At 29.5% G+C, this 287,468-nt stretch overlaps 6 protein-coding genes, 1 long non-coding RNA gene, 1 other non-coding gene and 2 pseudogenes across 11 annotated transcripts; 5 read left to right on the top strand and 5 right to left on the bottom strand.

The window, feature by feature from the left end:
* Nucleotides 1-29,843: 29,843 nt before the first annotated feature.
* Nucleotides 29,844-43,932, bottom strand: LOC107449474 (uncharacterized). Its single transcript, XM_016065000.4, has 2 exons — nucleotides 43,472-43,932; nucleotides 29,844-30,140 (listed from the first exon to the last, which is right to left on the bottom strand). Exons 1-2 carry the CDS (start codon nucleotides 43,849-43,851, stop codon nucleotides 30,080-30,082), a joined length of 441 nt encoding a protein of 146 aa, XP_015920486.2. The 5' UTR covers nucleotides 43,852-43,932; the 3' UTR covers nucleotides 29,844-30,079.
* On the top strand, nucleotides 36,467-58,570 carry LOC122269388 (uncharacterized). 2 transcript variants are annotated; one of them, XR_015433550.1, is made up of 3 exons: nucleotides 36,467-36,598; nucleotides 53,379-53,520; nucleotides 58,327-58,570. It is a non-coding gene; the product is annotated as an uncharacterized LOC122269388 (long non-coding RNA). The 2 variants fall into 2 exon arrangements; XR_006225156.3 differs by lacking the exon at nucleotides 36,467-36,598 and adding an exon at nucleotides 50,098-50,277.
* Nucleotides 58,571-63,305: 4,735 nt separating this feature from the next.
* On the bottom strand, nucleotides 63,306-214,578 carry ft (cadherin-related tumor suppressor fat). Its single transcript, XM_043042227.3, has 17 exons — nucleotides 209,050-214,578; nucleotides 94,022-94,327; nucleotides 92,457-92,690; nucleotides 90,755-90,956; nucleotides 88,327-89,415; nucleotides 87,015-87,201; nucleotides 85,633-85,883; nucleotides 81,965-83,623; nucleotides 80,812-81,051; nucleotides 78,276-80,152; nucleotides 76,164-76,821; nucleotides 74,234-74,568; nucleotides 72,392-72,495; nucleotides 70,885-71,186; nucleotides 68,240-68,433; nucleotides 66,929-67,190; nucleotides 63,306-65,849 (listed from the first exon to the last, which is right to left on the bottom strand). The coding sequence occupies exons 1-17, from the start codon at nucleotides 214,282-214,284 to the stop codon at nucleotides 64,177-64,179; spliced, it is 14,808 nt and encodes a 4,935-aa protein (XP_042898161.2). The 5' UTR covers nucleotides 214,285-214,578; the 3' UTR covers nucleotides 63,306-64,176.
* A 7,722-nt stretch (nucleotides 214,579-222,300) lies between these two features.
* Nucleotides 222,301-222,380, top strand: LOC122269389 (U6atac minor spliceosomal RNA). The gene has a single exon (XR_006225157.1). It is a non-coding gene; the product is annotated as a U6atac minor spliceosomal RNA (small nuclear RNA).
* A 28,534-nt stretch (nucleotides 222,381-250,914) lies between these two features.
* Nucleotides 250,915-251,854, bottom strand: LOC122269386 (protein lethal(2)essential for life). Its single transcript, XM_043042228.3, has one exon. The coding sequence runs from the start codon at nucleotides 251,627-251,629 to the stop codon at nucleotides 251,120-251,122; it is 510 nt and encodes a 169-aa protein (XP_042898162.1). The 5' UTR covers nucleotides 251,630-251,854; the 3' UTR covers nucleotides 250,915-251,119.
* A 1,983-nt stretch (nucleotides 251,855-253,837) lies between these two features.
* Nucleotides 253,838-254,782, top strand: LOC107450991 (protein lethal(2)essential for life). Its single transcript, XM_016066940.4, has one exon. The coding sequence runs from the start codon at nucleotides 254,105-254,107 to the stop codon at nucleotides 254,621-254,623; it is 519 nt and encodes a 172-aa protein (XP_015922426.2). The 5' UTR covers nucleotides 253,838-254,104; the 3' UTR covers nucleotides 254,624-254,782.
* Nucleotides 254,783-266,342: 11,560 nt separating this feature from the next.
* On the bottom strand, nucleotides 266,343-267,291 carry LOC107439931 (protein lethal(2)essential for life). The gene has a single exon (XM_016052684.5). It carries the CDS (start codon nucleotides 267,055-267,057, stop codon nucleotides 266,548-266,550), a length of 510 nt encoding a protein of 169 aa, XP_015908170.1. The 5' UTR covers nucleotides 267,058-267,291; the 3' UTR covers nucleotides 266,343-266,547.
* Nucleotides 267,292-269,124: 1,833 nt separating this feature from the next.
* LOC107439930 (protein lethal(2)essential for life pseudogene) lies at nucleotides 269,125-270,057 on the top strand (annotated as a pseudogene). The gene has a single exon (XR_015433849.1). The product of XR_015433849.1 is annotated as a protein lethal(2)essential for life pseudogene (transcript).
* Nucleotides 270,058-279,446: 9,389 nt separating this feature from the next.
* Nucleotides 279,447-280,380, bottom strand: LOC122268425 (protein lethal(2)essential for life). Its single transcript, XM_043056292.3, has one exon. The coding sequence runs from the start codon at nucleotides 280,159-280,161 to the stop codon at nucleotides 279,652-279,654; it is 510 nt and encodes a 169-aa protein (XP_042912226.2). The 5' UTR covers nucleotides 280,162-280,380; the 3' UTR covers nucleotides 279,447-279,651.
* A 2,028-nt stretch (nucleotides 280,381-282,408) lies between these two features.
* LOC147809879 (protein lethal(2)essential for life pseudogene) lies at nucleotides 282,409-287,106 on the top strand (annotated as a pseudogene). Its single transcript, XR_015433848.1, has 2 exons — nucleotides 282,409-283,308; nucleotides 286,972-287,106. The product of XR_015433848.1 is annotated as a protein lethal(2)essential for life pseudogene (transcript).
* The last annotated feature ends 362 nt before the right edge of the window (nucleotides 287,107-287,468 follow it).

The raw sequence follows: 287,468 nt of genomic DNA, 5'->3' as shown, positions 1-287,468 counted from the left end.
GCATTTATGCAAAACAATTTTAAAATCATATAATTTTAATCGAACAAATATTTTACAAGATACAGTTCTAAGAAAATTTACTGAACGCCAGTATAAATAAAAAGAAGTATTAAGTCTGGTTAATGTTCTCTTACTGTCAGACTAACCATGGAGGGTTTTCGCTGTTTTCCTCTCCATGTAACGTAAATGTGGGTTAGTTCCATCAGAAGTTTTCCACGAAGGCAAACTTTCTCCTAATACTTGATTTAAAAGTCCCCTTGTCTTCTCGATTGCGTTCAAAACTACAAGGCTACGGCATTTAACATTCGTAGCTGAAAACTCTCAATTGGGTTGACTGTTAAACGACGGTTATAACGTAAAATAAAGTAGACAAAACAAAAGATATATAAAAAATAAACTTTGCTGCCACTAGAATTTTTTTTTCCAGAATGTGGAAAACGTTGGCAGCCCTGTATTTGTGTTCACCAAATAGATATTTTTTCTGTTACCTAAAATTTTAGGTTCAATATTACATAATCAAGGACTCCAGCTACCACGGATCCTCCAGAATTTCAGAAAATACTTTTTCTAGTGGTAGCATAATATTTCAATCAACTGGAATTAATAGAATTTTGTCCAGCACTATACACAAGTAATTTAAACACATATATATGAGGTAACAAAGTCGAAAGCTTAAATTCTTACGTTTTTAAAATTATTTGTTAGTTTACTACCACTGAAGGAAAAAAATAATTTACTAGTGGGTTGCGCCCCCTGCTCGCTAACGCTCGCCAACCCCCGAAAATTGCTACGCAATCTTATATTGTTTGCTTCGCAAACAAAGCTCGCTTCGCTCGCTTCTAACTTAGGTACATTGCAAATGCACAAAATTCTAAGAATTCAAAACAATAATTCAAATCCATATAACAACTTTTTTTTAAAAAAGAATTGCATCTTTTTAGTAAATACTAAGTCATTAAAATAAATTTGAATTCAAATAAATGACATGTAATTCGTTAAGCCTATTAGAAATGTGCTATAGTATAAAATCTTAAGATAAAATTTCTAAAACTGATATCTCTTTAAAAAGGTTAAACATTTGGCTGTAATTAAGTCTATTAAAAATTGAAATAAGTGAATTGCAATGAAAAAACCTGCATAAACAAATAAATTCTAGTAAAACAAATAAATTCGTGATATAAATCAAAAATCGTCAAATAAATTCGTAAATTCGTGAAAAAAGCGCTTTCGACAAAATACTAAAATAGAGATCTATCGACAAAGACTACTCACTTCTGCCTTGCTTATGCTCTCTCTGGTTAGTTCAGTTTCCGTTTTTAAAAGCGCTATATGTTGAGCCATCTCAGCTAGATTTGGCATGTGATATTTTTAGCGGCAATCATTGGTCGATTTTCTAGCGTTGCCATTCGGGGAGTTGTAATGAGGCTTTTTTTGACGCCGTGTAAGAGAAATATAGATATAGATAATAGCCTCAAATAGTTGGACTATCAACTTGTCTTCCCCAAATTTGAATATTTGTGTAATTAAATTGTTTTGGTAGATAAAAGTGCAAAAGAATCCTAATAATGAATTACTACTAATGAAACTTTTTTCGCTCTAGCAAAAAAGGAACCATATTTTTTTAAAAACATGCTCGGCCCAAATAGTATAAGACCAAAATGCTGAATAAACTTATGAAATCAAATAACGGAGAAAAGGGTTTTAAAACGATGATGCTTAGAGGACATATTTATTTATTTAAGTAAACTTCCGGTGACAGAAACTTTCAAAAATGGTGTGTTTATTCAGTTTAAGTACGTTTTTGTGTCTGATTTCTTAACTTAAAAATTCGTTGGCTCTAATTAATTAGCATATTTGAAGTTAACTTTTTGAACCATTGAGTTCTAGATCCGACTATTAAATCTAAAGTTGTTTAGGTTGGTCCGCTTATTTATTATTTATTTATTTATTTATTTGCGCTCTGTACGTAAATTACAGTAAAAACTGCAATAATACTGTAAAAATAATAGTAATTACTGTAATGATAATAATAATAATTACTATAATGATAATAATAATAATTACTATAATGATAATAATAATAATTACTATAATAATAATAATAATTACTATAATGAAAAAAATTCTTATGGCAATGAAAATAATGATAATTGCTGTAATATTATTGTAATAATAATAATTATTATTATTATTACCATAGTATTATTGTAATAATAATAATAATTATTATTATTATTGTAAAAAAATTAATTTAAAAATCAAATGAATAAGAATAAATTTACAGATCTTATTATGGGGCCGTTCAAAAAGTACGTACACAAAAATGGAGAAATTTTAAACCCCCCCCCTTCGTACATTACCGTACATAAGGTCTTACTCCCCCCCCCTTAGAGTACGTACATTTTATTAGTCTACCCCCCTTTTTCATAAAAATTAAAATAATTATGTTTTAAATAAAATTAAATATTTACTTAAGGAGGGTGTAGGATAAAGTCAAATTTAAATTTGGTGTATGTTTATAAAGTACGTACTTTGTATAATACCTCCCCCCCCTCCCCATCGTACAAAACCGTACATAATAGCTAATCCCCTCCCCCCCCCTTCGGGATGTACGTACTTTTTGAACGGCCCCTATCACAAAATTAAAAAATAAATAAATAAATATTACAGGGAGTCCGTAGTGGTTGCCAGCTTCCACTGTCTAAACTTGACTTTATAACAGTATCCACATTACAAGAATAAATTAATAAAAAATAAGACTAAGTAAACAAAGTATGCTGTTTAATGTTATTTTTTTTTTTTGTTTATTTTTTACAGTACTTTATATAAATGGAACAAGTGGGACAAAATCGCTGGTTTCTTCATGCTACATGTCATAAGCAATGACCAACTTATCCGGTTTTTAACCGGAGATTTTACTCAAATATTTAAAGAAGTTGCACAATTTCAGTTGTTTTAACATTTGGTTTAAAAACACTTTTCTGAGAAAAAAAGATATAAATAATTAAAAGGTAAATAGATAATTAGGGAGAAGCAATAATTTAGTGATGGAAATTTTTTAAGAAAATTTGGTTACTTAATTATTTAACCACCACTTCCAGAGATGCCAACTTGCTCCGGACAGCGGATAAAAATATTCGAGTGGTAATCATTTAATGTGTGATTTTTGATTTAATAAATTCGATTTAAAGGATTTTTACTTACCACCACTTCTAAATAATTCAAAGGTTTAAGTTATACGCATCTTTCAGAGATGCCAACTTGCCACTTCTGAACAATGTCTCCCTCTGACTTGTTTTCACTCAACATAGAACTCTATTCTACTGAACTTATGAACTGGTAAATTCAACACTAAATTTAATACTGCTTATTGCCAGGTTAGATAAGGAAACTAACTAGATAAGGAAACCACTAAGAAAATGCAAAACTTATTCTAAAACTTCATGATTTTGTTTCATTTCACATTTGTCTTACAAATCACGTAATTCTAACTCAATTCAATGCTAATATGTCAATTGTATTTGTATATATCTTGATTCTATTCATATCTATATCACAACTTATGACTGCATCAAATTTAAACTTCATTCAATGCTAAAATTTCAATTGTACTTGTTTATATTTTAAATTAATAATTCAAAATGTTTTTAATTCAACTTGTAAATACTTCATGATGGATGGGTTAGGGGCCGCTGCGCGGCCCAGGCACCCAATTTTGGATTAATAAAGTAAAAAGTAAAGAGATGCCAACTTGAGTCGTCATTCGATTACGATAATCTGAACACGAAAATCCCGATGTCCCTTTCGATGCTCGAGCGATAGTGGATGTTCAGTATCAGAATAAGATAAGGATTGATGGAGTAAAGTTATTCTACAGGTATGATTTCTTTCTTAGTGAATTGATAAAGTTATATTTGATCTACAACAACTATTGTTGTATCCAGATATTGCAGTGACAAAGTTTTGTGCCACAAAATGTGATGCCTATTTGAAAACAGACTTATTTGTTTACTACCGCCATTGGGGCGTATCACGCTAACTTCAACAATTTGTGTTTACGATTTGGATTGCAAATTTCAGTTTCAGTAGTGCTTACGTCAACAATTATAGTGGGCGTCTCACAAAAACTTGAAATAATATAATAGTGTGATTTATGACTACAAAAGCTGATTATTTGTGATTATTTGCAAACATTTGTGCATTCTGAAACTTTTATTTATCCTGGTCACGGCACCAAATAGAGCTTCATAGTGCGAGTTGCACTAAGACAATTTTGTTTTCTTGTCAGCATAAAGTTTATGTTGAACCACAATTTTATTTACAAGTAAGTGCAGATAAATTTATTTTATAAACTTTATAATTATTTCTGTGCATACAATAACACTATAATGTCTAATACAATTCAAATCAGTGAAAGTGCTGTTCCCAGCTGGGTAATGGACACTATGGATATACTAAAGCAACAACTTCAACAACAAACCGAACTCAACAAAACTCTATCTCAGCAAATAAATGATATCAAAACAGTTTTTGAAACTAAGATGACCACACTGCAAGAAAGTATGGATAAGATCCAAGCTGAAAATGATGAATTAAAAAAAGAAAATAGACATCTACAAAAAATCAACAAACTGAATGCAGAGTCAGAAATAATAATCCCAAGCAATCCCACGATATCCATAGCCACTCCAGTAAAGAAAAACAAAAATCGAAGAAAATCATTAACAAAAACCAATGCGAATAACAACCAACAAAAAACAATCAGTGACGAAGGAAAACAACAAGCAGTTACAAAAAGAACCAGATCATCCAGTTCGGAGGAAGATGAACCCACCAACAAAAAATTTCCCAATGCAAAAAATTTTATTCCAATTCAAAAACAACAAGCCAACACCACAGCAGCTCAAGATGGAGCCACCATACGGCAGACATCAATAGCGACCACCTCTAAGGAATGCCAGCATGGGGAACCGCCCGCTACATCCGAACCTAGGAAAAACCAACTGAACCAGCCTAATGACGTCATTGAAGAAGAAATGGAAGAAACAACATATTTTCAATACCAGAGAGCAAGCAAACCCAGGATTCCACCGATAATAATAAAAGATAACAGCGTACAATGGCTAAACCTAAAGAAGAAGCTTCAAGACCAGCAAATAACCAATTTTGAAGGTAAACACACAGGAGAATATTTAAAATTAAATTTTTTCGAAATTGATATGAGACGTCGTGCCATAGATATACTAGATGACCTACAGATAAAATACCATACTTTCCAATTAAATGAAGAAAAGCCAATCAGAGTTGTCATTAAAAGTATTCCGGTAGAAATTACAGAAGAACAAGTGAAACAAAACCTCATATTATATGGATTCACTCCGAAAAAAGTTACGCTGATGACAAAATTTACTGAGCAAGGCAGGACAAAATTACCTCTACATATTATCACATTAGACAAAACGGAACAAAATAAAGATATCTTCTACCTAACCCGATTCATGGATCTTGTTGTCTCAGTAACGAGTTACAAAGGGCGACGAGGACTCACACAGTGTCATAGATGTCAACAATATAACCACGTCCAGGCCAGCTGCAGACATACACCTAAATGTTTGAAGTGCGGTTAGGAGCACCTAACTCATCTCTGTCAGAAAACCAAAGATACTCCAGCTACATGTGCCAACTGTGGTGGACCACATCCGGCCAATTACAAACAGTGCCCAAAATATCCGACTCTCAAGATCAACAGCTTCAACAATCAAAACAACAGAATTACTCCTGGCAGCACAAACAGCTATGCAAAAATCGTAAAATCAGCATATCAACCAAATACCAGCAATAATCTACAAACAGACATAACCATCATCAAGGAAGCAAAATCACTACTATCAGAGCTCAAGCTCTTTGTGAACTTTTTACAAAGCAACGAAAGCTTTAACATGTTCAAGAAATTCCAAAAAGCAGTTTACTCAGAAGAACAAGAAGCAATAGATTCAGAATACTAAGATCAACACTGAAACCAACCATCAATATTTATTTTTGGAACGCTAATGGTATAATCGAAAAACAGCATGAACTAAAAAACTTTATAATAGAACACAATCCTGATATATTCATAATAACAGAAACTCATCTAAATGCAACCCAAAATCTTAAAATAGCCAACTATACAATCTACAGATGTGATAGAAGGTACAGAGGGGGCGGCGTAGCACTTCTAGCAAAAACCAACTTATTAACAACAGAATATAACTCAAAAGATGATAATGGATATGAGCAAATTTCTATTTTATTAAGCTACAGAAACAAGAACATCAAAATCACAGGAATTTATAATTCTCCAAAAAATAAATTAACAGATAATGATATGAACCTCCTATTTCCAGCCACCCTAGATACAATAGTTGCAGGTGACTTTAATTCCAAACATCCAATATGGGGCTGCAACAACTTCAATCACAGTGGTTCAAAATTGAAAGATCTTATAAGCAAATATCAATTAACAGTAGTAGCACCAACAACTCCAACTTACATTCCAAATCGGATTAACCATAGTCCGGATATACTAGACTTCGCAATAACAAACATGCATGTTCCTATGCTCGCCTGCGCTCATAACCATTTGTCATCAGATCATCTGCCAGTTCAACTGCTCGTTGGGGAAACCATAGAACAATCTGAGAAACCAAATTATAAAACTGACTGGAACCATTTTCAAAATACTCTTACAATCAATGGAACAGACCTACCATCCTTGAAAAACGAAACTGCTATAGAAAACTATATACAGCAAATCCAGAATGAAATAACAGATGCTTTTAAAAACGCTTCCGCAGAAACCAAGTATATTGCCCATCATTACAGATTACCACCTGAAATAAAGAATATAATAAGATTAAGGAACTCGCACAGGAAATGGTACCAAAGAACTTACGACCCAGCACACCTGGACGCAATAAAACAACTCAATAACCAGATTAAAAAACACAGTAAAAAATATAAAAAACAACTGTGGCAGGCAAAAATCGCCTCCCTCTGCACTACCGACAACTCTATATGGAAAATGGCCAAGAAACTGAAAACAACTCCTCAAATAGACAGACCAATAAATGGACCATCAGGCACAGCTTACTCAATATCAGAAAAAATCGAAATATTCGCAGATTCACTTCAAAATCAATTTTCACCAAATATCAACTCTGACCAAAATCATCACAATATCATCACAGAAGAAGTTAATAATTTTCAAACTGAACACCTCATCCCAGAAACAATAAATTCAACCAATAATCAAGAAGTTAGCTGCATCATACAAAAACTGAAAAACAATAAAGCTCCAGGTGAGGACGGGATAAAGAATAAGATGATAAAACTATTACCAAACAACTACATCTGCAAAATCACGCATATTTTTAATGTCTGCCTTGCTCATAATTACTACCCACAAACCTGGAAAAACGCATCAGTCATTCTATTTCTCAAGAAAAATAAGAACCCAAGCTGCCCTGAGAGTTATCGCCCAATCAGTCTACTTAACATACTTGGAAAAATATACGAAAAAATCATCTACAATAGAATAAAACCACTTCTTACAGCCCTCCCCGACGAACAGTATGGATTCCGACAAAAACTAGATACCACCAAACAGTTACTCCGAATAATAGACTATACTGGCAGAGCAATCATAAATAAAGAAACAATAGCCTTCCTGATGATCGACATATCCAAAGCATTTGATAAAGTATGGCACACTGGTACAATATATAAACTCATACAGCTCAATTTTCCACCCGGCATAATCAAACTCCTATCCTGCTATCTTTCTAATAGAACATTTCAAATCACCATCAAAAACAAAAAATCCACAAAGAGAAACATCACAGCCGGAGTACCACAGGGCAGCATTCTGGGACCGATATTATACATATTATACACTTATGATTTTCCTATAAACAAAGCCGATTATAACAGCATAACAGCCTATTACGCAGACGATACCGGTATTATTATTAAATCCAGAAACCCAAATCATGCTCTTCAAAAACTACAAGACCATATAGACGAAATAGAAGACTGGTGCTTAAAATGGAAAACTGCAGTAAATGCTGGAAAATCACAAATATTAATTTTACAAAAAAGAAGAATTAAAATACTTCCACAACTTCAACCAAAAATGTTCAACATACCAATAGTTAAAAAAGCAAATTATCTTGGCCTTATAATCAATAGCAAACTCACCTGGAATGATCACATCAAAAGCACAATAGATAAAGCAAATGCAGCAATAATAGCCATACAACCATTAATATATAATCAGAATATGTCACTTAAACTAAAGAAGCTACTATATACAGCAATGATCCGCCCAATACTTACCTATGCCTGGACAACGATACCTCAACATCTACTGAAGAAATTAAACCAATGCCAAAACAAGATCCTTAGAAAAATAACCTGTGCAAGATGGTTCATCCGGAATACCAATATACATGCAATATACCTCAAAATACCAACTCTATCACAGCATATATACAAGCTAAACGCAGATTTTTTCGATAAAGCCATAGAATGTAAAACAGCAAATTTTAATGAAATCTTTAAATTTGAAAATTATATCAAAGATAAAAACTACCGACCAATAGCTGCACATTTCACCTCCGACGCCTCATATCATAACTATCAAAACAAATAATTTCATCAACCTTTCTGAAAATAACGTTTACTCATGCTGATACAATTCTGAACAACTCCAAAATCAAACAAACACAGTTTAGAGCAAGCTGCTCAATTTATTTTTGATTCTTTTTTAGTTATTCAAGCAAAGAGCTTGAAACATTCATAAAAGCAACTGCATTGCCTGCTCACCTCATTGCTCAACCAAAACTGTTATAAAATTCCAGATGAATGGGATAGGGGCCGCTAAAATCAGAACACTAGGACAGGTAAGCTGTGTAAAGCTTTTTAAGTTGGCAAAATTTATCAAAATTTTAGTTCTCTACCGCGTTTTAAAATATTCTGTCTTGTCCGGAGCAGTTGGCATCTTAGCACTTCAAGCAATGGGGAGGGTTAGAACTATGGCATACCTGCCAACTCTTCCGGATTTTCCCGAAGATTTTATTTTCATATTTAAAGTGGTAGTAAATATATATTATTTTTTCTTTTATAAACATAATTTACGAATTAGTTTGCTTAAAATTGAAGTTTTAATTTCATTTTAGTACCACTGGGAAAAATGATAATGGAAGGGATTAAAAGTTGGCAGGTATGCTATTGGATTGGCACGATCCCCTAAAGGTCCGCAAAATACACTCAAACGGTAGCACACTACTCATCAAAGCAAATGAAAATTTTCTTAATTCCTCAACTACTATAATTTAAATAATATTTAGGGCTGCCAACTTTCTCGCTTCTTGTAAAAATTTATTCTAGTGGTAGCTAAATTAATATTTTAATGTGATATTTTTTATTATTTAAACTTATCTTCCACACCTCTTCATATAAGATGATTTATAAGTTCATATGCAGCGTCATTTTGTTCCAGCTCCTTCGTGGGGAAGCTTAAAAATTTTGACGAAATTATAAAAAATTCTGAAATCTTAGGGCTCTAAATGTCAACCACTCTATAAAATATTCAACTTGCATGTATGAGGCTTCTATGAATGTAATGTTTTTAAATCTTTATGGCATGATGCTTTTAAATCTTTATGGTGACTTTTACGGCAGTAGACAAAAAATTTTCTTAGGGTATCAATCTTAGTTTTTTGGTGTATCAATAAAATTCAAAAAAATTTTTAAACTAGCATGACGAATCAGTTATTTAAAAAATGTGTAAATAAAATCTATCAGTTGGATAATTAATGCTTATGTCTTAATAGTTCTGTTTTCAGAAAATTCTTACCAACTTAATTGTTGTTTTATTACCACTTTGTGAAATCTTTTTGAACGACCGTACAAGTTGGCAGGTATGTTTATGATGTTCAAGAAAAATCTAATGATCGAATTTCAAAAACAACGATTATATTTTACAGCATAAATTTTACTGCCAATTTGATATGTTTAGAGGAACTTAGGGAAGAAAGTAGGAAGGAAGTTTTTATTAATCATGATTTTTAAAGATTATTATTCTCTATTTGTTTTTCATTAGACTTTTTTATTAGCAGCTTAAATATATATGGTGGATTTGTCTTGCATATTTAAAATGGTAGTATATTTTCTGCTCAACTATTTAATTTTTGGTTTAATGAATTTGATTTGCAATGATATTGACTATCACGATATGCACCAATTTAAACTTTGCACAGGGTTCATAAGCAACTGTAAAAAATGAAGAAGTGATAATAATATTGATACATATTTTAATATTTTTAAGCCTGTTAAGCAATTAAGCTTTTTTAAAAAATATTTTATAGAGTTTTAGACATTTAAAAACCAAAGCATTCAGAATTTTTGGTAATTTAGCCAACATTTTTAAAACTTCACCACAAAAGAGCTGGAACAGAGTGGCCCTGCATAGGAATTTTAAACTCATTTGTATGAAGCGGTGTGGAAAACAAGTTTAAACTAATAAAAAAATTAGAACATAAAGAACATATACATAGATACCACTGGAATAAATTTTTACAAAAACTGTTGTAGGCTGACAGCCTTACAAGAGATGTTTCATGTAACTCAGAAGAATTCGTATTTAATCTCGATTATGATATCATATTAATCGCATCTTTTTTAATTGTGCACCAATCGCAACTGTATTAATTTTACCATATTTCTCGATCATATTTTATGACTAAACATGCTATCACGAGTTTTATACGTTTCTTGATGGCAAGCACCCTTTCTCCCTTTTATTTCCTCATCGCAATACTCCTGTTGCAGTGTGCGGACATCTTCGCCAGGGGGCGCTTCGCCCACTCACCTCCAAAAAGTAATTAATTAAAATAAGAGAGAAGCGTTCTCGGAACTGACTTGTGAAGTCAGATAAAATCATGTCATTAACTTACCATTGATTTCATATTATTTTTATACATGTTTAAAATAAAAAGTGTTGTCCATATAAGTGATAGTTATTCATGAGAACCAACCACATTTATTCATAAAGGAATATTACACCTGTTATGGACTAATTAAAATCGACGAATTTATTAATTAGCTAAATGTTGGAAATATTTTTTCTCTATACTGCGAAGGTTAGAGGGGGTTGTTTTTATGTTTGTTTTATTTTAGTTGTGTCTCTCAGTCAGTCGTGTTATCCAGTTATTGAATATTTTTATTTCAAGTAAGCTTTTGTTCGTACTATTCTTATGTATTTGTCTTGTTTTTATTCTTCTGTATTTGCTTTATGTATTTTATATTGTATATTATGTATTATATTCTCTTCCTGGACTTTGGCAAAACCTTTGGGGTACAGAGAGAGCAATTTTAGACATTTGTCGTGCTCGCTCGATAGAAAAGGTTTTGCATTTATGACTTCCGGAGCCGGTACCCCCTGAAGACCTCATCTTTGGTTGTCATATTTATCCATTTTTTTCTTCATATTTTCATTGTCTCTTTTGTTTTAATTCCTTTTGGATTCACTGCTACTTAGCGAGTTTTTCCATTGGAAGTATTATTATTTTTAATTGTTTTAAAATTTTTGAATTCTTTACTTAATATATATTGGAAATATAGGTTCGCTGTATTTCTAACATTCCAATCAAAATTTCATATTTTTTTTAACTAAATATATGAAGATCCGAAGGTGGTAGACATGAAATTTCATTTCAATAGTGGATGCTAATATTAAGAAAAGCTCTCCTTCCTTGTAATAAAATGGATACCAGTAATTAATTGTTTCCAGGTGCGTACTGTTTGCAGAGAGGAGGTAGCGTGTTCGAGTAATGACGTATGGCAAGTATGATTAATACGTCCAAGGCTCAAGGATAAAGAAACATGTACAATAAACATGCGTTTAAAACAACTGGTAAAGTTTTTAAAACATTTGATCAAATAATTTTTATTTTTCTCCTTGATTGCAGAGGTGAAGTTTTTAGACTATTAACAGAGCTATTGCAGATTATTTATACTATCGAGATAGTTTATACTATCACGATGTGTTATCGATATAGTTAGTATTGATATTTAGCTTCAAAACTGGCTGCGTTGTTATTTTTAAATTAAAACGAAAACTTAAATATTTTGTCAGCTTTAAATTAAGTTAACCCGAACCGCATTCGAAGGCATCTCTCTGTCACCATAAATTATAGATCACTCTGAATTTTTGCTTTTTAATGAGGATATTTTATGACCTCCCAAGTCTATAGTGCTAAAAGTGAGTTTTGTCTTGTAAATCCTTTGTTGCTTCCGTTTTTTAAAAAATGTAAAATGAATCTTGAGAACAAAGGCTTAAAACTTTAGTTTGATAGCTTTATGTAATTTAGCTACTATTATTTCATAGAACTTTTTTGAACTCACGCATTTTGCATAAAATTTTATTTTTATATTTAAATGTTTTCCAAATACTTCTTGCATCTATAAACTTCATGTATAAATATTTTGACCACCACTATTTTTAAAAAAATTAAACATATATATTAATATGTCTTTAATATAGCACATATTTCAAATAAAAAAACTATCTACATACACGCGATTCCACCAATTTTTCCGTATGCTTGTCCAGCCCTCACTACTATAAGCAACAACCTAAAAAAGAAGCTATCTACAACTGAAGGCAAATTTTTACACACAATGACTGGCGCTCCAAGGGCGATTAGCAATAGATTACTCAAAAAAGACTTAAACATTGATGATATCAATTGATTTATAGCTAAATTGACCACAAAATTTTATGGCGACACAAAAACATGCACCACATCAGATTTCAATAAGTTGTTCGATATTGACATAATCCGTAATAATTCGAATTTCAGTCCAATTACCGCCTTTTTATGCTCAGACTGCATACTATCAAAATACTATTAACTTTATCACACAACTCTGCTCAAGGGGATCTCCCCATCCCAAAGATGATTTTCACTTCAAAACTCAAGATTTACTTCTTTAACCCCTTGGGGACGGGTGATTCAGAAAAGCATTCGTACAAAATCAGAATCAAGTTGTAATTAAATAAAAAACGGTAACTTAAATGTAGTCGTTGCTGATTTGACAGACTTACTTTGCTTTAACTTCAATTATTGTTAGTTTAATCATATATGTAATCAATGTTAGTTCAAAGTATAACTAAATAGTTTTATTTTGAACAAAGTAATGGTGAATTAAATAAATCAAACAATTATAACTCCGCCCACAAATATACTGCTAAGGAAATACTTTGATTACCAGTTTTATATTTTTACCCTGATTGATACAGTTTTATGCTGTCACGTATTTGTGACAGTCGGCGCGAAAGGGTTAAGGACTTGATTTGTTGTTACAACATACTACAACTTCTATAATATTTAGGACCTCCTAGAATACGACAAAACAGATTCGATGAATCGGTTAGTGGCGCTTCGCGCCAAACGCCGAGATAACCCCAATATCCAGCAAGAGCAATTTTACATTTTACCTCCTCGGTGGGATCATATCCATTTAGATACTCGAAGATATTTAATAGTAGCCATATATGCTGGTACAGAGAAGAATTGCTAATAAGATACAAGAATACGACAGTGTGAAGTCGATTCTCACGAAGAATGTCAGAATGTCAGAATGCAGAGGGAAGTTTAAAATTTATAATAAGAGTTAAATTAAATAATTATAATTCTTTTAAAATAAAAGCGGTAGTAAAAGAAAATAACTTTTTTTTTTTAATATTTAATAAAAGTTTCTTTAAATTTTTTAGGTTAGAATGTCTAGTATAAAGTAGATCTTTTTACTCATTCGATTCCAGGTAAATAGCAAAAATTTCATTTATAATCTGGCCGTTTTCGCGTACCTAGCAAAATTTGGATTTATGACCCGTCGTCTACTATAGCATTTATGCAAAACAATATAAAATTTTAATCGAACAAATATTTTACCAGATTCAGTTCTAATAATATAAATGAAAACATATGTAAAGTCTGGTTAATGTTCTCTTACGGTCTAACTAAACATGGAGGGTTTTTTTCCCCTCTCTGCGTGACATAAATACGCATCAATTGCACATAAAAAGTTATCCATTTATGCAAATTAACAGCCTATTTCTAGCTTGATCTAGGAGTTTCCTTTGGGGATCAAAAATGACAGAAACACGATGATGAAATCGTAACATCTGACAGTAAAAACCATATTTAACTCTCATGTGAAATATTAGTAATAAGATAAAATTTCTTAGTATACATCGAATTGTTTAACCGGTTAACGCCCAGCGTCATATATTTAGGACAGTTCCTATTTTCGAAGACATTCATTGTGATGGGGATATTTCTTTTAGCATTTTCATTTATCTGGGTGAATTAAAAGATTTTCAGATACCATGATGATTTAGTTATTTCTGATTAGATCTAGAATTATAAGGAGCAAGTACTTTTTGATCTAAGACTTTTTGAATGCTCTAACATTAGAAAAACCAATTAATTTCGATAATATATTATACTACTTTTTCCATAAAACAACTTTTTGTATCATTTCAATATATAAAAATTGGACAAAACGGGTTAATAAAGATATTTTAAGGCCTCCAAATTTTATAGTGCAAAAAATGTGTTTTGTCTTGTAAACCCATTGTTGCTTCCGTTTCTAAATAAATGTAAAAAGAACCTTGAGTGCAAAGGCTTAAGCTTTAGTTAGATAGCTTTATATAATTTAGCTACTACTATTTCACGGAACATTTTTGACCACTGATACTTTCTTGCCAACTCCTGCGCATTTTTCGTAAAATTTTGCTTTTATATTTAAAGTGGTAGTAAAATGCATGCTTTCAATATACTTCTTGCACTTAAAAACTTCATTTGTAAAGATTTTGTCCACCACTATTTTAAAAAAATTAAACATATATAATAATATGTCTGATAAATGCAATGGAAAAATGATAATGGAGGGTATTGAAAGTTGGTAGGTATGAATGATCATCCTCGAAGAGATTGCGAAGAATTGCTATTGAAATAAAAGAATGCGACCGTGTGAGGTCGCTTCTCACGAAATAGTAGAAGGTATTGAAAAGCAATGATGCAATGTATGTTTAATTAGTAATTATAATTCTTTAAAAATAAAAGCGGTAGTAAAAAAAATAGTTTTACTTTTAATATTTATTAAGAGTGCGTAAGGTCTTTAAATTTTGCAGGTCAGAATACCCAGTATAATATAAATCTTTTTACTCAGTCGGTTCCGGGAAAACAGCAAAAATTTCATATATAATCTGACCGGATCCGGGTACCTAACAAAATTTGGATTTATGACCAGTCGTCTACTGTAGCATTTATGCAAAACAATATAAAATTCGTTATAATTTTAATGGAACAAATATTTTACAAGATTCAGTTCTAAGAAAACTTATATTGAGTCAGTGTAAATGAAAACATATGTAAAGTCTGGTTAATGTTCTCTTACGGTTGGACTAAACGTGTCGGGCATACCAGCCAACTTTTTCGGATTTTCCGGAAGATTTTATTTTTATATTTAAAGTGGTAGTAAATATATACTATTTTTTTCTTTTATAAACTTAATTTTCAAATGATTTTGATCACCACTATTCTTACAAAAATTAAGCACATATATTAATATACGTTACAATCATGGTTGTCAACTTAAGGTTTCTCAAATACAACGTATTTGTTTGCTTAAAATTGAAGTTTTAATTCCATTTTAATACCACTGGGGAAAATGATAATGGAAAGGATTAAAAGTTGGCAGGTATGGTGTAGGGTTTTCGTGTTTTATTCCCCCTCTGTGTGACATAAATACGCGTCAGTTGCACATAAAAAGTTTTCATTTAAAGCAAATTAGCAACCTATTTCTTGATCGTCTAGAAGTTTCTTTCGGCGGTAAGAAGTAACTGAAATACGGAGATAGAATTGTTACATTAACCCTTTCGCGCCGACTGTCACAAATATGTGACAGCAAAAAACCGTATTAATCAGGGTAAGAAGATAAAACTGGTAATCAAAGTATTTCTTTAGCAGTTTATTTGTGGGCGGAGTTATAATTTTTTGATTTATTTAATTCACCATTACTTAGTTCAAAATAAAACTATTTAGTTATACTTTGAATTAACATTGATTATATATATGATTAAACTAACAATAATTAAAATAAAAGCAAAGTAAGTCTGTCAAATTAGTAACGACTACATTTAAGTTACCGTTTTTTATTTAATTGCAACTTGATTCTGATTTTGTACGAATGCTTTTCTGAATCACCCGTCCCCAAGGGGTTAAGGACAGTAACACCGACATTTGACTCTTCTGTGAAAAATGAAATTTCTGAATATATATCGAAAAGTTTAAGAGAATTGAAAATCTCATTGCATGTAAATTATGTTTATAGTAATCGGGAGATTAAAAATTAAAATCCTGACAGTTTTTCATTGAATATACAGTCATTGTTGTTGTTCTAAAATATTTTAATAATATATCCTATTCTGAAATATCCTACTGTGCCTGTAAAAATAATTATAGATTTTTTAAACTTAATTTTGAAAAATGTTTCTAAAGAAATGTAGGATAATCGTTTGACTGACTGTATTAACGTAAAGATTTGCTTTAAAATGGAGATAACTGTTAATAGTGGGCTTTATAGTTAGTTAATATGTATACAATTAATCATTTGATTTGAATCACGCATCACTATATGTGTCATTAACGAAATAATTTTAAATTCACAACAAAAACCTAAGTTTTGCTACCACTTTATTGAATTGGGTAAATCTCCGACTGGGAGCCAAAAAACTAGGCACTTCAGCCTTTCGTAACAAAATCATATAATTATTTTGTATCCGGTAGTTTTTTCTTCAAGAGGAGTTTCTACCTATTTGAGTAACCACTAGAAAGACTACCACATTGCTACCAGAGAATAGACGGTTGCCGACTCCACATATTTTGACATTATATAACTGTTTCCATACTGCCGACGTCATACATCAGGATTACTGATGTTAACCTTGTAAGAGCATTGCAAACTGATGCCTTCGGATTGCAAAGAACTGCATTTTCAATTAGTCTATGATAGTATATATTTCGGCTATTTGCCACTTTAATTTGACGAGGCACTGAGATTTGACATCAGATCCAAATAGAAATATTTATATTATTAATATTGTATGATAATCTGCTACGTTTCTGCAAGTAATGAAGCATTTAAGCTACCACCGTTTTCTTTTTATAAGAAATAAACTGCCCAAATAAATGACGCTAGTCATAAATAAATTAAGATAATGAATATTATGTTTAGTTTCATCTATCATTTAAACGTTCAGAATTTAACTCAGATGACATAAAAATAAATTTCGCATTCAAATTATTAATGCCACCCCATAGACTGCTAAACTCAAACTGTCTTTTATTTTAACTTTTTATCTTATTTCATGATGTATGGGATACGGGCCTTCTGCGCGGCCCAGGTGCCCAATTTTTTATAAATAAAGAAAGAAAAGCGTTCAAATTAGTGGACATTTCGTGACTGTCTCAAGTTTATAACGCATTTTTGCACTTACAGAAGACGAAATAAAATCTACGTCATTTTAGTACCAGTGTTTTTAATTAATTCAAGGACTGAATGGATCGTGTAAACATGCGCACGATGAATTAAAAACACTTTAAAAAAATACATGTTTACTATTTTCTTATGCATTCCGTCGCAGTTGTCGTTAGCCAACAGCGTGAGTCATCGGTTAGAACAAAAGGAACAGAATTTGCATTTAGAAAAACATCTACAGCTTCCGCCGCCAAAAAAATCGCCAATGAATTTTTTTTCTTCCTTCGTCCAATACCGAAAACAAAAGGGTGATCACCTAATTATTTGAGGTATGTAAATCATCTGGAGGCGCGGTCGACGTGAGAGTACACGCATCTCTCACCTCTATTTTGTAGGTCACGTGTCCTGTAAACGTCATATGTATCGTCATGCCATCTTCAGATTCGTTGAGCATGTCATCAGTTCCACTTCACGCGTTATCACTCAATGAGTGAATAATCCTGTCAGTTTTTTACTTACGAGATACAGTTGGGGTCTAAATGAGAAAAGATAATGTTTTAATTGCTGAGAGATAATTTATTACAGTTCCTAGAGTTGAGATGAAATGTTACGTTTCTATGATACCTACTTACGTCATCTTTGATTAACGTATAGATGTGTTTTTTTTTACGACAGGGATATACCGGTTAAAATATGATTGAGTTTAGGTATTATTTTGAAAGGTTCGCCTACGTCAGATAGTTGTATTTATAAATTGATCTGTTCATTTTTAATCAAAAACATTATTGCAACCCTTTTGAAGAATTAAGATATCCTTTAAGCATCAATGTCATCAAAAAGAAGAGAAGATTAAAAAAAAAGTCATATCTTCATTTTATTTATTCATTTAATATTTTTTTTTATTTCATCCTATTTACCCTAATAATGTCGGTGCCAAAAAAAATAGTCTATGTCATAATTTATAACGTCTTAGAGGCCTCTAGAAATATTATTACGCTAACGGTGAGACACGTGGCTTTCGACTCCATGTAACGTGAAAGAAGAAGAATTTCTTTCAAATAATTCTCCTTGAAAGGGAGTTTTTCTCGACAGTTGATTCAAAATTATCCTTGCATATCTTCGTTGTTTCCAAATTTCAGGAGTTCAGTGATGAAAATTTTAAATAAATTGAAAACGATATTTTTTTTGCCCGTTTATTTATTATATTTTCAAATTGTCCACAAACCACCGAAGTTATGAGTCGTTCTGTGATTTTTAATTATTTATCCTTGATTTACGGGTTTACTATCGACAGCGCCATCTGTCGAAAAATATTGATTGTCAAGGTGATCTAAAGCAGCAGTACTCAAATGATGGATGTTTCGCGGAACCCTAGTTTTCCATGGAAAACTAGGGTTCTACTAGGGTTCTTCGAATGTAGGGATTACATTCAAAGGGTTCCGGGAGTTAGTACTTTTTATAATCAGTAATGAGATGTGAGTCCTCTGATTATATTTATATCCAACCAATAATTTATTGTTGTTGTTGCTGATTCTAATCCTACTTGTGTATACCAGCAAGCCTACACGGTGAAAACAAGAGAATTTAACCCTTTCGCACCGACTGTCACAAATACGTGCCAGCATAAATCCGTATCAATCAGGGTAAAAAGATAAAACTGGTAATAAAAGTATTTCTTTAGCAATTTATTTGTGGGTGGAGTTATAATTGCTTGATTTATTTAATTCACCAATACTTTGTTCAAAATAAAACTATTTAGTTATACTTCGAATTAACATTGATTATATATATGATTAAACTAACAATAATTAAAGTAAAAGCAAGTAAGTCTGTCAAATTTGCAACGACTACATATAAGCTACCGTTTTTTATTTAATTACAACTTGATTCTGATTTTGTTCGAATGCTTTTCTGAATCACCTGTCCCCAAGGAGTTAAAGCAGAGGGTGGGTTTCTTGTCTTTTCAGTGGCGCCATTTATGGTCAAAAATACGACTTTCGGCCACACACATGTCACAGTCCATTTATAGGACGGACCCATTCATACATCCATTTTATTCATCCACAGATCCTAATTTCGACCTGAACCCGAGAAAGATCAATCTCCTATTCACTACCCCCAGAGGTATTGACTAGTTGTAGGAACAAGGAGAACTCTGTGACCCAACAGATTTAACGTGCATCAGTGACCATTCACTACACGAATAATTTTCGGTCGGCTGGGATCGAACTCACGATCTCTCAGACATGGATCCAACGCTCTACTAACTAGGCTATCCCGCCCTTTGCAATAATCCATGATTTACTTAATCTTACAGTTGCCTCTATGAAATTATTATCAATGAATTAGAAATGGGATTTTTTATAGAAAGTTTGAAATTTCTTATAATAATATATTAAACAAATTATGAAAAAACAAGAATTTATAAAATATTCCTTTAGTATTTCCTATATCGCTTTTCAAATCAAAATAACTAAATTCTTTAATCAAGAAATATGTTTACATAATAATCATTCTCAAGGTATATCGAAGCTTTTTTGAGTTTTCATTTCGAAGTAAACCATAATTAGCCATATTTTGTTCATTTCCAGCTTATGTATGTACCCCAAAAACAAAGTCATAACTAGACTAGATATAGCTCAAGGACTGTAAATTTAAATGTCGGATATAAAACTTAATTTAAGATTATTAATTAGTAAACGATAAAAAATCACCATTCCTCAAATTAAATATTTTAAATATAGCCTTTTATAGGTTATAATGTTCACAATTACCTTAAACTTTATTTATAAAGTTGTGCATCGACCGAAAGAAGGCTGATTATTTAGGGCAGAAAAGAATTTGCAACCGCTAAATCTAAAACATTTTTAATTAAATTTCTTAAGCGAGGTGTGAAATAAGATAGTCTTGGGGCTATTCATTCATTCGTGGATCAGTATTTTATCTATTCTTATTGAATTGCATAAGTTATAACAAAACTCATTATAACAGAAAAGTATATTTTATAATAATAACGAATAATGTTGTTAACGAATTGTTAAAAATGATGTTTTTGTCTGAACGGAATCTTTATATTAATTAATAACACATCACTGTGAAGAGCGCCATCTGTGAAAAAATATTATAAGCATGTTAAAAAAAATTAACCATTAACACATTTTAATATTTCTCATAGATGGCGCTCTGTGCAGTGATGGGAAATATGAATTAATTTACAGATTCCATTCAGACACTGTAGCATTAACATCATTCTTCGTTACTGTTATCAAATATATTTTTCTGTAATAAAGCGTTTTGTCATAACTTAAGCGACTAAGTCATCTTATATGTATCAACAAAATGTGGATTCTAGAATGAATAACAATTGACCTCGAAATCTACTCCCGGGGTTGGACAGAAATCTGGAAACACTTTTATGTTATCGTTATGTAAATATTCTTTCTTTTAGCAGCATATGTTTTGGAAGATTTCACATTGCAAAACTGTTAGTACAATTTGAAAGATCAGGCTTGAACTTTCTTATAAATGGCGTCATATTTACCCAAGTAAAATGAGATGTAAACCTTTTTTTATACTACAGATTATCGATCGTTCAGTAGCAGAAGCTCTGGTCGACGCAGGTTTATCATCATCATCAACATTTATCTGGGCGCCTGGGGCCGTTATCGGCCTTTTACTCGATTTATCAATTAAATCGCAAATTTTACATAATTTTTTTTTAAATTTTAGCGGTAGTTAAAAAAATAGATTTTAATTTCCTCTTTTTGGTCGATGAAAATTTTACATTGTTAACCATTTCCAAAAGTTTTAACACGTTCACGCCGTGGTGACCCACCGGTTGGTCAAGCTAGATTTTCACATCTTGGCAGCGCACCGGAGTAAAAACTGGTAACAATAAATTTCATTTTTTAGTTTTTTTCCGGGAATAATAAAAATCCATAACTACCAATTGTTTTTAACGGATACAATTTTTATATTGAATTGCTTCTTCGCCGTGATAATTTTCTTTAGAGCGAATTGTCATTGTTGAGAATAGATTAACTCCTCCCGTATATTATCTAATATTGAAATAGTTCTTCTACCAGTATTTTCTCTTTTCCCGTACCAGTATTTTCACTTTTCCCTGCGTGAACGTGTTAAGCATGATCTTTCAAAGGTATCAAACGCGTTATAATTTATTTTTTCTGAAAGATTTGTTGCTAAAAGAAAGATTGTTTACATAAAGTTGGTATGGAAGTGTTTTTATAATTTTTTCCAAAGCCTGTGAATATCTATTTTTGATTGAAAGTTTTGGCACCGCGATAATTTATTACTCAAGCGGTAGCTAATATTATAAATACTTTCTTCCGTAGCATTGTTTTAAAAAATTGAAACGTTCGCGTCGACTACATATTATGCAATTTTTCATTTTTGTTATTTATTCCTTAGAACAATAAAGTAATGCAGGGATGTCAACTGCTCCGCTTTCTGGAATAGTTTTAATAAAGTGGTAGCAAATTGCATAGTAAAATTCGTCAGAGAAGTATAGTTACACCCACTTTTCAATAGAGTATCTAGTAGAATGATGCTGCTACGTTGCATTTCATATGATACTTATAATTTTTGATATTTAATGGTGAAAAAATTACTTAAAATGAAAAATACTAAACTAAAAGTAACTTAAATTTCGCTACCACTAGAAAATATTATTTTACAAAGCGGAGCAAGTTGGCATCCCTGGTAATGTATAATAACTTAATTCTTTCATTCGTACCATTTATTTTTAAAAAATTGAGACGTTCGCGTCTACAATATTATTATACAATTTTTAATTTTTAAAATTTATTCCTTTGAACAATAGAGTAATATACTGTAACTTTATTCTTTCATTCGTACTATTTATTTCAAAAATGTTGAGACGTTCGCGTCTACTGCAATATTATTAAAAAAATTATTTTTAAAATGTATTCCTCGGAGCACTAAAGTAATGTATAGTAACTTAGTTCTTTCATTCGTACCATTTATTTTAAGAAAGTTGAGACTTTCTGAAAGTTGAGACCACTGTAATATTATACAATTTATTTGTTTTTGAAATTTATTAATTATAATGAGGAAGTTAAATATAGTGACTTGATTTTCTTTTCATGCATAGCATTAATTTTTTAAAAAAAAAATTAAGACGTACACGTCCACTATAAAAAAAAATTCTACAATAAATTTCTTTACAACGATCATGAAATCATGATGCATTCTTGAATCCATTTTTGCTTAGCGTCCTTTTAAAATTTCGGTGAATTTTTCACAAAAAGCTAATAGCGGTAGCTTAAGTTTATTTTCTACAATTATAATTTAATGAAAACTTAGCAAGCTATTAAATTTAATGAAAACTTAACTACTCCTTAGTTAACGTTTGCACAAAACTACTTACGGAATCTAACAGTACTTTTCTCAGAATGTAATTTTGGCTGAAAAAAGTTTTTTTTATTCAAACTTATTATTTGTATAAGAGAATTCCAAACGAATTCATAATATCATATAACATTTGAGAAAGTTTATAATAACTAGAGCCCGGATTTTGATGACCTAAAAAATCTCAACTAATGCCCTTAAAAAGTGCAAAAAAATGCCCTAAAAAATACAAAAATTGCGCACAAAATGCCTTAAATAAAGTAAAAATATTGAATTAAAAAAATATTTTGGTCTTTAAAATTATTATGAGTCATTTAAAAAAATATAAAGCGATGCAATACTTGTTCTACGTTCATTAAAGTTTGAAAAATATGTTTTATATCCAAAAATAACAAAAAAAGGAAAATATATTGACACCAAAATATTTTTATTTTGTATAGAAACTTTAATGGATATAACAACTTCCTTCTCATAATATTACTAAATATCAAAATTACATTGGATTATTAAATGTTTTTTGAGAACTTGAAATGTAAACAAGCGTCTCTTGTCTGAAAGTAAATTTTCATTCCTGCAGAAGCTTCTTTCAACGTCTACTGATGTTATAGGTGCGTACTTGAAAAAGACGGTCTCACTTACTGACAATTCTTCTTCAATTTGAAAAGATGTTGCTTCACCTTTTAATATCCTAGAGATTTTCTTTATTGTTTAGAAGCCAGTGTAATAATAAAAAATTATAAAAAATAATAAAAATTAGAAAAAAATTAACAAAAAATTTAAAAAATGCTTTAAAATGTAAAATACGCCACAAAATTTTAAAGAAAATGCCCTATAAATCTCAAAAAATGCTCTAAAGGACAAAAAATGTCCAAAAATGCAAAAGATTCAAAAAAATGCAAATGTCATCAAAATTCGGGCCTTAATAATAACTCTTCCTTGTGTGCTACAAATCGTTTTGTCCCACCCCGTATGTAAAAACTGTTTCTATCGAATGTTCCAGTCGTATTTCAATATCATTTACATTCATGGAAGCACGCTCTTAACTGAAAATATTTACGAGGTTCTTCAAAAACTTGATATCCAACATTAATACAAGTAAACTGTTAAGCGTAATGAAATTTATTTTAAGTTATTAACTCAGATTGCATATTAAGTGCACTCCATGTGCATAAAACTCCTCTACATCTTTTTTTTTTTTTTAATATTCGTAACACGTAATTTGCCAAAGTGCCATTTTTATTAAGCAAATTGTGTTTATGAATCTGAGTGTTAAAATATTGTGCTCTGAGATAAGATTAATGTGTTAACTTGAGTGTCTTTATTGAGTGACTTTATTTGGCTTCTTCGGACGACTTTCGCAATAAAAAAATTAAAAAAAATGTCTCAAGGCACGTGGAAGTTAGTAACCTGTGGCAGAATTTTTTCGAGCTATCTGAGACAAAACTCTCTTGCACGAATATCTTACTACAAGATACTTTTACTAATAACAAACATACATGTTACTAATTTAAAATAACAAAAGCGCTGTGTTCACAAAAACTCTATGTAATTTTCTTTAATTGAACATGTAATAATTTTTATTTTTATATCATGGGTGAGCCGACCGGCCTGTGTAGGGATTAGGGAACTGCCCTGGCATCGGAAAGGTTCTGGGTTTGAATCCCGGGCAAGGCAAGGATGTTCCTTCCTTCTCTGTACTATCTGTCCTTACTGTGGGAGCAGCGTTGGCCCCAGGGGCCTCCATCAGGGGGGAAGGTGGGCGCACGATGTGCCACTTAAAGCTTGGGGGGGGGAATTTTACACAAAATAAAACGAATAGTTTGGGGGGGGGATTTTAGACGAGAGAATTTTTTTAAGTACATAAATAAACAAGCTGACATGGAAGGGGGAAGTTAACAAATTTTTTTTGGGGGGGGATGAATGCGCCAAAGAGCTTGGGGAGATGGGGGCCACTGGTTGGCCCACCTAAAATGGTGCCCCTGAAAGAGTGGCCAACAAATCTGCCCTTCAGATGCCCGTATGACGTAAGTCATTCCCCAGGTGGGCAGTGGAAAAAAATACATATGTTATGGGTGATATTCTCGCAATTTGTTGGGGGGAGGGGGGACGCACATATTATTTCTTTCGCTTTTTGTAAATAATCATCACAATAAAAATCATGAAATCCGCAGTAGTAATTGCCGAAAAAAAGATCGACGACGAAATCACCACGCGAATCGAACTCCTCAAATGAGCGTTTCGTTTCGAGATTAGGTTGTTGTAATAAGTAATAAATAATATCGTATAAAAAAATATCAGATTTAAAAACTATGGAGAAATCAGTAGCAATAACTGCCATAAATTCGATAGAATTATTGCCTTAAAAAGTAAATACTCAAATGCACGATTCGAATTTTCCATATCGTTTGAAATATATCGGGATATTTAAAAATCGCGTGAAAAATCAATATCAACAACTGCCGAAAATACAATCGAAACATTACGTCGATTTACGATACAATCGGCGCAAATTGAGCGCGCCGAAAAGTGGTTATCTAAATGCATGATTCAAATATTAGTACGTTGATTAGGCAATTTTACTAAGACGATGCAAAGTTCTGTAGAAAAGAAAATCTTTCTGCATGAATTTTGTAACGTTCTGCGACTGATTCGCCGTGTCGCTGCGACTAAGTCGCCACTGGGGTTAGTAAATTTTTGTTTCATGAAATTTTCATTAAAATCATCGTGTATTTAGTGGTATAAGAAAGAAAGATGCAATTTCATTTCGGGAGACGGAAAGCACATTTTACCACAGTATCATCAATGGGTATTTATTTTAGCATTGATGCCAAAGCGGAAATCTAACACTGCGCAATGTTTAAAGTGGTAGTAAAATTACAATTAAAATAGTCTGAATAATCCACAACATTTATGAACTTAATAGTCCGATTCTCAGGTCTTATACGCTTGTTTAAAATGTTTATACATAGCAGAGATGCCAACTGCTCCGGACAAGGCAAAATAATTTAACCGGTTAACGCCCAGCGTCTTATATTTAGGACAGTTCCTTTTTTCAAAGACATTCATTGTGGTGGGAAACTTTTTTCAGAATTTTCATTTATCTGGGTGAATTAAAAGATTCTCAGATACCACAATGATTTAGTTCTTTCTGACTAGATCTAGAATTAAAAGGAGCAAGTACTTTTTGATCTATCAAAGGCTTTTTGAATGCTCTAACAGTAGAAAAACCAATTAATTTTGATAATATATCATACCACCTTTTCCATAAAACTACTTCTTGTATCATTTCAATATATAAAGTCGGGACAAAACGGGTTAAATAACAGTAACTAACTACAACTGAAATTTACAAATTTTTGACTAATTTTGTTAACTTTTTAAAGGGCATAGCATAATTTAATAATAATTACTGGGATGCCAACTGCTCCGCTTTCTGGAATAGTTTTAATAAAGTGGTAGCAAATTATATAGTAAAATTCGTTACAGAAGGATAGTTACGCCGAATTTTTCATAGAGTAACCAGTAGATGGATGCTTTAACGTTGCATTTTAGACAATACTTATAATTTTTGATATTTAGTGGTGTGAAAATTACTTACAATGTAAAATACTAAACTAAAAGTAACTGAAATTTCGCTACCACTAGAAAATACTATTTTACAAAGCGTAGCAAGTTTGCATCTCTATGCATACCTGCCAACTTTTAATCCCTTCCATTATCATTTTCCCCAGTGGCATTAAAATGAAATTAAAACTTCAATTTTAAGCAAACAAATACGTTGCATTTGAAAAACCTTAAGTTGACAACCATGATAGTAACGCATATTCATATATGTGCTTAATTTTTGTAAGAATAGTGGTGATCAAAATCATTTAAAAATTAAGTTTATAAAAGAAAAATTTTTGTATATTTACTACCACTTTAAATATGAAAATAAAATCTTCCGGAAAATTCGGAAGAGTTGGCAGGTATGTCTATGAATAAGTAGCGAATTATATAAGCCTTTGAATTATTTAGAAAAAGTGGTGGCTAAAAACCTTATAAATTGATTTTATTAAACCAAGAATCACAAATAATAAACTATCACTCGAAAATATTTATTCGCAGTTGGGAGCAAATTGGCATCTCTGACATAGTGGTGATCAAAAACAGTGTACACCAAACATTATAAATTATTCATATTTAAAGCAAAGCAAATTGACGTTTCTGTGTTGATATTCGACACATTCTTGAATATATGTTAGAACTTATATTAAATATTGGTAGGCATGATTTTTATTCCTATTTTATTTTTTCTCATAAACAAGATATATTTTTATTCCTAAACAACCTATAGATAGGTTTAATTAACAGCTTTTTCTTCATTCCGGGGCTAAAACAGTCCTAAGTTTATACAATAAGTTTGCACCAAGTTAGACATAATTTCAAATTTTTCGTAACATTTTGTACTAAAAAACTGTTTTCCTAAGAATTGTACAGCATTGTTCATATTATTTTGTTATTTGTACTATCCTTTTTCTACGACAGAAAAAACTATAATAATCAAAATCCTTATGCTACCACTCTTTACGTTTTTGAAATAACGAACCGTCCAGAAAAAGAATCTTAAGTAAATATTTGGAAAAATCGAAAACTTTAGTAAAATGTTATACTTGAATTATAGGAAAATTCTATTCGCGAGCCATTATACAAACACGCCAAAAATCCTTTTCTAATATCTTTTTCAAGGGAACTGTCCTTGCATAAGAAAGGTTTTGGGTTCGAATCCCGGGCAAGACATGGATATTCTTACCTTCTCTTTACTATCTATCCTCTCTGTGGGAGTGATGTTGGCCCACCTAATATGGTACCCTTAAGGGAGGTCAACAAAATCGCCCTGTTAATGCCTGAATTGATGGATGTTAACACAGGTGGGCATTGGAAAAAAAATATCTTTTTCCAAAAAAACTGGAACTACAATAATTTAACGGGGCGCCTACACCGAAGTGCTTATCCCCTGTAGGAAAGTTGTCATTGCCAAAAGGATAAATTACTTGAAATATTTTACTTCACATGATTTTTTTAAAGAAGTATATAAATAATGCTTTTTTTATTTTTATATTTTATTTTTTTAAGATTTTTTTATTTAAAGTGGTAGTAAAATTGATTTTTTTCATTTGGTTTTTGTATTTTAGAATTTAATAATAAAAGCACCAATACATATAAATAAAACAAATTGAACATGCAATTATAAATGCATGGTAATCGTTGTACTGTCTGTGCATATTTAAAAAAAATAACAGAAATATATTTCGTCTTACAGTTGTAGTTTGTCATATCCTTAACTTGTAAGAAAATAAATCTCAGACGAATTAATAGTAGCTAAATATGTTTAGTGCATACCTTTCCCGAAATGTTTTGTGAGATGAGTGAAAAGTGAAATTATAATTTTAAAAAAAAACAGTTGAAAGTAAAAGAATTCTTATACTTTGCCAGCTCTAAGTACACCAATTTACAATTATCAAGCATCGATATACTATTTAATCCATATATAATGGTGATTAAAATCATTCAAAATTAAATTCAGATATCCAAGTAGGAAACAGAAAAGCAAACGCTATGATGTGACCTACGTAATATCGAATTGACAACTAACGTTTCATGCTAGATCGAAATTACAGAATATAGATTTCAGTTTAACTGCCGATGACATTCCAACATTTTCAAAGATTTATGGAAAGTTTGATTCTGCTAACAAACTCCCTTTGTTCTAAAATGAATGTAACTCGACGACCTTGAAAGGTAACTTTTCGTGTTTTGATTTCAATTGACCTGAGGAAATGAAGCAAAAAAATAAAAACCAATTAAAGGATTAGTATGGCAGACAACAGCATTTATTTTATTTTATGGTGTACGGCAATTAGTCTAGATACTCACCTTTCTTGAACTTAATTTACAATAGTAAATGGGGAAAACCTCGACTTTAAAAATACTAATACTTTTCCCAACAGAATATGTGTTGTGTGTTGAGCTTGATTTAATCGACAATTGTAAATGATTTTAATAAATCTCATGCTTAAAGGACATAAATAATTGTTACATAAAAGAGAGTATTTTTTTTTTTCGTATTCATTCGTTTTACCTTTTCACTGCCAGGTAGTTTCTTTTTTTAAAATTTTAACAAACTCCACCATGTCTAGTGTTATTATAGACAATAAAACTTGCTTTCTTCTAAAAAAAACTAAAAAGTGGTTACATACTTGTTTCAGTTTTAAGCATTAAATTTGAAAAAAAAGACGGCTCTTTCTATTATAATATATTTTTAACAAAAAGAAATTATATTTTGGGGAGATTTTCATATCGTGATCTGTGACAGAATAATCGCCAAGTCTTGGCAACTTCCAGGTAGCGGCCCACGAAAAACTAAAAAACAAAATCACAGAAAGGGACCAACTCGAAAGGTATAACTCGTAGCCAACCCCGGTTAACCGGGTAAACATTTACATGTTTGTTTGTTTGTTTTTTTTAATTTGATTTTAAAAAAAAGTTTAAAATCTATTTGGCACCCTGGCGATCATAGTTGGCGTGACAGATCACGATACGGAAATAACTTCGATATTATAATTTCGATAGGCTGATTGTCTATTCTAATCTAAAGTAATTTAGAGATGCCAATTTGCTCCGCTTTGTTGAGGGATATATTTAAAAGTTGATGTTTAAGTACCTATTTTGGTTTAGTAAATTTTATTAAAAATAATTTTGTCCACCTCTGAAAAATAAAGTTAGCTCGCAAATTGAATGATGTACACTAAATAAAACCCTAAAATTGTTTTTTAGAAAACTCTAGTAATAATGATACAACGCTACTTGAGAAATATTTTATTAGAATCAAAAAACATAAATTCATTTTAAAATCTTAGACTAGACTATGAATAAAAACTGGTTAAGACAAAACACACAAAATACTTTTCAAACGCACTAATTTTTCTACATAAATCATAATCTACATGAATCTCCATTTGTAGATTTACAAATTTGTAATCAAAAATTAGTGAAATGATATGTTGTAAACAAGAAGACAGGGGCCAGCCTGCCCTAAGATTTGGTTTTAAACTCTAATTCATCATCTTCGTTTTCGCAATCCCAGCAATTGGCTCAGAGTCTTTGCATTGAATATTCCATTTCTGAAAATAAATGTAAACAAAAAATTATTTATCAATATCTTACAGAGTAATACAGTATTGAACGAAGAGCTTTGAAAACAGAAATATGCTCATTAAACCTGGTTGTTCTCTAACATTAGACATAAAAACTATTTAAATGAATTGCTTACTGATAAACTTTACTGAAAAACGAAATGTATTTCTATAACCTAAATTGTTCAGCTTAATTGTCTTGTTTTATTTAATTTCCAATGTAATAAAACATTTGTTTAAACATGTTTTATCACCTATAGTTTCAATAGCTTTATGATTTTGTGGTTCACTGTCTAATGATACTAGATAGTGAACCAAACTGTCTAGTGATACTAGACATCTCATTTCGGAGGAACAGGTCCAATTCAACTAGACAGATTTCATTGTCAAGATCATTATGATTCATCTTCCAATTTTTTAGGTGGCAACATTGTGAATTAAAATGTAATTTACACTTTTTCATTGTATTTCTTTTATTTACACTCTAATAAAATTAATGAATTGGAAAGGGTTTAAAATCTGTTCAAGGTTTGGTAAAAACTTTACAATACTAGTACATTTCTTTCTTTTTTAGGAAAAGTTTAACTATGTAAGATTTTAAGTAAGTATTTTAAACTATGTAATGTAATAAAATGACTTTGAATAGGAAGATAGTTTTATGTTAGTTCTTAATGTACTGTTTTCTTTCTTCTGTTTTTTCCCTATTTTTGATGATATTTTTGAAATTAGTTCTCTTGTTCAATCTGACAAAGCATTAAAAGAATTCTCACTAAGAGAATACATTCTAATACATTTACAACATTGTACCATACAAAAGACTCTATTTATTCGTAAAATCTCGTTAAATATGGGATCGTAATGAATGGGTTTTACTGTTTTGAATCTATAAAATCAATATTTCATGGAAATTCTCGAAAAGCTTCAAAAAGCTTTGGCGTTCTATAACGTATACTTTAAGCAAAATTATGCTTTATTTATACTTTAAATATACTTTGTCAAGCATTTGCATTTCACGGTATCCTGAGCAGCAAACTACTATGATAAGAAACGGCAATCGTAAGAGATAAACATTGTCATTGACAAATAGGAAGAAAGGAATAAGCAAATAAACATTGTCACAAACAAATAGGAAGAAAGTCTTGAACAAATTAAAATTATTATAAGCAAATAATACAAAGTCATAAACAAATTAACATTGTCGTAAACAAATAGAAATAGCATAAAAAGTTAACATTGTCAATAAACAAATAGGAAAAAAGTCATGAACAAATTGGCATTTTCATAAGCGCATAGGAAGAAAGCTATTAACAAATTAACATTTTCTAGCTGCTATTATCCTAAAAAATAACTGTTTCAAAGTAAAAGTAATGAAATTAATATCAGATGGAACTGCACAACATTTTAAGCGAAAGACCGTAAAGAAATATATGCCCAAACAAATACAATTGTAAGTAACCGAAATCTTTGAAATAACTTGGAAAAACTTGACGATGCAATTTATGAAAGACAGAGTAGAAACTAAGAGCATGTGAAATACTAGTGTATGCATTTTGAATGCAATGTGTCAACTCAATTGGTAAAAGATAAAAAATAAAACATATTTTTAAAATGTTTAAAATAAGCAATTACCTATAAGAGATCAACTGTATTTAGAACAGACCATGCCCATATTCGATCGAAAGAAGAAGCCATTAAGTAATGGAGCTATTGGTGATGCATATTGGTTTCCCGTATATTTGCAAATCCTGATAAGCCAGTAAAAAAATATATATAAAATGAAAAACTGATTTCAGACAGTTTAAGACTATACATTAAAAAAAAATTCCTTAAATATATAATTTTTGTTTAACTATTTTACTTCACTTCGCAACTCGTTTATCGCTGCTAATGGTAAATCTATGGAAGGGGAAGTTAAATTGTGCCCCCTAAACCTTAGAAAGTTAAATTTTATTATTATAGCAGCTAACATAAAAAAATAAATACGATTTCATATTTTATGAGGTGTCATTTTGTATAAATATAACGCTAGATCAATCTGACAAGATTTCAAAATTGAAAAACAAAGTGTATATGAATATGCGACATCGAACAAGTCATATAGAATAAAATGACAAAATTCTTTTTACCAATTTTTTTAAATCCATTTCCGTTTATAAAAACTAAAACAGAACTTAGTATCAAATTAAAAGAAAGCAATCTATCAACGCATTTATCATTTATATAAAAAAAAAACATCCTACTATAATACTTAATACTATATTTAAAAAAATACTTTTCATGTAGAATTAAAAAAAATATGCAACATAAATTTCTCTATAAACCAAAGAATATCAGTGTTAAGTATTGCATGGTTTTTGTATAAGTTTAATATTTTTCTTTCACACACTTTCTGTTGCTTATTCTATTATAAATGTTTAATATTGTATGGTTTGTATATATTTTTAACACTTCTCTTTCGCTTTCCTTTAAATTTTTTGTTGTTTCCCAAAATTTTGCTGTTCAAAAAAATTTTTTTTGTAGCTACAAGAAAATTTTTCACAAATTCAGAATTTATGTATTATAATCAAAACTTTACTTACTACTAAATTTTTAAGAAACTTTCTTTTGAAAAATCTGAAATATAAAATTTCCCATCTAACCATATAACTAACTATATTTTGTAATAACTATGTAACCCAACTAGCTATATTTCATATGGAATAATAGTTTATATATTTTTTATAGTATCGTTTGCATAATTTATTACATTTTTTGATATTTCTTCCTTTTTCTGGTTCAACTTCTAACTTAGAAAGTTATGAATCTGCTTCAAAATAAGACAAATTAACCGATTTAAGAACTTCTTTCAATATCAAAACAATGACATCAGACTTAATATTAAAAAAATGTCTTAAATATTGGATATCATTAAATATTACTAAATGTTTTAGAAATTTGCAACAATTGAAAAAAATTTCTGAAATATAAAATTTTCCAACAAGTTATTAATATTTATCATACAATTTATGGTTTATATATTTGTAATATTTCTTTTCCTCTCCTTTCTTAAAATTTTTTTTAATATTTATTTTGATATTTCCCCATTTTTCAGATTCGACCTCAGTTTTCAAAAATTATGAGGCTGCATCAAAATGAATCGATTCAAGAACTTCTTTCATTGATTTTTCTTCAGACTTACTCCAAAAAAATGTCTAAAAATTCATCATTTATGTATTATTATCAAAACTTCACTTACTCCTTGGTACTAGATTTTTAAGAAACTTTCAAAATTTTAAAAAATTTTAAATTTAAAATTAATTTTATATTTTATATGGATTAATATTATATGGAACAGTTTATATATTTTTTTATTGTGTCGTTGTCATTCTTTTCTTAAATTTTTCGACTTTTCTTCCTTTTTCAAATTCTATTTTTGAAAATTATGAGTCTGCTTCAAAATAAGACAAACAAACCGGTTTAAGAACTTCTTTCAATATCAAAGCAATAACATCAGACTTAGTACAAAAAGAAATGTCTAAAAACTAAACATTTTATGCATTGTTATCAAAACTTTTCTTATTAGATATTACAATTTTGTTTAGAAATCTGCAATACTTAAAAAAATTTCTGCATTATTTAAAAAAAAAAAATTCTGCAATATAAAATGTTCCAATAAATTCTTAATTTTTTACAATTTAAGGTTTTTATATTTATAATACTTCTTCCTCTCTCTCTATTTTTTAATTCTTTTTTTATTTTATTTTATTTTGATACAATTCAATTTTTTAGATTCGACCTCAGTTTTCAAAAATTATGTATTTGCAATTTTTTTTAGAAATCTGCAATATTTAAAAAAACATTTCTGCATTATTTAAAAAAAAATCTGCAATATAAAATTTTCCAATAAATTCTTAATTTTTTACAATTTAAGGTTTTTATATTCATAATATTTCTTCCTCTCTCCCTATTTTTTTATTCTTTTTTTTTATTTTTTTATTTTGATACAACTCAATTTTTTAGATTCGACCTCAGTTTTCAAAAATTATGTATTGCAATTTTTTTAGAAATCCGCAATAAATAAATAAAAAATGTCTGCATTATTTAAAAAAAAAATCTGCAATATGAAATTTTCCACTAAATTCTTAATTTTTTGCAATTTAAGGTATTTATATTTATAATATTTCTTCCTCTCTCCCTATTTTTTAATTCTTTTTTTATTTTGATACAACTCAATTTTTTGGATTCGACCTCAGTTTTCAAAAATTATGTATTGCAATTTTTTTTAGAAATCTGCAATATTTAAAAAAAAAATGTCTGCATTATTTTTAAAAAAAAATCTGCAATATGAAATTTTCCAATAAATTCTTAATTTTTTACAATTTAAGGTTATTATATTTATAATATTTCTTCCTCTCTCTCTATTTTTTAATTCTTTTTTTTTTATTTTTTTATTTTGATACAACTTAATTTTTTAGATTCGACCTCAGTTTTCAAAAATTATGTATTGCAATTTTTTTAGAAATCCGCAATAAATAAATAAAAACTGTCTGCATTATTTAAAAAAAAATCTGCAATATGAAATTTTCCACTAAATTCTTAATTTTTTGCAATTTAAGGTATTTATATTTATAATATTTCTTCCTCTCTCCCTATTTTTTAATTCTTTTTTTATTTTGATACAACTCAATTTTTTGGATTCGACCTCAGTTTTCAAAAATTATGTATTGCAATTTTTTTTAGAAATCTGCAATATTTAAAAAAAAAATGTCTGCATTATTTTTAAAAAAAAATCTGCAATATGAAATTTTCCAATAAATTCTTAATTTTTTACAATTTAAGGTTATTATATTTATAATATTTCTTCCTCTCTCTCTATTTTTTAATTCTTTTTTTTTATTTTTTTATTTTGATACAACTTAATTTTTTAGATTCGACCTCAGTTTTCAAAAATTATGTATTGCAATTTTTTTAGAAATCCGCAATAAATAAATAAAAACTGTCTGCATTATTTAAAAAAAAATCTGCAATATGAAATTTTCCACTAAATTCTTAATTTTTTGCAATTTAAGGTATTTATATTTATAATATTTCTTCCTCTCTCCCTATTTTTTAATTCTTTTTTTATTTTGATACAACTCAATTTTTTGGATTCGACCTCAGTTTTCAAAAATTATGTATTGCAATTTTTTTTAGAAATCTGCAATATTTAAAAAAAAAATGTCTGCATTATTTTTAAAAAAAAATCTGCAATATGAAATTTTCCAATAAATTCTTAATTTTTTACAATTTAAGGTTATTATATTTATAATATTTCTTCCTCTCTCTCTATTTTTTAATTCTTTTTTTTTATTTTTTTATTTTGATACAACTTAATTTTTTAGATTCGACCTCAGTTTTCAAAAATTATGTATTGCAATTTTTTTAGAAATCCGCAATAAATAAATAAAAACTGTCTGCATTATTTAAAAAAAAATCTGCAATATGAAATTTTCCACTAAATTCTTAATTTTTTGCATTTTAAGGTTTTTATATTTATAATATTTCTTCCTCTCTCTCTCTATTTTTTAATTCCTTTTTTCGATCTTTTTATTTTGATACAACTCAATTTTTCAGATTCGACCTCAGTTTTCAAAAATTATGAGGTTACATCAAAATGAGACAAATGAATCGATTCAAGAACTTCTTTCAATGTCAAAGCATTGATTTTTCCTCTGACTTACGACAAAAAAAAGAAAAAATGTGAATGACACAGAGGCTCGTGTATCCGAAAATTCCCGGTACAATAAAATCGGATAGTGCTGATGTTGACAAAAAACGGAGACTGTTTTACTCATATTACCCCCATTTCGAATTGGCGTACGTGACCAGCTGGGCGTTGGTTATTAGAACAATTAATAAAGTCTCTCTATTCCGTGGTCTTCCAGAATAATTGGAAAGATTTACGGGTGTGAGAAAGCTTCCGACGCGTGACGTCAAGTTCTCCCGACGTCACATTTTATATCAAATTAATGTTTACAAGTGTTTGTTTATTGAAGTTCGTCTTTCAATACAGAGTGTTTCTTTCCACAAAGGCGGGAAAAAAATCGTAAATTCTGAAGTGGAGAATAAAACGTGTTGGTAATAAACGAACAGTAACTGACATATCAGTTTTAATTGTTGATTATGACCTGATACCAAGTACTTCGAAAAATACGGAACTAAAGAACTCAATTTTTCTTTTTAATTAAGTTTGCGGAAAAGATTGATTTTTATCAATGTGTCATATTTTAGGTACATTTGCTAAAATTTTGATTTTTTTTTTAATAGCAGGCAATAAAAAGCAGGGATGCCAAGTGCTCCGCTTTCTGAAATAGTTTGAATAAAGTGATAGCAAATTATGTAGTAAAATTCGTTAAAGAAAGATAGTTACGCCTACTTTTTAATATAGCAACCAGTAGTTTGATACTTTAACCCTTTTGAAGGCCGTGGTAAGTATACTTACTACCACGTTTTGCCACTTTTAATTTAGGTTTCCATTTTTCAATAACTTCAGCTTTCTTGGAGTGAGTTTGAATAAAATTGGTAACCATTTGTCACTTTTAAGAAACGTATAAAAGTTATAAAATACATAATTCCTTTTGAAGTTTGCAGCATTTAAGGAATTTATTTTATAAATAAAGAAAAATAAAAGTTAGTAAGTTCCTAATACGTCATGTTAAATATATTTACCACCAAAAAAATGGCATTTTTATAAACTAGATGAGTTTTTTTTTATATCAATTAATGTTCCTAAAACAATTTCGATTCCAAAAATACTTTAATTTACTAGAGATAACAATCCCTGAGGTCTGTAAGCTACCTGAACATAGTTGCAGACCAGGTTCACCTAGAGCCCCTGAATTAGATCGGCCGACTTATCATTTATTGTTGGAGCAAAGAGCTAACATAAGCACATCGAATAAATATTTTCAAGTGGTAGTTTATTAATTGTAATTCTTGGTTTAATAAGTTCGATTTAGTAGATTTTAATTCTCCACTATTTCTAAACAATGCGTAGGCTTATATAATTCACCACTTTGTAGTACTTATTACATGCTTTACATTTTGAAAAGCAAGCAAATATTGTCAACTATTTGCAAAATTTACTTTGTAGTTATTTACCGTTTTTTAAATTACTTTGTGTCCGCAGCAGTTGGAATCTCTGTAATAACATAACTAATACTAAAATAAAGTTAACTTGCGAACTTGTTTGCTCCAATATTGCTTGATAGGTCAGCTCTGATAGTATAGGAGCCTTAGGTTCACCCATTCATGGCAACAGCTTTTCCTGCGGGGGATGGTGTTTACCAACAGGATAATGCATCATGTCATAAGGGTCGAATCATCGAGGAACATTCCAGTGACTTTCACGTCATGTCTTGGCCCCCAAATTCACCTGACCTTAATCCAATACAGCATTTGTGGTCCTTCTTGGAAAACCAAATTCGTGCTGCCACGCTACCCCCTCGCAATGTAAGGGAATTGCAGGACCAGTTGGTGAGCGCTTGGTACCAGATACCTCAGACTACCTATCAGCACCTTGTGGAATCAATGCCACGGCGAGTGCTAGCAGTTTTGATGGCTAAAGGTGTTCCCACATGTTATTAACAGGATGGTCATGATGTAATGGCTCTTCGGTGTATAATGCCATGGGAAAAAATATTTGTTTGCCATAACAAGGTTTTCGAGATATCGAGAATATACTGCATTCGTATTTTGGTTGATATTTAACTTAAAATCTTTTAAAATCAAATAATTGTACTACCAAGTTTTACCATTTAAACTTTAAAAAAAATTAAAACCTATTAAAGCATCGTTGATATGTTCTAATGTTGGCCAGTATGCACAGGCTTATAACGTTTCTAAATTTTCAGTTATCTTCAAAAATCATCAACAATCTGCTAGAGAATATACAAAATCTATTCATATTTTCGCTTTTCTAACAATGATGAGAAAAAACAAACCGGTACTTTAAGTTGAACAACTAAATGTTCTATTTTAAGTTTCTTTTTCTTTTCTTTTTTCTTGTTAACGATTTTGCACATTGAAGCGAAAATTCACGGTCAGTCGGCATGCTGCGGTTCACTAAGTAGGACGACAGATGAAAACAATATTCACAACAAGCTATTTTTAAATAAAAAAATATATATATAAACAAATCACGCGAATTTATTTCAAGCATTGAAAATAAAATAATTCTTCTTAAATAAATTCTTTCTGAAAATTACGGTAAACACATAATTGTTCATAATAATTTTTCAAGACAGTAAATTTTTCTTAGAATACCGCAGTGTGTTCGCTATTGTTTGCTACAAGCTTCTATTATAAGACAGTCTCCGTCTTTTCTTTAACACGTTCACGCCGGGAAAAGAGAAAATACTGGTAGAAGAACTATTTCAATATTAGATAATATTCGGGAGGAGTTAAACTATCCTCAACAAAAGCAATTCACTGTAAGGAAATATATCACGGCAAAGAAGCAATTCAATATAAAAATTGCATCCGTTAAAAACAATTGGTAGTTATGGATTTTTATTATTCCCGGAATAAAACTAAAAAATGAAATTTATTGTTACCAGTTTTTACTCCGGTGCGCTGCCAAGATGAGACAATCTAGCGTGACCCTCCGGTGGGTCACCCCGGCGTGAACGTGTTAAATGAGTATTTATAGTTTAATTGCTGATTGCTCAGAGATGCCAACTGCTCCGGACAGGCCAAAATAATAGAAAAAACTGTAAACGACTACAAACTAAATTTTGCAAATATTTGACTTTTTTTGCTTGATTTTTAAAAATTATAGCGTGACTAAATTAATAGAAAGTGGTGAATTATCTAAGCCTACGAATTATTCATAAATAGTGGTGGATAAAAATCTACTAAATTGAATTTATTAAACCAAGAATCACAATTGATAAACTACCACTTTAAAATATATATTTGCTGTCCGGGACAAGTAGGCATCTCTGATTGCTAAACTTAACATAAAAGTACAATCCGTAGCAAATTTATTAACAGTAGGATTATATGTCGTGGATATTTTCTCGGCAATTCCATTAAGTGTAATGGCTCCGTTTAAATGCAATAGCTGTATCAGCTGTATAAAATCATTTGTAGTAGATTTTAGTGCCTCTTTCATTAGTTAAAAACAAAGCTGCCAACTAAAAAGTTCCAGCTAGCAAAATAGCAATTAGTAAAGTAAAAGTAAACTAACAATTAGTAAAGCAAAAGTAAAATAACAATTAGTAAAGTAAAAGTAAACTAACAATTAGTAAAGTAAAAGTAAAATAACAATTAGTAAAGTAAACTAACAATTAGTAAAGTAAAAGTAAAATAACAATTAATAAAGTAAAAGTAAACTAACAGTTAGTAAAGTAAAAGTGAAATAACAATTAGTAAAGTAAAAGTAAAATAACAATTAATAAAGTAAACTAACAATTAGTAAAGTAAAAGTAAAATAACAATTAATAAAGTAAACTAACAATTAGTAAAGTAAAAGTAAAATAACAATTAGTAAAGTAAACTAACAATTAGTAAAGTAAAATAACAATTAGTAAAGTAAAAGTAAAATAACAATTAGTAAAGTAAACTAACAATTAGTAAAGTAAAAGTAAAATAACAATTAATAAAGTAAAAGTAAACTAACAGTTAGTAAAGTAAAAGTGAAATAACAATTAGTGAAGTAAAAGTAAAATAACAATTAGTAAAGTAAACTAACAATTAGTAAAGTAAAAGTAAAATAACAATTAATAAAGTAAAAGTAAACTAACAGTTAGTAAAGTAAAAGTGAAATAACAATTAGTAAAGTAAAAGTAAAATAACAATTAGTAAAGTAAACTAACAATTAGTAAAGTAAACTAACAATTAGTAAAGTAAAAGTAAAATAACAAGTAGTAAAGTAAAAGTAAACTAACAATTAGTAAAGTAAAAGTAAAATAACAATTAGTAAAGTAAACTAACAATTAGTGAAGTAAAAGTAAACTAACAATTAATAAAGTAAAAGTAAACTAACAGTTAGTAAAGTAAAAGTGAAATAACAATTAGTAAAGTAAAAGTAAAATAACAATTAGTAAAGTAAAAGTAAAATAACAATTAATAAAGTAAAATAACAATTTAGTAAGCAAATGTTATTAAAATTCCCCTGTTACTTAAAAGTATTACTACAGTTTTATTAGATATAATGATCCCTGATTCCGAACCTGATTCATCTCCCAATGAGGTGAATCAGGTTCGAATCCCAACTGTGACTGGTTGATACGAATTCTAGTCCCGGCTCGCTGCTATCACACTGCTTAAGTAAAAATATCCTCAGGGGTAGACGGATATTGGGTTAGAATCCTATTGCCATCGGGCGAACCGAGAGAGTTTTTAGTGATTTTCCTGTCCATGTAACACAAATACGAGTTAGTTCCATCAATAAAGTCTTTCATGAAGGCTGCCCAATGCTTGATCCTGGAGTTTCCTTGCTTTCTGGGTAATTTTCAAGATTACAAGGCTAAGGAGTTGAACATTAATAGTCGTTAACTCAGATCTGTGTCAGCTGTTCAGCGCCGTGGTCATGAATATAGTAATATAATTAAATATTAGATGTTTTTGATTTATTTTTAAATGTTCTGGACTGATTTATTATATATCGAATGCTAAATCAAATATTTTGCTATCACTTGAAGTAATTGGAAAAAAATCTCTTAATACCTGGAAAAATTAATATGCTGATTGGAAGTCCATTTGCACTTCAAGTTCTTTTAACAGTTAAAAAAATACAGACGCAACCACTAAGGGCTTACAAGACAAAACTCAATTTGCTCATTTACCCTCTACTTAGCATGGTTTAATATTAAAAATAATATTGAAGTATATGGTTTGTTATTACTAGTAAAAATTTTCTTATCTAAAATACTAAGGGCCATAATCTGAAACAAATATTTTTCAATTCCCTGAAAACAGTTTTTAATACAACCATTTCTATTTTAAAAAGAATTATAATGACCAAATTTAAATTTTTTGTCATTATTATCTCGATCCAGCAGACTGTGTAATAGTTTAAGGAATGCCACAAGCGACTTAAAATGTCAAAAGGTAGAGTCTAATTAAATTCAGAATTTTATTAAAAAATATGTATAGCCTATTTCTTTCAGTTTACAATTGCAGAGATGCCAACTGCTCCAGACACGCCAAAATAATTTTAAAAAAACGGTAAATAACTACAAACTAAAATTTGCAGATAATTGACTATTTTTGCTTGCTATTTAAACAGTATAGCATGACATAATTAATTCAAAGTGGTGAATTATATAAGTCTATAAATTATTTAGAAATAGGGGTGGATAAAAATCTACTAAATTGAATTTATTAAACCAAGAATCACAATTGATAAACTAACACTTTAAAATATTTATTTGCTGTCAGGAGCAATTTGGCATCTCTGCAATTGAGGGTGACTGTAAATTAATTTCGCTTTACATATGAATAATTTACAATGCATGTTACGCTGGTAGTTTCGGCTGAATAACTAAATAAATAAAGAGGGAATTCAGTTTTTACCACTTCTTAAATTTTTAGTCTCCTGTGACATACCTGTGATCAGAGAACTGACCTCACGTCAGAAAGGTCCTGGTTTCGAATCCTGAACAAGGCATGGATGTTCTTTCATTCTCTGTAATATCTGTCTTTACAGTGGGAGCAAAGCTAGCCCACCTAATATGGTGCTCCTGAAAAACTGGCCAGCAAATCTGCCCTACTGATACCTGAATTACGCGTGTCACTCGGGTGGGCATTTAAAAAAAAATCGTCATTACATTCTTTATATATATTTTTTAGGCTGAATTTTTCTTCGTGAAATTCGACTGCACAAAAGTATTAAAGATTGACTACAAATCTTCTCAATAACAGTGTACTGTAAAGAAAAATGGAAACCAAAAGCTATCAAGCTTTTTTTTTAAAAAAAAAATTTAAAAACTTGGCCATAGATGGCGCCACTGGGAACACGAACAATCGCACCCCTTGCTTTAATGGCATGCGACAACAACAACCATATAACAATTGGAGGCCATTAAATAAAGTGATTACTGAACATAAAAATTCAAAAACTTGAACATTTAGAGTGGCAGATAATTAATGGTGCCATAGAAGAGTCTTCGAGTGCAAAGGGGTTAATATCTTCCATGAAAAGTAACAAATATGCAATGTTTTTTTGTTGTTGGCCGTGTTAGTTAAGCGAATGATGCGATGACAGAGATGCCAACTGCTCCGGACAAGCCAAAAATATTAAAGAAACGGTAAATAACTACAGAGTAAATTTTGCAAACAATTAACTTTTTTTACTTGCTTTTCAAACGGTATAGCATGACATGAATACTTTTAAGTGGTGAATTGTATAAGCCTACGAATTATTTAGAAATAGTGGTGGATAAAAATCTACTAAATTGAATTTATTAATCCAAGAATCACAAAGGATAAACTACCACTTTAAAATATATATTTGCTGTCCGGAGCAAGTTGGCATCTCTGCGATGACAGAGTTAGCTTCATTCCAGTATATCTTTATAAAACTAGTAGAAAAAAGAGGTAACAAAATCTTTTAACTAATTAGTATCGAACAAAATTGAATATCTGTGTTACCATTGATTAAAATGATTATAATTGATTACAATTGAGTGAAGTAAATTATCCTCATATATATATATATATATATATATATATATATATATATATATATATATATATATATATATATATATATATATATATATATATATATATATATATGCATACACAGGTGTTGGATAAAGATATGAAGATACTTCAATATTAACTCTACAGGTATGTAAACAATCTTTCTTTTAGAAGCAAATGTTTCTGGAAGATTTTACATGACAAAACTGTTGGCACAATTTGAAAGATCTTCCGATATAATGCTATTATCATCATCGTATTTGTCATCGACCAAAATTAGTGCAGAAAATTTAGAAATTTTTTTTTCAATTACCACTATAATTTTAATACTGTTCTTATTATAATATCACAACCCATTTTATATTGACGATACGAAAAAATAATTAGCACCCAATGCTCAATTTGGTCGATCCGAAAATTGCATTAGGTAAAAATGACATGATTTCTGAGAGTCTCAAGCATGATTCAAATCTTTAAAATTATGCTAACAGTGTCGCTATGTAAAATCGTCCAAAAAGTATTTCCCGACGTATGAAATATAGTTTACATAGAGTTATTACAGAATTGTTTCCATAGTTTTGCCCAACACCTACATATATAAAATCAAACTTCAACTGAGGAACCAAAGAAAATAACATAATAATTCTTACCCTGATGAAGAAGTAAATGGGTCCCCCGTCGGTCCAGATCCAGAATAAGTCTGATATGGTGGAGGATACATTAAAGGTGGTGGTACACCATATGTTGGATATGGTGCTGCTGCCGACATAATTGGGTATGCAGATGAAGAGTAGGACATGGTTGTTCCAGGTGGATATGGTAATGGATTAGACATAGGTGGTGGTGGCATTTGTTGTGGTGCAGAAGGATACATTACACTGGTGGCACTTCCACCTGCATATGGATTAACAGGTCCATACATGTTATAAGGTGGTGGTGGCTGCATTGGCATAGGCATTGGTGGCATATGGGGCATTTGAGCCCTAACAACCACTAATAGCGCTAAAGGTAATATTAATCCCAAAGACATTCTTGCAAATGAAATTCGAATGATTTCGAAATCTTCCTTTATATATATGGTGCTGGAACAAGATGATTAAATTGGGCATATCCTAGTTAGGCAAGCGTAACGAAAGTGAATGTAGGTTGAATGAAGATGACTTTTTTTTGTTTTATTTACTTATTGTTTTTTTTTCTTTCTGGAAGATGAGGGAGGTTTTGGTTTCGGAAGGAGGTCAAATAGAAGGAAGGATGCTTTCGTATGCTTCATTTTCTCTTTTTTCAAGGTCTCTTGATTTTCGTGTGCTTTGCGGCTTACAAATGTTGGAAGTATTTTGGTTAGAGGTTTTCATTTAAAAGCTTTGTTTTTTTGAGTCGGAGCTATTATTGTTGTTTTTCTAAAATCGTGCGGTAAACACTGTTTTGAGGATATATGCATGTCAAATCAATGACTTTGTCATGTCAAGCCAATGACTTTGATTTCTGATTTTCGGTTTTAGACAATTGTGAAATTTAAAAAGAAAAAACAGAACATGTAATTTGTGACAGCTCAATAGGTCGCTGCACTGTTTTAAATTAACAAGAAAAATGACATCATTTTAAGACCTCTCAGCTTCCCTATTTTTATATTTAAAAAAAATCAGTTTAAGAAAAAAGTGGTAGTACGTGTAAATTTAAACAGAGCTGTCGCTGGACTTTACGAAGCCTTTTAATTTTTCCTTTTCTACACAGTTCACAGAAATACAAAAAATGATTCTACAGATTTTCACTTAAATTAGTGAAAAAGATTATATTGTGTTTTTTTTTATTTAGTTCGTATAATTTAATTCGAAAAAAAAAAACAAATATTTCAACTTTCTTTATTATCATTGTTCATTTTTAAATAGTCTGGGTCGACTACTCATAAAATACCGTGTGGAGGCTTTCTGATGAAGGAGGTGATGTTCGAACCCGGTTTAACTCAATGGGAAGCGAACGCTCTATCCCCTGAGCCACCACGGCTCATAAAGAAAGAGATTATAATACAAATTACAAAAAAAGAAAAAACGACATAGATTTTGAGAAATTCATCAAATTTCATTAAAATTTACCTATTCAAAAATCAATTTTTCGCCCTAGGAGAGGATATAGTAAGCATTTTCAAGGCTATCGAGCGCAGCGAGCAGGAGTTAAACTTATTGAATACATTTTAAATTGTAGCAAAATGTAAGGCTTGATTTCATTCTTTATTTATAATGATTTTGACCACCATTATCTATAGGTAATTTAAGCATATGTATTGTTGGTCTGATAGACGCATGACTTAAATTTAGGTGTTTTCCTGCAAGAAAATCCAACCTTCTTCCGGCTTGCTAAATCCCCAAAGTCTCTACTAGAGTCCTATGCATTATGATAACGATAAATTACAGAACACTACAAACAGATTTAATTCCTAAATGTAAATTATCGTCAGTCAAAATTCCGATTAGTTAGAGTGCTAAAATTTCAATTAGTGCTCTGTGCTTGATGACACTTCCTAATTGTAAAACTGCTTTCTAAGTGTAACCATTAAATCGTTAATCAAAGTTTCGGCCATTTTCGACAAAAATTTTAAAAAAAATTAAAATTTCAAAAACTACTTTTCTCAAGTAAACTAAAAAGAAGAAAATAATTCCCTTTTTTTTTTTTTTTTTTTTTTCGTCAGACTTAAGACGAAAATCTCTATCACAGCCAATAATTTCCCCCTTTTTTTAAAAAAAAATAATACGATTTACATTTTCCGTTTTAAATATGACGAAAATAAAGTTATTTTCTCCTTTTAAATCTACTGAAATTACGTAATTTTTATATTTTTTTTATTTTATTACATTATTTGAAACATTGTATATTTTTTTCAAGAGTGGTAACTCATACTTCAAGCATAGCTGAACGCTTATATTAATCAAGGCGAAAAAGGACAAAAACTACTAAAAAAATCGTTTCATTACAGTTTGGTTTAAAAAAAATTAAAATAAAATGGTTACCAAGACTTTTTTCGCGATTATTACATGTATATTAAATTACTTTGTTTATGTATGTATATATATTTTTAAAAAAATCTGAGAAGAAGTAAATGGTGGTGAATAACTAAAAATTTAGAATGACCTTTCACGACTGAACCCTCGCAAGATTGTGCTGGTTAGGTATTAACCCAAAGTGTAAAAAGTAGCTATATTCTAATAGATATGCGCTATTTTTATTTATTGGATAAATACGCGTAGCGAAGTAACTTCGACCACTTTTTTACTTTTACTAACGGATGATAAGAGCTTACTTCACACATCCAAAATGGCCACAACCGGGCAAAGTTTGAGAAAAGGGTGACAAATCTTACATAAGGCTGTTGGTTTTAATTTTCCCTTTACTTTTCAGAATTAAGTTAGGCACCTATAACATTTATATTATATTTCCCTTCGTTTAAAAATATATATTGGCTAAAAGCAATTCGAAAAAACGATTTGCTTCTTCAATAATTTTCTACCGCTTTTCTTCCTAGAATTCTTCCTAGTTGTTGCCACCCTGTTTTCGCCATAACCTGCTATAAATAAAGTGGTTTTACTACCCATTTTTTCACTTTTCCGTCTTATTTTTAACCCTGATTTCAACCCTTTCATGACCATTTATTTCTAGCAAAGGTAAATTATAGTATTTTTTGAATTGAAATTGTTTTGAGAATAGTAATTGATATAAGAAGAAAAAACCCATTTAGTTTATAAAAAGGCAATTTTTTTAACACGACCATATATAACACGACCATGTATTACTTATTGACTTTCATTTTTCTTTATTTATAAAATAAATTTTATAAATGCTTTCCTTTCCGTTATTTATCAAAAACTGGGCACCTGGGCCACGCAGCGGCCCCCATCCCATACATCATGAAAGTATAAAATACATTGATCTACAAACATTTTAAGTTCAGCAACAATATGGTAGCTATTCAAATAGGTCAAGCACTTTGCTTGATAAATTAAAAGTTGAAATTATTATAACAATGAGAATATTTTAAATAAATTTGTAAATAGTAAATAACATAGAAGTATTGATTCAAATAACACATGTTGACGTAAATGTGAACATTATTTGTAGTGTTTTTATACATGAGTTGACATAATTAGTATAAATACGACATATGAGTAGTAGATAAAAAAAAGTAAATAACTTCTGAGTATTGAATCTAATAACATATGTTGACGTAATTGTAAAATTTTATAAATGCTACAAACTTCAAAAGGAATTATGTATTTTATAACGTTTATACGTTTTTTTTAAATATCAAATGATTACCAATTTTATTCAAACGCACTTCAAGAAAGCTGAAGTTATTAACAAATGGAAACCTAAATTAAAAGTGGTGGGAAGTATACTTCCCACGGTCTTCGAAAGGGTTAAGTTACTATCACCATTTCTTGACTATCAGAAACGGTAGTAGAAAGAGAGCTGTAAATGAAGTAGCGAAGATTACTACCCATTTTTTTCGCCTTATTTTCAACCCTGACTTTAAGCTACTACCACCGTTTCTTGACTATTAAATCCTTTGTCAAAATGTTTCTATTCTCGACGCACATCAGCGACGCAACTGCTCCGGTCACCAAAATAATTATGAAAAAAAGGTAAATAACTACAAAGTAAATTTTGCAAATATTTGACTATTTTTGCTTGTTTTTTAAAGGTATAGCATGTCGTAAGCACTTTGAACTGAAGTCTAGTACAGTATACCCATCTGTGATTGTGCCCTTGGGCACCTGGTATACAGAGATGCCAACTTACAATTGTAATTCTTGGTTTAATAAATTCAATTTAGTAGATTTTTATCCACCACTATTTCATTTGTAAATAATTCGTAGGCTTATATAATTCACCACTGTATAGCTCTTATGTCATGTTATACCTTTTTAAAAAGCAAGCGAAAATCGTCAAAAATTTGAAAAATTTACTTTGTAGTCATTTACCGGTTTTTTAATTATTTTCGCTTGCCCGGAGCAGTTTGTATTTCTGGGTATAATGTCGTTGACGTAAGTGCTCTAAAGTGGTGAATTTTATAAGCCTACGAATTATTTAGAAATAGTGGTGGATAAAAAATCTACCAAATTGAATATATTAAACCAAGAATCACAATTGATAAACTACCACTTTAAAATATATATTTGCTGTCCGGAGCAAGTTGGCTTCTCTGACACATACTAAAGAAAAGGAAAAAAAGAAAGAAAGATATCGAAAGAAAAAAAAGAAAGCAACTGGATTAATATCAGATTAGTCTACATATAAAAAGCGCTTCTCTTTCTTCTTATGAATTAATCGATTAAGATTCATAAACATCTTTTGATTAAGAAGTCACCGCTGGTGCGGAACTTAAAAGGATTCAATTTTATGTGAAAATTCTCATAGAGAAACGGTGCATCTAGAAGCCTAATTTAATATAGAGCAAGAGAGAGAGAGAGATTTTATAGTCCAATCGTTAATAGAGCGATGTTAACTGTCAGGCCATAATTATAGGTTTGCCGTGCGTTTAAAATGTCTCGTTTTTTTTCTACGGTTGATATATTCTTCAATCATTTCAAAGTGGAATTGTTTCAAGTAAAAGAGAAATGTGTCAAACGAATTTCTTCAAATAGAATACAAAAAGCACGAAACAAATTTTTTTCCCCACTCATGAATTATTTTTATATGCAAACAGAGCCAGAAATACTTTTCATAGGTAGGTCATACTTTTGTCCAAGAAAAAAAAAAAAGAGAACTAATTGGTTATAAAGACCATGAAGTTAAGTTCGTCAGATTTTAGTTTATGCAGATCGACAACAATAGATAATACACGAAGGTATATTAAATACCACAATATCGAGATCATTAACGAATACGATAATATTGCGATTAAAACTGAAAATATCGATGACTATAATATCGCGAATATTATACATAACGTTAATTGTTGAATACGATATTACTGTAAATAGGTGTATTAAATAAGACGATATAGTGATCCTTAACGATAACGATGCCCATCGAATATTGAGATTATTCTTAAAATCTGAAAATATCGATGACGATAATATCACGAATATTATACATAACGTTAATTATGGAATACGATATTACTGCGAATAGGTGTATCAAATACGACAGTATCTCGATAATGAATCATTACGATATATATCAAATCCGATAATATTGAGATTATTCTTAAAATCTGAAAATATCGATGACGATAATATCACGAATATTATACATAACGTTAATTATGGAATGCGATATTCGATTTGATATATATATATATGTATATATTCTATTTGAAGAAATTCATTTGACATATTTCTCTTTTTATCGGAATATCGATGACAATAATGCCACGAATATTATAGTAGTAGCTTCCATAGAGAAATTGTAGCAAATTTCAAAATTTTTTTACTTGGAAAGTGTTTTTTCATATTTTTTTTCAATAAAAATATGTTGAGACTTCAAGAAAAAAAAAATAGAAGGCTCTGTTCGTTAACATTGCGAACCCTCTCTCTTCTTGTTACTTTTGACATTAAATCAAATATAAGCTTATAAATAAAGATCTCGAGACAAATAAATAGAACTTCTTAGATAAATAGTCATTATTTACGCAAACAAAGTGAAAAAGAATTCGTGGTGAAAAAAGTACCTAAAATTAGAATAACTTTTTATGAAATTCGAATTTCGAACAAAATTGAGTTTTCATAAATAAAAATAACCTTTTCAGCATTTAATTACGTAGCTGCATTTCTGCGGACTGCAGAGTGGTGTACACGGCGTTTTTTATTACAAGTATAACAATTAATAATTCTCAAGAGATTACATTTCACAAGGATGGTACAATAATGCAAATCATCCATGTTAATATATATAGAACTCAACATTGAAATAAATTTAAAAACAAGAAATTAAAACATATTTAAAATTAATCGTAATTTTACATTATAAATGGTACTTTTGCATACATGAACAAATAACCAAACGAAAACAATTCATTCAATTCAAAATAAGAAAGGAAAACGATTAACTGATTTGACTAAGCGTGGTGCTGACTACGTTATGACCAGAGTGTTGCCATTTTGGCAAGCATTAACAAAAAAAAAAAAAAAAAAGCTTCTCTATTTTTTAAACAGCAGCAGAATGGAAGCTCTTTAAATATTTCTTGGTGGGCACAAGTAAATAGGAGAATCCAGGCCTCTTTACCATCTTTCAAATAAAGAGGGCCTGCTAGATCTATCCTAGAAACTTCAAATACTAACGAATCCCGGATTACGTCTTCTGGCAAGGGTCATATTAAGCTGCTTATTTTTCTTCTTTTTTTATGCTACAACTCAGCAGGAAACCTAGTACAATTATCATAGCAGAAAGTCAACAAAGACAGATTCAAACTTTGAAAAATCTTAAAATATTGAACTTTATCGTAAAAGAGGAATTACTGCTGCCGGTATGTAATTTTTTAATATTAACATTAAAATTAATTTAGCTGAAAATTGAAATATTTAAGGATTCTTATGTTTTTTCTTTACTGTTTGTTAATATTTGCTGGTTGATTCGACTTGCTTTTTATTGAAATTTGATGTATGTTCTGATATTTTAAATTTTTATTCCATTGACTTCTTTCTACGCAATTTAATCTAAAACATTTTTTGCTTTAACTTATTTTTATGTTGTGTGATTTAAAGTCACAGTATTTTAGACTTGAGTGTTGAATAATTTGACTAAGATGCTTTATTATATGCTGCTATTCTTTCTCTTTTCTACACGGCTTTAATTTAAACTTGATGTAATATTTGAATTTCACTTCGTTTGCCTGATTCCTTACTCAATGTTATGTGCTTATTTTAATAACTTCTGTGATATTTTTAAATGAAATTTTATAAACCAATATTTTATTGGCTGAGGGGTTCAGAAGCCAATGCAGTTGAATCAAATCTATACTTGTCTTACAATAATTTACTACAAAACAGTTCAAAACAGTATAAAAGAATGAACTGTCTAGGAAAAGGAGGTTTAATGCCAACTATAATTGCGGAAATTTAATGTAAATCGATCATCGTAATCGCATTGGCATCCATTAGGGCAACGCAGTTTTTGGCGATAAATCCAGTTCTGATTGAATCGCTCTAGATTTTTAAAAATTGACTCTGTTCTGGATTAAGGCTTAACGAAATACAAAAATCAATATATCTAAGGTACGAATTAATGAAGATTATTTTAAATTAATAAAAGATAAAATAAAAAAGATACTAAAATAAGTGGGTACTTTTTCATTTCACCGTGCAAGTAAATTAAGCAATTTTATTTATTATTTTTTTAAAAAACAATTAGCGTTCGCGTAAAAAAATTGGTACTTTTTCGTTTGCCGGAGGCTAGCGAAAATATATACCCTATCACCAACTAATTTTCATTTTATTTATCTTTTGAAACACTTGAAAATTAAATAAAATTAAAAAAAAATAAGTAAAAAAGTTTTTTAAAAAATTCCTTGCTTTCGGCTAACCAAAAAGTTCCAAAAAAAAAAAAAAAAAAATACAAATTTGAAAGAAATTTAAAAAAAGAACAGTTAAATTTACCCGACTCGGTAACTTCGCGTGCAAAAATATTGCATATGAATGAGAACCGGATTGGTGTAAAAGTTCTAAAAGTTTAAAACTTTTTTTAATAAAATCGCTGAATCATTTAATAATCTCAAAACTAGTGATTACCATATTACCATATAGTATATACATTTATATGCCCGTAAACAACCCAGAGAACTAATTTATTTCAACGGAGCAATTGTCAAGATTCGTTTTCTATAAACTAAACAACAAAAACAGCAATATATCACATAAATAATATTTTCGATAATGTTTCATTGTAACGAAAGGTTTGCTCATAATCTATTAGAATTTAACTTTAGTTTATTCTACTTAAAGTTTGAAAATTATTTCAAAACGGTATGTATAATCATTTGCCGAAAAATAATTTATTTTCTTACCCATTGTAATTTATTTTCCTTGAATTAAAATATAACATGACAAAGCAATTTTTGTTATAATTTTTGTTGCTAATATAAAAATTGAATGAGATGATGCTATTTCCCTCTATTCTAATTGGATAAATAAATCAAGTGACCAGATTCTCAATAATTGGATACTTGCAAGTGGCGTCACTCGGGGGTTAGCCAATAAAGTTCGACACATAGGCATGACGTCGCTTGCAGGTATCCAATTAAATCTGATCTGAAAATTGATTATACGTGAAAATAAATCTAAGCCTAACTAAGGCTATTACTATTAACACGCCATGCACGAACACGTGATTAGACGCAGCCATGTAAATACCCAAAGTACCCAATTACCAGTATCGTAAGTACCAGTTGCAAGCCCCCAATTAAAAAATAAATGATTGTGTACGACTATCAGCAGTGTGAAACAAATCAAAGTTAAAAGGATATACATCGATAAGACTTTTTTAACGTGTGTAATATATTTTTCTGTTAATATTACTTCTTTATAGTTTTGTTTAATAGTCAAGAGTAGTTGAAATTTTTTACTGCGCATGGTAATCAATACTGCTCTGCTCTCAACGTACCCATACGTGTGACCATACTATTACCTACACGACAATTGGCTGAATGCAGTAGTGATTGATATTGTTATTTCCATATTTCTAAAAATAAATGGCTGAGAACAGCGGTGACAATTTCAAATTCCAACGACGGCTGGTTGATACCCAGCTTGCTCCGGTGCAGATTTGACGTAAAATATCCTCAGACGTTGAAGGATCATAGGTTAGAATATTGCCCAAACGGCAAGCAAACCGATTGAAAATTTCGTGGTTTTCGATCCAATGTTACGCAAATGGGGGTTGGTTCCATCAGAAAGTCCAATATGAAGGTTAATTTGTCTTAATGCTTGATCCAAGAGTTCCCTTTCCATCTGGGTTGCGTTCAAAATTTGAAGGTTATTGAGTTGAACACTATTTTAACCGCAAATCCGACATGGATCAGTAAAAATAAAATAAAATAAATAGTAATTATCGATGGTTGGTTGGTTGGTTCTAATGCCACTTGCCACACGGGCAAGCCTGCTTGGTGAAACCGAGCAAATTTAAGGCAGAGTGTGCGATTCTTGTTTTTCAGTGGCGCCATCTATGGCCAAGAATTCGACTTCTGCCATATCTATGACTTCGTCACACCTGTTTATAAGGCGGACCCATTCATACATCCACAGATCGTAATTTTGACCTGAATCAGAGAACGATCGGTCTCCAATCCAGTACCCCCAGAGGTATTGATTTGTTATGGGAGCATGGAGGACTTTGCGACTCGGCAGAATTTTAACGTGCATCAGCCATCAACTAGTCTTCGGTCGGCGGGGTTCAAACGCACGAACTCTCGGATATGGGCCCAGCGCCCTACCGACCAGGCTATCCCGGCCTGTAATTATCGATAATAACGGGATAGCTTTCTGGGAGAATTTGAAATTTGTCTTTACTCATTTTATTTGCAATAATGAGTTAACTTATGAAATTCTGAGCCCGTAATAATTCATCTTTCAGGATAGTTGAAATGGATGAAAATTATTACGAGTGCATCGATGGAGAAAACCAGAGCTCAGATCCAAGAGAAGACGTTATAGATAAACAAGTGAATGCATTCTTGCGGAGAGTTGAGACAGAACGTAGAAATTTCGTCCAGGATGTAAGTTAGCATCTTCACATAATTTTCGTTATCTCAGGCAAAGTTTTGAAAGGATAAAAATTGCATGGTCGACGTAAGATATAACGACCTTCATGGTTGGGGCTAAAACGGACGCTATAACATCAACGTGAGACCGTTGCATTATTGCATAAAATTATCGTGCAATAACTTGAAGAAAACATTACAAAAAAAAAAACTTTAATTTTAGCAAAGTAATGCTCTATTTTAATAAGGATTTGTTATCTAATGGAAGAATCGATAATATCGCAACTTTTTTTCTCTATTAATATGTACCCTTTAACATACAGCGCATAACATATTAACAAACATAACATATGTACTCCTTAACATACAGCGATAACTGCATTTAACAAATATAGTAGAAAGGGGTTGTCATTTTCAATAAATAATAGACATCAAGATAACTGCGATAATGACATGTTTCAACTCGAAAATAAATCACACTGACATTGCACAAAAAAGATTGAATAGAGCTGCGATAACTCAGTTAGTAAAGCGTTCGCCTTCCAATGAGGTAAACCGGATTCGAATCCCAGCGATGGCTGGTCGATATGAACTCCGCATCCGGCTCGCACCGATCACAGTGCTGACGTGAAATATTCTCAGTGGTAGACGGATCATGGGTTAGAGTCCTCTTGCCGTCAGACTAACCGTTGGAAGTTCTTGTGGTCTTCTTCTCCATGTAACACTAATGCGGTTAGTTTTATCAAAAAGTCCTCCACTAAGGTAAATTTCTTCCAATATTTGATCCAAGATCTCCCTTGTCTTCTGGATTGGGTTCAAAATTGCAAGCCTGATGAGTTGAACGTTGATTGTCGTAAATCTAAAATTGGCTCGGCTGTTAAACGACGGTTATAAAATAAAATATAAAAAGAATAAATAGAGTGGTGGTGGCTAAGGGGATAGAGAGCTCGCCACCCGATGAGGTGACCGGGTTCGAATAACATTGATGGCTGGTCGATACAAATTCTTCACCCGGTGCGCACCACAGAGCTGACGAAAAATATCCTCGGTGGTAGATTCTGTGATCATGTAGACTCTGTGTGAGTCCTCTTGCCACCAGGCAAACCGTGGGAGGTTTCCGTGATCTTCCTCTCCATGTCAGGCAGATGCGGGATATTTCCATCATAAAATACTTCACAAAGCCGGATTGGGTTCAAAATTACAAGACTACAGAGTTGAATATTGGTTGCCGTAAACCCCAATTTCGAGTTTACGACTACCAATATTCAACTCTCTCGGCAGTTCAACGGGTCAGTTCAGTTGGGTCGGCAGTTCAACGACAGTTATAAAAATAATAATAAATAATATAAAAAAGAGTGAATGCAGTTTTCAAACAAGAAGAGTGAATGAATGAAAAATTTATTATATCCTTTAAAAAGAAAGTTACATGAGTTATGAATGACCATAAAAGACGACCACTTTGTTAGGTCTTAATAGCAATTTAGAAGGTCAAGTCACTCTGCCTTAATTTAAAGGACATTCAGGGTATTTTACATTCATTGTGCGGTAATATCATAGGAACTTGAGCTTTTGCGAAATTGAAAGGCTAAATTTCAATCGGTATGTTGGAATGAATGGCTCTGTGCGGACATTAAAATAACATTGCGGCCATGGAATAGCAAACTTCGTGCATTAGTCGCTACAATGGAAGTCGCTGTAATGGAGTTCTTACTAAAAAGCAAAAACTATGATTTTGTATACATTTCCTAAAGACGTGTAAAATACATATTTGCACTCAGTATACTTGGAAATAAAAGATCATAACTAAGGCCCGGATTTTGATGACATTTGCATTTTTTGCATTTTTTGAGATTTATAGGGCATTTTCTTTAAAATTTTGGGGCGTATTTTGCATTTTAAAGCATTTTTTAAATTTTTTGTTAAATTTTTCTAATTTTTATTATTTTTTATAATTTTTTACCACGTTTATATAAACTTGCCTTCGTGTATGTCTGTCCGGGTGGAATTTTGTAATCGATTTTAAACTAACTTCCCGACTAGCTACAAACTTCAAATTTGGCACACAGTTCAGAATTGGATGACAATGCATGAAAATGAAGAGAAAAAAGACATACAAAGTGAAATAAAATTAAAATTTAAAAAAATAATTATTTTCGAGATTGTCTTTTGTTGTCGATTCCATTATTTCAAATTATTACGTGTCAGGTGAAAATATTTTTGTTGTCGGAGTATTTTTATTGGCTGAAAAATCACGTGGTAGGATCCAGTTTTTCCTCATTCATTTCTAGATTGTTTTGGTTGTCATCAGCATAAAACTAATGAAAGTCGTAAAGGTATTGTTTTTCTATAAAGATTTTTGTATCCCTAATTTAAAATAAAAGTTCTATTACTTTAGTAGTGGTCTTGTAGTAGTTTTGACTTTTCTTGACTCAGAAAAATAATCTAAATAAAAATATATATTTTTAAAAACCACGTTTTTTGTAGTGAGGAATAATAATTAAAAAATGATAATTTTTTAAAAATATAAAATAAAAATTAAAAAAATCTCAGTTTAAAATAAAAAAATTCAAAATAAAAAGTAATATTTTTAAAAACCACGTTTTAGTAGTGGAGAATAATAATTAAGAAAAAAATTGAAAAACGAAAAACGTGGGGCGCATGAAATACATAACAGTACATATACACATACATATACACATTTTCTTACTCATACACATGCACAGTCACATATACATCCACATACATATGCATATACGAAAGCATATTCCAGATCCACATTCAGATACAATTACAATTACTGATATACATACACATATTCTCAAGAGCACACATACACACACTAATATAACATTACTGTTATGTATTTCATGCGCCCCACGTTTTTCGTTTTTCAATTTTTTTCTTTATTATTATTTTCCACTACTAAAACGTGGTTTTTAAAAATATTACTTTTTATTTTGAATTTTTTATTATTACACTGGCTTTCAAACAATGAAGAAAATTTCTAGGATATTAACAGGTGAAGCAACATCTTTTCAAATTGAAGAAGAATTGTCAGTAAGTGTGACCGTCCTTTTCAAGTACGCACCAATAACATCAGTAGACGTTGAAAGAAGCTTCTCCTGGTATAAAAATTTGCTTTCTGACAAGAGACGCTCGTTTACATTTCAAAATATTAAAAAAAAAAATTTAATAATCCACTGTAATTCTGATATTTAGTAATATTATGAGATGGAAGTTGTTATATTCATTTAAGTTTCTATACAAAATGAAAATGTTTTGGAGTCAATATATTTTCCTTTCTTTTGTTATTTTTGGATATAAAACATATTTGTCAAACTTTAATGAACGTAGAACAAGTATTGCATTGATTTATATTTTTTGAAACGACTCATAATAATTTTAAAGAGTAAAACATTGTTTTAGTTCAATATTTTTACTTCTATTTAAGTCATGTCATAAGGCATTTTTAGCGCAATTTTCGCATTTTAAGGGCATTTTTTGCACTTTTAAAGGCATTTTTTGCAGTTCATAAGGGCATTTTTTGCACTTTTTAAGGGCATTAATTGAGATTTTTTAGGTCATCAAAATCCGGGCTCTAATCATAACTTACTCAAATGTGCCATACCGCCTCTCATTGAGCACTGAATACTTCTAGGGAGGTGCAAAGTTCGTATGCAGTATGAGGCCGTAGGGCTTTCTAGGCTAGAGCTAGGCGTTCTATTACAATTAATAGAAAAAATATTAATAAATATTTTAAATATAATGAATTTTATAATTTTTTTAATCAAAAATTATTTGCATTTTAACTCGGTCTTATGAATAAAGCAGTCAAATAGAAAATATACAGATAAAATAGGCGTTTCCTAACATTTAGTAATTAAGTATATATTTGATTTAATACTCTTTTCAATAAATACCATCATTGATATTTTTTTCTCAACAATTACATTTTGATAGGGAATCATAATATCTAAATATGTCTTTCATTAAATGCTAATGCATTTATATAAAAAATCGAAGTCATTAACAGTTTATTTCATTGTAATCTTTTAGCTTCAATAATATAGTCATTTTTAAAAATTTCACTTCTCCAACAAAATATTTTAAATTTCTAAAGTTTACGTTAAATGAGAGTTATAGTCTTGGCAGTAATTAAAAACTGCCCCGCCAAATCAATGAATTCCCTATACATTCTTGGCAAAGTGTTGTATTGTTAATCGCTGCTACCTGATTTTATAGTAGAGGTGGAGCTTTGTCTTTTATTGATGTACTATTTTTACATAATTGCTTGCATCAAAATTAACATAATTTGAAATGAAAAAAAAAGATCTATTCTTAATTCGTCGTGGAAAATAAGAACTACCCAGTTTTCTTTATCATCTAACCTAATTTTCAACAACTAAGCGAAAGGTAGATTTATGTAGTAGTAGTAGTTCATTTACATCAAACTAGAGCTGCACAGTGGGCGATGGTCAGGGAAACATCCCTGAGGATGATCCGAAGACATGCCATCACAATTTTGATCCTCTGCAGAGGGGATGGCACCCCCAGTTTGACGAGAACCTATACTGCACACCCACGGTCCCTACGCAGACTGATCCAAGTGGTCACCCACCCGCACACTGACCGCAGCCAGTGATGCTTGACTTCGGTGATCTGCTGGGAACCGTGTCTTAACGATCAGTCCACTGCGGAACAGATAAATTTATATAATATTAATGTTATGTTTCATGAATTGACAGGCCCTTCAAAAAAACAGAAAATCTTAACTTTTTACGTTCGCTAAGGAATTTATTTTCTTCTTTTTTCATTCCTTAGATGAATAATTTGTGTGCAGAAATGAGAGGTGTTTTGAAAATACCTTCCAGATTCATCAACTATTGTGACCGTCATTTGAAAAGTTCATCGAGTGGAAGTGTTAACGTTCGCCTGTGGAGATTTTTCAATGGTAAATGACCAGCTACCAGGTGTAAAATGAAATGCAAAACAAACAAAAAATTCTTTAAAATATCATGTCTTGGTAAAAATGAAACATTTCTTTTGTGACAATAAATCTTGATAACCTAAGTGTGTTGCTTTTGCTGCAATATTTTTACACATTCGAACTTCAAAACACACAAATTTTCGAACTTAAAAAAAAAAAAATCTGTTCATCTTTTGCTATCTTGCTAATAGAGATAGACCTCGATTTCATGAAATATTTTTGATCACCAGGCAATAAAATTTTTTTTTCTAGGTACTTAAAATTGTTTAAAAAATCTTAAAAACTTTTTTTGAACAATTTTATGAATCATTTCTTAAAGCCTGATACAAACAAGATTACTATTAGATTTTTAAAAAAAAGTAATTGGCTGAATTATCCATTCCTTAAGAAACGAACTTGCCAATTTGTTGCTGATGTATGCCTGTTTAGGCAGAGGGGGTACGATTGTTCTTGTTTTCCAGTGGCGCCATCTATGGCCAAGAATTCGACTTCTGCCACACCATACGTCGCACCCGTTTATAGGGCGGACCCATTCATTCATCCACAGATCGTAATTTTCTTGCTAATTCAATGCATCCAAATAAAAGAAACTGGAATTAGAAGGCACCATAGACAATGATGTTTCAGTATGTAGTGAGAGTGATCTGAAATATAATTAAAAGAGTCTAAGGCAGCTAGAGATATACCAGGGGGAAAAAAGATGACCTAACAAAAGAGATTCAGCCGAATATAAAATAAATTGTGTAAGATTATTGATTTTTTTTTAAATAAATATCTGTTACACCGCTTTTAAAATGCCGTTGCAGTTACTATTTTTGCCTTATTGTTAAAAAGAGTTTGGCATTAGATAATAATTTTCGATTTTTATTCTCAACAATTTTAGACATCACGAAATTGTGTCTCCCATCAAAGTTTAACTGAATATAATTTTAAAAAAAGAAAACCTACGATAAATATTCTGTGAACATGTAGTATTACTTTATGCCACAATAGACTATTAATAATAATTACGAAATGGGCTATTTTATATTTTTTACAACCGTCGTTGAACAGATGACCCAATTTAGTGTTTATGACTACTAATGTTCAACTCCGTAGCCTTGTAATTTTGAACCCAATCCAAAGGACAAGGTAACTCCTGGATCTGAGTACTGGGGGAAATTTGCCTTCTTGGAGGACTTTTTGATGGAACTAACTCGCATTTGCGTTAAACGGAGAGGAAAACCACGAAGACCTCCCACGGCTAGCCTTATTGGAAGTGGACTCTAACCCATGATCCGTCTACCACTGAGGATATTTCACGTCTGCACTGTGATCGGTGCTAGTTGGATGCGGAATTCGAACAGGGTTCACCTCATAGGAAGGCGAACGCTCTATCTCCTGAACCGTCACGGCTCAATTCTGAATTATTGGTTGGATCTAAGCATAATCAGGGAGAGAGAGGTTGGATCTAAGTATAATCAAAGAGAGAGGTTGGATCTAAGTATAATCAAAGAGAGAGGTTGAATCGAAGCATAATCAAAGAGAGAGGTTGGATCGAAGCATAGTCAAAGAGAGAGGTTGGATCTAATCAAATAGAAAGGTTGGATCTAAGCATAATCAAAGAGAGAGAGGTTGGATCGAAGCATAGTCAAAGAGAGAGGTTGGATCTAATCAAATAGAAAGGTTGGATCTAATCAAATAGAAAGGTTGGATCTAAGCATAATCAAAGAGAGAGGTTGGATCTAAGCATAATCAGAAAGGTTGGATCTAAGCATAATCAAAAATCATTACTTGTTATTATAAGAAATACTAAGTCGCAGAACACTATTTTGGAACCGATAAACTAGACAACAGACATCGTGGGGTCAAGAGAGAATTTTCTCAAATAATAGCACTCTATCCCCTAAGCCACCACGGCTAGCAATGGGCTATTGGCGACGATCTGGGAAACATCCCTAAGGATAATTCAAAGACATGCCACCACAATTTTGGTCCTCTTCAGAGGGGACGGCTCTCCCACTTTGGTAGCCTGAAGAGTTGCGTCCAAAAGTCGAACACTTTACAGTACAACAGTTTAACGAGGACTGATACCGCACGCCACCTGTCCCTTCGCAGGCTGATCAAAGTGGCCACCGACCTACTAACTGACTGCTGCCAGTGATGCTTGACTTTGGTATTCTACAGGAAACTGTGTTCCCCAACCCCCGGTCCGGGGATCAAATGGTACTGGGCCGTCCATTTCATTGAAATGAATTTAAATTCCTAGGTTTATACCCCAAATTTAAAACATATGTATTCTATTAAAATTTTATTTATTTAAAAAAAGGGGGCCCCGAAGGTAGTGACATAAATTTCTTAATGTTTGTTATGTATCATTGTCTCCGATTACCCCCAGATGGAACCGTCTCATTGCAAAGAAACAAGCTCAGGGTTCTCATTGATTTAATGTTCTAGTAAGTTAAAATGTTAAATCACTTTATATTTATTTTTTTGTGTAACTGTATTATTTGAAAATAAAAAAATACTACCCTATTAAATTATATGTGTATAAAATCAAACTAAAAAAATATTTATAGAAAAACAATACTTTTATTATTTTAATGCTAGTGAGAACCAAAACAATATGAAAATGAATGAGGGAAAACTGGATCCTACCACGTGATTTCCCGGCCAATAAAAATGTAGCGTTAAACGTTTAACGCAACCTTGTTGGAAGTCGCATAAGAAGTATAACTTCAATAATCTAAAATATAAACAATCAATGCCCCCTCCCCCACCCTCAGCAGGCCGTGGTAAAATTATCAAACGTTGACAGGTCGCAGTGATAAAAAGGTTAGGGAACACTGCACTGTGAACATGTTTACTTTAAGTAGTTCAATAAGGATACAGTATAAACAAAGCATATAACACTTTATTATTAAAGAACAGCAAATAATGCTGCATCATATATTTACACAAATGGCACATTCATTCCTACAAAATGAATTGTATAATTTACATTTTGTATATTTTCTTCAACATAACATTGTTTAGGATGAGTAATGAAACTGCACTTCATGCACAAGTTTTATGTATACAACTGAAGGGCATTGTGGACTTAGAAGTTCCAGGAACAACATGATTTATGGAGAAGAAAAAAAGTTTCAGGTTACATTACAATTTGTCAGAAAAACAATTTTTTTGAACACAGTTTCAAAATCATACTTAACAGTTTGGCGATTTTTGGTATGTAAATATTACAAGTCAATACTCATAAAAAATAATATATAAGTGTTTCCCAACTGTTTTCATGCTGTGGATTGGTGATTTGAAAATTTCATGACTTTAAAAACTGTTAATATTATGAAATATAAATGATAACAGTTAAATAGTTGTTGTTTAAATTATACAACAGAACAAAACTTTTGTTTAAGCCTCTGAACATTAAGCAGGTTGCTTTTTTGCATTTAAACTCTAAATTCCATTTTCCTCGTGTTATTTCATGGAAAAATAGTGCAAGGCATTGAAATTAAGTTTGCACAGGGACCAAATTCTTGATTGAAATTGTTAATGCTACTACTAAATAATTTTAACTTATTATTTTTTCCTTATAAATTAAAATAAATAAATTACTAATATTTTATAGGGCTAAAAAGTTTTTACAAATTTTTTTAACTATAATAATAATTTTAAAAAAACAGTCTTTACTTAATCCGACTAAATAAATTCTACTATTTTATGAATGCTAAAATAAAATACGGGCAAATATGTTAAATAAAAAGAAAATAAAGCAATAACTTAAGCAATAAAAAATTCAATTTTTATGTGAGTGAAATATTAAAGCAAAATTATTTTATGGATAAATTATATGTTAAAAAAAGAAAATATAAATAAAACAATAAAACTAAGCAATAAAAAATAATTTTTACATATGTTAAATATTGTAAAATAAAATTATTTTACTGATGTTTCTTGGGATTATTTAAGGATATATAACAGCCTTTAAAATTTAAGTTAAAGTTTATTTCAGTTTTTTAATTTCTATTTTACGATATGAAAATTGACTTTTCATTGCATTTATAAATAAAAAATTTAAATATGTATTCCATATAATAACTTAACAATATTACATAGAAATTAATATTAGCAGTCTGATATTATACACAAGTTTAGCAGATAATACTTTTTTTTAAGAATTTGATAATAAAAATGACAACTCTAATTTGAAACTTAAGAAATTTGGGAAACACTTATGGCACAAAACCTAATCAGATAAGAAATTTTACCAATTTTATGGGTATTAAAATTACTTATTGAATTTTTAAACGAAAAATTGTGAACAGTAATCATTTATACATTTAAAGGTCAGTTTAATTAAATTAATGATAATTAATACAGTTTTAAAAAAAGAAAATGAGTATAAAAAAAATTTATGCATTAAGTAACTTTACAGGTTCATTCATGCAAAGCATTATATAAATAAAATAATAAGACAAATATTAATAATTAGTTGAAAGAAAAAGTCATGAATCAAACGAAATTTGATCAAAAAGTAATGAATATCACATTAATATATTCATAAAAAGGATAAAAATTGAATAATTTTTAATGAAAGTAAGTAGAAAAAATAAAATAAAAAAAGAATAATTTTTAATGATGTAATAAATTATCAAGGAAAAAAAACACTAAAAAATGTTAATTATGCATAAAAATAAGGATAAAAAAAATATGAGCTATAATAATTTTTTTAAAAATTGATATAAACTACAAAAAAAAATTATTAAAAAAAAAGCTTAATAATCGACATTGAAATGGCAATCATATCATGGTATTTTAAAAATAATTAAAATATGACACAAATTAAGGAATTGCATAAACAACTGAAACAAATGGATGGATTTGTTTGTAATCCATGGCACATGCGGTCACTTTAATGGTTAAAAAATATGTTTGGGTAATCACCTAAAGAATAAAGGGGAAAAAATGGACACAGATGAGAAGCAGATATGACGCCTACTGACTAGTTTAAAAAAATGAGGTACCAAAATTATTGAAATACATACAACCCTGATATATAAGAAAATAACAAAGTTAATTTTTAAAAAAAATAATAATAATAAAAATGTAACAAGTTTTTTTAATGAAAATTATTTTCAATGTGTGAAAAATTTTAAAATTAATAGGTCAACCTAAAAAATTGGAAAAAAAAAAGATTTAAGAAATATTTCTCTTAATAAAAAATTATAAGTATTCATGCAGAACAATACATGTTTTAGAAAATTGTTAAAGGAAAAAAAAATATTTGGCTAACAGTTAACAAGGCACGTACAATCATAAATATTAAGTTTAAAAATATAGTAAGTTAAAAGGCCTTTGGCAATACAGACCAAAAGTATCAAAAACAATGAAGATAGAACAAGTGTAAAACATCATAAAAAAAACAGTTGAATGGAATGTAAAATGCAATTGTAAAAATTGGAATTGTAAAAAATGGAACTGTATAAAAAAGTTTTTTGTAAGTATCGTACGATGCTAAAAAAATGTATGAAATCACACAATTTTCTTTGATTAATAAATACACACATTTAAACAGTATGCACAATTTTCTTCAGAATTACATATGTACAACTTTCCAAAAAGCATTTGTCAGGAAAACTTATGGAAATTAAAATTTGATTAAGAGGACAAATGTATTATATACAATGACTATTAAATTACATGGTTCATACATAATCTTCATCAGTTTGTGCATGTCCATTTGAATTAACATTGTCTGGTAATTGCTCAATGTCTTTAAAAACACCTACTAAATTTTCAAAATTTGGTCCCCAATTTAATAAACAGTCCCAGCCTAGCATGGAACCGTTTGCTGGTTTGTAAGGAGGAGGATTTGAGGACTCGTCGTCAGAAGCGACTAAAGTACTAAATGATCCTCTGAAAGAATCAAACCTATCGTAATTTTTACTATATTCTTCATCATTTTCATTGTCCTCTTCGGCTAATTTTGAAAATATCATATTGCGTGGTCCGAACTCCCGATGAACTTTGTCATAGTTATCATATTCAAACTCGGAACACGTGAAAGAATCGTTACCACTTTCATCGGTGGAGGAGTCTTGTGCTTCTAAAAGCTCTGTATTTGACTCTAAAAGTTCTGCTAATTTGTTATGAGCACTTTTGTTGGCATTGTCATCACTGGACGATGACACGGCATCTAAGGTACTAACTAGACTTAAATTTCTTGGTCTGGCATTTAGCCTTTCTATCTCCTCAGGAGTGAGACCTAAAGTCATGCTATTGTCCCTGGATTTTAGTTTTTTAATGTTCTGGTGGCTAGATTGCATGCTACTAGTACTGTGACTTAAATTGCTAACTGGACTATTTAGACTACGATCAGAGTTAGTCATAGGATCTTGAAATTGCTTAGATCCAACTCCTTGCGCGGTGGCAAGCAGCGCCTTCTGTAGAGGCTTGCCACTGATATCTTGAAGAGTAAGGATCCTAGGCGTCTGCTGAGAGAGTTCACTAGAAGGGCTTAAGCGAGCCAGAGGAGTGTTCTGCATTTTGTTGCTTTGAATTAAAGGATTGTGGGGCTTGTGCAAGATGTTACGAGGGCTTTCACGAATAGGTTTCGATTGAAACTGATGAGGACTATGCCTGTGGTTGTGTTTGTGATACGATGGAATTTCGGAATTCGGAGGGGATTTGTATTTATTAATGTTGCCATCTCTAAATCCTTTGTAGTGGTACACCACATCAATATCAGACGGTGCAATACTACTGGCATTTTCCAGATCATAATGTTCCGGTGGCTCGAGGTCAACTGGATTTTCCATATCTCTCAGATAGTTATTTTGTGGCTTATCTGAAGTATGGATCGGGGGATCTTCAATTCTCTGCACAAATGCTGGCTTGCTGTGAATTTCCCTTTCGATGATATCCGGCCTTTTTTGAGGACATTCGGTGTGGGAGGACATGGAATCTCTGTCTTTCAATTTCTTGGGCATGATATCATCGGGCAGGTGATTTCGAAGAATGTCCTCATTGGCTGTGTTGTCTGTAAATCCAGGATGAGATCGGTGAGCATCGGCAGAAGTGCTGGTCAAAAAGGCATTGCCGTTCTGTTTTATTTGACTGGTACATTTATCTCGTTTCAGTTTTCTTCTTCTAAATACGAGGAAACTGATAAGAATGACAACTAGCAATATAACAAAGAAGACAATGACGAGAATGACCCCTATGCTCAATGGATCAGTTGTAACTTTATCAATTCCCAGGGCTTCACTTTGGCACACAGAGTTGGCATTACCATGCTGAAAGAGCTTGAAATAACCTGATGAATTTGCTTGTTGCACTTCATCATTGATGGCAATTAGTTTTATGCATCCCAAAACATCTATTAAAAAAAAAATATTTATTATATTTTTTTTTAAAATAAAAATTTTTTTTAAGCTCTTACATCAGAAAACTTTTAAAAACATAAAAATAATTAAGTAATTAAAATACTTTTGAATAACTTATAAAAAATATAACATTCGTTCAAAACTATTTTTCAGTGTATTTTACAAAATAAAAGTCAAATTTTTTTTTCCAGTATAACAATTTGTAAAAGTAATAAAATATATTCACATTAATAAAAATGCTTTACAGAAAAAAAATTGAGAAGAATAGCATATAGTGAATAGAAATTGAATAGTCTTGAATTTTGATTATGTCATGAAAAATTTAAATACAAAACTTTGACACATATAAGAAGAATTAAAATGTTAAGTGTATTTCATACTTATTAATATTTTCGCAATAGATTTTTATTTTTCCATATTTAATAAAAACATTATTTTAATGCAATTTTTTTTAAAAATCCAACAAACAAGTAACCTCTTACAACACATTGATTCAACATGTTGCTACATGCCTGCAGAGTCTATTGTACAGAAATTACAAAAGAAGGTTCAAGTAATTTTCACCTTCTTGGTTTTAATATTTTTTTCCCTTTTTCCTTCTTTCAGCTCTAAAAAATTAAGCCATCTTTTTTTAAAAAATAGAATTAAAATGTAGTTAACTTGAAAAGTATTATTAACATGGAACGGAAGATAAAATGGCAGGCAGCAAGGTAATTTAATAATAATTTTATCTTTAATTTTATATTATTAAAAATTGAATATAAAAGAGTTAGGGTTACTAAAAGAAAATACAGTTACCTTATTGTTAGAACTATATGAGTTAACTGCATAAAATTTTAAAACAAAGACAATCAATCAAGACAATAATAAAAAACAAAGACAGTATTAGTTTACTAATACTTTTCTACAAAACAGCTCCCGAATATTTTTTCAATCTGTTGGTAAATTTTGAAAATATCTCAAATTATTTTCCACTTTAAATATCTTTGACTAATAATAGTTAATGATCAAAAAAGAAAAAATATTAATAAATTGAAAATTTTAAATAACTTTTTCCCCTAAATAATCTTACCAGTGAACTGAAGATGCTCCCATTCTCCACCGAAGACTATTGAAGAAATATAAGGTTCAAGAAAATCGTGAAGAGTTTTCTTTGAGACAATCACTTGAGTGTAATGATCCATACTGATGTTTAAATGAACATGTTTTTCGTCAGCAAAAACCAAACTTATTTTATGCCACTGACCATCATTGAGGGACGGCAAACTGAGTTCCGTAACTACTTCATCAGAAGACTTCAGTTTAGAAGAATAGACTAATTTCCCTTTAACAACCTAAACAAAAAAAAGTGCAGATATATAAATAAAATATAATTTTTTCGTGAAACAATATTCAAACAATATTTTAGAAATATAATGTCACATGTTTTTCAGATTCACAAGAGTTACGTTTAAATCAACACTTTTCCCTAAATATGGGCAACAGTTTCTCTTCTTCCTTAACATCCCAAACTCATATGTATCTACATATTGCACCCAAGCAAGAAAAGTGACACAAGTTAAAAAACAGTATTTGAGAAAAATCAACTTAAAGAATACTATATAACTTATTCTGAAATAGCACAATCTTAAGCAAAATCTAGAGATGAGACACCTTTTGAGCTTGATGGGGAACTTCATACATATTTTTTATTGACATAACCTCAAAATTGCTGTTTTTTGACTTGTGTCACTTTTCTTGCTGGGGTGCGATATATATCATCATAATACATCATCATAACAAACTACATGCTTTAAAATATAACGATTAAAAACAAGATATCATTTACTGACATCAATGTAATAACTCTCGTGTGAAGTATGCTGCATGTTTTCCTGAATAAAGAGAATATTGATTTTGTAAAAAAAATTATGCCAAATTTTGATACAGTTTGATGTGCTAAGAAAAGAAAGCACAAAATTAAAATAAAATTTAAAAAAAAACATAAATAATTTAAATAATCAAGAAAGAAGGAAATTTTTTAGAAAGTGAAAAAGAGCAGAATAAAGAATATACTAGGAAATGCTACGCAATAAATATTATTAAAAAAAATGAAGCCAAATAAATAATTCTGACAGTTTCAGCTTCTGTTTTGCATTGAGGAAAAAAAAGCACAAAATGAAAACATTTAAAAAATTAAAAATAATAATCAAAGAAAGAAAAAAATAGCAAATTTTAGAATAAACTTGATAATTCTATTAAATAAAGATTATGTTCTTGGTAATACTAAGCAATGAAAATAATGTTGATGTTATTAAAAAATGATGTTAAATTCATAAATCTGACAGTTTCAGTTTCAAATATGCTAAAAAAGATTCTTTTAAAAAAAAAGATCGAAATTTACCTGGAGTAAAGTACGTTCATCATCTCTTCCTGAGTAGAATATTATACCATTATCAGATTGAGATCTTAAATGGAATGATAACACTTTAGATGAAGTCTTTGCTGATTTTTCTATTAATAATTGTGTCCTTCTATGCTTTTCTTGAGGAATAAGTTCCAGGAAACTACCTCCTCCAATACTGTAAGGCTTTTCAGCTAAAATATTTCACAAATTACATTTAGTAAAAACATATTAAAATAATTACATACTAAAATCTCACACATTTAATATACTGAAATAACATACAATAGTGAGCACTGTTTGTAGAAAAGGCTAAATAAAAAAATTTTAAAAAATGTGCAACACATTGAAAGATGGTGGATATCTTTTTCTATAATGTTACAAAACAGAACAGCATGGTTTTGTTACATCTCTATCAAAGAATGAAGTAAATAAAAATTTAACTAAAAATTTTGTATTTTTACCTTATAGAACAAAAAGCATTTGTTAAACATTAGTCTGTGACTCTTAAACTTCTTTATCATTAGTTTGATAAATTATTGTATTAACTAAATATTTAAGTAAATGTTGTAAATTTAAAAGAACTGCAATGAGAAAAAAATACTGAAAAGTTCACTTTATCTGAGAAAAAAAAAATAAAATTATGCATGAGGGAAATTGGCATAAGCTGAAAGAGTAAATCTGCAAAACTAACTTTATAAATCCAAATTTGACAGCGATCTCAATACAGTTAGAGAATATCGTAAAAATTCAGCTTAATCTAACATGCATGCAACAAAATTTGCAAATACACCTCATACATAAAAACTTTGTTGTTTAAATTTCACACAATGATACAAAAAACAGGAATAAATTCCTTATACAGTTGGGGGAAAAAACTCAGATGAAAAACTATCTGCCCATGCTCTAATAACCAGCAGTGATCGCTATAGTGCTGGAAAGTTTCTGCTATTGGGAATTAAATCCCGACAACAATTTTCCAACCCAACATAAATTTAAATCTCAACATAAATTTTGAAACTAGAATTTGTTACATCTCTCCATAAAATTATAATTATTGAACAAGCTGAAGAAAAGCATAACTCATTCTATACTATTCCTAATGAATATTCACAATAATTTAAATTACTTAAATGATTTGAATTCATTGATTTAAAATAGACCATTTAAGAATAATTAAAATATATAGAACCTGCTTATTAAGCTAGTTACTAATTTGATCCAATAAATGTTGTTTTAATAGCTGCTTTTCATATAATAAAAAAAACAACTTTAAAGTAAAGTGCTACAAATCCGAGGCATAAAGTTTTTAAGTACAGTACAGAACCCGTTATCCGGAAATCAGAAAACCGGAAAACCAAAAAACCGGAACAAAGTTCGATAAATTTTCCCGCCATTTCTAAAAAAAAAAAAATTTTCCCTTACAAGATTTTAGGATTTTTCTTTCTTTTTTGAAAGATGTTTACCATATCATCATTTTAGAAATAATCATTACTGTATTACTTCATCGTTTTTTCTTCTTTTTAAAATTATTTCCTAATATTTTTTTTTAGTTCGGTTTAACGATAAAAAAACCCGACTTTTTGTTGCGATTCAGAAAACCGGAAAAATCAGTTATCCGGAATAGCGATGGTCCCGATCGTACTGGATAATCGGCTCCCTACTGTACCAAAAATAAAAATTTCATACAAAACTCATTCATAAACAAAGTGAGTAATTATACATAGTCATTTTACACATTCCCTATTTTGAAAAAATTATGTATAACCAATAACTGTTTTTTCATACAATAAATAACAATAACTTATAATATAAACTTTTTCAAAACATAAATTGCATGAAAATGTAAGTAGCCTCCTAGTTGAAACTTTATTTTTTTTTCCATATGTCTTAAAACTTAAATCCTCAAGAGCAATGATATAAAATTAGGCCAATTTAGATTACACAATTACTTTGAAACCAATTTTTTGACTGCAATAATAAAGTATAATGAAATAAATATTAATAATGCTAAAGTGGCTAAAAAAAACAGTGGCCAGTGCACTTATCTTCAGTAAAATATCTCCATCGGCATTCTCCCAACTGTTTTTTTACAGCATTACTGTACAGGAACTAATCCGAGCATGAATGTGTTTCAGTAGCGGTAATGTTTTTAAACCAATTTTTGGGGATGGTACAATAGCATTTAAGTTATACAACCTTTCCAAACTCTCTCTTTAATCTTGACAAATAAAATATTAGTGTAGGGCAAAAAAGGTAATTGTATTTAAATTTAAAAAAAAAAAATCAGTGAAGGGTATACTGGGCCAATGTAAATTAATCAGTGGAACTGAACCTCAAAACAACATGAGAGAAGGGTATCTCCATTTAGAGATACCTCTTTTTAATTATAGATATCTCAAGTACTTCAGTACCTTTTTAGAGATACCTCAAAACTAAAAAATATATTGGAAAAAATCATGTGAACAGAACCCATTCTAAGAATGGTCGAAATTCGCTTCAGAACAATAACAAAATTAATTTTATTGAACCGATTGATTGGTGTAATAGAAACTCCAAAAAATAAAACAAACATTGATAATAAGAAACATCAATTAAATGAACAATAATAATGACAAAATAAAACATTCTGCATTTGTGCATACCTTCAATACAAGATGTAGCAATCATTCCAAAATTGCAAAGACACGTACTGCTAAACCAATTGTTTATGCATGTTGCCCCCTCACCGCAGGTTGAAGTGGCACAAGGATTTCCTTTTCTACTGCAAGTTGTGATGAGAGCAGATTTTAGTGGAACACTCATGTCAATCTCTCGACCATCCACAAATAATCCTCGCATGCATCCAACAAAATCGTGGGTTGACACTTGACCAGGGCGTTCGAGGAGACGATCTACTGTAGGAACGCCACCAAGGAGCATAGAGTTACCATTGAAATTTAAGGTTCTAAAAATAAGATAAAAAATAGTAAAGATCCAAACAAAATAATGCTTCTAATATCAATTCATAAATGTTATAGAAACAAATAGGTATCTGAGGCTTTATTCAAAAATAATCAAATTGATAATCTGCAAAATCAAATGAGACTTAGGCTGAATAGCTTCAAGGAACTATGCAAATATTTGTAAGGTAAGATTGGCAGGTTTTGATGTATGACAATTTAAACAATTAAAAAAATTAAATATCAAAATTATTTAAAGAGACAACCATAAACCTTAAATACTATTTTGAAATTTTTGCATGTATTTAAAATACATAGGTTTCTATTCTTTGAAAATAAATCCACAATATACTATTTTTAATTCTAAGACTACATTAAAATTTCTATGTATTAGTAACTGCAAGTAATATTTTAGAATATGTACATGAATACCTTCAAATTACAATAGCATTAAAATGAAGAAAATATTAGAATATAATTAATAGGCAGAAAACAATAAGATCAAAGTACAGAAAAAATAAAATAAAAGTAAAAAAGATTAAAAAATTAATCAAACTATAAAAAAAAAAACCTGGGCAATAAACAATATTATAGGTAAGCTTTTTATTCTGGACATGGGTCAAAATGTATGCTTAAGAAAACGGACACAGCTCAAAATATGTACTTCAGAAAATGAACATAGCATTTGATTCAGATTTTCTAACTTCTCTAATGAAAATTTATATATTTTTAAAAACTATATACTAATGGATATAAAGAAACTCGTAATGTGATGCCATCTTTTTGCCAAAAACCCTTAGTAAATTTCTTAAAATCAGTCTTTTTTAAGAATACATTAAAATTCAACAATTTTTTTAAAAAAAAGGTTGTCATGGATCTTTGACATTTGTAATAGTTTCATTAAATTAACGAAAAAATTTTAAAAAATTTAAACCACTTTATCGAATAGTGTACTCAACATGAAGAGATTTCTCGAAAGTTACATCTGAAATAAACTTAACCCCTAGATTTACTTGAATTCACTTTTCTCTAAAATTTAAACTTTTAATTACCAATGGAGGTGAAATAGAATTTGCCATGACTTTTTTTGCTCAGTCAGAGTTAAAATACACTTTTTTGTTAAATGAAAAACGTATTTGTGTATTTATGGCATGAACAGAATTAATTCAAAACATAAAAATTTTCTTGTTTAAAAAACTTAGAATCTTACCCAGTGTGACCTGATGCAGATTTAGAGCAAGTAGAATTGCCAAGAAGGCATTCTTCACAAGTATCGCCATTTTCATTACAATTAGCAACAGACACTGAAGCAACCTGTTGAAAAAGAACATCAAAATGTGAGCATTTGATTTTGAAATAACTAAACAAAATAGATTTATATTAAAATGACAAAAAAATATTTAAAATAAACATAATTCATTGATATAGGCTTGTAAATAATACCTGCAAATGAGCTAAGTATACCCAGAATTTAAAAATAAATTTCAAAAAATGACAGAAAATATAAAATTGTATGGAAAATAAAATGAACATGATTTTCAGAATATAGTATAAAAAAGAAACTGCTTTAGTTCATTTAAACAAAACAAAAACAAAAAAAAAAATTAACAAGTAAATACTTAATGTGAAATTGTAATGCTTGAAATTTTTAATAATAATTCTCAAATAAAATAACATAATGAATTTTTAGAACATAAATTGTTCTGAGTTTTGATAACTTTTTTCATAAAAAACTTTAATGCTGTTTGCAAAAGAGAGGGAGAAAAATTAAAACTTAAGTCAAAATTATCAAAATTTTGATAATAAGGAAAAATTAACAAAAAAGGAGAAAAAATCATATCAAAACTTAAATTAATTATATTAAAAGCTGTCTTACTTTTAAAAGTAATAAATTAGAAAACAATACAACAATTTTTAATGCTTTTAGATTACTAAACTACTTTAGGAACCAAAAACATTTATCATTACTTATGGGTATATAAAAGCAAATATACTTTTTTCCTGGTTCTCTATACACAAACATAGGTTAATATGCAGCAATCTGTCAACCTAATTATATATACTTTTAATAGTATTGTAAAAATGAAGAATAATAATGGATAGCATTTAATTTAAATACGGATATAACATACTTGTTAAAAATGAAATACATAACTCTTAAAATTTAAAATCTTTTTAAGAAATTACATGAAATATTTTATGATTTTAAAATTACAGAAACTACACAGATCGGAAGATTTGAAAAAAAACTGCATTTTCTCCTTAAAAAAAAAAGCAAAAGTTTATTCTATGTAAATATATATGAACAGTGGTCGAAACTAACGCACTACAAGTAATGGAATTACTGTACTTAATACTGTTTATGTATTTTGTAGAGTGCGTAATGCATTACTTTTAAAAAAATTTATATAATGGGTAGTGCGATATAAAAAGCAATAGTTTGTAATGATTTCTTGCAACTACTTTGAATGTTAGTAAAGTAAAGCAGCAAAATTTCAACTAATTTTTACACTCAAGATGTACACTTACTATCAAAATTCAAAAATAGAGACATGTTATTTCAACAGAGAGGAACATAAAAATTGAAGAGATTTAAGCATTTAATGAAATCATTAATATTCGAAAATTTTATAGCATTCATAGCAGTAAATATTTGTTTTCATAAAATACTGAATATTAACAATAAAAAATCCATTAAAAATAGTTTTGAATGATAAATTGACCCATATAAATATGATTCGATATTTCTCAATAATTTTACATCTTAATTTATTAATCTGAACCAGTTTTCATGAAATTTTTCTTTTGACCTTCAATTTTTTCAATATTGAGCATGAGTGTAAACTAGATTCCCTAGCAAAACTCATCTACTAAAAGTAGTTAAGTAATGACTACATTTCAAAAGCAGTTAGTAATCACCATATTTAAAAAATATATTTGAAGTTGATATATTGAAAATAATGCAATTTTTCTGACCACTGTAAAATAAATGAATAATGATAAATTAAAAACTATAACTTTTGTAAAACAAAGGTTATTTTTAAAAAGTTACCTTTCCATTTCGAATAACAGTTACTTTGTGCCACTTTCCATCAGAAACTATCATGTTAGCAGATATTCTAGTAATTGCAGTTCTTGAACCTCCGAAAGATACAACTGGTATGGAGTTAACTATTTCTAGAGCAAGAAAATCAGACCGACCACCAGTTTGAGCACCAAAGTTATACACCAATAGGGAATTGGGGCTATTTGTCGAAAACACAATTGATATGTCATTTGTTGTTGGTTGCAGAGAATTAAATGCCATGTACGAAAATGGATGGAATCCAAAAGATGACTTCTCACAATGCTTTCCAAAATAATTAGATGTACACAAACAGTGGTAACCTAAATAAAAAATAAAGGATTAAATTGGAGAGAAAGATATTATGCAATATTACAATGCAATGAATGCAATGCAATAAATACAGAAGAGTTATTTTCATGCTGACAAATAAACAACATATAATAAAAATTAATACTAGGAGCATATAGTTATTTTGTCTCCAGGAACAAAGGTTTTATGGGTAAAATATGGGTAACTCAGCATTGTTCCTCAAAATAGAAGAAAAATTTTGTCACTAGATTTTAAAACACACCAATTAACTCAACTTTTAAACGAAAAAACTTACTTGCCAGTTTTAAATATTTGATCGCCAATGGCGAGCTGGCCAGTGGAAATTTTGCACTCTGATGAAATAGTTTATTTAGGTTTGTGGGGATATAATTATTGACTGTGTCAAACTTCATCTCTCAAAAGGTACTCCTATATAGAATCAAGTTAACAAGTCTAATATACTAGTGAATTGGTATTTAATATTTGCAGTGGAAGTTACGCTCCATTACTCCCCTTCCAGAATTTTGTTTGTCATAGAATTCAATGAACGAATACTACTAGTTGATTAATGCTGTTTATTTATTTATTTTTTTACTCATAATATTTTTATTTATATTTTATTTCTTTTCCCTTCATTTTTCGTTATTGGCTGAGAGAAGGGGATTAACTTCACTGGATTTTTGAGTGCTATTTTGTGAGCAATTCAACTGATCAATGTGGACCATTCATCAATGCTGGAGAGTTCATATCACGTCTGGAGAACATAAACGTGAGGATTTAATTATCGACGATGTCAACCTTCATTTATCAAAAGGTACACAGGATAAAGTTAACAAGTCCAATATACTAGTGAATTGGTATTTAATAATTACAGTAGCAGTTATACCACAGGTTAATTAGTGTATAGTTTACTATATGAATGTTAATGGTAAGTTTGATATATAAATGGTAATAGGAACCATTACGGAGGTGGTCTTATTAAATGGGTACTCCGCTGCACATCTTCACTAGTTTCCGCAAAATGATTTATATTAAAAATAAGTTTTGAAAGAATAGGAGTAAATTGATGCTGAGTAATTCATATCTATCTCATTGTTCATAATGTGCCCAGATTTCACCATCAAGGATTGCCGGACATTACTACTGGTGTACAAATAGACGCCCAGAATTTCAAAAAATTTTGAAGGTTTGAGAAGTCTACTTATACAACAGGATATATGGTACAGTACAATTAACACCTTTAATGTAAAATTTTAAATAGCACTTTTATACAGATTAACATTAAAAACAAGTTGTGTTATCAACAATTTTCCTGTTAGTTACCTATTTCTAATTAAAATATATCATAGTTTTGTGTAAATTACTCTAGTATTATTTTATATTGTAAAATTTATAATATTATGCACACACACTTGCGATATATGAATACATATACAAGGTTGGGAAAAAAAATTTTGCTTAAAGACGTGGTTGAATTAACCTTGATCTCCTAATGTGTATAAAATTAATTTTTTTCTAAAGCTAGAAGAAAAATTGAAATTAAACAAATAAAAAAAAAGCTATTATAATATTTTGATGATCATCAAAATGTATTATTGCAACTTACCTAAATTTTCACTCATGCAAGTTCCACCATTCAGACAACGATTTGGTCTACAAGCATCAGCAGTTTGTTCGCAAACTAATCCCTTGAAGCCCGGTCTGCATAAACAGAAGAAACCACCATTTGGTGCTTCTTGGCAGGTTCCACCATTCTTGCACGGTGCACTTGCACAAGATTCTTTTCGAGGTAGGTCACATCTTTCACCTTCATACTGAGTAATGCACACGCAACGGAAAGAAGCACCGTCAGGATGGCAGATACCACCAAACAAGCAAGGATTGGGCAAACACGGATCTTGCTGATACTGACACACAGAGCCAGAGAACCCTTCCGGACATTTGCAAGCAAATTGGCGAGCAACATAAGGAGAAGTAAAAATCAATGATGGAGAGTCAACAATGGATAAGGAATTTTTCATTTCTAAGAAACTGCTGCAAATACCGTTACTTTGGCACGGTTCGCTTTTACAGGGATCATAATCAATAACTATGTTTTCTTTAATGATGTCTTGAATGAATGGTAGTTTTGTGTTCATCAAAATAAATAAATCTTGAGGAGGCATATATCGGTTCTCGGATACTCTTGATGCAAGAGTTATTTCTAAATGTTCTTCAATGTTGACTATGCTGTATACAACTGGTTCACTTCCACCTCTTGTGGGCTACAAATAAAAATAGTAAAGTTAAAAGCATTCATAAAAAAAACATGGAGACTTTAACAAAAAAGACAATGTCAATATATTAACCATCTCACAATCTTAAATTTTAGAAATTGACATTTAAGTTGAATAATGACATTTAAATCTTGATTAAAAGTCATAAAAATAAAAAGCTCTTTTTTAAAAAATATTTTCTCTTAAATATATTACATTTATGTAACAGTTTTTAGAAAATTGAACTACATAACTTACATTTATAAAAATAAACAAGTAATTTTTATAAATGTTAGGAACCTTAAAAAATAAAGACAGTGTATGAAATTATTACATTTGGGGGAAACAAAAACGCAAAAATTAAAGAAGGAAATAAAAATGAATGAAAATAGTAAGCATTATAATATATTCTTCGTTTTACAAATGAGTTAGAAATTTTAAAATGGGGTACAATATGAGATTGAAACAAATCCAAATCTTGTTAGTTTTTATTATTATTATTATTTTTTGTATGTAGATTAAAATTAACTTTTTGTTTAGCTATATAGCATATAAATCTTGACAATTTAAATTTTTTAAATGCTCTTGCACAAGATACTTCGTCAATAAATCAGGGATAATTTTATCGAACTCATTTTTGTTACTAGGCAACTAAAATTAATTGACTTTCCCAGTCCATGGCCCATATTTACTAGGCAACAGATGACTGAACAGCTATTTTCTCTAAATATAGTAGTGTCTTTTCTAATTAATAATATATTGTTCATGACGATCTAGAGCTGATATCATAATTAATAATTCACTTGGGTTCAAAAGAAGTTTTTAAAATTTTTGATTCCCATTTGAAGTCAAAAAAAAATTTATTGCGAAATAAAATAAAATTAATTCATAATTCAGGACAGCGGTCACCAATCTTTTGATTCTCCAGAACCAACAAACAGAAAATATTCATGGACCACCACCTAATTTATTTTAGAGGAGAAAAGTTCCCCAGTTGATTAGAGTGAGTATTTAAATATTGCCTTCCAAAACAAAATTTATGCTTTTCAGCGATTTCTAATTGAAAAGTTATTCAAGGGGGCAAGTATCCAATTGAACATACTGCATATTTTCAATGGAATTTTTATTTAACAGGACGATAAAGAATTGGAAAGAAAAGTTTAATGATGATAATAATTCATTAAAGTTTACTTAGTAATTACGATAAAAGTAATATTATTCAACCAATGTGATTTCACATCAGTGGAAATGAGAGAAATTTGACTGACACAATCAAAGTAAGAATCCCCGTTCATCAACAATTCTTTCCTGGACCACTACTACACTAATAATGATACTACTACTACACTATTAAACTACTGATAAACTACTACACTAATTAATGATAAAATGTCATTTAAGAAACTATATATAAATTTAACCAAATTAATTTGAAGTCTATTTTAAAAATTAAGAAAACTTACCTGAAAGATATCTTCTAAAATACGCAAGAAATTGTCAAAATGTACCCTCAGAAAAACATCAGCGGAAAAATTAAACACTCGTAAAGAGACACTATTCTGTAAGGTAGAATTATCAAAATTCAGGAATTTCACTTTAATAATAGACGACTGATTCTTGTGAATGCCATCATTTCCTGTTACATTCAACGTATAGCTTCCTGCAGGGTTATCTAATTTCGCAGCATATAAATCACAGTTTTTAGGAACTCTGAACAAAGCACTATTGCCCTCAGTAATTTCACAGTGATATTGACCAATTATGTCCAAATCTAAGGGTCTGATGTCAGCAATTTTACCACCAGGGAACCTTCTGTTATGCACCCAAACCAAAACTGTAAGGGGTCTTGGTGTTGAGGGATTATCATTCTTATCAAGTACAGAAATCCTAAGAGGATTTTTGGTGCTTATTGGAGGTTTTCCACTATCTTTTATTTCCACTATAATATCAAGTTCTGGCAAAATTTCTCTATCAAGGCTCCTGGTTGTTTTGACTAATCCCGATATTGGGTCGATATCGAAAAAATCTTTATGTTCTCCCCCAACAAGTGCAAACCTAAATGGTGCACCATTTGGAGGTAAATCATCATCGGTCACACTAAGAACCATGACACTCGAATAAGGAGGTTCGTTTTCTAATATATATCCAAAAGTTTTTTCTGAATCAAACGAAGGCCCATTATCGTTCACGTCATCTATGTAAATTTTAACAAAGGTTGATCCAGTTTGTGGTGGGTTTCCACTGTCAGTTGCAGTTACAGTCAAGTTATACAGAGAATACAATTCTCTGTCAAGAACTCCTGAGGTGTAAATTGTCCCGGTTTGAGGGTCTATACTAAAGGATTTATCGACATTTCCCGACAGTATAGAAAACGAGAATTGGTTGTTATTAGGATGGACATCTTTATCGACTGCCGATACAGAAACGACTGTCGTTCCCAAAAGAGCCGCTTCAGACACTCTTGCTTCATAAACATCCTTCGAAAAGACGGGAGGATCGTTGCCATCTTGTATGCTGATGACAATTTGAGCCTCGTCCGTATCGTTTCCTCGTATGCTTCCAAAGTTTTTGGCCAGGACTGTAAGCACAACCCGAGATTGAGACTCCCGATCCAGTATCCTGGATACTTTGATGCTTCCATTTTTTGTGTCGACTTGGAAACCCTTATTTACATTGCTGCCAACTAGTAGAAAGTAAATGTCGCCATCTTCCCCACTATCTTCATCGATGGCTTGCAACTGACCAATTGTAGTGCCCACTCCAGCCGACTCGCTCACGGCGAACTGAAACACTGGTTGAATAAAATGGGGGTAATATTCATTTTTGCCTTTAACATTAATGTGCAGAGCTGTTGATGTAAACAAAAAAGTGCCAGTGTTGCTCGCTATGACTTCAATCATGTATTTTGTCTTTTCTTCATAATCAAATGAGACTTTGGATGTAACAATTCCAGTCTTGGGATCGATTTGAAACAAGCTGAAGTCATCGCCTTCTATAATTGAATACTCAATGACGCCATTTCTAACAGAATCGGCATCAAATGCAATTAGTTGTGTCACAAAGCTACCAGGAGATTCGTTTTCAAATATATAAGCATTGAAACTAGACGCATTGAAGATTGGCGGATTGTCATTTACATCCGTGACTAGGACTGTCAACACTGCTGTGGAATTTTTGCTCTCAAATCCACGATCAGATGCCAGTATGCTTAAATGATAGGTTGTGACACTTTCAAAATCCAAATGTTTAGCTATCCTTATTGCCCCACTGGTTGGTGAAATATAAAACTGATCATCTTGATTTCCAGTACTGATTGAATAAATGATCTCACCATTATATCCTGAAAATAAAATAAGAAGACCAATAAATATAAATGCTGCGAAATGTAAATAAGAAAATTGTAAATATGATGTATTTTATGAAAAAAATTATAATTAAAATTTAATTTTTCATTCATCTTAATTTAGTAAAGTTTGTTAAATGCTACAAAATAGTAGCTATTACTAAGTGATGACCTAAGAATCAGAATAACAATAATAATTCGGGAAAAAGTTATTTAAAAAGATAAACATTTTAAAATGAACCACATTTTAGTAATAAATATGAATTTTCATCTAAAAATGCCCAGATTCATTTTAGTGCTAACAAACTTAATTTTTCCTGCAAATCCAGTACAACAATATAAAATTAATAAATTTAATAGAATAAGCAAAAGGTCTTGAAAATTTATGTAAAATATGTGTTTAAAACATTTATAAAAAAATATAAGAACGTAGATTTTTGCATTAAATATAATAATTAATTTAATATATCTATATATTCTTCAATTATAATACAAATTTAGAACAACACATAGTAAAAAAATAGAAAAGTGTACACAGAAATCATAGAGAATATATTGTACACAGTGAATCTTAAGTGCATTGCAGACAATGAGAAACTCTAATATCCTTTACAATTCGTAATTGAGTTAAATTTATTTTTAGAGGTAGACCTTACCTTCATCTTCATCGGTAGCAGTCACAGTGACAATTTCAGAAAGAAGAGGTTCGTTTTCAGGAATTACAACTTGATAACTCAAAGCTGAGAATGCAGGTGCAAAGATGTTTTCGCCAGTGACAGCAAAATTGACAGCCACGTCAGCTGATCTAGGGGGTATTCCTTTGTCCACTGCTTGAGAAACGATGGAAAACCATTTATTCTTCAATCCAGTCAAAGGACTCAAGACAGTGATCCAACCTTGATAAACAGAAAAAAATTTTTTTATTTGAAACATGTAGTTCATCAAAAAGTAGCTAAAGTTTTGAACAACAAAATTATTACCATTAGTTATGTCTCATATTTATTCATTCATAAATTGCTTGTTTGCATAAGCATTACATTTTATTAAATTATTTTTTACTTTGCTCATTTATATCAAAATTTAACTGAAAATTTATATAATGAATTATATCTACTGAATCAATAACTAACCTCTTTGTTAAAAACCCAAAATTATCAAACATAAATTGAATAACAAATATATAATCCTTGGCTTTTGAAAAATGTGATTTGTAAAACTTGGATATTGCAAGAAAAAAAAAAGAAATATTCAATAAAATTAGTAAATAAAATAAAATTAAATTAGTACATTAAAATAGTTCGGAAATACAATGATTCATGAATAAAATAATCATTATATGAAGTATTAACACACATAATACCTACGCCATTCTCATTTAGGATTAATAAAATCCAATGCATCATTATTCACGAAATATCGCAATATCATACCATACTCAGATATCAGGAAGGTTAACACACGATTCTATCTTAACATCTCACAGTATGATATATGAAAGTCTTTCTGACACTAGGGGCCCTAAATTATGGAGACGTGATTTCAATTTGAAACAGTCCTATTACAACTCGTATTAGTGTGCGTATAGTGTATACATACTCCTTAGTAAGTACACTTTTGGAACACACAGGCTTTAGGAAACCCTTTTCTTTCCTTTTGCCAGAGTCTGGGAGGGAGAGATGCATTGTTTGAAAGTTCAATGAAGGTAATAATTTTTAACTGAAAACTAGGTAACTTGAAAACCTGAATAAAACTAATGCAGTTTTAATAAGTCATTGATATTAAAATCAGAAATACTTTAAAGTCATTTACCTGTTTTCTTGTGCACAGCAAAATAATCTGATCCATTTCCTCCAACTATTTTGTATTCAATTTCACCATTTATCCCAATATCTTCTTTGTCTTCAGCTGTTATTTGAAGCACAGAAAGACCAATAGATGCAGTTTCAGGAACAGGAGAAAAATAAGAATCTTTCTGGAAAACCGGATCATTGTTATTGGAATCAATTACATTTATGAAAACTGTAACTTCACTACTAAGAGGAGGATTCCCATGATCTGTTGCCACCACCTGTATCATATGCCGATTCTCTGGTGATCCTTTTAAAGTTCTTTTATTGCTAATAATATTGCCATTTCTATCGATACGAAATAAATCCGATGGCCTTTTTAGAGAATAACTTATGAATGAATTTGGACCCTTTTTATCAGAATCAGTGGCAGTCACTTGGCCAATGAAGGAAATTCCCTCCATGAGTTCTGGAATGTTGAATGTGTACTCCGGTAATTTGAATTCTGGAACATTGTCATTGACATCTTGAACAAGAACAGTCAAGGGTGTCTCTGCTTTCCAAGAACCGTCAACAGCTGATACTTTCAACAAATATTCATCCCTGATTTCTCTGTCAATTACACCAGCAACAGTAACATTACCAGATAATGGATCAATGACAAATTTTGAGCCTGGATTTTGGGAAAAACTGTAAGTTGCATTTGCGTTTTCGTTGATATCTCGATCAGAAGAGGTAACTTGAATTACGAAACTGCCGATTGGGGCATCTTCTGTAACATTTGCAGTAAACAATCTGGTGAATCGTGGAGGATTGTCATTTTTGTCGAGGACTTTAATATACAAAGTGGCAGAGCTTGTTTTTTGAGGGTTTCCTTGATCAACAGCTTTAATGACAATTTTATATTCATCTATTGTTTCTCTGTCCAGTACATCAGTCGTAAATATTTTCCCAGTTTTTGAATCCAAAGAAAAAGGTACCTCACTCTCAGATTCAAAACTGTATTCGACATTGCCATTCACTCCGAAATCGGCATCTGAAGCCTGAACTTGTATGACAAATAACGGTGGTTCCAACTCCTCTTTGACAGTCGCATTGTACACTGGACTTTCAAACACTGGTGCATTATCATTGACATCAGTGACAAGAATTTCCAGTTTTATTGCACTAGCTAAAGAGGGTATGTCACTATCTGATGCCCCAATCCACAGTTCATATGAAGATATACTTTCCCGATCCAATCCCCCAACGAGTCTAACTTCACCAAGATGATTAACAGAGAATGAGTTTCCAAAATTACCACCTGCTATATAATATTTAATTTTGCCCATGTCACCATTTTTTGGTGACAGAGCAGATACCCGTGTGACAATAATGTTCTCGGTTGATTCTGCAAACTTGAAATTCCTCAAACCGGGATGAAATCGTGGAAACAAAGCCTGCTTTTGAGTGTACACTGTCACAGATGTTGTAGTTGATAAAGGAGTTTGGCCCGAATCAGTAGCATGAATTTCAAGTTCATATCCTTCAGATTTATTTACCAATTTTTCCACAAGTTTTACAATGCCTGTATCTTGATTAATTTGAAACTTATCAGCATCTGTGCCTGATAAGTGATACACCAATTTGCTGTTCATTCCAGCGTCTCTGTCACTAGCAATGGCTCCAAAAACGAAATGAGCTGTAATAAATAAAATACATGTAAATTATTCTACATCAAAAACTTTTATTTTTTAGTCAATTATGTCACAAATTTTCTTTTCAGCAAAGTAAGAAACAATGGTAGATCTATATGTCGCAATTCTATAAATTATAATTCTCCATAAACTGTTTTACTTAACAGTCTTAAAAGCAAATCAAAATTGATATCTTTGTTGCATTTTATTTATAATGCTCTTAATAGTTAAAAAAATTTTCGTAAATTATAAATACTTCAGCAAATATTTCTGTGTTTTAAAGTATTTTGTTATTTAAAAATTATTTTTAAATATAAATATTGATCTGTTTCAGATTTATATTTCCATGTTTAGTTGGTAAATTTAACAATATGTGAAAAAATCTATTTAACACAAAATTCTATACAGCACAAAGCCTTGCATTATAAGTATTTTCGACCGTATTTACAAATTTTGCTAGTAGAGATCAAAATCATGTGGTAGCTTTTTGGAGCATAAATTACATTGAAAAAGACAAAAAAAAAAAAAAAAAAAAAAGAAATCTATTTCTCCATACCCCATTGGGTAATAATTATTTTTACTTATATAAATACTATATAATCAAGTGCATATTTTAAAATTTATTATACAGCAAATTTATATTATAGAATATTAATTAAGAAACAGAATGTTTTTTGTCTGCTGCTACTTATCAATCCCACTAAGTTACAGCTTAAATCTTTAACTCATAATTAATGATATTTTCATAGCAAATGGTGCCTTAATCTACATAAAAACAAAATTAAATACAAAAATTAATATTTTGTTGTGTGAATAACTTTTGGTTAACAACTTTCTTTTTATTATTTATTATTTGTCTGACATGCAAATAAGGTGTCAAAAAGAAATTGTTGTGATTTTAAAAGTGCCTTTCTTTTTAACGTATAATTATAATAAAAAATAAAACAATATTGAAATTCGACATTTACCGCAGCATACTAAGTAATATTACTGTTATAATTATAATTATTAATTTAACATACTAAATAATTATAATAAAAAATAAAACAATATTGAAATTCTACAATTACCAAAATTAATTTGCTATAAATAATGTTACACCAATAAAGTCTTAATTTATACAAAAAGAATTTTTAATTGATTGTAATAAAAAACATATTAGGATAAAATCAATTAAAATAATAATCTACTAAATATAACAGTTCATTAATTTGTCTTTCATGGCCTTTGAATATCCATGACTGTTACAAAGCTTATATGTCAACAAAAAGGACATTTTCTTAAAGTATATTTTTGGGCGTTGTGAAATCCATGGCAATCAGATTTCCAATTCACTGACCAAAAAGGGTGTCTAGAACTCTACAGACATTTCTTTCAAGAGACATTTCTTTAAGAACTGTCAGGATTCTGATTCCACTCCCACGCATCTGAATGACCCCTGACCAAATGGTCAGAGGGTGAGGGATGCGGGAAGTGTCGTTCTTCTATAGTTGGGGAGAGAAGAGTTAAAAGAAACGAACTCTTTTGTGAGAAATAATTTGCATTACAGACATGATTGCTGATAGAGTTTAGATGAAGGAGAAAGAAGCAATAGGGCTCTAGAAATAAAAACACAGTTCTGGATTTTATTTCTGCAGCCCCATTGGAATCAGAGTTCTGACAGGAACAATAAAAGGATTAATCAAAAATACCATATCTGAGGAATTTAAAAAGATCCTTGCTTTTAGTACAAAAGTTTTGGAAGGACAAATTATCTCTACTGGCCATGGCTGTCTCCAAAAACACTTCCATTGTTTCTGTCTGTAGTCTGGGACAGGTCACGAATAATCACCATCTCATCCTTTGCCGAACTTTGACCAAACGTTCTCTTATGGAACACTACTGGGAGGCCAGGGGTCTTTTGAATACATAAACTAGCCCTAATCTGCTTCTCTTATTCGATATTTGTCTCTTAATCTTGCCATTAGAAATGAAAGATATTATTTATTAAATATAACAAGAACGTTAAATATACCTCCGATCGCTGTGTCAGGAATATAAACTCTGTAATTTGATTCAGCAAACTCTGGAGTATTGTCGTTTTCGTCCTCGACAGATATAGACACATTCATTACTGATTTGTATTGATTGATTAGTCCCATGTCTTCAGCCACGAGAAGAAGGCTATAACGATCTTTTTCCTCCCGATCCAAAATTTCATTGCTCCTGATGATTCCTGTGCTTGAATCAATGCTAAATTTTTCAGAATCTCCCATCAGGCTGTATCTGTAACAGTTTAAAATCAAATTAATGTCTATTTTATTTTAACAAGAAAATACAAATAACACTACAAATTAGCTTTTACATCAGATAGCACATTAAACCTACATTTCCAAAAATGCTCTACAATTTGTAAGTTGAATTTACTGTTAAAAAATTAAAAGGTCAACATAATAAAAATTACAATAATTAGTTTAAACTGCAAATATTAATCTATCACAAATTGGATCAATATAACTCTATTATTATTATTCTATTGGATTATATATCATTATATGAGTAAAAATATTAAAAATATATAATTATATGAAATAATTATCACCAATTTAGTAGTAATAACTGTTTATTATAGTTATATGATTACAAAATTTTAATTACATTTATCAGTTATACTACAAACAAAAATAAAGAAAATATGTGAAATAAAAGTACATAATTTAAAAAAATATCTGTATAACAATGCAATGCAGTATAGGCTATGAATATCACAATTTTTTAAATAGCAATAAGAAAATCAAAAGTAATTAAACATTATTCAATTATTTCACATAGCAGTATTGCTTACTAAAATTAAATTTGTAGTAGGCTGCAAAAAAAAAAAAAAAAAAAAAAAAAAAAATTATGAAGTATAGCAGTGAATATTACTTGTATAAATTAATTATTTGCTTGAATGATTTGCTTGCTTTGATAAAATTTTCCTGTAATATAGCAAATATAATTTGCCTTTGTTTGAAAAAAACTTTGCTTTGATTTGCAGGAACTCAAACCACAGCTTTTTATTTTCCTTGGTAAGGAGAGCTACGTACAGTGCAGCTTTCAGGAGAACTCCTCCAGACATCAGTCTCGCGCCGTGGCAGGTACCATGGTTACGAGAAAAAGCCACTTCGAATAGGGGTGTAGGGTGAATAGTTTTGATCTTTGCACAGGTCAGCATGAGTAAACACCTTCATTCCTCCATTGCACCCCCTTTAGAAATGTGCTCTATCTTGTAACCATAGCAGCAGATAGCCCCAGACTTTTAGTCTGGAGTTGGAGTTCTCCTCAAAATCGCACAATAAAGCTAAATACTCTTAAAGAGTGGTTCTTTATTTTTTTTTTTTTTGGTACAATATTGGCTGTAACGAAAATTTAACATACTTAATTTGAGCATTTCTTCCAATATCTCTGTCTGATGCAGACACTTTTATAATATGTGAAAGAGGTGGTAAGTTTTCTTTTATAGATGCGGACAAAATATACTCTCTATACAGAAATTCTGGTTCATTGTCATTGATATCATCCACTATAACTTTGACCGTCCCAGTACCAGTTAGTCTTGGTGATCCTGAAATTAAATTGATAGATCAGATCAAAATAACAGTGCAGAACAATAAACAGTCTTTTGAACAGGTTACATGCTTAACATATTGAGAACCACACATATTTTTATTTAAATTCCTATCAGGTCATGCAGGCTGCTTAGAAGAGCTCGCATTATTCTGCCCTTTTGTGTCGCTTCTGGGACCACAAACTTTAAATTATAGGAGCAAAAGCAATTTTTCTTAGAAATTAAAAAACTTTCAACAACAGGGGTGATTGTGAGTCCAACTAAAAAATCCTGAAAATTTCTTCAGTAAAATCATTAATAAATAAATTATATGCAGCATAATTTAAATGAATAATTATGTGTAAGTTTACTTTTATCTCTAATCACATTTATTATTCTACCAAACAAATATTTACAAATGAAAGAGACGCCCAGTATAAATTCTAGTTCTAATATTTTTACATAAAATATACAAGAATTTTTATACATAAATGGGATCGACGATTTTTTTTAAACCTCTGGACCTTGGACCCCCATAAACTTTCGGATAGTGGTCAGCGAAAAATCCAGAAATCTGGATTTTTTCCGGAGCACAATCATCTCTGCAACAAGCAATTCATTGACTTTTGTAACTAGTTTCAACCTTTTGTCACCGCCTAATTTTGACAAAATTTGTTCGAAAATCACCATTTTTTTTAAAAGTATTTTAATTTTTATTAAATTCTATACTGATTATTTATTATATATGTACATATCGGCATATATTTCTTAAATATAACAGTTTTTTGGAAATATAAAACTTGTTATTGATTTAACTTGTGACTAACTGATTTGAATAAACTTCTTATTGTTTTTCTGTTGTTGCATGCGTAGAATATGGAAATTTTGGTCTTCCTTTATTTTTATACGAGTGTAACTTTAAAGAACTTTCTGTGCTAGTGACAAATTTCCCAAAAACGACATTTATGCCTTTGTATATATCATGCATATCTGGAAATACGCAAGTCAGAAGAAATAAACTCATAAATGTAATAGAAATTGTTTTTAAATATACAATATATTAAACTTCATCAACTTTTTTGATAATTTTTTATTATAATAAATGATGCATTTTAAATTTAATTGCATGAAATTTGTACTTACCTGAATCTATACAAACAATAGTGAGAGAGTATTCAGATTGTGCTTCTCGATCCAGAGACTTTTGAATAGTGAGTTCACCAGAGTTTGAATCAATAGAGAAAATTGTCCTATTGCCGTCTTTAATTCGATATTGCAACTCAGAAATTTTATCATTATCATGAGCTTTGATGACTATAAGAGAAACAGGAAGTGACAAAATATTTTCCATAACGTGAACCAAATAAGGTGAATCATGAAACACACACGTGTTGTCATTCATGTCAGTAATAGTAATGACCACCGAGGCCGTGTCATGTTTGACGTCGACGCCTCCATCCTCGGCCTGAATAGTTAGTGAATACAAATTCTTCCGCTCAAAGTCAAGATTCTTATTAATTCTAATGATGCCAGTATCTTCATCAATAATAAAATCGTGATTCATATCACCCGCTATGATGGAATATCTAATTTGAGCATTTAAATCCTCATCTTCATCTGTAGCAAAAACTTGAACAACGCTTAGGCCTAAACTAGCATTTTCAGATACAGTAGCATTGTATTGTTTTTGCAGAAAGGAAGGGCTGTTATCATTCTCATCTGTTACGTGAATAGTAATTTCCCTCATGGTTGTTTGAGGAGGATCGCCACGGTCTTTAGCGACAACGATGACCTTGTACTCAGATACTTCTTCTCGGTCTAAAGATCCGACCACACGGAGCAATCCGTCTATGGGACCTAGAGTAAATTTGCTGCTGGAATGGGCTAGACCATACTCAATGTAACTATTTTTACCCTCATCTTTATCGATGGCTTTTATGGCCATCACAATTGTATTTATTGGTACGTTTTCAGGTATTGATGTCTCGTTGGGAGAGAATTCAGGTGCCATGTCATTCACATCTTTCAAAATGACGCTGACTTGCACAGTACTGAAGAGCCGTTTTTCAACATCAGGAGCTTGATCGGTGGCTTTGATAATTAAGCTGTAGAAGGATTGAGTTTCTCTATCTAATTCGTCTACGGTGTAAATATTACCATGCTGACTATGTATGGCGAATTTGTTGTCATCATTTCCACCGATTATGCTGTAAGCAATGCATCCGTTATCACCTGAAAATAAAAAAAAATTTTAATTGTACATCAGACATTTTTTTTCAACTCTAATTTAAAGATTAAATGAAAACTTCATGTTTTTATTTAAGTTTCACACTTTATCATTAAAGTAGAAAAATTTCAGAGTAAAAATAATTAATATACGCACAATTTCTGCTCTGAACTTTTGAATTCGAAAAAGCCACTATCGTAAAATGTAATACCAGATGCCAAAATATTTAAAAGATTATATTTAACTATACTTTGTATTTCTGTTAACTATATTTTGTACTGGTTCATGTAGCAAGGCCTGGTTGCTTCCTTACTCAACAAAGAGATTTTTTCAATGGCATTCAATACAATAGCCATGCTTAGCATATACTTTTTAAAACAAAATTTACCATATAAGTCAACGGATAGCAAATTGTACAGTTCCCTACTACTGCTTAGTCTCAAAATGATTTTTCAAAGAAACAGATCAAAATCATTGTAAAACGTAAACAAAATTTAAATGCTACTGTGTTTTATACATCACAAATCATATTATATTATATATATATAATAACATTTATTCAAATAGTGAAGGGAATTTGGTTGTAAAATGATATTAAAATTATAGAATTTAGTTTCAAAAAAAAAAAATTTAGAGTTTAGAGTTCATAGCTCAAATTTAAGTTTAAAAAAACTTTTTACTTATATGTTTTAAAGATATTTATAAGGAATATAAGAAGAACATAATTGCATATGTACTTGTTTTGAAAATGAAAAAACATAAAAATATTTAAAAAAATAAGTAATTCCAAAATATTTGATCTGCAGTTTTTAATCTTTTTTAGATTAATCCAAATGCGTGACTTCACATCCTTTGTTACTCCCTCCCCATCATGATCATAAACTGTTACTACTTCACGAGCCCCACCCTCACTTTCAGTGTGATACAATTTGTAGACAGCCCCTTAAAATGTTTGGATCAATTTATTAGAACTAAATAAAATAAAAAATAGAAAATTTATGAGACCAAAATAAAAATAATATGAGATCTCAAAATTTTGGCTTCTTAAAATGAAGACACCATTTAAACAGTAAATAAGAATTTCTAGGAAAGATATACTGATACTGGAATAAAATAAGTAATAACAATAATAAAATAAGTAAGTATAAGTTTTAAAATTGAAAATTACACCAATAAACTTAATTAAAATTAAAAAAATTAATTTAAAAAATATATAAGCTGAATATAGGCTCTTTTTACTAAATCTTAGTGAAATTCCGAAATGGCACTGTACATATGTTAAAACAATCAAATTGCATATAACAAATTTGCATATTTATTTATTTAATAAACAAAGCTAATTACCTGAATCCATGTCTGTAGCACTGACTCTAAGAATGCTGGTTCCGACAGTGATGTTTTCAAAGATTTCATCACTGTAGCTCATGAAATCAAATAATGGCCGATTGTCATTCAAATCCAAAACATTTATATAAACTGTCACAGTACTGGATAAACTAGGCGTCCCAGAATCTTCAGCTTGGACAACAAAAATGTAATGCTTTGTCTAGAATGAAAGATATGAGATATTAGACAACATCAAAAGAAAATCATAAGCAAGTATAAGAGAATGACTGAAAAATTAGCAAACATTAGTTACTAAGTTATTATATGTATCGACTAATGCATGTATAAAATAATGTTCATTGCAATATTAAAAGATCTTGCGTAAAACATTAAAAAATAATAATTTCAAGGTGCATTTGAAAAGTCAGAGATGGTTCTGTAGTTGAATAGTCAGATCAGTCAAGAGATGACTTTAGCTGCTGAAGTCATGCAGACACAGAGTGGCACAGCAATCAGTTTCCAAATCATTGCAGTTAAATGGTAGAGCAAGCTACAACTAATGCATAGCTGCCAACACAGATAGAAAAAAATCCTGTAGATTTTAAGAAATAATATAAATTTCATGATAATTGTTGCAAAATATACTAAATATTTCACACACAGGGAATTTTAGGGATTTTTATAGTCATCAATTTAGAAATTTTGCAGTTTTTTCCATTTATGATTGATTTTCCAGTTATGATCTTGAAATGTTATCTATTATGTTTATCCATACTTTTTAATAGTAAGAGGCATTTAATTCATCAAAGATGGTTAATCGAATTTTATAAATGGGGCTCGCTTCATTTTGTATCAGTGACACTTATTTAAATATTCAAGCAAGCAATAATCTGCACAACAATTCTATTTCAATAGGATTTTCTAAGTAAACTTACTAATTTTAGAGAATTTTCTAAAATATACAAAAACCAGGAGAATATTTATTAAACCAGTAGACTAGGAGAAACTGGCAAAAACCAGTAATGTTGGCAGCTACGCTAATGTAACTCAGTCAGTGCGGGAAATACTGTCATTGTTAAATGGTACAAGGAAAATTTTATAATTACTTTTTTTTTCACAACAAAAAAATCAAAGTAATTGTTTACATACTAAATATAAAAATATAAATAAAGTAGTAAAACAAAGCTGAATATAAGCTGCCATAAATTTTACCATACTTTTTATTATGTAAGAGAATACATAATAAAGGTATGGTAAAATTTAAGTTCTTAAAATCAATAAATATATTTAAAATAAGACAATTAAAATACAGTTAATTTAGAAGAGAAAGACAACATGATAAAATTTTTACAAACTAAAATGATTTTAAAAGAATCATGATAGATGTAAATAAAAATAATGATATAAAAAAGTATATAAATAAAATCATTATAAATCACTGTTAAAATTTCATTCAGTTAAAAATTCAAAGATCAATAAAGCAGTCAAAAGTGTTTGTAAGTATTTTCCCAAATTTTTGTAAATCATAGTAAAAACAGAAGCGGGACACAATGCTGCTGCTTGTATTAAGTCAAAATATTATTAATCATCAAGAGCAAGCAGATCTTCAAGGGTTTGTTTAATTATTTTTTTCATGAGATATTTTATTGAAAGAAACTCCTAAAAAGAAATTAGGATAAATGGAGCCTAATGAGAAGAGTTTGAAATGTCAAAAATATACCTGTTCATAATCCAAATGCGATGTGAGAGTGAATACTCCGGTTTGAGGATTAAGTGAAAAAACATTATTTCCAGAATCGCTGAGAACAGAATAGCTGATTTGCTTGTTCACACCGACATCAACATCCATGGCGGACACAAGACCTACTTCAGCTCCTCTTTCAGTTCCTTCGGGCACATCAAAGGAGTAAACAGGGGAGGAGAATGTTGGAGAGTTGTCATTTGAATCAATGATCTAGAAGAATATCATTAATTAAAAAAACCCATTTAAAGAAAATAAATGAAGACAAACTCGTCAAGTTGTATTTGAAAACACTGAAATTTTCAGGTTTTAAGAACATTTTTTAGGTTAACTTTTTATAATTGCAAATAAATAGACAGAAAAATTGAAATCATATTAAAAGGAAATACAACTAAAGAAAGGGTAATATTTTGTGTTATGTAGACTAAAGCAAAAAACAACATATATAAAATAAACATGAAGGTTATGTTGGGTTCGACTACCAACTATGTCAACTGTCAACTATCTAAAGGTACATCCAGGTAAAATTGAGTTAACATGTCTTACATACTAGTGAATTGGAAGTGGATAATTGTAGAGGTAGCTAAGCTACGTATAAATTGACATACTATAGTTAGTTTCAGTTCTATAAACACTGAGGAAGGTTCTTGTTTATAGAACAATTCATATATAATATCGCTTTAAAACAAATTGACTACAACAAGTGAATGAAAATCCAATTTCAACTAAATTCTAAATTTCCAAGATATTTGTAGTGGTTCTGCTAGACATTGGAAACTACGGATCCTTAGGACCCAGGACAGTCAGAAATCCAAGTCTTCTTTTATTAAAAGCAAGTCCCTGTTTAAAATAACATAAATCTCCCATTTAGGGACAGCAGTCTGACTTAATATTCTTCAGTGACCGCAGTCTGAAATGAAATCACTGTAATTGTTTTAAATTTGTCCTCATATATTCTTTTTCTTGTATTAGTATTTATCTTTTTTGCTCAGTTTTTTTTTCCATTAGCAAAAATTATTTTATTTCATATTTTTTAAGTTTAATTTTACTTACTAAAATCTGCTCTAGCCCTATTTTTTCCAGAGATGGAAAATTATTAGTTACCAAGGATAACTAACTCTTTTTTTTCTTCTGTCTTTTCAGTATTTTTTATGACTTTTCCGCGTTAAGACGCATAAACAGAACCACTACATTTGATTTTTCATTCACTAGTTTTATGTTGTTTTGAACAGAAAACCCGATTCAGAGTTTACAACTATCAATGTTAACGCATTGCCTTAGAATTTTGAGCCCAACCTAGAAGACGAAGAAACTCCTAGATCAAGCATGAAGCAAACTAGTCTTCGTGGAGGACTTTTTCATGGAACTAACCCGCAGTCACACTAAATGCAGAGGAAAACCGCGTAAACTTCCACTCCTTACTCAACGGCAAGGGGATTCCAACCCATCATCCGTCCATCACTAAGGATATTTTACGTCCGCACTGTTGGTTTTTCATTGATTAAATCATTCAACCATTACAGGCAACTGTAAGAAAAACTTACCTCAATGATGACAGTAGTTTCTGTAAACTGAACTCCATCATCAGCTTTGATTCTAACTTCATGCAAATCTTTAATCTCTCTGTCCAATGGTTCATTCAAATACAAATCTCCAGTCAGTGGATCAAGACGAAAAGTTTCATCTTCATTTACAAGAATGTATGTAAGGCTACCTTCAGTGTCTGGATCTGAAGCTGAGACAGTAATGATGTTATGACCAGCTATAGCATTCTCTGATAGGCTAACTCGATAGGGATTGTTGTCGAATACGGGTGGGCTATCATTCATGTCCAAGATCTTAATGGTAACCTAAAAGTATAAAAATAAATAAGTAAATAGTTTTTATTGGTATCCTAATGCAATTTACAATTTATTTAAAATAGGCATAAAACACACCTCGAAGTATGTTAAACATTGTATTAAAAATGTGCAACATATAAGATTTGAAATGCAAATCCATGCAAGAAACTGTATGTAAGCATTTATATAGCTCTAATTCAGAGTCTTAGTTCGAATCAAAACAAAATAAGAATATAAAAAATAAATAAATAAAAATACACGGTTACAATTTTTTCCAATAAGTATTGAGGCAAGAATAAAAAGCTAACCGAGACTAAACTGGTGGATGATAAACATAAAACTATTAGGTGCTAGTATTAATCAGCTAATTACAGATACACGAGCACCGAAATTCCTTCCTTAGCACTGAAGAGGAACATGTATCTTTTACATAGATTTAAAAATCAATAAATAAAATATTTTCTACAATATGTATTTTTAACAAATAATACTACGTTTTGAAAGTTTAATTTAACTACATTTTATTCAAGGCATAACATTAAATATTTTCATTGTATTTACACTGTATTCATTGTATTCATTGTATTTCATTGTATTCATTGACCTTAAGTTTTTGGAACATTCGGTCAAATAATACTTTCTCCACAAAAAATTTTTATTTTCCCTTTTGTCTATGCCTTCGTTAGTGATATAATTATTAAGAAAATGTGATTTAAAATATTAATAAAACCACTTTCTTAGCACTGACATTATCTGAATTTTAATTTTAAAAAAACAACTTAAAAGAAATTTTTCTCACCTCTGGTAACTTTAAAATGTACCACATAATATCCCAATTGTTTTCGTCATACTTTGATCGATTTGTTTTTCTTTCAATGCTCTATCATGGAGGTAAATTATTAAATATCTATGAAACAGATATTTAATAGTTGGGTTCTTACAACTCGAGAAGACGATCGCTGATACACAGGCACGTGACCTATGACCTCAGCACCAGCTGATCATTTATAAACAAGAAGGCATGCTACAGTCGACTTAAGTTCTCCATATAAGTCAAAATGTTAATTAATGGGAAGCTAAACAAATACAACGTGGTACATCGAATTTGTTAAAATATAATTTTCCTCGTTCAACGTCTTTTACTTACTAACTTAGATTTATTATTCATTTATGTATTTTACTGTAACCGTGATATATTTTTGTTTTGTGCAGCTGGCAACTTCGATGCATAATTAGTTTGTTTATGTTCTACATGGCTTCGTGCCTGCGTTTGTGTTAAGTAACAAATATATAGTGAAAGAATCAAAATCTTTATGAAGGAATATAGAATGTGTAATCTATGAGAATTGATACTAGGCAGGCTTGGCTTACTCGAATTAAAATTAAAAGAACAGTTGCTAATGTAAACAAATGCCACTTTTCAACAACCAATCAATTGTTAAACTGACTAAAAATATTAATGGTCAATTGAAAATCAATCAATTTATCTTTAAGGGAGCAAATTGTTTTCCAGCTAACATTCAAGTCAAGCTTTCGTTTACACTTGCATTTACTTGTAGTTGCTTTCTCTTATGTGGTTTTCAGATGCATGATATTTAGATACATAAAACAAATAAAGGGGCTTTAACACTAGAAAGACGGAAAATTAGTATATACCTATATTGCCCAAAAGCAGTCAAAATGACAGGATTGTGAATGAGTAGATAAATTTGTTTAAAATTAATTTTTAAAATTTTTTATATTATTTACAGTTATATAACAAGTTATTAGTAAATATTAACAATAAAAAAAATTATATATTGTACAAAAAGTAACAAAATTCTAAGAAATTGTGTCATTATATACATCATTGTTTTTCTAATTGAAATTAAAAGCAGTCAAAATGACTTCCTTACGCAATCTAGTGTTAAAAATAATTTTAGAGGAAATGCATAAACTATCTTAATTATTGGTTTAAATATTTTATTTTGTAACGTTTATTTTAAAGAGTGAAACAGTGAGAGTTTAATATTTGTAAGTTTTGTTTGCAACCTCGCACATTACAGCTGGGAAGTTCTAAATAATTCATAAATTTAATAAAGCGATTTCTTTTTTAAATTTAAAATAAATTAAAATAAAACTTTTCGTAAAAATAATTATAAGAATAATTTTTTATGGTTACATTTCCAAAGCATTTCAGTAAATAAAAAAAAATACTTAAATAAAATATTTAATTTATTTACACTACAACATAAAAATTAACGAATAAAAATGAGCGAAAATACGATATATTAAGCCTAAGAGAAGAATGCATCAATTTCATGAACCCGAAGAAAATAAGGCTTAGTTCAACATCGTCTGCACGATCTCCATTTTTACATAGCAAAAATAATAACGCAACCATAATATACGATTTCTATCAAAGAAAAAACTTTTCATTATTGTTAAGTTAAGTGGCATATCATTAACTTCCTATATAAACACAATAGTTATACTCAATCTTTATAAAGTTCCTAAAAAAGAGAATAAATTAAAATCTTTAAACCCTTCTTTAAAATTATTAATCTAAATCGAATAACCAATTTTCTTCTAATCAAACCAATCAACCCAGTTGTTTTCATAAAGTAAATAGATTTTTAAATAGCTTCCTGGGTTGAAATCAATTAATCATTCATGGCGGTTCCAACTCAACAACCTACATCTCAACCGGAATTTTCACTAACTATGAATCCCTTCGATAAAAGCTTTTTTATGATAGAAGAATTTTGGGGATTAAAATTCTGTCATTTGCTTTTTCTTGAAATCATCGCGTTTCGAGTTTGAAAACCTTGCGTGAACTCCCCCATAGGTCAATTTTTGTTTTTATTCCATCATCAAAAGTTGGATGGAAAGATTTTTTTTTTTTTATGATTTCTAAACGAGGAAGCAATTACGTTATTGAGATAATGCTGTTCTTGAGGTCTACCCAGCTAGATCATTAAAAAAAAACTTGCATCGAGTAAAAAAAAAAGAAGCCAACTAGATTCTCCTTGTAGTAACCACGCCAAAGTATGTAGTTCAATGTTGAGTCTAATAGACTCAACATTGAACTACATATTGCGATATGACTCATTTGAGTTCGTGACTAATTATTGGCGAAGTAATTTGATATTCGCGAGGATGTTATCGGGTATAATGCAGTGGCGATAGGTAACACCACTTACGTGAAAGTTAGCATTATTTTCACGATTTAATTTCACGAAAGATAAGCTTCTCGGAGTGAATAAATATAAATCTATTTACAATAGACGAGTGATTTATAATCCTTGGAAATATGCTCGTAAAAAAAAAATTTGAAAATTATTTTGTAAAATAAAAATAAAAAATCGGAAATAAGTTTATAAATTATTAAACATTTTTTTTTCCACTTATACTAAATTCAGAAAGTTCTTTCGCGAAATGGAATAACACTTTTTGTCAATAATATGCGTTCATAATTCTTGGAAATATGTTCGTAAAATAAAAATTAAAACTGTTTTCACAAAATTAAATAATGGTTTTCATCAATAATATTCTATTTTAATGACTGTCGTGAGATAATATTACAACTGTTAGGTTTTGTTCATCTCTAGCAGCCGTCTAAGCTGACAGCAATGGAGCAAAATTACTATAAGTTGAAAATCCATAGTTTTTACGATTTAATTTTATGAAAGATAAGCTCCTCGAAGTAAATAAATACAAATCTAGTTATAATAGACTGGTGATTTATAATCCTTAAAAATATCTTTTTAGAATTATTAAAATATTTGTTAATACTACTGTAGTGCATCTACCACTACAAAAATATTATTCCAATTTACTAGTATATTAGAAATGTTGACTCGGTTATAAGTAGTCCATCCAGCAAAATAGGCTTGTTCTGATCGAAGTGGGTGTTACTCTCAAGATAGACGTGTTCAGAACACGTCCGGGTCACCAATGTGGGGATAGTGAGTAGTTATCGACAATGTCAACCTTCACCTATGAAAAGGAACCTGACCATAGAATCGAGTCAACATGTGTTATATACTAGTGAATTGGAATTATATTTTTGTAGTGGTAGATACACTACAAATACTTTTTTTAATACCTCTCTCGCCAAATAAAATAATGCTTTTAACCAATAATATGCTTTTTTTTTTATTAGTGCAGAATTATTAGGTTACCTTTATTTTAGCAAGCTCACTTGAAAATAAAATATTTCATAAAGTTAAAAATTGCGTTATGAAATATTTTAATTTCACAAAAGAGATAACTCCTCGGACTGAATTAATATATTTAAAATGATTTACGATCTTTTGAAATATGTCCAAACAGTCGATCGCTCTCTGGTCTTTATTATTGAAACCATACTCCTTAATCCAAATCTGCCAAGAATAACTAGTGAATTGCAATTTAAAAGTTGTGTAGCTACGTTGCATTACTCCTCCACCAGAATTTTATCTGTGATAGAATTCGATGATTGGATACCACTAGTTGATTCATTGCTGTTTTGCGAGAGGCAGGGAGAGCTGTATTAAGATCACCGGGCTTTGAGTGCTGGTAGTGAGAGCTATATTAGTATCATGGTTGTGGTCACCTATGTGCTGTAATTGGCAGTCGAGTGTGTACAGGTCCCCGTTGTGTGTGATCGGGATTGAGTAGCGACAGCGTGAGGAGGACAATGTAGTAGTCACAAATAGCAAGTTAACTGTTCACTGTGAATAATCCATCTAACTATAGAAGTGAGCTTTCGAGTTGAGGTAATCGTGTGGGCCGAGGAAAGCGTGTCAAGAACACGCTCGCAAGTCACCCATGTGGGACTAGGCTACCGACAATGTCAACCGTCATGGCCGAAATAGCCTGGTTGGTAGGGTGTTGGACTTCAGCCGTCTGACGGATCCCCGTGTATCAAATGATGATTGGTGCACGTTAAATCTGTCGTGGTTACGAAGTCCTCCAAATTCCTATAACAAATCAATACCTCCAGGGGTACGGATTCAAGAGTCCGCTTGACTTCTGGATTGGGGAGGTTTTCCTCTCCATGTAACAGAAATGCGGGTTAGTTCCATCAAAAAATTATCTACGAAGGCAAATTTAACCCGATATGATCCAGAAGTTCTCTTGTTTCTTTCGGATTGGGTTCAAAATTACAACGCTATGGAGTTGATCATTGGTAGCCGTGAACCCAAATTTAGGTCGGCTGTTTAACGATGTTTGTAAAATGTCAACCATCATCGATCTAAAGGTACCTCTAGATAGAACCGAGTTAACAAGTTTTATATACTAGTGAATTAGAATTTAATAGTTGTAGTGGTAGCTACGTTACACTTTGAACTGAATCAGCGTAAATTAGATTCACTTTCCTACATTTGGAAATATAAGAAATGTTTCTGAATTGATCGGAAACATGAAATTAAATGAAGTTTTCGGAAACATTTTTGTCGAGTCAAAATTAGTTTCTGAAATGTTTTACAGTGTATCGGTTGAAAGTACGAGAAGATGATTTGTGTTTGGTTAAGTTAAAACGTCGTCACCACAAATGTTTAGTTAGTCCCTCACATCATGAAAAACCTATCTCAGTGCCTGGAAATTCGATCATGAGATCGAAAGTTATTAAGGCGTTCGATTTCGATTTGCACACTGCACATTAATTAAGAGCTTGCTAACTTTAAACTACATTTTACAAAGCGACATAACTCGAAAACTTCATCGAATTTCAATCAATTCGGTTAAAAAATTAACAGCGTTTGCATGTTAAATTAATTTAGTCTCCATTATATTCAGGATATTTTTTTATCGCGTTTGTATTTTTAGATTAATTTAATGGTGGCTTTAATTCCAACGACATAATAACGTCATTTTATTAAAAATGATTTTTTTTTCTTAAAAAAATTCTATGTAGCTGTACGAAATTAAAAAACAAATTATTTTGGGATTAGCAAATTAAACATGCGATTTTTAAATGCAAAAAAATTTTATTTTGAAAATGTTTAATAATGCAAATTTGAGATTACACCTGAATGGCAGATGCCTTCTTTCGTTCTCAGCTAGCTACGACACTGGTCAAAATTAAATTACGAGATGATTCGTAAAAATTAAATGCGTTTGACTCTACAGATTATAAATCTTTAGGGCTTCAATCTTCATTTGTTAGATAATCGGGAATTTACAACATGCATTTTTTATGACTTCATACGAAAATAAGTTTTAACCTCGAGGACTTGTTAGATAATCGTGAATTTACGACAAGCAGTTTTTATAACTTCATACGAAAATAAGTAAGGACCCTACTTCGATTTCTTAATCAATCGCTCCGTAGCAACTATCAAATGCAAGAAAAGTGGCGATAGCGATGAAAATGAAATTTAAAAGATAATCGATTTCCCGGAATTACAAACTAACTCATCTATTTTTGACCACTGAGAACAGATTTTTTAGTTGAGGATGATGACCTGTTGAAGGTCAAAACACTTGTTTGTAAATTATTCTAATTTGCCGGTGCCTTTAAAAAGAATGAGATTATTTCTTTTTCTCAAACGAAATTCAATGGGAGATAAAGAATCGTTTGGCAGTCCTGATGGCTCAATTCATCATCATCTATTACGCCAAGAACGATCGAAATGCCGAATGTACACACACAAAATTCGTTCGATCCCATTTAGAATGCTTTTCATTGGAAACATTCCGAGGTTTATAATTCGTTTATTAACTTGAAATCGATTGCGGTAATGATACGCCTCCTCTGGTACATTGGCGCAGAATCACGAGTGGTTTTTAATACTTAAAATCCTTAACTCTCTTAAAGACCAACAAAAAAAAAACGTGACAAGAAATTTGGGAAGATAATATAGATAATGAGTTTTTACGCCAAAACTCACCTGGGCGGCCACAAATTGAAACAAATATTTTAATTATGTATTTGGATATGCTCCAATGTGGTTTTGAATCACGAAACTATGTAGCAAACAACGTTTTCAATCCTAACATATTTTGATAAATTAACTTGATGGAAAATGTATAATTAAAACAAAAATTGTTTTCTTGGGATTTAAAAATTGTATATGACGGAGCCCACCTATAGCTAAACACATTTAATTACTTTTATTTATTTTTTTTACTTCAAAAAAATAAAAATTAATAAAAATAGAATAACAAGAAATGAAAAAAACTTCAAATTAAAACAAGTTCAAAAAGTATCCTGTTTTCGCACTTAAACTTAAGACATCGAATTTTCCACACTAAATTTAATTCTTATGTGTAACAGAAATTTTTTTTAAATTTTTATAAAAAAATTATATAAAATGTATAATTAAAAAAAATTGTTTTTCTAAGATTTAGAAATTGAATATGACGGTGCCCACCTTTAGCTAAACATATTTAATTAATTTTTTTTCCGTCAAAAAAATAAAAATAGAATAACAAGAAGAAAAAAAACTTCAAATTAAAACAAGTTCAAAATGTATCCTGCTTTCACTTAAACTTAAGATATCAAAATTTTCCACACTAAATTTAATTCTTATGTATAGCAGGAAAATTGTTTAAATTTGTATAAAAGAAATTATTTAAATTTTATAAGAAAAGAGTTTTACTTTCATGCAAATTATAAGGGGATAAAACACAAACAAGTCCTTTTTTTTCATTTGTTTAAATGTAAAAAACAAATAAAAGAAAACAAAAAAAAAAAAATTAAACTAAGATAAATTTCAAATTCAAAATAAAAGTTTAATTTGGGGAAAGAGTAGAGTTCAAGGAGTTTCTAAATTCTTTAAAATAAGTTAAAACGTAACTTTCTTTCTTTCTTTTTTTTTTTTTTTCTTTTCTTTTTTTTTTTTTTTTTTTTACAAAACTACATCATTTTTTTGAACTTAATCTTAAAATCTTTCGATAACTACAGTAAAAGTCAAAATTAAGCAAAAAAAGCAGGCTGTTGCGATTTTCTTACATAACCATAGGACGAGATTTGTAATTTTTTTATTTTTGCAGAGAAAAACGAGAGGCAATCTTGCATCAAGTCGTAAGCATAGGATGGGATTTGCAATTTGTTTATTTTCGCAGACAAGAGCGGGAAGCAGTTCCAAAATGCCAAAAATTTTATTATGTAATATTTTAATGGCCCTTAAAAAAAACACTCAATGTTTAGGGAATATTTCTTCTCAAATATACCTGATATTTACGAGTAAAATCTGGTATAAATCAAAGAATTTCGTCTACAAACGTAAAATTAAAAAATTTTGTCAACTATCATAAAAATTAAAGGATTTCGTCAAGTTTTCATATCAGTTGCGTAGAAACTGATATAAGAACTCTCATGTCTTTTACATGGTGAGTAGCCAAATCTCTCAACAAAAAATTAGCACCTTTTAAGTACTTTTTAAGAACTCAAAAAATATTTTTAAGCACTATATACATGCTAAGGCCATGGAATTGAACATAACCATAAACGCCGCTAGATGGCGATAACTGATCACCAGACTATATTGTAATAAACGAAAAGACAATGACGATCTGGTAACGAGATTATTACGATATATAGGTAACAAGATGTAATGTACGATGTTGATGTTTGAAGAGAAGAGACGTTCTTCTCTGTTCGCTATATTCCATATTTGTTGTTTTTCTCCTAACTAATTTACTTTTGTTATATTAAATATTTAGTTATCAAGTACATGTATTTATTTACCACTTCATACTAACATACATTAACAAAATGCAAAATAATTTTCAAAGGCTTTACATGATCATGATGAAACAACTAGCTTCTGACAAAGAATTCCTTTCTTGATTATATTAGCCATTATAAAATGATCCAAGAGATTTTTCGGTTCGATATCAGAGGGTGGAAAATGAAGCCTGAAATCGAGAATATCTTGCAAAATGCAGCTAAGTCGTTCCACATGAGAGTGCAATAATCTCAACAAACCCCAGCTCAGTAGACGCACATGCGGACTCGCAAGTATTTCGCCAAACCTGTAAAATGATTGGCGCTTTCATACGCTATGGACGGACGATACTCCAAAATAGATTGTAGTTGAAAGAATTGTGAAAACGTTGATTAGAACAATGTGGAAAGCACGCTTTTACATAATACCTGGTGAAAAATGACATGGTAAAGAAAAAAATTTCATTTTCGAAAAGGGAAAATTAAGCACATTTAAAAAACACCCAATGAAAAAAATCACCTTTAAGGGCTTTTGAAAAAACGAAAGTTGAAAATAAGCACTTTTTAAAAACGCAACGCACCATGTTTTAAGAGAAATTTTGACAAATAATCGACTGTTTCAGAAAATTTCACCAAATGTTTCTCCGTTGCAGGGTCTACTGAGAAGATCTAGGCATAATCATTGGTTTCTCTCCATGAATCTCATAATTTTACCCGTGACTGCGATGCAAAAAGGATCTGATTGAGATGAAATTTAATGAAAAGCACCATAGAATATTTCTTGTTGAGAGTAATTTAGGGAGAAGGACTTATTTGACAAAATTTTCTCTTGCCCCCTCAAAGTGTTCTCTCTTGTCTAGTCCAGCGGTTCTCAAATGGTGTTCCGCGACTTAGTATTTCTTAAAACCAGTGATGATTTCTGAAACATCTCTCTCTAACTATGCTTAGATCCAACTAATAGTTCATAATTGAGGTGTGATGGCTCAGGGATGGGGCGTTCGCCTTCCAATGAGGTGAACCGGGTTCGAATCCCAGCGATGGCTGGTCAATACGAATTCCACCCCTGGCTCGCACCGACCACAGTGGATAGGAATAATCCCAGTAGATTTTACGAAATAATTTTATTTAATGAAAATTGCTACATAATGTAATTATTTAACGCATAGAGAATTTTAGGTCAAGGATTTTACAGTCATCAAAATAGAAAAACTGCAATATTTTCCAGTTATGATTGACATAAAATGAACTTGGAAATGATATGTATTGGGTTTACTCATAATTTTGAATAGCAATAAGCATATTATTCATCATAGATAGTTTAAAGGGTTTTTACTTTAAAAAGGGAGTTCCGAATTAAAAAAAAAAATAAACTGAACATTTTAGAACAAAAAAAGTTTTAAACGGATATCTATAAATGAGACTAGCTTCATTATGTATTAGAAATACGTATTTAAATATTCAAACAAGCAATATTCCGTACAAAAATGCTATTTCAATAGAGATTTTTTCAGGACTCAAATTTAGGCAATTTTCTAAAATGTACAATTACCAGGACAATTTTAATAAAACTAGTAGACTAGGAGAAACAGGCAAAATCCAGTAATCTACAGGAAAACTCAATACCAAATAGAAATGATATGAATTAAATTGGGACAAGAATATTTCCTACGTTAAGAATAAGTTATCAACAACGCATGTAAAAAAAAAAATCGAAAAAAATCGTTTTCTGTCAATTTCTAATGAGACAAATGCTCATTTAAAACAGGCCTTTTTTTTAAAACATATTATAAACAAAAATCGTCAGCCATAAACTTTAATAATAACAAATATATTCTAGCACTTTTGAAGGTCAATACAACCAAAATCAATACCAAACGGAAATTATAAAGAAACAGAAAGATTAAGATAAGACTAACTCTAATGTTAAGAATTGGGTATAATATAGCCTACGTCACAGGTTGTGTTGTTCCTACTAAATTTAACCCATGAACGGCATTTTCTGCGAGCCTAACTTCAAGCCACAAATAAACAAACGAAGTGTTCGATCATTTAAATAGCTGCTCGCCAGATTTTATTGCATTATAAAGAAAAGTTATTGAAACTAAATACAACTAAATAAACAACAACTAAAACAAATAACAACTACTAATAACAATAACTAAATAAACAACAACTAAATTCCATTCGTTTAACATTGCGTCATATGTTGTTCCTACTAAATCGAAGTAGTTGTGTTTTTTTCATATTATACCCAATTATGAACAAAGCATCTAAAAGTAATTGAAAAAAAATCGTTTTCTATAGAATTTCAGTTAGACAAAATACTCTTTTAAAACGTTTCTTTGTTTGTTTTTTTTTAAAATACTTAAAAACGAAAATTGTCAGCCATAAATAATTATAACAAATATATTCTATCGTTTTCAAAGTGTGTTCTTAACCAAATTTGATTGCAAGCAGAAATGATATGTATTAAATAAGACAACAATAATTCCAATGTTAAGAATAAGTTATCAACAACGCATCTTATGTAGTAAGTAATTGAAAATAAAAAAAACAATTTATATAAATTTCCAATTAGACCGATACGGGTTTTTTTAAACGTTTCTTTGAAATTCACTGCAATTATAACAGGTTTCGATATTTTTTCTAGAATATTTCTATAATGGTAGAAACCACTGATAAAAAATATATATTTTAGAATATAAAAAAAAAAAAACGATAGAGGGGTTGTCACGGGCTGAAAGGAGGGTAAAATGAATGGCAGAATAAGTAGTTTTTGACGCTTTATAATGGATGCGTTTTCACCGTGACAATTCTTAAGGGTTTCTTTTTAAGTGTAATTGCAGAAAGAGAGAGGACGTGTATTACATATTTTAAGACACAGGGGCAGATGCAGTGTATTGAACGAAATGAAAGTTCACCTTTTGATTCCTTTCCTATAATATCCGCTTTGCTCATCTTAATATGTATCGATAATTGTTTGTTTTTTTTTTCTTCTTTTTTTTTCAGGATGCAAGAGCTAGTTTTGATGTAGCATTACGATGATAATGCAAAAGATGGGCATTGATAAAACAATGCTTAAGGTGGAAACGAGACATCAAAAAATTATGCTACAAAAAATGGTTTTGAAGTATTGCCAATGTATTTTATTTCATTTTATAACTGTCGTTGAACAGCCGAGACGGTTTTGAGTTTAGGTCTATCAATGTTCAATTCCGAAGCCTTGTAATTTTGAATTCAACCCAGAAGACAAGGGACTTCCTGGATCAAGAACTGAGACTATACTACGTAGAGATCTTTTTGATGGAACTAACCAACATTTGCGCAACGTGGAGAGAAAAAAACTACGGAAAACTCTCACGCTTAGCCCGACTGCAGGAGGATTTTAAACTATCATCCATTTACCATTGGGAATCAACGTCAACACTGTGGTCGGAGCGAGCCAGAAGCAGAATTAGTATCGACCAGCTGTTCGAACCCGGGTCATTGCTGCGAGGCAAGCGATATATATTTTAAAAAATTTCAATAAAATAGCCGCAGATTTAACTGAAAAAGACAGATATATGTTCAACTTCGCAACCTTGTAATTTGAACCCAACCCAGAAGACAAGGGAACACCGGGTTCAAGTACTGGGAGAAAATTGCCCTCGTTTAGAACTTTTTTAAGATGGAACTAACTCACATTTGCGTTACAAGAAGAGGAAATCCCCGAAAACCTTCCACGGTTTGCCTAGAGACAAAGGGACTCTAACCCATGATCCGTCAACCACTAAGGATATTTTACATCAGGACTGTGGTCGGTGCTAGCCGAAAGCGGAATTCGTATCGACCAGCCATCCCTTGGATTTGAACCCGGGGCACCTCGTTTGGAGGCGAACACTCTATCCCCTGGGCTACCACTGCTCAGCCAATGTATGTATACTAATGCCAGATATTTGGATACTAAATCATTATATTATGAATACATAAGATACACCACTACTAATTATTGTAAGTGTTTGGGTAATTTGAGTAGCTACCGTAACTCTTCAACGAATTTATTGATTAATTTTACTACTTACCAATTTTTTATCTGTATTATCTATATTTTCATTTAAGCACATATATGTTACCAGGGGTCTGTCCAGACATTTTGTGAAAGGTCCGTTTTTCGTGAAACTGTGAAAAAATTACTAACATTCTTTCAACCAGGGTCCGCTTTTATGAATTTGTGCAAATAGGGTCCGGTTATTGCAAAAAACTTTTTCAAGGACTTTTTAAATTGCAAATAGATACAAGCTTATGCTCGGCACTGTAAAATTATAATAAAAAAATTAAATTTTCAAAAATAAACAGCAATTGCTGCTTCTAAATTAGAGATGCAACATTTGATATTTAGCCTATACTGCTGAACGCAGAATATTCATTTCGGACGAATAATGGATGAATCGTCTGCCGAAGACAAAACTTAATTCGTTTACATCCATCTTTCTTGTTTTCTGCCCTGGGAAGGGTTTATTCGATTAACAAAACAATAATGAAGATAAACAAATTTGTGAAGAGTCCCATTAAAAGAAAAATCATTTTGTGAAGGGTCCGTTTTTAAGTTAAAATATTTTGTGAAGGGTCCGTTTTTATGAAAAGATATTTTGCGAAGGTTCCGTTAACGGACCCAAATTTCCTCTAAACAGACCCCTGGTTACTGTATGTATAGGTTAATGATACTTTCATATCCTTTCAGGTGTACTTGTCATAATGAACAATCTTAACCGCACTTTAAAAAAAAAATTCACTTAATAAAACGAAATTATAAACAATTATAAATTATGAACAACAACGTAAATTAATTGCCCTTAAAGTATATTTAATAAGTCAACAAAAAAAATTATGAATTCGCAACAAAATAATTACAAGTTTGGAAATCACAACTAAAAACGAAAAATAATTAAGCAATAGATAATATAACAGTAAATTTATTGTGTCTGCAAAATCAGCATAAATTTGTTATATATATATTAAAAAAAAACAGAGGTTAAAAATTTTACTGTACTGAAATTTTTATTTCTTTCCTATCAGACAGTAAAATCAATCCATTTTTTTATTATTATTTTTTTGAGCAGCTAGTCCAGAAGTCTGACAGATTAACTGCACTCATCCTGCGGTGACATGATATAAGGCTTGAGGGCCTTACGATACTCATAAATGCTCCAATCGCCGCTTTGGCTGCGCAAATTCTTAAACTCGCCAAGGTCTTAAAAGGTGGTGGAGAGGTGGAGGAGTTGAAGGTCAGGGTTTCCATCAAACTCTCGCTCATCAACTATTGCAGTTTGGCGAAGATTTTTTTTCCATGGACTTCCGGAGAATTTAAAACAAGTAGGGTTTTTTTTCTTTGGATGAAACAAAGCAGATTCGACTAAGAAAAGTATTAATAAGTATTTTTTATCCCTTCACAGCGCCATTTTTTTCTAAAAGTGTTTTGTTGAAATATTTTTGGGATTCATTTAGAAAAAGAAATTCATTAGACTATCATTATTATTAGATAATTAATTGTTAGATAATCAATTATTATTAGATTGTACAACTTCATTTAGCTTATTATCAAAATTAATTTGATTTTTAAAATCCAATTCTTTTACTAAGAAGTTGAGAGGGTATTTTTCAATATTTTTGAACAATTTTTTTGGATGAAACAAAGTAGATTCGACTAAGAAAAGTATTTATAAGTATTTTTTATTCCTTCATAGTGCCATTTTTTTCTGAAAGTGCTTTGTTTCATCCAAAAAAAATTTTCAAAAATATTGAAAAATCCCCTCTCAACTTCTTAGTAAAAGAATTGGATTTTAAAAATTAAATTAATTTTGGTAATAAGCTAAATGAAGTTCTTTAATTTAATAATAATTGATTATCTAATAATTGATTATGTCTTAATTTAATTATCTAATAATAATGATAGTCTAATTAATTTCTTTTTCTAAGTGAATCCCAAAAATATTTCAACAAAGTAGATTCGACTAAGAAAAGTATTTATAAGTATTTTTTATCCCTTCGTAGTGCCATTCTTTTCTAAAAGTGCTTTGTTGAAATATTTTTGGGATTCACATATAAAATATCATTATTATTAGATAATTAATTATTAGATAATCAATTATAAGATTTAAAGAACTTCATTTAGCTTATTGCCAAAATTAATTTGATTTTTAAAATCCAATTCTTTTACTAAGAAGTTGAGAGGGGATTTTTAAATCTTTTTGAAGAATTTTTTTGGGTGAAACAAAGTAGATTCGACTAAGAAAAGTATTTATAAGTATTTTTTATCCCTTCATAGAGCCATAGCTTCCCATAAACATTTAAAAATTAGCCAGCCTTATAAGGGATTAAAGAAATAATAAAAAATAAATGGTGAGTAAAAAGGGACTCGAATTCTAATTTTTGCAATCAATTTGATAGGGTAATTAAAATAAGGTATTTGTTAATCTTAGCCGTCCAAGTAAACTAATTGTCTCGATTGACTACAACTAAAGTTATAAATTTACAACAAAAAAAAAGAAAAAAGAAATGTTTTTAAAATTATTTAAGTACTTTCTTACTAAATTCAATAATAGCATATTATTTGAGTTTGGTAACGTAGTCTGTTAGCAAGTCCCTTTGCGCCGAACTAACAATGAAAGTGATTCAAACTTTTTATGTAATGGAAATGCTAGTCAGTTTCATTCAAAAAGTCATTCTCAGAAACTAATTTGCCTCCTCTTGTCTTCTGAGTTATTTTCAAAATTACAATGCTATGCAGTTAAACATTAAAAACCGTAAATTCACAACATGGATCAACGGAAAATTAAGAGCCTGTATATATCAATTAGTAATGCAGTAGCACTTAGATTACGTTTTTAATTAATTAAATTATAAATGCTAATAGTGCTGTCTATAATGTTAGTAATGTAGTAGTACTTAGTAATGTAGTAGCACTTAAATTACGTTTTTAATGTTTAATTAATTAAATTATAAATGCTAATAGTGCTGTCTATAATGTTAGTAATGTAGTAGTACTTAGTAATGTAGTAGCACTTAAATTACGCTTTTAGTGTTTGATTAATTAAATTATAAATGTGTTTCAAGATATTTTACATTCAATACGACAGCTTTGTGTTGTAGGAACATTTTTTAATAAAAAACTACATTTACGGAAACTACATAAAGAATGATGTATTACACTGCTACATGTTAAGTTTTATACAAATTCAATTATGAGCTATTTTAATTTTAAAACATGCAGACAATTTAAAATAAATACTAAACATTATTTTTCTTTCTTTCTTTTTTTTTTTTTCTTAATTTATCGATAGGCATTGTGTTTGATTATATGATGTCATGAGGTCAATGAGGGTGCATAGCCAGATTTTTCAACAAAAAATAAGCACCATTTAAGTAATTTCTAATCACGTTAAAAATAGTTTTAATCACTTTCCAAAAAAAAATATATAATTAGGGTCTGTGCACTAAAAAAAAAATATCTATCTCCTAAAGATCTTATTTTAAATACATAAAATCAATAAAATTCAAAAGTATTTTCAAAAACTTTGCAAACATATAGTTTCTGATAAATATTGCAGAGAAAATTGCGAAAATCGTGCATTTTTTCCAATTTAGAACAACAAACGACTCGGCAAAGGAAAAAAAAAAAAAAGCTCTTTTTTAAAGCTATAAAATTAAGCTTTTTTTACAAACCCCGAATAAAAGAAGCCCTTAAGGTTTTTTAAAAACTTAAATAAAAAATAAGCACCTTTAAGTACTTTTTAAAAACGCTACGCACCCCGTCATTATTTTGCAACGCATTCAGCTGTGAAAAAATACTATACAAATTTCATTTTTAGAATTATATGAAGAATTTCCGGGCACAAACCGACTGCTGTCTAGCCAATATTCTCGATACTTGCCGCCTTTTTAAGTCATAAATAGCAAATCATAAAATGCAAAATAAAAAATAAAGTAGGCAATGTGGTGGAATTAAAAAAAAAAATTTCATACAAAAAAGGACAGCAACCAAAAGTTATTTCAATTAAGTTGGAATTTGCTTCTACTTTTTTTTCATTTTTTAATATCCTCGACTCGTATCGTTTTCAATCCAAATTATCAAATTAATTGAGAGTCCTGAAGTGTGAAAATGACATGATTTAAAAGTGAATAACCTTTATCGAGATATTGAATCAGCGTGATATAAGACATTCCAATTAAAAAAAAAACTTACTTATTTATGCACGTGCGCCTGCCTAGTAAGAAATTCTTCAATACGAAAAAAAAAAGAAAACGTAAATGATTATAATAAATCAAAACTATTGAGAAAACAAAAACTGAATAAGACATTTTGAAAATGTCTAAAATACAAATTATGATTTTTAAAGCAGATAATAAATCTTGGAACCCTTAGTAATAGGGTACAGATGCGAAAGTATAACCTCAAACTAACAATTTATAAAGCATTTCAAATTAAAGTTAAACGTTTAAGGGCGGACAATCTTTTAAACGCAAAATTAAATTATAAAAACAATTAAAATAGCTTAATTTGATTTTGTTTAACAGTAAAACAATATATTGTCGATTTCAAATAAAGCTTTAATGAGTCACGTGTTTAAAAAAGAGGGGGGAGGAGAACAATTTACCACAAATATTGGTGTCTCATTTTGTTGCAATTTTATTATCATCATTTGATACAACCGATTCAATGTTGATACGCAACAATGAATAAAAGATTTCACATTTAACAACGAATTTATAAGATTAAATTATGCAACGACGAACATTTTTTGTGACATTGAAAAACTTAAAACAATTACACCAGGGTTCCCACTCAATTTCAGAAAAAATTCCCCGACTTTTCCAGGTAAATAAGGTAAATGTCAATGAAAAACCCTACCATATTTTATGGGCCGGTATAGCCCGGTCGGTAGGCCGCTGGGCCCGTGTCCGAGAGTTCGTGGGTTCGAACCCCGCCGGCCGAAGACTCCATGTGTAGTAAAATGGTGAATGATGCACGTCAAATCTGTCGAGTCGTAAAGTCCTCCATGTTCCCATATCAAATCAAAACCTCTGAGGGTACTGGATTGGAGATCGATTGTCCTCTGATTCAGGTAAAAATTACGATCTGTGGATGAATGAATGGATGTATGAATGGGTCCGCCCGCCCTATAAACGGGTGTGACGTATGGGTGTGGCAGAAATCGAATTCTTTGTCATAGATGGCGCCACTGAAAAACAAGAACAATCGCACCCCTCTGCCTGAAACAGGCATACATCAACAACAACCATATTTTATCTATACCATGCAATTTTACATCAGAAAACTTTTATTTTTTATTTGTAATGTCAAATATTAATATCATAAGCAAAAATATATAATAGAATGAAAATGCAAATACGGAAAAGTTTCACCAAAAAAAGGAATTTCATAAAATAATTGTAATAGATGTTAGAATTGATTAACGCGAATCTCAAATAACTTATTACTGTTATAGACAATTAAGACTGGTTGACTTCCAGGCATGATATGGAAATTTTCCAAGTACAGTAAAGTTTAATGTTTAAATGACAAACTTTTTTTTTGTTGAGATATTTCAAAACTTAAAACAAAGCTGAGGTAACTCAGGGGATAGAGCACTCGTCTCTCAATGAACTGGTCCGGGTTCAAATCCTAGCGATGGCTGGTCGATACAAATTCCGTATCCGGATAGCACCCACCAATATATATATATATATATATATATAGTATATATATATATTATATTATATTATATTATATTATATTATATTATATTATATTATATTATATTATATTATATTATATTATATTATATTATATTATATTATATATATATATATATATATATATATATATATATATATATATATATATATATAATAAATAAAAAACTTAAAACGGTTTTTTGTTTTGCTTTTGTTTATCATTTCAAACGAAAATGTCAAATTATATAGCCTTTCTTAGTCATGCACAACACATTAACATCATATGCTATTAGAATTTTGATGTGCGTTGTTGAATTATGAAAATGAATAAATGAATCAAATTTTTTGATCATGTGTGGGGTAGCAAGAACAAAAAAAGAAGAAGAAAAGGAGAAGAAAAAAGATGTTTATTTAAGGATATAGAAGATTTCTGTCATTATAACTTGGTGATAAAGCAGTAATGTGATTGTAATTTCACAGTTTTCTAATGTTTTCTGAGATTTCCGGACCGGATACAAAGCCACCATAATTTTGAAAAAGAAGTGGGTGTACATTAAGAGTTGCAACCGCAAATGGCGATAACACTAACAAAGAAAGATAAGATAGTCAATTTTCAAAGAAAAAAAACTGCCATTTCTCAAATTTCGGTAAAATCCACATTATTCGCTATCTAATGCCAAAAGGAACGAAAGCAAATAATGAAAAATTGTTATACTTGAGAGCCTTTAGCAGCAAAGATCTTGATCGAGAACACTTGTTAAGGCATGTTGTTAGTTAGGTTTGTTGAGAGGCGCTTCATATTTTACAAAAAATTTAGTAAGTTGTATGTTGTTTCTAATGCTACTTTTTATTTTATAACAGTCGTTGAACAGCCGACCCAAGTTAGGGTTTACGGCTACTAATGTTCAACTCCGTAGCCTTGTAATTTTGAACCCAATCCAGGAGACAAGGGAACTGGATCGAGTACAGGGAGAAATTTGCTTTCGTGCAGGACTTTTTGATGAAACTAACCTGCATTTGCGTTACATGGAGAGGAAAACCTTCCACGGTTAGCCTGACGGCAAGGGGACCCTAACCCATGATCCGTCTACCACTGATGCTATTTTATGTCAGCACTGTGGCCGGTGCGAGCAAGTTGAGGAATTCAAATCGACCAACTATCGCTGGGATCGAACCCGGGTCACCACATTGGGAGGCAAGCGCTCTATCACCTGAGCCACCACGACTCTCTAATGCTACTTTTTTTATAAGACCACCGTTCAACAGCCGACCAGATTTTGCGTTTACAACTACTAATGTTCAACTCGCCGCCTTCTAATTTTGAACCAATCCAGAAGACAAGGAAACTCCTGGATCAGTTTCAGTACCCCCAGAGGTTTGATTTGTCGTGGGAACATGGAGGACTTTGAGACTAGACAGTTTAACGTGCATCAGTCACCATTTAATACACGGGGAGTTTTCGGCCGGCGAGGATCGAACCCACGACCATGGCCCAACCAGGCTATCCCTACCCTCTCTAATGCTACTTGCTAAGCCTGCTTGGTAAAACCAAACCAGTTTAAGGCAGAGGGTGCATTTCTTGTTTTTTCAATGGCGCCATCTATGGCCTAGAATACGACTTTTAGCCACACACACGCGTCACAGTCCGTTTATAAGGTGGACCCATTCCACAAATCGTAATTTTGATCTGAATCAGAGAATGATCAGTCTCCAATTCAGTACCCTGAGAGGTATAATTTGCTATGGGAATATGGAGGACTGTGTGAATCGATACATTTATTTAATGTGCAACGTTCACCATTTATTACAAGGGGAGTCTTCGGCTAGTGGGTATCGAACTCACGACCTTTGGACATGGGCCCAACGCCCTACCAAATAGACTATCTCGGGCCCTGAAAGTTAAATAACTGTTCAAACAAATTGAGCACATTTTTGCCAAGTATTGACTAATTGACTTAGTCACTTCCACTTAGTCACACATGCGCAAAATAAAAAATATAACACCCTCGATAATTTTTATTCTAAAGATTGGATTTTCACTAAAAGTCGATCCTAATAGTTCGAATGGGTTAGACACTTCAAATATGCTATTAATAAAGCTATAGAATTAAACATAAAAACATGTTTTCTCTAAATAAATTAACCTTTTTTTCGGAAGATTTTGACATTTGAATATCAAAATATAAAGGGGTAGAAAAATATAGTTCTAAATAGTTTATTCAGAAGAACAGTGGTAAATTTGGGGACCCAAATGATAATTTCACTTTTTGCGAAAATCGCATAACTCGAGAATTTTTTAAGCGAATCCAAGAAAAAAACCTGTACTCAAGAAGTTCGTCCAAAGAAATTTCAGGAAAGAAAAAAAAAATTTAATTATTCAATTTTAAAAAAAATCAAAAAAATATTAAATTTTAAGATATTTTAAATCATTTTAAACTATGTAATTTCAATTGACAAAATACACAATTAGAACGAAATCAGTCAGACAGAGTTTAAGAAATTAAGTTCAAAAATAGGTCTTTTTTTTTTATTACTTAAAATCAAGCTTTTAGATAAACCAAAATGAAAATAAAAGAAATTATAATAAATAAACATAAAAAATTTTAAAAAAAACGGATGTAATAGGCTGTAATTAAAGAACCTTTTTTAAAGTACGTATTTTTAAAGAAAAAAAAAATTCTCCATTGAACCGCTTTCTATGACAGATAAAGATATCCTATAAGAACAATATCCAGCTCATTGAAACAGAATATCAATGAAATGGAGAAAGGAAAAAAAATTTCTTAACCAACTTTCTGAATGCCCTTCACCGTGAAAATATATAGAGCAGATAATTAAGTTCCGAAGACAAATATTGCAATAAATTTTATAGCAACTGAACATCATGTAAAAAGAGTAGTTAAAAACAAGAGAGCATATCTTTTCCCCACAATAAAAACTTTAATCAAGCAATTTCATGAAAGAGAATTTCGATCAGAGAAGCAAATTATAAAGCGAAAGTTGTATTTCAAGATACACAAAAGAAATCCTTTTAAGTTGTTTAAAATAAACTACACGAGTGGAAAAAGATGAAAAGATATATTACATCATTTCATGTGTGCCCTAGAAACAAGTTTATATTTGCGAACCCTCCTCCAACGTATCTCTGGTAAAGTTTTATAACTTTTATTTTGTTTTTAAGGCGGTGAACACAGCATGAATTTGTTGAGCTAAGAGTGTAAAAGTGCAATGTCCGAACTTAAGACCTTTGCTTACATAAAGGATACTGATTTTAGAGAAGTTTTTTTTTTTTTTTTTTTTTTTTTTAAATATACACAGCTGAATCGAGGCTAGTGTTTGCATAAGATTCATAGTTATGAAAACAATAACTTCTACTTCAACTGCTTTTGTATGTCTTCTCAACTTGTCATAAAGTAAAACTGCAGGTACGAACAAAGAAAAAAAAATATTAAGTCAAAATGTTATTTTTTTTTTAATTCATATTTCTTTTCATCAAATTCTACATTGCTAAAAAGGTTCTGTCTAGTGTTGATGGTTTTGTTTTATTTTTTTACAAGTCTAACCCCGCTATAATGAACCAGGGATATAGTGAACACTCGGTTATAGGGGACGTTTACACTGATTCCATGCGAACTGCTATTTGACTAACGTCATTTTATACACTTGTAGTGAACAGGTGAGAAATTAATCGTTTGTTTATAATGGACTCAAATTTTATTTTTGCAGTTAATTAAATAAATAACAAAAAAAATTTAGTCTATGAGATACGTTCAAAAATACATAACTTTTAATTAAAAACGAAGTGATACACATTATAGAGGAGTGTTAGGCTAAAAAAGTTCGCTGAAATGAATCTTGATAGTGGTTTTAAAAACAGGTACAATAGGAGAAGAACTAGGTTGCACCAGAAACTCCTATTTTAATTGCAACTTTATTGATAAATGATGGAAATTAAAAAGATAAAGATGTAAAAAATTCCAAAAATTATGGAAATCAAAAAGATAAAGATGTAAAAAATTCTAAAAATGATTGGAATCAAAAAGATAAAGATCTAAAAAATTCCAAAAATGATGGAAATCAAAAAGATAAAGATCTAAAAAATTCCAAAAATGATGGAAATCAAAAAGATAACGATGTAAAAAATTCCAAAAATGATGGAAATCAAAAAGATAAAGATTTATAAAATTCCAAAAATGATGGGAATCAAAAAGATAAAGATCTAAAAAATTCCAAAAATGATGGAAATCAAAAAGATAAAGATCTAAAAAATTCCAAAAATGATGGAAATCAAAAAGATAAAGATCTAAAAAATTCCAACAATGATGGAAATCAAAAAGATAAAGATATAAAAAATTCCAAAAATGATGGAAATCAAAAAGATAAAGATCTAAAAAATTCCAAAAATGATGGAAATCAAAAAGATAAAGATCTAAAAAATTCCAAAAATGATGGAAATCAAAAAGATAAAGATCTAAAAAATTCCGAAAATTACGAAAATCGAAATGGTTAACATCGGAAAAATTAGCTACAAAAACACTACCTCGTCGTTATAGGAAGGAAATCGCTGCAGCAAGGAAACTTCGTAGTAGAGAAACTCTTCATATTTAGGTAGTAAATAATTTATAAAGCAAATTACGTACTATTGCAATCACTATTTGCACCAATACTACTGAATATTTTTTCAAAGATATTGGATATATTTACGTTTACTTCTAAGTGGAATAATTTATATTTGGAGCAGAATATTTACACTCGCATGCATAACAATTTACATTTAAAGCAGAACTATTTACATCTACTTCGGTGATGAAAAATTTATGGTCGGGGCAGAACTATTTACCTTTACTTCTAAGCAGAATATTTACACTCGCATGCATAAAAATTTACATTTAAAGCAGAACTATGTACATCTACTTCCGGGCAGAACTATTTACGTTTACTTCTAAGCAGAATGATTTATATTTGGAGCAGAATATTTACACTCGCATGCATAACAATTTATATTTAAAGCAGAACTATTTACATCTACTTCGGTGCTGAAAAACTTATGGTTGTGGCAGAACTATTTACCTTTACTTCTAAGCAGAATGATTTATATTTGGAGCAGAATATTTACACTCGCATGCATAACAATTTATATTTAAAGCAGAACTATTTACATCTACTTCGGTGCTGAAAAACTTATGGTTGTGGCAGAACTATTTACCTTTACTTCTAAGCAGAATGATTTATATTTGGAGCAGAATATTTACACTCGCATGCATAACAATTTATATTTAAAGCAGAACTATTTACATCTACTTCGGTGCTGAAAAACTTATGGTTGTGGCAGAACTATTTACCTTTACTTCTAAGCAGAATGATTTATATTTGGAGCAGAATATTTACACTCGCATGCATAACAATTTATATTTAAAGCAGAACTATTTACATCAACTTCTGCGCAGAACAACTTATGGTTGGAGAAGAACTATTTACATTTACTTCTAAGCAAAATAATTTAAATTTGGAACAGAATATTTAAAGCAAAACTATTTTCATCTACTTCCGGGCAGAACAATTAATGGTTGGGGCAGAATTTTTTTGACCACTGCTCAGTTGAAAAATTTATATTTGAAGAACTATTTGCATCCATTTCTGTGCAGAGTACTTTGCGTGCACTTCTTTGATGAATAGTTTACGTATTCAACGGACACTCTTTTAGACTAGAATAGAACTCTTTACATCCACTTCTGTGCAGAAAAAGTTACGTTTGGAGCAGAATTTTTAAGTCCACTCTCGATAGAAATTCTATATGCTGTTAATAATTTTTGTTTCATTCGCGCGTAGGCATTCATACATAATTACATATATTTAAGAAATTAAGATGCCCTTTTTAAATAAATTAAGTCAGCAAAATGAAACTATTTGTCCTTTAAAAAATGATAATTACTTAACGAGTGAGAGTTGTTAATTTTTGACGATACACGCAAAGCCTGTGTAATTATCAAAATTCTTGTGGTAGAATATAAAACGTAATTCTGCTCCTGGGTGAGTAGTTAACGAGTAACACTAATTAAAGTTAAGTGATCTGGGGCAGGAATGCACAACCTATAGCCCGAAGTTCAAAAGTGGCCCCCGAAACCTTTTGACTTGGCCCCTAAACTGTCTTATATTCATAAAAATGTGAAAGGGGAAAAGTGATAAAAATAATATTCCTTCAGACGTGTTCTGTAACACCAAGTAACTTTCGCAGAGTATTAAATTGTAACTAATTCATTTTGAAACTTTTGTTAACGGCACTACCTTCAGTGCTTGAGGTGAAAGGAAATTTCTTACGAATTTGTACAAATAAATTGGATAGAAGAAAGAAGAAAAAAAATTAAAAATTAAAAAAAATAATAAGCAATCCGATATTATGTTAGTAACAGTAAAAAATTTTGTTTTCTAAATAACAGTAAAAATTAACTGTAGAGGAAAATTAGTAAGTTTTTTCTTTCCCTTATACGAAGTAATAATTTGTTCATAAATCTGCCATAATAATTTGCTATCTAATCTTATTCTTACAAAAACAACAACGAACTTGAACTCTGAAGCACAAATTTTGTCTTTGACTGATTTCTTAAATGGCTCGTCGTAGAATACTCCTCGTACTAGAGTGAAACACTTTTATGACGTAGAAACTTCGATGTAAGTGAATAGTCCAATGATCATTTGCTACATGACCCTTTAAATGCGTAGTTCTTAGTTGCATTTTTTAGCGGGCCAGCAGGCCGAGCGGTTAGCGTGTCTGACTGCGATGCCAATGGCTGCTGGTTCGAATCCTGATCTGGGCATGGATGTTTCTCTCAGTGTGTTGTCCTCTGTTGTGTCTGAATGTGACCCACTCAATGACGGGTATCTGTTGCAGTGTGGCGTGGGTAATGTTGGTAGCCTCCGTGACTTTAGTTACAAGGTGCTCACCAGACAACGCAAAATGAGCAACACTTCCGGCACCTTTCAGGGCGAAGAATGATAAGTTCAGTCGATGCAGTTAAAAAAAAATGTCCATTTTTGAAAGAAGTCACGACAATATATGTGTGTTCGGGAGAGACATTATATGTTATTCTTAAAAGAATAACAACCATTTAGGAGAAACTTCAAACTTCATTCTCCAGTTTTATACATTTCTGATGCGAATTTCGACTTTGATCAAATTCTCAAATGGCATGTCATAAAATACCAGGTTATTTTTTATGTGCGTAAAAAATCTATTTACGACAGTTCAAATTTTTAGAGTTCCTAATTTTATTTTTAAATAGAAGTTGTGAAATATATTGAGTTGGAAAAGACAATTTCGCGAATGCCTTAACGCTGTTTTTTTTGAAGCTCTGTCGCCAAGGAAAATAAAAAAGCTATAGTTTAACACTTGAATCAAAACGATGATTTCAAACTATATAAATATAATCTTGCTGTGAAGAATTATCTGGGCTTTAGAACAGACAAATAAATATTTTAAAAGTTATTAAACTTTTTAAAAATCACCAATTTGGCGCCATTTTCCATCTGGATGAAAACTATCAAAATCACTGCATTATTCTTAGTTTTTGCAAATTTTTATGAGCCCAGGTAATGCAACATTGGAGTAAGTTATTGCATATTAAAATATTAGAATACCGACGCTTTTCATTCTTACAAAACTGTGGCATTTCTCCAACTGGCGTTTTGCGCCATTTTCAAAATAAGCGTAGACAGCGCTGGCATTAGATAGGCTAAACTCGATATAACGGTTATGAGAAACAATTTTGCGCAACTTAGTTGAGACTTTTTCCTCTGACTAATTTCTCAAATAGCAAATCGAGCTCGTAATAGAATGGGACATTCTTTACGAAGTGAAATTTTCTACATAAGTCAAAAATCCAAAGACCATTAGCAACCTTGACCTTTCAAATATGTAGTCTCTAATTCTATTTTTGAAACAGTTTCTAAAACCCATATTGGGTTAAGAACGAGTAAGATCTTTTATGTTATCCTTAAAAGAATAAGAATTATGTTATCCTTAAAAGAACTAGGATTAGAAAGAAAAAATACCTAGTTCTTTCGTTCTCCGCAACTCTGAAGACCTAATTTCACTTCAGATCAATTTCTCAAATGGCGTGTCGTAAAATACTGCTTATACTTGAGTAGGTCATTTTTTTTTCATAACAAGTTTTCGATTTAAATCTAAAAGCGACATTTTAATCGTATAGCTTCTAGATTCAAAAATGTTTTGCGAATACTTTTAAAATAACCAAGTGTCTTCAACACCATGTAAGAAAAAAGAAGAAAAAAAACTTCGCTCTCCCGTTTTGCGCAAGTCTAAACTCAATTTTGCCTCAGACCAATTTCTCAAATGGCATGTCGTAAAATACTGCTCATACTTGAGTAGGTCATTCTTTTTTTTCATATGAAGTTTGCGGTGTAAATCTAAAAGCGACCCTTTAATTGTATAGCTTCTATATTTAAAAATGTTCCAAAATTATACTAAGTTGAAGAAGGTGTTTTGTGAATACTTTTATAATATCCAATGTCTTCAACAACCATCTAGAGAAAAAAAGAAGAAAAAAAAAAAACTTCGTTCTACCGTTTTGCGCAACTCTTAAAGTCAATTTTGCCTCAGATCAATTTCTCAAATGGCATGTCGTAAAATACTGCTCATACTTGAGTAGGTCATTATTTTTTTCTCTTTTCATATCAAGTTACCGATGTAAATCTAAGGGTGAACCTTTAATTGTATAGCTTCTATATTCAAAAATCTTCCAAAAATATACTGAAGGTGTTTTGCGAATACTTTTAAAATATCCAAGTGTCTCTTCAACAACCATCTAGAGAAAAAAAAAAACTTCTTCTAATTCTTTTTCTTTCTTTTTTTTTCATATGAAGTTTTCGGAGTAAATCTAAAAGCCACCCTTTAATTGCATAGCTTCTATATTCAAAAATGCTCCAAAAATATACTAAGTTGAAAAAGGTGTTTTGTGAATACTTTTATAATATCTAATGTCTTCAGCAATCATATAGAAAAAAAACAGAAAAAAAATATCGTTCACCTATTTTGAGCAACTCTTAAATGTCAATTTTGCCTCAGACCAATTTCCTAAATGGCATGTCGTAAAATACTGCTCATACTTGAGTAGGTCATTTTCTTAAAATTATATGTATCAAGTTATCGATGTAAATCTAAAAGCGACAATTTAATTGTATAGCTTCTATATTAAAAAATCTTCCAAAACATATATTGAGTTTAAATAAATGTGTTTTGCGAATACTTTTATAATATCCAAGTGTCTTCAACCATCCAGAAAAAGAAAAAAACTTCGTTCTCCCGTTTTGCGCAACTCTTAAAGTCAATTTCGCCTCAGACCAATTTCTCAAATGGCATGTCGTAAAATACTGCTCATACTTGAGTAGGTCATTCTTTTTCTTTCTTTTTTTTTCATATGAAGTTTTCGGAGTAAATCTAAAAGCTACCCTTTAATTGCATAGCTTCTATATTCAAAAATGCTCCAAAAATATACTAAGTTGAAAAAGGTGTTTTGTGAATACTTTTATAATATCTAATGTCTTCAGCAATCATATAGAAAAAAAAACAGAAAAAAAATATCGTTCTCCCGTTTTGTGCAACTCTCAAAGTCAATTTTGCCTCAGACCAATTTCTCAAATGGCATGTCGTAAAATACTGCTCATACTTGAGTAGGTCATTTTTTTTTAAAAATTATATATATCAAGTTATCGATGTAAATCTAAAAGCGACCCTTTAATTGTATAGCTTATATATTCAAAAATTTTCCAAAAAATACATTGAGTTTGAATAAATGTGTTTTGCGAATACTTTTATAATACCCTAGTGTCTTCAACAACCATCTAAGAAAAAAAAAAGAAGGAAAAAAAAAGACTTCGTTCTCCCGTTTTGCGCAACTCTTAAAGTCAATTTTGCCTCAGACCAATTTCTCAAATGGCATGTCGTAAAATACTGCTCGTAATAGAGTGGGACATTTTTTTACGATGCGGAATTTTCTTATAGGTAAGTGACCTACCTAAAGTGAATCAATAGAAAGTGATGGCGACGTTTCCAAGATAAGAAACTCCAGTGAAGAAGATTAAAAAATTTTATGGGCGCGTTATTTCGACTCTAGGCTTTATGGCGATTCGCTTAAGTTTACAATGCTTCGGCTCTCACGTTTTAATTATGGATGTGTTTCAAAAGAATAACTCCTGCACGTTCGCAAGATGATAAAAATCGATTAAAGCACACGTAGAGCAATATACCTTTTTTTATGATAAAACTATGTAACATCTGATTGATGTTCAATGCTTTTTTAAAGCTTAGTGCTCTGTGGGAAACATTTACGCAGTTAGAAAATTTGGAACTGTATTATGGGTTCAAGGTACCCATACTGTAGTTTAACTTTGGACCAATTTTTCTGAAAGTGTAGTTTTGTTACTATTATAGAAATAATGGTAATCATGTTTTTGCCTTTCTGTAATTTATGAAAAAGCATTTTTTCTCATTATATTATGAATTGTGAGATCTTTCTAATTGTAAACTATCTTTTTTAATCGAGTAAAATCATTCTTCAAGCAAATAAAATGCATGTATTTAAGTATTTTTTAAACTTATCGGCCCAATTTATAAAACAAAGGAAATAGATGGACGTAAACCATAAAATTCAGGCCTATTCCACAAAATTCAAGCAAATATTTTTGTATTTCAGATTGTATTGAAAACAAAGTATATATGATTCTATCTACTTTGTTTTCAATCAATGCTTGCTTTCAATGTTTGATAGTGGGAATAGGTTTTAAAAACACCAATTTTGACCCTCCCCATTTATTACAAAAATATTGTCAAAAAAAACAAACTATAGTTAAATAATACATTAAAAACTATAACACATACTAGTGCTTTTAAAACTTTCATAATTTTCTTTTAGTGAGAAAAGAAAAAAAATTACTGATGTTTATTATCAACGGATACGTTAAAATTAATAGAAGATTACTTCTATTAACATTACTTCTAGAGAAGGTGGTATCAATAATCACTATTCGTGCTGCAACACAATTGATAACAAATGGGTAAATATACTTCTAGAGAACGTGGTATATTAATATCCACTAATCTTCTGACAACAGTTAATGAATTATCAAATTAGGGACATTACTTCTAAAGAACATGGTATTGATATCCACGATTCTTATTGCAACAATGAATGAATTATCAAATTGGTGATATTACTTCTAAAGAACATGGTATTGATATCCAAGATTCTTATTGCAACAATTAATGAATTATCAAATTGGTGACATTACTTCTAAAGAACATGGTATTGATATCCAAGATTCTTATTGCAACAATTAATGAATTATCAAATTGGTGACATTACTTCTAAAGAACATGGTATTGATATCCAAGATTCTTATTGCAACAATTAATGAATTATCAAATTAGTGACATTACTTCTAAAGAACATGGTATTGATATCCACGATTCTTATTGCAACAATTAATGAATTATCAAATTGGTGACATTACTTCTAAAGAACATGGTATTGATATCCAAGACTCTTATTGCAACAATTAATGAATTATCAAACTAGTGACATGACTTCTAAAGAACATGGTATTGATATTCACAATTCTTATTGCAACAATTAATAAATAATCAAATTGGCGACATTACTTCTAGAGAACGTGGCATTATTATCCACTATGCAACAATTAATGCATTATCAAATTGGTAACATAACTTTTAAAAGATATGGCATATTTATATTTACTATTCTTATTGCAATAATTCAGGGATTGTCAAATTAGTGACATTACTTCTGAAGAACACGGCATTAACATCCACAATTCACATTGCAACAATTAATGCATTATCAAACTGGTAACATAACTTTTGAAGGATATGGCATATTAATCTTTACTATTATTGTTAAAATAATAGGTGCATTATCAAATAGGTAACATTATTTCTGGAATACAAGGTATTACATAATCCACTCTTCATGTTGTAAGAATTTGTACATAATCAAATAGGTAACATTACTTCTGGAGTACGTGGTTTATTAATATCCATTATTTTAATTGCAATAATAAATGCGTTATCAAATAGATATTACTTCTAAGGAATGTGGTATGACTACCCACTATTCTTGTTGCAACAATATATAGATCTACATCATAAATATGACAACATTACTTCTGGAGAACGTGGTATCAATATCATTCATTCTTATTGCTAAAAATGCGCTAGGAAAATATCCTTGCAGTTCAGGTTTGCAACATTCATCGTCAATCTGCGCTGACTGCTTTTACTTATTAGGTTTAAACTGAAAATATTGTAGAAATATTGACTAATTAACTAATTTGCTTAGTATAGAACAAATTTGTGGCATCTTCCAATAACCAAATTGAATAATGCTTCCATTCAAGTTGAACAAGTCAGTTAAGTTGAAACACGTAATTGCTCAATCGAACCATATTTCCATTCAAGTTGAATAAGTCTGTTAAATTGAACCATGTAATTGCTTAATCGAACCATATTTCCATTCAAGTTGAATAAGTCTGTTAAATTGAACCATGTAATTGCTCAATTGAACCATATTTCCATTCAAGTTGAACAAGTCTGTTAAGTTGAACCATGTAATTGCTTAATCGAACCATATTTCCATTCAAGTTGAACAAATATGTTAAATTGAACCATGTAATTGCTCAATTGAACCAGATTTCCATTCAAGTTGAACAAGTCTGTTAAGTTGAACCATGTAATTGCTCAATTGAACCATATTTCCATTCAAGTTACACAAGTTGAATAATATTTCAGTTCAAAATTAACAAGTTTTTAAACTGAGCCCTATTTCTGTTCAAATTCAATCGTAAGATCTCATTTAAAGAATTAACTTGCATGGCAATATGAACTTTTCATTCTAGTTATAAAAAATTTAAATTGAGAGGCTTAGTTTTAACCTTAAAAATGCGTTTTGGGGAACGAAACAACTTTTTTTTTTTTTACTTTAAGTCAAAATGATAAGTTGATAATCACCCAGGAAATTTTCAACGAAAAAAAATTAATGCAGCCCTAATGATACCATAATTAACGAGCAGCCGGTATTCCTCATAAGCCCCGCCTTCTTTATTGCCTGAGGCTAATCAGATATAAGATGATGCGGCAATAGGGTGGTGCGCACAATATTGTGATTCGGCAATCGAGAACGTCACGCGCGATTGTATGTAACCACGCCTACTAGAGGACGGAAATAGATATTAGAGATATAAAGATTATCAAGTTAGTATTTTCCTTCTTTCTCTTTCTCGAAATGTAGAGAGAGAAAATAAAAATAAAAAAAGTCGATGCGCTACACCCTTTAAATTGATAAATAGGAGAGAATAAAAATCACACTTTAAAAAACCGCAGACGTAATTTGCTTTTTCGAGAACTGTTAAATCTTACTTCAGCAATTAATTATAAAAGCGGTGTTTTCTGTTTTTTCAGAATAACTTTTTTTAAGAAGGCTTTCAAATTAAATTGATGGCCCTCATAACTATTTTCAGCGTCCAGGTGGACTCGATACATATTTAGCGTCCAAATAGACTTAAAAAAATTTTAACATCCTGATAGACTCTATTCAACTATAGACTCCTCATAGACTTAAAATATACACTGGTATAAGAACTTAAGAGAATCTGCAGACTTGGTCGATTATCTCTAGAACTACTGAAGCGGTGTTAACGAAATTTGATATGCACATACAGTGAAACCTGCCAAGTTGACCACCCTTGTAAGTTGGGCACCTGCATAAGTTGACCTCAATTATCAAGAACGGACTTTTTCCTATATTATATAAAGCAGCAAAACCTTTGTAACTTGACCACCTGTCTATCTTGTATGTTGACCACTGAAATAAGTCAATTTTGTCTAGGAGTATTATGAAATTCTACTCTAAAACCCTCATAAGTTGACCAGAAAAAAAAATTCAGAAAATTTTCTGTCATTTTGGCAATGTATGTTAAAATTTCACTTGTTTGGTGAAATAGTGTAAAAAGCTAATCTAAACCCTTTTGTGAGTTGACCATCAGGGGAAACTGTAAGGGGTCATCTTTTGACCATTTCTTTCCGCCGTTCATTGAAAACAGGTGTGTTAGTTGAAAAGTTGCTCTTCCAGTTGCAATAGTGAGCATTTGAATAAATGAATGCTCTGAAATATGCTTTGATCCTTTATTTATGGTCTTTGATCTTTAAGTGTAGTAAATAAATTTTAAAGTGTTCAAATAATTTTATTTTGTTAAAGTTTTCAAATTACATGTTTTTGTGTTCTGATATTTTAAGAAATTATATTTATTAAAGACTTTACATGCATAACTAACGAAATAATTTTGTTCAAAAAAATTAGTTAAATATTAGAATTATATGTATCAAATTGAAGTTCATTCAGGTTTAAACACATTTCTTAAGATATTCATTTGAATATTTTCTGAATCAAGTAAAAAAAAAAAAATTTAATATATAGCAACATGGAAACGAAAAAGTAAACAATGACCCACCCCCTCTATAAGTTAACCACTTGTCTAAGTTGACCACTAAAACAATGCACCACAAGTGGTCAACTTACACAAGTTTTACTGTACACTGATACAATACAAAACAAATAACCATTCAACAATTGCAATACACATGATATAACACACAATTGTAATACCCACGATAATCATGCGTAATGCACAATTGTAATACGCATGATCGTGCATAACACTCGTTGGAGTCAGAAGGTATGAAACAGCGGTTGCAGAATAAACAACAACAAAAAAATGGGTTAATCGAGGGTACGGTCCCCTCTTACAAATATACAGGCCTTGCAGCGTGTTTTCATACTTGAAATACGGCAGTTTATCATTTTCTGTGACAATTGGCCTAAAGTGTCCTGTGGCAATTTCATACCTTCCGACTCCAACGAGTAGTACGCATGACCATGCGTGTGTATATTACAATTTATGAATGGTTATTTGTTTTGTATTGCATCAATGTATGTAGGTATCAAATTTCATTAAAATCGGTACAGTAGTTCACGAGATAATCGACCAAGTCCACAAATTCTCTTAACTTTTTTACACCAGTGTATTAAGCGCCCTGATAGACTCAATTAAACTATGTCCTGATAGACTATTAAAAAGTACCACTAGTGGGCTCCGCTGCATATCTGCAAGAAAAAAAAAAACGAAAATGTCCTAACCATATTTAAAAATAAATAAAAAAATCCGCAACGGCCCGTTGTGTGTCGGAGATCAAAGGGATAAAAGATCCAAATTTTCGAGATGATATGATAATGGTAATGCAGTCATCATTACGCACTAACCACCTTTACTTCCCAGACCAACAGATACCCATCGTACTGAGGCAGGGGGCCGCCACCGAGGATCAAATCCCAGAGCTTTACGGTGACAGCAGAGTGTCTTAACCGCTGAGCTACCTCAAACTTAAAATCAAACTGAAGAAATCCTAAAATGCAGGATCCCAAATAAGTGTCTTAGCCTAAAATAAGCCTAAAATGCAAGATCCAAATAACGCAATAATTGAACTTAGATTTAATGCAGCATTAATGGCTAATCAGTGGCACGGGAGAATTTTAACAGTTTTATTACGTTTAATTAATTACGTTATGAATTACGTTTACATTATTACATTAATTACGTTTAAAATGTTGAACCGGCACATGCGTTTTTATTAGTTATTTACCGTATATTCCAGTATATGAGCCGGAGCCGTGAAGGCTCAGGAGATAGAGCGTTCGCCTTCTAATGAGGTGAACCGGGTTCGATCCTAGCGACGGCTGGTCGATACGAATTCCGCATCCGGCTTGCGCCAACCACAATGCTGACGTAAAATATCCTCAGTGGTAGACGGATCATGGGTTAGAGTCCCCTTGCTGTCAGGTTAACAGTGGGAGATTTTCGTGGTCTTCCACTCCATGTAACGCAAATGCGGGTTAGTTCCATCAAAAAGTCCTCCACGAAGGCAAATTTCTCCCAATACTTGATCCAGGAGATACGGAGTTAGAAGGATAAGGAGTTGAACTTTAGTAGTCGTAAATCCAAGAATCGGGTCGACTGTTCAACGACGGTTATAAAATAAAATATAAGAAGTATATAAGTCGACTTTTCAAATCCCAAAATTTAACGAAAATCAGGAAGTCTACTTATACACTGGTAATAGAGTTGGATATTCATAGACCGTGAAATATCGATGCATTTTAAACAATGGGATAGATTTGAATAACTCAAGATCTAATTACCTTAACAAATTACAAGTAATTACTAGTTATTTACAAGTTGCAAGTTATTTATAAGTAATTTTTTCATGATATTTAGCATATAAAGATTTTTTTTAATAAGCAATACTTTTAAACTGCCTTGTCGTGAAGCTCTTTACCCTTTTTACGTCGTTTTTAGAAAGGAGCACGAGGCAGCAAGTTTAACAGGATGCGTAGCCAGATTTTTCAACAGAAAAAAATAAGCATCTTTTAAGTATTTAAGCACTTAAAAAATATTTTTAATCACTTTCCAAAAAAAAAAACATAATAAGAATTTGTGCAGTAATAAAAAATAAAAAAGTTCTATCGTTTAAAATTCTTAATTTATAAACATAAAATCAATAAAATTCAAAAACATTTTCAATACCTTTACATAATCATGAAAAAATTACTAGTTTCTGATAAATATTGCAGAGAAAATTGTGAAAATCATGCCTTTTTTTAAAATTTAGAACGACAATCGATACGCCAAAGAAAAAATCTCTTTTTAAAAGATAGAAAATTAAGCCCTTTTTACGAACACCGAATTAAAAAAAAAGCACATTTAAGCACTTTTTAAAAACCCTAGGCACCCTGTTTAACTTACGTTCAGAAAAAAAAGAAGGAAAGTTAAGATATTTTGTGTTCGAGAGTATTTCAAAAAAATATAACACGATGAAAACTTTTTTAAAAACATGCCATAAAGCTACAAATTTAAAGATTTTAGAACATTATGAGTGTCAGATTCTATAACGTTAACATTGTCGTTCTGCAATTAATTCTACTTCGTCCCCATCTGTTGAGTAACAAAAAATTGTCCTCGCCAACCCTCTAAAAGAATTCAAAATTTCACACTTTTTTAAAAAAAAATCCCATAAAATGGAAATTTTCAAATTTTGGTTTTTACAGGGGTTGATTCATACATCCGATTTTGCTATCTAGTAATAAAAAATAGAGGGTCGACTTATAAGCCGGGATATAAGCTATTTAATTTATAAGATAGTGTAACTTTTTTCAAAAGAGATTGGCAATCCCTCTGATACAGTCGTCATTTGAAGCATCAACTCTGTTGTTTTTGGAGATGGAAGTTCCAATTCCGTTTCCGGTTAATTATAACTTAGACAGGTTTCAAAAAAAAAAAAAAAAATCTGATCTTATAAAGGGTACGTAGCTAAATCTTTCAACAAAAAATAAGCACCTTTTAAGTACTTTTTAAGTACTCAAAAAATATTTTTAAGCACAACATACATTAAAAAAATGCAAAATAATTTTCAAAGATTTAACATGCTCATGATTAAATAACTAGTTTCTGACAACAAAAAAAAAACCTTCTCTTAATTATATTAGCCATTATAAAATGCACGGGTCAGTCTAGACATTTTGTGAAAGGTCCGTTTTTCATGAAATTGCGAAAAAATTACTCACATTCTTTCAACCAGGGTCCGCTTTTATGAATTTGTGCAAATAGGGTCCGGTTATTGCAAAAAACTTTTTCAAGGAGTTTTTAATTTGTAAATACATACAAGAATATGCTGAGCACTGTAAAATTATAATTAAAAAAATTTAATTTTCAAAAATAAACAGCAATTGCAGCTTCTAAATTAGAGATGCAACACACAAATATTTGGTACTTAGCCTATACTGCTGAACGCGGAATATTCATTCCGGACGAATAATGGAAGAATCGTCTGCCGAAGACAAAACTTAATTCATTTACATCCATCTTTCTTGTTTTCTGCCCTGAGAAGTTTTTATTCGATTAACAAAACAATAATGAAGATAAACAAATTTGTGAAGGGTCCGATTAAAAGAAAAATCATTTTGTGAAGAGTCCGTTTTTAAGTTAAAATATATTGTGAAGGGTACATTTTTAGGAAAAGATATTTTGTGAAGGGTCCGTTAACGGACCCAAATTTCTTCTAAACAGGCCCCTGAAATGATCAAGAGATTTTTCGGTTCGATATCAGAGAGTGGAAAATGAAGCCTGAAATTGAGAATATCTTACAAAATGCAGCAGAGTTGCACATGCAAGTGCAATAATCTCACCGAACCCAACTCAATAGATGCGCCTGCGGAATCCAAAGTATTTTATCAAAATGATTCCCGCTTTTACGCTACGAACCGACTGTAAGCCGAAATGGAATGTGGTTGAATGAATTGTTAAAACGTTGAATAGAACAATGTGAAAAGTTCGCTTTTGCAAAACACGTGACGAAAATCAACGTAGTAAAGAGAATAAATTCTCATTTTCGAAAAGGGAAAATTAAGCACCACCCAATAAAAAAATAAACCTTTAAGGGCTTTTAAAAAACGAAAATCAAAAATAAGTTTCTTTAAGCTCTTTTTAAAAACGTTGCAACGTGTAAAATTACTCAGACAAATTACTTATAATTATGTAAGCAAAAAAGTTAATTGAATAAATATTATGATAGTTACTACAATTATACCCAATCACAAAAAAATTATTACATTTCAACATTTTTGAGCTTTTTCTTGATTGAACACATTGAAAATAACACAGATAAGTGACAGAAACACCAACTATTAAGAAAAATAGAACTTTTGAATTATTGTAAAGGGCAAAGCGAATAAACTACCGATACAACAATAACTCGAACTTTAATAGTTCAGGAGAAAGGGTGATGAAAGCGGAAAATTATATTAAAATTATGAGGCCCAAAGTTTCTATTGTTCTCCTGACTGTGGGCTCACATTTTCCAGATTGCGGATGACTAGTTTTTGATGAAGAACTCTTTTCTGGATTATATTAGCCACCATAAAAAGATCGAGAGATTTTTCACATCGATTTCAGAGGGTGGAAAATGAAGCCTGAAATGGAAAATATCTTGCAAATTGAAACAGAGTTGCACATGAGAGTGCAACAATCTCACCGAATCCAGCTTAGTAGACGCACATGTGGACTCGCAAGTATTTCATAAAACAATGTAAAATAATTGGAGCTTTCATGTGATAACGATCGACGGTGCACCGAAACAGATTGTGAAAACATTGAATAAAGCAATGTGAAAAGTACACTTTTACATAATACATGGCAAAAATTGACATTCGAAATTATTTGAATTGAAAATTAATCACTTTTTAAAAACACCAAATGAAAAAAGCACCTTTAAGCACTTTTTAAAAATACTAGTTGAGTAACCGAATCCAGCTCAGTAGAAGCACATGCGAACTCCCAAGTATTCAATCAAATATGTAACATGACTGGCGCTATCATACCTTACACCGAAATGCATTGTGGTTGAATGAATTGTGAAAACGTTGAATAGAACAATTTGTAAACCACGCTTTTGCGTAATACGCAGCGAAAATCGACATGGTAAAGAAGAAAAGAAAAATTGTTTTCGTAAAGGGAAAATTAAGCACTTCTTAAAAACACCAAATGAAAAAAGCACCTTTAAGCGCTTGAAAGACAAAAATCAAAAATAAGCACCTTTAAGCACTTTTTAAAAACGCTGCGCACCCTGTCAAGGTTTCGATATACGATTCAAAAACTTCGCTATTACGAGTTAACCTTGATAATATTTTAAAGTTAGATGATAAATAATATGTTATACAACCTAAATAAAATTTTAAATTTCATATTCATTATGTTGAATCTCATAAATAAATGTTGAATTTCATATTGATTTAGATTTTTTTTCTTTTTGCAAGAGGTAATAAAACAAGTTGGTTTCTTCTTATAAAAGTTGCAACAAATCTGAACAATATAATAGTTCACCTTAGCACTGTAGCCTTTCAACTGTTTTGTAATCGCGAATTAATATTTGATAGTATGTAATGGAGGATACAAAATAATATATTCAACAATCTAAATAAGATGCTAATTTTTGAATCTAATCAAAGTAAATTTTCTATTTAAACAAGATATAATTTAAATTGATTTCATTGTTTCTTATAAAAGTTGCAACAAAGCTGAACAATATTATAGTTCCACGCTGCAATGGTGTTATTCAAATGTTTTGCTATCACGAATTAATATTTGAACGGATCGACGCAAAATACGATATTATCAGGGCATTTTGTGAAAGGCCCGTTTTTGTAAAATTGTGAAAAAATTACTCGTAATTTGCGAATATAAAATAAACGTTAAGTCACATTCTTTCAACCAGGGTCCGCTTTTGTGAATTTGTGCAAATACGGTCCGTTATTGCCAAAAAACTTCTTGAAGGAGTTTTTAAATTGTAAAGACATTACCACTGCAAAATTATATTTAAAAAAATTAAATTTTAAAAAAATAAACAGCAATTGCAGCTACTAAATTAGCGATGCAACATATAAATATTTGGTATTTAGCCTATACTGCTGAACGCAGAATATTCATTTCGGACGAATAAAGGAAGAAGCGTCTGCCGAAGACAAAATTTAGTTCGTTTACATCTGTCTTTCTCCCCCCCCCCCTTCTTGGAAAGGGTTTATTCAATTAACAAAACAATAATGATGATAAACAAATTTGTGAAGGGTCCGTTTTTAAGTTATAATATTTTGTGAAGGGTCCGTTTTTATGAAAAGATATTTAGTGAAGGGTCCGTTAACGGATCTAAATTTCTTCTAGACAGATCCCTGATTATACAACATAAACAACATGTTAATTTGAATCTACTCAACTTAAATTATATCTTGTAAAAGTAGAAAATCTAAGCCAATTCCAATAATTTGCAACAAAAAGTTGCAACAAATCTGAACGCAAATCGAGAAACGCAAATCGAAAATAGGCACCTTCGAGCACTTTTTAAGAGAGCTACGCACCATGTTTATTTTTTCAAAACTGATGGGAATAGATTTTTTTTTTTTTTTTTTCAGTAGCCAAAATTATTCGCCAATACTTTCACCAAAACACAAATTTTTTCCCGCCGAATTTACAATTTTATCGCATTTGGCGAGGTGGCGAATGCACGGACCCAGAACTTTGTTTTCCTAAAAGCAACGAAGAATTGCATTAATGCACTTAGTTAAATGTTCTAATAGCTACATAAAAAGGGCTTCGATCCGGGAAGAGAGCAGCGCAAAACAATTTTATTGGAAGTGGTTTTGCAGTGTTGCTTTCGATTAAATCTTCCGTCAAGACATTGGGGTGATTGATCGAAATCATTTACGCCAAGTTTAATGCCAAGGCTTGAATTATATAAATGTAAGCATTTTGATAATTGCCCATTTTTAGGACTGCGGGGAGCATGGATTGTTTGGAATGATGTTGTTGACATTATATCACGCATTAGATGCATCTGAATTGTGAAATTAATTATTTAATTTTCGTAACTTTCTATTACTAAGACAGCTTTAGTTATTGATATATGAATTACAGATCCAATTTTAACCATATAGCTAATACAGTAGGGTTCACCAATGTGGGCCCAACTCGTCCGGATTTCTCAGTTGGGCCTACTTGAAAAAAACCGGTTTTTTTCTACTCTGGATATTTGAACATTTACTGTACTAGGATAATAGATTTACTTCAAGTGTTAAATTATTTTAAATTACTGTCATTTAAAGAAAAACAATTCAAGATAAATTTACTTTGATAATTTAGCTTTAATTTTTATATAAATGTGCTAAATTAACTTGATATCTCAATCAAAATGCAATCAGCTTGCTTTAAATCTGCCTTTGATCAGGATGAAAAAGTAAAGTATCTGTTCTTTATAAAGAACACATTGTTAATAGTCAGGGGTCTGTACAGACATTTTGTGAAGGGTCCGTTTTTGTAAAATTGTGAAAAAAAATTACTCGTAATTTGTGAATATAAAATAAGCGTTAAGTCACATTCTTTCAACTAGGGTCCGCTTTTGTGAATTTGTGCAAATAGGGTCCGTTATTGCAAAAAATACTTCTTCAATGAGTTTTTAAATTGTAAAGACATACAAGATTATGCTCAACACTGCAAAATTATAATTAAAAAAATAAACAGCAATTGCAGCTACTAAATTAGCGATGCAACATACAAATATTTGGTATTTAGCCTATACTGCTGAACGCAGAATATTAATTTCAGACGAATAAAGGAAGAGCGTCTGCCGAAGAGAAAAAATTATTTTGTGAAGGGTCCGTTTTTATGAAAAGATATTTTGTGAAGGGTCCGTTAACGGACCCAAATTTCTTCTAAACAGACCCCTGATAGTGGTTAGTAAAACCATACGAATATTCTTAATTTATATGAAATAATTATTATTTTGTTTTAAATAATCAAAATTTCATTACAATTTCTTAACTTCTCATATAGATATAATATATTTTATAATATTTTCGCAAGCAATCAGTTTTTTTTTTTTTTTTTTTTTTTTTGCAAAGAAACAATTTTTGCATTAAGACAGTTAGTAATGATAAAACGGTGAACTATAATTAATATAAATTTACTGCATTTAAGAAAAACTATCAGCTTTCTGAAAATAAAATTACTTATGCAGCTTGAAAAAGATATTGAATTTTCTTAGGTAAACTGTAAGATATAATTTATAAATTAAGTTATAAAGCACAAAAACTGCATTTACTTGTAATAGTTATTTATCATCATTTTTAACTGTTCTTTTCTACTTAATAGTTTATGACTTGATTTCTAATATTATTCCAAATTAAAGGCTTAAAACCAACGGTAAATTTCTTTTAATACAAATTAATCCTGTTATATCACATTAGTATGTAACATTTTATGAAGAAAAAAAATATCGAAAATGGTATACAACAGTTATATTTACTTAAGCTTTATATAAAACAATTTCCAATCAAACTTCGCAATTAAAATAATATACAAAACTGTTATTATGAATTAACTCAACACCATCATTAAACAGTCTATTTGTCGAAAAACATTTAAACACTTTTATATTAATTAAAAGTTGAATAGGAATTTAAAAAACAAAATTGTAGATTAATATGCAATGGTAACTGAACGAAAATTAGAATTTCATCCTAATAGACTATAGAACTAAATCTGTGTTAACGCAATAAAAAAATTTGATAACCTTTATTTGATTAATTTTAAATTTTTATGTAACAATCTGTTTGCTGGGTTATTATTTTAATTTCTTAACGACAACCTATAACTTCCAAATAAAATGGTTACTTTGCAACTAAGCAACTGATAAGTAGTTACCTAAGCATTCAACTTTCACATTAGAAGCAAATCCTGCAATCGCATTAAGGACTCAGGAATTACATTTAAAAAAAAAAAAAAAAAAAAAAAAAAAAAAAAAAAAATTGGATTTTTTATTTAAAACACGGGTTTTATGTTGAAAAAACCCGGGTGGGATGCACATTTTCAAGAAAAAAACCAGAGTGTTTTCAAACCCTTTAGTATATGCAACTTAATACAAATAACTAACTAGTTTATCGAGGAAAAGCCTGTTAGGTGATATATTACTTCTTTTGAGTTAGTTTTAAAAAGTTTATCAAAAAATGCTTCGGAAAAGAAGAAAAAAAAAGAGTTAATATTGGAAAGACATGTTAAGTAATATTTTAGTGAATTGGATAGTAAGTCAATTTTAAAATGTATAGAAACATGAAGAAACTGTTTCATAAAATGTGGAAAGACATATTAAGGGATATTTCAGTGAATTGGAGTAAGTCAATTTTAAAATGTGTAGAAACATAAAGAAACTGTTTCATAAAAAAAAAAGTGGAAAGATATATTAAGGAATATTTTAGTGAATCAGTTTAAAAATGAAGATACATTAAGGAATTGTTTTTAAAAAAATAGTTTATAGAGGAAAAACAAATTGAGTGATAGCTTAGTGAATTTTTTTTTTAGAACTGATGGGTCAATGAATGTGTATCATTAATTAAAATGATGTTGTTGACATTATATCACCATCACGCATTAATGTATGTTAATTATCTGGTTAATTTTCTTAATTATTTGATAACTAAGATACTGAAGACTGCTTTAGTTATGGATAGTTATAGATTGAATTTACCTTCTGTGGCTATTTTGTTGCATTGAGAACGAAAGTTATTAACTAAATAGTTTATAATCGAAGAGCGTGTTATGATAAAAGGTATTTTAGTTCATTTGAATAAAGCCATATTTAAAATGTGTATAGAAACACCAAGAAGCTATTATTAAAATAATAGTTTACATAGGTAGAAATATATATGTTAGTGAATTTAAGGTAAGCCAGTTTTAAAATGTGTATTAAAAAACTATTTTGAAAAAAAAATTGCCGAATAAAAAAAAATAATAATAAATAAATAAAAAACATCAAGAAACTGCTTTTAAAATAGTTTAAAGAGGAAGAGCATGTTGAGCGATATTTTAATAAATTTGAGTAAGTCAGTTTTAAAATGTGTATTAAAAATTATGTTGAAAAAAAATAATAAATCATAGCCAATAAAAACATCAAGAAACTGTTTTTAAAAGGATGAAGTGATATTTTTAGGAAATTTGAGTAAGTCAGTTTTAAAATATATCGAACCATCAATAAACTGTTTAAAGAAATACATAGTTTATAGCGGAAGAACATGCTAAGTGATATTTTAGTAAATTTGATGAGTAAAGCCGAGGAATTGCATAAGTTAGTGACATTTAATTGCGAGACATGTTAGAATGTTTTAGAAACATGAGAAAAAAATGAAGAAAAAAATATTGAACAGCAGAAAAAATTAATGTTTTGATTGGCTTAAAAACAATTGAATTTTAAGTATCATTAAAATATCGCTTAACATGTTCTTCCACTTCGAAATATGCTGTCAGACGAACTTAAAATAGCAGGGGTCTGTTTAGAAGAAATTTGGGTCCGTTAACGGATCCTTCACAAAATATCTTTTCATAAAAACGGATCCTTCACAAAATATCTTTTCATAAAAACGGACCCTTCACAAAATATTTTAACTTAAAAACGGACCCTTCACAAAATATTTTAACTTAAAAACGAACCCTTCACAAAATGATTTTTCTTTTAATAGGACCCTTCACAAATTTGTTTATCTTCATTATTATTTTCTTAATCGAATAAACCCTTTCCAGGGCAGAAAACAAGAAAGATGGATGTAAACGAATTAAGTTTTGTCTTCGGTAGACGATTCTTCCATTATTTGTCCGAAATTAATATTCTGCGTTCAGCAGTATAGGCTAAATACCAAATATTTGTATGTCGCATCTCTAATTTAAAAGCAGCAATTGTTGTTTATTTTTTAAAATTTAATTTTTTTAATTATAATTTTACAGTGTTGAACATAATCTTGTATGTCTTTACAATTTAAAAACTCCTTGAAAAGTTTTTTTTTTTTTTTTTTTGCAATAACGGACCCTTTTTGCACAAATTCATAAAAGCGGACCCTGGCTGAAAGAATGTGGGTAATTTTTTCACAATTTCACAACAAAAACGGACCTTTCACAAAATGTCTGGACAGACCCCTGAATAGTACAATTTTTAATCGGTATCAAAATTCATAAAAATCTCGAATATAACGATTTTTAAATACGAAGTTAAAAACTTCGTATTTAAGTAAAGTATATTCGTATATATTAAGTATAATTTATATATTCATATACATTCGAAGTACATATTCGTGTGCGTAAGTATATTCGTATATATTAAGCATAATATAAGTATATATTAAGTATATTCGTATTAAGTATTCGTATTTAATAGTTAGCAGATGATATTTTTTTTTACGATGCAAATATGCAATAGAAAAATAGAATTATAAGTTATACTGATTTCGTGATTTTCCCCTTCAAGTGGTGTAGAGAAAAAACAATTCCACCTTATCCATGTCAACTTACGGAGAAAGCATGCATTTTCTTTATTTTTAAACAATTGATTGATATTTTGAAGGAAAAAAATATATATGTAAATATTTTTTTTTTAGTATTTCATTCATTGAAACGCATTTTATTCAACTTTAGTGAACCAATTTTTTAATTTTAAAGTCGCTGCAAGTATTTTTAAAACTTAAACTTCGCACTTTTAAACAGTTTATAAAATGCTTACAACTTATTCAAAATTTGTTAACTCGAAGCATTTTAATACATAAAATAAATTTTAAAAAAAAATTACAAATAGTTATTAGTTACTTGAAACTTAAATAAATTGGGTTATTAAGAGAATTATGCGGGGGTTGGCGAGCGTTAGCGAGCAGGGGGCGGAGCCTCCTAGCATATATATAAATCACACACACTGTATAACTTATTTTTCCCGTCCTCTTTACGATATTAAACATCTTTGACGCGCTATAGTGCGTAAGCTTAATCACTGTGTTTATGTTTTCTGCATTATTAATTAATTTTTTTAGTTTTCTAAGCAACTAATATTTGCTTTCTTGACGTTTATAACAATTACATGAATTTTAAATCTCATTAAAAAAATATATGTATAAAATAATTCTTTTCAAAACGTCTTAATTTAGGCGAAAGAATTTACTTAATACATTTGAAACAAACAAATGTAAAATAGTACTTCAAAATAATGGACTCTTTTTCTTATCTTAGTTACTTTTTCTGTTTTTTTTTTTTTTTTTTTTTTTTGCTTTCTTATGGATTTAACGTGCATGACTTTTTAACGCTGAACAAAACTCAGAAGACGAGTTTTAACTAAGTAGGGGAAAGTGGGGTCAATTGTAACAGGGTACGAATGCAACAGAGCAAAAATTTCGAGTGTCGGGTTCTAGATTTGGTTCCCAGGTGGCGCACAAGGCGTATTTAATAAATCTACATGTACACCCCTGCTGGCAACTATTTTTATGTACTTTTGAAAGAGTTACATCACAAAAGATATTTTCACGCTACGTAAGTACCTTTTTTGGTATTAGAATATTATATTGTAACAAAGTAATTTTGTTTAAACAAATAAAAATTATTAACCAAATATGTAAGTGGACACCTTAATTAACATTTCAATAAAAAAGAATTAGCTTTGTTAATTAACTAGCAATGTTTTTAACAAATGAAGCTGAAATGGCGTCTTGGGTTGTAACAATAAGTAAAGGGACGATTGTAACAGCTGAAAATAAATAATCTTATGTTTACAAACCATTACTTAACTCTTTAAGAACCACCAATAGTTTCCTATATCATTTATATTATGTTGCATGTGCATTATTTTATTTGTCACCTTTCACAGCATAAATTAAAATTTTTAACCCCTTAAAGTTAAAGGTTTAACCCTTTAGGTATCTGCTCATTATTATTTTTACTCCTAAAATATCACTACTATTTTGATCAATTAAAAAATATATCACAACTATGATAATATGTATAATTAACTATGTTTTAGTTGAATTTATGAACTGTTACAATTGACCCCGTAAGTGGGGACAATTGTAACAAGTGCACGGCTGTCAAAAATTGTTAATAACTTAATATAATAACATTTAAAATAAGGTATTTATTTTTTTTCTAGTAGAGAATAGTCTACATTACTCGTCTGTCAATTAATACTAATAATATATTGCATTTTTTGTTAGTTAAAAATAATTAAGTAAAAAATTTTACAATTGACTCCACTCTCCCTTACAGATAAACTTAACTCCACGACGTACATTTTTTCAGTGGAAATAATCAGAATTTCTGTTACATAAGAATGTATATATATGTTATGCATGTATATATATATATATAGTTTTGAGAACAGGCCTAGGTGATTGGTCGTGGCTTGATGCGTACAAATCACCAAATCGCTGGCGTAGTAAATAGAAAGCTTCATGGAACATCTGTAACACTGAACATCGAATGTAACATTTTTAACGGTAAAAAATATGCAAGATGTCTGATTATCTATCCATAAGCCCGATTTAGAAATTAGATGAGGAAAGCACACCAGCTCAGGCGTGAACCACATCACCAGACAAAAATAAACATATTGTGGCGTTTTATTAAACAGATCTAGGTAATTGGTCGTGGCTTGATGCGTACAATAATCACCAAATCGCTGGGTTAGTAAATAAAATGAACAATTGTAACATTTTTCACGTGAAATGAAAAAAAAAATTCATGTTAAAATAAGAAAAGTCGCTAGTATTCTGTCCGTAAAAGCGATTCGGTAATTAGGAAGAAAAGCACCAGTTTAGGAGTGGACCTGGCCGATTGATAAGAATAAACATATTGAGGCGTTTTATAAAACACACGAGTTCTGTAAAACAAATCTAGGTGATGGGTCGGGGGCTTCACGGGTACAATAATCACCGAAAGGCTCGCCCAATAAATAACAAGCTTTGTGGAAAAAGTTGTAGCATTTTACATCAAATGTAACATTATTTTATGTTTAAAAAAAAAAATATGTACATTTGATGTCATGTTGTAAAATTTCGCAGACGAATCCTGTTTTACCCTGCACAACGAAATAATAAAGATATTTCAGATATTTTATATGAATGGGCACGAAAGCATTACTCGTATTGCATACAAAATGGAAGAAAAAAATCGCATCACTTATCATTAATTCTTGGAAGTGAGAGGAAAGATTGTTTCAAAATTTTCGACTCCATCATTAATCAGGTTCAGAATTTTGAAGCGCATAATGTATGCAAGTTGGCTTTTTTTTTTTTGTTTTTAGTTCGTAATATATTTCTTAGCTTGAACAAAATGAAATAGATAGAGGTTAAAGTGCAATCAACATATTCGACGAATAAAACTGAGAGTTATTCATTTCCTCCGCTCTCAATCAAAGGGAAAAGTGACGGAAGAAGTGACTGGGAATTTTCATAACTCGCCGAACCGCAAAACAAATAAAAACAAACTCTGGCAAATGCGAATCCTGGATATAAAGTAGATAGAAAAGCGCGGCCGCAAAGAAAAAGTCTTCCAGCGAAATCCGGTTTCCAGTTTCTACTTTAAGATAATATCCATAGTATACGCCAGGGGGCAGGTCGCATCTCATAGTGGCGGAGGAATAAAAAAAAACACAAAAAAGCTGAAAAATATGACTGTGGTGATCTGTATCTAAAGCACAGATACACTACTTTAATATTCCGCTAATAGTTCGCTATACGGGGAGTGGACCTGGTCAAGCAGGCCCTTATTTAGGGAGGGGACAATGGAATGCTGACTATGGGGGCTGCAAAAGCTAGGTGCGTCTCATTGCCGAAGCAGCACATTTAATGCATTAATCATGACAATGCGTCTGTTCCTCCCCCCAAAGCTCGCTATACCAGAATCTGCCATTTGTCTGTCCATCCAAGTCTTCTGAAACTTTTGCCCAATCTCACTTAGGCCTTGCTGCGTCCTTTTTTCCTTCTCTTACTTTGCTTCTTTTGATTTATTTCCTGATAGTTGTAATGCTTTTGGTTGTTTTTCAAGGGTTATATGTGTATAAGGGATAACCACCACACCCCTATGGGATGTTAGGGGGAATTCTTTGCTTTTTCCCATGGACATTACCTTTGAATCTTCGTATCTTCGAATATTATCGGGTAAAAGAATAATTAAAGAGCGCCGCAGTGGTAAAGAACTATGCCATCCCCCCTCTTAATTTTTATTTTTATTTTTTCTGTTTTCGAAGCTAAACAGGCCAAAAGATTTCCATCATTATTCTTTCTCGCATATGCTCATCCAACGAATAAAATCGCTGCCAAATTATTCTTTGTAAGATAAAGGGATGAGAAAATATGGCGATAATAACTATGTGAAAATTTGTTGTTTTTTTCTTTCGTTAAAAAGAAGGGAAAAAAATTGCCAGGTTTTATACTCAAATACTGATTTCTAGAGCTAGTTTTAGGTATCTAAGGGATACCCGTGGTCTTATTAATCTTTATCACTGTATGTAGAGTACGTCAAAAAAATAAGAAGATTTAAACGTTGTGAAGTAAAAGAAAAGCTACAAAGTTTAGTTTAACACATCTTAAAAAGTATAACAATATTTTTTCCCTACTACAATACCCTACTACTGAAACATAAAACTTTTTCATAAACCATAATGATTTGGAGGAAAAAGACAATATCTTTCGTATGTTTAATTTAAATCAATTTGATTTTATGTTTCCTTTTTTTTTTTTTTTTTTTTTTTTTTTTTTTTTTTTTTTTTACAAGACAGCAATGTAAGTAAGAAATAATTCTTACTTAAGTTGCAACAAATCTATACGATATTATGGTTTGATGTGAGAATAATAATCAGTGAAATGTTTCGCTATTACGAATTTGAGTGGTATAATGGATAATAAATAAGATGTTATAAAACTAAATAAGATATTTAATTTGAATCTATAGTATTATTTTTCATAATTCGGCAACCTTAGGTAATATGTTTAATTTGAATCGAATTTATTTAGGTTTCCTTTTTTTTTACACGTCAGCCTACCTTATTTCTTACTGAAGTTGCAACAAATCTATACGATATCATAGTTAGACACGTGAATAATAATCAGTGAAATGCTTCGCTATTACGAATTTGAATGGTATAATGGATAATAAATAAGATGTTATAAAACTAAATAAGATATTTAATTTGAATCTATAATATTATTTTTCATAATTCGGCAACCTTAGGTAATATGTTTAATTTTAATCGAATTTATTTAGGTTTCCTTTTTTTTACCAGACAGCCTACCTTATTTCTTACTGAAGTTGCAACAAATCTATACGATATCATGGTTTGACACGTGAATTATAATCAGTGCAATGTTTCGCTATTACGAATTTGAATGGTATAATGGATAATAAATAAGATGTTATAAAACTAAATAAGATATTTAATTTGAATCTATAATATTATTTTTCATAATTCGGCAACCTTAGGTAATATGTTTAATTTGAATCGAATTTATTTAGGTTTCCTTTTTTTTACCAGACAGCCTACCTTATTTCTTACTGAAGTTGCAACAAATCTATACGATATCATGGTTTGACACGTGAATTATAATCAGTGCAATGTTTCGCTATTACGAATTTGAATGGTATAATGGATAATAAATAAGATGTTATAAAACTAAATAAGATATTTAATTTGAATCTATAATATTATTTTTCATAATTCGGCAACCTTAGGTAATATGTTTAATTTGAATCGAATTTATTTAGGTTTCCTTTTTTTTTACACGTCAGCCTACCTTATTTCTTACTGAAGTTGCAACAAATCTATACGATATCATAGTTTGACACGTGAATAATAATCAGTGAAATGCTTCGCTATTACGAATTTGAATGGTATAATGGACAATAAATAAGATGTTATAAAACTAAATAAGATATTTAATTTGAATCTATAATATTATTTTTCATATTTCGTCAACCTTAGCTATTTTGTTTAATTTGAATCGAATTGATTTGGGTTTCCTTTTTTTACAAGAAAGCTTATTTTATTTCTTACTATATATTCTTATGTATTTATATGACGAATATATATTCTTAATATTTATGTGTTTGTTTCTGTTCCCAATAAAGTTATATTAGTTTGTAAAAAAAAAATTGCTGATTTCATAAAAGTAGACAAAAAAAGTTTGTATGGATTTCTGAATTTCATTTTATTAAAACATATTTCGGAAAAAAAATGTAATTTAAATGTTTTATATGCACTTTAAGTTAACGAGCAAAGTAAGTATCTCGAAAGTTCTCATTAGTTTTTATAAACCTGTAAATAAACCAAAGGAAATGGTACTTAGGCCAACAAAAAAGAGATTTCAACACAATAGTTTTAACTATCAATAAACAAGAAAAGATGAAATCTCAAATGTATGTAATTCTGTGTTCATTCAAAGAGTTTGTCTTTCACAATTCCGAGTTAATTTTACTTCCTTAAATCTAGAGCAAGAAGAAATAAATAATTAGTTATGCGAGTAAAGAGATAAAATAATTGTAAAGAATGCATTTCCGTTTGTAATTAAATATAATAAATCACAGCTAGAGCAACAAAAACAAAAATACGCCAGTTAAAATTGAAAAGCTTTAAAAAGAAATGAAATTATAAAATATTAACTCAAGCGTAAACATAATTTCAAATAATAACAATAATTACATTGGAACCACTCAGTGACGAAATAGGCTAGTTTCAGTTCAAAAATTTACAATATACAGAAAATTTCACTAAGCAGAGGAAAGATGTTTTTTCTGTTACTATTTAGATATGTGTTACGCATTTTTTTTTCTTTTTGCAGTATGAGTAGCTCAATAACAAATAATTTTGACATAATTAAAAAAGTAACATATAAGCAATACATTTATTAAAATAATTAATTTTTACTGCATTTAAAGGAAATGTTAGCGGTTCTAGAAACAGACACACGCGACAGCGATTAGATTGCTCATAAATTTCGATTTTCCATTGCCCTCAAAAAAGACGAAAGTTAATAAGATAAAAAATATGAAAATTTCGGAAAAGATGAAAATCGAAAAAATAAACTGCCAAATTAAAGAAGGATAAAACTACTCAGTTCAAAAAGATAAATGTTTAAAAAATTCCAAAAATGACGAAAATCGAAAGTACACAGTCTGTAAAATTCCAAAAAAGTAACAAAAATCGAAAGTAGAACGTCTGTAAAATTCCAAAAAATAACAAAAATCGAAAAGATGAACGTCTGACAAGTTCAAAAAATCGAAAGAAAAACTATCAAAAATAATGAAAATCGAAAAGTACAATGCGTGTAAAATTCCAAAAAACGAAGAAATTCGAAAAGTAAAGCGTCCAAAGAAATTCCAAAAATTGTCGAAAGCATAAAACGTCTAAAAAATATATTATATGAGGAAGATTTTGAATGTTATTTAATGTTACGATTCAACATTTTACCATAGGAAGAAAACCGCTATAATATATTTAAATAATAATAATGCAGATAGAATATAGTTAAGCTTCTAGAATACAATTTTTTTCATGACGTTTTAATACAACGTAAAAGGGGAGAGTCGCTTCACTGTATATTTACATACCAACCATTCAAACATTCCATAAAAAAAATAACAGAAGAAAAAATAAATTATAGCCAAAAAATGGAAAGAAAAAATATTTTCGTAACCTTGGTGGGCCGCCAAAACGTTACCTGCAATCTCTGATCCTATTATCTGCAGAATACGATCATGTGGTTAGTGCGGATGTATTTAAGAAAAGAACGGTTTTTGAGGGGAGGGGGCAGACAACCCCCCCCCCAACCCTCACTTTAAGAAAGTTGTGATGCACTGTCAAGCCATCAAGAAAGGTCAACACTCAGAAAATATCTGTCAGTTCTGGACGCAGCTGCAAACTACTTCATGCTGAGATGGGGTGTATAGTAAGTTACCAACACCCCCTCAATGTCGTTCAGGTGTATGCATACAATGCATTTTCAACGTTTACAGGATGGCTGTCAAAGCATGAAACTGAGACAGAAATTTTGAAATATTTCTAGAACCAACTGTGTTTGATTTTTCAGGTAGTCATGATTTCCCCCACCCAACTCTAGTTTATATTCTTTCGAAATTCTGTTTGATTTAATTAGACATATTTTTTTTTCCCAAACAAAATCTAAAAAAGAAATTTAAAAAAAAAAACTTATGTATAAAAAGTTGTCTTTGCCTTGCGAAAAACAGTGTTTAATTATTAAATGATAACCCTTTTCAAATTATTGCTAAAAAGAGTTAGATATATGCTAAAATAGAACCAGGGGTCTGTTTAGAAGAAATTTGGATCCGTTAACGGACCCTTCACAAAATATCTTTTCATAAAAACGGACCCTTCACAAAATATTTTAACTTAAAAACGGATCCTTCACAAATCTTTTTATCGGACCCTTCACAAATTTGTTTACCTTCATTATTATTTTGTTAATCGAATAAACACTTTCCAGGGCAGAAAACAAGAAAGATGGATGTAAACGAATTAAGTTTTGTCTTCGGCAGACGATTCTTCCATTATTCGTCCGAAATTAATATTCTGCGTTCAGCAGTATAGGCTAAATACCAAATATTTGTATGTTGCATCTCTAATTTAGAGGCAGCAATTGTTGTTTATTTTTTAAAATTTAATTTTTTTAATTATAATTTAACAGTGATGAGCATAATCTTGTATGTCTTTACAATTTAAAAACTCCTTGAAAAAGTTTTTTTTTGCAATAACGGACCCTATTTGCACAAATTCATAAAAGCGGACCCTGATTGAAAAAATGTGAGTAATTTTTTCACAATTTCAGGAAAAACAGACCTTTCACAAAATGTCTGGACAGACCCCTGAGAACAAATAGTTTTTTTTTTCTTTTTTTAAAAAATAACAAGTCAGTAAGGGTTATTTTAAATTATTAAAAGTAATTTTAAAAATGGTTGTAACTCTTAAGATAATATTTTTAAAAAAGAAAAATGATTTACATATTTTTAAAATTATATGAGATATTGATGTATTATGGACAGGGTCGGTCCGTAGCCAGATTTTTCAACAAAAAAAGCATCTTTTAAGTACTTTTTAAGCACCCTTAAAAAATATTTTTAATTACTTTCTGAAAAAATATAATTAGGATCTGTGCAGCAATAATTTTTTTCCCTATCGTTTAAAGTTCTTAATTTATAAACAAAAAATTAATAAAATTGAAAAACATTTTCAAAAGCTTAACATAATCGCGATAAAATAACTAATTTCATATAAATATTGCAGAGAAAATTGTGAAAGTTATGGATTTTTTGTAATTTAGAACAACAATCCACAAAGCAAAGAAAAAAACCTATTTTTATAAGATAGAAAATTAAGCACTTTTTACAAATGCCGAATAAAAAAAAGCACGTTTAAGGGCTTTTAAAAAACGTAAATCAAAAATAAGCACCTTTAAAGCACTTTTTATAAAGGCTACGCACCCTGTTACCTCATTATTACGAAAAACAATGTTTAATTATTAAATGAAAACTCTTTTCAATTTATTGCTAAAAGAGTTAGATATGCTAAAATAGAACAAATAGTTTTTTTTCTTTTTTTAAAAAATAACAAGTCAGTAAGGATTATTTTAAATCATTAGAAGTTAAATGGTTGTAACTCTTAAGATAATATTTTTAATGAAGAAAAATAAATTACATAATTTTAGATTTACATTATTGATGTATTAAAGATAGTAATAAACAATTGATGGCGAGCCTGTGGCACGAGTAAGTAATGTATATAGGAGTTAGTGGCAAGTATTTTAGTGGCACGCAAGCCCTATTAAATCAATTTTTAAATAAAAATGATACTTTTCATTATTAAAAAAAATTATATTTTCTAGGACGCAAGGATGACTACAGTGTCTTATATTTTTTTTCTTCAGAAATCGAAATTACATGGCTTACTCTACGTTTGTCTGCAATAACTTTTTCTATACTTTAAGTTTAAAATTAGTCATGGAGTTGAAAGAGAAACTGCGATGAAAAATTCCTCCCCTGGTATGGCATGCTCTTAAATGTGATGCATTATAAATTGAAATTAGGAAAAAACTTGCAATAATAATGCATGATATTGTGAACTGGTAGTAAGAAGTTGTATTACATCTGATTTAATCCAACTTAATAACTAAACAGCAAATTTGATAAATGTTATAGTTTTAAATTAAAACATCGGCTCTCAGATCGTATTTGAAAAAGGAATAAGTATAGCAAATGTCGCACCGAACACCTGAAAATAAAATAAAAAACGCAATTTAACTGGCACACTCATCGAAAAAGGTTTGGCCAAACGTTTCATGCACAAAATTGAAGGTTTGGAAGAAAAAAAATTACTGAAAAACTTAAATATTGTGACTGTCACTCTTAAAAATTCAGTGAAATACTGTTGTTGATGTGTAGAAAAAACTAACTAAAAGCACGAACTTAGAACTTGAAATAAAACAAGTAATCTATTCACATAACCAAGGGATGTTTTATATCTCATCCATAAACTTCACTGAAAGCTGGAACTGTAGTTAATTACAGCGTACATTCCGTAGCAATCTAGAAAATGCATTTCTTTTCCAAAGTAAGTAAATTTACTTTTTTATGAGTAAGGGTTTACCCTGCACACATAAATGGAACACTACAACAACCACTTTTACTGAAAATCTCCAAATTAAATACGCAAAATTCGCCCGGAATCAATTTTTCTTCTCCTTTTCATGTAAAAATGAGCCTAATGATAACTCTTCAAGTAAGTTTAAACAGAAATAAAGCTTGTGGTATAATTTAATGTTTTGATAGTGAGACATCAAAGAGAAACTAAACTCCAACAAACCACAGAAACGAATAAAGAGATGAAACATCTTATTACATTTAATGGTTTATTATTTAGGGAGGAATAATTATGGTATCCACGCGCTCAGAGAAGCTTATTTATTTCGTTCCATGATACGCAGGCAATGTTATAAATAAAGCGGTATTTAATTCAATGCTAAAGCTTATTGTTGCTCGATATTAAATAGATCGAATGCCTACACTGCACCAAAAGTAAAAAAATCTATAATAATACACAGAGGTAGAAATTAAGATATTTTATTCACTGGCTAAAAAGACACACTGTTAGAAAATAAATGTCTCGGCATACTGTCTCAGAAAAAATGGTCAAATAGCACAATTTACTAAATTATTCGTTTACCTTATTCAACCAAAACAATCAAATAACCATAACATTAAAAAAAATTGAAATTAAGAAAAATTAACAACAATTATCACAAACGAATTCTAATTTCTTGATAACGCATGCAAATGAAACCTTATATAGTTATTAACCGCTGATTATTATATTTCTTGAAGGTCCAACTCGAATTTTGATGCTTAATTACGAGCACTGTTCATCGTTCAATGCAATAAATACAATTTTTCAACTTTAACGAAAGCATGAATCAGTTTAACAACTTATTAACACGTTGAATGCTATGGGGGTCACCGGTGACCGGCACTAAGTTTGTTCGTAGCGCCACGGCGGTCACTGGCGACCGGCGAAGCCAAGATTATTAGAAACACATAATTCGAGTAAATTATTTTTTTTTTAAATATTATTATCGTTACTATTATCAGGGGTCTGTCCAGACATTTTGTGAAAGGTCCGTTTTTCGTGAAATTGTGAAAAAATTACTCACATTCTTTCAACCAGGTCCGCTTTCATGAATTTGTGCAAATAGGGCCCGTTATTGCAAAAAAAAAAAAAATTTTTCAAGGAGTTTTTAAATTGTATAGACATACAAGATTATGCTCAACACTGTAAAATTGTAATTAAAAAAAATTAAATTTCAAAAAATAAACAACAATTGCTTCTTCTAAATTAGAGATGCAACGTACAAATATTTGGTATTTAGCCTATACTGCTGAACGCAGAATATTTATTTCGGACGAATAATGGAAGAATCATCTGTCGAAGACAAAACTTAATTCGTTTACATCCATCTTTCTTGTTTTCTGCCCTGGAAAGGGTTTATTCGATTAACAAAATAATAATGAAGATAAAACAAATTTGTGAAGGGTCCGATTAAAAGAAAAATCATTTTGTGAAGGGTCCGTTTTTAAGCTAAAATATTTTGTGAAGGGTCCGTTTTTAAGTTAAAATATTTTGTGAAGGGTCCGTTTTTATGAAAAAATATTTTGTGAAGGGTCCGTTAACGGACCCAAATTTCTCCTAAACAGACCCCTGATTATGGTTTGAAGAAATTAATGCAATACATACTGAGAACATCATTTTAGCCAAACGAGCAAGCCATGTAAAATTAGCGTGGCATACAACGTGTTAAGGTTGCAAGCATTTGCACAATATTAGGATTTTAAAGTACCGTTATTTCGGATCAATAATGAAATGCTTTTCATTTTCAAAAAACTGCTGCTCTTCTTCATGTAGACGTTTTGTACCTTTTTCAAAATAAGCGTATACATCATTTGAGACTAAACTTGACCTAACAATCATGAGTAAGGCCCGGATTTTGATGACATTTGCATTTTTTTTTTTGCATTTTTTGCATTTTTGGACATTTTTTGTCTTTTAGAGCATTTTTTTAGATTTACAGGGCATTTTTCTTTAAATTTTGGGGCGTATTTTGCATTTTAATGCATTTTTTAAAGTTTTCTGTTAATTTTTTCCAATTTTTATTATTTTTTATCAATTTTCATTATTACACTGGCTTTCAAACAATGAAGAAAATCTGTAGGATATTAACAGGTGAAGCAAAATCTTTTCAAATTGAAGAAGAATTGTCAGTAAGTGAGACCGTCTTTTTCAAGTACATACCTATAACATCAGTAGACGTTGAAAGAAGCTTCTGCAGGAATGAAAATTTACTTTCAGACAAGAGACGCTCGTTTACATTTCAAATTATGAATAAACATTTAATAATCCAATGCAATTCTGATATTTAGTAATATTATGTTACTAATATTTTGGTGTTATATCCATCAAAGTTTCTATACAAAAGAAAAAAATTTTGGTGTCAATATATTTTCCTTTTTTTGTTATTTTAGGATATAAAACATATTTTTCAAGCTTTAGTGAACGTAGAACAAGTATTGCATTGCTTTATATTTTTTAAATGACTCATAATAATTTTAAAGAGCAAAACATTTTTTTAATTCAATATTTTTACTTTATTTAAGGCATCTTTTGCGCAATTTTTGTATTTTTAAGGGCATTTTTTGCCCTTTTTGAGGGCATTTTTTGCACTTTTTAAGGGCATTAGTTGAGATTTTTTAGGTCATCAAAATCCGGGCTCTAATCATGAGTAATAGTTGCAAACTTACAACAGTTATAAAAATAGCATATTACTCGCAAAAAAGCATCATTTCATAATACGACGAAGCCTTCGAAAAAACAACCACAAGACAAACAACAATGAACTTCCACCAAAAATTTCGTTTTCCCTTCCTTTCTTACAAAACTTCCAAAGGTATGCGGAAGATTTTTTCACTAAGAGCTGCTTTTAAAGAAAAATTTCACAATTTGAAAATTTAAAAAAAAAAAAATAACATGCATTTTATTATGAAAATAAACACTACTTCATGCTGTAGGAAATAATATTGCCGAAGTTTCTGAAGGATAATTACCGAACCAACTAAAGTAAAACCTTATAACTGCTAATCAAATAAAAGAAGAAATTTCAATAACTTTGCTAATTCAAATCCCCAACAATTTGAAAGAAAAAAACTGTAATACCATAGGTTAAACTTTAAAAAATATTTCATATTAATTTTAACTTCCGTAAAGAAATAGCTTCAATAATTAAATTGCATTAATCATTTTTAAAATTATCTAAAAGTGAATAGAAAAATAATTTTTAACTCCACATAGGATATTTTCCTTTTGTTAGATTTTACATCTTCACGCTCAATATATTTCGAATTGCCTGAAGCAATGCATGCTCCATTCAACATACTACAAATTTTCAAATAAATTAAAATTTCATTTATCTTGTTCTCATAACGGTTAAGCATATAATATATGAAATTGAAAATATTAAAAAAAATCGGTGTATTAAAAAAAATGGCGAATGATGTTATTTTTTAAGTCGATAAATGAAGTAAATTTGAAGTGTTTTATTTAACTGTAGGAATTTTGACTATATTTCGCCAAGGGAAATTAAAAAGCCACACTTTACGTGCCTTACACAAAACTAGGATTTTAAACTAGAAAATTCTAAACTTGCCGTTAAGAACTATCTAGGCTTTAGAACAAACAAATAACTTAAATATTTTAAAAGTTACTAAAACAGGTGTCAGTCTAAAAAACATAACACACACATTTGAGAGATTTTGCATAGCGTTACGGTTTACCATAACTAGGGGACAGAAAACTAAGTCAGTGTTTCGATTAAGGTAAGACAATAGGTAGCAAAATCTCTCTTTTATAGTAACAATAAACGTTACTAATATTCACATTGTATACCTCAACAGTAACAACAGTCTTATTTATTTCTTTTTTACAAAAGCAAATATTTTATAATAATAATAAATAATATAATTAAAAAAATAATATAGATCATATAATATAATATAATATATAATATATAATAGAATAGAATTATAAAAGCAAATTAAGCATTGATTTTTCTTTCAAATTTATGAGATTATAATTGGGGAATAAAATCAAATGTTAAATATAGTGTTTACACGATTCTACCACATCGAAATAAACAATATTAAAAAAAAATTCCCGAAAGATGTAGGTTTCTTCCAATCCATGTGAAATAAACTCTATATCAACTATTAAAACAATGTTTTAAGCAATTTATAAGTGCAATTTCATTTAAATAACCGTGTCCATTTCCAAGCTATTTAATATATAATTTCTAAATACATGAAAAAAAAAATTTAATATATTTAACATATCATTTCTACATAAGTGATAAATTTTTTATATATATTTAACATATAATTTCTAAATAAGTGATTTAAAAAAAAAAAAAAAAAAGATTGAACAGGGTGCACAGCCAAATTTCTCAAAAAAAAAAATAATAATAATAATAAATAAATAAATTAAAAAAATAAGCACCTTTTCAAGCACTCAAAAAATATTTTCAAGCACTATATACATTAACAAAACGCAAAATAATTTTCACAGACTTTACATGATCATGATAACACGACTAGTTTATGTCTAAGAACTCTTTTCGTTATAATATTGGCCGTTATACAATTATCAAGAGATTTTTCGATTGGATATCAAAGGGTGGAAAATTAAGCCTAAAATTCCCGTCGTTATAGGAAGGAATTCGCTGTATGGAAAGTTCGCTGTAGAGAAACTCTTTATATTTAGTAAGCAAATAATGTATAAAGCAAATTACATATTATTGCGATCTCTGTTTCTACCAATACTACTGAAGATATTTTCAAAGATATTGGATATAATGAAGTATCGCTTATAGTGAACATAGAACTATGAAAATAGATGGATCACTATAACGGGGTCGGACGAAATATCTTCAAGTTACAAAATCCAATTAAATCTATTTTGAGGTTTATTTGATTCATCTTTTTTTTTTTAAACCCTAATTTTGTCAGTTTTGAAAAGCTTTTTTTGTTTTTTCCTCTCTGATATGCAATACAGTATACAAAAAAATATATATATTGTAAGAAATGTTAAGTATATATTGCAGGCGAAATTGCCGAAAGTTGATAACAAAAGTTGAAAATCCAATCATGCGGGAAAAAATGTTTTCTTCATGTGTTTATGATTATTATTTTTATTTGCGTGTGATTTATTCAGAGCAGAATACGCAATAACCTTTCCAACCCATTTTAACGCTATATATAAAAAAAATTCTCTCACAAGAATTCTTATTTTGCAATTACCAGGCGGTAAACACATCAGAAGGAATTTCTCAAAACATTTTCTTTGAAATACCGTTTTTCTTACGTTGGTGAGAAAACAATAACATGAAATATTCTATCGTAGATACCCAAGATTTTAACGTTATTTTTGGAGAAAAAAAAATTTACTTTAAGTTAACTTGGAATTAAGATTCTAAATACGATTGTTGAATTAAATGCATTTATTTGAAATAACTTATGTTTAGTCTTTAAAAACTCATTTTCTAAGAAATCTGATAATAATAACAATAATAATAATAATAAAGGATCATTGTTTTGACGATCCTCTAAATCCTAACAATAATAAACATTTTGAAAAGAATACAACTATACACTAAAAGAATTTCGGTTAAATCACAGAGGTCTTTCTACAATTTTGAAATAAAAATAAATAAAAATACATTCATTCGAAGATAAATTTCACACAGTTCCCTGCGTCACAATTTTAAAATAAAAATACATTCATTCGAAGATAAATTTCACACAGTTCCCTGCGTCACAATTTTAAAATAAAAATAAATAAAAATACATTCATTCGAAGATAAATTTCACACAGTTCCCTGTGTCACAATTTTAAAATAAAAATAAATAAAATAAATAAAAATACATTCATTCGAAGATAAATTTCACACAGTTCCCTGTGTCCCAATTTTAAAATAAAAATAAATAAAAATACATTCATTCGAAGATAAATTTCACGCAGTTCCTTGCGTCACAATTTAAAAAAAAAAATTATTAAAATAAATAAAAATACATTCATTCGAAGATAAATTTCACACAGTTCCCTGTGTCACAATTTTAAAATAAAAATAAATATAATAAATAAAAATACATTCATTCGAAAATAAATTTCACACAATTCCCTGTGTCACAATTTTGAAATAAAAATAAATAAAATAAATAAAAATACATTCATTCGAAGATAAATTTCACACAGTTCCACGTGAGTGAAAAGGTAAGTAAAAAAATATTTACGAATATATTAGAATAATTTAACCAATGTATTACAATTTTAATAAATTAAAATTCAATGACTAACCAATATACAATGATTAACCAATTACAATTTTCATAAATTAAAACTTAATATTTTTTTGTTTCAATAACTTGATTACTGCATTAACAATACAAATGTGATTTTCACTATTGTAGCATAACTAACGACAAGATTGAGAGATTCATGCAAAATGTATGGTTACATATAATTAATAATTTCTCGTTTTCGTTACAACTTCAAATTTAAAAATTAAAGAATGAATTTGTGGAATAAGTATTAGAGTTCGAAAATTAATATTTAAATACACAAAAAACAAAAACATCATCAAAATTATTCTTGATATTATTGAATGAGTTACATATTTCACTATTTGAAAAACAGCTTTAAAAACTTGGGTTTTGAGTAAATTACTAATATGTATAAAAGATAAGGATTTGTCTCAAAATTATTTTTTTAAAAATTTGTTCACAAATTAAAAAATAATAATAATAAATGAAAAAAATAACACCAAAATAGATAGAGTCATTAAAGAAAAGGGAATTTCCCGTCAATTAAAAAACGCTTTAATAGGTACTAAAATCCAAAAATAAATTAAGAAAATTCTACTTGAAAAGACAACTATTGAAATTGAACAAATATAGTTTTCAATAAAGCTCTGAAGGCGATCGTTGAAATGTTCGATTTCGACTTAATCTCATTGCGAAGTTCGACGAATCATTTGAAAGAATTAATTTTATTATTAAATAATTTCAAATTAATATACGTATCTGTTTTTTTATTATTAATTACACGATTAGAATTAAAGGAATATAACTAATTCATTAACTAATATATGTAATAATAGTAATATATATATAATACAGTAATATAAATAATACAGTAATATATATCATATAGTAATATATATCATATAGTAATATATATTAGAACAGGGGTGGCCAACTTGCGGCTCTTTGAAGGATTATTTGTGGCTCTCGATAAATGTACCCGAGTTCCCTTTTCCTTTTTGTGCAATTATATTTTTAAAAATTATTATCGTTCCGTATGAGTTTCAAAATGTCTTTTAAATTACTGAGAACAAATATGAAAAACTAAGTGTAACGATGTTCAATTCAAGGTGAGTTTTCCATTTCCAATATAATTATGACACAAGAAGCATCTGGAGAATTAGAATTAATAGAGATGCAAGAAGATAAAGCTCTACAATTAAAATATAAGTCAACGTCGATTACTGAATTTTGGAAATTTGTACCAGAATCGAAGTATCCTGAATTAAAAAAGGCTGCTTGTCGAATTATTTCAATATTCGGAACAACGTACTTATGTGAATCATTTTATTCCACTTTAAAATTAAATCCAAACAACGATCAGTATTAGTTAACCAGCATCTCAAAAAATTACTGAGAAGTGCTGTCACCAATTATTCATCATATTTTAAAGAATTATCAAGAGAATTAAAATAAATGTGTTTAATTTTTAATATTTAAATTCAATACACATATTTTGTACTTTTCATATATGTTCTCAATAAATATAATTTATGTAAAAAAAAAAAATTTTAATACCTTTTTCGCATACCTTTGTGTGCAAAATGCGTTTCATTTTTAATATTTAAATTCAATTGACATATTTCGTACTTTTACTTATATGTTTTCAATAAATATAATTCATGCAACAAAAAAAAATTTAATACCTTTTTTCTATACCTTTTAAATGAGCATTTAATTGCAGCTCGTGAAAAATTTCAAATTTTGAAAAATGGCTCGACTATCAACGAGCTTGGCAACATAGTAATATATATATAATAATAGTAATTAACTAATTTTAGAATAAGTTGATAAGTTATTATTAAAATAATTATCGTGTGACAAAATATATATTCGAATAATATTTTTCTCTACATAAATATTAAATAATGAATTTCACTTCTTTTAACCAATAAGTACTAATAATCTGATTAAGAGTCGAGCAAACTTTTGCGATTCCGACTCCACTGTTATTTTTGAGTCATCATATAACGATGTTTCACTATCGTACAAAGCTCTTTTGTCTGCTGTAGCCTCTTTTAAGGTGAAAAAAAAAATTCCGGAAAAAAGCAAAGAGCCACTGTGTATGGAATATTAACGAGACTACATTTTTAATGTATATCTCACACAGGAAGTAAATCAAGAACATATCTTTAGCTTAATACAGTGGCAAAGAAAGAGTTCTACACCTAGTCTAATAAACAGAGTTTAGTTGTATTATCTAAGAACCGTAAAGGGCAAGTACGTGAATAACATTAAAAATAATGAATTATATTCGATATAATTAAAATAAAGCTCACAAATATGGCATCTGTGTGATTCATTTTATGTGATAAATGTGATTTTATTCAATTCGCATGATTAATCACAAATATTAATGTAATTCTCAGTAAAAGGAGAGTCACAAAAAATTCTTTTATTGCAGCAACACAGCAATAACTAAACCAAAACATTAATCAAAACGAGAAGAAAAAAAATATTTTATGTACAAAGAGAAAAACTGAAAGATGAATTAAATAAGGATGCTAAAATTTTTAATATAACTTTTATTTTATTATTTTTAATATCTTTGATAAGATGTGATTAATATCGTCTGAAATAAGTTCTTTTTATTTTATTTTTTAGAAGCAAACGATTTCTCTTATATGTCAAGATGAAAGATCGTCAGAAGTTGCGTGATGAAGTCGAAAAGTAATAATAATAATAATACTCATCACTATCACCAAGAAGTAAACGATCAAAACTTCCTGTTTTATTATTTATTTTAGTTCGTCGGTAAATGATTTCAAGAATCATTCATAAAATGTAATGATTTTTTTCTCAAAAAAAATCTAGACGAATTCGAAGATATAATGCATGAAGGTTAGTAATACATTTAGAACTAAAAGAGAAAAAAAAATCTTACTACATTTTAATAAAAATGGTTTCATTGTAAAACTGTTGTTTATAATCGGCAAAAGCTTCGTAAATTATTTTACCTGTTAATAGCTGGCAAACATAAAATGAACACAAAACACGAGGTTTCGAATTTATTGTTAGTTAGTAACAAATGGGGAAACTCTTGAAAAATCGATATTAATAAAAGAAATAGTAATAAGCTATCTTCTGATTCATAACTTCCAAAACTAAGCTTATTAAACAAAAACGAAATGAACCAAATAAATTTGATGTATCATTTGTCATCTAGTTCATGGAAATTCATTGAAGAATCTTCTTATAATATATTATGTCACATATGTGTAAGTTAGATATTTAGCACTTTTCTTAGAAAGGTTTTACGCAATTTCAATAATTTGTAAACATAATTTTTAAATTTATTTCTTGAATTATGAATTATAGTATTAAAGTACTGTATTATATGAGGTATAATTTTAATTACAACACCCCTAACTCTAAACGTACATGAAAAATTCATACTTACTTAAATTATAAATAAAATATTTGCATTATTTATTTGTTATTACCGTATAGTATTTTGTAATGAACTGTCTTATTGTCTATTCGTTGTGTTATTATTCTTTTACGGGAAGACTCATGGACCGAAAAACATCGCCAATTCTGCTTTTGTAAAAAATTTCCGTGTTGACCGAATTTATAACTCATGATAACTTTCAATTAACTATGGAATGTTAAACAAATTTTTTCTAGTAGGGATTAGCTAACCTGGAGAGATGGAAGTATGTAGAAATTTTATAAATCACGAAAATTATAATATATTTACATTATTTATTTGTTATTTCCGTATAGTATTTTGTTATGAACTTCGTTGTGTTGTTATTCTTTTCAGGTAAGACTGATGGACCGAAAAATATCGCCAATTCTGCTTTCGTAAAAATTTCCGTGTTGACTGAATTTATAACTCATGCTAACTTTCAATTAACTATGGAATGTTAAACAAACTTTTTCAAGTAGGGATTAGTTAACCGGGAGAGATGGAAGTTATGTAGAAATTTTATAAATCACAAAAATAAAATATAAATAAATTATAAATAAAATATTTACATTATTTATTTGTTATTTCCGTATAGTATTTTGTTATGAACTGTCATATTGTCTCTTCGTTGTGTTATTATTCTTTTCGGATAAGATTCATGGACCGAAAAACATTGCCATTCCTGCTTTTGTAAAAATTTCCGTGTTGACCGAATTTATAACTCATGCTGACTTTCAATTAACTATGGAATGTTAAACAAATTTTTTCAAGTAGGGATTAACTAACCTGGAGAGGTGGAAGTTTTATAAATCACCAAAATATTGCTCGTTAAAAGCGAAGTCTGCTCCAATGGACTTAACATTGTACCAACCAAGTATTTTTGATTATTTGTTCGTTAAATCCAAATTCATGTTAACAGGACTTGTGAAACGAGTAACATCCATAAAAAAAAGCGATATTATTGATAAAAAAAAATAAATCTGAATAGAACTTATCGAATTTTGAAACTGGAGAACTCATACTTAATATTTTATATATACATGTAACATATTTAATATGCCATTCAGCGTTTATGATTAATCTAAAGCAAGTAGATTTTTATCAAGTTATTCAAAACAAAAGTATTGAATTACACATAATAATAAATATTTTCTTGAATATATATTTTCTTGAATGCAAAACCTCAGAAATAATTTTTTTTGCACCGCTGACATGTTAAATTTCACAAAAACGAAAAAAAAACAGTTTTTTTTTTTTAAACGAAAGAAAAGTATTTTAAACCTATATGGATTTTTTACGAAAATTGTCCGCAAAAAAATGACAACTAATATTTTAGTTCGAGGGGCCACAAAAAAAGCCCTCGCGTGCGTGCCGCAACCCCTGATCTAAAGCATTGTATAAAACTTTAAAAAAAAAAAAAAAAAAATCAGCATTACAAGTTTTAAGAGTTGAGAGAACAATATTAACAAAAATTACTCTTAATCCTATATATCTTTTATTTACTTAAAATTTGTTTCAGTAAAAAAAAAAAATAATAATTTTTTTTTTATGTAAGATCACGTGAAACGGTTTTTACTATTATTTTTCCTCATTCATCAATGGTATTTTTTTTCCCTTCATGCTTACCCATTATACCATTCAAATAAAAAAAATCAAAAACAAAAAAAACAACAAAAAAAATCGCCCATTTGCTCTTCTCTGAATAATAAAGATTCCTGTCAACGAGTGATTGATGGACAAGCTTTTCTGTTTCAGATATTTTTATGGCTATTGTTACACTGATTGAATTCCCCCTCCTTAAAGAGAGAAAAAAAAAGTTTTTTTTGTTCCGTTTCTTTATTTTTTAGATTTCTTTTTTTAACCTATTAAAACGTTTATCGAAATGGGAATAGTTTTATCATCCATTTTTAGCTAAATTATTTATTATTGCTAACTTAGATAGTGCGTCATATGAATATTTAGTGAAAAATATAAAATAATTCAATATATATATATATATACAATAGAACACGAAGAAAATTAAGAAAAACAATAAGTTTCATTTATTGCGCATAAGCTGCAAGTAAATAGAACTCATAAAATAAGTTCAAAATGAAGATAATACAAAGGAAAATTACAGATTAATGAAAAAAGGGGGGGAAAGAAAATTATTAATAAAAATAAAAATAACAAAAACTGGAAGGAAAAAAAAGGAAAAAAAATCCGATATAAAGGATAGAATTATTTTAAAAAACAACTAATAATTTTTTATTAATAAAAATAAAAATAACAAAAACTGGAAGGAAGAAAAAAATCCGATAAAAAGGATAGAATTATTTTAAAAAACAATTTTCTTTTTTTCCCCTTTTTTCATTAATCTGTAATTTTCCTTTGTATTATCTTCATTTTTAAATTTTCTTCTTCTCTTTTCTCATTATTCTGTAATTTGTTCCATGTTTTCTCCATATAAAGAACTTATTTTATGATACAATACATATACTACTTGAAGCCTATGAGCAGTAAATAAAACTTATTGATTTTCTTAATTCTCTTCGTTTTTCGCTTTTTTGTTGTTGTCCTTTTTGTGTGTGTGTGTATATATATATATATATATATATATATATATATATATATATATATATATATAATAACTTATTTTTTATTCGGTGACATAAAATTGTCTTTTAATTGCATTTCTAAAGAAGGTGGTGAAAACAGCACGCAGCAACTAAAAACATATACCATATTACGTTTAAATAATGATAATGTTTTGATAAAAGTTATTATTTTTATGGGGTTACTCAAGAAAATTACTTTATAATCGGAGTTAAACAGCCGACCTAATTCTGAGTTTACGACTACCAATGTTCAACTCTGCAGCCTTGTAATTTGAACCTAATCCAGAAGACAAGGTCAACAAAATACGTTTTAATAACTAGGGCTCCACCGCACCCTGCTCGCTTTCTCTCACCAATCCTCGAAAAAGCTCTAGCAATTCCTTTCAGATCACTTCACTCGCTCTAAAAGGTCCTTTTTCGTAACATGATGTAACGCTTTTACTGTTTTCATAACTGATAGGAGTTTTTTTATGATTGTCAGGTAAAGTTTAATCTATTATTAGGCAGTGCCTTCTATTCTAATTCTAATAATGGCACACAACCTCAATACGAAGAAAAGTTTTATCAAAATGAAAAGCGTTCGTTTTCTTCTTTTTTTTTTTTAAATATTTAAAAAGTTATTCTAATGCTGAATTATCTGGGACCATAGAAATTTTCAAAAATTGATTCTTATACATTGATTTTGAAAATTTTCATCTAAGTGATCACTTAGCTAATATAACGACACCTTTCATAAATACGAATTCACGTTATCCTATTATAAATGCGAATAATAAAAAATGAAATATCAAAATCACTTTTAGTCTTAAGCATACACTTTTCACAATTAAAGCAAAATCAACAACCTTAAGACAAAATAATAGACATTGAAGCAGATGCTTAAAATCATTATAAAAGGGATTTTCCGTTTTCATCACGTGGGAGCAAAGATAAAGTTCATTTAAGTAATCAAATTCCTTGGATACAGATTGAATTTTTAAAAAAGTTTTAATCGTCGATGCTTTTAATTACCGTACATTAAATCCTTGGCAGACATCTCAAAAATGAAATATTATGAGTTTTTGCGAGGGGGGAAAATAAAAAGAGGCACTAGAAACAGTGCAGTGAAAATTTTCTTAAATTTTGAACAGCATATTATTTTGGAATAAAAAAGAACATGCAATTGTTTAAAAAATAAAAACGAATGATTCCAGGAGCTTGATTGCAAGAATTTCTTTAACTCTTCATCAAATTTAGCTTCAAAATTTCTTTCAATGCAAAATTTCACTGCGCAAAATCATTGCTTTTTACGGAATTAATCTGCAAAAACTGAAAGGTTCGGGGCCACTTATTAGAATTTTACGCTTCCTCGTTAAGTTAACCGTTCTCCATTTTCCCCCAAATTTAATTACTTCAACGAAAATTTTTCCGAGATGAAAAAAAGTTTTGCAACTATTCAAAAACAGAATTCCTTCAGTAAGGCTTAATTGAATTGAGAAAAACTCAGAGAACAAATGGCAACGGAAAAAGAAAGATTTTAAGAAAAATGGAATTATGAATAATATAGAAATTTTACACTTTCATGTACCATCTAGTACGTTCACTTATGCGTGTTCTGTAGCAACTGAGCAATTGCAATTTGGGGAGTCTGCCGCGTTCATGTGCAATCAGTTCAGAACACTCACACGTGAACTTGCGGTATAATAAGAGAAAGTACTATATAGAAAGATTCTGCACTTTTCTTGCAAGTTCGCGCATGTATGTTCTGAGCAAGCTCTATAGAGAGCAGACTGTACTGTAGTAACTGTGCTGCGCAGAACCAACTTTCGTGAACATGCAGGATATTATGTCAAAATGCAAAATCTCTAATTGGGCACTTTAACAAATGTAATAATATCGTCCTAGTGATCCGTACATTTTAAAGTGTAATATCTACGTCTTTTTATAACATACTTCGACAGGATGCGCAGCAAGCATGTTTAAAGTACTTTTTAAGCTCTCAAAAAATACTTTTAAGCACTATCAGGGGTCTGTCCAGACATTTTGTGAAAGGCCCATTTTTGTAAAATTGTGAAAAAATTACTCGTAATTTGTGAATATAAAATAAACGTTAAGTCACATCTTTCAACCAGGGTCCGCTTTTGTGAATTTGTGCAAATAGGGTCCGTTATTGCCAAAAAACTTTTTGAAGGAGTTTTTTAATTGTAAAGACATCACCACTGTAAAATTATATTTAAAAAAATTATATTTCAAAAAAATAAACAGCAATTGCAGCTACTAAATTAGCGATGCAACATATAAATATTTGGTATTTAGCCTATACTTCTGAACGCAGAATATTCATTTCGGACGAATAAAGGAAGAAGCGTCTGCCGAAGACAAAATTTAGTTCGTTTACATCTGTCTTTCTCTCCCCCCCCCCTTCCTGGAAAGGGTTTATTCGATTAACAAAACAATAATGATGATAAACAAATTTGTGAAGGGTCCGTTTTTAAGTTATAATATTTTGTGAAGGGTCCGTTTTTATGAAAAGATATTTTGTGAAGGGTCCGTTAACGGACCCAAATTTCTTCTAAACAGATCCCTGACTATATACATAAACAAAATGCAAAATAATTTTCAAAGACTTTACATGATCATGATAAAATAACTAGTTTCTGACAAAGAACTCTTTTTGTGATTATATTAGTCACCATAAAAAGATCCGAGAGATTTTTCGGTTCGATTTCTGAGGGTGGTAAATGAGAATAGCTTGCAAAATGCAGCAGAGTTGCATATGAGACTGCAAGAATCTCACAGAATCTAGTTCAGTAGATGCACATATATTTCCAAGTATTTCATTAAATATGCAGCTAGATTGGTGCTATCATACGTTACGGACCGACGGTACGGTGGTTAAGACTCGAATCATGGTATATATACGAATTGATATTTTTAGAAGTGTAATAATATTAATTTTCAAAGAGCGATAAATACGCTTTAATGTAATTTTCAAAGAACGATAGTCATGTATTAGGTCGAGAAAAAATGCTCCGTATGAAAAGAGATAGTAAGTAAAAAAGAATTAAATGAATCCTGGTTTAAATTTAAATCATGGCAACTAGATGAACCGATATTTTTTACAAGTATAACAATATAAATTTTTAAAGAATGATGCACGCATTCCAGATAATTTCGAGAGGTCGCGTGAAAAATGCTTTTAACGATATATGGGTTGCAAGTGAAAAAAAAAAAAAAGAAACCCTAGTATGACTCGAATCGTAGTAGATCGAGAGCATTTAACATTAACATTTAATTTCTGTTTTAAAATTTTCTACATGCAAACTTTAAAAACAATCCCATATTTATGTAAATTCGTTTATATTACGTAACTTCGTGTAATTTTTATGCTATGTATGTTTAGATGATTGATATTAATTTAATTTGTATTCTGTAACTGTTATAGGGCAAAATTTGGAAATCTCATTAGTGGTCAGAAATCAGTTGCAGCATTTTTCACTGATGCCACTTTTTAGAATATGTGGCCACTTTATAAAAGATAGATTATTTTAAACCATTTAAAAAAACCTAAAATGAATAGTCTAGGGCAATTCTTTTTAAGCATTTCTTAAAATATGATTAACACTACAAGGTTCATTTTTAAAATGAATAAAAAATTTTACGAAACAAGAGGGAAACAAAGTAATTTTCCAATAGTAAAATTTCCATATTTTCATCTTTATTTTATTTTATAACCGTCGTTGAACAGCCGAACTAATTTTTGAGTTTACGGCTACCAATGTTCAATCAACTCAATCCATAAGACAAGGGAACTCCTGGATCAAGTGCTGTGAGAAATTTGCCTTCGTTGAGGACTTTTTGATTGAACAAACCCGCATTTGCGTTACATGGAGAGAAGAAAAAACGAAAACCTCCCACGGTTTGCCTGACGGTAAGGGGACTCTAACCCATGATCCGTCTCCCACTGAGGATATTTCACGTCAGCATTGTGGTCGGTGCGAGCCTGGTACGGAATTCGAATCGACCGAGAATTCAAACCCGGGTCACCTCATTGGGAAGCAAGTGCTATCTTTAAAAAAATAAAAATAATAATTTTTAAAAAAATTAAGATGGCGGTATTTTTGACGAAGAAGGTTAGGGCGATCGGGTGGTGACTGACAGAAATTTTTTTAACCGCTATTAATTACATTTAGTTGCCAAAATCCGGTGGTGGCGACCGCTAATTTCACCCAAAAGTAGAACGACTGTAATAACATTTAATTTCGTTTACACAAACTTTAAGAACTATCTCAAATTTATGTAACTTACATAACTTAATGTAATTTAGATGTAATGTATACTTAAAAAAAAGAATGTAATATGCAAGTATCCCAAGGGGGTAGAGAGGGAAATCAAACTGCAGGAATGTTCCTAAGAGATCCGGAAAGTTTTCAAGAAGCATGCCTCCAAACGGAGAGAGCGTATCTTTCTCATCTCAAAACGTTACAAACAAGAAAATTTTGCAATTCATAATAGGCAAGATAATTTCATATGTCGAGTGTGTCACCAACGTGGAGCCGCTGAGAGTGATGCTTACATGAGGTCAAGCGGGGAAGACATGGAAACTGGTTTTTATGACAAGGCCATTCCCTTCTACTCACTTTTAATACCGATCTCTCTCTCTCTCTCTCAATACACACACACACGTGCAAGATAATGTCGTTAAGAGAGGGGAATTGTATCAACGATTTTAATATAGCAGATTAAATCGGCAAATCTCCATCTTGGATTCTTTTTTGTTCCAACAAGGACTCGAAGGGGATCATATCACTCAAGAACTGGCACTACAGATGAACCCCAAGACTCGTTGATGGCTTTAGGGCACTCAAAGCTAATGTGTTTAATTTTACGGATCCAAAATTCTTTACACATAGGTGCCAACTTGTAGCCGTTGAGAGAAAGAAAATATTTCTTACTTGAAGCAACTTTTAAATTTTAACGAGATATATTTTAATTTCAAAGGTTATAATTGAAATCTTTTTTTTTTCTTCCACCATGGCAAAAAATTCAAATATACGTATACATTGATTAAACAATGATGATTTTAATATAACAGATTAAATCGGAACTCTCCATCTTGGATTCTTTTTGTTCCAACAAGGACTCGAATGAGAAACTTGGATGGGGGATCATATAACTCAATAAATGGTACCACAGATCCCAAGATTCGTTGATGGCTTTAGGGCACACAGAGCCAATGCCAATTTAATTTTACGGTTCCAAAATTCTTTACACATAGGTGCCAACTTGTAGCCGCTGAGAAAAAAAAAATCTCTTACTTGCCTTAGCAGCAAATTAACTTGGACTCTCATTGGATCAATATTCATGAATATTTGGCTCACTGAAGATTCAAAGGGCAGTTATTTTCTGATATTGGCCTTATATATAATTGTTTGATTCATCCGTATATTTTACAGCCACTTTACAACCAATATCGGCCCTATATAGAGTAGTCCGATTCACATTATATTTTATATTAATTATTCAGCCAATATAGTCCCCTACGAACCAATATTGGCCCTCTATAGGACCAATATTGAAAAATCTACACATCTCAATATTGGTCTCTCGGTACATGTTCATATCGGAGCAATATCGAGCCAGTTTTGAGCCCAACTTAGGCCAATGTAAAATTGTTGCAAGGGTTGAAGCAACTTTTAAGTTTTAACGAGATAAATTTTAATTTCAAAAATTATGATTGAAATCTTTATCTTTTTACATTTCGATTACAGCTGTAATCAAAATTATGTTACCTTGTAATCATGATTACAAGTAATTGATTACTGTAATCGAAAAATTTAATCGATTACATTTTTGGCCAACTCTGGTGTGTATGTAATAAGATATATTACAGGGTGCGTAGCAAAATCTTTCAACAAAAAATAAGCACCTTTTAAATACCTTTGAAGCACTCAAAAATATTTTTAAGCCTATATACATTAACAAAATGCAAAATAATTTTCAAAGACTTTAGATGATCATGATAACACGACTAGTTTATGTCTAAGAACTCTTTGCTTTATAATATTGGCCGTTATACAATTATCAAGAGAGTTTTCGATTCGATATCAGAGGGTGGAAAATGAAGTCTGAAATTGAGAATATCTTGCAAAATGCAGCTGAGTTGCGAGTGCAAGAATCTCACAGAACTCAGCTCAGTAGACGCACATGCATATTTCATCAAACATGCAAAATGATTGGTGCTTTCATACGCTATAGACCGACGGTACGCCGAAATGAATTGTGACTGAATTAATTGCGAAAACGTCGAGTAGAACAATGCGAAAAGCACGCCTTTGGCAAAAATCGACATGGTAAAGAAAAAAATCTCATTTTCGAAAAGGGAAAAATTAAGCACTTCGTAAAACCACCCAATGAAAAAAAAGCACCTTTAAGCGCTTTTTAAGAACGCTACGCACCATGTACGGAATAATGTTTCGAAAGCAAAAACAATGCAAATTAAGATCCTTCAAGATCGATGACATTACCAGATACTTTCTAAATGCTTAAGAATGTCACAGAATACAAATCACGACATCTTAAATGGAATTCATCAGAGCAATTAAAAAACCTCGCATCATTGTTTGGAGCACTCTCCAATGATGCCGCAGGGGGAATTTAAGAGAGGTCCTTCGACTTTCTGTTTTAGATTGGACTATCGCCGACAGATTTATTGCATTACAAAGTCATTGAGATAACAGTAACATCGTTTAAAGATTTTCATAACTCATCAGGATTTTCATAATTTAAATATATTTTGCATGTTTTTACATACAATGCTTATATTTTCATTATATTCTTTTCCATTTAACTAATTTTAACCATCCATTATTCTTTGAAATCTTGCACGAATTCTTAGAGGCCGGCAATTCATCACTTTTTATTTATTTGACCCCTCCTTCCCGTTTTCACTAAGTGCCGCATTTCACCATACCCCATGCCAATGGCCTTGATAGCCTGGTTGGTAGGGAACTGGGCCCGTGTCCAAGAATTCGCGAGTTCGATCCCCGCCGGCGGAAGACTTCCCGTGTAGTAAAAGGTGACTGATGCACGTTAAATCTGTCGAGTCACAATATCCACCATGTTCCCATAGCAAATCAAACCTCTGGGAGTACTGATCGGGGAGTCTCCTTGTCTTCTGGACTGGTTCAAAATTACAAGGCTACAGAGTTGAACAGTAGTCGTAAGCCCAAACATTCAAAAAACTGTTCAACGACGGATATAAAATAAAATAAAAAATACCCCATGCCACACTATATTACAGGGGTGGCCAACCTGCGGCTGGCGAGCCACATGCGGCTCTTTGAAGGATTATTTGTGACTCTTGAAAAATGTACCAGAGTTCCTTTTTCATTTTTGTGTTATTATATTTAAAAAAATTCATTCCGTACTTGTTTCAAAATGTCTTTTAAATTACTGAGAACAAATATGAAAGACTAAGTGCAACGTTGTTCAATTCAAGGTGAGTTTTCCATTTCTAATATAATTATGACACAAAAAGCATCTAGAGAATTAAAATTAACAGAGATGCAAGAAGATCAAGCTCTACAATGAAAATATAAGTCGACGTCGATTGCTGAATTTTGGAAATTTGTACCAGAATCGAAATATCCTGAATTAAAAAAGGCTGCCTGTCGAATTATTTCAATATTCGGAGCAACGTACTTATGTGAATCATTTTATTCCACTTTAAAATTCGTGAAATCCAAATACCGATCAGTATTAACAAACCAGCATCTCAAAGAATTACTGAGAAGTGCTGCCACCAATTATTCACCAAATTTTAAAGAATTATCAAGAAGTAAAATAAATGTGTTTAAGTTTTAATAATTAAATTCAATACACATATTTTGTACTTATACTTTTTTTTATATGTTTTCAATAAATATAATTTGAGTAAAAAAAAGTTTTTTTAATATCTTTTAAATACGTATTTAATTGCGGCACGCGAAAAATTTCAATTTTTGAAAAATGGCTCGACTATCAAGGAGCTTGGCCACCCCTGCTATATTACATAAATATATACTCGAGAAATACTACATTATAGATCACATGTCAATTTTCTTGACCTAACAGTCATATTTCAACTTGACCTAACAGTCATATTTCAACTTGACCTAACAGTCATATTTCAACTTGACCTAACAGTTATGAGTAATAGTTGCCAACTCACAGCAATTATAAAAATAGCATATTATTCGCAAAAAAAGCCTCATTTCATATTACGTCTTCAATGATAAGCCTTAAAAGCATCTTTACAGAAGGAAACATTAACTTAGTCTTAACGATCTGTCTTCCTTGCAAGCTTACCATCACTTTTCTCATAGGCCGGGATGCCACGTGCATTTAAATATGTTAAAAGTGGTGGAAACTTATTTAATATTATTTATTTAATAATTTAATTGCAACTACCAACACGATTTATTATCCAATCCAAATTATATTTATTTCAAATGAAAATTTCCCCTGCATGCACCAAAATATCGATTTATGTACCTTACTGATTGCTATGGAGACAATGATTTAATGTGGACACAATGATTCGCTATGGACACAATGATTCCCTATGGACACAATGATTCCTTACTTAGATTCCCTTTCAGTAATAAAGTAAAAGAAGTATGTTGAAAAATTTGCCAATTTTAATCTATTTAAATTCATCCCTGCCCATAGGTTAAATATTTAATCCATGTTCTAGCTTAGTTTTAAAGGGATATACATATTACCGGCAAAGTTAAATGCCTAAAATTAGCTGGCAACGTATGAAACGATTTATATTTCACACATTTCCTAGACATTCTATAGAATGTCAAATGAGAAACCGGCAAAGTATGAAATACATCTCCGATTTCAATTCAATTCTGTAATTCAAAATGTCATTCAAGCCTGCCATGTTGCAACAAGTAGCTTTCTTTCTTTCTTTTTTTTTATATGAAAATTTTGTTTCCCTTAATAAGAAGGCATAAATTACATTTTGTACAACTTTTATTTTTCTTTATGCATTTCGAATAAAAAAAGTTTTAATGGCACTCTCATTACTTTTTTCAGAATAACATTTTCATTTTTGAGAAATGCACATCATTTACATAATAACCTCATCAGGACGTTTTCTTCATACTTTGCTTAAATAGCATTTGTCATTCTATAGAATGCCTAGGTATTATATATAATACCTAGGGAAAGTATGTAACACTTCTCATATTTCATACCTTGCCTAAAATCATCCGGCATTATAGTCCCTGACCAAGTTATTAGACGCACTGTAAGATTTTATGTAAAATCTTAAATATCAGGCGATACTATACAGCTTTATTGGTTATACGCAACTGAATCTGGTTTACACTTGTTCATGTTCGTGTATTAATTGGGGTAAACATAGTAATGCAATAAGTTAAAAATAAATACAAATGGGAAATATATAAAAAATCTCCTCTATAAAAACTCATTACACTTATGTTTAAGTATAAGAGTATTGCATATAAACTCGTGCAAAACATGCATTTATTAAAACACTACAGTGCATTTAATAATTTGGTCTAATTATTATAATATACAACCTGATATAATAAATATTCTACATTTATATAATATATCGTCTAATTTAACAAATTGTCGAATTTATATTATATATCGCCTAATTTCACCAATTGAAACCAGGGGTCTGTTTAGAAGAGATTTGGGTCCGTTAACGGACCCTTCACAAAATATCTTTTCATAAAAATATCTTTCACAAAATATTTTAACTTAAAAACGGACCCTTCACAAATTTTTTTATCTTCATTATTGTTTTGTTAATTAAATAAACCCTTCCCAGGGCAGAAAACAAGAAAGATGGATTTAAACGAATTAAGTTTTGTCTTCGGCAGACGATTCTTCCATTATTCGTCCGAAATTAATATTCTGCGTTCAGCAGTATAGGCTAAATACTAAATATTTGTATGTTGCATCTCTAATTTAGAAGCAGCAATTGCTGTTTATTTTTGAAAATTTAATTTTTTCATTATAATTTTACTGTGCCGAGCATAATCTTGTGTCCATTTACAATTTAAGAACTCCTTGAAAAAGTTTTTTGCAATAACCGGACCCTATTTGCAAAATTCATCAAAGCAGGACCCTGGTTGGAAGAATGTGAGTAATTTTTTCACTATTGCACAAAAACGGGACCTTTCACAAAATGTCTGGACAGACCCCTGGAAACACGAACGTAAACAAGTACAAACCGGTTTCAGTCACATAAAAACAATAAAGCTGTATAGTATTACTTGATAATTAAGATTTTACATAGAATCTTATAGTGCGTCTATTAATTTAGCCAGGGATATGTACAATGCCTAGGCATTCTATAGAATGCCGGCGTTTCATACGTTGCCGGTAACATATATAAAAAAATAATAATAAATAACGCAAATATAACAGTTTGTGTTACCGAGTTAAGAAATAAATTTCGATCATTATTCAAAGAATTCCGTAATCGCTTCCAATGTTTGTAATCATTTGTTATAAGAGAGCAAATAAATTAACCTTAATGCCGTAATTAAAAGATTATTAGTTTTCGTAATTAAACGATAATCGTTTGAAAACAAGACAGTTGCGATGTTTGCTCACTACTTTCTGCTCAAACTATCAAAATTATGTATATATCCACTATTCAAAACGGCATTTATCAAAGCAATTTAAATGGAAATGTGGGCGAATGTAGGTCAAAAATTGATTAACTTTTTTATCATTTAACCTTCCCTTTTTCGCTTCTAACTTGGAAGATATTTGGGTCGAACATACATAACTGTAGTAGGGTTTTTTTTTCGAAAATTTACGGGTTATACGAATCAAAAAAGGTCATCACATATGTTTCTGACTATTCCGTGAGTGTTTACGAACCCTTAGATGATCTAGTTCAGTGTTAAAAGAAAAATGACAGATCGCTAAGCTTCTCTTTAACCAATTTTTTGGATGTTCATATTTGGAGTAACGATTTACATGTAGATCCTAAAAAGTCTCGAAAAAATGTTGATGGATTCGTCACTCAAATAATTGAAAGAAAAGAGCATGATTTTGGAGGGAATTGAAACATAATAACATTCAAATTTTCAACAACCTAAATCAGGGTGTAAAGCCATATTTTTATAACAGTTGTTGCTACGCTTTTCCATGTGCTTGTGGAAATCCCGATATTTTTAAACAATATTATTACGATATAAGAGTTTCGAATCGCTCATTTCAATAATCACATTTTTAGCTTCATTTTGGTCAGTTTCGTTATCAATCCTAGTTATATATTTTTCTATCAGATTTTTTTTCCCCTCCTTTTCTTTTGAATTATTGCTACGCTTTTCTACGAGTTAGTCAAGATTTCGATATTTTTTATAAAATATTATATTACGACTTGCGTGTTTCAAATCGCGCACTAATAGTCACTTTTAATACCTGCTTTATTTTTGCAGATTTCATTATCTATTGTACTAACATTTTGGGGGGGGCGCTGTTATTGCTACTTATTTCCACATAATTTTTTGAAAATTTCAATATTTTTAATACAATATTACAATAAGCGAAATTTAAACGGAAGTAAAAATATAAAAAAAACTGTTTTTTTTTTCTTCTTTTAAATTTATTGTGAGCATGCAGCCATTTTTTCCCCTTTTCTTTTTGAATTATTGCTACGCTTTTCTACGTGTTTGTGAAAATTTCGATATTTTTAATAAAATATTACATTACAACTTGCGTGTTTCAAACCGCGCATTCTAATAGTCACTTTTAATACCTACTTTATTTTTATTAATGATCAATCTATTGCACTATCATTTTTTTTTTGGGGGGGGGGGGCTGTTATCGCTACTTATTTTTACACAATTTTTTGAAAATTTCAATATTTTCAACACATTATTACAACAAGCGAAATTTAAACGGAAGTAAAAAAAAAAAAAAAAAAAAAAAAATTTTTTTTTTCCTTTTAAATTTATTGCGAGCATGCAGCCATTTTTTCCCCTTTTCTTTTTGAATTATTGCAACGCTTTTCCACGTGTTTGTGAAAATTTCGACATTTTAAATAAAATATTATGTTACGACTAATACATTATTATTGCAACAAGCGAAATTTAAATGGAAGTAAAAAAAAAAAAACTATTATTTTTTTTTTCTTCCTTCCTAACTATATTACTTGAGCATGCAGCCATCAACACGAAAAGCCTGTGCACCCTCCTTAGTTTACAAAAACAACTTATTTTGGATTTAATGATATTTTCATTCAAAGAAATGTATAAAAAAGGAAAATAGAACTTTTATCTCCCACAAAAATTTCCAATTTCCGCCACCCACTAACCCTTGTTGATTCTCAGTGCTAAATGTCATTAAAAACTCTTCAGGTATGCGACACAACTTCGCATTGGATTCAGTTCCTTCAATAATTTCACGGGGCACTGAGCCGCGAAAGAAAAACACACTAAAATTCCAAAATTATTTTAAAAAATCAAACGTTGACCTGCTGTAAATCCTAAACTGTAAATTAATATCTCAGAGCGCAGGTCTTTTACGTGGGGCACACACTAAAAGGAAAGAAAGAAAGAAAAAAAAGAAGAAATCACAATTTCTTTCTTCAGGCAGAGAAGGGGGAAACTAAGCAACTAAGTTTTGGGGCAAAAGGAATCCCTCGCGCTGAATCGAAGACCGGTTTTCTAGAAAAAATGCAACTGTTTATACAGGGAGGGGTGAGAGAAAAGAGGAAAGGAATTTTTTTTTTTTCTTTTTTACCTATCATCAACTACACCACGGACTGCAGCCCAAAACTTTTCTTTTCTTCTTTTTTTTTTTAACCATGGAATTATATTCGAATGTGATGTCTACGAACGTATGACGCTGGTGATACCTTGTATATCTTCATTTTCAAATGCCGGGTAAATGTTATTCAGTTTCTAGTGGATTCCTTGACGATAGATAGCAATTAGACAGCAATTTTTTTTCTTCCAGATAAAAGCTATATGTAATAGACTTAATGTGGGGGATAAGCGAACCCACGATGAATTTTATATTTTATTTTATACCCGTCGTTGCACAACCGATCCAATTTTTCAACTCCGTAGCCTTGCAATTTAGAACCCAATCCAAAAGACAAGGGAACTCCAGGATCAAGTATTGGGAGAAATTTTGCCTTCGTGGAGGACTTATTGAAGGAACTAACCCGCATTTGCGTTACATGGAGAGGAAAACCACGAGAACCTCCCACGGAACAAGGGGATTTTTTTCCCCTCCAGACGTGGACACGTTGCAAGGTTTTAAAACCCCTTACCCGTATAGTACGTTACATGGAGAGGAAAACCACGAGAACCTCCCACGGGACAAGGGGATTTTTTTCCCCTCCAGACGTGGACACGTACCTAGGTTTTCAAGCCCCTTACCCGTATAGCCAGACGTGGACTATACGAGTAAGGGGTTTGAAAACGGCTACCAGTCCAGCTCGCCACAGCCCCGGGAGCGAGCCTGATCAGCGGGTGTTTATAAAAATAAAATTGTATAATACATCGTAGCAAGGAACAAGGGGACTCTAACTCATGATCCGTCTACAACTGAGGAAATTTCACGTCAACGCCGTGGTCTGTGCAAACCGGATGCCGAATTCGCATCGACCAGTCATCGCTGGGATTCGAACCCGGTTCACCTCATTGCAAAGCGAACTCTCTATCCCCTGAGCCCTCACGGCTTCACACAATGGATTGGCGAGGATGTCTTGAACGGAATTCGAAAAAGGAATTCGGAATCAGAAAATTAACGCATTTTAAAGAGAATTCACTTCTTCTGTGCCTATCATTAAAATACAATTATACGATAAAACCGTTATCAGTGCAAGTTTTCCCCCTGAAACTGCAAATTCTTTATCGGGGCAAGTCTTGTTTACTTTTTAAGATCACAGAGAAGAACAAGGTAAAGTTTAATAAACTTCTCGTGGATTCTTTAGTGAAAATGGCAATAGCACAGCTATTCAGGGTGCGTAGCCAGTTTTTCAATAAAAAAATAAGCACCTTTTAAGTACTTTTGAAGCACTCAAAAATATTTTTAATCACCTTCCAAAAAAAATCATTATTAGGATCTGTGCAGTAATAAATATAAATTTTTTTTCTATCGTTTACTTACTTATCGTTACTAAAAGTACCTAATTTATGAACATAAAATCAATAAAATTAAATAACATTTTCAAAAACTTGACATAATCATGATGATATAACTAGTTTCTGATAAATATTGCAGAGAAGATAGTGAAAATAATGCACTTTTTGTAATTTAGAACAACAATCGACACGGCAAAGAAAAAATCTCTTTTTAAAAGATAGAAAATTAAGCACTTTTTACAAACACCGAATAAAAGAAGCACTTCTAAGGGCTTTTAAAAACGTAAATCAAATATAAGCACCTTTAATCACTTTTTAAAAACGCACCCTGCAATTTGTTTAATCAAATAAAGGCGATATGTAATAGTCTTAATGTAGGGATAAGCGTGCCCACGATGACTGGTAAAAAATGTTTTGCACGGCATTAGGAAAATAGTATCTGAAGATACATGGGGATTTTTTTTCTTTTTTCATGAGGATACATTTTTTCTGTGTTATTATTGAACTACGATATAACAACAAAATCTCTATTAGTGCTATTATCTTTTACATCACAAAACAAAAGTAGGGTAAATTTCTGGTGGGTTTCCTTGACAATTTGAGATTCGAGTGCCAACAATACGTGTAAGTGTTTAGCAGAGTATATAACGGAATCTGGATATAGTGCCTGCAGATATATATATTTTTTTTTTCGTGATACCGTTTAATTAAAGTCTAACGACAAAAATTTGTTAAGTGCAATTTTCAAGATATATTTTTGATCGAAGAACAAAATAAAATTATATTTAATTTTTGGAGAATTCTTAGAACATAAATAATAATTAAACAGTATTTTTTTTTTTCTATCAGATAACAGCGATTTGTAATAGACTTAATGTTGTGATAAGTGTGCTCACGATGATAGATGACAATCTTAAACAGACTTGGGGAAATATTACCTAAAGATTAAGAAACTTGGAGATAGATTTCTTTTCGTGAAAAATATATTTGAAGTTTATAGATCTTTACTACAACTTAAACTGCAATTCACTGATAGTACGAAATAAAATATATTCTTTCTGATTTTCAAGTACAATTTTTTTAATTCCGTGCTATTCAGTGCAAGACATGTTCATCTATCTATCGTGGGCACACTTCATATCGCATTTAAGTCTATTACATATCGCTTTTACCTAACTTTAAAAAATAAAAAAAATTGCAACAGAATTGCTAACTCTACTAATCAAAGAATCTACCAGAATTTGTGTAAAATTTATCTCGTTTTTATTCTGTCATTGAAAATTTAAAGCTTTGTAATTTTGAATCCAACCCAGAAGACAAGGGAGCTCCTGGATCAATCACTGGGACTATCCTTCGTGGATGAATTTTTGATGGAGCTAACCTACATTTGCGTGACGTAGAGAGGAAAAACCACGAAAATCTCCCACGGTTAGCCCGACTGCAAGAGGATTTTAAACTATGATCCATCTACCACTGCGGATCAACGTCAACACTGTGGTCAGAGTGAAACGGGAGCAGAATAAATATCGATCAGCCATTCGAATCCGGGCAATTGCGAGGCAAGCGATAAATATTTTGATAATTCTAAATAAAATAGCTGTAGATTTAACTGAAAAAGGAAGAGAGAAAATATAAATTTACACTAATACTTAATTTGGCAAGCCCAACTTAGCTTGGCAGAATATTTGTAGCATAATACCGAATGAAAATCGAATGATAGCATTTTGAATTTTAATGACTTGAAACTAAATAGTCAAGATACAGAATAGTGGAATATTTAAAAAAGAAGAAAAAAACAACGTTAAACCATAATGCAAACGAGTTATAAACGAAACTCTTTCAGAACCGGAAGAATGAAAAAGAAGCATTCTAGAGAATATTCTCGCACACTACGAATATTCTCGTATAGAGAATACTACGAATATTATCGTATACTTACTAATACGAGAGTACCTTAATGATATTATGTATGAGATCTTGGGCAGCCATAGTAAGAAAGTGTAATGCAAAATTAGGAAATTTTGCAAATGGTCAGCGGTCACGTTTTAAAACATGTGGCCACTTTCACAAAACTTGAAAAGTTTAAATGATTTTTAAAAATAAACTGTTCTTATTATTAATGTAGATAAAGCATTTCTTTAGAAAATATAATTTTTGATTTCACAAAATATGGTAAAATATACAAAGTTCATTTTTAAAATGAAGAAAAAGTTAAACAAGCGAGAAATAATAATTTTCAAACAATTTTGAAATATTCATAATAATTCCATATTTAATAAAAAAAATTATAATAAAAAGCAATAAGAGCAATTTTGATGGAAAAAAAAGAGTGGCAATCGGATGGCGACAGGCAGAAATTTTCTAATCGCCATTTATTATATTTAGTTGTCCTATGGCTAGTAGAGACCGCTAATTCTGTTCTATATTAGAACTCTCGTTTTATATAAGAAAAAGAGGTGGTCGTGAAGAGAGAATCACGTGATTACAGTCCTCAAGGGGCTAAAAGTTACGAAGTTTAAAAATAAAAAAATAAAAAGTGTTTCGATTTAAATTTATGATGATACCCGGGGTCTGTTTAGAAGAAATTTGGGTCCGTTAACGGACTCTTCACAAAATATCTTTTCATAAAAACAGACCCTTCACAAAATATTTTAACTTAAAAACGGACCCTTCACAAAATGATTTTTCTTTTAATCGAACCCTTCACAAATTTGTTTATCTTCATTATTATTTTGCTAATCGAATAAACCCTTTCCAGGGCAGAAAACAAGAAAGATGGATGTAAACTAATTAAATTTTGTCTTCGGCAGACGATTCTTCCATTATTCGTCCGAAATGAATATTCTGCTTTCAGCAGTATAGGCTAAATACCAAATATTTGTATGTTGCATCTCTAATTTAGCAGCAGCAATTGTTGTTTATTTTTTTAAATTTAATTTTTTAAATTATAATTTTACAGTGTTGAGCATTATCTTGTATGTCTTTACAATTTAAAAACTCCTTGAAAAAGTTTTTTTTTTTTTTTTTTTTGCAATAACGGACCCTATTTGCACAAATTCATAAAAGCGGACCCTGCTTGAAAGAATGTGAGTAATTTTTTCATAATTTCACAAAAAACGGACCTGTCACAAAATGTCTGGGCAGACCCCTGGATAAAGAATTTAAACAAACTTCAAAATTAAAATCTTAAGCAACTTTTTATGTCAATTTATAATGAAAAATAAATTAATCACTTAAAATAAACTAACTTTATTAACAAACCTTTTTTAAAGATAATAAATATACGGGCATCAGAGAAAAAAGAAAGTATGATTATTTTAAAAGCTAAATGTCGATTGGGATAAGAAAAATAGGACTTAGAATCTTTCAGAGAAAAAAAAAATTCTTTTGTTTTAGAAAAATACTACGTAGTAGACGAAAGGCATTTGTAGTATTAAACTATTTCCTTGCGAGACAAAATACGACAAATTTCGGGAAATAATGTTAGAAACGGAATTTGTCAAAGGTTTCGAAATTTTGTTCCGAAGATTTCAGGTGACAAGACGCGCAAAAGAGTAATAAAAATAATATACTATAAGAAATAAGAGAGGAAAAAAAAAGCTATAACTTGTCAGTGTTAATAACAGAATACAGTATAAATCTGCAAACAATTGCTGCTGGTGGAGAAAAAAAATGCGGAATAATTCACAAATGAAAATGTCGGAATGAAAATGCTCGAGCATTCCATTTAATTTAATTAATTCAGTCACTTAAGTTTTGATTTTTCTTCTTAAACTCTCTTTGTCTTGCGTAAATTGTTAGTTTTGCCCAGAAAAAAAATTTTAATTGTCAAATAAAAAATAATTCATAGAAATTATAAATTTTCTCTTTAATTCAAGATTAAAAAAATAATTCGTACACATACTTTTTTGGAAAATAAAATGAAAAATAAAAATAAACTTTTAAATTATGCTTTTATAATTTGTCTCCTAATTAACAACAGGATAATATCATTTTGATCCACAAAAATTTAACTTCAAGAGTAAATAACCACATGAAAGTTTCTTAAGAACTCATTAAAGTTGAAAAAATAATTAGTACTTGCACATTTTTGGAAATTTAACTCATAAGTAAAAAATAATAATTGGTACTTGTGCTTTACAAATGAAATGCAAGGTAAAAAAAAACCTATTTTTATATTTAATTCAATTTTTCTTCTAAAAAAACCGTCCCAGGACACCTTAATACAGTCAAACCCCGCTATAGTGAACACGGTTTACAGTGAACTTCCGGATATAGTGAACTCTTCAATTCAAGATTAAAAAAATAATTCGTACACATACATTTTTGGGAAATAAAATGAAAAATAAAAATAAACTTTTAAATTATGCTTTTATAATTTGTCTCCTAATTAACAACAGGATAATAGCATTTTGATCCACAAAAATTTAACTTCAAGAGTAAATAACCACATGAAAGTTTCTTAAGAACTCATTAAAGTTGAAAAAATAATTAGTACTTGCACATTTTTGGAAATTTAACTCATAAGTAAAAAATAATAATTGGTACTTGTGCTTTACAAATGAAATGCAAGGTAAAAAATACCAATTTTTATATTTAATTCAATTTTTCTTCTAAAAAAACCGTCCTAGGACACCTTAATACAGTCAAACCCCGCTATAGTGAACACGGTTTACAGTGAACTTCCGGATATAGTGAACTCTTCAATTCAAGATTAAAAAAATAATTCGTACACATACATTTTTGGGAAATAAAATGAAAAATAAAAATAAACTTTTAAATTTGCCTTTACAATTTGTCTCCTAATTAACAACAGGATAATAGCATTTTGAGAAGTTGATCTACAAAAAATTAACTTCAATAGTAAATAACCGCATGAAAGTTTCTTCTTTCTTCAAAACTCATTCAAGTTGAAAAAATAATTAGTACTTTTTGGAAATTTAACTCTTAAGTAAAAAATACCATATTTTTATATTTAATTCAATTTTTCCTCTAAAAAAACAGTGCTAGGACACCTTAATACAGTTCAACCCCGCTATAGTGAACACTGTTTATAGTGAACTTCCGGATATAGTGAACGAAATGTTCGGTCCCGTGACTTGCTATACACATATAATGTTAGTTTTTGTGAATATAGTGAACTAAAAAAGTGAATATAGTGGATATAATCAGGGGTCTGTCCAGACATTTTGTGAAAGGTCCGTTTTTCGTGAAATTGTGAAAAAATTACTCACATTTTTTCAATCAGGGTCCGCTTTTATGAATTTGTGCAAATAGGGTCCGTTATTGCAAAAAAAAAACTTTTTCAAGGAGTTTTTAAATTGTAAAGACATACATGATAATGCTCAACACTGTAAAATTATAATTAAAAAAATTAAATTTTAAAAAATAAACAACAATTGCTGCTTCTAAATTAGAGATGCAACATACAAATATTTGGTATTTAGCCTATACTGCTGAACGCAGAATATTCATTTCGGACGAATAATGGAAGAATCGTCTGCCGAAGACAAAACTTAATTCGTTTACATCCATCTTTCTTGTTTTCTGCCCTGGAAAGGGTTTATTCGATTGACAAAATAATAATGAAGATAAACAAATTTGTGAAGGGTCCGATTAAAAGAAAAATCATTTTGTGAAGGGTCCGTTTTTAAGTTAAAATATTTTGTGAAGGGTCCGTTTTTAAGGAAAGATATTTTGTGAAGGGTCCGTTAACGGACCCAAATTTCTTCTAAACAGACCCCTGATAATGAACTTTTTTCTGTTTTAGACTGATTTTTTTCTTCCTTTTTTTTTAATAATTTCGAAATGTCTACTTCGAAATAAATACTTACACTGATTTTTAAAAACCATCTATAGAGTGAAATGTAGCGTTAAGCATTTTTTCTTGTTTGCTTCTTTTATCATTCCTAAACAAAGACCTACCCAGACAGATGTATGGCCAAATTTTTCCCAGCTTCAGGTAAAGATGACGATTTTTTTTTTTTTTTTTTTTTTTTTTTTTTTTTTTGTACACAAGACGAAGAGTAATAAAAAATAAAAGCAAGTTAGCACATTTTTTGTTACTACGTATTATTTTTCACGTACTTGAGTTTCATTTTATTTGTCATTTATTTAAATAATGTATAATAAAAAGTAGTTCTGAATCATTAGTTAAAATTGTTTGCTGAGCGGATATAGTGAACTCCCGGTTATAGTGAACCGAAATTTCGGTCCCTTGAAGGTTCACTATAGCGGGGTTTGACTGTAGTAACTATTCAATGAATATTATCCTTTTTTTTCTGGTATTTCTAATAAAATAACTATTAAAAAAAACAATATTCATTAGTAAATGTTTTGAAAATGTTATGTAAAAAATTGACTTTCTAATGTTAATGTTGTAAAAATAGCATTAGAACAACTTGGACTTGAGAATTGGATTAACTAAAAAATATTAAAACAATTTCAAAAAAAGTTTCAATTGAGTTTTCGAATCCTAAAAAATATGTCTAGCAATGGTCGTAAATTAAAACATCATTAAAGAATGTTTATTTTTATTAGTAACAAACCTGAGTACCAGACCTAAACGCGCGGACGCTGTTCGCGGAAAATTGGTCACCATCCCGAAAAAATGTTTTACTATGAATTTTAAAAAATCCGTGTCTTCAAAGAAAGTTTCTCTTTTTCGAATTCCCGAGAAGAAGAAAAAAATATTTTTACGTTTTTTCCTACCGATACAAACGCGATTTAAAACTATATTTACATGAATAAAAACCGCACATCGCGATTGGTATTTGCGCGATTTAAGATCGCGTATCGTGTTTCGTATTTTCACGATTTATATCAAAAATCGCGTTTCTCATTCACCGGATTTAAAAGCCACTGTCATGATTCATGTTCAAGTGACTTAAAAATTATACATCGTAATCAGTATTCAAGAGATTTTAAAACGAAACATAGAGATTTGTTTTCACGCGATTTTAAATCAAACATCGAAATTCGTATTCATGCTATTTTAAAATCAAGTATCGAAATTCGTTTTCAAGCGATTTTAAAATCAGATATCGAGATTCGTATCAAACATAGAGATTTGTTTTTAAGCGATTTTAAAGCCAAATATCGAGATTTGCATTAAAGGGATAAAATCAAATATCGAGATTCGTTTTCACGCGATTTTAAAATCAAATATAGAGATTCGTATTCGGGTGGTTTAAAAATCACACATTGAGATTCCTATTCACGCAATTTAAATAAATAGGAGATTTTGTGTTTGCAGAAAGGTTTTCATTTAATCCAAGTCTGCTGGGTACAAACTTTGCAAAGCATGACGGAAAAAAACGTAAAATGTTTTGAAATCGCACAATAAACAAATTGGTACCTTTAACTTTCTTCCGTTGACGAAACGCTAGAGAATGCAGTAAAATCATAAGAGTTAGCAATGATAAAAGTATTATTCCAATGCGTCGAATGATAAAAGGAAGCAAATTATTTTATTTATCTTATTTACTTTCATCCGAAAAATCAAAGAAGTGTTAAATTATTATGCTTCCACTTATTTTATTGCGTTGCATTAAAATTCAAAAAGTAAAAGATTGACTAAATTATTTTTTCGAATATTTACTTAATTCAAATGAATTATTTATGCTTTTTTAAGAGCGCAAAAAAAGGTTACACAAACATTGAACATCAATCAGTATAGAATAGTTGATATTTAACGAATTAGAAAGGCAGAATTTAAAAATTCGATTCCTGTATAATATTCTCTAAAATCAATGAAAAAAATATTGTTTCACTAATATTATGCAATCAAATTCGTTCTAATTTTAATTCAAAATAATGAATTAGTGTGAAAAAAAATATTTATCCGCTACTTAATTTCTATGAAATTGTGTAAAACAATGATATTTTTACTATTTTTTAAACTTTTAATTACACAAATTAAAATTTACTCTCGTCTTAAAACAGAATTGTAAATAATAAAAAAAAAACTTTATCTATGAAAAGAAGTTTTCTTGCTTAAAAATATCAGAAAGACCTACGTAAAATATAAAGATAAGGAAAACAAGATTTAAAATTACTTATTTGATAGATCCCTTTTCTACTATTAAGTTAATTTTAATTCATAAGAAAACTTTTTATACACACGTTAAAAATGAAGTTAGCAATTTAAAATTTGTAACATAGGATACAGGTATTATCTAAGAATAATGGAAATACTCAACACAATGATATTAAAACATTTACGATTTATTAATTAAATTCGAATACATTTGATCATAGTTTTCTTTAAATATGAAGTCTGATCACAAGGTTTAAAATCAATTTAAATTTATTGGTATTATTTTTTTTTTTTAAATATCAGCTGAACAAAAATATTTTAACATAAACAAAAAACACGCGATTTAAATCATTTCAACATAGTTTCACGATTATTTAAGTAGATAAAATTTTACTTTAATCATTTTAACATTTATGTTCTAATAACAATTGCCATACTTTTTATACAATTTCATTCTTTTTCTGAAAGAAAAAAAAAACTTTATTATCAATAAAATCAGACTTTTTGAAAAAAATCACAAATTTAGGTACATTTTTTAAAAAATATTTCTTTAATTTTTAAATATTTTCCACTTCAATTGATGCTTTAAAAAATCAGTTGACTTAAATTCGATGAATATCGCATTTTTAATCATTGAATTTTGGTGAAATAGATTCTTAATATTTCGGTGAAATAGATTCTTAAAATATTTTTACTTTTTCCGGCATATGAATAGCTTTATAGTCACTTCATCTTCTGCGACATTTTTTAATCCCAAAATATAAGAACTCAATGATTACCAACTGGCGAGCGGCGGGCCGCATCCGGCCCGTAAGGCCTTTTTTTGTGGCCCGCGAACTAGAATATATTAGTTGTCATTTTTTTACGGACAATTTTCGTAAAAAATCTATATGGGTTTTAAATACTTTTAAATTTTATATCTTAACAATTCGATATATGTTGCACATTAATTATTTATTACATAGGTGCACAATTAAAGTTATTGTTGCCAGAATTTTTTAATATGCAATTAAATATTTTTAAAAATGTACTTCTTATTTTAATTTGTAATCAATACTTTTGTTTTGTACAACTTGATAAAAATCTGACAATAATATTTAAAGTTCATTCAAACATAAAATAGTCCTATATAAAATTTTGATAAAGTTGCAGCCCGCCATTTGACTGGTGTTTTTAATTGCGACCCCCGGCCTCATGTAAGTTGGAAACCCCTGAACTATATGAATTTCAAGAATATGCCAAATAAGGGATTTTTTTTTTAAAAGTCTATTAAATGACAGATGCTGGCATAGCTACTTCAACGCTATGATATAACAAAGTTTAATTAAATTAGACTCAAAAACATAAATTTAAAGACAGATTCATGCATTACATTATTCAAAGTCTGAGCGGCAAATGCAAAATAGCACAGTTAACACAGAAGGGGGGAAAAAAACCGATGTATTAACGTTTCCGAAAGGTTAACAACCTTTCTTGAAAGTTTAATAATTCCGAGAATAATTGAAGAAAAAAAAATGATTTAAGTGAAAAGAAAGAAATGAAAAGCATTTAAATGACGATGAGTCCTTTTTTTCCAACTCACAATTGGATAAACTTTTATTTTGATTTTTAAAAGCACAAAACAGGATGCGAAGCCTACAATGGTAGCGCTGCCCGCCTATCTTTATATTGGACCATTTTAGATGACCACAGCACGCTTTTTAATCTAATCTCTGTAGTTATTAAGATAATGGCTATTTATTAAAAGATTTAAATGATCTTTATAAATCGAAAGAAAAAATTAATCTCAAAAAGTGCATTTAAATTATTATTTTTTAAGGGAATAATTTTTCGCATTTTAGTTCGAATCAGATTCATTTTGATAAAAATAAGCTGCCTTCATAACAAATCTTCAGCTTACGCACTATAAAGCGACAAAAATCATTAATAACACGTTCTCCAGAACAGTGTAATTCTGCATCACAGAAATAAATAAATAAATAAATAAAATAGGACGCTAAGAGAGTTAAGAAAGTTAAATTGAACTTCAAAATTAAATAAATAAAATAAAACGATTTTTGCTACTAAAAATTCAAACGAAAAAGATTAATACTAATGCAAGAGACATTAGGTGAGGATAAATTTAAAACAGTTATGGCGATTTCAAATCAAATTGAATTCAAATTAAATATGAAATAATTGAATAGATTTCAAATTAAATATTAAATCAGAGTACGGTTACTGAGGAATATGGAGTCAGAGTGCTCTTCGAAGAATATATGGCAGGGGTCTGTCCAGACATTTTGTGAAAGGTCCGTTTTTGGTGAAATTGTGAAAAAATTATTCACATTCTTTCAACCAGGGTCCGCTATTATGAATTTGTGCAAATAGGGTCCGTTATTGCAACAACAAAAAAAACTTTTTCAAGGAGTTTTTAAATTGTAAAGACATACAAGATTATGCTCAACACTGTAAAATTATAATTAAAAAAATTAAATTTTAAAAAATAAACAGCAATTGCTGCTTCTAAATTAGAGATGCAACATACAAATATTTGGTATTTAGCCTATACTGCTGAATGCAGAATATTAATTTCGGACGAATAATGGAAGAATCGTCTGCCGAAGACAAAACTTAATTCGCTTACATCCATCTTTCTTGTTTTCTGCCCTGGAAAGGTTTTATTCGATTAACAAAATAATAATGAAGATAAAACAAATTTGTGAAGGGTCCGATTAAAAGAAAAATCATTTTGTGAAGGGTCCGTTTTTAAGTTAAAATATTTTGTGAAGGGTCCGTTTTTAAGTTAAAATATTTTGTGAAGGGCCCGTTTTTATGAAAAGATATTTTGTGAAGGGTCCGTTAACGGACCCAAATTTCTTCTAAACAGACCCCTGTATGGGATGAATAAATTTAAAACGATTATGGTGATTTCAAGTCAAATGGCTGATCCTTAAGAATATTAAATCAGAGTGCGGTCACTGAGGAATATCGAGTCAGAGTGTTGCTATCGAAGAATAAATGGGAAGAACAAATTTAAAACAATTATGGTGATTTCAAGTCAAATCGCTGTTCCTGGAGAATATGAAATCAGAGTGCTGTTATCGAAGAATAAATGGGAAGAACAAATTTAAAACAATTATGGTGATTTCAAGTCAAATCGCTGTTCCTGGAGAATATGAAATCAGAGTGTTGTTATCGAAGAATAAATGGGAAGAACAAATTTAAAACAATTATGGTGATTTCAAGTCAAATAGCTGTTCCTGGAGAATATGAAATCAGAGTGTTGTTATCGAAGAATAAATGGGAAGAACAAATTTAAAACAATTATGGTGATTTCAAGTCAAATAGCTGTTCCTGGAGAATATGAAATCAGAGTGTTGTTATCGAAGAATAAATGGGAAGAACAAATTTAAAACAATTATGGTGATTTCAAGTCAAATCGAATACTAAAGAATATGAAATCAGAGTACGGTCCCTGAGGAATATCAGCGATCAGAGTGCTGTTATCGAAGAATAAATGGGAAGAACAAATTTAAAACAATTATGGTGATTTCAAGTCAAATCGAATACTAAAGAATATGAAATCAGAGTACGGTCCCTGAGGAATATCAGCGATCAGAGTGCTGTTATCGAAGAATAAATGGGAAGAACAAATTTAAAAAAATTATGGTGATTTCAAGTCAAATCGAATACTAAATATGAAATCAGAGTACGGTCCCTGAGGAATATCAGCGATCAGAGTGCTGTTATCGAAGAATAAATGGGAAGAACAAATTTAAAACAATTATGGTGATTTCAAGTCAAATCGAATACTAAAGAATATGAAATCAGAGTACGGTCCCTAAGGAATATCGAGTCAGAGTGCTGTTATTGATATCCTGCTAATATTTTTTTTTTTTAAATTATTAGATCCAAAGCATAAAACATAAAGCTACAACAGATTGCGCACAATGAGGATTAGGGGGACACAGTATAAGTTCGTTGCAATTCTAGGTGTTTTCACAGCAGTATGACAGCATTATGTACTCATATGATACGTATTCATCAGTATCAACGATAAAACATAGCAGTTTTGTTTTCCCGAAACAAGTTACTGAAAAACTCTCCCTCTTTGTGTTTTACAGAATGCCAATACTATAAAATTAAACGATTTCACACAAGCTAAAAAACCTTGGCTAACACATCAGTGTTCTTTCTAGAAGCTGTGTCATGTTTAAATGAAAGACCGTGTAATCTCCCCACACCAAATGGACGAGTTTGCGCGTGTCCTACTTAAAAACGCAGTAGCCGAAAGAGGCATAAGGGCAAATTACATTTCTAAGCACTAGGCAGAAGTGGTGAGGGACTCATGTCGTTAAATGGTATATATATATATATATATATATATATATATATTCTTTTTTTTTTCTTTTTTTTTACAGTGATGAGAGCATAATTTTGTATCTATTTACAATTTAAAAACTCCTTGAAAATGTTCTTTGCAATAACCGGATTCTATTTGCACTAATTCATAAAAGCAGAACCCTGGTTGAAAGAATGTGAGTAATTTTTTTACAATTTCACAAAAACCGGACCTTTCACGAAATGTCTGGACAGACCCCTGATATATATATAATTACAATTTAAATTTAAAGCGTAACAAAATAATAATAAAAAAGCGTGAAAAAACAGGTTTTAATAGCTGGTTATAGCAAAAAATTTATATTAACCATTTTTAAAATTTATTTAATTGAATCGTGCAGAAACTCTTACACAGCTTTACCCTAAATATATTATCTTAGAATTCGATTGACCAATAGATTATTAAAAAACAGGATGCGTGTGAAATTATTATTAAAAACGATTCAAATATGTTTACGCATAACTAGTCAAGAGATTCAGAATTGTTATAACTGAAAAATGTAAACAAGAAAGTTTGTTTTTAGTTTATATTGTTCCATTTCTAAGAAAGTTTATTCTAAAGAAAGATCAATTTTCGGAAAACTCTACAAAATTAAAATATAATACAAATATTATTTTTTCATAAGTTTACTGTTTTGAAATAATAAACACATCAATATTATTTACATTTTGGAGATGAAAAATGCCCTGGAGAAATATATACGCATCGCAATAGTTTATTTTTTGAAGGGGAGGGGGTAAATTTAAAGTAAATTTAAAATTTGTATTTGTATCGACTATTATTTACTAACTGAATTCATCGTAAGGGATAAAACAGAAAAGGAATAATCAATAAATCAGAACTAATCAACAATATGACATCATGCACAAAACTGAAAAAATAATTTAAATATTTTTTACAATTATTATTCTCAAAGACTTCAAGTTATTACATTACGCAAAAAAAAATTTCAGGAGTTTCAACTCGTCAAAATAAAGAATAATTATTATCATTCGCCATATATATAAAAAAATTTAAAAACATGCTACTACTTGCAACAAATTGAAAATTGCCAAAATTTACCACAATCAATAAAGTTTCAACTCGTCAAAATAAAGAATAATTATTATCATTCGTCATAAAAAAAATTAAAAAAAGAAGATATTTGCATCCTTTTAAGATTTAGTTAAAGATGTCAATTGTATTAAAATATTTTCTAATATTTAAAATCTATTCAGTTCGAATTTGTCAAGCGTAGTTTGAATTCATATTAATATTCTCTCTCTGCTGCGTAAGTTTGATTAACAAGCTGATTTTATATTAAGAAATTTTGTATCTATACATCCTAAGTTAAAGACTAATTTTATATTATATCATAAAAATAATTTTACTGACTGTTATGTGAATCATAACTTAAAGTAATTACAAATTTCAATAAAAGGTGACTACTTTACACCAAGTAGTGTAAAAGAAGTAGTCCCTTGTCTCTTTCAAAGTAGTATCTTGGTGCTCCACTTCACCAATAACTGTCCTTGGTGGTTCTTGGTGTAGTGGAACATCACTTTGGTGTGAAGTAGAAGATACACTAAAATTATTTATAGTGTACATTTTAGTTGTAAACTTTAATCTTATTTCAAAGAAAATAAAAGTTAATTTAGTTAAAAGTCTAATAATATTGTTATGCTCATAAATGCCATTAAAAAAATAGATACATTTTAAAAATAAAATTTGTACTATGATCTAAAGATGGTGAACCTTTTTCAATCAGGGTGCCAATTAAATAATGGTTTACTATTTTCAGGTGACCAGTTGTTGCATTTCTCTTTTAAACTATCTCAGGGTGCGTAGCCAAATTTTTCAACAAAAATTAAGCACCTTTCCAAGCATTCACAAATATTTTTAAGCACTCTAAGCAAATATCATAATTAGGCAGGGTTGGCAAGTTTTTGACAATGACGGTTTTAACCATGGTTTAACCGCGATGTCAAAAAAAAAACTTTTGACATAAATTTTAATAATTACTAAATCCCCAAAATTTTGGTCTAAAGATAATTATTAGCTATAAAAAATATGAAGTTTTTTAAATTAATCAATGGTGAAAATCAACATCGTAAAGAAAAATTATCGTATTTAGGAAAAAGGAAAATTAAGCACAGTTTAAAAACACCCAATAAAAAAAGCACCTTTAACGGCTTTTAAAAACCGAAAATCGATGATAAGCACTTCTTAAAAATCCTGTATCTGTCGGTCACTGCTTTGATTTCAAATCATAGAATTACATTATGTAACTATACTTGCTGTTTAGTTATTAAACTTTCATCAAATTAGAAAAAGGCAGTTTTATAATCGGATAAGTGGAATTTCTTGGTGCAAATACATTCTTACAGCTTTGGGCAAATTTACTAGTGCAAATTTTTTTTTTCTATTTGTAATTTAATTCTGGCTTTCTCTTCACAATCCATTACACTCACATACACTAAAAAAAAAAAAAAATTCGGGTATCTAAACACCAAACTGTAACTACATTACACCTAAGTGGTGCTCCATTACTTCTACTAGACCAAAACCAAAGATAGTTCATGGCGTAATGAAACACCTTCCTTTACACCAATTGGTGTCAAGTAACCACCACCAAGCATGCTATTCTGTGACGCTAAAATTTATAATTACGATAAGATATGATACTCACAAAAGTTATTACAGTTACTTTTACACTAATATATAAAGCAAGAATCATAAATTTAGGATGCATTGTATCTAATATTTCTTAAAATCAAATTAGTTTGTTAATCAAACACATACTCAGCACAGAGAGAATATAAATATAAATTCGAACAAAACCGAAGTAAATAGAAGTTAAATATTAAGAAACTATTTCATACAATTAACAGATTTATGTAAAACTTGTGAGAACATAAATTTCTTAATTATACAACTAAAAACACACATGCATTTTATATCAGTTAATATGAGTAGTTTGAAAATTTAACAACAGGATTGAAAGTACGGTAAATAATCGACAACAATCAATATTTTTTATCAATCAGTAAAGAGGATTGAAACTTACTTGGTACTAAATAAGCTATGGCTAAAGCCCTGGGTACCTAGGCAGGGGTCTGTTTAGAAGAAATTTGGGTCCGTTAATGGACCCTTCACAAAATATCTTTTCATAAAAACGGACCCTTCACAAAATGATTTTTCTTTTAATTGGAACCTTCACAAATTTGTTTATCTTCATTATTGTTTTGTTAATCGAATAAACCCTTTCCAGGGCAGATAACAAGAAAGATGGATGTAAACGAATTAAGTTTTGTCTTCGGCAGACGATTCTTCCATTATTCGTCCGAAATGAATATTCTGCGTTCAGCAGTATAGGCTAAATACCAAATATTTGTATGTTGCATCTCTAATTTAGAAGCAGCAATTGTTGTTTATTTTTAAAAATTTAAATTTTTTTATTATAATTTTACAGTGCAGAGCATAATCTTGTATATCTTTACAATTTAAAAACTCCTTGAAAAAGTTTTTTTTTTTGCAATAACGGACCCTATTTTCACAAATTCATAAAAGCGGACCCTGGTTGAAAGAATGTTAGTAATTTTTTCACAATTTCACGAAAAACGGACCTTTCACAAAATGTCTGGACAGACCCCTGATAGGGCTTTAGTTATGACCAGTTTGTCAACAAGAACTCACCAGTACATGATATGTAAACAAACATCCAGCTCTCTCTTAGCCGCCATATTGTCAGTATCCAATTATTTGTCATTACACATCTGATAACGGTCCAAAAGCATTTGCTATTCGTTTAAAAGAGCTACCATTATTTCACAAAAGAATGTTGGTAAATAATTTAAATTAACAGTAATTGCTCGCTGAAATTACGAAGCTCCGAAAAACAAGACCTACTTCACCCACGAGCTGCAGATTGGTGCAGGTTTAATCAATTATTGGCGTTAAAATTTAACTACATCCTTCGAAGTATGTAAGTTTTAACTTAAAATAAAGTAATCATTCACACCATTTTTAGAGTTTTTTTTAAACACCAAATAGGGATAGATTTTACAGTATACTTCCCAAGAAAAAGTAAATCCCGTCTACGAGATGAATTTCCGAGATAGAGGGGGCGCTGGTCACACGTCCCGTAAAATATATTTTTCTTTTTCAAATGAAGTTTTCAGTGAATGAAATTAAAAGCAGTTTCATTAGCACTTCTCGCGTGTCCCCAAAATACACGTCACGTGCCACCAAATGGCACACGCGCCGAAGATTCGCCATTTCTGGTCTATAATGTAGAGCTTTGTTTCTGAACAGCAAGTTTTTGTTTATTATAGCATCAAGCGTGACAAGGAGTTTAATGGGTTTCATAAAATGATACACTTTAGGACACAGGGGAGCAGGACGGTCAAAAATGAGATGCCATTTGTGGAAAATCCCTTACAATTTCAAAGAGAGAGAGAGAGAAATTTAAAAAAGAAAGTATACGATTTTGAAATTAGTAGGAGTTAGAAAAAAAAATTTCTCTGTGTTTTCATTAAAAAAAATTTTTAAAAACAAATTTAAGAATTCCGAGAATAGTAATTTCTTTTTTATTAATCCCTTAAAAATCCGCGGTTTCTTCTTCCCTTTCAGTAAACAAAAACAAAAGGAAACTTTATTTTGACTTCGGCATAAGATCATAAGGTAGAAAAAAGGAAATTACTAAATTTTCATTTTTCATAAATTGCAAGATAAAAACAAAATATATATCGAATCATTTTTGCGAAAACGTTGCCCAAAAGAAAAGAAGAAGAAAAAAAGTATAAAATAAATAAATAACATCTCCATAAGCACCGAGGTCCAAGAAACCTGTCCACGGTATATACCCCAAAGAGAGCCTAAAATAAAAACAACAACAAAAAAAGAAAAAAAATTCCTCTTCATTCATTTTCGGTGGAGAATACCGCAGGGTATTTTGATGGAGCCGAACCAGTTTGCAAGCCGACTTCCCGCAGCTTTCAGCTAGATAGTCGGGTTTTCGTCTTTTCTCAATGCCCCAGTTCATGGCTAAAGACGAAATTTTTCAGAGGAGATCTGCGGTGCCTATTTAGAAAAATACGCCTCCCTTTAATAGGAGGGTAGACTCCTTTTAAGAAGAATGCCAAAAATAGATATTATTTTTATACAGGTATATGGGACAATTCTAATTATCCAGGATCCAATTTTTATACAGATATATGGGATAATTCTAATTATCCAGGATCCAATTTTTATACAGATATATGGGATAATTCAAATTATCTAGGATCCAATTTTATACAGGTATATGGGATAATTCAAATTATCTAGGATCCAATTTTTATACAGATATATGGGATAATTCTAATTATCCAATTTTTATACAGATATATGGGATAATTCTAATTATCCAATTTTTATACAGATATATGGGATAATTCTAATTATCCAATTTTTATACAGATATATGGGATAATTCAAATTATCTAGGATCCAATTTTTATACAGATATATGGGATAATTCTAATTATCCAGCAGGGGTCTGTCCGGACATTTTGTGAAAGGTCCGTTTTTGTAAAATTGTGAAAAAATTACTCGTAATTTGTGAATATGAAATAAACGTTAAGTCGCATTCTTTCAACCAGGGTCCGGCTTTTGTGAATTTGTGCAAATAGGGTCCGTTATTGCAAAAAAACTTTTTCAAGGAGTTTTTAAATTGTAAAGACATGCAAGATTATGCTCAACACTGTAAAATTGCAATTAAAAAAAATTAAATTTTAAAAAATAAACAGCAATGCTGCTACTAAATTAGAGATGCAACGTACAAATATTAGGTATTTAGCCTATACTGCTGAACGCAGAATATTCATTTCGGACGAATAAAGGAAGAAGCGTCTGCCGAAGACAAAATTTTATTCGTTTACATCTGTCTTTCTTTCCCCCCCCCCTTCCTGGGAAGGGTTTATTTGATTAACAAAACAATAATGAAGATAAACAAATTTCAAAAAGGGTCCGATTAAAAGATAAATTATTTTGTGAAGGATCCATTTTTAAGTTGAAATATTTTGTGAAGGGTCCGTTTTTATGAAAAGATATTTTGTGAAGGGTCCGTTAACGGACCCAAATTTCTTCTAAACAGACCCCTGTCCAGGATTCAATTTTTATACAGATGCATGGGATAATTCTAGTTATCCAGGAGCCATTCAAGACTTCATTCTTATTAAAACTCTTATTTTCGTGTAGTACTCATAATTATGTGAATTTTAGTATATAAATATTTAAAAAAAATGCGAAAATGTACAAAATACACAAGCCATCTAAATTTTGAAATATAATCATTCAATTTTTATACAGATACATGGGATAATTCTAATTATCCAGGAGCCATTCAAGACTTCATTCTTATTAAAACTCTTATTTTCGTGTAGTACTCATAATTATGTGAATTTAAGGATATAAATTTAAAAAAATTTGCGAAAATGTACAAAATACACAAGCCATTTAAATTTTGAAATACAAGTGTTTCGTTTTTCAACTGCTTGTATATGTTTATATAATATAGAGTAACATGTGACAAAATTGTAAGAGGCATGATGAAGTGTGACATTTTATGACAAAGGAGAGGAGATCAAAAACTGATAAATACTGGTAGTACTCATAATTTTGTGAATTTTGGGAAAATATTTAATATCGTTTTGCAAAAATTTATAAAATATTCAAGCCATTTAGATTTTTAAGTATGATCATGTACATGTATGTATGCAGGGGTCTGTTTAGAAGAAATTTGGGTCCGTTAACGGACCCTTCACAAAATATCTTTTCATAAAAACGGACCCTTCACAAAATGATTTTTCTTTTAATCGGACCCTTCACAAATTTGCTTATCTTCATTATTTTGTGAATCGAATAAACCCTTCCCAGGGCAGAAAACAAGAAAGATGGATGTAAACGAATTAAGTTTTGTCTTCAGCAGACGATTCTTCCATTATTCGTCCGAAATGAATATTCTGCGTTCAGCAGTATAGGCTAAATACCAAATATTTGTATGTTGCATCTCTAATTTAGAAACAGCAATTGTTGTTTATTTTTTAAAATTTAATTTTTTTAATTATAATTTCTACAGTGTTGAGCATAATCTTGTATGTCTATACAATTTAAAAACTCCTTGAAAAAAAATTTTTTTTTGCAATAACGGACCCTATTTGCACATAAAATTCATAAAAGCGGACCCTGGTTGAAAGAATGTGAGTAATTTTTTCACAATTTCACGAAAAACGGACCTTTCACAAAATGTCTGGACAGACCCCTGGTATGTATGAAGTATGAATGTATGAAGTATGTATGTACATGTGTTTAGTTTTTCAACTGTCTGTAAATGTTTATATAATATAGCATGACATTTGACATAATTTGTAAGAGGCATGATGAAAAACGACATATTATGACAAAGGGGAGGAGGGGTTCAAAAACTAATAAATACTGGTAGTACTCAAAAACAGGTAGTACACATAGTTATGCGAATTTTAAAAAATAAATAATATTGCTTTGCGAAAATTCATATAATACTCAAGCCATTTAAATTTTGAAACTATTACACACGTTTCGTTTTTCAACTGCTTGTATATGTTTATATAATACAGTATAAGATGTCATTTATAAAGAGGCATGATGAAGAGTGACATTTTATGACAAAGGGGAGGAGGGGATCAAAAACTGATAAAAACTTTTTACAACATTTAGGAACCTTTGTGAAAATTCCTGAAACACTATTTTGTGAAAATTCATAAAGTAATGCTTTGTGAAAATTTGTAAAACACTGTTTAGTGAAAAATGATAAGAAGCAGCGGTCATCAATTTAGACATTTAGTGAAAAATCTCTTCATAGTTTTGTGAACTAAAATTAGCGTAAAACCGAGTTTTTTCTGTCAAAGTCCTGTTTTTGTGAACATATAAAAATAAATTCTGATTTTTTTTTGGGGGGGGGGCAGAATTATACCTTTTAAAAAATCGAAATTTAAAATTAAAAAATATTGTGAAACGCCCTTTTTCACGATCGATAAAATTATTTGGGAAGAGTTCGTTAATGGAACCAGCCTAAACTCGTAAGAAAATAAAAAGATGGTTATGTTACGTTGCGTGTAAATGAAATAAAACATTTCTGCAGAAAGACATCAGCAACAATAGATAGATGGGGGGGAAATTGAGGATCATACAACAAAAACAGTGAGTAGGAAAATACACATAAAAATAAATTAAACAACACTATCAGGGGTCTATTTAGAAGAAATTGAATTAGAAGAATTCACAAAATATCTTTTTCATAAAAACGGACCCTTCACAAAATATTTTAAATTAAAAACGGACCCTTCACAAAATAATTTATCATTTAATCGGACCCTTCACAAATTTGTTTATCTTCATTATTGTTTTGTTAATCAATAAACCCTTCCCAGGAAGGGGGGAGGGGAGAAAGACAGATGTAAACGAACTAAATTTTGTCTTCGGCAGACGCTTCTTCCTATATTCGTACGAAATGAATATTCTGCGTTCAGCAGTATAGACTAAATACCAAATATTTGTATGTTGCATCGCTAATTTAGAAGCTACAATTGCTGTTTATTTTTTAAAATTTAATTTTTTTAATTATAATTTTACAGTGTTGAGCATAATCTTGTATGTCTTTAAAATTTAAAAACTCCTTGAAAATGTTTTTTTGCAATAACGGACCCTATTTGCACAAATTCACAAAAGCGGACCCTGGTTGAAAGAATGTAACTTAACGCTTATTTTATATTCACAAATTACGAGTAATTCTTTCACAATTTTACAAAAACGGACCTTTCACAAAATGTCTGGACAGACCCCTGACTATGTATAAATAAAACTTCATATAAGCGAAGAAGAAACAACTGCAATACGAAAAGCAAAGAATAAACAACTTATCTTCACTACATTAATTCTTACTCAGTAGCACAAATAGAATTTTTTTTCGGGGGAGAGTGAATTATTTTACGAAAATTCATTATTCCCATTAGCAAATACCAACATGCAGTATGCATGCATGGTCAAAATTGTATGAAAGTTTTTGTTAAATATTATGTTAAATACTATGGGATTTCAGGTAACCGAAATATTTGTTTGTTTTCTTGTAAATAACAATTATAATAATAAAAGTTCTCATTTATCACTATTTCTCATTCACATCAGCAAATGTCGACATTTAAAATGGACTGATGACAGACTTGTAAAAGAAACAATTTTTTACGTTATGTTCACTAATCACTCACGCCGTTCAATGATATTTACGAGAGTATACGAAAAATAATATTAAAAAAAAAGGAAAAAAAAGTACAAAATAAGGGACTAATGGTAAAAATTTCATGGTAAAAATTTTTGGACTTTTACGGTAAAATTTTCACCTGACCGGATTTCCACGATAAAAATGTTTCTATGGCAAACGATTTGCAAATGAAAAGGTTTAATCATTTTTTGAATAAATGAGGAAAAAAAACATTTCGTAACATATTTTGCTGTTTTTTAAAATAGAAGACGTGGAATATGTGGATTTTTTAAATTTATTTTATTTCCTCTCTTTTTTCCAAATTATAACGGTATGCATTAGAAAAAATTTAAAATCTTCTAAAATTATTTAAATATTTTGCAACTTCAGCAATTATTTAAATATTATACAATTTCAGAATTTATTTAATTGTAATTATAAAATAAATAACAATATGCAAATGTAATTTATAAGAAATTCCGGCAGAGTTGTTTATTTTTCATTTTCACATCATAGATTTTCAAATAATAAGCAAACTTCTCATTATATATATATTATACGAAAAACATTAATACACAAATGATATTAAATTAACTTTCGAAAAACCGGACTGTAATTTTAAAACCAATTTCGAACAATAAGAAGAAAAATCAATAGCTACGGTATGAACTTCTTGCCCCAAACAGAAAGCTTTCATTTAACAATGGATCCAAATCTAGTTTCAGATTGACTTTCCCACACAATTATCTGTTTTGAAGTTTCAAAAAAAAAATACTCTTTATAAGTATTTGCTAATTACGTAAAATGCAACAAACTTATAGTATTTATGATGAGATAGAATGTTACTTAGTTTCAAAATTGTCCTTAGATTAGTTTGACATCTCATTAATTTCTTTTTCACATTTGTTATTAATATTTTATTAATAATATACTAGCCACATTTGGAGGCCGATTGAGTCGCCCACACAAAATCTCTAGCACCGGATAATATGTACATATCATTTCCATGATTAAAAATTAAATAAAAAAAATTCAGGTACAATTAATCTGAATTCTTAACTTTAAAACTCTTAATTAATCGAATTACAACATTCAGTATAAATCATTTCCATGATTGAAAATTAAATAAAAAAAATTCAGGTACAATTAATCTGAATTCTTAACTTTAAAACTCTTAAATAATCCAATTACAACATTCAGTATATATCATTTCCATGATTGAAAATTAAATATAAAAAAAATTCAGGTAAAATTAATCTGAATTCTTAACTTTAAAATGCTTAATTAATCCAATTACAACATTCAGTATACATCATTTCCATGATTGAAAATTAAATTTAAAAAAATTCAGGTACAATTAATCTGAATTCATAACTTTAAAACTCTTCATTAATCCAATTACAACATTCAGTATATATCATTTCCATGATTGAAAATTAAACAAAAAAAATTCAGGTACAATTTAATCTGAATTCTTAACTTTAAAACTCTTAATTAATCCAATTACAACATTCAGGAATGTCGTAATTTAAAGATTTTAAAATTATATAACTTAGATTTAAAAAAAATCAAACAGTTCTAATAATTCTTGTGATAATAGGTATTGGTGTCATTAAAATTTAGTCCATTTTTTAGAAGCTTTCCTTAGTTTAAAAAAAATTTTAAAAATTAAAAACTGGATACTACGTAACAGTGAGTTTTTATAATTTTCAACAATACGGGAAATCCTGGAATCTCAAAATAATGAGTAAACTGAATTTTCAAAAATAGTGAAAGGACATTAACCTCAGATTAAACTCCATTTTCGAAGTACAAAGCCTGAATTTAAGAAAAGAAAGAAAAAAATTTAAAAACAATATATTAGTTTATAACGAAGCAGAACGCTAACGAAATCCAATTTAAGTGGGGGATAAAATCGTTTGATTTGTTTGATACAGAAAACTCAAAACAAAAAAGTTAAATACGAACATCCTTTAAATAAATGCCAAATAACCAAGTACTTCACAAAATTATTTTTATCTACCATCAAATTTAAAATCGTATTGTTATTTATTGTTTTCGCTAGTGTTACCACTAATGTTTTTTATCCTATCTATTTGATTTTTAAAAAAAAATCTCGGAAAAAAAAATACGTTTACTATTAATGTATTTTTCAAACTAAATTTGTCATTAATATAAAAAAGAAAAAATTATTTTCGAGGAAAAAGTAAATTCCCATTTAAAAATCAACAGCTTATATTATATAAAAATACAAAAGTAAATATTTTTTTTTTCTTTTTTTTTCTATAGAATTATATTCTAAAGATACTTTTCTTGTTCATCGGAAAGGAAAGAAATACTCATGATTTTTCTGTTCTCATTTCGGAATTATAAAAAAAAATTCGCCAATGACTGGCTTGCTTCACTTAGAATTAGAAATAGATAAAATAATAAATAAAACTTAATAAATAAATAGAAACTGGCAAAATTCAGTAATCTACTGAAAAATCCAGTAGAGTTCGCAGCTATGATTTTTAAACTTAGCTACTGTTTTTCATTGACATTTTTTACATAAATCAGTTATTATAAACAAACGAAATATTAAATAAATTATGGATCATTGATTGGATATTAATATAGTTATTTTTTAAAAAAGTCGTAACTCTCGGAACCCTTAGTTCCGCGGAATACCATTTGGTTTCTCCATTGTATTATTCGCAACAAATCATGAATAAAAATAAAATAATTTTTCTACCATATAATTTAATTTTTGAACAGTACCTGCGGAGCAATCCACGGAGTGAATTGCTAGCAGAAACGGCGGGAATTGCTAGCATTGCTCCCAAGTGAATTGCTAGCAGAAGTGTTATTCCATTAAAGATGAGTTCAGCTCAATTTTTAAAGGAGCAAGCACCAACGTATTCTTTTATCCTTTTTTCTTATTGCCACATATAAATTATTTAGGTAATTATAAAAACAAAGGCCTCTACCTCACATATACAAAACATCTTAACAATACAAAACCTCTTACGTCACATATACAAAACATATATGTGACGTAACGAATAGAACTATTGATTGTCATACGACTTACGGTGACTACTTAAAAAAAATTATTAAAAAACTCCTATTTCTAATAAGAGAAAAATGCTTTAAGTTTATATAGACTCTGAAAACTTTACATATTCTGAGCTTTTTCAGTAATCTATAATAAAGGTTAACTTTTAGTAACCCGTTACCAAAGTTCTGGTTACAACTGATAAAGTTAAGAGTTCCTGCTAAAAAATATTTCTTTTACCCGCAACTATTTTAAAAAAACACATAATTTTTTCGTTTTTTAATTAAGTGCTTTTAAAAATTAAAAATAACTTTTTTATACAACTACTGAAAATTTCTACGATATTTTCTGCTTTATAAATAAATTAAAATCTTTTCAAATATTTTTTCACACGCTGATTTTAAAACTTATTACAAAAACTTTTTCAAAGCTATTAAAATAGCTTTGTAAAGCAGTTTCCTTACTATTATATAAAGTTGCTTTATAAGTAAAGAAGCTGCATTTATATAATTTTCCTTGGGGAAATAAAAGCAGATTTTTTTTTATTTTTTATATCCGTTTGAAGAGGACCGTAATATAACTTTAAAATATTCGATTAATTTAATTAGTCGATTAATATTTGATTTAACCGTAATAAATGCTTTTAAAAATATTCGATTAATTTAATTAGTCGATTAATATTTGATTTAACCGTAATAAATGCTTTTAAAAATATTCGATTAATTTCAGCACAGAATTCTCTTTTTTTTTAATTTTACACAGAAGTCCACAGATCTTTAATTTACTGAAAGTGATTACTCTATCTGATGAATTCCAAACAATTTGGAAATATTATTTCGAATATTTAATTTAAACAATTTAAGTTTCTAAAAATATTAATAAAACAGTAAAAATTAAACAATTTTAAGAATATTATGAGCAAAACAAATACAGAATTCGGATTTAATTCTAAAATAAATAATAGAACATATATATTGATGAAACAACTATATAATATGAAAAGTAAAATTAGTAAACGATCATATAAATGAAAACGATGTTAACAAATCACTAGATATTTGTTTCATCCAAATAAAACAAAAGAATTATTTAAATAAAATGAGCACTATATTTATAATGCAAAAAAATCCTAAAATAGAAAAGAACTATTTTTTTCAATATTAATTTATTGTTTTTTTTCTAATTTAAAGTTTGAATTGAAGTCTAAAAAAAAAAATAAGAATGTAAACATTATACCTGATGAGACAAAGAAAATTAAAAATAAAATTGTCAGACGATAAAATAAAAAAAAGCAAACGATGCTTTCGAATTCGCTAGATACTTGTTCAATCCAAATTAGACAAAAAAATCTATTGAAATCAGGATCATATTAAAATTGAAGAAATCTTAAAATAAGAGCGAACTAATTTTTTATTTTATAGTTCTTATCATCGAGATCTAATTAATTAACACCTTCACTTTGGCATCACACCGATTACTTTTGATTGACACTTCCCTTATCTAAAAATAAAAAAATAAACAAAATGAAAAAAATTAACTGACTTCACTCACTGAAATAATTGCTATAAATGGTGGAAGTGCGATTACCCGAAAATCTACCGGTTTCCGAAAGCCAGCGCGGCGCCATATACACATTAGAACCCGGCTTTCGATAACTCGAGATAGTAGAAAACTGCCTACTGCTCGTAATTCGACTTCGAAGGAGAAAAAAAATTATTATATTTAATATAATTCGAATTTTAGAAGAGCGATATGGTGAAAAAAGGATAAGAAAAAAAGGATTCACTTTTAAATACTAGCAAAATTTAAATTGATGTTCTTACTCAAATGATTAAAATAAAAATTATAAATAATAACAAATTAGTATTAATTACAAAACGAATTAGATGATAAAAGAAATATTTATAAATTGCTTTAGTTAATATAACAAAATGTGGCCCGAATTTGCTGAGAAAACAATCCAAATTTTGAAAGTGCTAAAAATTCGGTAAAATGTTTTCAATAAACTAGAATTCTAATGTAAGTTAAAATAAAAAAAATCACTTTTACAATAATTTAAAAAAAATATTAAGAAGCCTTCAGATAATTATAATGTGTGTAGCCATAAAAATTGAGAATAAAATATGAACTATGTAATAATCATATGAAACAAAAAATAGCATTCGTAGTTTTGTATGTTAGTAGAGTACAAATTAATGCAACTGACAACGAGTTCTCTTAACATAATAATAATTAAAAAGAATTATTGCACAATGCTAAATTTAAAATTCTCAAAGAAACTCTTAATTTTGTCTTCAATTAATATCTTTCATTGAATTTGAATAACTCCATTAAATTTAATTGTATTATTAATAATTTATAGATTATTATCTGGAGCTAAAATACATTTTTCTCAATTATCATCACATTATTAACACGTTAGTTCAAAAAATTTTAATAAAAAAAAATGAAATAGCGGAGAAACATTGATTTGAAAAGAAAACTGCCAAATAAAAAATCCTAAAAATAATTTTACAATAGTTCGACAATGCGAAATCGACACTATGTGAAATATTTACAATGTGAAAGAGTTCGAATACATCAATAAGTTAATAAAGTTTTATAAAAAAATTAATAAATAAATAAATATTTTTTTTTTTCGTTTTTAAATAGGTCTCTAAAATAACCTTTAATCAAAATTACTTAATTTTTCAAACTGATAGCCATTTAATTTAGAGATACACATAACCTGCGGCTCTTAAATATTATGAAGTCTTCTACCTTTCAACCAAAAATTAATTGGAAAAAAAAAACTAATAACAAATGAAATTATTTACAACAAGTTTTTTAAATTAATTTCAATAAACTTTGAAAAAAAAAAACATTAAAATCCCTAATCATCTTTTCAAATAATTTAAAGCTTAAAAAAAAATAATAACTAAAACATGCTCTAAAAAATGACTAACAAATGCTCAAAACATGATTAAAAATAAAGATCACAAAAACATTTCATAAACATTAAAAAAATAATAATAAAATTGATTTTTCTGCATAGTTAAAATAAAATATTATGCACCAAGTATTAAGTTCAATATTATGCATACATACTTAGTCTTAATTTTTAATACTAATTAATACTGTTTAAATTATTAATTAAGATTTAAAAAAAAAACTAAAAGCTCCGGCCCCAAAAAGTAGTTGTTTTTTCTTTCAATTGCAAAATATTAACTATTTTAAACAAATTTAATTGTAGAATAACTAAAAATTGTTATTGTATTGAATACATTTTAAAGTGAGTATACCGCAAAAGATCTGCAGTTATCTATCCTTTCTTTTACCAATATGAAGACTGTGAATGTAAAATTTTCTTAAAACAAAATTTTTGACACGTTTTATTAGTATTATTAACGTTTTCTATTTAATTTTGGAAACGTAAAGAAGATTTTTCGCAAACAAGGAACACTTAAGAGTGATCAAATTCTAATGTTAATATGATTTATTACCGAGGATCAGTAGATGGCGCGGAGAACAGGAAGAATGATTTCAAGAGATACCTCACGATGTCCTTTAATTTCCGAAACTAAAGTGCGAAAGCGTGATCATTTAATATATATTATAACAAATTCTAAACTAATATGTAGGCTTATCTCTTCCTCTTTATTTCTCGATGGCATTTTGTTTTGATAGCGATGTTCATCTAAAGAAGCGGGCCATCACATCATATCTCACGCCTCCATCTGCAACCTTGTTACGTAAGAGGACAATTAGGTGCACGATTGTTCGATTTGTAAACTTTCGCTTTCATCTCGCACTCCGATTAGCAAACGATTTGGAAGATACAAAGAAAGAAAAATGATCATTCTAAAATATCATTGCAAATGATAGTAGAAGTGCTTTTCAATAAAGTATACTTCCAAACGATTTTATAATATTTTGGTTGCAAGTTGGACAAGAATTTTAGTTAAATTTCAGAGCTGTAAAGCAAATTTTTGAAATACCTTTCTATATTTTATTTATTTTTCAAAACAACGATGGAAAAAAAAATTTTTAAATTCCGAAATTTCTATTTACCTATATATACAATATGCAAACAAATAAATGCCTTGATATGGCATCAGTGATATATCTTACATTTTGTTTTTAAAACTAATTATTATTTTCAAAATATTTTAAGCGAAAACTATAAATTAATTATATAGTTACGCATTTTCTGATACTGATACTCAAATCTAATTTATTTTAACTTGTCAGAATGTTATTCCTCAAACATTAACATATCTAATTTCAGTATATCATCCAACGTAAGAATTTTTTAAATATCGTTTAGTAAGGAATAAGGAATGAAAAACAAAACAGATTAAGTATAAAAATTGATAAAATTGAAGACTTATTTCAGAAATGAATGAAAAGGTAATTAGTGATTTTCGTTTAACAATTCATTGCACCAAGAACAAAATTACTTGTACTATTTTATTGTATTAAACAGATTAACTTTTCGAAAGGATATTTTTATAATCGAATTTTCTTTTTTTGATTTTTAAATTTTTACAAAGTTGCTTGGATTATAAACATTTGTTAAACATTTTTTATGTCGTCTCATGTCAGTTTTTATAACCTCATGCCGTTTCAAATTAAACGTTTTTAATAACAATAAAGAAAAAACAAAAGATGTGATTGCTCATTTAAGCACCTCTATTTGTTTAATCCGTGCATATTTGCCTAAATTTACATCAAAAGTTTTTCAAGTCAACACTAGATTTGCTCTTTAAAAATAAAAAAATAAAAAAAAAATAATAAAAAATTGTTGCTCAAGAGGACGCTGTACCGAGAGAGAAACTATTCACGGCACATTCTCTTTCACCCCTATTAGTAATTTAAAATATAAAATACAGAAAAAGTGATTTCTGAGATTTAGTTTAAGCTATCAAAAATGCTGAAAATTATTCTTTAAAATATCGAAATGCAAAAAAAAAAAAAAAAAAAAAAAAAAAAAAAAAAAAAAAAAAAAATGAGAAAATCACTTAGAATTAAATACACTGTGAGGAAGATCTCCAAATAATTTGTTTGCATTTCGAAATTTTGAAAAATTTTTCAACATTTGAAACTTTATAGTTTACTCTAGGATTATTTGAACTTACTTTTCTCTAAACTAATGAAGACGCCATCCGCAAATGAAACAGAGTTTAGGATGACGTGTGAAAAATTTTGTTTTAAGAAAATTTTACATTCGCGTTCTTCATATTTGTAAAAGAAAGGAAAGATAACCGCAGATCTTTTGCGACATACTCATTTTAAGTTGTATTCAAAACATTAACAATTTTTAGTTATTATTAAATTTGCTTAAAATAGTAAATATTTTATAATTGAAAGAAGAAGAAAAACTACTTTTTGGGGACGGAGCTTTTAGTTTTTTTTTTTTTTTTTTTATCTTAATTTAAACATTATTAATTTGTATTAAAAATTAAGACTAGGTATGTGTGCATAACATTGAATATAATACTTGGTGTATAATATTTTATTTTAACTATGCAGAAAAATTTATTTTATCATAATTTAAAATTTATTTTATTTTCGCGGTATGGCTTCCTCTTAAGTGAAAAAATTAGTAATTTTTATCAATTTTGTGTAATTCATATAGTAATGCTGCATTTAAAAAAAAAGTTATTTCTTAAATATAGCTTTAAGTAGAATAAAATTACTGCTAGTAACAATGATTCCATACTCCTTAAACTGACACTCTTAACTGCCTTAAAAGTATGAAATTATTGCTCAGTATTGTTCTATATATCCAACCATATCACTGTAGTTATCGAATAACATTATTTTGCTTTCAAGTACCCTGCATTTTGGAACAACTCTAGACAAAATAATTAACTTTGACTTAACCAGGAAGGGTGGAAGAATCGGTTGGTTTTATAAGACCCGGTTGAAATCGGCAAACCTGAAATTATTTATTCTAATCTAACTTGATTAAAATAAAAAATTATAATAATAATAATAATCATAACGAAATAGAATACTATTTTTAATTGAAAACTTCTTAAAAAATAATAAAAAAATATTTATAAAAAAAACATTCTTTCCTATTATCAAGATAAAAATCTAATTTCATCATAATTTATTTTAAAAAGCAAACAAAAAAAATTTTAAAATGGTAATAAAAAGTTCATCCTTTCCTAAAAATAAATTATGATTGCTTTAATTATACTCTATTTGCTTAACAATCGACCCTTCCTTTGGAAAGACCTTGGCCAAGGGAAAGACTATTAAAAGAAAAAAAGAGAGTTAGGTCAAAGCTTATATCAGAACGCTTCACAATTAACTACAAGACAAATTGAATCCCGGCGGTTTTTAATATTTGTAAATAAACACGAGGAAATCGAGTTAGAAATATATACAGATTTGTAGACAAAACAAAACTAACTGAATTCATCAAATAATTTTCTACAGAAATTTTTTAATTTTCTAAATAAATTTTTTAATTTTTAAAATAAATATTTTTCTCCCTGAAATAAATTTTACATCAATCACAAAACTGAGTAATTTACTTGGTAAAATTATGAATTTGAAAATTGTTGATATGATGGCTTATATTTCAAATTGTATCAATGCATTTATTAAATCTACACTCGATTAATAATTAAAAGAGCCTAGAAAAAAAACTAATCTAGAACAGATATTTTTCTTAAATATAAATGAAGAAGAGCGTAATTTTAAATTATTACAGTAAAATTTGTTTTGGGATTGAAGATTTTTTAGATTTAATTGCAAAACTGATCTCATAATCATGTATTCCCTGTAAAATTTAATTTTCCTGCATTTATTTTTTCATATTGATAAAGAAAATTTACATTTAATCAAAATAATATAAATTGGTAAACTTGGAAAAAAATTATAATTTACAATTACAGTGAAACTTTCAAGAAAGACCACCTCTATGTAGTGACCTCCTATACTTATGACTACTTTTAGTAGGCACAGAATTTTCACCCTAGACTTTATGTTGCAGAAAACCAGGCTAATCTCTGCACCAAATTCAGAAAAGGTCAAATAAGGAAGCATGAAAAAATATCAAAACAAAAACAAGTAGATTAAAATGTATTCAAAATATTTGTGTAAGGCTATTATTTAGTGAGCTCTTTTTGAGGTTCTCTGAAAGAGATCTATAACCTCATGTTGCAGTCAGACTACACTAAAGACAATGCAATCGTAATTTATTTTTAGAGTTGAAAGTTAAATTAAAAGAAAAAAAATTATTTCAGAAAAAACTAAGCGTTGCAAACAAACCTCTTTATATCTCTTAACTATTTTTTCTGCAAAATTAAATGCAAGCTTAAGACATAGTTGTTTATTTATTTAAAAAAGTTTGATCATTCAAAATTGGTAAATTAGTTTCTACACATAATTATATCGACAGGGATCATTTTTATTGATGCTGAATTATATTCAGCAATCCAGTTTTCTTGACACCAACATAAATGGCATTTCCGTGTTAAGAAAATGACACTGACTAAAATTAAAATTCTTTGCGAAAAATCATGTCATTCGATAACATTTTGAAGTCAATGGAGGTAACCCCAAAGAGCGACCATTTTACTGTGGAACAGAGAGTGGTCGCTAACAAGAGGTTTCACTGTGCTATCATTTTTATTTTTTTACTTGAGCTATGCAGATAAAAATTTCAAAAAAAAACATTTTTTTTTCGAAGAAAGTTATAAAATTGTTAAACTATTAAAATTCATAATCAATCCTGCAATCAAAATAATGAAACATCTAACACTTGAATACAACTTAAATATGCATTACAAGTACAGTAGGAAAGCGATTATCCGGAACAGTCGGGACAATCGCTATTCCGGATAACTGATTTTTCCGGTTTTCTGAATCGCTACAAAAAGCCGTTTTTTTTATTGCTAAACCCAACTAAAAAAAAAAAATTTTGGAAATAATCTTAAAAATAAGAAAAAACGATGAAGTAATACACTAATGATTATTTCCAAAATGATGGTAAGGTAAACATCTTTAAAAAAAGAAAGAAAAATCGTAAAATCTTATGAGGAAAAAAAATTTTTTTAAAAAAATTGCGAGAAAATGTATCGAATTTCGTTCCGGTTTTCTGATTTCCGGATAACGGGTTCTGTACTGTATATTGATCAGTAAAAGCATTAATAATTATACTTTTAAATTTTCCTTTTTGAAAACTATATCTATAGATATCAATAGATATTAACTCATATTCATTTAATGTTAATCAACAAATGATAGTATAGTATTGTCTATATTTTAATTTACATATTAATAAATTGTTAATTAAAATATACTTTAATTTCAATGTTTACCAACTTATAAAAATTATTTAACGAATTGCATTTTCATAAAAAACAAATCCTATAGCTGTTTTATTTAATTATTATTACAAATAAAATGCTTCCACCAGGTCAAAGAATAAAACAAAGAATATTTTCAATGCAAAAATTTAAAGTATTAGGTATATTAAGTCTGGTATCAATTAAGTCTGGTATTTTATTAAATCTAATATCATAAGTATTTAATCAAATAAGTAAAATATTTTTGTAGTCGCCCTATTGTTTTTAATTTTTTTTTATATAGAAAAAATTTTAATAAAAAAGTTAAGTGAATGTTGTTTCCAATTTTCATAAATTCTTGCCTGCTTTTGCAACAAAATAAGGTATAGCCACACTTAGTAACACAGTTTCTTATTTCAAAGTGAGTTTGTTATTTTTATCGAATATATTCAAATCCAACCATTATGTTTTCATAAAATAAATTGTAAAAAATATTATAAATACAAATTTTAAACTGTCAAAAGAAGCTAAATTCTACCATAAGTGTTTTACATTGAAGACCAAAAAGAAAAAATATATAATAAAGAAAATAAATAAATATTCTATAAAAACATTCAACATGTTCTTTTTCTACAAAAATTCAACATAATTAGCAAAAGGTATTTTTTTTATGAGTATTATAATTTAGAATTTATTCGTATCAAAACAATTTTTAATTTTTGTGCAGTAGAATAATAAATTAAATTATTATTTAGAAAATTTAAAGAATCACAGAACAGAGACAAATATATAAATATAGCACTTACCTTCGTTTTTGATGTCTTGGGTATTTTGGCCGTAGTTTCCACAGCGTACACATCCAAATGAAAGAAATTACTTTCACCACCACTTTTTTCTCTATCTAACACAGCGGCGGTTGAAATCACTCCACTATATCTATTAATAGCAAATATTCTACTTTCCGGTAATTCAGCATGGTTAGTAACCGCAGCTAAAAAATATTCCACATGTGTTTTATTTCCAGTTTCACTTTTTGCATAAACACTTAAAACACTGGTTCCCACCGGTTTATTTTCTGGAACGGAACCAGCATAAACCGAGGCAGAAAACGCTGGACCATTGTTGCTTCCAATCGTTCCAATAATCGTCACCTTGCTGCGTGATGATTTACGAGCCGAAATAACGGCTTCGTCTGTTGCTTTTACAGTGAGTGTGTATGAAACTGCTGGTTCATTAATGGCCACAGCTGTGTACAAATCTCCAGTTATCCTATCTAATGTAAACAAAGACAAATCACCCTCTTCAAGTTCGTACGTAACCATTCCATTATTATTGGCATCTGGATCACTTGCGGACAAGGTCATAATCTTGTAACCTTTGTCCTTACCCCCAGGCAAAACTCCGGCATCCATCGATTCAAAGGTTGGCGCATTATCGTTTATATCACCGACAATTATAGTCACGATTCTTTCTACAGACAAGCGCATTGTTATATCCTCAGCTTGGTCGGTTGCGACAACGGTTAATCTAAAAGTTTCACTGTATTCTCTATCAATCACTTCTGTTGTGTAAATCAGTCCTGTCTCAGGTTGGATAGCGAAATGAGAACCAGGGGGGTCTTGGTGAGATATGTTAAAAATAATTTTCCCGTTCGCACCGGAATCACGATCTTCAGCATTTATCGTCACAACCGGAGTTTTCGGTGGGATATTTTCATCGATTTTACGCACGACAGAGGAACTCGAAAAACGAGGGGCGTTATCGTTCACGTCTTGAATTCTTATCACGATCTTCATAGTCGTGGCAAGTCGAGGGGTGCCACTGTCACTCGCATTGACATTTAAAACATAGTTGTTTTTGTCTTCATAATCCAATGGCCGAGCTAGATAGAGCGAGCCAGATATGCTGTCAATGCGAAAAGTTTCTTTAAAATTTCCAGACGCAATGAAATAAGAAATTTCAGAATTCACTCCCAAATCATCATCGGTGGCAGAAAAGGTGAAGATTTTAGAGCCAACGGTAGCGTCTTCACTTATATTGATAAACTTGGTTGTTTCATTAACAAAACGTGGAATGTTGTCATTTTCATCCAATAAATCTATCTTAACAAGGGTGGTGGAGTTGTGGGAAATATCCTCACCCATATCCCTAGCCATAACAGTTAAAACATACTGAGGGAAGGTTTCCCTATCCAAAGTCGGTTTATAAACAGCAATTTGACCAGTTATATCATCAATTTGGAAAACTTCCCCTATATTTCCATGAACAATAGAATATTTTATGTTTCCATTAATCCCATGATCTACATCAACAGCAGCCACTCTAATTATTTGGGTGCTCGCAGGTGAACTTTCAGATATAGTTGCCAGATAGGGCGTTCGAATAAACTGAGGAGAGTTATCGTTAACATCTGTTATATGGATAATAACTTTAGCTTCATCCTTTAACCTCGTAGCACCTCCATCTTTGACAACTGCATCAAGAACTAGATAATCATGCCCAGAGGATTCAATGAGTTGTTCTCTGTCAAAATATCGCAAGGTTCTCATAAATCCAGTTTTAGGGTTGATCATAAAATCTGTTTGGGTGTTAGTAGAAAATATTGAATATGTCAATTCAGCATTTCTTCCGGTATCGGAGTCTTCAGCCGACAATCTTCCTACGTAAGTATCAGGTGGTTCGTTTTCACTTATGAAAAACTGAAATGTTTTGTTATCAAACGAAGGACTGTTGTCGTTTTCATCTATAATATGAATCACTATGTTAACCGAAGAGCTACGAGGTTCTTTACCGTTATCCGAAGCAGTTACTTTCAGAGAATAGAAGTCTTTCTTTTCACGATCTAGTGGCCTTTTTACATATAAATAGCCATCTGGGAAAATACCAAAGCGATTCTCTTCGTTTCCTGATGTAATTGAGTATGTCACTTGGTTGAATATGTAATCTGCGTCGGTAGCTCGTAACAGGTAAAATCTGTCATTCACTGGTACGGATTCTACCAAAGAAGTTTCATAAGACTGGTGATCAAAAACCGGTGTTCGGTCATTAACATCAGCTATGACAATCGACAATTGTAATGTTGAAGACAAAGATGGCATGCCAAGATCACGAGCTGTTACAAATACTTTATATTCATTCCCGACTTCAGATCTAACTTGTCTATTCAAATAAATCATTCCCAAAGCTTTATCAATATAAAATGTATTATGCTCTGTGGATAGAGAATATTCAATCATACCGTTAAGGCCAGTATCCAAATCATAAGCCTTTACGAGATAAACTTCATGTCCAACTGACCAATCTTCCATTACCTCGATAGCACCACTGGTATATTCAAAAGTCGGAGAACAGTCATTAAGATCTGCTACTGTTATATTAACAGTCATGTGGGTGAACCCCACTAAATCATACGCCACGATATCGAGAGAAAACTGGGAATGCTTTTCACGGTCAATAGATTGCACGCTATGAATAATGCCAAGGGATTCGTCGATTCGAAACAACTCGTCAGAGTCGCCATCAACGATACTATATTTAACTCCAGAACCAATTGATCTTACAGGCAATCTTGCAATTTCACTATTTGATCCTGTTGGTTTCATGTTTTCTTCTACGATAAAATTATATACTTTATTAGAATCAAAGTCACTTGCTGGGCCGTCTCCCCTCACGTAAACAAAAACAACTGCCTCGTCAGACATATCCATACCTCCCTCGTTTGGGTTTCTGACGGCAACTTTTAACACATATTTTGAAAAATCTCGCTTCCTAAGAACATTCTTCGTTTGTAAGACACCCGTGTCTTCGTCAATTTCAAAATTTCCATCATTATTAATTAAACTGAATTTCAATACTGCATTTTTACCTATATCAGCATCTGTTGCAATCAAATGAGCAATAACAGTGCCAGGAGAGTCTGAGGAACTCACAGTTCTAAAATATTGCTTCGGATAAAAATTTGGTTTATTATCATTTACATCCAATAAGATAATGCGAACCGTTACAGTGCCAGAAAGAGAAGGTTCGCCTTCATCTTTTGCTATTATTACCAGAGATAATATATCTTTTTTCTCTCTGTCTAGCTGTTCTTTAAGAGTTAATCTACCATAAGTTGGATCTAATAAAAACTTGTTAGGATATAAACGCTCAACGTCCGAGTGGAAAAAATATCCTACACTACCATTTAATCCAAAATCATTATCTACAGCAGTAACAACAGTGATAAGAGAATTCGGAGGTGCACTTTCAAGTAATGTAACATTGATGATATCTTCAGAAAAGTATGGTGTCTCATCATTCTCATCCAGAATTTGTATTTTAAGATAAGTATAGCTGAATCTTGGATTCGGGCCGCCATCTCTGGCAGAAATTTTAAGCTCGACGTAATCTTGATCTTCTCGATTCAGGGCCTGAGATGTGGTCACTAAACCCGTGTGGACATCTATGTCAAACCAACGCCTGTCATTACCAGAGACTATAGCATAATAAATTTCAGAATTTACACCGGAATCTTCGTCTGTAGCACTTATGCCAGCGACAAAGGTACCAACGAGTACTGTCTCGCTCAGTACAGCTGAATATGCATTTTTATCGAAGATCGGTTCATGATCATTGACATCATTCACGTGAATTATTAAAAATGCTGTCGAACTTCGAGGCGGAATGCCATGGTCAGTTGCGGTTATAGTGAGATTATATTTACTGATTTCTTCTCGGTCAAGCACTCCATTAACCCGTACAATGTCAAAACTAGGCGTAGATTCCAGACGAAAATATCCCAACTCATTGCCACATTCTATTTCGACTGAAGTTTCTCCGTTGGGACCCTCATCCAAATCGATAACACTAACAGCAGCAACTACAGAGCCATTGTGAGCATTTTCATCAACGGTGGCATAGCTAGCTGTGGATGGAAAAAACCTAAATCTTATGCTAGGGTCGTGATCATTGGCATCTAATAAATTAACGGTGACATAAGCTCTGCCATCCAAGCGTGGCGAACCGTGATCTCGAGCAAAAACCGTAAAAACGCAACTCTTGGGACATTTTCCTTGAGTCGGGCAATTTTGTTGACATTTCAACACCTCGAGTGTGGTTATTACACCAGTTTGAGGATCTACGGCAAATTGATTCTCAATGTCACTCAAGAAATAAGTTATCTTCGAATTATCTCCTATATCATTATCGGTTGCTCGGACTTGCAAGACACTGGTTCCCGGAGGAACACTCTCATTTAAACTTACCGAGTAATCACTGTGATCAAATATTGGAGGATTATCATTTACATCCAAAATTGTTACGTTTATTGTTAAATAGCCAAAGCGAGGAGGCGTACCTCCGTCTTGTGCTGAAATATTTAACTGATATTCAGATGTTATCTCCCTGTCTAATTTTCCAGTCGTTTCTAGGTGAACATATGGCGTTTCACCACTGGGATTCGTAGTCACTACGAGTCTAAACTTAGACTGGGAATTTCCAGAAACTATTTTATAGTCAGTATTAACATCATTAATACCAACATCACGATCGGTTGCCGTATCCAGTATGACTCGAGTTCCTACGTTGGCACTTTCTGAAAAAGAAACTTCGATACCAGGCTCTGGAAATTTGGGAGAGTTGTCATTGATGTCTACAACAACTATCCGAAGCTCTATTGGATATGTTGGTTGACTACTCAAAATGACTAAGTCAAATTTTTCACTAGCCAGCATTTCTCTGTCAATTTCCATAGCCGTTGTTATTACACCCGTACTGCCATTTAAGTAAAACTCCGGTGGTCGTTCGTTAAATCTGTAGGTAAAGTTGGGTTTTGTAGGAATGGTACCAACAACAGAGCCTGGGGGCTGGCCTTCTTCTATTTCAAATTGTACCCGCATATCCACTTCACGCGATCTCACCGTTTGCCCCTGTCCCGTTGAAGTCCGAACGAGAAAGAACATTAAGAAGTACACAGGCAATAACATCGGGTATTTAATTTTGCTTCGGGGCCATTTCGATTTATTCAGTATAAAAATGTTTCTCAAATTAAGTTCAGTCGGCATTTCGCTTATTAAATTCCATCTAAAATTGAATTAGAAGTGCAACTTACCCCGATTCCACGGGTAATCCATCGAACAAAATGCATATTACCATAGTCGAACAGAACCAGCAGTTGAATTAATTCCGAAAATGCGCGCCGCGGCTGGGGGGAATGAAGCTTCAAAACAAAATTCCAAGAGCACTGCAAGCGATTCTTTCGGATCAACCAAATCGGGTTTCCCCTCCGAACATCTCTCTCCGAGGTCAAAATGCTAACTGACTGACTTCACTTCTTAACAACAAAAACAAAAAAACCAGCTGCCTGGTCTGTAGGGTTACCCGAATAACTTTCGCCAAACTTCTTCGCTCAACAGGTGCCCATCCATTTTTTTTATTTCTTGAAATATTTCTCCTTCCTTCAAGTATCATTTAATATACTGATCTTGTGCGAGACATTCTTCCAGACGAGAATTATTTATGTTTGCGGCGTTACGGATCTTTCATCAAGAAAACTTTCTGTCTCGATAATAGTAGTTTTATCTTTGAACGTAACGTATGAAATATGTGAGAAAAATTAAATACCATGATCAAATAATCTTTTTTTTTTACCTTCTCTTCTTAGTTCCACAAGTTAGTGCTTAGTAGTACTAAGTTAGTACGTAGAACAAGTACTACTTAGCTTTTTTTCATTTCTCTTATTTAAAATTTTAAAACAAATTTTTCGAGCAACAGTCATAGAAAAATAAATAAAAGAATTTGCGTTTCTGTCTCTATAATAGCATTTATCTATCTCTAAGTTCAAAACGTAGACAAAACATGAAAAAAATTACAGAATAATAAAAAAAGAGAAAAAGAACAAGTTAGAACAATCTGGATCTGAAGAACAATCTGGCAATCTTATTATGAAAATATTTTAAATCCATTCCTGAAAAATTTCCCGTTATCAATTATATATATTTATATATTGTAACGTATGAAATAAGTGAGAAAAATTAAACACCATGATCAAAAAATTATTTTCTATTCTTCTTTTATTTATTCTATTATAACCAATTTTTCATTTATCTACTTTCAAATCAGTTCTTCGAACAATTTATTTTCATTTAAACATTCTTTTTATTTATCATTATTTTATAACGTTTGATTTTTCAATTTACTTCCTTCCAACTTAACTATACATTTTTAGAACAAGAATTGTAGAAAGGAAGCAGTGAAAATTTTTAAACGTTTTGAGTCGATTACAGTATTTTCGACGCAAAAAAGAAATAAATTAATAACTTAATTCTGTAATCAGAACACAACTATTAGAATAGATTTTTTTATTCATTTAAGTCTACCATGTATGATTTCACATTTTGCTTTTTTAAGGATGGAATTTAGAAAAATATATAATTTATTATTTTGATAATAATTCGTATCTTTAAAACATAACAAATTAAGTAAAGTGAGAATAGCGGAATGCTATGTTTAAAAATAAAAAATTTTATCTTTTTAAATTTTACACGATTTTTAGTTTTCGCTTCTTTTTTTAATTTAATAAGATTTTTTTTATAGCTATGAGATGTAAAAAAAGAAAATAGTGAAAAAAAATATCTATGTTTTGATTGTATCTTTAGAATGTAACAAATGAAGTAAAAATTTAGAAAAAAATAATAATAACAGTCTCATTATTTAATCTCTTTGATTCTACAATTAATGATTTTTCATTTTGCTTTTTTTTTTCCAATTTTCAGTGTTAAGTTTAACTGTAGAAAATATTAAAAAAACTTTCATAAACTTTCACTTTTGATAATATCTCTATTTCAAAAATACAACCATCGTTCCCTCAAAGCATGTACGATATAATTTGAAAGTAGCGCACAAACTATCGATATCAGTGCTTAAATAATTTTTAATAAACAAAAGCATTAAAGACGTGCTATTATTTAGATTTCTGAGAAATTCAATGACTACATTTGGCAATTAAACAATTAATAAATGTTCACCTTATGAAATACTTATATAAAATTTATTCGAATAGTTTGACTAATCGAAAGTAAACATATATGTGTATCTACCACTACAAAAATCTAATTTTAATTCACTAGTATATAAAACATGTTAAAACGGCAGTCTGTTAAGTAATTCGTCATAGATGAATGTTGATAGATCAGAAGACTTCGATTTTTAAAATTTTTATTTATAATTTAACTTTAATAGTAATTTAATTTCAAAATTCAATTAAACCATAAAATGTAACATCACATATAGCAAAGTTCGAAGCTTATTAAAAATGGTTCTTTTCAACGTTTTATTTATGCAAAAGTAATTTTCGTTCCAAATTTGAAACTTTTTGAATGCAATTTTTTTTTTCTCAAATTTTTTGTTACATTTATTTTGCGGATTTATTGTTTAGCGTAAACATTGCGTAAGCATTTTCTTCCAATCCCCCTTGTCAACAAAAATAAGCAAATCACAACCCCCCCCCCCTTTTTAAGGGCTTACCTAATATTTGAACGGAAAAAATCCGCTAATAGTACTTAGAAACCTATTTTTAACTGATATTACATCCGAAAATAATATATAATTTTTATTCTTCTTGTTAGTGTTCGTAAATTTTGACTCTAATAAGACTTGTTCTTTATGCGTTTGCACACTGATGAAACCTTAATTTTTTTATTATGATTATTAAAAAGGATATACGTTTTATAAAATTTATTTGGCTTTAATCTAATTTTTAAATGTTTGAAAGAAACACTTCACGCAGAACAATCAGGTTAAGTTTTCCCATACACATTTTTATATAATAAAACAGGGTTTCTAACTTGAAAGTGCCCAAGATTCGCAATCAAACACACCTTTCTAGAGGTTTCGGGATGAGATGAGATTACGACCTTGTTTACAATCGGCGTTAAATATCGTCAAATTATATAAAACTAAAATAAACAATGAAGTTCAAATAAAATAAGTGAGCATCTTAACACCTTTTATTGTATATTAAAAAAAATCTCAAAACCAGAATAGTTTGACATTGTTAATAAAAATACAGACACTTAATATCAAATATATTTAAAGTGCATCTTCTTCTTTTTCGATTGTACTACAGCCTACTGCAGGCCAAAGTTGGCTCGGCAACGGTTTCGGTCAGGCGACACGGTCCTCAATCAATCGATTTTTAATGCCTTGAGATTTGCCTCAATTGCTTTTTCCTGATACCTATCACATTTGCAATTGTCACTTTTTCAATAGATTTTCTTATTAATACGTCTAAAAATATGTGTAAGTCAGCTGATACGATAAGATTTAGTGAAGCGGGTAATATTAGGTTTGTATTCTCGTTATATTTAATGGTTAAACAAAATTCTCCTGTATATTTTTCTTTAATTGGGCCAAATATGTTTTCGAAAAAGGTTTTTTTTTTCTTTTTTCAAAGATTTAATGTCTGTTCTCTTTCTGATGGGTCTCATAAGCGTTGCATAAATGTATCGCTGGTTCAAAGTTAAAACGACACTTCTGCACTCACTTCTCATTCAAATACCACGAGAAGTGAGTGCAGAAGTGTCGTTTTAACTTTGAACCAGCGATATCGTGGCTTAGTTTGTTGAACATAAATTGGTAGATTATATTTTTATAAATTTTCAGTACGTGATGACTGGAGCCCGGATTTTGATGACCTAAAAAATCTCAACTAATGCCCTTAAAAAGTGCAAAAAATGCTCTTAAAAAGGGCCAAAAATGCCCTTAAAAATGCAAAAATTGCGCAAAAAATGCCTTAAATAAAGCAAAAATATTGAATTAAAAAAATATTTTGGTCTTTAAAATTATTATGAGTCATTTAAAAAATATAAAGCAATGCAATACTTGTTCTACGTTCATTAAAGTTTGAAAAATATGTTTTATATCCTAAAATAACAAAAAAAGGAAAATATATTGACACCAAAATATTTTTATTTTGTATAGAAACTTTAATGGATATAACAACTTCCATCTCATAATATTACTAAATATCAGAATTGCATTGGATTATTAAATGTTTTTTGATAATTTGAAATGTAAACGAGCGTCTCTTGTCTGAAAGTAAATTTTCATTCCTGCAGAAGCTTCTTTCAACGTCTACTGATGTTATAGGTGCGTACTTGAAAAAGACGGTCTCACTTACTTACAATTCTTCTTCAATTTGAAAAGATTTTGCTTCACCTGTTAATATTCCATAGATTTTCTTCATTGTTTGGAAGCCAGTGTAATAATGAAAATTGATAAAAAAACAGTTAAAATTGGAAAAAATTAACAAAAAACTTTAAAAAAATGCATTAAAATGCAAAATACGCCCCAAAATTTAAAGAAAAATGCCCTATAAATTTAAAAAAATGCTCTAAAAGACAAAAAATGTTCAAAAATGCAAATGTCATCAAAATCCGGGCCTTAGTGATGACTTTCTGACAATGGCATGTCAGTCAGCTGTCCTGCTTAGAAACAGCATCATATAATTATCGCGCACTTATATAAATATAAATTTATTTTTATGTAGTGGTGAGCGAAATCCTTTTAAATTAAGTTAAAAAATTCAAAAAACAAATAGTAAACATAATACCACTTTAAATGTAAAAATAAAATTTTTAAGCGAAATGTGCAATAGTTAACAGTTATGCTACCTTATCGACTACTCACCCCTTCGGCAACTAAAAAAGGCAATTTCCGCTTCTTGAAAAATACGTTTTTCTGCCGCTAAAATGAGAAACATTGTATGAAAAAGTTTTTATTGGAAGACATTTATATTCATACTAGGAGGCTGCCAGATTTGGAAAGTCGTCCATCAAACTTGATATTTCTGACTTTCAATTAAGTATGTACAATCCGTAAGCAAAAGCAATTTATTCATTTTATTTTATGACCGTCGTTGAACACAGCCGATCCAATTTTGAGTTAACGGCTACCGATGTTCAACTCCGCAGCCTTGTAATTTTAAACCCAATCCAGAAGACGAGGGAACTCCTGGATCAATTATTGGGAGAAATTTTGCCTTCGTGGAGGAGTTTTTGATAGAACTGACCCGCATTTGAGTTACATGGAGAAGCAGGCCGCAAGAACCTCCCACGGTTAGCCAGACTCTAACCCTTCTAGCACTAAGGATATTTCAAGTCAGCACTGTGGTCGGTGCGAGCCGCGTGCGGAATTCGAGTCGACCAAGGATTCGAACCCGGGTCACCTCATTGGGAAGTGAGCGCTCTGTCCCCTGAGCAACCCCGGCTCTAGTCTATTCGTTATCAATGTTCAAAATAAAAGAAAAGGAAGTAAATATCTCGATTTTATTTCTTATTAATTGTCTTGCTATTTTAAAACCCAATAATGCCTGAACTTTTTATATACCGTGAGGCAAAAAAGCTCCAATTAAGAAAGAGGCAATATTTTTTAAATGAATGAATATTTTCTCTTGTTAGCTACTACATGATTTTTAAAAAAAGAATAAAAAACATTTGATGGTGTGAAAACAGTCCTTTTTCAGATAAGAAGACTTCTCGTAGAATTCTCGCAATTTGCGTGACGCATACGTCACGCTAGTTTAACATGGGTTAACATTAAGTATTTGTATTTGATCGACGATAATCCTGCTTAAACGATGATTTTATCTGCCATTATAAATTCTCACTGTAACTGATTATTTATGCAACTGACACTGCTATCTATAGTTACTATCTATGCAGGTTAAATATCTTTCCTTCAGTATTTTCTGAGCTGCATTGAGTGAAACAAATTACAAGTCAATTATTTATTTGGAAGTAATAAAGGGTTTTATTCATCCAAAGTACGATTCAAAAATAGTACTTTTTATGCTCAAAAAAAAAGAAGAAAAAAATTCCATCGAACTCCAGAACAATTAGTTTCATAGAGTCGATGGTTAAGCGTAAAAAACTACGATGGAAACAAGATCTCACTTGTCTAGAGAGACTTGTCAAAAGCGTAAATAGAAACAAGTACAAAATTGTACTTTTTTGTCTAATTTTTCAATATAAAATCTAAATATGAAATATTTATTCTACCTACACTTATACTTATTCTATCATTATAAAATTATTGTAAAATTGTATTGTATTGTTATATTATTGTATTATAGTATTGTTATATTAGTATTATAAAAAGAAACTGTCTTTTTAAAAAGTAGCTAAGCACAATTGGATTAATGCCGATTAGTGTGTCATGTATTTGTTAAAAATTTTCAGACTTGGCATTTCGAACAAACTAAAATTAAAAATTGTTTTCTTTTTGTGTTTGTGCATCTTTTTTTTTTTCTCGAAGTACATAGTAATAATTGCCTTGGATTCGAGAAACTCTAAATAAGTGTCTAAAAAGAAATCTTTCTCGCTTAAGATTTTTTTTTTCTCAAAGTACATAGTAATAATTGCCTTGGATTCGAGAAACTCTAAATAAGTGTCTAAAAAGAAATCTTTCTCGCTTAAGATTTTTTTTTTTCTCGAAGTACATAGTAATAATTGCCTTGGATTCGAGAAACTCTAAATAAGTGTCTAAAAAGAAATCTTTCTCGCTTAAGATTTTTTTTTCTCGAAGTACATAGTAATAATTGCCTTGGATTCGAGAAACTCTAAATAAGTGTCTAAAAAGAAATCTTTCTCGCTTAAGATTTTTTTTTCTCGAAGTACATAGTAATAATTGCCTTGGATTCGAGAAACTCTAAATAAGTGTCTAAAAAGAAATCTTTCTCGCTTAAGATTTTTTTTTTTTACTTAATTTTCATCTGCATGGAAATAATTGTCTGCATGTATGAGTTCAAGATGTAAATAATAAATATGACTTTTTTTCAGTTTTTTTTCTATGTGTATATTATTAACAGTTTTAACTACCATGTCATGCTGAAATATGCATAACATATTTTAAACATTTAAAAACAAAATTATTTCTTTATTTAATACTTATTCAATAAATAAAAATCATTAATATATTATGTAATCTTTTTTATTATGCATTTTTAATTTCGGAGGTGTCTGGTGTAGCTTAGCCCTGCAGTCGCTCCCTCAGGGCCATTTTCTAAATTTATTAATTTATATGTACACAAAAATGAATCTTTTTTTTTTACTTTGGAGCTCCATATGATTCCATAATTTAAAAAAAAAATTATGTATAATTTTAATTATTCATATTTGATTCTTCATTTGTGCAGTTTATGATGTTTATTGTATAATTGCTTGCCCGTATCACTCTGGAATAATAGATGGGCAATTGGAAATATACCAATCAATATTCAATTTCTTGATAAATTCATCAACTTGTTCAAACCAAAAATATTTCTGGATATGCCATTACGTCTGTTGCTTTCCACCATATTAAGTACCAAGTTAACTATGCTATTACGTAATTAAAATTATAGTGTTTTTTCGATTGTTGTTGTTGTTGACGTATGCCTGTTTAGGCAGAGCGGTGCGATTGTTCTTGTTTTCCAGTGGTGCCATCTATGGCCAAGAATTCGACTTTTGCCACACCATACGTCACACCCGTTAATAGGGCTGACCGATTCATACATCCATTCATTCAGTCACAGATCGTAATTTTGATCTGAATCAAAGAACGATCGATCTCCAATCCAGTACCCCCAGATGTATTGATTTGTTATAGGAACATGGAGAACTTTGCCACTCGACAGATTTAACGTGCGTCAGTCAAATCTTCTGCCGGCGGGGTTCGAACCCTCGAACTCTCGGACATGGGCCCAGCGCCCTACCGACCAGGCTATCCCGGCCCCGTTTTTTCGATTAATTTCTTTAAATTTCAGTCATACGTCTATTCATTCATACATCAATTGACATAGTTTCCCTGAAAAACTCATAAACTTTGCTTTGTACAAGAAATATAGTCTGTAGGTGTAGAAGGGCCTAAAAAAAAATTTTTTTTTCCAGCAAAATTACTCACCGCGTCCGTTTAGTAAGATGTTATACCGTGGAAGTAAACCTTCATGCCCAATTTTCTTTCAACTACATTTGTAATTTAAAACTTAAATTATAGAAAAAAAATGACATTATTACATTGAAATCACATTGTCAACGTGAATTGTGTTACATGAAAGGAGAGAAGGTTAGCACTTCCCTTGACAAGGACGGCATGTCAACGACAACGTGAATGAAGATATTTTCACATTGAAATCACATAGCCACACGAAAGAGGACATTGTCACATAAGAATAGAAGAGGAGAGTCACATAGCCAAGTTTATTTACCAATTTTATTAATTTGACATTCAATTGATTAGGAGAAATTTATATTCAATTCTTTACATTTCATTGAATAATAATAGAGTGCTAAACAGAAAATATAGTGGTCTGCTTAAGTTAAAAACAAAATGGATATTTTTTTTTTTAGCTACCACTTCAGTGTTAAAGCATCGCAATTGCATGGTCAAAAATCATCAAAAGTATTTTTATACGTAATTATATTCTACAAATGTACCAACTGCGTGGTCGTTGAGAAACCTTTTCTTTGTGGTAAGAATGTATCAGTGAACGACAGAAATCAAGAGAATGTCCACTTTCACCGGTGAATGTCAACAATCACTTAGTCGCTTTGGTGAATGTCCGAAATATTTAATATATCCGATTTGATTTTAATTTATTCGTTGATATTATTACCGTCATTCGGGGCTACTTTGTGCAGCGGGGGCTACTTTGTGCAAATTCGAATTTGGCATTTTTCAAGTGCTGCTATTCAGTATTATGTTTATTTCACGTTAAAAATGTGTGGAATTTGAAGATAGAAGTCTCTTCTATTACTACAAACATTTTTTCGAATTTTAAAACAATCTCAGAGTGTGTTTTGTTTATAAAATGTCAACAACTTTCCGAGGACGTCGGATGTCGAAAAGTGTGCGTGGAAACTTTAGCTGTGAAATGCAAAGACGTTGATAAAACAATTGTCGTAAGTGCAAAATTTTTTATTTATACATTAATAGACAATTATATCATGTTAGCGGTAAAAAAAATTTGAAAATTAATAACAAATAAACGCAAAATGAAAAAAAATGCACTTTGGGGCTTCTTTGTGCAAAGTTTCATTCGTTTTTTTTTTCGACAGAAAAATGGTCAGACGTTATAAAAAAATACCTGGAACGAGAAACTACCGTGATTACACTTTAGAAAAGCTGCAACAATGTTTGCAAGCAGTTACTGGTGGTATGTCGATTGCAGAAGCTTCTCGGAAGTACAAAATCCACAGAAATACTATCTCTAATAAAATTCACAAGAAACACGTGAAACTTCCTGGTAAACTATTATTTTTCTTCAACAAAGATTTTTCTAATGAATTAATCAAACGATTTAACACATAAAAATATATTTTATAGGACATCAGGTGATTTCGACAGAAACTGAAGAGCAAGTTCTGTCATGTTCATTCAAGGATGTTATGTTCAAATTTAACAATATTATAAATGTTCATGAAAATGTAATAATTATTATTTTTAAAATTTCATCCATTTCAATGTTTAAAAATGTGTATGGTTTCCTTTTGTTTAAACTCAAATGTTTTGAAATAAACATTCTTTTTAAGAAAAAATTCTTCAAAAAAAATGGTTTTTTAACGCTGAAATTTATTTTCAAACTAATATCTTTACATATCTTGATGTTTTTGTGTTTAAAAATGTCAACAATTGACTTTTTTAACAATTTTATATCAATATTTTACTAAAAACATGATTATTAAACTGAATTCCTATCGCTACTTTGTGCAAGGTATGTTTTGACTTATTATTCGTAAATATTACATACAAATAATGCCAATATTGATCAAATTCACTCGTCTGAGTCCAGTTATGAATATAATATCGATAAATCTTACTAAAGTTTGAATTAACATAGTTTTTTTACATGTCAAAGTTCAAAAACTGCGAAATCCTGCACAAAGTAGCCCCGAATGACGGTACATTTATTAGATATTTTAATATCTGCTGAGGATAGATTAGAAGAAACATTTGGAGTACCGGCTAAATGCATACTGGGCAGTGGCACTTGACCTTTAAAAAACATTGATGTATGGCATAGGAAAAAAGTATACCGGGCAGTGGCACTGAACCTTAGGAAAATTGATGTAGATCCTGCCGGGCAATGGCACTTAACTAAACTTAGTATATATATTTACGACATTTACCAAAGCGACTGTGATTGTCAACATTCACAGGTGGTAGTCAACAACCACCAATTTCGGCACGTTAACCACTCGACCACCTGGCCGGTTATACTTGAAAATGTAGATAAAGTTGCTTTATTTTAACAAAATTCTTAACCTCTTCAGACCAAAGGTACGTGAATCTTACCAAATAAAGTGTAACCGCAATTTAGAAATGCGACGAACTTTTTCAAAACTGCATAACTTCCAATATAAAATCAGTTTTGAAGTTTGTACACTTCAATAAACAAAATAAAAATATTTTCAGCATACATGAATAGCATGCATTGCAAAGTATGCATATTTTTCAAAATTTAGCTGCGACTACTTTAAAACGATTTGCAGACCGTGCTTGGTCAAAATATATCAGGATTGAAGAAGTTAATACCTAAAAATTCTCAGTAATAAAAGTTAAGTATTATTATACTACCATTTTGCAAAATCTTTCCAAAAGACCGAACCGTACAAGCTCGGTGATGCCAACTTGCTCCGCTTTGCCTGAAAATTATTTCTAATGTTAGTAAATTTTATACTTCAATGCATGATTCTTGATTTAATTAATTTGATTTAAACTTATTTTGCTTTACCACTAGTGGCAAATAATTCAAACATATATGAAATGCTACACTGTTTCAGTTACGTCCCGATGAAGTTTTTAAAATGTTTGCAAAGCTGAATGAAAATTTGTCTGCTTTAGTCTTTAACTCTTTACTACTTTTTACGGAAAGCGGAGCAGTTGGCAACTACTTAACTGCCAACTTTCAAGAAGTTTATACTGAAAAAAGTTTTTTTGAAGTGAAACTTCTGATGCGACTTCCAACAAGGTTGCGTTAAACGTTTAACGCTACCATGGCAACTAGCGGCCTGTGATCCTTGCAGGAGATTTTAATGTGAATTTCTCGTTACCTGAAGCTGAAACATTATTAACCTTCCTTGAAGACAAATTTGGATTGGAAATGATAAATGATAGGAAGGATCCAACAACCAAAAGGGGAACTATCATTGATGCAGTTTTTGCAAGAAATATTGAAAAAATAGAACTCAAACATTTCGTATCTTACTTTAGTTATCATACTCCCATTGTAAACGTTATAGATTTGGATATTTCTCCACTCGAAAATGATAATTAAAAGATGCTATCAATTGTGAATTGTAAGCAATGTTTGTCTTAAAGAAACAACATGATTTCACTAAAAATCAATTTCTACCCCTTCCTATTTTCATTTCCACATTACGAAGTTTCACTTCTTCCGCGCACTATTTTATTTTTTTCAATGCACACTCGATTCGTTATTCCTGTATTAGTAGGACAGATTTGTTAGCCACTCTTTCAGGGGTGGGCTGTATTAAGTGGCCCAGTTTTGTTCCCACAGTCAGGACAGATAGTACAAAAAATTACAGAATATCCATTCCTTGTCCGATTCGAACCCAGAACATTTCTGATGGGAGATCAGCTCCCCGACCACTACACATCCGCTCGGCTTATTGAAAAAAGTTCCTGTTGTTATGCGTGCTAATGGGTAAACAATGAATTCATTTTGAATATTCTGTCAATAAATAAGGATCTCTAATCAAAATCTGCAGATTTTCCTTGGTTGGTACACGTGCATGCAGGTCCTTTCCCTCTTGCAAATTTACTGCCATAGATCACAACATGGTGCATACGTCAAATTATGGCCACAATTACTACATTATTGTAGCAGTTTTTTGTAATCTCTTGATCAGGAATCACTCAAAGTAACAGAATTTTCCGGATTAGTGAATATATGCTTCAGAGCGTGAAACAATTCTGTTGGAGCATGCGTATTGTAACGATGCTTACAGTTTCCGATTCCTTATCGAAAATAAGTCATGTCTGTAATGACTCTTGACTGTTAGGTAATTTGTACAAAGATAAGGGGAAAAGTGCTACAATTAGGAATTTCCGCCGATATCTTTTTGTTCTGTGTGTTTACGTGATCGGTTTACTTCGTTTTCATTCATCTTATACGCCGCTATTTTAGATACTATCTTAGGAGGGTCTTCATGGCGAATTCCCTTCCACTTACGTTACTAATTTAAAGTTTAGAAAAATGCGAATTTAGGTAGATTTAGGGTTAACCATGAACTTTCAACTGCTGATTTTTTTTTCTTTTCAAAATATCAAAATGCAAAAAATTTTATGGCAGGATAGGGAAGTATTCCTGCAATAATTTGTTTGCATTTTGGTGTTGTCAAAACATTTTTTCGGTATTTGAATTCTTTGGTTTACTTTCTGAATTCATTTTTCTCTAACTTTGAAATACCAAGAAAGAAGTTAAACAGTATATACCATGAAGTGTTTCTTGCTCTTAAATACGAATCGCAACGCTACAAATCATCCATTTTGAATGATGTGTAGCGCTGGTTAAAATATCAAGAAAGAAGTTAAACAGAATATATCATGAAATGTTTCTTGTTCTTAAATACGAATCGCAGCGCTACAAATCATCCATTTTGAATGATGTGTAGCACTGGTTTAAATACCAAGACAGAAGTTAAGAATATATTATGAAATGTTTCTTGTTCTTAAATACGAATCGCAGAGCTACAAATCATCCATTTAGAATTTGAATGATGCTTAACGCTGGTTAAAATACCAAGAAAGAAGTTAAACAGAATATATCATGAAATGTTTCTTGTTCTTAAATACGAATCGCAGCGCTACAAATCATTCATTTGGGTTTTTTCCTTTTTTTTTCTATTCGAAAAGACGAATTTTGGTAATTTAATTAGAATTTATTTCTAAGGAACAAGAAACTTGTCTTCATAATATACTAATTATATAAATTTAATCGAAATTGCAAAATATTAAGAATATTAATAATTTGATGTTAAGAAAGAAATAATATGATTGTATCTGTCATCAGCTCAGATGATTGTATCTGTAGGGAGGAGTGCTTAAAAAAAATCAAAACGCGAAAATAGAACAATATATATATATATATATATATATATATATATATATATATATATATATATATATATATATATATATATATATATATATATATATATATATATATATATATATATATATATATATATATATATATATATATATATATATATTAATAAAAACTAAAATATCCCAGTTATATCATTTATATACTGACAAGAAGGCAGAAGAAATTGTTCAAAGTTGTTGAATTTAACCTTATATCAAAAAATTTTTATTTAACAAATGTCTATAAGACATATTGGCGACATTTTGAATAGTTGGCGAATTCTTCGGTTACAATTATCTACTTTTTTTTTCCCCTCGTAAAAACCAAATCCCTTTTACGCCTCTTTTGGACCTATCTTTTTCTAAATTGCTGAGTCAAAGGTCAAAAAAGAAGTTGGAAGAAGACAGGTGAAAGAAAAATGAAGTATCCGCTTATTTAAAAATTGCCGAGTAGAAATGAATTGCAGGCATTCTTCAAATTGATTTTAAACAGTTGAGAGTTTTGACAGAGATAAGATTTCTACCATAAAATTTCATGATCGGGAAAAGATCAAATAAACCACGCGAAATGAGCAAAATCAAAAACGAACATAAAACAACGCGTAAATTTGCCACCATCATATGATTTTTTTATAGGAATGTCACACCATTTTTACCCTTTATATTCATTATTTTTCAATAAGGAATGCACATAGTAAAATATTTTTAATAAGAATAAGCATCGCAGCAATTTTTTAATAAGGAAAATGCATTAAAATATTTTTAGGTATTGTGTAAAATTCTGTCGCCCAGGAAACTTGGCTCAAATTCCGCCAAATTGTCCCCAAATCGTTTCGTATTGGCCCCATTGCATACGTTAAATGGAACTTAAAACAAAATTATAATTTTAAAAAATAATGAAGTTAATGTTTTTTTTTATTTTTTTTAAATTAAGAGTGGCACAGTTTGTTTGTAAAAACTTTATTCGCAACGAAGGCTTCCAAATTTGGTTTCGGTTGAAATGGATGACGGAATTTTTCACAAGAACCCATTTTTAAAAGAAAAAGACATCATAATTTTTTTTTAAGAAATAGTAATGCACAACCAAACATCTTTTTAATAAATATTAGACATGCACTCTTTATTGTTATTTTCTGAACAAAATATCCATCTCACATAAATTTTAAATTAATAATGTCCAACATAAATACAAGAAAGAAAAAAAAGGAGTGATTATAATGCATTTGAGTTGGACATTTCGTATTAATAAAGTTTATGGTGCGTATTTCTTATTCATAAACATAATCTTTTTTTAATTAGGAAAGTTCAACAAAAATGCAATACAGAGTGATTACTACCGTATTTGTGTTCGTCATTCCTTATTAAAAAGAGTTGTGGTGTGCATATCTTATTCAGAAACAAAACACAAATTTTATTAAGGAATAATCTGCTCAAATATTATACAGAGTGGTAAATACCGTATTTAAGTAGGATATTCCTTATTAAAAAAATTTAAGGTGACTTTTTTTTTGGAAACATAATTATTTTAATGAGGAAAGATAAGCAATTTATACAATACTAGTGGGCTGCGCCCCCTGCTCGCTAACGCTCGCCAACCCCCGAAAATTGCTGCGCAATCTTATATGGTTTGCTTCGCTCGCTACTAACTTAGGTACATTGCAAATGCACAAAATTCTAAGAATTCGAAACAATCATTCAAATCCATATAACAACTTTTTTTTTTTTTTTTTTAAATTACATCTTTTTAGTAAATACTAAGTCATTAAAATAAATTTGAATTCAAATAAAACAGCACGACTGAGACTTATTTTTCAATGAATAACTAATAACAATAATAAAACAAATAAATTCGTGATATAAATCAAAAATCGTCCAATAAATTCGTAATATATTCGTGAAAAAAAAAAACGCTTTCGACAAAATACTAAAGTAGAGATCTATCGACAAAGACTACTCACTTCTGCCTAGCTTAAGAGTATGAGATTGCCGCGGCTGATAGGGTGAATTTCGGAAGAGATCACATTTGGTAAGAATGGTGGAAGAACTCTCTGTTTATTTCAGTTTCCGTTTTTAAAAGCGCTATATGTTAAGCCACCTCAGCTAGATTTGGCATGTGACGTTTTTAGCGGCATTCATTGGTCGATTTTCTAGCGTTGCCATTCGGGGAATTGTAATGAGGCCTTTTTTTGTTGCCGTGTAAGAGAAATATATATATAGATAGTGGGATCATAATGTATTTGTTTTAAAAACTTTTTAAAATAAAATTACGATAAGCATTTCTTAAAAACATCAAATTTTTAAAATAAGGAATGCCAAGTACAAATTCATCACAGAGTGATCATATACTATTTGTGTTGGACACTTGTTTAAAAACATCAAATTTTTAAAATAAGGAATGCCAAATACAAATTCATCACAGAGTGATCATACATTATTTGTGTTGGACACTTGTTTAAAAACATCAATTTTTTTAAATAAGTAATGCCAATTACAAATTCATCACAGAGTGATAATATATTATTTGTGTTGGACACTTGTTTAAAAACATCAAATTTTTTAAATAAGGAATGCCAAATACAAATTCATTACAGAGAGATCATATATTATTTGTGTTGGACATTCCTTGCTAAAAATTTTTTATAAGGCTCATTTTTTACCACGTTTATATAAACTTGCCTTCGTGTATGTCTGTCCGGGTGGAATTTTGTAATCGATTTTAAACTAACTTCCCGACTAGCTACAAACTTCAAATTTAGCACACAGTTCAGAATTGGATGACAATGCATGAAAATGAAGAGAAAAAAGACATGCAAAGTAAAATAAAATTAAAATTTTAAAAAAAAATTATTTTCGAGATTGTCTTTTGTTGTCGATTCCATTATTTCAAATTATTACGTGTCAGGTGAAAAGATTTTTGTTGTCGGAGTATTTTTATTGGCTGAAAAATCACGTGGCAGGATCCAGTTTTTCCTCATTCATTTCCAGATTGTTTTGGTTGTCATCAGCATAAAACTAATGAAAGTCGTAAAGGTATTGTTTTTCTATAAAGAATTTTGTATCCCTAATTTAAAATGTAAGTTCTATTACTTTAGTAGTGGTCTTGTAGAGGTCTTGACTACTTTTGACTAAGAAAAATAATCTAAATAAAAATATATATTTTTAGAAACCACGTTTTTTGTAGTGAAGAATAATAATTAAAAAATAATAATTTTTTAAAAATATAAAATAAAAATTTAAAAAATCATAGTTTAAAATAAAAAAATTCAAAATAAAAATATTCAAAATAAAAAAATTTAAAATAAAAAGTAATATTTTTAAAAACCACGTTTTAGTAGTGGAGAATAATAATTAAGAAAAAAATTGAAAAACGAAAAACGTGGAGCGCATGAAATACATAACAGTACATATACACATACATATACACATTTTCTTACTCATACACATGCACAGCCACATATACATCCACATACATATGCATATACATACGCATATTCCACATCCACATTCAGATACAATTACAATTACTGATATACATACACATATTCTCAAGAGCACACATACACACACTAATATAACATTACTGTTATGTATTTCATGCGCCCCACGTTTTTCGCTTTTCAATTTTTTTCTTAATTATTATTCTCCACTACTAAAACGTGGTTTTTAAAAATATTACTTTTTATTTTAAATTTTTTTTGTTTAATATATCACTTTTTCAATGACAGGAATTTCTTAGAATAATAGATTAGGAAAGATTTAAAGATTTCTCCTCGGAAAATTTTCAATCAACAATGGACACCGTTTTCCATTGTTGTCGGCGCATTTTGATTGGCCGGAAAATCACGTGGTAGGATCCAGTTTTCCCCCATTCATTTCCATATTGTTTAGGTTGTCATCAGCAGATCACACTTGGTGAGAATGCTCTCTCTGGTTATTTCAGTTTCCGTTTTTAAAAGCGCTATATGTTGAGCCACCTCAGCTAGTTTTGGCATGAGACATTTTTAGCGGCAATCGTTGGTCGATTTTCTAGCGTTGCCATTCGGGGAGTTGTAATGAGACTTTTTTTGTCGCCGTGTAAGAGAAATATATGTATAGATGTATATCTAATGAATATGCAATTAATTTCTAATCTTTTGCGGAAATATTTTAATTAAGTTAAATTATAGTGTTACCACTCTGAGAAATAAAATTGAAAACAGGAAAATTTTGTAAATATTTATTTTTTATTTTATTTATTTATTATTTTTTAATTTTTTAATTTATTTATTTATTATTTTTAATTTATTATTTTATTTATTATTAATTTTTTAACTTGCACTTTAGGCAAAGCTATAATTTTAAACAAAGTTATAATTATAATTTTAAGCTATAATTTAATAATTTTAATTTAATTGTATTAATACATACTATCTTACAGTAAATAAATTTTTGGGCTTTAGAACGGATAAATAACTTAAATTTTTAAAGAATCAATAAACTTATTTTTAAGAAATCTCCAATTTGGCATGATTTTTTTCACTTAGTTGAAAATTAACAAAATCATTGCAAAATTCTAAATTTTTGCTAATTTTAATGAGCCCAGTTAATGGAGCATGGGAATCACCTCTTACGTGTTAAAAAAACACTTTTTATCATCACCAAAGTATACATAAAGAATCAATAAACCTATTTTTAAGAAATCTCCAATTTGGCATGATTTTTTTCACTTAGTTGAAAATTAACAAAATCATTGCAAAATTCTAAATTTTTGCTAATTTTAATGAGCCCAGTTAATGGAGCATGGGAATCACCTCTTACGTGTTAAAAAAACACTTTTTATCATCACCAAAGTATACATAAAGAATCAATAAACCTATTTTTAAGAAATCTCCAATTTGGCATGATTTTTTTCACTTAGTTGAAAATTAACAAAATCATTGCAAAATTCTAAATTTTTGCTAATTTTAATGAGCCCATTTAATGGAGCATGGGAATCACCTCTTACGTGTTAAAAAAACACTTTTTATCATCACCAAAGTATACATAAAGAATCAATAAACCTATTTTTAAGAAATCTCCAATTTGGCATGATTTTTTTCACTTAGTTGAAAATTAACAAAATCATTGCAAAATTCTAAATTTTTGCTAATTTTAATGAGCCCAGTTAATGGAGCATGGGAATCACCTCTTACGTGTTAAAAAACACTTTTTATCATCACGAAAGTATACATAAAGAATCAATAAACCTATTTTTAAGAAATCTCCAATTTGGCATGATTTTTTTCACTTAGTTGAAAATTAACAAAATCATTGCAAAATTCTCAATTTTTGCTAATTTTAATGAGCCCATTTAATGGAGCATGGGAATCACCTCTTACGTGTTAAAAAAACACTTTTTATCATCACCAAAGTATACATAAAGAATCAATAAACCTATTTTTAAGAAATCTCCAATTTGGCATGATTTTTTTCACTTAGTTGAAAATTAACAAAATCATTGCAAAATTCTCAATTTTTGCTAATTTTAATGAGCCCATTTAATGGAGCATGGGAATCACCTCTTACGTGTTAAAAAAACACTTTTTATCATCACCAAAGTATACATAAAGAATCAATAAACCTATTTTTAAGAAATCTCCAATTTGGCATGATTTTTTTCACTTAGTTGAAAATTAACAAAATCATTGCAAAATTCTAAATTTTTGCTAATTTTAATGAGCCCATTTAATGGAGCATGGGAATCACCTCTTACGTGTTAAAAAAACACTTTTTATCATCACCAAAGTATACATAAAGAATCAATAAACCTATTTTTAAGAAATCTCCAATTTGGCATGATTTTTTTCACTTAGTTGAAAATTAACAAAATCATTGCAAAATTCTCAATTTTTGCTAATTTTAATGAGCCCATTTAATGGAGCATGGGAATCACCTCTTACGTGTTAAAAAAACACTTTTTATCATCACCAAAGTATACATAAAGAATCAATAAACCTATTTTTAAGAAATCTCCAATTTGGCATGATTTTTTTCACTTAGTTGAAAATTAACAAAATCATTGCAAAATTCTCAATTTTTGCTAATTTTAATGAGCCCATTTAATGGAGCATGGGAATCACCTCTTACGTGTTAAAAAAACACTTTTTATCATCACCAAAGTATACATAAAGAATCAATAAACCTATTTTTAAGAAATCTCCAATTTGGCATGATTTTTTTCACTTAGTTGAAAATTAACAAAATCATTGCAAAATTCTCAATTTTTGCTAATTTTAATGAGCCCATTTAATGGAGCATGGGAATCACCTCTTACGTGTTAAAAAAACACTTTTTATCATCACCAAAGTATACATAAAGAATCAATAAACCTATTTTTAAGAAATCTCCAATTTGGCATGATTTTTTTCACTTAGTTGAAAATTAACAAAATCATTGCAAAATTCTAAATTTTTGCTAATTTTAATGAGCCCATTTAATGGAGCATGGGAATCACCTCTTACGTGTTAAAAAAACACTTTTTATCATCACCAAAGTATACATAAAGAATCAATAAACCTATTTTTAAGAAATCTCCAATTTGGCATGATTTTTTTCACTTAGTTGAAAATTAACAAAATCATTGCAAAATTCTAAATTTTTGCTAATTTTAATGAGCCCATTTAATGGAGCATGGGAATCACCTCTTACGTGTTAAAAAAACACTTTTTATCATCACCAAAGTATACATAAAGAATCAATAAACCTATTTTTAAGAAATCTCCAATTTGGCATGATTTTTTTCACTTAGTTGAAAATTAACAAAATCATTGCAAAATTCTAAATTTTTGCTAATTTTAATGAGCCCATTTAATGGAGCATGGGAATCACCTCTTACGTGTTAAAAAAACACTTTTTATCATCACCAAAGTATACATAAAGAATCAATAAACCTATTTTTAAGAAATCTCCAATTTGGCATGATTTTTTTCACTTAGTTGAAAATTAACAAAATCATTGCAAAATTCTCAATTTTTGCTAATTTTAATGAGCCCATTTAATGGAGCATGGGAATCACCTCTTACGTGTTAAAAAAACACTTTTTATCATCACCAAAGTATACATAAAGAATCAATAAACCTATTTTTAAGAAATCTCCAATTTGGCATGATTTTTTTCACTTAGTTGAAAATTAACAAAATCATTGCAAAATTCTCAATTTTTGCTAATTTTAATGAGCCCATTTAATGGAGCATGGGAATCACCTCTTACGTGTTAAAAAAACACTTTTTATCATCACCAAAGTATACATAAAGAATCAATAAACCTATTTTTAAGAAATCTCCAATTTGGCATGATTTTTTTCACTTAGTTGAAAATTAACAAAATCATTGCAAAATTCTAAATTTTTGCTAATTTTAATGAGCCCATTTAATGGAGCATGGGAATCACCTCTTACGTGTTAAAAAAACACTTTTTATCATCACCAAAGTATACATAAAGAATCAATAAACCTATTTTTAAGAAATCTCCAATTTGGCATGATTTTTTTCACTTAGTTGAAAATTAACAAAATCATTGCAAAATTCTAAATTTTTGCTAATTTTAATGAGCCCAGTTAATGGAGCATGGGAATCACCTCTTACGTGTTAAAAAACACTTTTTATCATCACGAAAGTATACATAAAGAATCAATAAACCTATTTTTAAGAAATCTCCAATTTGGCATGATTTTTTTCACTTAGTTGAAAATTAACAAAATCATTGCAAAATTCTCAATTTTTGCTAATTTTAATGAGCCCATTTAATGGAGCATGGGAATCACCTCTTACGTGTTAAAAAAACACTTTTTATCATCACCAAAGTATACATAAAGAATCAATAAACCTATTTTTAAGAAATCTCCAATTTGGCATGATTTTTTTCACTTAGTTGAAAATTAGCAAAATCATTGCAAAATTCTCAATTTTTGCTAATTTTAATGAGCCCAGTTAATGGAGCATGGGAATCACCTCTTACGTGTTAAAAAACACTTTTATCATCACCAAAGTATACATAAAGAATCAATAAACCTATTTTTAAGAAATCTCCAATTTGGCATGATTTTTTTCACTTAGTTGAAAATTAGCAAAATCATTGCAAAATTCTCAATTTTTGCTAATTTTAATGAGCCCAGTTAATGGAGCATGGGAATCACCTCTTACGTGTTAAAAAACACTTTTTATCATCACCAAAGTATACATAAATCAGTAATCGCAAATTAAAATTGAATCAAGGAAAAAAAAAAACCCCCCCAAAAAAAAAAAAAAAAAAACGCAATTCAAATCAAACCAATCACTAGCGAGGAAGGTGAATTTGAAAACATAGATACACAATTGTCAGGTTAGATCTTGGGGTATTTCTAATAAGAGGCTTTCAACTTCTCTCTGTTTTTTTTTTTTTAGGTGATCAAAAAGGTTTTCGATTTTTTTCAGTCCTGATTTCCTTACTAGTGATTTTTTTAGATTCCAATTGCCTTTTTACTTTTTCTTCGCGTAAATTTTGATTTTTCTGTATGCAATTTTTCATATTATTTTTGACACGGATTCTAAAAATATGTATTGAGCGATTATTACAGAGCATCCCGCATATTTTTCAGGTACTATGGATAGAAACACGCTTTCTAATAACGAAAACTCTTTCTAAAAACAATGAAGATCATCTTTGATAAGATTTTAACGCATAATAAAAATAATTTTTTTAGTGGAATTTCTAGAAGTTCATTCCATATATAACCCTAAAGTAATAATATGACATTAATTCGAAAATCATTATTATTATTCAAATAGCTTATTACTTATTATTATTGAAATCATTATTATTCATAAATTATGAAACACTCCGCATGAAAAAAAAATTTTTGCATTGGGAATAGTAGCAAAAAATCTGGAAAATTTTAAAAATTGCAGTTAATTTCAAAACACTAACTGCTAAAAAATTTTTTTGATTACTTATAAACGCATTGGGAATTATTTTTTAAAGCTAGTAAAGTGGTAGTAAAACGAAAAAAAAAAGTTCACAACCAATTTTTGAATGCATTTTACTGCCGAAAATAAGGATCTGAAAAATGTTAATAATCTTTGCTTTTACTTAAAAATACAAACAAAATATGTCCCACAGTGGACTGATCGTTAAGACACGGTTCCCAGCAGATCACCGAAGTCAAGTATCACTGGCTGCGGTCAGTGTGCGGGTGGGTGACCACTTGGATAAGTCTGCGTAGGGACCGAGGGTGTGCGGTACTGGCCCTCGTTAAACTGTTCTACCTTAAAGTGCTCGACTTCGTGTGCAAGGCGTTGGGCTAACGAAGCAGGGGTGCCATCCCCTCTGCGGAAGATCAAAATTGTGATGGCATGTCTTCGGATCGTCCTCAGGGATGTTTCCCAGACCGTCGCCAATAGCCCATTGTGCAGCTCTAGTGCGACGTAAATGAACAAATCAAATCAAACAAACAAAATATACAAATTTAACTTGAAACTAAAAATTCAAATATATACTGAGAAGTAATTGAAACGGTCATTTTGAAAGTTTTTCTTACTGCCAATTCATTTTCTTTTCCTATGCACATCAAATAACTTAAAATTATTGAGTCTTTTAAAAATGATTGAGTCAATTCGTTCTGAGCTAATTATTATTGAAATAGCCATTACTCAAAAATCATAATTAATGAAACACTTCGTACGAAGCAAAATTTTAGCTAGTAGTAAAAAAATCTGAAAATTTTAAAAATTGCAGTTAATTTCAGAACACTAACTACTAAAAAAATTGTTCATTTAAATAAACTCTCAGATCTTCGGAATTATTTTTTAAAGCTAAAGTGGTAGTAAAACGAAAAAAATGTTTTTGAAAGGTTCATAACCAATTTTTGAACGCATTTTACTGCCGGAATTAAGGATTTGAAAAATGTTAATAATTTTTGTTTTTTTCTGAAAAACACAAACAAAACATACAAATATCATTTGTTACTAAAAATTTAAAATGCGTACTGAGAAGTAATTGAAACGGTCATTTTGAAAGTTCTTCTTACTGCCAATTCATTTACTTTTCCTTTGCACATCAGATAACTTCTTTTAAAAATGATTGAGTCAATTCGTTCTGACCCAGAACCAATTATAATTCTTTTTTTTTCTTCTTTCCCCTAGACGTTTTTATTAAAATCTAATTCCTAAAACGTTTCAGTACCTCGTGTATTTATATAATGGAAAAAACAAATTAGAATCATTAATTAACTTATAAAAACTGGATGTTTTCGGTTTATCTATATCAGTTAACAATGTTGCAAAATCCGAAAAAAGATTTAATGTGGAAGAGATTATTTCAATGCAGGTTATTAATTGGGGAAATTTTTCAAACCATTGTTGGCTTGTTTTTTTGCACGCCAAATATAAAGAGTTCATTTGTTTTCTGCCATGATAAATAACGAAATGTTATTTAGAGGGTTGGGCATATTTTTAAAGGGTTAATGGGGGGCTTAGCTCGTCCTTCATTAGAGGATAAAAAAGGGCAAATTGTAAAGCTAAAAGGCGTTGCCAGTTTTCTGTGAGGATATTCTTTTTGCCAAACCTCGAATTCCAAATCATATCTTACACCATTTTATTGATGTCGACATTTAAATTCTATTGCTAAAATGTCTGAAGGATTAATTCGTATTTGTAGACATATTAAACTTTAAATTTTGTTTTCAACTCTTTGGAAGTTTGGAGTGCACGTCTAATGCTACGGTTTTATTATTATTATTTTGAAATTGTGTGCCGTATAAGGAAATAAATGCTTCACTAAGCTTGAATACTTTTTATTCTCGAACCTCATAGTTTTTTATCTTTTTCTTTCTTTCTTTTTATTAAATTTGTACACCTATTAGAAAACATATATTTCATTATACTTGAATACTTTTTATTATCGCACATCATCTTTATTATTATCCTTATTATTATTATTATTATAAATTTGTGCGCCGGGTAAGGGAGTATATGCTTCATTATACTTGAATACTTTTTTTTTCTCAAACATCATTTTTCTTGTGAGCCGTATAAGAAAATATTTGCTTAATTATACTTAAATACTTTTTGTTCTCCAACATCATCTTTATTATTCTTATTATTTATTATTATTATTAATTATTATTATTATTAATTATTATTATTATTAATTATTATTATTATTAATATTATTTTAAAATTGTGAGCCGTATAAGAAAATATATGTTTCATTATACTTGAATATTTTGTATTCTCGAATGTCATCATTATTATTATTATTATTAATAATAATATTACTTTAAAATTGAACGCCGTGTAAGGAAATATATGCTTCATTATACTTAAATACTTTTTTTCTCAAAAAATTTTTTTATGAGAAAATATATGCTTCATTACACTTGAATAATTCTTATTCCCTCATCGTTTTTTTCTTTTTCTTTTTTTTAATATTTTTAATTTGTACGCCTATTAGGAAATATATACTTCATTATACTTGAATACTTTTTATTCTCGCACATCATCTTTATTATTATTATTATTTTAAAGTTATGGGCCGAGAAAATATATGCTTCATTATACTTGAATATTTTGTATTCTCGAATATCATTTTTATTATGATTATTAATAATAATACAAATATTACTTTAAAATTGAGCGCCGTGTAAGGAAATATATGCTTCATTATACTTGAATACTTTTTGTTCTCAAACATCATCTTTTTTTATTATTATTAATAATAATAATATTTTAAATTTGTGCACTGGGTAAGGGAATATATGCTTCATTATACTTGAATACTTTTTCTTCTCAAACATCTTTTTCTTTTTGTGAGCCGTATAAGAAAATAAAAGTTTGAATACCTTTTATTCTCGAACATTATAGTTTTTTTTAATATTATTATTATTACTTTAAATTTCACCGCATGAGGAAATATACTTCATTATACTTGAATACCTCTTATTCTCGAACATCATCGGATATTTTTCAGGAATTTTATTAAAACTATAAAGATTTTAAATCGATATTTATAATTTATAATCGGTTGGTTGTTTATAATCTGTTTTGATTCAAGATTTATATATACAAACATTATTTACTAACTCTACAGGGCCCGGGCGTAACCCCGAAAAGGAAGAGGCTTAACTCCTAGGGAAGTTAGGGCTAGGGTAGTTGAATCCGGGTTCAAAAATACGCCCACTATTTGTTTACATTTCTGGGCTAGAACAGCCTTGGATATCCTTTAGATCAGGATTTATTAATTCGCAGAGATGCCAACTTCTCCGGACACGCCAAAATCATAAAAAAAAAAAAAAAAAAAAAAACAGTGAATAACTACGCAGCAAATTTTACAAATATTTGACTATTTTTGCTTGCTTTTTAAAAGGTATAGAGTGAAATAATTACTATAAAGTGGTGAATTATAAAAGCTTAGGAATTATTTAGAAATAGAGGTGGATAAAAATCTACTAAATTGAATTTATTAAACCAAGAATCACAACTACCACTTTAAAATATATATTTGCTGTCCGGAGCAAGTTAGCATCTCTGAATTCGATCATTTGTTGCTGTAGGTCACAGCAGTGTTTCCCAAACTTAAGACTTTTGTGTACCCTTTTTAAATTTTTCGTAACGCTGTGCACCACTAATAAAAAAATTAATGTATTTTTTACTATAAAAAATTGCACAAAAGTTAAAAATCACAACTGGCTGTTGGCACCACTAATTATTAACTGTTAACTCTACAAAAAATAGCCAATAGAAAAATACGTCATCATAAATTTTCATGGCTAGCTTTGTTTTAAAATTTTTTGAAACTTTCGTCTGCTGCAAGATATTTCACATAAGAAAGCGTACCCCCGTTAAACTGTTCCCGTACCCTTGGGGGTACGCGTACCACACTTTGGGAAGCACTGGGTTACAGCAAAACTGTAGAAATCAGTTATTTTACTCTAGCTAATGTGCGGATTAGCTAGGATGATTCGTTAAAGTTTTAGGGTGATTCGTTAAAGTGTTAGGGTGATTCTCTAAAATGTTAGGGTGATCCGTTTAAATTTTAGGATGATTTGTCAAAGTGTTAGGGTGATTCGCTAAAATGTTAGGGTGCTCCGTTTAAATTTAAGGATGATTTGTCAAAGTGTTAGAGTGATTCGTTAAAGTGTCAGTGTGATATCCGTTTAAGCTTTAGGTTTATCTGTTAAAGTGTTAGGATGATTCGTTCATTCTTCATATAACCTATAAGACGTAATCTGAACATTTCGTTACTAGCGCTCGTTAAAATGAAAATTGCATCGTTGATGGAACAACAATGATGTGCCTGTACGCTTAAATTAACATAAAGTCGTTTTTATTGATTTTTACTATCTAATAAATTACTACTATCTAATATACTAATATCTACTATCTAATATCTACTACTATCTAATATACTAATTACTACTATCTAATTTACTATCTAATATAACCTATAAGACGTAATCTGAACATTTCGTTACTAGGCACTCGTTAAAATGAAAATAAAATCGTTGATGGAACAACAATGATGTGTCTGTACGCTTAAATTAACATAAAGTCATTTTTATTGATTTTTACTATCTAATAAATTGAGTTAGTGCAATCAAACAATCAACACATTAGTAATAAAGTTAAATTACTAATTACTAATCACTCGAAAAATTTATTACATGGAATCGAATGGTTTAAAATACTACTGCAATTAAAGAAATTATCTTATTTGGGAAATTATTTCCCTTTGTATTGACTCGATCTAAAGTCAATATAATCAAACAATCAACAAAAAAGTTGAACAAAATTAGAGAAACAAATTTTTAAACTTAACGATACGAAGAACGTTAATGAGCACATTATCTTGGTAAATTGTGGAAAAACCTTGATTCCGCACTTAAACGGATCACTCTAGTTAATCAGCAGATATGCGGATCAGTAGTAACGTATACATTTAATCCTTTAAAGCAGAAGTTTTATTAAACATATTTCTCATTATTGTGCATTAATATTGATCAAAATAAGTGTGATATATTGTATTTAGCATTTTAATAATTTATGATAATGCAATACAGCACGAAACAACGGTGTCTTTTTCAGCGTTAAAGGTGAAATCGTTCAAACACGGCTCACTTTCAAACAATTTTTCAAATTAGCGCTTGTTTGGATAGTTATTTAGATATAAGAAAAACAGTTATTCGTAATTGAAATGTCTTTAATTTGCAAAATCAGTTATTGATAAATTTTTGAATATCAACTACTCATTTTGGATTTTAAATTTTAGTACGAATATAATCGATATGTATATATACGTATATATCAAGGGCGCCGGCAGAATAATATGAAAGGGGGTGCAACCCTCTAACAAACTACTCTCCCCGCTAAAAAAGAAAGTATTCTGTTACATTTTGCTTTGTTATTACATATACTTCCATCTGTTAATTTTTTTCATCAATTTTAATAGAGAAAATTCTTATGAATCCCCCGAATACATAGATTTAGTTAGTCAGGCCACACCGTTTTATCCAGCTGTAGCGGGGAGGCAGTCAAAATTGGCCTAACTCTTCCAGCTACTACGTGCACTATTAAACGCACTTTTAGTACAATGCGAAGCATTAAAACATGGAATCGGTTTACAATGTCTCACGAGAGATTAAGTAGTTTGTGCATGCTCAGTGTGCATAAGAAAAGATGACTCAGAATTCATTGAAAAAGTTATAAACAGATTTGGACAGCCAACAAGACGATTACAATTCTTGTTTGATAATACAATTTTTTAATTGTTATGTATCAATAATTACTTAATTATTTACTCTTGAATAAAAATATTTTTAATAAAAAAATTTTGTAATCGAATTTTTTTCTGTATCTCTTTAATTGTTTAAAAAAAGCCAGGGGGGTGCAAGTGCACCCCCTTGAACCCCGCTGCCGGCGCCCTTGATATATATATATATATATATATATATAAGTTCAAAATGAAGAATAAAACAAAGAAAAATTATAGACATATGAAAAAAAGGGGGTGGAAAATAATAAGTAAAAAAAAAAAAAAAAAAAAAACAGCAAACAATATTTTATTTAAAAAAAAAAAAAAAAAAAAAAAAAAAGTGAAATGTTAATTAAAAAACCGGAAAAAAAAAGATATAATCTTTTCTTCAGCCCACACGATTATATCCGCAAAACAGAGTGCTTTCTGATATTGTATCAATAAAGCCAAAGCAAAATATATTAATACAATAGTGTGAGGAGCACTCAAAAAAAAATTTTTATAAAATAACTACGTAAAAATAAATCATAAAAAGTAAATATAACATGTAAAAACAGATAATAAAATAAAATAAAAATAAAAAATAAAATAAAAATAAAAAACATTAAAAAGGGGGGACTATAAAGCGAGTAGCAAAATCATAACAACTTACGTGGACAGTTATTTTTCAAGAATGATTTAAAAATGTTTTCGCAGAAAGATTGCCAGATTACAAAATATGAAAACAAAAGATGAAAACAAAAGCGCAAATTGAGTGTAACAAAAGGGTTCTAAAGTGTCGTTCTTACTGCTCTGCTGAAGTGATTTGTTATTCTGAGTTTTGATTTGTTAGTTACCAAGGATGGGTCCGAAATGGATGTGCACAAGGTAATATTATACTGGATAATTTTAAAAATTGATCATAAATAGTTTTAGAAGATAGATGTTTATTTAAGAAAAAATATAAAATAGAAAAGAGAAACATAAATTGCCTGCTTTGTAAATAATTTTAGCCGCGGATTTGCACGATATCCGCGCCGGTTACTTATTGTTTTTCTTAACTTTCTTAGTGTTTTCTTATATTTATTTATTTATATATATATATATATATATATATATATATATATATATATATATATATATATATATATATATATATATATATATATATATATATATATATATATATATATATATATATATATATATACTCGTATTTTACTAGGAAAATTAGTTTCTTTATTGCGAAAGAGGTTCGAAAGACACTGTTAATGAGTATATTTTTCTGAGGATTGAGCGTTCGACTTTCGATGAGATGAACCGGGTTCGAATCCCGGCTATGGCTGGTCGATATGAATTCCGCATCCGGCTTGCACTGACCACAGTGCAGATGTGAAATATCCTCAGTGGTTGGCGGATCATGGGTTACAGTCCCCACGCCGTCAGGCTAACCGTAGGAAGTTCTCATGGTCATCCTCTCCATGTCACGCAAATGCGAGTTAGTTCCAACAAAAAGTCCCTCCACGAAGACAAATTTCTCCCAATTCTCGATCCAGGAGTTCCCTTGTCTTCTGGATTGGGTTTAAAATTACGAAACTACGTAGTTGAACATTAGCAGTCGCAAACCCAAAAATTGGGTCGGCTGTTCAATGACGGTTATGAAATAAAATATAAAATGAGCATGCTCTCACTTTACTAAAAAGAAAAATGATTTTTGACAGTTAGTAAAATTATTTTGTCAATCGCGAAAGACAATGTTAGTGGGTGCTCTCTCATTTTACCAGAAAAATAATTTTTGACAATTCTCGAAATTAAATTGTTAATTGCGAAAGAGCTTCGAAAGACTTTGTTAATGAATATATACTCTCATTTAACTAGAAAAATGACTTTTGTCAAAGATTTTCGATTTGTGGGGTACTTGAACCCCCCTGTTTAGCCGACACCGGGGCATGTTAGCATCCTCAAGTGAGAATCAATAAATGCTATACGAAGGCTATTACATGAGAAGTGTTGTGACGCGATAAGTCTGAAAAATCTCAGTGACCTCTAAAACGGTATAATTATTGACGCGTGACTTTGGGGAACTTCCGTGACTAAAGCGGCAGAAATCGTGATTGTTTCGCGAGACATATTATTCAAGATTATGACAAGGTATGAAAACGGTACATGAACTGACATCTTTAACTCCTCAACTCCAGTTGTCAGTTTTTTACGCTGTCAGAAGTTAGTAGTACCTCAGATGAAGTACAGAATACTTTAATGAAAATGAGTCATGCATGAATATAATGCAAACTTTTTACTTTTGATGTTGTTTATATATATATATATATATATATATATATATATATATATATATATATATATATATATATATATATATATATATATATATATATCCGTCGTTGAACAGTGGACCCAATTTTGCGTTTACGACTACTAATGTTCAACTCCGTAGCCTTGTAATTTTGAACCAATCCAGAAGACAAGGAAACTCCTGGATCAGTACCCCCAGAGGTATCGATTCGTTATGGGAACATGGAGGACTTTGCGACTCGACAGATTTAGCGTGCATCAGTCACCATTTATATCCGTTGCTGAACAGCCGACCCAATTTTGGGTATACGACTACTAATGTTGAACTCCGTAGCCTTGTAATTTTGAACCAATCCAGAAGACAAGGAAACTCCAGGATCAGTACCCCCAGAAATATTGATTTGTTATGGGAACATGGAGGACTTTGCGACTAGACAGATTGAGCGTGCATCAGTCACCATTTACTACACGGGGACTCTTCTGCCGGCGGGGATCGAACCCACGAACTTTTGGATACGGGCCCAGTGCCCTACCAACCAGGCTTCACTTTTAATGGTTTGAAAAAATGGTTATTGCGCATAATGAGCGTTTGAAAAAAAATATCAGCATTGATTGAAATGAGTATTGAAGAAAATAGTTCTAAACGCGTGTTTGAAAGAAAAAGGGACATAGCTTAAAATAAACGTTTTATTTTATTTTATCACCGGCGATGAACAGCCCACCCAATTCTGAGTTTACGACAGTCTATTTTCCACTCCTCAGCCTTGTAATTTTGAACCTACCCCAGAAGACAAGGGAACTCTTGGATCAAGCATCGGGACAAACAATCCTTCGTGGAGGACTTTCTGATGGAAATAACCCGCATTTACGTTACATGGAGAGGATAACTACGAAAGCCTCAAATGGAAAGCCCAACGGTAAAGGTATTCTAACCCATGATCCGTCTACCACTGAGGATATTTTACGTCAAAGCAGAATAATTTGTATCAATTAGCCACTGCAGCCGCACCTGTTTCACCTCAGTGTATGGCGAACGCTCCATTTCCTGAGCCACCATTGCTCTAAAACGTACGCTTGAAAAACATAGGAATCACGCGCATACTTTTTCTTAAGCGCGCTTTTTTAGCTAAATCCATTTTTTTTAATATTCGCGTTTTTTAAAGCTTCATGCGCAATCAGAACCAAAATTAAATAAATAAAAGATCACTTTAATTGAAATGAAAGATAATTTTGAAATGTTAATTGGAAGATTTAATTAAGATGCGAAAAAACGCAATTTTTCAGAAGAAATTTATTGATTTTTTTTTCTTCTTTACATCATTCATGCTATTATAAATACTCAAAACAAATTTCAGAACTTTTAGGCAGTCTATGAAAACTATTAAACATATGATAAGAATTTTGAGCATTTGCAAAAAATAATTGTGCGTAAGGCAACACAAAAGGAATTGGATATTACGTTAATCTACAATTTCATTGAGATAATTAAAACTTATTCCAAATTAATGAAATGAATAAAAAATGATACTAAGCTGCTATGAACAATTATTTCCTTATCGCATTTTTCTGGCCCTTTGGGTTCAATTATCAGAGTAGTTCGAACTCTGCCGTTCTTTGAATAAACGTACCTTTTTTCGGCAGATTTGGATTTTCGAGTACGAAAATTATCGAAGGAACACCAGATTTATTTTCACCCTTTTTTTATTAAGTGACGATCTTATATCAAAAGATAACTGCTGAATCGAGTTAATATCCCCCCATCTGTTTATTTGTTGAAATTAAAGAAAAATGATTAAAAGCATATTTAGAATTTTTCTTCCACGCCTTCCAATTTTCGATTGAATTCGGGTGTAAGAAATGAGGCCTCTTTAAAAATTTCTAAGAATATTTGGCTGTTCGAAGCTGTGCATATTTTTTTCTCATCATAGAAATATTTCCGCATCGAAATTAATTTAAAACATGGATTTAGATTTTCATAATTAAAAATAGATTCTCTTTTCAAAAATATATAATAAGCGAGCTGAGAGCATACCACTGAGTCACATTAAAAACTTTAAAAAAAAAAAAATTACCTACCTTCACTTTCTGCAAGTTCTTTTCAGAAAAGTGTAAAAATAAACCTTTTTGAGTTCTTAATCCTTAGTAGAAAATAAAAAATTAAATAATTTCTAATAATAATTTGGGGATAATATGAAAAAAAAGTTTGTTAAATTATTTTCTTCTATTAACAGATGGCAGCACAAATGCTAGTAAATTTCTGAAACCCAGCCAGAGGTGTCTTCGACACTCGCCCAACAATTTCTCCAGCGAACCACCAATCAACCAAATTCAATAAAAGTAATTGTTGGTTAAGGATGGTTCTCAACGTGTGTATAATAAAATAGGTTTAAACTTAAGTTTGAATAAAATCATGACACTGTTCTTTTAATTTAAAGAATACGAAGAAGGAAAAAAGATTACACGAATAAATGCATATTGTTGAAAATACTACTAGATGGCAGCACCACAAATTCGTAAGAAAAGGAAGATATAGTTACACATGCTTGGGAAAAATTAAAATCTCATTTGCTTCTAAAATTCATACTGCTTCCATCTAGTAGTGTTAATAAAAACAGAACAGCCAGAGAAGCCTTGAATGACAATTTTATATATAGATTTACTATAATGAATGACATTGTATTCAAAAATATATCTATGAAACAAAAATGATTAAAAATGCTTAAGATTTCTTTAAAAATTCCATTTTGTAGTGATTCTTAAAAGCCTGGCATAATCAGTTTCAAAATGAATGAGTCTCTTTAAATTTGAAATCGGAGAATGGTAGAGACCCTTTCATTTTGTAGAAATTCTTCACTACAGAAGTATAAAGAGATACAGCAAAAAAATATTTTACATTTGCATATTTCTAATTTACGGCCATAAGTCATAATAAGATACACAGAATATGAATTATACTGCCAGAGAGCTAATAATATTAGATACACGTATGTGAATCTCCGGTTTAAACTGAGTAGAAGAACATAAATATTTCAAATGTTACACGGAACCTAAAGCAGGAACAAACATACATATTGTTATATTATGGTCTACAATACAATAATGAATAGATTTTATAATTATTTAGAAAAAAATAATCAATTTTTAAAAAAATACTAAGTTTTATATAAGCGGAATGCAATACTTCATTAAATCTCAGTTTCAAAGTTATTTCAATTATGCAAACCACGCAAAACAAATAATTGTTGAAAAGGCACTAAATTTAATTATAAAAAAATACTTATTCTCGGGGGAAATATTTCAAAATTACGGAAAAAAAATACAAAAATTTAAAGTTATTAATGCTAAAAAATTATTAAGTTATAATATTAAAATATTAGAAAATTAAACATAAAAGGACATGCATATTCTTGATTGTATTATTTTTCAACAATAAGTAAAAATAAATTTAAAAGCTTTATATAGATCACAGAACTACTTCTGAGAATACTAATATTCTTGAAATAATATTTTTTCTTTCGACTTAATTGAATATTATTTAATAGAAATAATATTCAGAAATATAGTAGAATATTATTTAATATTATTCATAGAAAAAATATTATTTTTCTTGAAATAATATTTTTTCCTTCAACTTAGTAGAATATTATTTAATAGAAATAATATTCAGAAATATAGTAGAATATTATTTAATATTATTCATAGAAAAAATATTTTTCTTGAAATATTTTTTCTTTCAACTTAGTAGAATATTATTTAATAGCAATAATATTCAGAAATATAGTTGAATATTATTTAATATTATTCATAGAAAAAATATTATTTTTCTTGAAATAATATTTTTTCTTTCAACTTAGTAGAATAATATTTAATAGCAATAATATTCAGAAATATAGTAGAATGTTATTTATAGAAAAAATATTTTTTCTATTAAGTCAAAAGAAAAAATATTATTTCAATGATTAAATTATGTAATATTTAAAATGACTTGCTTTTTCAAGCATGTAGATTTAGTGTTATTTTCGAAAATCACTTCTGTTTGTGTAGAATTCTACCTAAATAACTTGCATGTTCTGTAATTTAAACAAAACTATTTAAGTTATAGTATATTATGAAATTTTAAGTAACTTAGTTATAAAATAACTGAAATATGTATTTAGTTTAAATCCTAAATGAAAAAAAAAATGCTTCCTTTAAAATTAAAATTTATACATAATACTTATAGAATATTATTTAATAGAAATAATATTCAGAAATATAGTAGAATATTATTTACAGAAAAGATTTATTTTTCTTGAAATAATATTTTTTCTACTAAGTCAAAAGAAAAAATATTATTTCAAGAAAAATTAAATTATGTAACATTTAAAATTACTTGCTTTTCAAGCATGTAGATTTAGTGTTATTTTCGAAAATCACTTATGTTTGTGTGGAATTCCACCCAAATAACTTACATGTTCTGGAATTTAAACAAAACTATTTAAGTTACATAATGAAATTTTAAATAACTTTGATAGAAAATAACTAAAATATGTATTTAGTTTTCATTCTAAATGAAAAAAATCTTTCCCTTAAAATTAAAGTTTATCTGTAACACTTAATGACCTTCAAAATACGTTTTCAAAAGTAACAAATCGGATATATTCAACCAGGGCAAAATTTGCCAACCAGCTACAGTACAATAATACAGAGGTAAATAGCGTTTAAAAAATGTTCCCATATGCAGATATGCCATATTAACATATTATCTTAAAACACATAGGGAATTATATTTCGAAACTACTTTAATTCAAGCTTATTTCTTAAAATTTTTCTTCATTTTAGAAATAACCTTGCAATGTTTACCATATTTGGAAAAATGCCTCAAATTAAGAATATTAATATTTTAATAATTTTAAAGTTTCACTTTTTGCAGAAAAGTGACCACAGTTAAAAATGCTGCAACTGGCCAATAGCAAATTTTTCTACTTTTGCCCTATACCCTCTCTTTAAAATGCACAATACTAACTTTCGTTTTTTACTATACAGCTAATAAATTTAAATTTTATTTAACAAAGTTTTGTACAACTGGGACGAGAAAGTTGCACTATTATGTTTGAGTTTTTCTTTTTCTTTGTGCCCATAAATTTAGGATTAGGTAGAGGTATTTAGAAAGATAACCAGGTGAAAAGAAACTCACAATTTAACCCTTTTTTATATTGTGGGAGTTTAAAAAAATAAGAAGTTGGTAAAGGTCAGTATTTTTTTGGTAACTTTACATTGAGTCAGGTTAACCAAAGGGTAGCGCAAATTACTGTAAGCATAAGTTTAATGTAATGCTTGAAAGAATAAAATAAAATTCACAATTTGCATAAAAATTTTATGTTTGGTAATTTTTGCTGCATTTTTCTTATTTTGTAATTTATCTTGGCAATTGTAACAGGCATCATCTTTTAAAACAGAACTGTTTTCTTCTAAAAATTAAGTCGTTATACATGTTAACTCTCAATTTCTATCAACAATTAAGAAAATAAGTTTAAGGATATTTAAAGTTGTTTAAAAAATATTTAATTTCATTTAAAATAATATATTTACTGTTATATAATCTTTAGCTTTGAAACATTAAATGTCATGTTTCATGCTTTATCTTAGGATTAATAGTTTAGAATAAGTTCCAAATTTTTAGCAAATACTGAAAAAAAAAAAAGTCTCAATTATATATCTACAGAAATTTTCTTCTACTTCATAATTGCTCACATTTAACAACTTGATCAATAATTCTCAGTTTAATACCTAAAATACGTAAAGAAATATCCACTATCATAAAATATTCATTAACTGTAAATTAATATTTTATCTAAGTGCTATGAAGTTTTCTTATTTGAGATTAGCAGCTTAATAAATTTGAAAATATAAGAACATTTTTATTAAAAATTTTAAATTTTCATACTAATAGTAAAGCAATTTAAAAATGCCAAACTTAAAGAAACAGAGCAGAAGATTAAAAAATATTAACAAATATAAATATTTCAAGTTTATTGTACTTTGTATAAAAAGTTAATTTGCAAATAAACATAGCTTCCAACTCTACAACTTTTAACATTTTCTAATTTTTAATTTATCTTAAAATTTTATGAAATAAAACAATTTTTAATTATTAACATTCACTTCTTAAACTTGAAAAAAAAAAAACTTAAATGAAAATTATCTTACTAATTAAAAATTGAAATTCTTTTAATAGTATTCAACACTACAATTTTAATACATTTCAGAATAATTGTAAAAAGTTTCAGCATTTATAATCAATAACTATTCTGATTATCAAATTAAGCAGATTTATATTAAAATTAAAACAGAATTTCTCATAGCTAATATGAATTTACTGTAATCTTAACATTGCCTACTTAATAAACCTAAATTAAATATTTCAAATTCCAATTTGAAATTAACTACTTTATAAATACTAAATTTCTAATTATGTTAACATTATATATAAAAAAAGTAATGTGTAAAAATGTAAATAAAGACATCAAAAATAATTTCAATTAAATATTTTAATGAACATTCAATGTTTACAAAAATGAGATTACTTACAGAATGATATTGACAACATAATGCTTTATCACAGGTATTATAATTCCAAATGGGTATTATAATTCCTAATAGGTAATACTATTAATAACACCTAGTTATTAGAACATCAAATATTCCAGTTCATTAAATATAAAGTCTCTAAAAGTTCTAATTACCCTCAGGCTTCTGAATAGTAATTGGAATGACTTTCTCATCAGTTGGAGGTGGTTCAATGGCTTTTTTAGGAGCTTCGATGACCAAAATTCCATTTGGAGTAAGAGAAGACTTCACGGTTTCAGGTTCGGTTCCATCAGGCAACATATAGCGTCGAGTAAACTCTCTGGTAATGAATCCGTGTTCGTCGGTCTTTTCTTCGTGTTTTCCGTGAATAACAACAGTATTATCAACAGTTTTCACACTTATTTCATCAGGCTTGAAGTGGCTAACATTCAATTTCACCTCGAAGTTATCTTTATCGTTCTTGACTTCGGACTGTCCAGAAGAATCTAAGTTCAGCTGGGTCCTGGGTCGAAGCAAATATCCACGATAGAGACGTGGTGGCAATAAATCAGAATCCATCAGACCCATTCCAAAGTTTTGGTCAAGAAGTGTTGCTGGATAATCAAAACTATCCCACCAAGAGCGACGGGATAACAAAGGCAATAGAGAGTAGGCCATTTTCAAAGTAAACAAGCGAAGAAATGAACAATAGCTCCAAAAGATTCGCTTTTAAACAGCACAGCAACTAATTCACTGGATGAAATTTGACAGCAAACTATCACGCTATGATCTCTGATCTGTCAAAACATAGCAGCGCTTCATTTTATATTCTCAGCTGTTATCCAGAATTTTCTCCAGCGAGCGAGATGTTACCATGGAAACAGCGTGAAAGTTCGGAGGCGTTCCACGAAGTTCTCTTCTGCTCTTTGTCAGTAATTTGGCGTCTTATCGCTTTTTTGGCAATACGAGTTCTTTTTATGATTTTGATATTCAATTAAAGCTTTTTTTTCCTTCTTTCTTTAAAAAAATTCTTTTTTTCTTAATCAGGAAGAACATTTAAAACACGTCAGAAAGTAAACTCAATGAGATCTATTTTATGTAAAATTTTGTTTAAAAAAATGTTCATTAGCTAGTTATTAATTTTTGTATTCAAATTAGGAAAAAAAAATGTGAAAACAAACAAATTTGAGGCAGTTTCTCATTTTATTTATTTAATTACTAATTTTTATGAAAAACAGGGACTTTCTTAGGCAGTAAAATTTTCTTACAACTTTACTAGTCAAAAATAATCATCATAAAATTATTGGTAACCTCATAAATTGAACATAGCAATATGCTTTAAAGTAAACATTAAATAATAATAATAATAACAATAATTATCATTTGAAAAATTATTTTTAGCAATTCAATTAGGAAATGCAATTAAATAAACTAGTTTCAAAAATGTTTTCTTAATTTTTCAAAGCTTTCATTAGTGGAAGATTTTAATTTGTTTCTTTTGTTTTCAACATGGAAATTGTTTGTCGAACAATATTTTTACTTTTTATTTGAAAATTAAAAAAAAAGAAAAATAATTAAAAGTATAGAATTTTTTTTAACATTTAAGCAAAATTAAATTGTGACTACCTAATTTAAGTGATTTAAGATAAATATGTATGCATAAATATGTATTACAGTTTTGTGAAATTATGATCGAAAACTATGAAAGCTTTCGAAAAGAAATAAATTTTTAAGTATTCGAGAGATTAATTATTTGCGTTTCTAAATTTTTAATACATAAATTTCAAATTGAATTTTCTTATAATTATTTACAATTTTTTTAAATAAAAAGATAATAATAAAATATAAGGAAAGATAAATAAATAATTTCTAATGAAAAGCCTTAAAATCATTTTTCCGGTATAACATAAAAATATAAATTATAAAAAGCAAATTTCTTATTTTTTTAAAAACATTGTTGGGGAAAAGAGATTGTAATTGTTGTGAAAACAGTGTCCTACTTGTAATCTCAAATTGACTCGACATTAAAATAGTAATCATTTCGATTTTTCTATGAATTTATTATTATATTTAAATAAAGCATTATTTTAATTATTATTTGATTTAAACATTAAAATGAATGAATTATTATTTATAATTATTTTGAATTTATCAATAAAGTTTATTAAATGTATTATTTACATTAAAAATTTATTTTTTCTTGCGACGTTTTAATTTTATAGAGAATGAAATGTTGCTTAAAATAAAAAATGCTAAGCTTTAACGTTTCTTGAATAACTGTATAAATAAATGATAGAATGTAAAAATAGCCAAATTAAAATTTTAAAAAGGTATTGTAAAAGCTCGATTTGATGAAATTATTATTATTTTTTGTATGTGTGTGTGGTTTATACGCAGATAAATGCATAAAAAAATAAATAATGTTTTTATTCTTCAAATTTTTTAGCAATATTAGTCTTTACATAAATTTACAAAATGATCATAAATGACGCATGAACATTATTTAATTGAGTAGAATGTAGCATTGGAAACGTGCAATTTCCTCGGCAAAGAATTTTTTAAAATTTTTTTATTATATTCATGTAATTAATTTATATTTCGATCGCGGAATTAAATCGAATTTAATTTATAGTTTTTGAATTTAACATTAGCAGCATTCGTAAATAATAAATTTTCATCTCATATAAATGATATTTCAGATATTTAGCGTACATTGTATTAGCTTATTTATTTTGTAAAATTATATAATAAAAAAAATTCATTTTTGTAAAAAATAAATAAATAAGTTAGAATTTTCTTCGTTTGGATCTCTTTACTTTCGCCAAACAAGCAACAGGCGCGCCTCCATGTATGGTAACCTTTACTCTGTAGACTAACCAATGAGAGTTCAGAGAATTCTCCAGTAAAATCATTTTCTCTCTAGAAAACTCTCGAGAAGATGTAAACACTATATTTAAACTGTCGAATTTTAGCAAAATGTTAGATTTGGTGATAGAATCTTGCTGTTGTTATTATTTCCTAACAGTTTTGAGTCTAAGCTATTTGTGAATTACTCGGTGAGTTTGAACTGTGATTGATATTGTTCTACTTTAAAATCTAAGATATTTCTGTGTTGCTCAGTGAGTTTGACATATTGTTTTGTGATCTCTCAACATGTTGGCCTCTCGAATTCTTCATGACCTCTACGATCCTTTTGAACTGCGATCACCTAGATTAGGACTGTTTGACGACTATTTTCAACCAGCTCATATACATCTGAACATAGTTCACCCTCGACGACGTCAAACCAGCACTTCGTCAACTGATGATTCCAACAGCTTCAAAATGATGCTAAACGTCAAACATTTCAGACCCGACGAAATTGACGTTAAAACAGTTGACGATTATGTAGTGGTTCGCGGAAAACACGAGGAGCAAGCAGATGAACATGGTTTTGTTTCCAGAGAATTTACCCGACGCTACAAACTACCTGATGATGTCGAGCCCGATAAAGTGGTCACTTCTCTCAGCCAGGATGGAATTCTGACCATCAAAGCACCCAGGAAACAGCTAGAGCCTCCTCCTAAAAATGAACGAGTTGTACCGATTACTATTCAGAAACCAGCTGTTGTTGAAGAAGCTCAGAAACAACAACAAATGCAGGAACAGGCTTCTGCGGAAGAAAACAAATGATTGGTGAACTGTTAAGTTGAACTGTTAGTTTGCTACATTGTGTAAATTTTTGTAAATGATCTTCGTTTACTATTTTTCTGTGATATCATCCAAGTCTTTATCAGCATAGTTCAATACTGTGGAATAATTATTTCAAATAAAGGTTAAGTGAGTAAAAAAGGTTTCATTCATTTCTCCAATTTTACACCATATTATTTAATGTTTATTTTTTTTTTAATTAATTTTTTCATGGTATTAATTGGATTAATTAATGGAAATTTAATTTTTAATATCTTAACTGCATTTCAGAACCTTGTTTAATTATTCAAATGTTGAAAGTATATTAGTAGCTATATAATTAAGTCCATATCTTATATAATATATTCTCTCTATATTTTGATAATCTTTGAAAAGACTGTTTTTAGTGACAAATTAATGTAGATTATTATAAAATTTAAGTAGGTATATTTTATTTTATGATTGGAAAAAGTTTGACATTCAAGTATAGTATGTTTAAATCTTAATCCTATCATGGTCTCAATAAATTAAAATTTTTATTGGCAATCTGAGATCATGTACCATAGACAAATTTTTTGTTTCTGTTGACTTCCATTTTTTAATATTGGAAACAAAACATATTAACTAATTTTTGAATGTCAGTTTGTATATCAGATTAGATCTTTACACTAGATCAGATAAGATGTATATCAGATCTTTTAAATAAAAATATCTTTTATGGTCTAATGAAATTAATATTGTAAGTTCTCGAAACAAAATTTAAAAATAAAATTAGTTTTCTATATTTAACTACATTCGTGTCAATGTATTACATTAATTACATTAGTGTTATGTCTAATATTAGTGTTAATGTATTTGTTTAAAATTATATAAGATTACTCTATTTGAGACAAATATTTTCTTAATTGAAATTTTACATGGCAATATCTTTTAGTTTTGTTGGTATATAGTTATGGTTTATGAGTGATGGTTTTGCAAAGTCTTCAATTTGGCTAAAATTGGCATATATTCTAGTAGTACTAAAGTAGTCACTTAAATATTTTAATTTTTGTTATAAGCAGGGTTGGCAGGTTTTTGACATGTGACAGTTTTTGACAGTTTAGACCATGGTTTAAACCGTCACGTCAAAAACCTCACTGTCGAAAATGTCAAAATTAAATTTCACATATGAATATAGGTTTAATACATAAAATTTATATATTTTTTTATAAAGGATAGTGTTTCTAAATATGTTCTAGAAAAAATAAATTAAAAATTTTGAAGAAACACTTATATTTTGAATAGTAACCAAAATCTTGTACTTTTGAAAGCTCACATCTTTTGTAATATTATGTATTCATTTTCATGTGTTATTGAAAATCTGCAGTGATATTATTAAGAAATTTATTTATAACCAAATTTAGTGTATAGTATAGATTATACTAAAAATTAGACATTTTTAAAGATAAACATTAGCAGTTTTGTACATTAGACATCTTTTAAAGAAAAATCTTTTTAATATTCTTTTAAATCTTCTTAATAATCTTTTTAACATAAGACAATACAAATTTAAGTGCTTTCTGTTAAATACACAGAGTAGTTAGTGTCGATTTACAGCATATTCAGCCTATTCATTTACTATGCTGAAAATTTAGTTTACCCAAATACTTGTGAATTTCATTTTGCTGAATACTATATACATAGTTTTGTTGAATATCTAAATATTCAGCTGTTGAATAATTACTTCTTGCTTTCAATATATGCATTATTTGTCTTCTTAATACAAGTGGGGGAAAAAATTAGGAGGTAAAAATTGTTTTAAAATGATAAGTGTAATAATTATAAATAAATATAATAAACAATATGAATTATATTTATCATTATTCACAAATATAACTACTTTTAAATTCAAATTAACAATCTGGATAATAAAGATATTCGGTATAACATTAAATTTTTTTTTCATACACTTGTATCAAGTTTGTATTTATACAACATAACTTGTAAGTTCCTTATAAATATTAGTTATATGTTCCTCCTTATATGTCAAAAATACATAGTAATAAACTTTTAATTTTCTGAAGTATCAAAAAAAATTTTTTTTTTTCAAAATATAAATATTTAAAAAAATTTTGTGCAAAATTTTTCTGCACATGCATTTGAATATAAATTTCTGAGATTTTAAATCTGTTATTTTACCTTTATTTTAAAACCTGCTGATTACCTATAGTATAATTAAATTTCAATATAATGCATGGCAACAGTTGGTAGTTTTGAAGTTTATATATTTTTTTGGCAAACTTTAGTTTTTGACATTTTTGACGGTTTAAACCAGTATTATACCCTTGTCATGTCAAAAACCACTTTTTGACGTCAAAAACCCAACCCTGGTTATAAGTGTATCAGCATGAAATTTCAGTAGGTTTTTAACATTAATTATAGACGATAATAAAAACATGTAATTTAAATATACGAGAAAATTTTAGGTAGATTATATCAGATTCCATGTTCAGCACCAGTGACAACAAAAATGTATAATAAAAAAATACATATTTTGGTAATTGAAATTTACAAATAAAACTAGATTTTGCACTTTCTTAGCAAAATGTGATGTGTTTCATTTTGACAATTCATAAAGTGGGACATATGTGAAAAAAAGCAAACAAAATTATTTTCTTTAGAATTTTTTAAATTTTTTTTTTTTTTTGCATTTTTGAGCAATGTCATATAGTTCTAATTTTTTTGCCCCTTTCTTCTGTAAATTTAGCTTCAATTGTTTCATATTTTATTTTTTTACTGAGAAGCTGCAAAGGTTAGATAATCAATACAACCCAAAATCAAAACTTCTACCACTTTCTGACAAACAAAACAATTGGAATTTATTAGAGGACTTCATTTAAAATCACAAAGTATGTTTCAAACGAAACAACTTGAAAGCTCTATTCTATAGTTAATGCTGAAAATTGTGAGAATATGAACATTTAAAATTTTTTTTCTTTTTTAAAGGTATTTGTTAAAAAAAAGAAGTTTTAAATTTTAAAATCACATAAAATGTATTAATACCTGGGCAAGTTTTTGACACATGACGGTTTATACCATGGTTTTTACCGTCATGTCAAAAACCCATAGTTTTGAGAAAACTGTATTTTAATTTGAGTTTAACTGCTTATGATTTAAAATTACCTAATTCATTTTTGGGCAATAAAATTAGAAAAAAAGTTGCTAAAAGATATTTAAGAACAGATGTTTGCATTTTCCCAACATGATTATATCAAATCATACTATTTAAAGTAAAATATTAGGATACTAAACAAAATTTTCAACATTTCCAAGCATCATTTTGTTTGGCATATTACATTACTGAAGAATGTCAAGTCATTCCTGACTTAGAGTTTGTTAGTAGTTACAAGTTTTGAAAGTTTTGTTTAGCTTATTTCTAATATTTAAGAAATGCCAAATTTTAAGTTTTTCTTTTTAGTTCTTGAATTTATTAATAGTTCCAAGTTTTTTTGTTTGTTTGTTTATTTCTAACAATTAAGAAGTGCAAAATTTTTAATCCTTTGCAAATCAAGCTATAATGATAAAAGTTAAGTATCACTATTTTCAATAAGTATATTACAATATTTCTGTATGAATGTATATCCTTCTATAAGAATATATGTATATGGTTGCAAAATCAATAGCAATTATTTACAACATTTATTTATAAAGGCAATTAAGTGAAAATAATATATTGTCTGCTATATGCCATAAATTAAAGAAAACAGTAGGTTTTTGACAGTTTTTACCGGTAAAGACTGTCCATGTTTTACCACTGTCATGTCAAAAACCAGTTTTTGACGGCAAAAACCCAACCCTGATTAATACGCTCTCTAATAATATACTTATAAAAATTTAACCAGTTAAGAATCTCCGTGGCAGAATCTAAGAAAGATACTTATAAAAAATTTATCCATTTGAGAATCTCCGTGGCAGAATCACAGTGACACGACAACATTTTCGCAGAACGTTAGAGCTCTTGCAGAAAGTTTTTCGGCAGTTTTTGATATTAATTTTCACGTATTGTTTGAAATATATAAATATCCTGATATATTTCAAACAATATGGAAAATTTGAATCATGCATTTGAATATTTACTTTTTAAAGCAATAATTGCATCGAATTTTTGGGGCAGTTATTGCTGTTGATTTCTCCATAGTTCTTAAATCCGATATTTTTTAGATATAATTTATTACAACAATCTAATCTCGAACGGAAACACGCATTTGAGGAGTCTGATTCGCATGATTTCTTCTTTTTTTCGACGATTTTATGGATTTCATTCTTTTTTTAAAAATTTTTTTTTATAGAGATGATTATTTACAAAATTCGAAGAGGGACATAACTTGTGCTCCCCGCCCCAACAAAATACAAGAATATCTCTCATGATATTAGAATAAAAATTTTTCATGCATTCAATTAAAAAATATTAGTTTTTTTTTTGCACTTTTGCTTCTTTAAATTAGTAACATATATGTTTGTTATTGTTAAAAATATTAGTGCTAGAGAGTTTGTCGCAGATTGTTTGAAACAATTCTGCCACAGGGTTGAGAAAAATCCTAATAAAGTAAATAATTGCAATAGTAATCAGAATTAAACCTATAAATAGATATACAACCTTCTATTAAACCCATTACAAATAATTTTATCAGTGTGTAATTATTATTTAAACAGTGAGTTAATTTTGATTCAAATTGAATATGAATAAAAAAGCAGTGCTTTCAAGGGATGGGGGCTTGTGATCAAAGGACACGCAGGGCGGGCCACTCTTAAAAAACGCTTAGGGTGGACACAGTATGTATACAGAGAGAAAAATTTTTCCGCTGTGGGAGGACGGTGATTGTTGGGTTGGCCCTAAAAAGATTCAAGAATTAATAACCAACTATCATTTTGTGTTAGAAATATAAAATAATATTGAACTTGTACCACATATGCTTGGGGAGGAGAGATTTTATTTTATATTATAACCGTCGTTGAACAGCCGACCCAATTTTTTGGGTTTACGACTACTAACGTTCAACTCCGTAGCCTTGTAATTTTGAACCAATCCATAAGGAAACTCCTGGATCAGTACCCCCAGGGGTATTGATTTGTTATGGGAACATGAAGGACTTTGCGACTCGACAGATTTAGCGTGCATCAGTCACCATTTACTACATGGGGAGTCTTCGGCCGGCGGGGATGGAACCCATGAACTCTTGGATATGGGCTCAGTGTCCTACCAACCTGGCTATCCCGGCCTCACTTTTGATGGTTTTAAAAAATGGTTATTGCTCATAGTGTGCGTTTGAAAAAAAAATTAGCATTAATCGAAATGCGTATTTAAGAAAATAATTTTAAACGCGTGTTTGAAAGAAAAAGGGACATTGCTTAAAATATACGTTTTATTTTATTTTATCTCCGGCGATGAACAACCGACCCAATTCTGAGTTTATGACAATCTATTTTCCACTCCTAAGCCTTGAACCTACCCAGAAGACAAGGGAACTCTTGGATCAAGCATCGGGACAAGCAAGCCTTCGTGGAGGACTTTCTGATGAAACTAACCCGCATTTACGTTATATAGAGAGGAAAACCACGAAAGCCTCAAATGGAAAACCGGACGGCAACTTGATTCTAACCCATGATTCGTGTACCACTAAGGATATTTTACGTCAGAGCAGAATAATTTGTATCAATCAGCAACCGTAGCCGCACCTGGGTCACCTCAGTGTATGGCGAAAGCTCCATTCCCTGAGCCACCGTTGCTCTAAAATGTACGCTTGAAAAACATAGGAATCGCTCAAAATATGCATTCGTAAAAAAAAAAAAAGAGAGAGAGAGAGGTCATATCTTACTCAAACTGAGAGTTTAAGAAAATGGGCACAGTATTCTGATTTTTTTTCTTTTGAAAAAAAAAAAAAAAATAAATAAATAAATAAAAAAATAAACAAAAAAAAAAAAACTATAGTCATGACTATTGATCCATTTAAAGGAATTAATTCGTGAATAATAATTGTTCTTAGTGTTTTTTTAAAGAAAAAATAGAAGCTGATTTTCATATTGATTTGATACATGCTGCTTTTAAGAGTTAAGTGCTAAAAGGTCAAGTTCAATGTAAAAAGGTTATTTCATGCTACGTTCAGTTTCCTTTCAAAACGCGCATACTTTTTCTTAAGCGCGCTCTTTTAACTAAACCCATTTTTTTAAAATTCGCATTTTTATCCGTTTTTTAAAGCTTCATGCGCAATGAAAACCGAAATTAATTAAATAAAAGATCACTTTAATTGAGATGGAAGATAATTTTGAAATGTTAATTGGAAGATTTAATTAAGATGCGAAAAAACGCAATTTTTCAGAAGAAATTTATTGATTTTTTTTTTCTTCTTCTTTACTTCATTCATGCTATTATAAATACTCAAAACAAATTTCAGAACTATTAGGCAGTCTATAAAAACTATTAAACATATGATAAGAATTTTGAGCATTTGCAAAAAAATAATTGTGCGTAAGGCAACACAAGAGGAATTGGATATTACGTTAATCTACAATTTCATTGAGATAATTAAAACTTATTCCAAATTAATGAAATGAATAAAAAATGGTACTAAGATGCTATGAAAAATTATTTCCTTATCGCATTTTTCTGGCCCTTTGGGTTCAATTATCAGAGTAGTTCGAACTGTACCGTTCTTTGAATAAACGTACCTTTTTCCGGCAGATTTGTATTTTCGAGTACGAAAATTATCGAAGGAACGCCAGATTTATTTTCACCCTTTTTTATTAAGTGACGATCTTATATCAAAAGATAACTGCTGAATCGAGTTAATATCCCCCCATCTGTTTATTTGTTGAAATTAAAGAAAAATGATTAAAAGCATATTTAGAATTTTTCTTCCACGCCTTCCAATTTTCGATTGAATTCGGGTGTAAGAAATGAGGCCTCTTTAAAAATTTTTAAGAATATTTGGCTGTTCGAAGCTGTGCATATTTTTTACTTATCATAGAAATATTTCCGCATCGAAATTAATTTAAAACATGGATTTAGATTTTCATAAATAAAAATAGATTCTCTTTTCAAAAATATATAATAAGCGAGCTGAGAGCATACCACTGAGTCTCATTCAAAACTTTAAAAAAAAAAAATTACCTACCTTCACTTTCTGCAAGTTCTTTTCAGAAAAGTGTAAAAATAAACCTTTTTGAGTTCTTAATCCTTAGTAGAAAAAAAAAATAAAATTAATTCTAATAATAATTTGGGGATAATATGAAAAAAAAAGTTTGTTAAATTATTTTCTTCTATTAACAGATGGCAGCACAAATGCTAGTAAATTTCTGAAACCCAGAGGTGTCTTCGACACTTGCCCAACAATTTCTCCAGCGAACCACCAATCAACCAAATTCAATAAAAGTAATTGTTGGTTAAGGATGGTTCTCAACGTGTGTATAATAAAATAGGTTTAAACTTAAGTTTGAATAAAATCATGACACTGTTCTTTTAATTTAAAGAATACGAAGAAGGAAAAAAGATTACACGAATAAATGCATATTGTTGAAAATACTACTAGATGGCAGCACCACAAATTCGTAAGAAAAGGAAGATATAGTGCTTGGGAAAAATTAAAATCTCATTTGCTTCTAAAATTCATACTGCTGCCATCTAGTAGTGTTAATAAAAACAGAACAACCAGAGAAGCCTTGAATGACAATTTTATATATAGATTTACTATAATGAATGACATTGTATTCAAAAATATATCTATGAAACAAAAATGATTAAAAGTGCTTAAGATTTCTTTAAAAATTCCATTTTGTAGTGATTCTTAAATGCCTGGCATAATCAGTTTCAAAATGAATGAGTCTCTTTAAATTTGAAATCGGAGAATGGTAGAGACCCTTTCATTTTGTAGAAATTCTTCACTACCGAAGTATAAAGAGATACAGCAAAAAAATATTTTACATTTGCATATTTCTAATTTACGGTCATAAGTCATAACAAGATACACAGAATATGAATTATACTGCCAGAGAGCTAATAATATTAGATACACGTATGTGAATCTCCGGTTTAAACTGAGTAGAAGAACATAAATATTTCAAATGTTACACGGAACCTAAAGCAGGAACAAACATACTGTTATATTATGGTCTACAATACAATAATGAATAGATTTTATAATTACTTAGAAAAAAATAATCAATTTTTAAAAAAATACTAAGTTTTATATAAGCGGAATGCAATACTTCATTAAATCTCAGTTTCAAAGCTATTTCAATTATGCAAACCACGCAAAACAAATAATTGTTGAAAAGAAACTAAATTTAATTATAAAAAAATACTTATTCTCGGGGGTAATATTTCAAAATTACGGAAAAAAAATCCAAAAATTTAAAGTTATTAATGCTAAAAAATTATTAAGTTATAATATTAAAATATTACAAAATTAAACATAAAAGGGCATGCATATTCTTGATTGTATTATTTTTCAACAATAAGTAAAAATAAATTTAAAAGCTTTATATAGATCACAGAACTACTTCTGAGAATACTAATATTCTTGAAATAATATTTTTTCTTTCGACTTAATTGAATATTATTTAATAGAAATAATATTCAGAAATATAGTAGAATATTATTTAATATTATTCATAGAAAAAATATTATTTTTCTTGAAATAATATTTTTTCCTTCAACTTAGTAGAATATTATTTAATAGAAATAATATTCAGAAATATAGTAGAATATTATTTAATATTATTCATAGAAAAAATATTATTTTTCTTGAAATAATATTTTTTCTTTCAACTTAGTAGAATATTATTTAATAGCAATAATATTCAGAAATATAGTTGAATATTATTTAATATTATTCATAGAAAAAAGATTATTTTTCTTGAAATAATATTTTTTCTTTCAACTTAGTAGAATATTATTTAATAGAAATAATATTCAGAAACATAGTAGAATATTATTTAATATTATTCATAGAAAAAATATTATTTTTCTTGAAATAATATTTTTTCTTTCAACTTAGTAGAATAATATTTAATAGCAATAATATTCAGAAATATAGTAGAATATTATTTATGGAAAAAATATTTTTTCTATTAAGTCAAAAGAAAAAATATTATTTCAAGAATAATTAAATTATGTAATATTTAATGACTTGCTTTTTCAAGCATGTAGATTTAGTGTTATTTTCGAAAATCACTTCTGTTTGTGTGGAATTCTACCCAAATAACTTACATGTTCTGCAATTTAAATAAAACTATTTAAGTTATACTAGCATATTATGAAATTCTAAATAGCTTTGTTATAAAGTAACTAAAATATGCATTTATTTTTCATCCTACATGAAAAAAATCTTTCCTTTAAAATTAAAATTTATACATAATACTTATAGAATATTATTTAATAGAAATAATATTCAGAAATATAGTAGAATATTATTTACAGAAAAGATTTATTTTTCTTGAAATAATATTTTTTCTACTAAGTCAAAAGAAAAAATATTATTTCAAGAAAAATTAAATTATGTAACATTTAAAATTACTTGCTTTTCAAGCATGTAGATTTAGTGTTATTTTCGAAAATCACTTATGTTTGTGTGATTTCCACCCAAATAACTTACATGTTCTGGAATTTAAACAAAACTATTTAAGTTACATTATGAAATTTTAAATAACTTTGATAGAAAATAACTAAAATATGTATTTAGTTTTCATTCTAAATGAAAAAAATCTTTCCTTTAAAATTAAAGTTTATCTGTAACACTTAATGACCTTTAAAATACGTTTTCAAAAGTAACAAATCGGATATATTCAACCAGGGCAAAATTTGCCAACCAGCTACTGTACAATAATACAGAGGTAAATAGCATTTAAAAAATGTTCCCATATGCAAATATGCCATATTAACATATTATCTTAAAACACATAGGGAATTATATTTCGAAACTACTTTAATTCAAGCTTATTTCTTAAAATTTTTCTTCATTTTAGAAATAACCTTGCAATGTTTACCATATTTGGAAAAATGCCTCAAATTCAGAATATTAATATTTTAATAATTTTAAAGTTTCAATTTTTGCAGAAAAGTGACCACAGTTAAAAATGCTGCAACGGGCCAATAGCAAATTTTTCCACTTTTGCCCTATACCCTCTCTTTAAAATGCACAATACTAACTTTCGTTTTTTACTATACAGCTAATAAATTTTAATTTTATTTAACAAAGTTTTGTACAACTGGGACGAGAAAGTTGCACTATTATGTTTGAGTTTTTCTTTTTCTTTGTGCCCATAAATTTAGTATTAGGTAGAGGTATTTAGAAAGATAACCAGGTGAAAAGAAACTCACAATTTAACCCTTTTTTATATTGTGGGAGTTTAAAAAAATAAGAAGTTGGTATAGGTCAGTATTTTTTTGGTAGCTTTACACTGAGTCAGGTTAACCAAAGGGTAGCGCAAATTACTATAAGCATAAGTTTAATGTAATGCTTGAAAGAATAAAATAAAATTCACAACTTGCATAAAAATTTTATGTGCGGTAATTTTTGCTGCATTTTTCTTATTTTGTAATTTATCGTGGCAATTGTAACAGGCATCATCTTTTAAAACAGAACTGCTTTCTTCTAAAAATTAAGTCGTTATACATGTTAACTCTCAATTTCTATCAACAATTAAGAAAATTAGTTTAAGGATATTTAAAGTTGTTTCAAAAAATATTTAATTTCATTTAAAATAATACAATACTAAGATAAAAGTTGTTTACTTTATATTTATAAATGTTATATAAATCTTTAGCTTTGAAACATTAAATGTCATGTTTCATGCTTTATCTTAGGATTAATAGTTTAGAATAAGTTCCAAATTTATAGCAAATACTGAAAAAAAAAAGTCTCAATTATATTTCTACAGAAATTTTCTTCAACTTCATAATTGCTCACATTTAACAACTAGATCAATAATTCTCAGTTTAATACCTAAAATACGTAAAGAAATATCCACTATCATAAAATATTCATTAATTGTAAATTAATATTTTATCTAAGTGCTATGAAGTTTTCTTATTTGAGATTAGCAGCTTAATAAATTTGAAAATATTAGAAAATTTCTATTAAAAATTTTAAATTTTCATATCAATAGTAAAGCAATTTAAAAATGCCAAACTTAAAAAAATAGAGCAGAAGATTAAAAAATATTAACAAATATAAATATTTCAAGTTTATTGTACTTTGTATAAAAAGTTAATTTGTAAATAAACATAGCTTCCAACTCTACAACTTTTAACATTTTCTAATTTTTAATTTATCTTAAACTTTTATTAAATAAAACAATTTTTAATTATTAACATTCACTTCTTAAACTTGGAAAAAAAAACTTAAATGAAAATTATCTTACCAATTAAAAACTGAAATTCTTTTAATAGTATTCAACACTACAATTTTAATACATTTCAGAATAATTGTAAAAAGTTTCAGCATTTATAATCAATAACTAATCTGATTATTAAATTAAGCAGATTTATATTAAAATTAAAACAGAATTTCTCATAGCTAATATAAATTTACTGTAATCTTAACATTGCCTACTTAATAAAACTAAATTAAATATTTCAAATTCTAATTTGAAATTAACTACTTTATAAATAGTACTAAATTTCTAATTATGTTAACATTATATATAAAAAAGTAATGTGTAAGAATGTAAATAAAGACATCAAAAATAATTTCAATTAAATATTTTAATGAACATTCAATGTTTACAAAAATGAGATTACTTACAGAATGATGTTGACAACATAATGCTTTATCACAGGTATTATAATTCCAAACGGGTATTATAATTCCTAATAGGTAATACTATTAATAACACCTAGTTATTAGAACATCAAATATTCCAGTTCATTAAATATAAAGTCTCTAAAAGTTCTAATTACCCTCAGGCTTCTGAATAGTAATTGGAATGACTTTCTCATCAGTTGGAGGTGGTTCAATGGCTTTTTTAGGAGCTTCGATCACTAAAATTCCATTTGGAGTAAGAGAAGACTTCACAGTTTCAGGTTCGGTTCCATCCGGCAACATGTAGCGTCGAGTAAACTCTCTGGTAATGAATCCGTGTTCGTCGGTCTTTTCTTCGTGTTTTCCGTGAATAACAACAGTATTATCAACAGTTTTCACACTTATTTCATCAGGCTTGAAGTGGCTAACATTCAATTTCACCTCGAAGTTATCTTTATCGTTCTTGACTTCGGACTGTCCAGAAGAATCTAAGTTCAGCTGGGTCCTGGGTCGAAGCAAATATCCACGATAGAGACGTGGTGGCAATAAATCAGAATCCATCAGACCCATTCCAAAGTTTTGGTCAAGAAGTGTTGCTGGATAATCAAAACTATCCCACCAAGAGCGACGGGATAACAAAGGCAATAGAGAGTATGCCATTTTCAAAGTAAACAAGCGAAGAAATGAACAATAGCTCCGAAAGATTTGCTTTTAAACAGCACAGCAACAAATTCACTGGATGAAATTTGACAGCAAACTATCACGCTATGATCTCTGATCTGTCAAAACATAGCAGCGCTTCATTTTATATTCTCAGCTGTTATCCAGAATTTTCTCCAGCGAGCGAGATGTTACCATGGAAACAGCGTGAAAGTTCGGAGGCGTTCCATGAAGTTCTCTTCTGCTTTTTGTCAGTAATTTGGCGTCTTATCGCTCTTTTGGCAATACGAGTTCTTTTTATGATTTTGATATTCAATTAAAGCTTTTTTTTCCTTCTTTCTTTAAAAATTTTTTTTTTTCTTAATCAGGAAGAACATTTAAAACACGTCAGAAAGTAAACTCAATGAGACATTATCTGTCTATTTTATTTAAAATTTTGTTTAAAAAAATGTTCATTAGCTAGTTATAAATTTTTGTATTCAAATTAGGAAGAAAAAAAAAAATGCAAAAACAAGCTAATTTGAAGTAGTTTTTTATTTTATTTCTTTATTTACTAATTTTTATGATAAAAGGGACATTTTTTAGAATGTGAAATTTTCTTACAGCTTTGCGAATCAAAAATAATCATCATAAAGTTATTGGTAACCTCATAAAATGAACATAGCAATATGCTTTAAAGTAAACATTAAATAATAATAATAACAATAATAATCATTCGAAAAGTTATTTTTAGCAATTCTATTAAAGAAATGCATTTAAATAAATTAGTTTCATAAATTTTTTCATAATTTTTCAAAGCTTTCATGCCTAAATTAGCTGGGAGATTTCAATTTGCTTATTTTGTTTTCAACATGAAAAATTGTTTGTAGAATAATATTTTTATTTTCGGTTTTAAAATTAAAAAAAAGAATTTTTTTCGAAAATATAGAAATTTTTTTAACATTTATACAAAATCAAGAAGTGACTACCTAATTTTAGTGATTTAAGATAATTATATAAATATGTAAAATTATGATTAAAAAAGCTTTCGAAAAGAAATCAATTTTTAAGCATTCGAGAGATTAATTACTTGTGTTTATAAATTTTTAATACATAAATTTCAAAATTGAGTTTTCTTATAATTATTTACAATTTTTTTAAATAAAAAAATAGTAATAAAATACAATGAAAGATGAATAAACAATTTCTAATGAAAAGCCATAAAATCCTTTTTTTTTGGTATAACATAAAAATATGAATTGTTAAAAACAAAAAAAATTTTTTTTTTAACAGTGTTGGGGAAAAGAAAAGAGATTATAATTGTTGTAAAAACAATGTCCTACTTATAATCTCAAATTGACTCGATATTAAAATAGTAATCATTTCGATTTTTCTTTGAATTTATTATTATATTTTGATGAATTATTATTTTAATTCTTATTTGATTTGAACTTTAAACTGAATAAATTATTATTTAAAATTATATTGAATTTATTTATTATAAAAGTTTATTAAATTTATTATTTAAATTAAAAAACTTTTTTTCTTGCGACGTTTCAATTTTATAAAGAATGAAATGTTGCATTACAATGAAAAATGCTCAGTTTTAGTGTTTTTTTGACAAATTATATAAATAAATGGAAAAATAACCAAATTAAAAATGTCAAAATGTATTGTAAAAGCTTGACTTTGTGAAATATTTATATTTGTGTACGTGTACTTCGTGTGCAGATAAACGCAGAAAATAATAAATATTTTTCAAAAAATTTTGAGCAATACTAGTCATTATATTAATTTCCAAAATTATCATATATGACGTTTGAGTAGAGTTTAACTTTTTAAACATAAAATTTTCACAGTAAAGAATTTTTATTATATTCATGTAATTACTTTATATTTTGATCGTATTTATATTCATTTTCAAATCAATATTCATTTGTGTAAAAAAAATAAATAAATTAGAACTAGAATTTTCTTCGTTTGGCAGTAAAGAAAAATTCTTTACTTTCGCCAAAGAAGCAACAGGCGTTAATTCAAGTATGGTAACCTTTACTCTGTAGACTAACCAATGAGAGTTCAGAGAATTCTCCAGTAAAATCATTTTCTATCTAGAAAACTCTTGAGCGGATGTAAACACCATATTTAAACTGTTGAATTTTAGCTAAGTGTTAGATTTGGTGATAGAATCTTGCTGTTGTTATTATTTTTCTAACAGTTTTGAGTCTAAGCAATTTGTGAATTACTCGGTGAGTTTGAACTGTGATTGATATTGTTCTACTTTAAAATCTAAGATATTTCTGTGTTGCTCAGTGAGTTTGACAAATTGTTTTGTTATCTCTCAACATGTTGGCCTCTCGAATTCTTCGTGACCTCTACGATCCTTTTGAACTGCGATCACCTAGATTAGGACTGTTTGACGACTATTTTCAACCAGCTCATATACATCTGAACATAGTTCACCCTCGACGACGTCAAACCAGCACTTCGTCAACTGATGATTCCAACAACTTCAAAATGATGCTAAACGTCAAACATTTCAGACCCGACGAAATTGACGTTAAAACAGTTGACGATTATGTAGTGGTTCGCGGAAAACACGAGGAGCAAGCAGATGAACATGGTTTTGTTTCCAGAGAATTTACCAGACGCTACAAACTACCTGATGATGTCGAGCCCGATAAAGTGGTCACTTCTCTCAGCCAGGATGGAATTCTGACCATCAAAGCACCCAGGAAACAGCTAGAGCCTCCTCCTAAAAATGAACGAGTTGTACCGATTACTATTCAGAAACCAGCTGTTGTTGAAGAAGCTCAGAAACAACAACAAATGCAGGAACAGGCTTCTGCGGAAGAAAACAAATGACTGGTGAACTGTTAAGTTGAACTGTTAGTTTGCTACATTGTGTAAATTTTTGTAAATGATCTTCGTTTACTATTTTTCTGTGATATCATCCAAGTCTTTATCAGCATAGTTCAATACTGTGGAATAATTATTTCAAATAAAGGTTAAGTGAGTAAAAAAGGTTCCATTCATTTCTCCAATTTCACACCATATTATTTAATGTTTATTTTTTTTAATTAATTTTTTCATGGTATTAATTGGATTAATTAATGAAAATTTAATTTTTAATATCTTAACTTCATTTCAAAACCTTGTTTAAGTATTCAAATGTTGAAAGTATATTAGTAGCTATATAATTAAGTCCATATCTTATATAATATATTCTCTCTATATTTTGATAAACTTTGAAAAGACTGTTTTTAGTGACAAATTAATGTAGATTATTATAAAATTTAAGTAGGTATATTTTATTTTATGATTGGAAAAATTTTGATATTTAAGTAGGTAGTATGTTTAAATCTTAATCCTATCATGGTCTCAATGAATTAAAATTTTTATTGGCAATCTGAGATCATGTACCATAGACAAATTTTTTGTTTCTGTTGACTTCCATTTTTTAATATTGGAAACAAAACATATTAACTAATTTTTCAATGTCAGTATGTATATCAGATTAGATCTTTACAATAGATCAGATAAGATGTATATCAGATCTTTTAAATAAAAATATCTTTTATGGTCTAATGAAATTAATATTGTAAGTTCTTTAAACAAAATTTAAAAATAAAATTAGTTTTCTATATTTAACTACATTCGTGTCAATGTATTACATTAATTACATTAGTGTTATGTCTAATATTAGTGTTAATGTATTTGTTTAAAATTATATAAGATTACTCTATTTGAGACAAATATTTTCTTAATTGAAATTTTACATGGCAATATCTTTTAGTTTTGTTGGTATTATAGTTATGGTTAATGAGTGATGGTTTTGCAAAGTCTTCAATTCGGCTAAAATTGGCATATATTCTAGTTGTACTAAAGTAGTCACTTAAATATTTAAATTTTTTTTATAAGTGTATCAGCATGAAATTTCAGTAGGTTTTTAACATTAATTATAGACGATAATAAAAACATGTAATTTAAATATACGAGAAAATTTTAGGTAGACTATATCAGATTCCATGTTCAGCACCAGTGACAACAAAAATGTATAATAAAAAAATACATGTTTTGGTAATTGAAATTTACAAATTAAACTAGATTTTGCACTTTCTTAGCAAAATGTGATGTGTTTCATTTTGACAATTTATAAAGTGGGACATATGTGAAAAAAAGCAAACAAAATTATTTTCATTAGTGTTTAAAAAATTTTTTTTTTGCATTTTTGAGCAATGTCATATAGTTCTAATTTTTTGCCCCTTTCTTCTGTAAATTTAGCTTCAATTGTTTCATATTTTATTTTTTTACTTGAGAAGCTGCAAAGGTTAGATAATCAATTCAACCCAAAATCAAAACTTCTACCACTTTCTGACAAACAAAACAATTGGAATTTATTTGAGGACTTCATTTAAAATCACACAGTATGTTTCAAACGAAACAACTTGAAAGCTCTATTCTATAGTTTATGCTGAAAATTGTGAGAATATGAACATTTAAAAATTTATTTCTTTTTTAGAGGTATTTGTTAAAAAAAGTAGTTTTAAATTTTAAAATCACATAAAATGTATTAATACCCTCTCTAAAAAATATACTTATAAAAATTTAACCAGTTAAGAATCTCCGTGGCAGAATCACAGTGACATGACAACATTTTCGCAGAACGTTAGAGCTCTTGCAGAAAGTTTTTCGGCAGTTTTTGATATTAATTTTCACGTATTGTTTGAAATATATAAATATCCTGATATATTTCAAACAATATGGAAAATTTGAATCATGCATTTGAATATTTACTTTTTAAAGCAATAATTGTATCGAATTATTGGGGCAGTTGTTGTTGTTGTTGATTTCTCCATAGTTTTTAAATCCGATATTTGATATAAATTTATTACAACAATCTAATCTCGAACGGAAACACGCATTTGAGGAGTCTGATTCACGTAATTTCTTCTTTTTTTCGACAATTACTACTACGGATTTCATTTTTTTTTAAAAATTTATTTTATAGAGATGATTATTTACAAAATGCGAAGAAGGAAATAACTTGTGCTCCCCGCCCCAACAAAATACAAGAATTTCACCCATGATATTAGAATAAAAATTTTTCATGCATTCAATTAAAAAATATTAGTTTTTTTTTGCACTTTTGCTTCTTTAAATTAGTAACATATATGTTTGTTATTATTAAAAATATTAGTGCTAGAGAGTTTGTCGCAGATTGTTTGAAACAATTCTGCCACAGGGTTGAGAAAAATCCTAATAAAGTAAATAATTGTCACAGATTGCTCGAAAAAATTCTACCACAGGGTTGAGAAAAATCCTAATAAAGTAAATAATTTTCGCAGATTGCTCGAAGCAATATTGCCGCAGCAGGGTTGAGAAAAATCCTAATAAAGTAAATAATTGTAATAGTAATCAGAATTAAACCTATAAATAGATATACAACCTTCTATTAAACCCATTACAAATATTTTTATCAGTGTGTAATTATTATTTAAACAGTGAGTTAATTTTGATTCAAAATTGAATATGAATAAAAAAGCAGTGCTTTCAAGGGATGGGGGCTTGTGATCAAAGGACACGCAGGGCGGGCCACTCTTAAAAAACGCTTAGGGTGGACACTGTATGTATACAGAGAGAAAAATTTTTCCGCTGTGGGAGGACGGTGATTGTTGGGTTGGCCCTAAAAAGATTCAAGAATTAATAACCAACTATCATTTTGTGTTAAAAATATAAAATAATACTGAACTTGTACCACATATGCTTGGGGAGGAGAGATTTTATTTTATATTATAACCGTCGTTGAACAGCCGACCCAATTTTTTGGGTTTACGACTACTAACGTTCAACTCCGTAGCCTTGTAATTTTGAACCAATCCATAAGACAAGGAAACTCCTGGATCAGTACCCCCAGGGGTATTGATTTGTTATGGGAACATGAAGGACTTTGCGACTCGACAGATTTAGTGTGCATCAGTCACCATTTACTACACAGGGAGTCTTCGGCTGGCAGGGATCGAACCCATGAACTCTTGGATATGGGCTCAGTGTCCGACCAACCTGGCTATCCCGGCCTCACTTTTGATGGTTTTAAAAAATGGTTATTGCTCATAGTGTGCGTTTGAAAAAAAAATTAGCATTAATCGAAATGCGTATAAAAGAAAATAATTTTAAACGCGTGTTTGAAAGAAAAAGAGACATATAGCTTAAAATATACGTTTTATTTTATTTTATCTCCGGCGATGAACAACCGACCCAATTCTGAGTTTACGACAATCTATTTTCCACTCCTAAGCCTTGAACCTACCCAGAAGACAAGGGAACTCTTGGATCAAGCATCGGGACAAGCAAGCCTTCGTGGAGGACTTTCTGATGAAACTAACCCGCATTTACGTTATATAGAGAGGAAAACTAAGAAAGCCTCAAATGGAAAACCGGACGCAACTTGATTCTAACCCATGATCCGTGTACCACTAAGGATATTTTACGTCAGAGCAGAATAATTTGTATCAATCAGCAACCGTAGCCGCACCTGGGTCACCTCAGTGTATGGCGAACGCTCCATTCCCTGAGCCACCGTTGCTCTAAAATGTACGCTTGAAAAACATAGGAATCGCTCAAAATATGCATTCGTAAAAAAAAAAAAAAAAAAGAGAGAGGGAGGTCATATCTTACTCAAACTGAGAGTTTAAGAAAATGGGCACAGTATTCTGATTTTTTTTCTTTTGAAAAAAAAATAAAATAAAACTATAGTCATGACTATTGATCCATTTAAAGGAATTAATTAGTGAATAATAATTGTTCTTGGTGTTTTTTTAAAGAAAAAAAAGAAGCTGATTTTCATACTGATTTGATACACGCGGCTTTTAAGAGCTTAAAGGTCAAGTTCAATGTAAAAAGGTTATTTCATGCTACGTTCAGTTTCCTTTCAAAACGCGCATACTTTTTCTTAAGCGCGCTCTTTTAACTAAACCCATTTTTTTGAAATTCGTGTTCTTATCCGTTTTTTAAAGCTTCATGCGCAATGAAAACCGAAATTAATTAAATAAGAGATCACTTTAATTGAGACGGAAGATGATTTTTAAAGATTAATTGGAAGATTTAATTGAGATGCGAAAGAAAGCTATTTGTCAGAAGAAATTTATCGATTTTTTTTCTTTTTTGCTTCATTCCTGCTATTATAATTACTCAAAAGAAATTTCAGAACTATGAGGCGTTCTATAAAAACTATTAACCATTTGATAAGAATTTTGGGCGTTTGCAAAAAATAGTTGTAAATAAGGCAACACAAGAGGAATTGAATATTACGTTAATCTACAATTTCATTGAGATAATTAAAACTTATTCCAAATTAATGAAATGAGTAAAAAATGGTACTAAGATGCTATGTAAAAAGTTATTTTTTTATCGCCCTTTTCTGGCACAATTATCAGAGTAGACCAAACTCCACCGTTCTTTGAATAAACGTACCTCTTTTCGGCTGATTTGGATTTTCGAATACCAAAATTATCGAGGGAACACCAGATTTATTTTCACCCTTTCTTATTAATTGACAATCTTATATCAAAAGATAGCTGCTGAATCGAGTTAATATCCCCCCATCTGTTTATTTGTTGAAATTAAAGAGAAATGATTAAAAGCATATTCAGAATTCTTCTTTCTCTCCACCCATTTTTCGATTAAATTCAGGCGTAAGAAATGAGGCCTCTTTAAAAAATTTTAAGAATATTTGACTGTTCGAAGTTGTGCATATTTTTTTCTTATCATAGAAATATTTCCGCATTAAAAACTAATTTAAAACATTGATTTAGATTTTCATAAATAAAAACACTTACAATTCTTTCCAATTTAAATGATTTTTTTTTGCCCCTTTTAGTGATTACGATTCTGTTTTCAAAAATATATAAATATAGAAGCGAGCTGAGAGCATCCCACTGAGTCTCATTGAAAACTAAAAAAATCTTTTTTACCTTTCTACACACCAGCAGAAAAGTGTAAAAATAAGCCTTTTTGAATTTTTACCCCTTAGTAGAAATTTTTTTAAAATTAATTCTAATAATTAGGGGATATGAAAAAAAAGTTTGTTAAATTATTTTCTTCTATTAACAGATGGCAGCACAAATGCTGGTAAATTTCTGAAACCCAGAGTTGTTTTCGACACTCGCTCAACAATTTCTCCAGTGAATCAACCAAATTGAATAAAAGTAATTGTTAGTTAAGGACGGTTCTCAACGTTTGAAGAATAAAATAGGTTTAAATTTAAGTTCAAATGAAATCATGACATTTTACTTTTATTTTAAAGAATATGAAGAAGGAATAAATGCTTACATGAATAAATGAATATTGTTAAAGTATTTTTAAGTACTAGATGGCAGCACCACAAACTCCCAAGAAAAGGAAAAACTAGTTACTCATACTTGAAGCTTGAGAAAATAAAACCTCCTTTGCTTCTAAAATTTGTACTGCCGTCATCTAGTAGCGTTTAGTAAAAACAGAACAGCCAAAGAAGCCTTGAATAACAATTTTATATTTAGATTTATTATAATTAATGACATTGTATTCAAAAATATATCTATAAAACAAAAATGATTAAAAATGCATAAGATTTCTTTAAAAATTCCATTTTGTAGTGATTCTTAAATACCTGGCATAATCAGTTTCAAAATGAATGAGTATCTTTAAATTTGAAATGAGAGAATAGTGGAGACCCTTTCATTTTGTAGAAATTCTTCACTACCGAAGTATAAAGAGATACAGCAAAAAAATATTTTACATTTGCATATTTTTAATTTACGGCCATAAGTCATAATAAGGTACACAGAATATGAATTATACTGCCAGATAGCTAATATTAGGTACACATATGTGAATCTCAGGTTTAAATTGAGTAGAAGAACATAAATATTTCAAATGTTAAACTGAACCTAAAGTTGGAACAAACATACATATTGTTATATTATGGTCTACAATACAATAATGAATAGATTTTATAATTATGTGGAAAAAAATAATCAATTTTTAAAAAAATACTAAGTTTTATCTAAGCGGAAAGCAATACTTCATTAAATCTCAGTTTCAAAGCTATTTCAATTATGCAAATCACGCAAAACAAATAATTGTTGGAAAGAAACTAAATTTAATTATAAAAAAATACTTATTCTCCGGGGTAATATTTCAAAATTACGGAAAAAAATACAATAATTTAAAGTTATTAATGTTAAAAAATTATTTAGTTATAATATTACAACATTAAATGTAAGTTCCTTAAAGTTGAACAATTAGTTAAAATACACATAAAAATATTACTAAATAGTCATATAAGCTATTATAGCAAAGCTTTTTTAACTATGCAAACAAATAATTATTGAAAAAAAACTAACATTAATTATTTAAAAAAAACTAAATTCTTAGAGACATTTCAAAATTATGGAAAAAAACACAAAAAATTATAAAATGTATGCATTCACCTTAATATAAAATTAATTAAAATACACAAAAATATTACTAAATTGATACAAAATTAAATACTCATAATACTATGAGATTTCACTTGACTACTGCATTGTCATAAATTTAGCCAAGAGTACCAGGTACAAAGGTACTCAGAAGTGGATCTGCATATTCCTGACTGTATTATTTTTCAATAATGAGTAAAAATAAATTTAAAAGCTTCATATAGATCACAGAACTACTTCTAAGAATACTAATATTCTTAAAATAATATTTTTTCTACTAAGTCAAAAGAAAAAATATCATTTCAAAAATAACTAAATTATGTAATATTTAAAATTTTTTGCTTTTACGTAGATTTAGTGTTATTTTCAAAAATCACTTCTGTTTGTGTGGAATTTTACCCAAATAACTTACATGTTCTGCAATTTAAATAAAACTATTTAAGTTATACTAGCATATTATGAAATTCTAAATAGCTTTGTTATAAAGTAACTAAAATATGCATTTATTTTTCATCCTACATGAAAAAAATCTTTCCTTTAAAACTAAGGTTCATATCTAATACTTGGGTAATGGTTCATATCTAATACTTGGGTAATGACATTTAAAATATGTTTTTAAAAGTACCAAATTGGATATATTCAACCAGGGCAAAATTAACATTTATCAACCAGTTACAGTACAATAATACAGGGATAAATAGCGATTGAAAAAAGTCCCCAAACGCAGAAATGCCATATTATCTTAAAACACATAGGGAATTATATATTTCGAAACTACTTAAATTCAAGCTAATTTCTTAAAATTTTTCTTCATTTTTGAAGTAACCTTGTAATGTTTATCATAGTTCGAAAAATGCCTCAAATTAAGAATATTAATATTTTAATCATTTTAAAGTTTCAATTTTTGCAGAAAAGTGACCACAGTTAAAAATGCTGAAACTGGCCAGTAGCAAATTTTTCTACTTTTGCCCTATACATTTTCTTTAAAATGCACAATACTAACTTTTGTTTTTTTACTATACAGCTAATTAATTTTAATTTTATTTAACAAAGTTTTGTTCAATTGGGACGAGAAAGTTGCACTATTATGTTTGAGTTCTTCTTTTTCTTTGTGCCCATAAATTTAGGATCACGTAGAGGCAGGGCTGGATTAACCTATAGGCACATGCCTAGGGCCTACGAAATTCAGGGGCCTGCGAAAAACTTGGGAGAAAAAAATTTGTTGACAAAAATAATTTAGCTTTAAAAACAACAAGTGTATTTTGCACAAAATTATGAAGATACAAATAAAAATATAATATTTTTCGGTAATAAATTATTTTGCAGAATCTTATGATCTAATATATTACTTTTTTGCGATTTTCGGTTGCGATTTTTGGCAGATAAAGTTCGATAAACAAATTTGTAAATTAAAATCCATATTAATAAAAATGTAAAAAAAAAAAAAATGTGCAAGAAAATTTTAGCATATATTTTGAAAAGAGGGAGGAGGGGGGGTAGGAGGGGAGGGCCCAAAAACGGCTATGCCTAGGGCCTACGAAAGGTATAATCCGGCTCTGGGTAGAGGTATTTAGAAAGATAACCAGGTGAAAGAAAACTCTCAATTTAACCCTTTTTTTTATTGTGGGAGTTTAAAAAAATAAAAAGTTGGTAAAGGTCAGTATTTTTTTGGCAACTTTACACTGAGTCAGGTTAACCAAAGGGTAGCGCAAATTACTGTATGCATAAGTTTAATATAATACTTGAAAGAATAAAATTCACAACTTGCATAAAAATTTTATGTTCGGTAATTTTTGCTGCATTTTTCTTATTTTGTAATTTATCTTGGCAATTGTAACAGGCATCATCTTTTAAAACAGAACTGCTTTCTTCTAAAAATTAAGTCATTATACATGTTAACTCTCAATTTCTATCAACAATTAAGAAAATTAGTTTAAGGATATTAAAATTGTTTAAAAAAATATTAAATTTCATTTACAATAATACAATACTAAGATAAAAGTTGTTTACTTAATATTTACTGTAATATAAATCTTTAGCTTTGAAACATTAAATGTCATGTGTTCATGCTGTATCTTAGGATTAATAATTTAGAATAAGTTTCTAATTTATAGCAAATACTGAAAAAAAAAAAGTCTCAATTATATTTCTACAGATATTCTCTTCTACTTCATAATTGCTCACATTTAACAACTAGATCAATAATTCTCAGTTTAATACCTAAAATACGTAAAGAAATATCCATTATCATAAAATATTCATTAACTATAAATTAACATTTTATCTAAGTGCTATGAAGTTTTCTTATTTGAGATTAGCAGCTTAATTTTGAAAATATAAGAACATTTTTATTAAAAATTTTCATACTAATAGTAAAGCAATTTAAAAATGCCAAACTTAAAGAAATAGAGCAGAAGATTAAAAAATATTAACAAATATAAATATTTCAAGTTTATTGAACTTTGTATAAAAAATTAATTTGTAAATAAACATAGCCTCCAACTCTACAACTTTTAACATTGTCTAATATTTAATTTATCTTAAAATTTTATTAAATAAAACAATTTTTAATTATTAACATTAACTTCTTCAACTTGAAAAAAAAAACAACTTAAAATTATCTTATCTATTAAAAATTGAAATTCTTTTAATAGTATTCAACACTGCAATTTTAATACTTTTCAGAATACTTGTAAAAAGTTTTAGCATTTATAATCAATAACTTATCTAATCGGATTATCAAATTAAGCAGATTTATATTCAAAATAAAACAGAATTTCTCATTGCTAATATAAATTTACAGTAATCTTAACAATGCTTATGTAATAAAACTAAATCAAATATTTCAAATTCTAATTTGAAATTAACTACTTCAAAAATACTAAATTTCTAATTACGTTAACATTATACATATAAAAATGTTATGTGCAAAAATGTAAATAAAGACATCAAAAATAATTTCAATTAAATTTATTAACGAACGTTCAATGTTTACAAATATGAGATTACTTACAGAATGATGTTGACAACATAATGCTTTATCACAGGTATTATAATTCCAAATGGGTATTATAATTCCTAATAGGTAATACTATTAATAACACCTAGTTATTAGAACATCAAATATTCCAGTTCATTAAATATAAAGTCTCTAAAAGTTCTAATTACCCTCAGGCTTCTGAATAGTAATTGGAATGACTTTCTCATCAGTTGGAGGTGGTTCAATGGCTTTTTTAGGAGCTTCGATGACCAAAATTCCATTTGGAGTAAGAGAAGACTTCACGGTCTCAGGTTCGGTTCCATCGGGCAACATGTAGCGTCGAGTAAACTCTCTGGTAATGAATCCGTGTTCGTCGGTCTTTTCTTCGTGCTTTCCGTGAATAACAACAGTATTATCAACAGTTTTCACACTTATTTCATCAGGCTTGAAGTGGCTAACATTCAATTTCACCTCGAAGTTATCTTTATCGTTCTTGACTTCGGACTGTCCAGAAGAATCTAAGTTCAGCTGGGTCCTGGGTCGAAGCAAATATCCACGATAGAGACGTGGTGGCAATAAATCAGAATCCATCAGACCCATTCCAAAGTTTTGGTCAAGAAGTGTTGCTGGATAATCAAAACTATCCCACCAGGAGCGTCGGGATAACAAAGGCAATAGAGAGTAGGCCATTTTCAAATATCAAAGTAAACAAGCGAAGAAATGAATAATAACTCCAAAAGATTCGCTTTTAAACAGCACAGCAATAAATTCACTGGAAGAAATTTGACAGCCAACTATCACGCTATGATCTCTGAACTGTCAAAACATCGTAACGCTTTGTTTTATATTCTCAGCTGTTATCCAGAATTTTCTCCAGCGAACGAGATGTTACCATGGAAACAGCGTGAAAGTTCGAAGGCGTTCCATAAACTTCTCTTCTGCTCTTTGTCAGTGATTTGGCCTTTTATCGCCTTTTTGGCATAACGAGTTCGCTTTTTCAGCATATTTTGATATTCAATTAAAACTTCTTTTCATTCTCTCTTTAAAAAAAAAAAAAAAAAAGAAAAAAAAAAAAAAAAAAAAAACATTTGAAACACACGAGAAATTTAACCTAATGAGAAAATAACTGTCTATTTTAGGTAAAATTTTGTTTAAAAAATGTTCATAATCTAAATATAAATTTTTGTATTCTAATTAGAAAAAAAATGCCAAAAACAGACAAATTTGAGATAGTTTCTTATCTTATTTATTTACTTATTTTTATGATAAAAGGAACTTTTTTAGGATGTAAAATTTTCTTACAGCTTTGCGAGTCAAAAATAATCACCATGAAGATATTGGTAACCTCATAAAATGAACATAGCAATATGCTTTAAAGTGAACATTAAATAATAACAATAATTATCATTTGAAAAATTATTTTTAGCAATTCAATTAAAAGAATGCAATTAAATAAATTAGTTTCAAAAATGTTTTCTTAATTTTTCAAAACTTTCATGTTTAAATTAGTTGGAAGATTTTAATTTGTTTTTTTTTTTTGTTTTCAACATGGAAATTGTTTGTAGAATAATATTTTTACTTTTTATTCGAAAATTAAAAAAAATAAAAATAATTAAAAATATGGAATTTTTTTTAAATATTTATATAAAATCAAGAAGTGACTACCTAATTTAATTGATTTAAGATAATTATATAATTATGTACTATTACAACTTTGTAAAGCTATGATTAAAAAGCTTTCGAAAAGAAATCAATTTTTAAGTATTCAAGAGATTAACTATTTGTGTTTCTAAATTTTTAATACTTTAATTTCAAAATTGAGTTTTCTTATAATTATTTATAATTTTTTAAATAAAAAGATAGTAATAAAATATAAGGAAGGATAAATAAGTAATTTCTAATGGAAAGCCTTAAAATCATTTTTCAGGTATAATATAAAAATATGAATTACTGAAAAGAAAAATTTTTAAATTTTTTTTTAACAGTGTTGGGAAAAGAGATTATAATTGTTGTAAAAACAGTGTCCTACTTATAATCTCAAGCTTACTCGACATTAAAATAGTAATCATTTCGATTTTTCTGCGAATTTATTATTATATTTTAGTAAAGCATTATTTGAATTATTATTCGATTTGAACATTAAAATGAATGAATTATTATTTATAATTATTTTGAATTTATCAATAAAGTTTATTAAATGTATGATTTACATAAAAAAATTTTTTTCTTGTGACGTACGTTCCAATTTTACAGAGAATGAAATGTTGCATTAAAATGAAAAATGCTAAGTTTTAATGTTTCTTGAATAACTGTATAAATAAATGATAGAATGCAAAAATAGCCAAATTAAAAAGCTAAAATGTATTGTAAAAGCTCGACTTTGTCAAATATTTATGTTTTTTTTTGTGTGTATGTGTGTGTGGTTTGTACGCAGATAAACACAGAAAACAACAAATAATGTTTTTCACAAATTTTTTAGCAATATTACTCTTTCATAAATTTCCAAAGTGATCATAAATGTAGCTTGAACAATATTTAATTGAGTAGAATTTAGCATTTCAAACTTACAATTTTCTCACCAAAGAATTTTTTAAAATTTTTTTACTATATTCATGTAATTAATTTATATTTCGATTGCTGAATTAAATTGAATTTAATTTATAGTTTTTGAACTTAACATAAGCAGCATTCAAAAATAAAAATCACTATCTCATATAAATGATTATTTAGATATTTAGCGTACATTGTATTAGCTTATTTATTTTGTAAGCTTATAAAAAAAAATTCATTTTTGTAAAAATAAATAAGTTAGAATTTTCTTCGTTTGGCTTTCTTTACTTTCGCCAAACAAGCAACAGGCGTTCATCCATGTATGGTAACCTTTACTCTGTAGACTAACCAATGAGAGTTCAGAGAATTCTCCAGTAAAATCGTCTTCTCTCTAGAAAACTCCGGAGCGGATGTAAACACATATTTAAACTGCCGAATTTCAGGAAAGTGTTAGATTTGGTGATAGAATATTGCTGTTGTTTTTATTTCCTGACAGTTTTGAGTCTAAGCTAACTGTGAATTACTCTGTGAGTTTAAACTGCGATTGCTATAACTTTGTTTTAAATTCTAAGATATTTCTGCATTGCTCAGTGAGTTTGACAAATTGTTTTGTGATCTGTCAACATGTTGGCCTCTCGAATTCTTCGTGACCTCTACGATCCTTTTGAACTGCGATCACCTAGATTAGGACTGTTTGACGACTATTTTCAACCAGCTCATATACATCTGAACATTGTTCACCCTCGACGTCAAACCAGCTCTTCGTCAACTGATGATTCCAACAACTTCAAAATGATGCTAAACGTCAAACATTTCAGACCTGACGAGATTGACGTTAAAACAGTTGACGATTATGTAGTGGTTCGCGGAAAACACGAGGAGCAAGCAGATGAACATGGCTTTGTTTCTAGAGAATTTACCCGACGCTACAAACTACCTGATGATGTCGAGCCCGATAAAGTGGTCACTTCTCTCAGCCAGGATGGAATTCTGACCATCAAAGCACCCAGGAAACAGCTAGAGCCTCCTCCTAAAAATGAACGAGTTGTTCCGATAACTATTCAAAAACCAGCTGTTGTTGAAGAAGCTCAGAAACAACAACAAATGCAAGAACAGGCTTCTGCAGAAGAAAACAAATGACTGGTGAACTGTTAAGTTGAACTGTTAGTTTGCTACATTGTGTAAATTTTTGTAAATGATCTTCATTTACTATTTTTCTGTGATATCATCCAAGTCTTTATCAGGATAATTCAATACTGTGGAATAATTATTTTAAATAAAGGTTGAGTGAGTAAAAAAGGTTTCATTCATTTCTCCTGTTTTATACCATATTATTTAATGTTTATGTTTTTAAATAAATTTTTTCGTAAGATCAATTGGATTAATTAATAAAAATTTAATTTTTAATATCTTAACTGCATTTCAAAGCCTTGTTTAAGTATTCAAGGTAAATGTTGAAAGTATATTAGTCATATATAATTGAGTCTATATCTCTTATATAATATATTCTCTTTCTAGTTAGATAATCTTTGAAAACACTTTTTAGTGACAAATTAAATTAGATTATTATTGAAGATGCTAATATATTTTATTTTGTGATTAGAAAAGTTTAAAATTCAAGTATAGTCTGTTTAAATCTTAATCCTATCATGGTCTTAATAAATCAAAATTTTTATTGACAATCTTAGATCATGTAATAGACAAATTTTTTTTTGTTTCTGTTGACTTCCATTTTATAATATTGAACACAAAACATATTGACTAATTTTTCAATAATGTATATCAGATCTTTTAAATAAAAATATCTTTTATGGTTTAATGAAATTGTAAGTTCTAATACAAAATTTAAAAATAAAATCAATTTTCCACATTTAATAACATGAGTGTTAATGTAGTACATTAATTACATTAGCACTATGTATAATATTAGTGTTAATGTATTTGTTTAAAATTATATAATAAGATAACTCAAATTGAGACGAACATTTTTTTAATTGAAATTTTGCATGGTAATAACTTAAGTTTTGCTGGTATGTAATTATGGTTAATGAGTGATGGTTTTGCAGTTATAAATTTATTTAAAATTTATTTCATGATAAGGAGTTCAATTTTATTTGACAAAAATTAGCACAGATTTTATCAAAGTTTTCACTAAATATATTAATGTGTTTTATAAGTGTTTCAGCATGAAATTTCAGTGTATTTTTAACATTAATTATGAAAAGTAATATAAACATGTAATTTAAATGGGTCTGAATGTATGAGAAAATTTCAGGTAAGTTATATCGAATTCCATGTACATGTTATGGTAATAACATGTTTAAAACATTTTATGGTAATTAAAATTTACAAATTAAACAACATTACACTTTAGTACCTAAATGTGATATGTTTCATTTTGGCAATTTATTAAGTGGGACATATATGAAAAAGCAAACAATATTTTAATTTCTTCCTTTTTGCATTTTTGAGCTATGTAAAATTGTTCTAATAATTTGCGACTTTATTGTGTAAATTTAACTTTAATTGTTTTCTATTTTTTCTGAAATACAATGGTTAATTAATCAATACAACCCAAAATTAAAACATTAACCACTTTCTGACAAGCTAAAGAAATTGGAATTTATTAGAGCACCATATTTAAAATCACAATGAATCAATCATGTTTTCCGTGTGCAAAATTTTCCGTCTTTCTGTGAAATAAAAATCTCTTAGCATGCAAAATACGTGGGATTCACATTTATCTAGGCTTATGTTATATTAAGAATGTCTACCTTGAACTAGATAATTATTGTAAATGCAATTTTAATTTTGTATATGTTCAGAGAGCACTAGCAATAAAAAAGGACAGGGCACTTTCTCTCTGAAAAGGGCAGTTCGAGTTTTAAATGGGCACTCCCTTAACACCCTAAAAATTTCTCAAAATATTAAGTATTATGTAATAATTTAATTTTATCAACAAAAATGTTTAAACTACCCTTGTATATGTATATTTCGAATAGTAATTCTCTCTCATTATAAAAATAAGAGAAAAATTTGTAGTTTATAAAAGCAATTAAAAACATACGAAAAGGCAATCTCTGTGTATATTTTTTTCCAAAAATTTAACTAAAATTGATTAATTAATAATTAACTTGAAAGTTTTTTCCTATTATTTAAGTTGCAAATTGTGAGAATAGGAACATTTAAAAATTAGTTTTTTTAAAAAAAGTAGTTTTAAATTTTAAAATCATTAATGAAATGTATTAATACCCACTCCAAAAAAGATATACTTATAAAAATTTAAGCAGTTGAGAATAATCCTAAAAAAGTAAATATTTGTAATACAAATCAGAATTAAACCTATAAACAGATATACAACTTCCTATTTAACTTATTATTACAAATAATTTTATCAGTGAGTAATTATTATTTAAACTGTGAATTAATTTTTTTCAAAATGCAATATGGATTAAAAAAAAGCAGTGGGATTGCGGCTAGGGATCAAAGGACACGCAGGCCGGGACACTCTTAAAAAATGCTTAGTTTGAACATGGCATGTATACACAGAGAAATTTTTATTTCACTGTGGGATGATGGTAATGGTTGTGTTGGCCCTAAAAGGATTTAAGAATTAATAACCAACTATCATTTTGTGTTCGAAATATGAAATAATACTTAACCTGTATCACATTTATATGGGGAAGAGAGATTGAGGGGAGATTTCCATATCATGATCTGTGACAGAATAATCGCTAAGTCTTAGCAACTTCCGGGCAGCGGCTGCGAAAAACTAAAAAAAAAAAAAATTCACAGACAGGGACCAACTTGAAAAGTATAACTCGTAGCCATCCCCTGCAAAACATCTTCATGTTTTTTTTTAAAAAAAAATTCCAAGTTTTAAATCTATTTGGCACCTTGGCGATTGTAGTTGGTGAGGCAGATCACAATACAGAAATATTTCTGAGATTGACAATATTGTTCTTTTTGTGGGTTTTGTAATTCTTTTTTTTTTCAGTTGCTTTGATAGTGGCTGCTTTTTAGGTTGTTATTGGTAGGTAAGCACAAGCTCTTATCTCTCACATCTGGTCGAATTAATTCAGGCTTTCTATCAAGGATTAAACTCTAATGGACTAACCTAGATGAAGTGAAGAACTTTCTGCGAACATAGAATCTCAATTAAAAAACTTTCTGCTGGTAATAATAATTAACTCATAAGTTTATCGCAATATTAATTAACTCTTGAAACTGGTTCAAACCCATTTGTCGTCACCTATTTCGCCAAAATTTGAAAATCACTGATTTTTTAAACAAAAATGTTTAAATTTTTATAAAACTTTATATTGATTATTATATTGTACCAGCATGTCTGCAAAGCAGAGAAAAATAAGAAAATGTAGATAATTTTTTAATGTATGATACTAAAAAGTTTTCCGAGATGGTAAAAATTTTTCTGCGAACAACATTCACACATTCGTGAATATTATGCTTATTAGCCAGTGGGCCATTTTTACTGCACGTAAAAAAATTCGCAAGTGAATAAGAACTTGTTTTTTTAATTTTTTAAGGTAGAATATATTTCATCAATCTGGTTTTCCTTCTAAGGTGACTTTCTTAGGAGAGGGGGATTTTGACATCAGAAACTGGCTTTTGACATCAGAAACTGATTTTTGACATGTCTGGATATTTCTGTATCTTGATCTGCCACGCCAAGTACAATCGCCAAGGCGCCAAATTAATTGTAAATGGGAGAAAAAAAATTTTGACGAAAAATTCAGATGTTTGCCTGGGGTGGCTACAAGTTAATATATAGTAATTCATAGTTAAATGTTTATATACACTTAAAACTTCTGCTTTAAAAGATCCTCCGATTATCCAACAATTTCAATTTTGTGATATATCCCTAAATAATCTATTGTTTTTTAAACTAATAATTTATGCTTTGAATTAATGAGAAATTTTATATTTCAGATTATGAAAAACAATAATAAGTGGACATTTCAAAATTTTGGATCAGATTCTTTTAGGAGACCACGTAACCTCATCTTATGTGACATTTTGAGAAAATGGATTGTTTAATTTGGAAGAAATGCCTTATTTCAAAAAGTAATATGTGTTTCAATTTACAGTTTTGTTATTTTGTTGCCTATTGAAATTTAATAATTAGCTTGCTATTGTAGAAATGTATTTAGTATAAAATTTGTTAGTTTTTGTAGTAGTTGCAATCATATTTAAATGGATATTTTATTTTCAGATGTCATGTAATGCAAATAGTTCAATTAAAATATGTGTGTGATATTAAGGTTAATATTCACAAATAGTGGCACTGATTAGTTATGGTTTGTAACTAAGGTTTGTTGATTTACATCAATTCCTTTTTTGTTTTTAATTAACTTTATCAAATGACTTTTTTTAAAGGAATTAATCAGTTTAAAAATTCATCAGTTTTTAATATGAGGTTATTTAAA

The sequence above is a fragment of the Parasteatoda tepidariorum genome, chromosome 5, assembly GCF_982258835.1.
Source record: "Parasteatoda tepidariorum strain Cologne lab strain chromosome 5, Ptep-v5.0, whole genome shotgun sequence".
Taxonomy (NCBI): Eukaryota; Metazoa; Arthropoda; class Arachnida; order Araneae; family Theridiidae; genus Parasteatoda; species Parasteatoda tepidariorum.
Note: the sequence above shows the minus strand (reverse complement) of the source record. Positions and strands in the feature narration are given on the sequence as shown.

Coding starts and splice junctions, on each gene's coding strand:
- LOC107449474 (XM_016065000.4), bottom strand. CDS start 43,851: ATGTCTTTGGGATTAATATTACCTTTAGCGCTATTAGTGGTTGTTAGG. Junction 30,141..43,471: donor CCATTTACTTCTTCATCAGG/GTAAGAATTATT, acceptor ATTTATTTTCAG/AAATGGAATATTCAATGCAA.
- ft (XM_043042227.3), bottom strand. CDS start 214,284: ATGCCGACTGAACTTAATTTGAGAAACATTTTTATACTGAATAAATCG. Junction 92,691..94,021: donor AAACTACTGTCATCATTGAG/GTAAGTTTTTCT, acceptor ATATTCTTCTAG/ATCATTGATTCAAATGACAA. Junction 76,822..78,275: donor TTTTAGAAGATATCTTTCAG/GTAAGTTTTCTT, acceptor TTTTATTTGTAG/CCCACAAGAGGTGGAAGTGA.
- LOC122269386 (XM_043042228.3), bottom strand. CDS start 251,629: ATGGCCTACTCTCTATTGCCTTTGTTATCCCGTCGCTCTTGGTGGGAT.
- LOC107450991 (XM_016066940.4), top strand. CDS start 254,105: ATGTTGGCCTCTCGAATTCTTCATGACCTCTACGATCCTTTTGAACTG.
- LOC107439931 (XM_016052684.5), bottom strand. CDS start 267,057: ATGGCATACTCTCTATTGCCTTTGTTATCCCGTCGCTCTTGGTGGGAT.
- LOC122268425 (XM_043056292.3), bottom strand. CDS start 280,161: ATGGCCTACTCTCTATTGCCTTTGTTATCCCGACGCTCCTGGTGGGAT.